The sequence below is a fragment of the Rhinoderma darwinii genome, unplaced genomic scaffold (genome assembly GCF_050947455.1).
Source record: "Rhinoderma darwinii isolate aRhiDar2 unplaced genomic scaffold, aRhiDar2.hap1 Scaffold_70, whole genome shotgun sequence".
NCBI lineage: Eukaryota > Metazoa > Chordata > Amphibia > Anura > Rhinodermatidae > Rhinoderma > Rhinoderma darwinii.
This window is the reverse complement of record NW_027464260.1, coordinates 1,588,542-1,876,899: the sequence shown is the minus strand read 5'-3', so window position 1 is coordinate 1,876,899 and position 288,358 is coordinate 1,588,542. Positions and strand designations below refer to the sequence as shown.

Sequence of the window (288,358 nt, the reverse complement as noted above, 5' to 3'; positions counted from 1 at the left end):
TGTGTTTAAATCTGAGAGTGCAAAGGCTGCCATACCCAGATAAAACGAAATTATTAACTGTATAAATTAAATATAATTTCACTGTATAGTTAGATAGAAATCTAATTGTGCTCCCACAATATAAAGAAATTTAATTATAAGGTTCACTGAAATGACAACTGAGTAAAAAGATATCTTTAATAGTAACTAGTTTAAAAACAGGGGTAACACACCACTGTGACATAAGCCCCACCGTGAAAATTAAAAAATGTATTAAACAAAAAAACACTGAGTTATTATGATACCTATATCTCTGTGTTTAAACGATATTTGTAGGAATCAGCATATACCCAGGGCACAACAGTAGTACAAGCCCTAATTGAAGCATAGGTGTCCGACAAAATCGGATCTCCTAACGCTGGGTGTAACACAATATAATTGTCCCCAATGCACACATTCCATAGACATTAAACGACCCTACGCGTTTCAGATACTCATCCTCAGGGGTCCGTATCTTGGTAACTCTGGCCTCATCACCAGCGATATTAGTATTCAACAGCGGATATTCCGCTGTGCGTCACGGGAAGATGCACGTATCGATGTCAACGGCATACTTCATTGCAGGCGCTAGGTTACTATAAACGCTAAACTCCACCCATCGTATTCGGCGGCAACACATGAATTGACCAATCACAACACCCTCTCGATTCGTGACACCTGCCCATGTGACCCCCCGCCGTCAGCTGACAGCCAGGGGTCATCATCGGCCGCATCATGCCGAACGCGCAGGCGCAGTGGAAGCCAAGGACGTATCGCCCGGACTGCCAAACACGAGGAGGTAAGCGCTAAAAGATGATGTGTTATAAGTATATCTTGCGGGACAGTATAACACCGCAAGTGGGCAACCTCACAAAGCAACTCAAGAGTAAATAAACACATATGAGGTGGACGAAGTTGCTGAAGTCCCTATTCCTTAGAAAAACTGACAAAACGATCTCTTTATGTGTTGGCTGATCAGTGTAGCCATCTCAAATAAGTAATGCAAAATGCAGATAAACACTCACCCACCCCAAGGTAAACCACCTATAGGGGGATGGTATCACACATTTAGATAAAACATGTATAATTGGTCTGCTCATTTAAACCTGCTGGTTGTATACATTCCAGTCTATGGATCCATTGCGCTTCCTTCCGTAAAATCAGGTTGTCCCAGTCCCCTCCTCTTTTGGGGGGGTCTGACGAGTTCAATTGCTTGAAACTTTAACACTGCTGCCTGGCCTTGGTGTTTAGCATGCACGTGCTTGGATATTGGGGTGTCCCTACCATGGATAATATCTCCAACATGCTCCCTAATACGACGACGAAATTGTCGTGCTGTTTTACCCACATAATTTAGGGGGCATGGGCATGTAATTAGGTAAACTACTCCTGCTTTCTTGCAATTGACATAATCCCGAATATTGTATTTTTTCTGTGTGACAACACTGGTAAAACTATTCCCTTTAAGAATGAAATCACAGGCTTTACAGCTACCACATCTGAAAGTGCCTGGTATTTGTCTATCCAGCCATGTACCCCTAGGTGAAATGGGGTCGAAACAGCTGTGCATGACTCTGTCCCTTATATTTTTCCCTCTCCGATACGTGACAGATGGCCTCTGTGTGATCTGGTCTACTAAATCTATATCAGAACTGAGAATACGCCAATACCTATTGAGTATCTGCATAATGTCATTTTGTTTTGAGTCATAGGTGCCTATGAGTCTGGTAACTTGTTCTTCTTTCCGTTTTTTAGGGACCAGGAGACATTGCCTATCTGCATCCCTTGCTCCCTCATAGGCCTTCCTAATGACACTCTCGGGGAAGCCTCTATCCTTCAATCTTGTTTTGAGTTCCTGGGCCTGGCACTCAAAATCACCCATAGAGCTACAATTCCTGCGTACTCTCATGAATTGGCCTTTCGGAATGCCACGTTTGAGGGAATAAGGATGACAGCTATTCCATTGCAAAAAACTATTAGTTGCTGTTTCTTTCCGATGTACCTTTGTGCGGATTGTACCTCCTTCCGTTTTTGTGATTTTCAAGTCTAAAAAAGACAGTTCGTTCTCACTGATCTCACATGTAAACCTAAGTCCTACATCATTTTTGTTGAGGGCTGCTACGAACCTATGGAACTCATCTGCTGTAGAGTTCCAGAGAATCAGCACGTCATCAATATATCTAATCCATAGTCCAACGGATGAAGTCCAATTGACAAATTTGTCCCCAAAAACAATTGTCTCCTCCCACCAGCCAAGAAATAAATTTGCATAGGTGGGAGCAGCAGGACTCCCCATTGCAGTACCACATTGCTGATGAAAGATCTTGTCTTCAAAAATAAATATATTTTTTTCAAGAACAAACTGTAATAACTGCAAAACAAATTGGTTATGGGCAGCAAACTGTGTACCTCTTGATCCCAAATAATACTCGATCGCTTTATAACCACATTTGTGAGGTATGGATGAATACAACGCCTCAACATCCAGACTAGCCAGGATTGTATCTTTCTCCAGAGAAATACCATCAATCTGTTTCAAGACATCCATGGTGTCACGTACATATGATGTAAGACTTAAGACAAAAGGGCGCAACACCTGATCAACATAAGTACTCACATTTTGAGTTAAATTATTAATGCCTGAAACAATGGGTCTGCCACGTAAGGGAGGATACCCTTTGTGGATTTTGGGCAGGCTATAAAAACACGCCATAACAGGAAATTGTGGGTACAGGAACCCAAACTCTCCTGCACTAATCAAGGATCTGCTCTTTGCATCACTCAGAATGCTCAGCAACTCCTTCTTGAATAGTGCTGTGGGGTTATCCTTTAAAATGGTGTAACAGTTATGGTTAAACAATATGTCCTCACACATTTTTTTATAATCATCCCTACTCATGACCACAATGTTCCCACCTTTATCGGATGCTTTTAGAACGATGTTCTGTTTTTTCTCTAGAGTGGTCAGAGCTAGTCGTTCGGACCAAGACAAGTTGTTATCCATGCCCCTACTGTCCTGACTAAGATTTTTGATCTCATCTCCCACCATATCCACAAATAAATCCACATTGGTAAAATCTCCTATAGGTGGCAGCTTTCTACTCTTCATTTTTAGGTTGGTAAAGGGACCTAGACCTGGAGCTCTTCCAGATTCCTCTAATAGCCCCTCCAAGGCTGCAAGGCCTTCCATATCAGACTCTTCCAACCCTAGTTCCATACATTTTTTTCTATTGTGATGTTTGAAAAATTTGATCCATTTGAGTTTACGAGCAAATAAATTAAGATCTTTTATCCACGAGAAAGAGTCAAATTTAACTGTGGGGACAAAGGAAAGTCCTTTTTCTAATAATGTGTTCTCTGATGCACTCAAATTGTATTCAGATAGGTTAATAATTTGTAGCCTATCCATATTTTTTCCTTTCACTAATCCTTTTGTCCCCTCAGCATATAGCGGGAAATGGGAGGATTGTTGGCTAAAAAATTGTTGCCACTATTAGAAGAGGCTCTACCACGGCCTCTATTTCTACCTCTAGCTCCTCCCCTAAATTTTTGTTTCCCACCGCTACCACCGAAAGATGGGCCCACTCTTTCAGAGTCTGTGGTTTCACTCTCTGATGTGGAAGGGTCAGATTCCCTCGGCCCCCTATTGGTCTGTTGATATTGTTGTTGTTGTGTATGGACAAAATCATACGCTTTTTTCTCCCTAAATTCCTGTAGATCTCTCTGGAATTGGAAGTGTTTACGTTCCTTAAGATGATTGGTGAACCTCTCTAAAGTTTGTTGGAGGATTTTATCCCGTTTATCAAAACCAGGGGTATCTACCAAGGACTTAGCTGCCTCAATCTCTTTTTTAAGCTCAGCACTAATAGAGTCGAACTGAATTTTTTCTTCCTCTACCAAAATCTGCATCAGCCTAAGTGAACTCCCTGTAATAGCAATAGCAGATAGGGGTTGCAAAATCTGGTGACAGAGCCTCTTTAAATGATGTATTTTTTAGCGTCTATTCATGTTTTAATTTTTTGATGTGAGTATTTCAGAGGTTTATATCCGACAGCCTAATAAACAGAAATTAGCATTAATATTCTATCCACTACTCTAGGATAGATTTGGATCATTATTATCCCTCATTTTATTATTTATAAATATTCATCAATCAACGCTATAAGCACATAACTTACTAATGGAGCAGTGATGTTATATCACCGGCTCTCTGTTTCAGCACCACTTCTGCTGGACAGCTCCACCGTGCTGGATAGCTTTTATTCATAGAATACTGATGCTTTATAGGCGTCTCCCTAGTTCAGCACTACTATGCTGGACAGCACCACTTTTCTGTGACATCACTAATTTTCACCTGTTGGCAACCGGATATAAACCTCGTTCTGACATTTAGTTGTTAGCATTAAAGCCATGAGGAAGGACGTGGTATACGTCTGAAACGCGTAGGCACCTTACCTACATTTTCACCCTTGCATTCGGGAATGATCTTGTTTTAACCATCCAAATAAAATTGGAACTACGTTCTGTTTTAAACCTGACTGCGCTGGACCATCGACTTTTGTCTACTTAGGTCTACTTAGATACAACGGCTTAGCAGACAGTATCACACATTCTAGGCCCAATTAGAAGGTTAATTGTGAAAAAATTCTTATGGTGTTTTTCGATAAAGATCACTTGAACTGGTATTATTTAAAAAGTTAACCGATGAATGGCGCTGTTTATGTGGAATTTACCCTGCGGCCTCATTTACCATATAATGTATTAAAAAAAAATGTAAAAAAAAACCTACATTTTGTGGGGCGAATTGAAAAAAAACCCTGTAATTCCACCATTTCTGTTTTGATTATACAGGGTTCATCGGGCGGCATGAATTGCATGATAACTTGATTCTGTGGGTCGTTACGATTATGGCGATACCAAATTTATATAGTTTTATTTTTTACAAAATAATTAGTTTTTGTGATGCTGCATTCGAAGATGAACTGCATAGTTTTCAATGCAACAGCACTTCATAGGGCAGAAAGGTGCTAAAACCCACTCTCTGAAGCCCCCCTTCAAGATACATTTCAACTAATCTGGTCCCCATGGCAGAAATATGTCTTTCCATCTGGCACCTCCAGCAGACTCCTTTCAGTCTAGTTTGATTTATTTTACCTCAGAGTTCCTCTTTTTACCTTTTTTTTATAAATTTCTTTTCTCCCCCCTTTTTTTATAACTATTTCTAACAGGGGCTGTGCAGGATTAGAAAAAAAAGACTGCTTTCTTCCAAAAACAGCACCACACCTATCCACAGGTTGTATCTGGTATTGCAGGTTAGCTCCATTGAAGTGAATGTTAATGAGCTGTAATACCACACACAACCTATAGACAGGTGTGGTGCTGGTTTTTGGAGAAAGCAGACAAGTTATTTTATCCTGGACAACCCTTTGTCATGGATTGTCCTTGTGCGGAGATGCTCCCTTCATTATCCCTTTTCCTTTATGGCCGCTGATATGTTCTATTCAGCTTTAAGTCCTCTGTGGTAAGTACACTGCCAGTCATTAAAGGGTTAACACTTCAGACCACTGTGGGTGACGTCACAATGAATGAGGCGGCAGTGGTAAGAAACTCCTGCAGTAATGATGATGAATGCGCTGATGTCATAACTACAAATGTTTATGACATAAAGAAGATTCCATATTAGAAGGTTTTACTGCCACATTCAGCGCCATATTGGATGGGACTGAGGACCTTGAGCTTGACTTCCCCACCAATGCCGACCTGATGTAATTTGTAGGTTCTAGCAGGGAAACGCTTCACCCAAGACCACTTCTTCATCACAGTGATGCCATCCTCTTCATACGGGTTGTCTGTAATAGAGGGGAGTTTCCAGCAGGAGATCCCCCTCTATTAGCCGGAGCGGAGACCGATGCTACAAGGAGGCATCTGGAGGACCCCTCTGGAGGACCCGTCTCAACCGAGCATCGCCCATTCATTTTAATGGGTGCCCAGGAAGAGAGACATCCGCCTAGCCAACCAGATCAGCCGATTTATGTGTTTTATGTCGTTCGTTCATTGTAATGTCTTTCCTTGAAAATCTGAGAAAACGTACAAATTCTGTTACAAATTCTATTTTGGCACCTTCTAAGCCCAGAGGAAGGGCAATCCTCCAGCCATGGTTTCCCTAGAGGTTTCCCCCACAGGGGGTTTTTCCTTTCCTGCGTGCTGGAGGGTGACTCTTCGTGAGTCGGAGGTTTGCCATTTTGGGTTTGGTCATATAATATAATAAAAGTTTTGACCATTTAAAACCCAATTATAATGTTTTGTGTCTTTATTTTGCATTCTTTGGTTTGGTGATTGGGATTCTGGGTCTATCACATATCACAAAATCATAAGGCCGGACATCTACTTCCCACACTGACATAGAATGGAGACAACAAGCGTTGCTGAATAATTAAGTGTACACATCCTTACATTAACCCCTTCCCGACATTTGCCATATGGGTACGCCATGGAAAGCTATGACTTCCCGCAAATTGCTGTATCCATACGCCAAATGTTTGGCACCGGCTCAGAAGCTGAGTCGGTGCCATCATCGCCGGATCTCAGCTGTATCTTACAGCTGACATCCGGCTGTAATGGCCGGGACCGAAATTAGCTTTGATCCCAGCCATTAACCCCTCAAGTGCAACGCGCAAACGTGATCGCTACATTTAAGCTGTTTGCAGCTCATCGGAACCACAGCAATGAAATTGCCGGGGTTCCGGTGGCTGAAATAGCAACCGGAGGCCTAATACTGGCCTCCCAGTCTGCCTAGCACGGAAACCGGTCAAGATCCGCCCGGCGGCGGAGCCTGATCGGCTTCCGTAGCCGCCGGCAAGGTGGCGCCGACTCAGGAGCTGATCTGGCGTCATCAGCGGTGGAGGTCAGCTGTATATTACAGCTGACATCCACAGTGTAATGGCAGGAACCGGAGCTAGCTCCGATCCCTGCCATTAACCCCTTCGGTGCAGCAATCGCAAGCGATTTGCTGCATCGTAGTGGTTACTAGCAGATCACCAGCCCTGACAGGCAATCAGGACTGGTAACTGCTGCTATGGCAACAGGAGACACAATGGCCTCCTGCTCTGCCATTACGGAAGCCGATTAGGCCCCGCCGGGAGGCGAAGCCTAATTGGCTCGCTGTCAGTGAATAACTGACAGATCTAATATATTGCACTACACAGGTAGTGCAATGTATTAGAAAAAAAACATCAGACAGTTGGAACTTCAAGTCCCTTAGTGGGACTTGAAATAAAGTGTAAAAGAAAGTATAAAAAAGTATAAAAAAAGTGAAAAAAATAAAAGTTTGAAAACAATAAAAGTTTCAAGTAATAAAATAAAACACAATCACCCTTTTTCTCTTATCAAGTCCTTTATTATTGAAAAATAATAATAAACCATACGTATTTGGTATCGCCACGACGGTAACGACCTGAGGTATCAAAATATTATATTATTTATTGCACGTGGTGAACAGCGTAATAAAAACCTGTAAAAAACTATACCAGAGTTTCTGTTTTTGGGTCACTTTGCCCTACAAATGTTGGAATAAAAAGTGATCAAAAAGTTGCATGTATACAAAAATGGTACCTATAAAAACTATAGCTTGTCTCGCAAAAAACAAGCCCTCATACAGCTCCGTCGACAAAAAAATTTCAAAGTTATGGTTCTCACAACTATAAATTAGGTATTGCCGGAATCGTACGGACCCACAGAATAAAGTTAACAGGTAATGTATAACGCATGGTGAACACTGTATAAAAAAAACTAAAAAAGCTGTGCCAGAATTTCGTTTTTTTGTTTACCTGGCCTCCCAAAAAATAGGATAAAAGGTGATCAAAAAGTTGCATGTACCCCAAAATGGTACCAATAACCGCTATAGCGCGTCCCGCAAAAAAACAGCCCTCATACCACTACATCTATGAAAAAATAAAATGAGTTATGGCTCCAATAAGTCAGGAAATAAAAAATATGCAGTTGTGCCCGAGGGGAATATTTCTTCTGTTTCTAGAGGCGATTTATCAAGGATCTAAAATTACAGAACCTGGAAAGGGGAGGGCCCAAACATATCTGCTAGAAGCGAGGGTGCCCGTATTATACCAGGACAACACTTCACAGCGAAATTCCCCAAACTACAAAGGTGCGGAGTGTGGACCAAAAGGGGCATAAGAAAGGACGCCATATATCAGTGCGACACTGGCCTGTGCAGAAAGGATTTTTACACAGCCTAACACACATCTATCGATTATTTTATTGTTTTTTTACCCCATGATTATACCCCCTGACTATGCCCCTGATGTACTCTGCCCAGCTCACATATGCCCTACATTATAAACGAAAACACCAGTAAGACTCCAAACCAAACTATTACCAAGCAAATTCCACGCTCCAAAAGCCAAATGGCGCTCCCACCCATCTGAACCCTACAGTGTGCCCAAACAGCAGTTTCCTTCCACATACATGGCATCGTCATACCCGGGAGAACCCTTTTAACAATTTTTGGGGTGTGTGTCTCCAGTGGCATAAGCTGGGCATGACATATTTGGCACTGAAATGGCTTATCTAGGGAAAAATATCAATTTTTACTCTGTGGGGATGTATGTGCCGTATTCCATCTCTGTATGTGTCGTTAATGGACAGATACAGAGATGAAAAAAAAAAATGGCAGCCCCCATAGAGAAGTAAAAGAAAGAAAAAAGTACAACACAAAAACACAAATAAATAAAATTTATTTTAATGACATACTAAAAGCAATATTGTATAAAAAAAAAATATTTCCGTGACTCCTTCCCTTTAAAGGGGTTGTCCACGTTCTGACAACTGATGACCTATCCACTGGATAGGTCATCAGTATATGATCGGTGCGTGTCCAACACCTGGATCCCGCACCGATCTGCCACTCCAGCTGCCTCCGGGCACCGGACAACGCTGCCGGAAGCAGATGGCTCCGGTCAAAGAATAGAGGCCGAGCTGCAGTTCTGCCGAACGGCCGCTATGCAGTGATCGGAACCATCTGCTTCCGGCAGTGTTGTCCAGTGCCCAGAGGCAGCTGGACTGGCTGATCGGTGTGGGGTCTGATGTAGTAATGATTGTTTGCCCCCATACATTACCGATGATTGCTCCTTGTGACACGCTGTATCGTCGATTGGCGCTGGTTTTCATGGTCGGTATCGGGATGTCTAAAAGGACTTTTATTTCCTCAGACACCACCATAACTAGGCATTGGAACCAACCCTTCCACCTTAGCGGGTAAGGATTAACCTTCTAAAAAGTTCACTATGTACACATAAGGGCTAAAGGTGAAAACACAGAGGTGCTCAAAATATATCCAGCGTATAACTGTGTCCTCCAAATCTTACAGAGCAGGAGTTGTTCTAGATTCCTGATTATATCCCCGACACGTTCATACTATTTTAGACAATGAATCGACATATCGCAAACTTTAGGAGTATTAGCTAAGAAACAGGCAGAATACTTACTGATAGAATTCCCTATTGTTCCCATATTCCATGGGATGCCAAAAATCCATAACGTTGCATGGTCTTGAAATTTGGGTTATCTGTGACGTAGTTGGCAAGTACCCCTGCAAACAAGCCTGCCATCAGGGTAGTACCACTGGTACTACTGTCAGGGGCCTGGCCACAAAAGTAAAATAATTGGTTTGTAGAAAGGAATGGGACCGATGCAGGGGCCAGAAGCAGAGGCCAGCTCTGCAACTTGGTGAGTGACTGTTTTAAAGCAGTAGATTGAGTTAAATTAAATTTTTTTATGTTGCCCCTCTGCTCCCACCTTCCCACCTGTCTCTCTCCCCTTCCCCTCCCAGACCCTAGTTAAGCGTCATATTCACTCTGGCCCAACTCCCGCCTTGGCCACGTTCCGTTCTCTTAGCCTACTCCTCCGCCTACATCCTGGTATAATAGCTAAAGATAATTACCTTATGAAGTTTAGAGTTAGTTAGTTAGTTATATGTCGAAATTTTGATCTAAGGTTTGCACACCATGACGGTCGGTAGTAATGTAGACTGGACGCTTCCATGATTTGAATACGCTGTGACGTGGCACATTGGGTCATGGGAACGTGGTGTAAAGTATCTGCCAGATACAGCTTCTGTATCGACGCCCGTGGTTAATCAGTCTGCACCTGCTACTAGGTCTGATAGAGTGACTCGATCTGCTACCACTCAGGCTGGTAGGCTCAGGAGTGGGAGAACCTATCACAGCCTGGCCAGACGGTTCTAGCTCCCGCCATCAGTCTATTTATTCCTTCATTTCCTGCTTGTCTTTGCCTGTGATTCTTTCCTGTTTCCTGGCTCTGCTGCTCCTGCTATTATTATTGACCTTGCTTCATTTTGACCCTGGCTTTACTGACTACGCTGCTGCTCTGCGTTTGGTACCTCGTACACTCCTGGTTTGACTCGGTTCGTTCACTATGCCTGTCGCTCACGGTGTTGCAATGGCAACTGCCCCATTTCCCTTAGCTTCTGTGTACCCTTGTCTGTTTGTCTGTCGTGCACATATTGAGCGTAGGGACCGTTGCCCAGTTGTATGCCATCGAATAGGACGGGCCGTGCAAGTAGGCAGGGACTGAGTGGCGGGTAGATTAGGGCTCACCTGTCTGTCTCCCTACCCCATCATTACATAATCACAGGCCTATATACCTTTTCTACCCTGGTCCCTGACACAACTATGGACCCCCTTGTGATCCTAGCTCAGCAAATGCAGGGCCTCTCCCTACAGGTCCAAGCCCTGGCTCAGAGGGGCAACCAGCGTGATGCTACCCTGGTAGTGCCCCCCACCTCACCTCTTGAACCCCACCTCAAGTTGCCTGACCAGTTCTCAGGGGACCGGAAGACTTTTTTCTCCTTTCGGGAGAGTTGTAGGCTCTATTTCCGTCTAAGGCCCCACTCCTCAGGTTCTGAGAGCCAGCGAGTGGGTATAATTATGTCCTGGCTCCAGGACAGGCCCCAAGAATGGGCCTTCTCCTTGGTTCCTGACGCCCCTGAACTTTGCTCTGTTGATCTTTTTTTTCTGCTCTCGGGCTCATATATGACGAGACAGACAAGACTGCCTTTGCCGAGAGTCAGCTGGTGACCTTACGTTGAGTAGTACTGCTCTGACTTTAGGAAGTGGTGTGTAGCTTCTCCGTGGAATGACCCTGCCTTGAGGTGCTAGTTTAGATTGGGTCTGTCGAACGCCCTGAAAGACCTGTTAGTTAGCTATCCCTCTTCAGACTCTCTAGATGAGGTTATGGCTTTAGCGGTACGTCTTGACCGACTTCTCAGGGATCGACGACTTGAATGTTTTTCTGCTTTCTCTTCTGGCTCCCCCATGATGGCTCCCGAGGTTCCATTGCTTCGTTCTTCCATGGAAAACTCGGATGAACCAATGCAACTCGGGGACTCCATGTCTCCCCAACAAAGTAGAGAGCTCCGCAGGAAGAATGGTCTCTGAATCTACTGTGGGGATGGCAGGCATCAAGGGAACAACTGTCCTAGGCGTAAGAATAAGCAGCCGGAAGAACTTCCGCGCCTAAGTGACCATCGGGGAGGTCACTTGGGCGCACAGGTATTTCCCGTAAATATGAAACCTAATAAGATCTTGCTTCCCTTTCAGGTCTGTTTTGAGGGTAGGTCTGCTACCGGCAGTGCCTTCATGGATTCAGGGTCATCTGCTAATATTATGTCTGTGGAATTTGCTATGTCTCTAGCTATACCATTGATTGATTTGCCTAAACCTATCCCGGTAGTGGGTATCAACTCCACTCCACTTGCTAATGGTTATTTTACGCAGCATACCCCTGTTTTTGAACTCATTGTTGGCTCCATGCATTTGGAGCAGTGCTCTGTACTGGTGATGCAGGGATTATCGTCCGATTTGGTTTTAGGCCTTCCCTGGTTGCAGATGCATAATCCCACGTTTAACTGGAATACTGGGGATCTTACCAAATGGGGTAATGAATGCATGACATCATGTTTTTCTGTTAATTTTATTTCTCTCCGTGGGGAGTTGAACACTCTACCTGAGTTTATTCAGGACTTCGCTGATGTTTTTTCTAAAAAGGCCTCCGAAGTGTTACCTCCTCATAGAGAATACGATTGCGCAATTGATTTGGTACCAGGAGCTAAGATCCCTAAGGGTAGGATATTTAATCTCTCTTGTCCCGGACATGAAGCCATGAGAGAGTATATCCAGGAATGCCTGGCCAAGGGTTACATTCGCCCCTCTACTTCTCCGGTAGGTGCTGGCTTCTTCTTCGTAGGGAAGAAGGATGGTGGTCTTAGGCCGTGCATCGACTACTGAAACTTGAATAAGGTCACTGTAAGGAACCAGTATCCCCTTCCTTTGATTCCTGATCTCTTCAATCAGGTTCAGGGAGCCCAATGATTCTCGAAGTTTGATCTTCGGGGGGCTTATAACCTTATCCGCATCAGAGAGGGGGATGAGTGGAAGACTACGTTTAACACGCCTGAAGGTCATTCCGAATACCTCGTCATGCCCTTTGGGTTGTGTAATGCTCCCGCGGTCTTCCAGAATTTCATAAATGAGATTTTAAGAGACTACCTGGGGATATTTCTTGTAGTGTACCTTGATGACATACTTGTGTTTTTCAAGGAGTTGTCCTCCCACATTGAGCATGTCAGGAAGGTGCTCAATGCCCTTCGGGAAAACAATCTCTTTGCTTAAACCGAAAAATTTGTGTTTGGGGTGCAGGAGATACCATTTTTGGGTCAAATCCTCACTACTCATGAATTCCGCATGGACCCTGCCAAGGTTCAGGCTGTAGCTGAATGGGTCCAACCTTCCTCCCTGAAGGCGAAAGCGTTATAGTGCTTCATGGGGTTTGCTAATTATTACAGGAGATTTATTGCTAACTTCTTGGTCATCGCTAAGCCTCTTACGGATCTTACTCGCAAAGGTGCTGATCTCCTCCACTGGCCTCCGGAGGCGGTCCAGGCTTTTGAGGTCCTTAAGAAGTGCTTTATCTCGGCCCCAGTGCCGATTCAGCCTAAACAAATGGAGCCATTCATCATGGAGGTTGACGCCTCCGAGGTGGGAGTGGGTGCTGTCTTGTCCCAGGGTACCAGGTCCCTCACCCATCTCCGTCCCTGTGCCTACTTCTCCAGGAAGTTCTCGCCCACTGAGAGTAACTATGACATTGGCAACCGCAAACTCTTAGCCATTAAATGGGCATTTGAAGAGTGGCACCACTTCCTGGAAGGGGCTAGGCACCAGGTAACGGTCCTTACCGACCACAAGAATCTGGTTTTCCTAGAATCTGCCCGGAGGCTAAACCCGAGACAAGCTCGATGGGCATTGTTTTTTACTAGATTCAACTTTTTGGTCACCTATAGGGCTGGGTCTAAAAATATTAAAGCTGATGCACTGTTGCGTAGGTTCATGGCCAGCCCTCCTTCGGAGGAAGATCCTGCTTGTGTTTTGCCCCCAGGTATAATCATTTCCTCTGTTGATTCTGAATTAGTCTCCGAAATTGCGGCTGATCAAGGTTCAGCTCCCGGGAACCTTCCCGAGAACAAGCTGTTTGTTCCCCTGCAATTCCGGCTAAGGGTACTCATGGAAAATCATGACTCTGCACTATCTGGGCATCCAGGCATCCTGGGTACCAAGCACCTCATTGCCAGAAACTATTAGTGGCCTGGGTTTCCTAAAGACGTTAAGGCCTACGTCGCCGCTTGTGAAATTTGTGCTAGGTCCAAGACTCCCAGGTCCCGACCAGTGGGCTTACTATGTTCTTTGCCCATTCCCCAGAGACCTTGGACCCATATCTCCATGGATTTTATCACCGATCTGCCTCCATCTCAAGGCAAGTCGGTGGTGTGGGTTGTAGTAGACCGCTTCAGTAAGATGTGCCACTTTGTGCCCCTCAAGAAACTACCCAATGCTAAGACGTTAGCTACCTTGTTTGTCAAACACATCCTGCATCTCCATGGGGTTCCTGTCAATATTGTTTCTGATAGAGGGGTACGATTTGTTTCATTGTTTTGGAGCGCTTTCTGTAAAAAGTTGGAGATTGATCTATCCTTCTCCTCGGCTTTCCAACCTGAAACGAATGGCCAAACCGAGAGGACTAATCAGTCTCTAGAACAATATTTAAGGTGTTTTATCTTTGACTGTCCATATGATTGGGTCTCCTTCGTTTACCTCGCCGAATTTTCCCTTAATAACTGGGTCAGTAACTCGTCAGGGGTCTCCCCCTTTTTCTGTAATTTTGGATTTAATCCACGGTTCTCCTCCGTTTCACCTGGTGGTTCCAACAATCCCGAGGTAGATGTCGTTTATCGGGAACTGTGCACAGTCTGGCCCGAGGTTCAGAAGAACCTAGAGGCGTCCCAGAGCATACAAAAGACACAGGCAGATAGAAGACATTCTGCTAACCCCTTGTTTGTGGTCGGGATCTGGTGTGGCTGTCTTCAAAAAATTTGCGCCTTAAAGTTCCATCCAAAAAATTTGCTCCCCGGTATATAGGGCCGTACAAGGTAATTGAGGTCCTTAACCCTGTCTCCTCCCGACTGGAGTTACTCCCGTCTTTTCGAATACACAACGTGTTTTTTATACCTTCCTCCTGAAACGCTGCTCCCCGTCCCTGGCTACCTCTACCCTGTTCTCACCCCTGAAGGGGTAGAATTCGAGGTGGCCAAGATTGTGGACAGCAGGATGGTCCAAGGCTCCCTCCAGTACCTGGTCCATTGGAGAGGATACGGGACTGAGGAGAGGACTTGGGTACCAGCCTGGGATGTTCACGCTGGGGTATTGCTCAGGAGGTTCCATCTTCGGTTCCCCAATAAGCCAGGTCCACCTAGAAAAGGGTCCAGTGGCCCCTCATAAAAGGGGGCGGTACTGTTTAGGATCTGCCAGACACAGCTTCTGTTTCGACGCCCGTGGTTAATCAGTCTGCACCTGCTTCTAGGTGTGATAGAGTGACTCGATTTGCTACCACTCAGGCTGGTAGGCTCAGAAGTGGGAGAACCTATCACAGCCTAGCCAGATGGTTCTAGCTCCCGCCCTCGGTCTATTTATACCTTCATTTCCTGCTTGTCTTTGCCTGTGAATCTTTCCAGTTTCCTGGCTCTGCTGCTCCTGCTATTATTATTGACCTTGCTTCATTTTGACCCTGGCTTTACTGACTACGCTCCTGCTCTGCGTTTGGTACCTCGTACACTCCTGGTTTGACTCGGCTTGTTCACTACGCCTGTTGCTCACGGTGTTGCCGTGGTCAACTGCCCCATTTCACTTAGCTTCTGTGTACCCTTGTCTGTTTGTCTGTCGTGCACATATTGAGCGTAGGGACCGTCGCCCAGTTGTACGCCGTCACCTAGGATGGGCCGTGCAAGTAGGCAGGGACTGAGTGGCGGGTAGATTAAGGCTCACCTGTCTGTCTCCCTACCCCGTCATTACACGTGGTATACAGGTTACATCAACACTTTCATGATGTATCTTGTGGTTCGCGCTTGGGCATTGGAGATGAAGAAGAAGACTGGAAGAAGTCATCATGCCGTTCTGGGCCGGATGAAGAAGAAAAGAGAACGTGAACGACTCCAATCTGAGATGTCATCTGTGAGTCACTGAATTTCACTGCACTGTATTCACTTATATGGTTTGCAGAATGCCTGTGTAGGACTGATATCTGTCACAATATGGTGGGAATATTGGTCTTTGTTTTACTACACACGTTTTTAGTACACAATTAAGAGTGTCCAAATTATTTCTATATAGTTGAAGGGTAGACCCCCCAAGAATTATTTCCTTTGGTGGCTCCAAGGTACCTCAGTCAGACACTGAGTGTACAGATCCTTGCATTAAGATATTGCATTATTGTCTGTAGCCTTAGAGGAGAATTTATTAACCTTGGTGAGCCTCTTATATGGCATAGAAAAGGTCCCAAAAGTGCGGGAAAGTTTTTGGGCAGTTTTTGAAAAGTGTGTGGCGCTTTGCGGAATGGGCCGACAATTTTACTATCATTTACGCCAGTATCGGGCGTAATGTAAAGCAGAAATCAACGCCAGCTCCGAGCTAGTGTACAATTTTACATTGAGTGTGTAACAAAAGGCCTACGCCAGAGCCCGTATCTCCCCCACTAATCAGACTGTCTTGTGCCACAAGACATGTGTTTTACCCACCCCCCTAAAAAAAAAAAAGATATATATATGTGAGACAGCGTATCTATAAGGGTATATTCACACGCTGTGTTTTCAGGCGTATTTCAGGGCGTAAATGCCTTCAAATACACCTGAAAAATCGGTAGCCCAATGCCTACAAACATCTGCCTATTGTATTTTAAAATGGAACGTAAAAAAAAAGGAGCATGTCATTTCTTGAGCCGTTTTTGGAGATGTTTTTCATTGTGTCAATGGAAAAACAGCTCCAAAAACATCTAGAAAAAACACCTCAAAAAACGTTTCCAGCTTAAAAAACGGCTGTAAATCAAAGGCTGTGTTCTCTGAAAACAGCTCTGTAATTTTCAGCCATTTTTGACTTTGCGTGTGATCCCTAAGACTATGACACCTGATAGCTCTGCTACTTGATAGGAGACAGCGACTGAGATACAACGGCTTAGCAGACAGTATCACACATGCTAGGCCCAATTAAAAGGTTAATTGGGAAAAAATGTCTTATAGTGTTTTTCGATAAAGGTCACTTGAACTGGTATCATTTAAAGGCTGGGTTCACACGACCTATTTTCAGGCGTAAACGAGGCGTATTATGCCTCGTTTTACGTCTGAAAATAAGGCTACAATACGTCGGCAAACATCTGCCCATTCATTTGAATGGGTTTGCCGACGTACTGTGCAGACAACCTGTAATTTACGCGTCGTCGTTTGACAGCTGTCAAACGACGACGCGTAAATGGACTGCCTCGGCAAAGAAGTGCAGGGCACTTCTTTGCCACGTAATTTGAGCTGTTCTTCATTGAACTCAATGAAGCACAGCTCAAGATTTACGAGCGTCTCAGACGCCTCGCAAAATGCGAGGAGGAGCATTTACGTGTGAAACGAGGCAGCTGTTTTCTCTTGAAAAAAGTCTGTCTTTTCACACGTAAATGACAGCTAGCGTGTGCACATACCCAAACAGTTAACCGATGAATGGCGCTGTTTATGTGGAATTTACCCTGCGGCCTAATGTACCATAGAATGTATTAAAAAAAAATGTAAAAAAACCTACATTTTGTGGGGTGAAGTGAAAAAAAACCTGTAATTCCGCCATTTCTGTTTTGATTTTACAGTGTTCATCGGGCGGCATGAATTGCATGATAACTTGATTCTTCGGGTCGTTACGATTATGGCGATACCAAATTTATATAGTTTTATATTTTACAAAATAATGTTTTTGTGACGCTGCATTCAAAGATGAACAGCATAGTTTTTCAATGCAACAGCACTTCATAGGGAAGGAAAGTGCTAAAACCCACTCTCTGAAGCCCCCCTTCAAGATACATTTCAGCTAATCTGGTCCCCATGGCAGAAATATGTCTTTCCATCTGGCACCTCCAGCAGACTCCTTTCAGTCTAGTTTGATATCTTTTACCTCAGAGTTTATCTTTTTCCCTTTTTTTTTGAATTTATTCTTTCCCTCTCCCCTTCTTCTCCTTCTCTCCACCCTTTTTTTGAACTATTTCTAACAGGAGCTGTGCAGGATTAGAAAAATATGGCTGCTTTCTTCCAAAAACAGCACCACACCTATTCACAGGTTGTATTTGGTATTACAGGTTTGCTCCATTGAAGTGAATGGTAATGAGATGTAATACCACACACAACCTATGGACAGGTGTGGTGCTGGTTTTTGGAGAAAGCAGGCAAGTTATCTTATCCTGGACAACCCTTTGTCATGGATTGCTCTTGTGCGGAGATGCTCCCTGCAATATCCCTTTTCCTTTATGGCCGCTGATATGTTCTATTAAGCTTTATGGCCTCTGTGGTAAGTACACTGCCAGTCAGTAAAGGGTTAACACTTCAGACCACTGTGGGTGACGTCACAATGAATGAGGCGGCAGTGTTAATAAACTCCTGCAGTAATGATGATGAATGCGCTGATGTCATAAATACAAATGTTTATGACATAAAGAAGATTCCATATTAGAAAGTTTTACTGCCACATTCAGAGCCATATTGGATGGGACTGAGGACCTTGAGCTTGACTTCCCCACCAATACCGACCTGATGTAATTTGTAGGTTCTAGCAGGGAAACCCTTCACCCCAGACCACTTCTTTTTCACAGTGATGCCATCCTCTTCATACGGGTTGTCTGTAATAGAGGGGGGTTTTCCAGCAGGAGATCCCCCTCTATTACCCGGAGCAGAGACAGATGCTACAAAGAGGCATCTGGAGGACCCGTCTCATCGGTGGATCGCCCATTCATTTTAATGGGTGCCCAGGAAGAGAGACATCTGCCTAGCCAACCAGATCAGCCAAATTATGTGTTTTATGTTGTTCGTTCATTGTATTGTCTTTCATTGTAAATCTTATAAAATGTACAAATTCTGTTACAAATTCTATTTTGGCACCTTCTAAGCCCAGAGGAAGGGCAATCCTCCAGCCATGGTTTCCCTAGAGGTTTCCCCCACAGGGGGTTTTTCCTTTCCTGCGTGTTGGAGGGTGACTCTTCGTGAGTCGGAGGTTTGCCATTTTGGGTTTGGTCATATAATATAATAAAATCTTTGACCATTTAACACCCACTAATGATTTGTGTCTTTATTTTGCATTCTTTGGTTTGGTGATTGGGATTGTGTGTCTGTCTGTAGCAGTGCTGAGTGTGTGTGTGTGTGTGTGTGTGTGTGTGTGTGTGTGTAGCAAAGCTGAGTATGTGTCTGTATGTAGCAGTGCTGAGTGTGAGTGTGAGTGTGTGCATAGTGCTGAGTATGTGTCTGTATGTAGCAGAGCTGAGTGTGTGTGTGTGTGTGTGTGTGTGTGTGTGCAGCAGAGCTGAGGGTGTGTCTGTATGTAGTAGAGCTGAGTGTGTGTGTAGCAAAGCTGAGTGTCTGTATGTAGCAGAGCCGAGTGTGTGTCTGTGTGTGTAACAGTGCTGTATGTGCATGTGTGTGTGAAGAAGAGCTGAGTGTGTGTCTATGTGTAGCAGTATGGAGCTGAGTGTGTGTGTGCATAGAGCTGAGTGTGTGTCTGTATGTAGCAGAGCCAAGTTTGTGTGTGTGTGTATGCAGTAGAGCTGAGTGTGTGTCTGTATGTAGAAGTGCTGAGTATGTGTCTATATGTAGAAGTGCTGAGTATGTGTGTGTGTGTGTGTGTGTGTGTGTGCAGCAAAGCTGAGTATGTGTCTGTCTGTATGTAGCAGTGCTGAGTGTGAGTGTGAGTGTGTGCATAGAGCTGAGTATGTGTCTGTATGTAGCAGAGCTGTGTGTGTGTGTGTGTGTGTGTGCAGCAGAGCTGAGGGTGTGTCTGTATGTAGCAGAGCCAAGTTTGTGTGTGTGTGTATGCAGTAGAGCTGAGTGTGTGTCTGTATGTAGAAGTGCTGAGTATGTGTCTATATGTAGAAGTGCTGAGTGTGTGTTTGTGTACGTACAGCAGAGCTGAGTGTGTGTGTATGTATGTAGCAGAGCTGAGTGTGTGTGTGTGTGTGTGTGTGTGTGTGTGTGTAGCAGAGCTGAGTGTGTGAGAGCTGAGTTTGTGTCTGTATGTAGCAATGCTGAGTTTGGGTGTAGTCAAGCTGAGTGTGTCTGTATGTAGCAGAGCTGAGTGTATGTCGGTGTGTAGCAGTGTGCATGTGTGTGTGCAGCAAGGTACAGTGTGTGTCTACATGTAGCTGAGTTAAGTGTGTCTGTGTAGCATAGCTGAGTGTGTGTGAAGTAGAGCTGAGTGTGTGTCTGTATGTAGCAGAGCTGAGTGTATGTTGCAGAGCTGAGTGTGTGTCTGTGTTGAGCAGAGCTGAGTGTGGGTCTGTCTGTGGCACTGCTGTGTGTGTGTGTGTGTGTGTGTGTGTGTGTGTGCGCGCAGCAGAGCTCAGTGTGTGTCTGTATGTAGTAGAGCTGAGTGTGTGTGCAGCAAAGCTGAGTGTGTCTATGTAGCAGAGCCAAGTGTGTGTCAGTATGTAGCAGAGCTGAGAGAGTGTCTGTAGGTAGCAGTGCTAAATGTGTGTGTGTAGCAGAGATGAGTGTGTGTCTGTATGTAGCAGAGCTAAGTATGTGTCTGTATGTAGCAGAGCTGTGTGTGTGTGTGTGAGTGTGTGCATATATGTAGCAGAGCCTAGTGTGTGTGTGTGTGTGTGTGTTTCTTTGTAGCAGGGCTGAGTGTGTGTGTGTGTGTGTGTGTGTGTGTGTGTGTGCAGCAAAGCTGAGTGTGTGTCTGTATGTTGCTGAGCTGAGTCTGTGTCTGTATGTAGCAGAGCTAAGTATGTGTCTGTATGTAGCAGTGCTGAGTGTGTGTGTGTGTGTGTGTGTGTGTGTGTGTGTGTGTGTGCAGCAGAGCTGGGTGTGTTTCTGTATGTAGCAGAGCCGTGTGTGTGTGTGTGTGCAGCAGAGCTGAGTGTGTGCTTGTATGTAGCAGAGATGAGTGTAAATCTTTATGTAGCAGAGCTGAATGTGTTTGTGCGTGCAGCAGAGCTGAGTATGTGTCTGTATGTAGCTGAGCTGAGCTGTATGTAGCTCCCGGACCGAACTCAGTGCAGGGAGCCGGGCTCCTAGCATCATAGTTATGTACGACGCTAGGAGTCCCTGCCTCTCCGTGTAACTACTGTCCCGTACTGAAAACATGATTACAGTACGGGACAGTTGTCCTGCAGAGAGGCAGGGACTCCTAGCATCGTACATAACTATGATGCTAGGAGCCCGGCTCCCTGCACTGAGTTTGGTCCGGTACTTGCGGCCGAAATACGTCCGTCCATTACGGACATTAATGTGCTCGTGTGAACCCAGCCTAACAGTGCACATTACCCCACCCCAACCTTTTTAAGTTGTGCAAGTGACTCATTTATCTTTTACAATGCCCATGTATCCTTCAGTAATTTGGAAGAACCACACAGCAATTACACTCCAGGATCAATAAACATCGATCAAACGTCATTGATGGCTTTCCTAAACACAGCGTATCACGATATTTCTCACTTATACACAATTTCAAGGATATCCTAATTACACCTATTGAACAAATCCCGTCAAGTTCTTTGAACAGATTCAACCTCCTCAAACAGCATGAGAATTACTGGATCCATAAACTTGCCTGTCTCAATCCCACAGGCCTTAATGACATCACTGAAACATCCCTGGACTAAACCGCGACACGCAATTTAAGTTCAAATAAACTAATACCTCTTACAAAAAGGTCATCAAGACCTCGTGAATCTCTAACATTAGTAACATCCCCTTATTCTAATATTTGACCAATTACTGCCCTATGAAACCCCTATCACTCAATGTCCTTTATGTATATATTTATTATATACATTTATATATTTTTTCTTTATTTTAAGTTGACACCTCCTGGTCTCTTTTATTTTGCAAAATTAACACCTTTTAAGTCTAAGTTCCCCCTTCCCCTTCAATTAACCCTCTCCTTGCCCTCCTCATCCTATCAGTAGCTACCATAGTCCTACATACCTTAATATGTCGCTATTCTCCTGTTCGTACACCTCTTGATCCATTTTGCGTTTCACCCTTTTGTCCCTCTGCGGCCACAGTAGTTCTCATTGTTTCTTTGACTACGGGACGCTCTTTTAGCGCTGCCGGCTTTTAACTCCGGATCCACATGATACATATCTACTCACTGAGTACGGCCCGACCTCTCCCACCCATTGATTTCCCAGCCCCTCTCGTTCATCCACTGCACCATTAACCCCAACCTTACCTGCTCATTGCAAACATGTCTGTTCGCTTGCCATACACCCGATAATCCCCTTCATTGTGTTTATTATTTAATATGGTTTCCCACCATGCTCAGCAATTATCTCCTGCTGCTTCCCATTCATCTCCCTTTGCTTACAACACACACGCGCACACGCGCGCACACACACACACACACACACACACACCCAACATCTGTAATCCCCTCATTTTACTCATTTTAACCAATTATGCAAACTCATGTGATGCTTTGCAGCACTATGCCCAGGTGTTACGTCAGATATAACCTTTGACCTGCCTTTTTTTTTACATTTTTTTCCTGTTTGTTCTGGTCTTCCCTCACTATTTAAAGTGCCTCCTCACAATGTATTGTACTTGGCCTGATAAAGACGCTCGTCCAGCATCGAAACGCGTAGCCTAATTGCCGATTTATTATTTTTAAACCCATTAAATCCGATTTCTCACCTTTGTCTGAACTTGAATTTGAGGTCAGCAGCGCTGTACTTGGGTCCACAATTTTACTCCTTACATGTCTCTTTGAGCGGTTGCCTGTGGACCACCGGTTCGGACCTAGCTGCAGCTACATCACCCATTAACATTATTACCTGCCTACAGTAGAGTTGTGCCTACTACTTGCACAACCCCCAAAGGCGAGCAATAGTTTCACCATTGTTAGTTTCCTCATTTTCGCTTGTGATCTGCACCATGTGGCGCCGTGGTATTTTCTCGTTTTTCCTCTAGGTCCCTGGTGCCAGGGTTCAGCATGTGATGGAAAGGGTGGATAAATTACTGGGAGGGGCTGGTGATAAGCCAGCTGTGGTTCATGTGGGAACCAGTGACAGAATACATGGGAGGTGGAGGAGCCTTCAGAATAATTGTAAAGACCAAATGAAAAAGCAGAAATGAAGGACCTCCGAGGTTGTGTTCTCAGGAATACTGCCGGCGCCATGTGCATCACAGGAAGGACAGCGGGAGCTCAGGGAGGTAAATATTTGGCTGAAGTCTTTGTGTAGAGGAGAAGGCTTTGGGTTCCTAGAGAACAGGGCTAACATTCCATTGGGGAACAAACTGTATTCTGCAGATGATTGTATCTGAATGAAAGGAGGTCCGCAGTGCTGGGGAGAGAATTTTAGAAGGCGAAGCAGAGTATTTAAACTAGAGCGAAGGAGGGAGGACCAGGCAAAAGGATAAGGAGATCCATGTGTCACACAACATGGAAGATAAATAAATGACAAAAAAAAATGACAAATTTAAGGGTAACAGTGTATGTTCTAAGTGAGAAAGCCATTAGACATTGTATAGTCTCTCTCATGAGATCGGCATGGTGAGGTCATACAGGACAGGCTTAAAAAAAAAAACAGTCCAATGCTAGTATAGTCCTCAGACCTACACTCCAACCCCCACCTGAGAAGACCTGATCATCCCCCACCTGAGGAGAAGCTGGATACCGCCAAAGCCTCCACCACCACTAAACATTGAAGCCACAAGACCAGCAGTCCAGTACCATTCCGAACCCTTCCCTACCTGGCCATAACTAGGCAAAGGGCTGCATCCCTCCCCAGCAATAACTTAACCCCTGCAGCTCCTTCTCACTGTGTTTACCCTATCCCATCATAACCCTGACCCTAACCCTCAGCTCACATCCATCTCACAAACCTTATCCTATTACAACGCCCTTTCCCTCTTCCCCCTACAGCCACTTATTTTATTAACCCCTTAATTACAGGGACAGTTAGTACCAGGTGGGGGAGGGTCACAGAAGTAGGCGTGAGTGTTTTATATGTGTATTTAGGTACTAAGATAGGATTGTAATATATTATATTTCAAGACATAGTGTTCGTATACTCATTATGTATTAATAGCTATCATGTATAATGACGTATACTGATACTATATCCTGAATATACACGGTGTATACGTTTTATAGCTAGTAATATACCTTGCTTTATTATGCACTCGTGTTGTGAATCAACACACACACACATAGGAGTAATAAAGGAAAAGGTAGGGGAGCTAGGTATAACCCTAGTGACCCTAATAGGAGGTAGTAATAGTGGGGGCCACTAGTCCAGTGAACCCCATCTAATAGCTATTTGAGGGGGCACACTGCCATGCATGGTGTAAAGCCCAGATTGTGGATCTAAAGGAGCAACTGTCAACACTGCGGGCAATTGACATGAAGTGAGGTTTCCTGCTCACTGAGGAGGCACAGGAAAAGGCATCTAGTCCTGTACCAGTAAAAAGGAGGTGTAGAAATGGGAGATCACAGTCCTGATCTGGGACATCCCAATAAATGTGTATGAGGAGGACGTTCAGTCAGGGGGCAGCACTGCAGTGGCAAGACACTGCGCTATCTGTACCCGTAAATCTGTCACAGACCGGACATACCCAACAACGTGTTGTCTTCCGGATTCCGTAGAAGGAAAGTTGTTGAAGTATGTGGTGTTATAGGTAATATCAAAAGTAGGTTATTAAGTGGTCAGTTCATAACCCCTTCTGACACAGAATATTCATTTGTTTTACCTAAGAAATGCATATCTTTGGCCACCAAAGGAGGTCCACTGTCAGGCAAATGTGTAATCTGCCCTTTCCTCACCAAGGTGCGAGAGGTGTCGATTAAGAATTTGTCACTAGGGCCTGTATCTAGCATCAGATAACATTCTCACCCAGGGTTGGAGGTAATTACCCGCACATCCTGTTCAAACATCAAAAGTTATGCAAATGGGTACCAGTTGTGTGTCTTCCATGTGGACCTGGTGAAACATTTGACCATGGCCTACGACTAAAGAAAATATGATGCATCAAGGCAAACCCCATCATAATTGATATTTGGAGTGACCCACATAGCTAGTTATATGTGAGGGCCATTTCCCCTACTCATATGTCAAATTCACATCTATACACGCAGAGGAACTCCCTTGAATTGGCTAAAAACATGGGCCTATTACAGTGGTGTTTGATTTGCCCTGGTGGGTAAATGTATGCACAGGTGAATATGTGTATTATTTTTTTAGGGGATTGCTGCAATACCACATGACCATATTTTGTGTTTCTCAATAGAAATACAACTGTGTAATGGGAGGAGTACACTTCATTATCATATGAACAGCCGCCTCTCCTTGACATCACCAGCCCCTCCGTGACATCACCAGCCCCTCCGTGACATCACCAGCCCCTCCTGTATGTGGGGCCTGAGAGCAATACAACTTTCTTCTAGTGCTACACATTATCACCCCACATGATTCCTGGGAAGTCTGACATGGCATTCTGTGTTGCGACACTGGCGATGACCCACTTCCTCTACTGCTAGATCTACAGCATCTGCAAACAGAACCAACGAGACTTCATCACCAGATGTCTGGGTATGAGAGTTGGGATAAACTCTGGTACATTTTAAAAACAACTAATTATACTGTCTGAGCTTGGTGGTTTAAGTGGCTTGTGATATAAGTGGAGTTCTAAAACCAGATTGTGTTGCTGTATTTCTGTATTGTTTGCTGTATTTCTGTGTTTGTGAATCTGTGTGAGAACTTAATTGATTGCTTGCAAATAGAAGATAGCAAAAACTGACAATTTTAAAACTTTCTTTTTCCTTGCAGATTCCTTCCAACTGAGCAGCTGACTAGGGGGAGGGGTTAATTGCTCTCAGGTGATATAAATTAGACTGCTGAACTCCGTTTGACTTGGCTCTGTCTGAGCTTGGTGGACTTAGTGGCTTGTGATATAAGTGGCGTTTGAAAACCAGAGTTAAAAAGAGTTAAAGCCCCAGTAAGACTGCACAGCGTGATCTCACGAGATCACACTTAGGGGGGATTCACACGAGCGTGTATTCGGTCCGTGCGGGCCGCGTGGTTTTCACGCGGCACGCATGGACCAATACAAGTCTATGGGGCAGTACAGACAGTCCGTGCTTTTTGCGCAGCGTTTGTCTGCTGCGAAAAAAGCGCGACAGGTTCAATAACTCTGCGTATTTCGCGCATCACGCACCCATTGCAGTCAATGGGTGCGTGAAAACCACGCAGGTTGCACGGAAGCACTTCCATGCGAACCGACTGAAACAGCGCACCAGCTGTCAAAAGGATGAATGTAAACAGAAAAGCACCACATGCTTTTCTGTTTCCGAACATCCAAACGGAGTGTCTTTGCGATGAGCGAAGCCGGACAAGCGAACCGAACTTCACCGGGTTCGGCCGAACCCGGCAAAAAAACTATCGGTACGCGACGTCAGGAGATAGTCACTGTCCATGGTGCTGAAAGAGTTAAACTGTTTCAGCACCATGGACAGTGACTTTCCGATCCCAATATACATGAACCTGTAGAAAAAAAATGAAGTTCTGACTTACCGATAACTCCCGGCTTCTTCCTCCAGTCTGACCTCCCGGGATGACAATTCAGTCCAAGTGACAGCTCCAGCCAATCACAGGCCAAGCACAGGCTGCAGCGGTCACATGGACTGGCGCGTCATCCAGGGAGGTGGGGCCCGATGTCGAGAGGCGCGTCACCAAGGACGCGTCACTAAGGCAACGGCCGGGAAGTTCTCGGTAAGTACGAACTTTTTCTTTTTTTTTCAACAGGTTTTTCGATATTGTGTTCGGCATTCACTGTCGAGGGTGCTGAAAGAGTTAGCTCTTTCAGCACCTTGGACAGTGACGGGCGTCGACTAGCCTCATCTCTATGATGGCGGCTGCGCGAAAATCACGCAGCCGCGCATCATGCACGGATGACACACGCAGCTGTCAAATGTTTTTTGCGCGCGCAAAACGCTGCGTTGTTTGCGCGCGCAAAAACGCAACGTCCGTCTGTATCTGCCCTTACAGGACTTCCTCCCACAGGTCCTTCATTAGAGCGATGGAAGACTGAACAGACGTCACCTCCAGCCACTGCAGATTCGGATAAACATCCTGGCATGGCTTGAGGGGGATGTTTGTTGACTCTCCTGTCGCTCCGGTGAAGGACCTGCGGGAGGAAGTCCCATCACAGCGTGATCTCACGAGATCATGCTGTGCAGTGAAACAAGCCGGGCAAGTGTATCACGATTAGTCAGAGTCCTACGCTTTTCTTTACAACGCCCACTTGGTGAAAAGTAAAAAAAACAAAAAACGCCCAGTTGGGCATTTAGAACAAATTCGCATAAAACGAAAAAGGATCATAACTTGGGCAAAAATAAATGTTTTTTCAACAAACAAATCTACATTAACCCCTTAATGACCAGGCCTGAAAAAACCTTAAAGAGGCTCTGTCACCACATTATAAGTGCCCTATCTCCTACATAAGGAGATGGGCGCTGTAATGTAGGTGACAGTAATGCTTTTTATTTAAATAAACAATCTGTTTTCACCACTTTATTAGTGATTTTAGATTTATGCTAATGAGTTGCTTAATGCCCAAGTGGGCATATTTTTACTTTAGACCAAGTGGGCGTTGTACAGAGGAGTGTATGACGCTGACCAATCAGCATCATGCACTCCTCTCCATTCATTTACTCAGCGCATAGGGATCCTGCTAGATCCTTATGTGCTGTCTTATACTAGCACATTAACAATACTGAAGTGTTTAGACAGTGAATAGACATTCCACGGGCTGTTTATTCACAATCCCTGCACTTCGTTAATGTGTCTATGGTAGTTACAGCAGAGCACAGCGTAATCTTGTTGTAACCTGTCATTTAGGGCCGATTCACACGAACGTGAATTGCGTCCGTGCAGGCCGCGTGGTTTTCACGCGGCTCGCATGGACCAATAGAAGTATATGGGGCAATACAGACAGTCCGTGCTTTTTGCGCAGCATTTGTCCGCTGCGTAAAAATCGCGACATGTTCAATATCTCGGCATTTACGCGCATCACGCACCCATTGAAGTCAATGGGTGCGTGAAAACCACGCATGCCGCATGGAAGCACTTACGTGCGAACTGGCTGTTTCGCGCAACAGCTGTCAAAAGGATGAATGTAAACAGAAAAGCACCACGTGCTTTTCTGTTTACAAACATCCAAATGGCGTGTCATAATGATGGCGGCTGCGTGAAAACCACGCAGCCGCGCATCATATGCTGCTGTCACACGGAGCTGTCAAGTGGCTTTTGTGCAGGCAAAAACGCCACGTTCGTCTGAATCAGCCCTTAGGCTTGGTTCACACGACCTATTTTCAGACGTAAACGAGGCGTATTATGCCTCGTTTTACGTCTGAAAATAGGGCTGCAATACGTTGGCAAACATCTGCCCATTCATTTGAATGGGTTTGCCGACGTACTGTGCAGACGACCTGTAATTTACGCGTCGTCATTTGACAGCTGTCAAACGACGACGCATAAATTGACTGCCTCGGCAAAGAAGTGCAGTGCACTTCTTTGCAGCGTAATTTGAGCTGTTCTTCATAGAACTCAATGAAGAGCAGCTCAAGATATACAAGCGTCTCAGACACCTCGTATATTACGAGTAGGAGCATTTACGGCTGAAACGAGGCAGCTGTTTTCTTCTGAAAACAGTCTGTCATTTCAGCCGTAAATGACAGCTAGCGTGTGAACATACCCTTACTGCGTAATCTCTGCGTAATCTCTGCTGTAACTACCACAGACAGAGTAACAAAGTGCCGGGATTGTGAATAGACATCCCGTGGAATGCTGGACTGCTGTCACCTACATTATAGCGCCGATCTCCTTATGTAGGAGCTAGGGCACTTATAATGTGGTGACAGAGCCTCTTTAATGACCAGCTAAATTTTTGTCTTTGCCCGTCTTTCAGCAGCCATAACTTTTATTATTTCATTGACGTGGCTGTATGAGGCCTTGTTTTATGCGAGAGAAATAGTATCTTTTTTCACCCACAGTTTGGAGGGGGGGGGGGTAAATTATTTTTTTACGGCGTGAATATACTGTAGGAAAAAGCGATTCTCGACACGGTTTTTCTTGTTTATTTTTTATCCCGTTCACGTTAAATAACCCATTCTATTAATTCTTCAGGTTATTATGGTCGTACCTGATAAGTGTAGGTTTTTGTTTTTATGTAGTGTAGGGGCAATAAAATGTATTTCATGCCAAATAATGACTTTTTTGTTACTTTTTTTTTTAAGCCCATTAAGGACTTTATTTATAATTTTTTATTTTTTTTTACTTTTAATGTATTAGCATACTCCTGTATGCTAATACATTACACTGTCACTAAGATACAGGCTGCTGATCAGGCAGCACATAGTGTGCCCGAACAGCAGGCAAACGGAAGAGACAGCCCTGGGGTCCTTTGTAAGTCCCCAGGGCTGACTGCAGAGGAATTCCCGTGTATTTGATCGCATCACTGGAATCCCAGTGATGCGATCAAAGAGGCGAATTCCCTTTGATCATACCGCAGTCACAGACCGCGGCAATCAAAGGGTTAAACAGCTGGGGTCCAAATGTTTTTCGACTCCAGCTGTATTCAGGAGGCTTCTCTCGGATCAGGAGCGGTTAGTTACAGCTCCTGCTTAGAGGATGAGCGCTCACATGAGCGCTGAGTGTCATCTACAGCGACGCCAAAAGACGTCGTTGTAGGCCGGGAACCTGCACCGCCTGCCGTCAAAACACGGTGGGCGGTCGGGAAGGAGATAAAGCGCCTATTAGATTAGGTAGAAGATAGGGCAGTTATAAACAAAAAACAAACAAAACAAAAAAACTAATCAGATTAAATAAAGTTTTGGGAAGATTAAAGCTCGAATCGGTTTGGATTTTATGGGGGAATACTATGTTTCTTATTACAGTACCAACACCTGAGGCTAAACATCCTTTAAAAGAGGTTAGACCATCAATATTAGATTGGTCGGAATCAGACTAACATCAGCAAGACCACCGTCGCTGTTTGAAGGGGCAGCGGCACTCAAACGATCGCCAGAGCCTCTATCATTTGCATGGTTGTTTGTATTTGCACATGCCATGGCCCCTTCAAAGAGCCGATTGGCAGTAGAGCTGACAGTCGGACCCCCGACTGATCTAATATTGATCGCTTATCCTAAGGATAGCCCAACAATTTTAATAACCAATTTAAAAGGAATTGTACAGGATGTGAAAAACATGGCTGCTTTCTTCCTAAAATAGGGCCACACCTGTTCATAGGTTGTATGTGGTATTGCAGCTCGGCCCAATTCACTTCAATGGAGAACAGCTGAAATATCAGACAACCCATGGATAGGTGCGGCCCCGTTTCTGGAAGAAAGCAGCCATGTTTTTCTAATCCTGTACAACCCCTTTAAAGGGAATGTGTCGCTAGAATTTTTTTTAGTTAAAAAATATACATGATTACACATTGTTCTAATTTTTTTAATTTTTTCACAAGTCAGGAAATATAAATTAGATTCTAATTTATAACATTTCCATGCGCTGGTCACTAGAGGGAGCAATTCCCAAAATTGCAGCATTGGCATGTGGTAAAGCAACCTCATTGCTTTATGCTGCAAAATTGGAGAAGACACACTCGCTCTAGTGTGCTCAAACAATGCCCCCTCCTTTATCCTGGCTAGTGGCAGGAGAAAAGAGGGGGTTGAATGTTCAAACCTCCTACACAGTGTGCCGCCATTTTTTGAGCGAATGCACAGTGTAGTAGGCTTACATACAGTGGTAATCACACAGTAAAACACGAACATACACAAACATAACTTACCTGCTCCTGCCACCGCCGCTCCCTCCGCTCCTAATCCTTGCTTCTGAACATATGTCCGGAAGCCGCGACCGGAAGTAGTCATCTTACTGTCCGGCCGCGGCTTCCGGTCCACATGAAAATGGCGCCGGATGTCGCTCGACTGAAGACCTTTCTTTTGATCTGTGTGGGAGTGGCGCATGCGCCGTTCCCACACAGACGACGTACGCTATAGTGAATGGAACGGCTCCCGTTCACATTCTCTATTGGGATGTATGTGCCATATTCCATCTCTGTATGTGTCGTTAATCGACACATACAGAGATGAAGAAAAAAATGGCAGCCCCCATAGTGAAGTAAAAGTAAGGAAAAAGAAAAAAGTAAAACACAGAAACACAAGTTAATAAAATGTATTTTAATAACACACTAAAGGCAAATTTATGTAAAAATATTTTTTTTTTCGCGACACCTGTCCTTTAAACGCTCAACTTGACCAGTCAGAAAAGGTCACGATGCCCTATGAGTAGTGAAACTGCAGGCTTTGGGCTGGTAATATCAAGCACCGACACAGTCAACATAACACAGCTATTTGTGGCTCAGATCCCATTAGAAGGGATTAGCAACTAGAGGGCTCTGAACTACTGTACTGTACATCACCATGAAAAAAAGATTTATATCAAAAATAAAAAAAAGGGAGATCAATATGACTCAGCAGAGACACCGCAGGGATTTGAACCCCGTCCGGTATACCAGGAGTGCCCACCACCGGTATCTTTTGCTTTTTTTTTTTATATATATACATTTTATAGGGACAGGAAAAGAGCAAAACCTGGAAAAACAAGCTTGTTCTCCCAGTAAAAGAAAACCCTGTGAGACTATCGGAAGAGCAGTATGTCTTTTCTACATCTTCTATTCTAATCTTCTTTCCTGGTTACTACTGAGTTGAAGCCCTCGTCACCTGAAAGAGTTTCAAAGCAAACCACTTGTCGTAGTCCGACCCCCCCCCCCCCACCCCCATATGTAGCAACACATCCCACAAAATCTTGTTCAGGATAATGTATCACTCCTTCCAAAAGACAATCATACAAAAGAATACCGAAGCACACGCAATTGAGCATTACCTACACAAAAGCTGGCCCATGTTACCCTCAGAAGAATGGTTTTCAACTGTTCAGGAGGTAATGTAGAAAGTCACCATACCTTATGTATAGCACAAACTGATTTCCATGGTTCCTAGAAGATGTAACACAATGCAAGTTTAATTTAAATACCCCCCCCCCCTCCCTCCCTGATCCCAGTACATTTTCCCTAAGTTTGTAGGGGGACGAGTTCTAGAATACTATGTGTACAATTGTCTGTATTTAACAGAAGTTGGTACATGTATAAATGATGCATAGATTGGCTGCCATGATCTATTAGTTAAGTGCACAAGAAATGTAAACCTCATTACAAACACAGTAAGGATAGCTCAAGGTTGCAAAAAGGTATTGGAATTAGCAACCAGGTATTAAACATGAATGAGCTAAATGGTCGAGAGTAAAAATACCTTACTGTACATCTCCTATGCATCCCAGCTTTAGAATTAGTGCTAACCTGATTTCATGCTTTAATAGAATACATACCGGAGTTTGTTCTTACAGAATCGAGTGATCTGCAACTTGGAAAATATGGGAATAGAGGTTGTAATTCCTTTTGTATAACAAAAGTCAAAAACCAAGAACCCGCCGTGAAGTTATTTAATAGAAGCGCTATTCTTAATGCCTTCAACTGGAGCCTGATATCAACCTGAAAAAGAATCTGGATAGTTAGCACCCCCTCCCCCCAAACTAAGAACTATGAATACAAATGTTAGAAATGCTACAACAAAAAAGATGGGTTGTAATTAACGGCAAGCAAGAACCACTGCAAAATAAAAATTGCATTGGGACCAGGAGTGGTGTTACGTTCATTTTTTTAAAAAACATTGTGTGTTTCTATAAAGGAATTTGAGATATGAAGAGATAATACCCCTACTAAAATGAAGACAAAAGAGACCAACCTCACTGTAGGAAGTAGATCTTTCAAAAAATGAACATGGTGAAGGACTGAATACTTAAAACTGATCGCTTGTCCTCCTACATTCCTCCATCAGTTGCTCCCAAAATAGCTCTGGCTCCACGTGTACATCTGTGGGATATAAGACTAGAGAAATCCTTTCTTCCTTTCCACAATGCTTCAAACTAGTTTCAGGTGAAACGCCAAGTGTGATTTTATTGTTTGACGAAAAGATTGTGGGGCCGGATGTATGCATAGTCAACACATCTGTTTACCAAGAAATGTACTAAACAGGTTCATTTGCCACTATCCGCTGTGCAATTCACTTCAAGTAAGGCCTCATGAACACGACCGTAGTGTTTTTCTGGTCCGCAAATTCCAGGATCGTGTTCCGTGAAATGTCCTCCGCAGTTCATCCGTATGTAATCCGCAAAATGCGGATAAAAAAAAAGCCTAGGTAAAACAGGATGACCACAGAACTCATTCCCGGTCGTCGCCTAGCAACACTTCCGCAAATCCGCAAACTGCGGTTGACACACGGAGGTGTACCCGCATTTTCCACGGGCCCATTGACTTCTATGGGCATGTCCGCATCGAATTTGCGCGCCGTAATAAAACATGTCCTGAGTTTGTGCGGCACAGATTTGCGGACATGCGGAGACCCGTGAAAACACGGATAGTGTGTATGGGCCCATAGAAATGAATGGGTCCGCAATTCTCCCGTGGATTTTCGGGGGAATTGCGGACGCAAAAACACGTTCGTGTGCATGGGGCCTAATAGTCAAGATTTTTTTCCAAGGTTTCTGGAAGAAATCAGAAAATAAAATCCCACCCAACCCGAGAGTAGTTTGACAATCTATACTTCACACTCAGGCTAGGAAAACATGAAGCAGCTTCTCATACTATCCAGTGCCCGGCCACACAGAAGGGAAATGTGAAGACATTCCATACACTATAGACAAAATCTACAGGGATGAGGAGAGTCATGCACACATTGCACGTTACCTGCTACAGACTCCAAGCACTTTGTTCTATGTTGACTGCTAAAAACAAGATGTGGGATTCCCCATGCCCCAACAAGAGTTACTCAACTTCACTTTACAGAATGCTACATGCCAAACTGCATGGAAAACCAGAAGAGAGACAAGCTTTGCAAGCCTTTTCCCCCTCTGGTGCCAAGTTCCCAGGAATGCAAGTTCTGCTTTGACTTTACACCATGATGTTTCTGAAAAGAAAATCTGAAACAGAGTTGCCCATTCCCCAATATAAAAAAGCATGAAATAGTTATAAGCCTTAAAATTGGATATATGTAAAATGAAGCAAGATGATTATACAGGGTGGGCCATTTATATGGATACACCTAAATAAAATGGGAATGGTTGGTGATATTAACTTCCTGTTTGTGGCACATTAGGGGGGAAACTTTTCAAGCTGGGTGTTGACCATGGCGGCCATTTTGAAGTCGGCCATTTTGTATCCAACTTTAGTTTTTTCAATGGGAAGAAGGTCATGTGACACATCAAACTTATCGAGAATTTCACAAGAAAAACAATGGAGTGCTTGGTTTTAACGTTACTTTATTCTTTCATGAGTTATTTACAAGTTTCTGACCACTTATAAAATGTGTTCAAAGTGCTGCCCATTGTGTTGGATTGTCAATGCAACCCTCTTCTCCCACTCTTCACACACTGATAGCAATACCGCAGAAGAAATGCTAGCACAGGTTTCCAGTATCTGTCGTTTCAGTTGCTGCACATCTCGGTATGACAGGATCAGTGTGTGTAACAAGGTTATCTCCTACCTCCGGTACCAGATGTTGCTTCTGCTTCACAGGGCTCCGAGAGTCAGGAGATGGAGGAGAGTGGGGCTGTGAGCCACGTGGCGTTTCCCCAAGGTGGCGGCCGCAGGGTCCCGGAGAAGGCAGGCATGATGCCAGAGGTGAGTTGCCAGCATGTGCGGTCCCCAGCGGTGGAGTAGCCGACACTGAGCGGTCTGGCGACTGACTTCTTTCTCCTGGGCATCCTAGGAGGTTATCGCTACCTGATGAGGTGAGTTCTGGGTAGGTACAGAGGTACAATGTGGTGGAAGTCGCTTGTGCAGTGCGGAGCTACACTCTCACACAGCCATCCAGTCTGGCTGCCAAGCCACGCCCTTCACGTCCTATCTCAACAATGTTTGGCCTGAGCTACAATTCACACTCAGCAAAGATATGGCAGAAATAAGCTTCCTAGACACACTGGTTAAAAAGGACGAAGATGGTAAACTAAGCACAGACCTATACACAAAGGAGACTGACAAAAATGGCCTGCTCCATTACTCGAGTTGCCATCCACGAGCCACAAAAAATGCACTACCAAGATCCCAATACACACATGTCTCTCGCATTGTCGACGATCCTTCTCTACGCAATCATAGAATTGAGAACATGATTTCCAAATTTTGTGAAAGAGGCTACCCGGAAAAGATATTGTGGTCAGCACAATTACCCAACACCCCACGACCATTGAGAAACCAAAACGCATTCCCTTCATACACGTATACCACCCGTGCGCATACAAAATTCACCACATAATTGGGAAACACTGGCCCCTTCTCAGAGAAGCATACCCTCAAATTGAAGAATTCAAATCCCCTTTTCTCCCTTGTTCCAAAAAACCCGAATACCTTAGGGACAAAATTGTTAGAGCAGACGTCAGCTCATCCACAAGACCCTCTAGACCAGGGGTCGGGAACCTATGGCTCGCGAGCCAGATATGGCTCTTTTGATGGCCGTATCTGGCTCGCAGACAGGGCTCCTACCCAGTGGCGTAACTACCGCGGTAGCAGCAGTAGCGGCTGCTACGGGGCCCGGGGCTTGAGGGGGCCCGTGCCGCCAGCCGACACGCCCTCCCAAATGCCCGGTGGCGCCGCTAGCAGCCGTTATGGCTGCTACAGGGGTAGCACCGCTACTATGGGGCCCGCGCCGCCGAGCCTTACACAGGCACTCTCATGCCTGTAGGTGTCGCTAGCACCGGAGGGGGCCCCGGTGCTAGCGGCAGCCAAATACATGTATTAGCGCTGAATGGCCGGGCATGTTCCGTGCCTGACCATCCAGTGCCTTACAATGACACTGATTGGCTAGCGGCGCGATGACATCATCGCGCCGCTTCCATGCTTGGAAGGTGCTGATTGGCGGGGCAAGTCATTCTGCCCCGCCAATCAGCGTCATTGAAGGACGCTCATTCAGCTCCTGCAGACATGCTCAGAAGAGAGCATGTCTGCATCGCCAGTGAACAGCGTGGGAACCGGAGAATGTGAGTATGTCAACTTTATATATTTTTTTCCTCAGAAAAATGTGAATGGCATTATCTATAGTGGGGGGGGGTCTATCTACAGGGGGGGGGTCGTCTTTATGTGGGCTATTATATATAGGGGGGTCTATATGTGGGGCAGTAGCTACAGGGGGGTCTATATGTGGGGCAGTAGCTACAGGGGGGTCTATATGTGGGGGTGTGGGCCACTATCTACAGGGGGGTCTATATGTGGGGCAGTATATGTGAGACACTATACAGGGGTGGGCTATATGTAGAGCACTATCTATAGGGGAGCTATTTTTTAGGGTACTTTCTATAGGGGTGGGCTATGTGTGGGACACTATATACAGGGGTGGGTTACCTGTGGGGCACTAGCAACAGGGTGGCTATATGTAGTGCACAGTCTACAGGGGTGGGCTATATGTGGGACAATATCTACAGAGGTGGGCTATACGTGGAGCACTAACTATAGGGGAAGCTATATGTAGGGCAGCACGGTGGCTCAGTGGTTAGCACTATTGCCTTGCAGCTCTGGAGTCCATATGTGGGCACTATCTACAGGGGCTTCTATGTAGGTCACTATCTACAGGGGGCACTATCTACAGGGGGCACTATCTACAGGGGGCACGGTGTGTGTGTGTGTGTGTGTGTGTGTGTGTGAGACAGTTATATTTAGATGTGTTGAGAATTGTAACTTTGTTTACAGGTGCAGAAATGTTTTAAAAGTGAGAAGCTGAAGACATCTAAACGGAAAACTGCAGAAGTGGGTCATGGCCGGGAGAAATCCATCATAGATGTCTGAACCGGAGGGAGAAGAAAAGAACTAGAATCTGAGACGTCACCGGTGAGTCACTTAATGTAAATGTTTATTCTGCCTCTAATCAGTAATGTAGTCACTGTATGATCTGCAGCGAGATGATGGTGGTATGTTTTTTTTTGTGAAACCGCATCTCCCAGCATATCCTTATCATTGTTTCGGCCATGCTGGGAGCTGTAGTTTTACGCCGTACAAACCTATGCGCAGTGGCGTAAATACCGCTATAGCAGCCGTAGCGACATCTACGGGGCCTGCAGCATGAGGGGGCCTGTGCCACCCGCCGGCACGGCCCCTCCCATGGCCGCAGGCTCCGCTAGCAGCCGCTATGGCTGCTACAGCGCGACGCCACTGAACGGGTTGTTCCTACAAAAGACATGCATCCCCTATCCACAGGACAGGGGATACATGTGGGATCGCTGGGACGCCCAGCGATGAGGAGCACGGGGGACCGAAAGTCCCCCCTAAGTTCTCCATGACAAACCTCGGACTTCCGGTGTCTGTGTCGGCAGCTCCATGGAAATGACTTGCGCACCGGTCGTGCTTGTGCGCATGCGTGACCAGCGCTCCTTTCATTTTTATTGAACTGCGCAGACGCCGGAAGTCAGAGGTTAGTCATGGAGAACTTCGGGGGACTTTCGGTCCCCCGTTCTCCTTATCGCTGCCAGCGATCACACATGTATCCCCTATCCTGTGGATAGGGGATGCATGTCTTTTGTAGGACAAACTATAGGCCGTTTTTTTTGGGGGGGGGTCTGTATGGCGTAATCTACAGAGGGGGCTGTATGGCGTTATCTACAGGGGGGTCTGTATGGTGTTATCTACAGGAGGGTTCTGTATGGCGTTATCTACAGGTGGGGCTGTATGGCGTTATCTACAGGGGGGCTGTATGGCGTTATCTACAGAGGGGGCTGTATGGCGTTATCTACAGAGGGGGCTGTATGGCGTTATCTACAGGGGGCTGTGTATTGTGCTATCTATAGGGGGCGCTGTGTGGTGGAATCTATAGGGAGGCACTATCTACAAGGGGGGGGGGTTGTGTGATACCCAGCAGAGGGGGGGGGCCCCAGTCAAAAGTTTGCTATGGGGCCCAGTCTTTCCTAGTTACGCCCCTGCTCCTACCTGTCTATGGGAAGGATGCATGCACCGCGCTCCATCAGCCCGTGCACCGCGCTCCATCAGGCCGCGGTGCACGCTGATATTGGTAGTTCTTTGATGGCCTGATAAGCATTGGCGGCAGTGGTGAGCGGCAGGGAGCATGGACTACATTTCCCATAACTCCCTGCATAGCCGCGCCGTCTGCAAGCACGCACCTGCGTCCCCTAGTGAAGCGGCATCTGCCTCCTCCCTTGTGTCTCCCTTGGACGTTCCAGAAACCCCTGGCTGTGCTGCTGCTTTGAATGTGAACATTATAACATGGAAATTGTTACACAGCCTCATGGTCAGCAGCAGTGAGCTGCATCAATAAAGGGGCTGTGTAATACAGTGTGTCCCACCAACCCCCCCTTCCCACTTCACCCCTGAAAATAATCCCACATAATCCATTATATAGCCCCCCCCCAAAAAAAAAAAAAAAATATGGCCTTAAAAAACATCTGCCACCCATATTACACTCTTGGGGGCTTTAAATTAATCTCTTGTGGGCATAAGAAACTGATTTAAAGGACCACTATCAGGGCAAAGATCTGTCAATGGCCCTTTAAACATATTGTACGGCTCTCGCGGAATTATATTTCAAAATATGTGGCGTTTACGGCTCTCTTAGCCAAAAAGGTTCCTGACCCCTGCTCTAGACAGACGTTCCTTAACACACCCAAGATGGGAACTTTTCCATGCAGGTCTTGCCTCCAGTGTTCACACATTATTAGGGGAGACAAAATTCACCACCCTCTTTCTGGCCAGAGCATCCCTGTCCATGACTACTTCACCTGCAATACTAACTTCGTAATATACATGATCAAATGTCCCTGCGGCCTGGCGTATGTAGGGGAAACCACACAACGCATTAAAGATAGGATTGGCTAACACAAATCGAATATACGCTGTGGTAAAACGTTACTACCCATCCTTGCACACTTTTCCAAATACCAACACAACATCTCACAACTGATGTTCCAAGTGATAGAACAAGTTCCAGCTCCGAGAAGAGGAGGCGACAGAATTATCAGGTCCGTATTTCACACCGAATAACCACCTCTGTAAATTGAAAGCTGAAGGTATGCCTGGAGAGAAGTACACCACACAGAGATGTTTGGAACAGCTTCCCTCTCAAAGCCAGGAGGAAGACTGAAAACTTTTTATTCAGAACAAAGAAACACAGAAAGAGACACATGCCTCCTCCCCAGAGATGTGGGAGTGCCCAAGCCCCCACCAGTTTCTCAGACTCACTCTTCTTGCATTCCAGGGGGCGGTGTCTTCCATAGGTGTGTCCGACATGAACAAATAACTTGTTATATATATCAGCATATTACACAAAGAACTGAAATGTATATACATATGTGTAAGGATAATATTTTTCAAACAATATACATGGTAATGATCCCTGACAGAATCAAACATCTAAAATGTAGGGAGGCGTTCTGGATACACAAACTCCAGACCCTGGAACTCAAAGGCCTTAATAGGAAATATGAAATTAGCAGTTTCCTGTAAAATTCATCTACCAGGTTATGTATACATTTATGTATCATTTCAATTCTGCCGCACCAATAGCCAATTGTAATCAAATGACGTTCCGTTTGTTGTTGAAGATATTTTTATTATGTACTTATACACATTTTATTCCCATCCTAGACTCGCTGAGCCTTACTGTACCGCAACGGGGACTGCTTTTCCGTCTATTTGAAACAGACGACACCTCCAAGTATCCTTTATTAGTAGGGCATAATAGAGTAAGTTCATCTCAAACACCCTCCATGATTCAGTATCCTGCTTCTAAATTGCTTCCCTATAGATTCACTTTCCATATTGTTCCACACTCCACCCCATGATAATACGCTGTACACCATCTGGACCTAAAATCACTGTCCAGCCATACACCCCATCCTATACTATAGATTCCCCTCTGATTCATGCTTATCACCATCTATTTTTACATACCATCATGTCCACACCCACACCGCGATACAGGAGTCTGATTGTTAGTCTCCTAGGAAACGTCGCCTCTGACGACACTCAGGTGCGTCTGTTTGCGCTCCACGCCTCCTTCCCAATACTCTGTGGAACGCATGGCCAACTTGCCATGCACTCCACTGCGCATGTGCCGACACGCAATATGACGTCGGCACAAACATCGGAGCGCCAGCTCATGCTCTCCCCCTGGACATAAATACAGCCACCACAGACAGGGCAATCTAGCGCCAATGAAAGCGGTAAACCGCCATTATTTACAGAGTGCCTGTAATGATGGGGGTAGGGAAACTGACAAATGAGCCCTAATCTACCCGCCACTCTGTCCCTGCCTACATGCAACGACCCGCCCTAGGCGACGGGGTACAACTGGGTGGAGGTCCCTACGCTCAGTAAGTGCACGAGACAAACAGACAAGGGTACACAAAGCTAAGGGAAATGGGGCAGTTGCCCACGGCAACACCGTGAGCAACAAGATTGTTGAACGAGCCGAGTCAAACCAGGAGTGCACGAGGTACCAAACACAGAGCAGGAGAGTAGTCAGTAAGCCAGGGTCAGTATGGAGCAGGATCAAATAGATAGAAGCTGTAGCTGGGCCAGGAAACCACACGAAAAGAATCACAAGCAAAGGAGGAACAGGAAAGGCAGGTATAAATAGACAGAGGGCGGGAGCTAGCTCCGTCTAGCCAGGCTGCGATAGGCTCTCCCACTCCTAAGCCTGCCATCCTGAGTGGTGGAAGATGGAGTCAGTCTCAGAGACATAGACTCAGGTGCAGACTGATTACCTATGGGCGTATACACAGAAGTTGTGCCTGGCAGATCCTTTACAGTACCCCCCCTTTTATGAGGGGCCACCGGACCCTTTCTAAGTGGACCTGGTTTATTGGGGAAACGAAGGTGGAACTTCCTGACCAATACCCCAGCGTGAATATCCCGGGTGGTACAGTACCCAAGTCCTCTCCTCAGGCCCGTATCCTCTCCAATGGACCAGGTACTGGAGGGAGCCTTGGACAATCTTGCTGTCCACAATCTTGGCCACCTCGAATTCCACCCCCTATGGGGATAGAACGGGAACAGGAGGTTTCCTCGAGGGAGCCAAGGACGGGGAGCAGCGTTTAAGGAGGGAGGCATGAAACACGTCGTGTATTCGAAAAGATGGGGGCAACTCCAGTCGGAAGGAGACAGGATTGAGGACTTCAATGACCTTATACGGCCCAATAAACCGGGGAGCAAACTTCTTGGACGGGACCTTAAGGCGCAAGTTCCTAGACGATAACCACACCAGATCCCCGACCATAAACAAGGGGTTAGCAGAACGTCTTCTATCAGCCTGAGTTTTTTGTACGCTCTGGGACGCGTGTAGGTTCTTCTGAACCTGGGCCCAGACTGTGCACAGTTCCCGATGAATGACCTCTACCTCGGGATTGTTGGAACTACCAGGTGAAACGGAGGAGAACTGTGGATTAAACCCAAAATTACAGAAAAAGGGGGAGACCCCTGACGAGTTACTGACCCGGTTATTAAGGGAAAATTCGGCGAGGGGAATGAATGAGACCCAATCATATTGACAGTCAGAGATAAAACACCTTAAATATTGTTCTAGAGATTGATTAGTCCTCTCAGTTTGGCCATTAGTTTCAGGATGGAAGGCAGAGGAGAAGGACAGATCAGTCTCCAACTTTTTACAGAAGGCTCTCCAAAACAATGAAACAAATTGTACCCCTCTGTCCAAAACAATATTGACAGGGACCCCATGGAGATGCAGGATGTGTTTGACAAACAAGGTAGCTAACGTCTTGGCATTGGGTAGTTTCTTGAGGGGCACAAAGTGGCACATCTTACTGAAGCGGTCTACTACAACCCACACCACCGACTTGCCTTGAGATGGAGGCAAATCGGTGATAAAATCCATGGAGATATGGGTCCAAGGTCTCTGGGGAATGGGCAAAGAATGTAGTAAGCCCGCTGGTCGGGACCTGGGAGTCTTGGACCTAGCACAAACCTCACAAGCGGCGACGTAGGCCTTAACGTCTTTAGGCAACCCAGGCCACCAATAGTTTCTGGCAATGAGGTGTTTGGTACCCAGGACGCCTGGATGACAAGATAGTGCGGAGTCATGATTTTCCCTAAGTACCCATAGCTGGAATTGCAGGGGAACAAACAGCTTGTCCTCAGGAAGGTTCCCGGGAGCTGAACCTTGATCAGCCGCAATTTCAGAGACTAAATCAGAATCAATAGAAGAAATGATTATACCAGGAGGCAAAATACAAGCAGGATCTTCCTCCGAAGGAGGGCTGGCCATGAAGCTACGCGACAGTGCATCGGCCTTAATATTTTTAGACCCAGCCCTATAGGTAACCAAAAAGTTGAATCTGGTAAAAAATAGCGCCCATCGAGCTTGTCTCGGGTTTAGCCTCCGGGCAGATTCTAGGAAAACCAGATTCTTGTGGTCGGTAAGGACCGTTTCCTGGTGCCTAGCCCCCTCCAGGAAGTGGCACCACTCTTCAAATGCCCATTTAATGGCTAAGAGTTCGCGGTTGCCAATATCATAGTTACTCTCAGTGGGCGAGAACTTCCTGGAGAAGTAGGCACAGGGACGGAGATGGATGAGGGACCTGGTACCCTGGGACAAGACAGCCCCCACTCCCACCTCGGATGCGTCAACTTCCACGATAAATGGCTCCATTTGGTTGGGCTGAACCAGCACCGGGGCCGAGATAAAGCACTTCTTAAGGACCTCAAAGGCCTGGACAGCCTCAGGAGGCCAGTGGAGGAGATCAACACCTTTGCGAGTGAGGTCCGTAAGAGGCTTAGCGATGACCGAGAAGTTAGCAATAAATCTCCTGTAATAATTAGCGAACCCCAAGAAACACTGTAACGCCTTCAGGGAGGCAGGTTGGACCCATTCCGCCACAGCCTGGACCTTGGCGGGGTCCATGCGGAATTCATGAGGAGTGAGGATTTGACCCAAAAATGGTATCTCCTGTACCCCAAACACACATTTTTCGGTTTTCGCAAACAGTTTGTTTTCCCGAAGGACCTGGAGCACCTTCCTGACATGCTCAATGTGGGAGGAGAAGTCCTTGGAAAACACCAGTATGTCATCAAGGTATACTACAAGAAATACCCTCATGTAATCTATTAAAATCTCATTTATGAAATTCTGGAAGACCGCAGGAGCATTACACAACCCAAAGGGCATGACCAGGGCCGCCATCAGGGGGGTATTAGGGGTAGTGGTGTGAGGGGCCCGGCCAAACCTAATTGAAAGGGGGGCCCGGCAACTGCAGCGACATTCTTTTGGTAGGAAAAAACGGGCCCCTGCAATGGGGCCCGTTTTTTTCACTAAAAGAATGTCGTGAGCTGCTGCTGCTGCTGCGGGCCCCCTCCCCTCGTCATGGGGGGCTGTCAAACCGTCCGCCCGCGCGCGCGCACCCGATCGCGCGCCCAAGGAAACTCCCGAGCGCGCACCCACGAACGCCCGCACTGGAGACCACCCGCGAACGAAGCGCGCGCAGCCGCGGACACACATGGACAAAACTTACCTGGAGCCTGGCTGGAGGTGAAGGACTGGACGTCTGGACCGAAGACCTCGCCTGGAAGACATCGCCGGAAGAGGACTGGAGTGGGAGCAGCTCTTCTGACACAGTGAGTAAATTATCTCAAAGTGCTGATCATTTATGGCCCTGTTCACACAGTATTTTGCAGGCAAAAAAAAATCTGCCTCAAAATTCCTTAAAGAATTTTGAGGCAGATTTTGACCTGCCCACACTATCTTGCCGCGTTTTTTTGCTGCGTTTTTTGCCCGCTGCGATTGAGGACAGCTGACAAAAAACGCAGCGAAAAATGCATTTTCTGCCTCCCATTGATTTAGATGGGAGGTCAGAGGCAGAACCGCGGCAAGAAAGGACGTGCTGCTTTTTCTTTTTTCCGCGACTGGCTCCCATTGATTTCAGATTAAATCAATGGGAGGCGGTTTTGGAAGTTGTTTGGTGCTGATTCTGACGCAGTGTCCGAGTCAATATCAAGGCCCAAAAACTCTGTGAACTGGGCCTTATTGTTAGGGCTTATTCAGACGAACGTGTAATACATCCGTACAACGTGCGTGATTTTCACGCGCCTCGCACGGACCTATGTTACTCTATGGGGCCGTGCAGACTGTCAGTGATTTTCACGCAGCGTGTGTCCGTGTGTCCGCTGCGTAAAACTCACGACATGTCCGATATTTGTGCATTGTTCGTGCATCACGCACCCATTGAAGTCAATGGGTGCGTGAAAATCACGCCCAGCACTTCCGCAGCCGTATAAACTACCGTGTTTCCCCGAAAGTAAGACAGTGTCTTACTTTCTTTTTATCCCCAAAAGCCCCACTATGTCTTACTTTCGGGGTATGTCTTACATTGGCAAAAAATTTTTATTTATTTTTTATTTTTTTTTTCACAAACTTTATTTAACTGTTTTACATTTTTTTTTTTAGTCCCACCAGGGGACTTCACTATGCAATGTGCCGATCGCATATATAATGCTTTGGTATACTTAGTATACCGAAGCATTATTGCCTGTCAGTGTAAAACTGACAGGCAACCTATTAGGTCATGCCTCCGGCATCGCCTAACAGGCAGATGCTGAAGGCAGACCTGGGGGTCTTTGTTAGACCCCCGGCTGTCATGGAAACCCGACGGCGACCCGCGATTTGTTTGCGGGGGCGCCGATCGGGTGACAGAGGGAGCTCCCCCCTCTGTCAAACACATTAAATGCCGCTGTCACTATTGACAGCGGCATTTAATGGGTTAAACTGCCGGAATCGGCGCGCGCTTCGATTCCGGCAGTTGCAGCAGGAGCCAGGCTGTGTATAACAGCCGTGCTCCTGCCGCTGATCGCGTGGGTACAGTCTCAGTACCCGCGCTATCACAGGACGGATATATCCGTCCTCCGGCGCGAACTAGCAGCTGCTGAGGACGGATATATCCGTCCTTCGGCGTTAAGTGGGAGTGGAAGTGGGCAGGAGGCGGCAATACCCCCGTGTTTCCCCGAAAGTAAGACATATGTCTTACTTTCGGGGTACGGCTTATATTAGCCGACCCCCCTGAAACCCCCGATACGTCTTACAATCGGGGGTGTCTTACTATCGGGGAAACACGGTATGAATGAAAACAGAAAAGCACCACGTGCTACAAACATACAAACAGAGTGTCATAATGATGGCGGCTGCGCGAAAATCACGCAGCCGCGCATCATACGCTGCTGACACACGGAGCTGTTATGGACCTTTTGCAAGCGCAAAACGCCACGTTTTTTGCGCGTGCAAAAAGCACACGCTCGTGTAAATCCGGCCTTAGGGTAGGAACACACTAGGCATGAACGCTGCGGATTTTATGCAACACATTTTATTGTGGAAAATCCGCAGCGTATCACAGTCGCAGCAGAGCGGATGAGGTTTAAACAAATCTCATCCACACGCTGCAAAAATAATGGACCTGCAGTGTGACTTTTGGCTTTTTAAGCCGCAGCGTGTCAATGTATTCTGTGGAATCGCCGCTCCTCTGTTGCGGAAATGCTGCGGTTCTGCCGCAAAAATCACAAATGAGAAAAAAAAAAGGTACTTTTTTAAATTGATAAAGTTTAGACTCCCCCGGCCGTAGTCCTGGTGACGCGATCCTCTATTCTTAGCGCAGCCCCGCCTCCTGTCATGACGTTTCATCCCATGTGACTGCTGCAGCGGTCACATGGTCTACAGCGTCATCCCAGGAGGCGGGGCTACGTTCAGAAGAGAGAGATGCGTCACCTAAACTACGGCCGGGGCAAGTCTAAACTTTTTTTTCCCTGCAGGATTCCCGCAGCGGACAAGCCTCACCAAACCTGCGCCACTATTTGGTGCGGTTTTGCTGGCAGAATTCCCTGCGGCTACCGGGGCAGATAAGTTGTGTAGTTTTACTCAGCATATCCGCCTAGTGTGTCCCTTATGATGTCGCTCCTGGAGCTGCTGCCGCTCTCTAAATAGGCAATTGGTCCAGTGGAATTTGGAATTATTTTCTTTTGTGAACCAGCTTAAAAAAATACAAAACTTTTGTGTTAGGGCCTGTTCACATCACCGTTCACTTCCGTTCCGGGGTTCCGTCTGAGGTTTCCGTCGGGTGAACCCCGCAACGGAAAGTGAAAGTGATAGCACAGCTTCCGTTTCAGTCACCATTGATCTCAATGGTGACGGAAATATCGCTAATGGTTTCCGTTCGTCACCATTCCGGCTGGTTTTCGGACGGAATCAATAGCGCAGTCGACTGCGCTAATGGTGATGGAAACGGAAGCTGTGCTGTCACTTTCACTTTCCGTTGCGGGGTTCACCCGACAGAAACCTCAGACGGAACCCCGGAACGGAAGCGAACGGTTATGTGAACAGGCCCTAACACAAAAGTTTTGTATTTTTTTAAGCTGGTTCACAAAAAAAAATAATTCCAAATTCTACTGAACCAACTGCCTATTTAGAGAGCGGCAGCAGCTCCAGGAGCGACATCATAAGGGACACACTAGGCGGATATGCTGAGTAAGACTACACAACTTATCCGCCCCCGGTAGCCGCAGGGAATTCTGCCAGCAAAACCACACCAAATAGTGGCACAGGTTTCGGGAGGCGTGTCCGCTGCGGGAATCCTGCAGGGAAAAAAAAGTTTAGACTTGCCCTGGCCGTAGTTTAGGCGACGCGTCTCTCTCTTCTGAACGTAGCCCGCCTCCTGGGATGACGCTGTAGACCATGTGACTGCTGCAGCAGTCACATGGGATGAAACGTCATGACAGGAGGCGGGGCTGCGCTAATAATAGAGGATCGCGTCACCAGGACTACGGCCGGGGCAAGTCTAAACTTTTTTATAAATTTAAAAAAGTGCCTTTTTTTTTTTTTCTCATGTGTGATTTTTGCGGCAGAACCGCAGCATTTCCGCAACAGAGGAGCGGTGATTCCACAGAATACATTGACACGCTGCGGCTTAAAAAGCCAAAAAGCCGCAGCATGTAAATTTTTTTTTGCAGCGTGTGAATGAGATTTGTTTAAACCTCATCCGCTCTGCTGCGACTGTGATACGCTGCGGATTATCCACAATAAAATGTGTTGCATAAAATCCGCAGTGTTCATGCCTAGTGTGTTCCTACCCTAAGGCCGGATTCACACGAGCATGTGCTTTTTGCGCGCGCAAAAACGTGGCATTTTGCGCTTGCAAAAGATCCATAACAGCTCCATGTGTCAGCAGCGTATGATGCGCGGCTGCGTGATTTTCGCGCAGCCGCCATCATTATGACACTCTGTTTGTATGTTTGTAGCACGTGGTGCTTTTCTGTTTTCATTCATAGTTTATACTGCTGCGGAAGTGCTGGGCGGGATTTTCACCCACCCATTGACTTCAATGGGTGCGTGATGCACGAACAATGCACAAATATCGGACATGTTGTGAGTTTTACGCAGCGGACACACGGACACACGCTGCGTGAAAATCACTGACAGTCTGAACGGCCCCATAGAGTAACACAGGTCCGTGCGAGGCGCGTGAAAATCACGCACGTTGTACGGATGTATTACACGTTCGTCTGAATAAGCCCTAACAATAAGGCCCAGTTAACAGAGTTTTTGGGCCTTGATATTGACTCGGACACGGCGTCAGAATCAGCACCAAACAACTTCCAAAACCGCCTCCCATTGATTTAATCTGAAATCAATGGGAGCCAGACGCGGAAAAAAGAAAAAGCAGCACGTCCTTTCTTGCCGCGGTTCCGCCTCTGACCTGCCATCGAAATCAATGGGAGGCAGAAAATGCATTTTTCGCTGCGTTTTCTGTCTGCTGTCCTCAATCGCCGCGGGCAAAAAACGCAGCAAAAAAACGCGGCAAGATAGTGTGGGCAGGTCAAAATCTGCCTCAAAATTCGGTGCGCGGTTCCAGGCGGTCGCCGGAGCGCATGCGCGGGAGTTTGCGGGTGCACGCGATCGGTCGCACGGGCGGCGGTGTTTGACGGCCCCCATGCTACCCAGGGCCGCCATCAGGGGGGGTATTATGGGTACTGATGTGAGAGGCCTGGCCAAACCTAATTGAAAGGGGGGCCCGCAGCTCATGACATTCTTTTGGTGAAAAAAACGGGCCCCATTGCAGGGGGCCTGTTTTTTTTCTACCAAAGGCAAGTCGCGGCAGTTTGCCGGGCCCCCCTTTCAATTAGGTTTGGCCGGGCCTCTCACATCAGTACCCCTAATACCCCCCCTGATGGCGGCCCTGGGTACCATGATATAGTGCTGGACGGAGTACCGTTAACAGGCGGTGCCACGGTAGGGGGGCCCAGAAAATTTAGCTGTAGGGGGCCCTGAAATTCCTGATGGCGGCCCTGGGCATGACGAGGTATTCAAAATGACCTTCGGGCGTGTTAAACGCAGTCTTCCACTCATCCCCCTCTTTGATGCGGATAAGGTTATACGCCCCCCGTAGATCAAACTTAGAGAACCATTGGGCCCCCTGAACCTGATTAAAGAGATCAGGAATCAAAGGAAGGCTATACTGGTTCCTTACAGTAACCTTATTCAGGTTACGGTAGTCAATGCATGGCCTAAGACCACCATCCTTCTTCCCTACGAAGAAGAAGCCAGCACCTACCGGAGAAGTAGAGGGGCGAATGTAACCCTTGGCCAGGCATTCCTGGATATACTCTCTCATGGCTTCACGTTCGGGACAAGAAAGATTAAATATCCTACCCTTAGGGAGCTTAGCTCCTGGTACCAATTCGATAGCGCAATCGTATTCTCTATGAGGTGGTAACACTTCGGAGGCCTCCTTAGAGAAAACATCAGCGAAGTCCTGAACAAACTCAGGTAGCGTGTTCACCTCCTCAGGGGGAGAAATAGAATTAACAGAAAAACATGACGTCAAGCATTCATTACCCCATTTGGTAAGCTCCCCAGTATTCCAGTCAAACGTGGGATTATGCAACTGCAACCAGGGAAGGCCTAAAACCAAATCGGACGATAATCCCTGCATCAACAGTACAGAGCACTGCTCCAAATGCATGGATCCAACAAGGAGTTCAAAAACAGGGGTATGCTGTGTAAAATAACCATTAGCAAGAGGAGTGGAGTCGATACCCACTACCGGGACAGGTTTAGGCAAATGAATCAAAGGCATAGCTAGAGACATAGCAAATTCCACAGACATGATATTAGCAGAAGACCCTGAATCCACGAAGGCACTACCGGTAGCAGACCTACCACCAAAAGAGACCTGAAAGGGAAGCAAGATTTTATTACGTTTCAGATTTACGGGAAATACCTGTGCGTCCAAGTGACCTCCCCGATGATCACTTAGGCACGGAAGTTTTCCGGCTGCTTATTCTTACACCTAGGACAGGTGTTCACTTGATGCTTGTGATCCCCACAATAGAAGCAGAGACCATTCTTCCTGCGGAACTCTCTACGTTGTCGGGGGGACACGGAGGCCCCGAGTTGCATAGGTACCTCCGAGCAAAGCAACGGGACCTCGGGAGGCATCATGGGGGAGTCAGAGGGGAAAACACAAAAACGTTCAAGTTGTCGTTCCCTGAGACGTCGGTCAAGTCGTACCGCTAAAGCCATAACCTGGTCTAGGGAGTCAGAAGGATAGCTAACTAGCAGGTCTTTCAGGGCGTTCAACAGACCCAACCTAAACTGGCACCTTAAGGCAGGGTCATTCCACCGAGAAGGTCTCTTACCCTGACGTAAGGTCACCAGCTGACTCTCGGCAAAGGCAGTCCTGTCAGTCTCGTCATAAATGAGTCCGAGAGCGGAAAAGAAAAGATCAACGGAGGAAAGTTCAGGGGCGTCAGGAGCCAAGGAGAAGGCCCATTCTTGGGGCCCTTCCTGGAGCCGGGACATAATTATACCCACCCGCTGGCTCTCAGAACCTGAGGAGTGGGGCTTTAAGCAAAAATAGAGCTTACAACTCTCCCGAAAGGAGAGAAAAGTCCTCCGGTCCCCTGAGAACCGGTCAGGCAACTTGAGGTGGGGTTCAAGAGGTGAGGTGAGGGGCACTACCATGGTAGCATCAGGCTGGTTGACCCTCTGAGCCAGGGCCTGGACCTGTAGGGAGAGACCCTGCATTTGCTGGGCCAGGGTCTCAAGGGGGTCCATAGTAGTGTCAAGGACCAGGGTAGACTAGGTATATGGGCTTGTGATTATGTAATGATGGGGGTAGGGAAACGGACAAGTGAGCCCTAATCTACCCGCCACTCTGTCCCTGCCTACTTGCAACGACCCGCCCTAGGCGACGGGGTACAACTGGGCGGCGGTCCCTACGCTCAGTAAGTGCACAAGACAAACAGACAAGGGTACACAAAGCTAAGGGAAATGGGGCAGTTGCCCACGGCAACACCGTGAGCAACAAGAGTGGTGAACGAGCCGAGTTAAACCAGGAGTGCACGAGGTACCAAACGCAGAGCAGGAGAGTAGTCAGTAAGCCAGGGTCAGTATGGAGCAGGATCAAATAGATAGAAGCTGTAGCTGGGCCAGGAAACCACACGAAAAGAATCACAAGCAAAGGAGGAACAGGAAAGGCAGGTATAAATAGACAGAGGGCGGGAGCTAGCTCCATCTGGCCAGGCTGCGATAGGCTCTCCCACTCCTAAGCCTGCCATCCTGAGTGGTGGAAGATGGAGTCAGTCTCAGAGACATAGACTCAGGTGCAGACTGATTACCTATGGGCGTATACACAGAAGTTGTGCCTGGCAGATCCTTTACAGTGCCAGCTTCGCGAAAACAGTCCCCAGTATGGCTCAGGTATGTGATATTATGCTGCTATATATTGTATCATGCTGTGGTCTCATGGATCGTGTTGTCATTATTGAGCTTACCTTAGACTAACCTAACCTTATGACCCACTGCTCACACTGTATATTTCACCAACACACTATGACGGATTGATACGATATTATGTCTTATTATACTCGTAATATATTCTATATACTGCCTGGCTTCCTTAAACTACAACTTCGATACGTAAAACAGAACTTGTTGATGCCCCACACTGCCACAAGATGCTAGATACCGTTCCTTCTTTTTTATCCTCCTATGTTGTACATCTGTTTTGTACGAACTTTTTGTATTATATCTCAAAATGTTCAATACCATACATCCTGTATCTTTTCATGGTATGTTTATATTATACTAAATTGTATGTATATGTCTTTCTTTAGTGCCCGTTGAAGGTCTAACGAAACGTTGCACATATAGCCACTGCCATCACGATAAAAACAAAACCAAAATAAAAATTCACGTTACCTTTCTAGAAGTATGCCAAATAAAAAAATTTCCATTCCTTCAACTGGGTTGGGACCCTATTCTGAGCACCAGAGAAAACTAGTGCTATCTGAACATCTATACACAGTAATTGGACTAAGTCCGTGCTTTTGCCTCTGGATGGCAGGAATCGAGGTCCTTGATAGATCCCAGAGTTTTGAATATCTGGGAATAAAAATTGGAGACAATGTAGAAAATTATACGACACTGAACTTCATTCCGACCATAGCAAAGATTAGATCTAAAATAAAAGTGTATGGGAAAATGTCCCCTTATTTAAGAGGGATAAAATAGCACTGATGAAAATGATCCTATTATCGCAGGTTCTGTATATGCCATCAGCGAGTCCGGTATGGAGAGCGGAGAAGTTATTTAAGAGAATTGAAAACTTGACTAATGAATTAATCTGGGGGAGAGAGCGTGCGTATAAAGCAAACATTTTTATATAAATCAGATAAGATGGGGGGGGGGGGGCTCTGCGCCTTCTCTGGTTATTTCCTGGCTGCCCAACTACATTTTATATTTGGTTGGGGGGAACCAGGGATGTTTAAGAGCTCGAGGCCGAACTTATAATAACTTTGATCTATTAGAAACTGATCAACTACGACAGGGGTCCTTCATAGCACGGCCGAATAGTAAACTCTGGATTACAACCTGGGAACATTGGAAGGGCTTTCTGGGGGGTAAAGGGAGCACTTCACTCCTATATGGGAAAATGGTCGTCTGAGGGAAGAGAATAAACGGTCAGATCTAGAAACTTGTGTCAAGAATGAAATAACTGAGGGACATCATTTATTCCAGGAAGGACAATTATTACGTTTTGCTCAAATTCAGAATAAATTTGGTGTTGGTGATTATTATTTTAGATCTGTACAATTAGCACATGCAGTAAGAAATGAAGTAAATAAACACTTATTTAAAGTTACTGAACACCGGGAGTTCCATTTACTGAGAAAGTAAAGTAAATCCAGAAAAGCACTGACACCAACTATAAGCCTATAAATTAAGTCACAAAGAATTTAACACATACGAACGCACGGAAACGGGAAAGAGACATTGGATGTTTAGATACGAAAAGATGGAAACATATTTATCAGAATATTAAAGTGGTGGCACAATAGTCAAATGTACACAAGTTAAATTCAGTATATAGATTATATTATGCCCCAGATATTTACAGAGGACGGGCCTTAGAGGTAACGCACGGTGTAGTAGATGTTACAAGATAAGGCAGGTTTATTGCATCCTGTATGGAGTAGTCAAAATTATCCCATATTGGACAAATATACATCAGACTATAGAAAGTAGATTAAGGATTGTAGTTCCATATCTGATGTGTATCCCACTGTATATAGGCATACAAAGGGAAGGATCTAAGGAGCTTAAGATAATGATTGCAAGATTATTATTTATGGCCAGATTGACCATGGTTAGGAAACTATATCCCCCGACCCTCCTGATTGTAATGTTCGTGGTTGCGGGCTGTCAGCTCCGATCTCCTCCTGACAGCCGCACCCAAGAGTCGACAAGCGCTGGCCCCAGCCTCCTCCTCAGGTAACTCACCTCAGCCGGATCCCGTAGGGTGCTCGGGCACGCTCGTGCCCGCTCTTAAACGGGCAGCGCGCACACCGGACCTTTTGATGATCTTTGACCCGTGAGTACCCTGGACTATAAGAGGGGTCCAGTGCCCTGTTTCTGAGCGTTGTTGATGTTCCCTAGTTTGTCTATGTGATGGCCTCCTAGTGTGTTTCCTGTTCCAGTTCCTGTTCCTAGCATGCCATACCATCTTGGTGGACCACTGTGCTATGCCAAAGTAGTGTCGTGCTGTATCCATGTCTGACCTGCTTCACCTCGTCTGACGTCTACCTGCTTCCTAGTCCCAGCCGAGCCTGCCCTGCTGCTGTCCGAGCTGCCACAGGTACCTATACAAACTATAGACATTTACCTGCGCCATTTGCCAGCTGCCTTACCGCCAAGGCGGTACAGCCCAGTGGGTCCATAGACCCTACGTGACACTGATATTAAGGAATGGATGAATGTATGCAATAAATGTAAAGAGTATGAATACATCCGAGCTAGGGATAAGGGGGAACTGGATAAATGGGTCAATAAATGGGGAAAATGGTAAGACTCTTCTTGATAAACAATATAAGATAGAGTGAAAAAAGGGAAAGAAAAAAAAGGCACATCGCACGTCCAAGATGTCATAATTACAATAATGAGGAAGGGGTTTATGGGTTGTTTTTTTCTCTCCTCCTTTCTTGGCTGGGGGGGGGGGGGTAGGAGCTTGAAATGTGTTTTGTGATTTCTAGTGCTGCACTTTTCTTGTACTGGATATCTTGTTTTAAATTGAGATTGTTTTTATCTTTTTTTTTGTTTTCCTAAAAGAAAAATGCAAGAGGCATTAAGGTCTTCAGAAGAGAGAATTAATAGAAAGTAGATATCCTATCCGGCACATGAGAGGTGCACCACTAGATCGACTTATATTTTTAACTGTAGTGCAGAGGACTGCACTTTTTAAAGGGAGAATAAGGTGTAGTTAATAAATTATATAAAAAAAAAAAAAGAATGCTGATGTTACAGAAGATCAACAATATTCGACTGGAATCTGATATGATATTGGTAACGGGATGTGGAATCTCTACACGTCCATCAGATACTGACAGTCTGGAATCCACAAGGACATTTCTTTACATGTCAGATTTGGAAGGTGAAATGCATGAGTTTATCATTACTCTATTACAATTTGTCCTCACTCACAACCTCTTTCTGTTCAGAGATTCGGTCTGCCTACAGCTTGTAACGTCTATGGCCGCGGACCTTCGTCCTGACACCCTCTGACAGCTGCGGCCATAGACAGGTGAGTTCCCGGCAGCATCTCCCTCCTGGGAGACTTCGGCACTCACTTCCTGGTCTGGACCCGGTCTCACAGGGTGTGCGCGCCTGCACTGCCTTAAAGGGCCAGTACATGCATATTTGAAGAATAGCTGCAATTAGCCCAGAATGCCTCTGGGCTATAAAAGGGGCTCTGCACTCTCTATCATTGCCTGCGCGTTGTTGTGTTACCTTACGTTTGTCCTTGCAAATGGTCTCCTAGTGTTTTCCAGTTCCCAGTGTTTCCCGTTCGTGCTGCCTGTACCCTGTAACCCATGCTACCGTGCCTTCAGGAGTTGGAGTCGTGTTGCATCTATTGTGTCGCACCCCGCCGGGTGTCTGTCTACTGGTGGAGCCTCATCCAAGCCTGAAACCACTTCTACTATCTACATTGCCTCAGGTACCCTTTGGGAGCTATAGACCTTGCATTATACCTGTTTGGCCAGATGCTATCCCGCTACACGATACGGCCCAGTGGGTCCACACCCAGTGCCGTGACACAGCTCCAGGGTACAGCTATGGGGCAGCCTGTGCCCCCTCATATGCACATTTGTTCCAAGGGGTGGGGTAGACACATTTTCCTCACCGAGCGACTGCTTTTGATCGATAGTTCAATTCTGTATCAGATACATTGATGACATCATCATGATCCGTCCAGGCTCGGCTGAGGAACTAACCAGGTTTATGGAATCTCTGAACATAAATGAGAAGAATCAAACTCACTTATAAATGGAGTTCCACTAATGTGGATTTGTTGGACATTAAATTTCAGGTAGATTGGTCTGGGATCCTCAATATCAATTCAAACCTTTATGGGAAGGAAACAGCAGTCAACTAACTATTACATGTGCGATCCTAACACCCCAGAAAACAGAGCATTGACACAAGGGTGTTACAGACCGATAGCGATACTCAAACAAAAAAGTGGGGTTAACTAGAGACCTGGCACGGCAGCAGTGAAGAGGGCCCTTCCCCCCTGTGTCTACTTATTCTGCCACAGGACCTGCCCGTTCAGGAGATTGGCATGGTTATGTCATACAGGACTACATCCACTAGGCTTAAATAGTCCAGTGCTGGTGCACTCCGACCAGCCGCCACCGGAGAAGACCCTCCAGTAGTTCATACCATTAACTCCAACAGAAGCTCAACCGACCATTACAGGCCACAGCATTAATCCCTGGACACGACTAGCCGTCCAAGTATAATTAACCTCAACCAACCTTCTCCCCTACAACAAGCAGTCCCTACCTCCACATTAACCCTTTCCTAACCCTGCACTACAACAATAGCTCTATTAACCCTGGCTGCAAACCTCCCAAACATTTAACTTCTCCTCTGCCATACAGCTGCAACCCCCTTTGCCCTTTTCAGCCATCACTCCCTTTCCCTACAGCCCCTAATTATTTGTCCCTGTAATGAAGGGGTTGTCAGTCAGGTGGGGGAGGGTCATATAAGCGTGAGTGATTGCATAGTACAGGCTGGACCCGGCAGAATGCCATAGGGTGAGGCCACCATGATCAGGCATGTTAGGAAGGGAAGGAGTTAAGGAGTTAGGGGGGGGGGGTGGTTAGGAGGGGGTGTATGTGAGGGGGGCGAGGTCAGGTTACTTAAGGGTAGGAGAGAGGAAGGCGTCGCCATCTTTAGTAACAGCACAGGGAAGCTTGTGATCTTTAGTAACAGCACAGGGAAGCTTGTAGCAGCACGGGAAGCTCGTCCAGGACTTTACAATGGAGGCACTACTTACCCAGCTCCGGGCGGCAGTAGCAGAAAGAGGCATGGCCTGGCTAGCGAAGGGGCTGGGGCTTTCCGGCCCACTGTCTGGGGCTCCGAGCTCGGCGGTGAGCGGACGAGGAGAGGAAGATGGGGAGCCCCATGGTTCGGGGGTGAGTACGGAGGACGCGGCTGTGTTTGGATCTGGGGCGCGGGCGGTGCCGTCCTCTCCTCCCCGGCGGCAGTCACGTCACACGAGGCCTCCGGAGAGGTTGAGCCCGGAAGTGATGCCACGAGCCAGGTGCAGGGTAAGGAGCCCCACATGGGACCCTCCAGGCCGGGCCCCTCGCTCGGCTGCCGTGAGCAGGTCGGCCCGGTCTGAGAGGAATCCTGGAAGCCGGCCTGGCTCAGCGGAGGTGGTAGGGCAGGCGCCCGTGCAGCTGGGACCTCCCTCTGCCTCCAGATGACGGGACCCAGGACTTGCGGTGGGCCGTGCTGGCGATGCTCCAGTAGGGCGGCCCACCTGTACCCAGGATGATGCAACCAATTCCAGGCATGAGCCACGGTCGGTGGTGACACGGCGGGCAGGAGGGAGGCTACCTGCGGGCCGCGGGGTGGACGAGGCCCCCAACAGACGGGCGGAGAGGCCCAGTTCATCGGCGCAGGTCCGGGGCGCTCCATCAGAAGGGCGGGGATGTCATGCGTGCGGCGCTTGTCCTGGGCCGTCTGGGCAGGATGAAGTGGACGACTGGGAGTTCGGTGACCAAGAGGGACGTCTGGATGGATCCTTCGCCCCGGCTGGTGGGGACACAGCACCTGCGCAGCCCGGTGAGTCGATGTCTCCTACTTTTTCATTGCCTGCTGTATTTCGGTCCCCGGGGGTAGGGGGTGGGGGTTCACTTTCGCCTACGGGGTTGCCGGGGTGTAGCGGGGGATTACAGGAAGTATGGGTGGTGGGGGTGAGATTCAGGAATTGTTGTGTTGTGTGCGTGACCTTCTGGCACGATGCGGATGGGGGGCGATGGGTTACCCGTCCCCGGTTGCAGCTTGGTGGGGCCGTCGGGGCCTGCAGTGGTGGATAGCGCACAATATGTGGAGCTGGGGTGGTGTCTAGGGAATCGGGCGTGGCAGTGTCGGTGCAGACAGAAAAGGATGGGGCAGTGGATGAGGTGCGGTTGGATGATAAGGCGAAGAGCGAGGTCTATGTTTGTTTTGAGGGCCCATTGGGGGCGCATCTGAAACCGTAAGTAAGAGAAAAAATATGGAGGGATGAATATGTGGAAATTTTTTCATTGTTGCCGTTGGAGAAGTTCAATTTAGATAAAGGGAAGTGGTTGGAAAGCAAGAAGGAGAAGGAGGAAAATCTTTGGTTGATTCCCCAAACTTTTGTTAATTGGTTGCAGGCGTTTGCGATTTTGGCAAGCGTAATTGGACAGAAGACGCCGGAACATTGTTCTGGCCTCTTCTGTTATATGGATGCTATCGGAGAGGCTCATCGAGTTTACGGCGGGCAGACGTGGCTGCGCTATGATGAGCAGTTCCGACAGCGGAAGGCAGTGAGGCCTGACATTAGGTGGGATAACAAAGACATAGGGTTATGGTTGCGGGTCATGGCTCCAGTGCGTTTTGGCCAGTCCTTTCAAGGGGGTGGGGCCGGGGTGGCCGGCCCCTCATTGCCTTCTGGGGGGGGAGCAGGGGTGGCAGGAGGAAAATCCGAGTTCTGCTGGCAGTTTAATGAGGGCCAGTGTAAGTTCGGACCGGGTTGTAAGTTCAAACATAGCTGCTCCTCCTGCGGGGGGATCTCTCACAGAGCGGTTAAATGTTTTCGGAAGGGAAAAGGACAAGGGGCCAGGGGCGCTAGTCAAGGGCCGGACACCGGTGAGGTGGGAAGACATGGAGCCCTTTCTAAATAGGTATCCTGATAGGTCCAGGGCAAGTTTGTTGTTGGATGGTTTTCTGGTTGGTTTCCGTATCCCTGCCCTTGCTCACAAGGTGCCGTTTACCTTGCGTAGTTTGCGTTCAGCGTTGCAGTATCCAGGGGTAGTAGGGGATAAGTTGCGGAAGGGGGTGGAGTTGGGGCGCATGGCAGGTCCGTTTGAGAGTTGCCCTTTTTTTACCGGATCTGGTGGTGTCACCGCTGGGGGTGGTGCCTAAGAAGGAGCCGAATAAGTTTAGGCTCATACATCATTTATCTTATCCGAGGGGGCGATCGGTTAATGATGGGATTTCTCCGGAACTTTGCTCGGTGGCTTACACGTCGTTTGATGCGGCAGTTGCGTCGGTGCGCCGCTACGGTGTGGGTGAATTAATGGAAAAAACGGATATTGAGTCGGCCTTTCGCCTCCTCCCTGTGCATCCTGAGAGTCGATGGCTGTTAGGATGTTATTGGGACGGGGTTTATTTTGTGGATCGCTGCCTCCCTATGGGGTGTTCTATTTCCTGTGCCTATTTTGAGGCTTTTAGTTCTTTCCTGGAGTGGGTGGCTTGCGATGTTGCGGGGGTCTCGTCGGGCATACATTACTTGGATGATTTCCTGTGTGTTGGTCCGGGCGGGTCTTCAGTTTGTGCTACATTGTTGAGCACGATGGAGTGGATGGCAAAGAGGTTCGGTGTGCCTTTGGCCCAGGACAAAACGGAGGGACCTAGCTCCTGTCTGGTCTTTTTAGGAATCACCATTGATTCTTTGAGGATGGAGTGTTGGCTCCCGGAAGATAAATTGGTAGCGTTACGGGCGGAGGTGGACCGGGCTAGGCATTTGCGTAAGATCACTTTACGTGCATTACAGTCATTGTTGGGTAAGCTTAACTTTGCTTGCAGAATTATGCTCATAGGCCGGATTTTCAGCAGGCGGCTGTCGGGAGCAACGGCTGGGGTGACAGCCACTCATCATTTTATTAGTCTGACACAGGCGCTGAGGGCGGATTTGGCAGTTTGGTTTGGGTTTTTACATCGTTATAATGGGAGGTCCTTGATCATGGCCCCGGTGGTTGACAGCGTGGATTTGGAGTTGTTTACAGATGCTGCGGGGGGCGTGGGATTTGGGGCTTACTGCAGGGGTCAGTGGTGTGTGGCGCGGTGGCCTGAGGAATGGGCGGAGTTGGGTTTGGTGAAGAACCTGGCATTCCTAGAGCTGTTTCCCATAGTAGTGGCGGTGGAAATTTGGAGTGAGAGGTTTCGGGACAGCAAGGTACGGTTCCATTGTGACAACTTGGGCATGGTGGGGGCTATTAACAACGTATCAGCGTCATCCCCCCCGGTCATCCGGCTGTTGAGGCACTTGGTTTTACGTTGCTTGCCTTTGAACGCTTGGGTTGTGGCGGTTCATGTGCCAGGGATCAAAAATGACATCGCAGATTCTCTTTCTCGCTTGCAGTGGGAGCGTTTCAGGATGGTGGCTCCGGACGCGGAGGAGGACGGGATCGCTTGCCCGGAATGGTTGTGGTGGCTGGGTTACGAGCCGCAGGAGGTTTGATTCAGGCTTCGCTTGCTCAGGGTACTTGGGCTGCATATGATTCGGCGTGGCGGGAGTGGGAGAGTTGGTTGGCAGTTCTGGAGGGTGTAGTGACGGATGATGATCGGGTGGTGGCGTTGTTAGTTTTTCTGGGGCAAGTCTCTATCGCGGGCTGGTCAGTGTCCAAGGTAAATCGTTTTGTGGCAGCCCTGGCTTTTGGTTTTAAGGTCCGGGGGTACACGGATTTTACAAAAAGTTTTTGGGTTGGCCAGGCCCTGAGGGGGTACAGGAGAGGGAGGACGTTGCCGGATCGGCGGCGCCCAGTGTCTTTTATGTTGTTGGAACAGTTGTGGGGGGTGTTGTGTGACATTTGTTTTTCCAGCTACGAGATGACCCTGTATAGGTTGGCGTTCTCGTGGGCATTTTTTGGGGCCCTGAGGGTCGGGGAGCTGGTGGCGCACAGCACAAGGAGACCTGGGGGGTTGAGAATGGAAGATGTGTTGGTAACGAATAGGAGTGTGGAATTCTTGATCCGGCGGTCTAAGACGGATCAAGGGGGTCGGGGTAAGAGAGTGGTGTTGGGGGTGGCCAAGGGGGTCAGGATGTGCCCGGTCGCCTGCTTTGCGGGGTTCAGAGAGGTTGTTGTGTCATGAGGATGGGTCCTTTATGTCAATTAACGTGGGTTTTTCGTAGTTGTCTGCATCAGTTGGGATTGGAGGAGGCTTTGTTTTCCCCCCATTCTTTTCGGATTGGGGCAGCGACGGAGGCGGTGGCATGGGGGTTGGGTGAGGAAGTGGTAAAGCGGATAGGTCGATGGGATTCCCGCCGTTTCCAGCTGTACGTTCGCCCTCAGTTTATATGATAGTCCAGTCGTAATCCCTCCTTCTCTACACTCCCTCCTGCCCCCCTCGTTGTTTTTTCTCTCCTCCTCCATGTTTCGCTTGCATCCTTACTCGTTTTGTTAATCAGTGGTTTTATTTTTCAGGACCCGCGGGCCGATTGGTGTGGATCGTCGTGTATTCCTACGTTCATTGGGGAGCGGAGCGGGCGGATGTTCGCCCGGACGGGCGGCAGTTGGGTTTTCGGCGGGAGGATGTAGTCGTGCGGTGGCTGGGGAGAAGGGGGATGCTGTGGAGTCGGGTGTTGCCGGACGTGCATCGGTTTGCGCTGATGGACAGGGTCCCGGATGTCCCCCCCACGTCGGGGGTAACGATTTGGGCAGTCGTCCTTTTCGGGCATTGATCAGGGATATAAAATACGATCTACTCAGGTTATGGTCCGTTTTCCCGGGTATTAAGGTGGTGTGCTCGGAGATTGTCCCGCGTAAGGTTTGGCGGCATGCAAGATCGGTGCCGCAGTTAAATAAAGCCAGGGTTAAGGTTAATCGGGCAGTTTCGGGTTTCGTGGTGAGAAACGGGGGGGTCTTCGTGCGTCATTATGACTTCGAGAATGTCCAGGGTAATTATTGGCTAGGTGATGGTGTGCACCTGACGGCCGTGGGGATCGACCTGTGGACGCAGAGCCTGCAGAAAGGTATCGAAAGGGCCCTCTTGTTGTGTGGGGGCTCGCATACTTAAAGGTGTCTGAGTATGTTCGTGTGGCGGATTGGGGGTCCTTGGAGTTGGTGGTAAATTACTGTGGGGGGGGGGATTCATAGTGGGTATGGTCCCTCCCCAATTTATTATGGTTGGTAGTCTGGTCAATTTGGGCTCCTGCTGGGTGGTGTCCCGGGGAGTGGTCAATTTGGGCTCCTGCTGGGTGGTGTCCCGGGGAGTGGTTGTGGTTGAGGTCAGCCAACTGCAGGTATAACGGTGCCACTGAGCCAGTAGGGTGACGGCTGGGAGTAAAATACTATGCAGGTGGGCTGTTTCGTGACAGACTTTTGTAACTCCAAGGACTCCCCTTCCATTGATATTATTTGTAAATTGTTGTTCTTGATGTTTGTTTGTAAATAAAATGGCTGCTGTGGCCAAATTTATCCAACCCAAGTGTCTGAGTCTTATTAAAGAGACGGGGGGGGGGGGGGTTTGGAAAAGGTATGGCCGTTAATGGGGAAGGGGATTAGGGAAGCCACATGCCCCCGGTACGAGTGTACGCACTCTACAGTCCCCTGATCAAGTACAGGCTGGACCCAGCAGAATGCCATAGGGGGAGGCCACCATGATCAGGGATGTTAGGAAGGGAAGGAGTTAAGGAGTTAGGGGGGGTGGTTAGGAGGGGGCGTATGTGAGGGGGGCGAGGTCAGGTTACTTAAGGGTAGGAGAGAGGAAGGCGTTGCCATCTTTAGTAATAGCACAGGGAAGCTTGTCCCACCCTCCCTCCCAAAATGTTGTGTTCATCTGTGTGACTATTTTGGTATTTCGCTTTGTTGCTCGTTGTTTTTGTTTTTCTGCAGGTACCGGAGGATGCTGTGGAACAGTTTTGCAATGTCGCAGCAGTTGTATGGCGGATTGGGGGTCCTTGGAGTTGGTGGTAAATTACTGTGGGGGGGGGGGGATTCATAGTGGGTATGGTCCCTCCCCAATTTATTATGGTTGGTAGTCTGGTCAATTTGGGCTCCTGCTGGGTGGTGTCCCGGGGAGTGGTCAATTTGGGCTCCTGCTGGGTGGTGTCCCGGGGAGTGGTTGCGGTTGAGGTCAGCCAACTGCATGTATAACGGTGCCCCTGAGCCAGTAGGGTGACGGCTGGGAGTAAAATACTATGCAGGTGGGCTGTTTCGTGACAGACTTTTGTAACTCCAAGGACTCCCCTTCCATTGTTATTATTTGTAAATTGTTGTACTTGATATTTGTTTGTAAATAAAATGGCTGCTGTGGCCAAATTTATCCAACCCAAGTGTCTGAGTCTTATTAGAGAGACGGGGAGGTTTGGAAAAGGTATGGCCATTAATGGGGAAGGGGAGTAGGGAAGCCACATGCCCCCGGTACGAGTGTACGCACTCTACAGTCCCCTGATCATGTATGTGATACGTGTATGTAGGTAGTAGTGTTGGTAATATCTTGTCATATTGCACCACATAGTATTAGTATACATTATACATATTGACAGATATATATATATAATTAAATACACTGATACTATGCCGCAATTTTATCTATTCTGTACACTGTATTATATCTAGTAGGATTCCAGTTACTAAACCTGGTTTTAATTTATTATACAATGGTGTTGTGAACCACTGCACACACACACACACACACACACACACACACACACACACACTTCGTAATAAAGACAATAGAAAAAGTGTAAATACAAGGGAGAGTAGGGGAGCTTGGTATAACACTAGTGACCCTAATAAAAGGAGGTAGCTAGGCCCCATGCACACGACTGTAGTTTCCACCCGTAACGACTGGGTCCACAATTTCATCCGTAATTGTGAATTCATTCATTTCTATAGGCCACGGACACCATTCCATATATTTACGGATGTATGTCCGGGCCATAGAAACTATCTGAAAATATAGAAAGTGTCTTATAATTGTCCGTAATTGCGGCATGGACTCCACATAGATGTATATGGACGTTTCCGCAATTGCGGACGGCTAAGGCTGTGCATCCGTATTTTCGGAAAGTAAAAGAAATTACGGTCGTGTGCATGAGGCCTATTAGTGGTGGGCACTAGCCCAGTGAACCACATCATATAACCATCCTTTTACAGAAGGCAGCCTAGGGGTGGCTTAAGGGAGAGACATAGCGTCTGAGATAGTTACCAAGATGCAGCAAATCTATCGCTTACATCTAGACTAGAGAAAGATGTGCTAAACCTAAGACAGTGATCGTACATCCTCCCCAATGTGCACAATTTTAAGGAACCCGCGTACAAGAAGGAATAGCTGGAGTGGATACATGAGGCCAACAAAGTGCCAAGAAATATTCAAAATGAGGTAAATTTAGTTGGAGGGGGGGGGGGGCAGTTTAGGGCGATCTAATCACATACAAATATCAGTGGACAGTACAGAAATCTAATCATCAATGTATACCGAGACCTGTAACCAGAACACAGGCATCCACTTGGTCTATAGGAAGGATTTCACCAGCATAGAGAGGGATTCTTTACGGTAAGAGCAGAGACTATGAAACATATAACGGTTAATTCATTGAAGGGTTCAAGAAGAGCCTCACTGCCCCTCCAATTTGTAAATATCTCATCAGGTTTAACATTGTAGAATGAACTTGATGGAATCCCCCCGGCCATGAACCCCTACTCCAGATTATTACAGGAAGATAAACCAAATGCCAGTAATGTACCACTGATCCTTCCATTACCAGGGTCTGTGTATAACATGTCCTCTATATATCTACCATAGTTCCTATGAGTATTATAAGGTCAGAAATGTAGAATCAGACATAGAACAAGTCTCAGAGGAAGGGGGAAAAAAATATATAAAATATATAGTGGGCAGTCTACATCGGACATCCTCAGCCAGTGTTTGAGGAGATAAATATATCATAATACATACAGGATGGGCCATTCATGGCCAGCCTTAGCTATGTGCGACACGTGCGATCGCACAGGGCACCGGCCGCCATGCTGTAAGGGGGGCGCCAGTGGGTACGAGCAGAAGAGAGGAGAAATGTTCCTTCCTTTGCACTGCTGCGTGAAGTGAGCGCTGATTGGCGGAGCAGCAGGTGCTTCTGTCTGCTCCACCAATCGGCACAGCCTGTACTGCAGTGTCACACACACTCCTAACGCAGCTCTTTCCTGCTGTGCTGCTGCCCCAGAGAAGACTCCTCCACGGAGCTCCAGAGTCAGGTAAGAAGAGCAGCAGCTTTAGCTTAATCTATGTTTATTTATGTGCAGTGTGAGGGAGGGGGAGAGAGGTACTTTGAGTGTGTATTATTTACAGATCGATTTTGAGGGTGAGGGGACATTGCCCTAAATGCTATAGGAGTGTGGGGGGATTCTTTATAAATGTATTTTGTGGGGAGGGGGACTTCTGTGTAGTTTATTTTGTGGTGTAGGAGCTTATTATGAATCATGGGGGAGGGGAACTTAACGTTCTGTATGGGGAGAAAGGATTCTTTAGGGTACAGCCACACTGAGCGGCCCTCACACTGTCGCAATGCGGCCAACAACCGCGCTGGCACTATGTAGGAGCGGCTGTAAAATACCTCATTAAGGGGTATTCCGGTTACATTCGCATGCGCACCGCCGCTCCATTCATTCTCTATGGGAGCGCCGGAGATAGCCGAGTGTAGTGTTCTGCTTTTTCCGGCGCTCCCATAGAGAATGAATAGGGGGTAAGTTGTTGTCATTTGCAAAATCGTGCGGCCATAAAGGGTGTATTAATTCATGGCCGCACGTTAACGCTGGTAAACCGTCCCTTTATCTGCAAAATCGTGCGGCCATGAATTAATACACCCTTTATGGGCGCACGATTTTGCAAATTACAACAGCTTACCCCCTATCCATTCTCTAGGGGAGCGCCGGAAAAAGCCGAACACTGCACTCGGCTATCTCCGGCGCTCCCATAGAGAATGAATGGAGCGGCAGAGCACATGAGCGTGTAACCGGAATACGTGCGGCCATTAACAGGCTGTTTGACTGCCGCACTGAACATGGTGACGGCGTGGTTGTTAGCCGCGTTGCAACCGTGTCAGGGCCACTCTGTGTGGCCTTACCCATAGGCTGGATTCACACGAGCGTGTGCCTTTTGCGCACGCAAAAAACGCGGCGTTTTGCCTGCGCAAAATGCATTTGACAGCTGCGTGTGTCAGCCCCGTATGATGCGCGGCAGCGTGCTTTTTGCGCAGCCGCCATCATTATGACGCTCCATTTGGATGTTTGTAAACAGAAAAGCACATGGTGCTTTTCTGTTTTCATTCATCCTTTTCACGCTGTTCGCATGGAGGTGCTTCCGTGCGGCATGCGTGGTTTTCACGCACCCATTGACTTCAATGGGTGCGTGATGCGCAAAAAACGCTCAAAGAACGGACATGTCGTGACTTTTATGCAGCGGACTGACACAGCGTAAAAATCACACACATGTCTGCACGGCCCCATAGACTAATATAGGTCCGTGCAACGCGCATGAAAATCAAGCGCGTTGCACGGACGTAATTCCCGTTCGTCTGAATAAGCCCTTAGAGATAATATTTGTGGGGAGAGCAACTTGATTATAAGGGTAGGAACACACAGGGCGGATACGTAAAACTACACAGTGTATACGTCCTGAGAACCGCAGGGAATTTCACCTGAAAAACAGCACCAAATTTTGGTGTCGTTTTTTTGCCGGAAAGACTGCAGAAATAAATTTTAAAAAAGCTAATACTCCCGGCCGTAGTCCCTCTCTCTCTCTCTGAGCGTAGCCTGGCCTCCTGCGATGACGCTGTAGTCCATGTGACCGCTGCAGCCTTTGATTGGCTGCAGCTGTCACATGGGATGCATCGTCATCCCTGGAGGCCGGGCTACGCTCAGAACAGAATACGCATCGCTATGACTACGGCCGGGTGTATTCCCCTTTTGTTTTTCATTAGAGATTAACGATAAGCAAAGTTTTTATCATTGATCTTCCCCTTTGTTAACACTGACCAAATATCATTATAATTGGTCAGAAACTGGCGAATCATGATGACAATTGGCTAAACTAAATAGGCCTGTAATGGGGGTATAGTCAGGCTTAGTGCCTAGGGCAGCGTGAGTTGTAAATACGGCCCTGCTAAAGACACAGATGCTATTCAACACTATAGCAGAGCAGGGAGGTATCTCCCTGCTCTGCGATCTACTAGGCTGGTGGTTCCCAGTATGAGGTTCCCATGAGAACCCTCCAGGGGTGCCGCGACACTCCTCTGGACAACTGCCACGGACGTGCTTTCTCTCCTCCTCCTCATAGCGCAAAGTGGATGTGAGGAGGAGGAGGAGATGTTTTTTGCAGAACCCCTGTAGATGGCACCCCCCGACTAAATGGACAGAGACGTCAGGGGCTTCTCCTGGAGTGGAATCCCCGGTCACAGCGTCGGCAATACTGAGGACAGGGATTCCGCTTCAGGAGTTAGTTGCCCGATGTCACTGTTCAAATATGTACAGAGACATCAAGCACTCCGTCAAGGAGCGGAATCCCCAGCCACAGGGAGCTACAGTGGCGCTATCTACAGGAAGGGAGTGCTACCTACATGGGGGCTGTGTGGCACTACCTACAAGGGTGTGTGTGGCACTACAAGGGATCTATGTGGCACTACCTACAAGGGGGCTGTGCGGCAAGGGGGGGATTTGTGGCACTACTTACAAGGGATGCACAATGCATCGAAACTTCGATACTGTGCATCCCCAAATGGTTCGAGCCACACAGCTAAGTATAGTAATACTTGATGAGTGAGAGCTGGGCTGCGGCTGTGTAATACTCCTGAGTCCTGACAAGTGCGCGCCGCGAGGATGATGCGATGCGGCCAGCGCTGCACTAATGAGCGGCGGCACTGAAAACAGAACATGTCGGCCGCACTGCAAAACACCCCCATGTTCTGTCTTCGGTGTCTGCGCCGCCGCTCATTAGTGTAGCGCCGGCCGCATTACCTCATGCTGACCGCACACGCACTTCTGTCAGGAGCGGGGCAATGACTGTATTACACAGCCGCTTCCCCGCTCTATAACGGCGGAGATCAGAGAAACCGCTCATCTCCGCCGCTATTCTCCTGAATGCTGCGATCACAGCTGACTACAGCATTCAGGGGAAAGTGAGGAGGGGGGATTAGCCTTGGATCGCGTCACAGGGAACTCCTGTGACGCGATTGAGGGCCATACCATATATGGGCAGACAGCCCAGTGTCTATTGAAGGACCCCAGGGCTGTCTTACCATATTTCCTGTTGTTAGGGCATACTTAGGTATGTCCTAACAACTGCCTGTGTGCTATCAGTACACAGGATAATGTACTTACATATATCTGATATATGTAAGTACATTAAAGTTTAAAAATAAAGTAAAAACAAAGTAATGTTAAATTTAAAAAAATACACATTTTTTACAATTAACATTAAAATAAGTCTCAATACATAAAATATACACATTCGTATTGGCGCGGCCGTAATAACCTGCACAACTATTTTTTTGCGTCATTTATGATGTGTACGCTGTAAAAAAATAAATTAAAAAAAACTTCTTTCACTTATTAATGTGAGGCCCGAGGTGTGATGAATTTAACCTCCATGTGCCTCAAATTAATAGTAATTACTATTAATTTGAGGCACATGGAGGTTAAATTCAGCATCACACCTCGCACCTCACATCAGAAAATGGAAGAACTTTTTTTTATTACTGTTGGCAAAGTATCGTTTTAGTATCGAAATTGCAATACTACACGAAGTATCGGTATCGAAGTCCAAATTCAGATATCGTGACATCCCTACTACCTACAAAGGGGCTGTGTTGCACGACCTACAGGGGGCTGGGTGGCACGAACTAAAAGAGGGCTGTGTGGCACGACCTACAAGGGGGCTGTGCAGCAAGGGGGCTGTGTGGCATGACCTACAAGGGGGCTGTGTGGCTCTACCTACAATGGGCTGTGTGGTACTATCTACAGGGGGCATCTGTGAGTGGCGGGCTGATGGTAATTTTACTGTGAGTGGGGGCTGATGGTAGTTTTACTGTGAGTGGGGGGCTGATGGTCATTTTACTGTGAGTGGGGGCTGATGGTAATTTTACTGTGAGTGGGGGGCTGATGTTCATTTTACTGTGAGTGGGGGCTGATGGTAGTTTTACTGTGAGTGGGGGCTGATGGTAGTTTTACTGTGACTGGGGGCTGATGGTAGTTTTACTGTGAGTGGGGGGCTGATGGTCATTTTACTGTGAGTGGGGGGCTGATGGTCATTTTACTGTGAGTGGGGGGCTCATGGTAGTTTTACTGTGAGTGGGGGGCTGATGGTCATTTTACTGTGAGTGGGGGCTGATGGTAGTTTTACTGTGAGTGGGGGGCTGATGGTAGTTTTACTGTGAGTGGGGGGCTGATGGTCATTTTACCGTGAGTGGGGGCTGATAGTAGTTTTACTGTGAGTGGGGGCTGATGGTAGTTTTACTGTGAGTGGGGTCTGATGGTAGTTTTACTGTGAGTGGGGGTCTGATGGTAGTTTTACTGTGAGTGGGGGGCTGATGGTAGTTTTACTGTGAGTGGGGGGCTGATGGTCGTTTTACTGTGAGTGGGGGGCTAATGGTCGTTTTACTGTGAGTGGACGGGCTGATGGTCATTTTAGGGTATGTTCACACGGCAGCGTCCATTACGGCTGAAATTACGTAGCTGTTTTCAGGAGAAAACGGCTCCGGAATTTCAGACGTAATGGCATGTGCAGGCGCTTTTTGCTGCGTCCATTACGGACGTAATTGGAGCTGTTTTTCCATGGAGTCAAGGGAAAACGGCTCCAATTACGTCCCAAGATGTGACAGGCTTTTCTTTGACGCAGGCGTCTCTTTTACGCGCCGTCTTTTGACAGCGGCGCGTAAAAAAAATTGCCGTCCGCACAGAATATCGTATGACCCATTCAAATGAATGGGCAGATGTTTGCCGACGCTTTTGAGCCGCATTTTCGGACGTAATTCGGGGCTAAAACGCCCGAATTACATCCGTAAATAGTGTGTGTGAACCCAGCCTTACTGTGAGTGGGGGGGCTGATGGTCATTATACTGTGAGTGGGGGGGCTGATGGTCATTATACTGTGAGTGGGGGCGCTGATGGTCATTATACTGTGAGTGGAGGGGCTGATGGTCATTTTACTATGAGTGGGGGGCTGATGGTCATTTTACTGTGAGTCCCCCACAGGTGGTTTCCACCTCTGACCTCCAATTGAAATTAATAGTAGGAAGAAAATAGCTGCAGCGCTCGTTTGGAGCTTTTTTTGCTGCGTCTTTTGCATTCGCTTCAACGGCTTAAAAGAAAACGCAAAAAAACCCCCATCAAATAACGCTGTAAATTCAAAAGCAGATTTTTTTCTGCCTTACAAAAAACGCTGTGTGAACATACCCTAAGAATGTAGTGCTTATTTTTTAGCTATTTTCTGTCTTTCTCTAAACAATTTTTGGTAGGGGGGCCCTGAGGAATTATTTTTTTACAGGGTTGGCTCAATTCCGAAAAGGTTGGGAAACTCTGTACAGGCTACAGCGGCTCCTGCAGCCTATGAGGCACAGGGACAGGATCCCTGCGCAGTCGGCGTGATGACATCTCTGGATCAAGCCGGCCTACGCAAGGATCCTGTCAGGTGGAGGTGGGGGGCAGTATGGCACTGTCTACAAGGGGGAGGTGGGGGCTGTATGTCACTTTCTACAAGGGGGCAGTGGGGGGCACTGTGTACAAGGGGCAGATGGGGGGCTGTATGGCACTACAAGGGGCAGATGGGGGCTGTATGACACTACAAGGGGCAGATGGGGGCTGTATGGCACTGTCTACAAGGAGGAGGTGGGGGATTATGGCACTGTCTACAGGGAGGCTGTACGGCACAATCTACAGGGGGCACTTTCTACTAGGGGGGCTGTGGGGGCATTATACTCTGTGGAGGACATCATACTGTGTAAGGGCACTACTGGGGGCAATATATTGTGTGTGGCACTTAGGGGGATAACACTGTGTGGGCACAATTAGAGGACAAAATACTGTGTCCTTGAAGGCGTTATAATATATTACATTATTAAATATTATTATTATACTGTGTGTGGGGCACTAAAGGGGCATTACACTGTGTGGGGGCACTATATAGGGCATTATACTGTGGGGAGGAATTATGCTTTTTTATGGGGCATTTTTTATAATGGCGTCGGGCGCCGAAAGATAATTTCGCACGGGGCGCCATCTACCCTAAGGCCGGCCCTGGGGCCATTTATATGGATGCACCTAAATAAAATGGGAATGGTTCGTGATATTAACTTCCTGTTTGTGGCACATTAGTATATGGGAGGGGGGAAACTTTTCAAGCTGGGTGTTGACCATGGCGGCCATTTTGAAGTCGGCCATTTTGTATCCAACTTTAGTTTTTTCAATGGGAAGAGGGTCATGTGACACATCAAACTTATCGAGAATTTCACAAGAAAAACAATGGTGTGCTTGGTTTTAACGTTACTTTATTCTTTCATGAGTTATTTACAAGTTTCTGACCACTTATAAAATGTGTTCAAAGTGCTGCCCATTGTGTTGGATTGTCAATGCAACCCTCTTCTCCCACTCTTCACACACTGATAGCAACACCGCAGAAGAAATGCTAGCACAGGCTTCTAGTATCAGTAGTTTCAGTTGCTGCACATCTCGTATCTTCACAGCATAGACAATTGCCTTCAGATGACCCCAAAGATAAAAGTCTAAGGGGGTCAGATCTGGAGACCTAGGGGGCCATTCAACTGGCCAACGACGACCAATCCACTTTCCAGGAAACTGTTCATCTAGGAATGCACGGACCTGACACCCATATTGACATAAATAACTCATGAAAGAATAAAGTAACGTTAAAACCAAGCACACCATTGTTTTTCTTGTGAAATTCTCGATAAGTTTGATGTGTCACATGACCCTCTTCCCATTGAAAAATCTAAAGTTGGATACAAAATGGCCGACTTCAAAATGGCCGCCATGGTCAACACCCAGCTTGAAAAGTTTCCCCCCTCCCAAATACTAATGTGCCACAAACAGGAAGTTAATATCACCAACCATTCCCATTTTATTTAGGTGTATCCATATAAATTGCCCACCCTGTAGATGTTTTTGGCGCTGATTTTCCATTGACACAATGAAAAACATCTCCAAAAACGGCTCAAGAAGTGACATGCTCCTTCTTTTTACGTGCCTTTTTAAAATTCAATAGGCAGTGTTTGTAGGCGTTGGGCTACCGATTTTTCAGGTGTATTTGGAGGCGTTTACCCAGAGGCGGATTATCATTAGGGCGTTTCGGGCGGTCGCCGGGGGCCCAAGGCTGCCAGGGGGCCCAAGGCTCCCAGGGGGCCTATGACCGCCCGAACCCCCTCATGCCCAGTGGCGTCGCTAGCACCGGAGGGAGCCCCGGTGCCAGGACCGCACCTGTCAGGCGAGGGGAGCTTTGCTTCTACTTAGCAGCCGTGGTCTGTGCTGCTTTAGAAGCTCCCCCTCCAGCCCCCCTTCCCTGCTCTAAACATCTCTCCTCTGCTGCTAGCTGTCGGGACATGGGGGAGGGGAGACTGTCGGCGGGCTCTGTGCTGTGAGCAGGAGAAGAGCTGCAGTGAAGACATAAAAGGTAAGTGCATGTGTGTTTAATGTCCATATTCATGTATGTTTAATGTCCATATTCATGTATGTTTAATGTCCATATTCATGTGTTTACAAGGTGTACTTTGTGTATAATGTGCATACTCGTGTATAATGTGCCTACTTTTGTATAATGTGCATACTCGTGTGTACTTTGTGTACTATGCATACTTTGTGTATAATGTGCCTACTTTGTGTACTTTGTGCATAATGTGTGTACTTTGTGTACTGTGCGTACTTTGTGCATAATGTGCGTACTTTGTACTGTGCGTACTTTGTGCATAATGTGTGTACTGTGCGTACTTTGTGCATAATGTGCGTACTTTGTGCGTACTTTGTGCATAATGTGCGTACTTTGTGCATAATGTGCGTACTTTGTGCATAATGTGGTACTTTGTGTACTGTGCATACTTTGTGCATAATGTGCCTACTTTGTGCATAATGTGCGTACTTTGTGCATAATGTGCCTACTTTGTGCATAATGTGCCTACTTTGTGCATAATGTGCGTACTTTGTGTACTTTGTGCATAATGTGCCTACTTTGTGCATAATGTGCCTACTTTGTGCATAATGTGCGTACTTTGTGCATAATGTGCGCACTTTGTGCATAATGTGGTACTTTGTGTACTGTGCGTACTTTGTGCATAATGTGCATAATGTGCGTACTTTGTGCATAATGTGCGTACTTTGTGCATAATGTGCGTACTTTGTGTACTGTGTGTACTTTGTGCATAATGTGCGTACTTTGTGCATAATGTGCGTACTTTGTGCATAATGTGCCTACTTTGTGCATAATGTGCATACTTTGTGCATAATGTGTGTACTTTGTGTACTGTGTGTACTTTGTGCATAATGTGCCTACTTTGTGTACTAGTGTTTAGGTAGTGTTAGCAATAGTTACGGCGCGGCAGGGTGGTGGTGGAGAAGGGGGGCCCAAGTTTGGGTAACAGCCCAGGGCCCATGGTCTTCTTAATCCGCCACTGCGTTTACCCCCCGAAATACGCCTGCAAACACAGCGTGTGAATATACCCTTAAAGATACAATGTCTCAGATATATATATCTTTTTTTTTTTTTTAGGGGGGTGGGCAAAACATGTCTTGTGGCACAAGACAGTCTTATTGGACAGTCTGATTAGTGGGGGAGATACAGGGTCTGGCTTAGGCCTTTTGTTACACACTCAATGTAAAATTGTACACTAGCTCGGAGCTGACGTTGATTTCTGCTTTGCATTACGCCCGTTACTGGCGTAAATGATAGTAAAATTGTCGCCCCTTTCCGCAAAAAATCACACACTTTTCAAAAAAGTGCCAAAGGCAGCGTAAACTGACCGAAAACTTTCCCGCAAATTGCGACTTTTGGGACTTTTCAATGCCAGATAAGCGGCTTAGCAAGGTTAATAAATTCTCCTCTAAGGCTACAGACAGTAATACAATATTTTAATGCAAGGATCTGTACACTCAGTGTCTGACTGAGGTACCTTGGACCCACCAAAGGAAATAATTCTTGGCGGTCTACACTTCAACTATATAGAAATAATATGAACAATCTTAATTGTGTACTAAAAACGTGTGTAGTAAAACAAAGACCAATATTCCCACCATATAGTGACAGATATCAGTCCTACACAGGCATTCTGCAGACCATATACACTACTAGAGATGAGCGAACCGGGACAACCGAACCCGGTTTCGGTCCGAACTTCTGGAAAAGTTCGGTTCGCAGCGAATCCGAACTTCACCGGGTTCGGCCGAACCCGTTTTGACCGAACCCGGTCAAAAACATTATACAAATCGGCAGCCACTTGTCTCTATCAATCACTGATAGAGAAAAGAGGCTGCTGATTAAAAATAAAATAAAAAGCATTTCATACGTACCCGGTCGTTGTCTTGGTGACGAGTCCCTCTTCTTCCTCCAGTCCGACCTTTTCTGACGCGGCAGCCTGTGATTGGCTGCAGAGGCTTCTGCAGCCTGTGATTGGCTGCAGAGGCCGCGGCAGCCTGTGATTGGCTGCAGCGCTCACATGGGCTGCATCGTCATCAAGGGATGTCGAGAGGGACGCGTCACCAAGGCAACGGCCAGGAGACCGGACTGGAGGAAGCAGGGAGTTCCCGGTAAGTATGAACGTCTTTTTTTTTACAGGTACTGTGATCGGTAGTCACTGTCCAGGGTACTGAAACAGTAACTGCCGATCAGTTAACTCTTTCAGCACCCTGAACAGTGACTATTTAGGGTATGTGCACACACACTAATTACGTCCGTAATTGACGGACGTATTTCGGCCGCAAGTACCGGACCGAACACAGTGCAGGGAGCCGGGCTCCTAGCATCATAGTTATGTACGATGCTAGGAGTCCCTGCCTCTCTGCAGGACAACTGTCCCGTACTGTAATCATGTTTTCAGCACGGGACAGTAGTTCCACGGAGAGGCAGGGACTCCTAGCATCGTACATAAGTATGATGCTAGGAGCATGGCTCCCTGCAGTGTGTTCGGTCCGGTACTTGCGGCCGAAATACGTCCGTCAGTTACGGACGTAATTAGTGTGTGTGCACATACCCTTACTGACGTCGCCTAGCAACGCTGCCGTAATGACGGGTGCACACATGTAGCCACCCGTCATTACGGGGCCTCATGCACACGACCATAAAAACACCCGTTATCACGGGTCGTAATTACGACCCGAAATAGCGGGCCCATAGACTTCTGTTAGCCACGGGTACCTTCCCGTTTTCTCACGGGAAGGTGCCCGTGCCGTTAAAAAAATAGAACATGTTCTATTTTTTTATTTTACGGGCCGTGCTCGTAATTACGACTCGTAACTACGAGCACGGCCGGCCGGCCACGGGCAGCCGGCCGCTTTTGCGAACCGTGCTGTCATTATAATTATAGCAGCACGGCCCGTAAAATAGAAAAATAGAACATGTTCTATTTTTTTAACGGCACGGGCACCTTCCCGTGAGAAAACGGAAAGGTACCCGTGGGTAACAGAAGTCTATGAGCCCGTTATTGCGGGTTGTAATTCCGACCCGCAATAACGGGTGTTTTTACGGTCGTGTGCATAATGGGAGCACGGCTCGGAAAAACGAACGGCTGCCCGTGCTCATCTCCTGAAATACTCTGTGCTGCCTTAAACTCTGTGGACAGGTCAGGATCCTGTTTATTTTAAATGCTGCTAGGGAACCCGCTCGATCCACTATATAAGGCTACGCTACAGTGCAGCATTTAAAAGAAACAGGATCCTGACCTGTCCACAGAGTTTAAGGCAGCACAGAGTATTTCAGGAGATGAGCGTGCAGATTCAGTGCTGCTGTGAACTCTGCTCTTACCATTACGTTGCTCTCAGTCTGTTACCTCTCCTCCACTCCTGTCCTCAAGAACACCTTCACATGATTGGCAAGTCACCACGTAATGGTAAGAGCAGAGTTCACAGCAGCACAGAGTATTTCAGGAGATGAGCATGCGGATCTTGTGCGTGGTGGTGACTTGCCAATCATGTGAACGTGTTATAGAGGACAGGAGTGGAGGAGATGTAACAGACTGAGCTACGTAATGGTAAGAACAGAGTTCACAGCAGCACAGAGTATTTCAGGAGAGGAGCTTGCAGATTCAGTGCTGCTGTGAACTCTGCTCTTACCATTACGTAGCTCAGTCTGTTACCTCTCCTCCACTCCTGTCCTCAATAACACCTTCACATGATTGGCAAGTCACCACCCGGCACAAGATCTGCACGCTCATCTCCTGAAATACTCTGTGCTGCTGTGAACTCTGCTCTTACCATTACGTGGTGACTTGCCAATCATGTGAAGGTGTTCTGGAGGACAGGAGTGGAGGAGAGGTAACAGACTGAGAGCTACGTAATGGTAAGAGCAGAGTTCACAGCAGCACTGAATCTGCATGCTCATCTCCTGAAATACTCTGTGCTGCCTTAAACTCTATGGACAGGTCAGGATCCTGTTTCTTTTAAATGCTGCACTGTAGCGCAGCCTTATATAGTGGATCGAGTGGGTTCCCCAGCAGCATTTAAAAGAAACCGTGTTTGTGTATGTGTGTGTTTGTGTATATATGTGTGTTTGGGTATGTGACTTTGTCTGTTTTTGTTTTTTTATGTGTGTTTGTGTATATGTGTGTGTGTGTATATATGGGTGTGTTTGTGTATATGCGTTTGTGTATATGTTTGTGTATATATGGGTGTATTTGTGTATATGTTTGTGTGTAGATGTTTGTGTGTGTTTTTGTATATGTGTGTGTTTGTGTATATGTGTGTATATGGGTGTGTGTTTGTGTGTATATATGGGTGTGTTTGTGTATATGTGTTTGTGTATATGTGTGTTTGGGTATGTGTGTTTTTGTTTGTATATGTGTTTGTGTATATGTGTTCGTGTATGTGTGTGTATAACTGTGTGTGTGTGTGTGTTTGGATATGTGTGTTTTTGTTTGTATATGTGTGAGTTCGTGTATATGTGTGTGTTTGTCTGTTTATGTGTGTGTGTGTGTGTGTGTGTGTGTTTGTATATCTTGTTGTGTTTGTGTATATATGTGTGTTTGTGTATGGTTGTTTGTTTGTGTGTGCGTGTATATATGTGTGTAGGTGAGTAGAAGTATTGTTATTGTTCACATTGATAACTGGTTTTTTATGTTGTTGCAGATTTTGATGTACCGATTGGACTACGTCTTCGATTCGTTGGACTACTGCGTAGATCTACGTTTTTTCAAATTTTATTAAAATGGTTAACGAGGGTTTTGTTGGGGATTTCTTATTTCAATAAAAAAGAATTGTCTTTGTGTTTTTTTTTTAAACTTTATTAGTGCCTAGATAATGGCAGTTGGCTGATTGACAGCGTCCATTATTAAGGCGGTACTTAGTGTTAGCCGGTGCAGAGGCTAGCACTAACCACCCATTATTACCCCGGTACCCACCACCACCAGGGGTGCCGGGAAGAGCTTGGTACGATCCAGTACCCGACCATCTGTTGTGATGGTCGGGTACTGGGGCGGCCGTAGGCTGGTATTATGAGGCTGGGAAGGGCCAAAATCAGTGGACCTTCCCACCCTTGTAATGCTAGGCTGCTGCTGCTGTGTTGTATCGGGCTGGTTATAAAAATGGGGGGGACCCCCACGTCGTTTTTTTTTTTGAATTTAACAAATTTAGCAATAGACGGGTCCCCCACATTTTTAATAACCAGCCATATACAAGGCCGCAGCAGTCTGGCATTACATTGGTGGGAAGGGCCACTGGTTTTGTCCATTCCCAGGCTAATAACACTGTGTTGTATGTGGCTGGTTATGATAAATTGGGTGGAACCCCATGTCTTTAAAAAAAAATAAAATTAAATAAATAATTTAAAAAAATGACGTGGGGTCCCCCCCACTTTTATAACCAGCCAGATACAACACAGCAGCAGCAGCCTAGCATTACAAGGGTGGGAAGGTCCACTGTTTTTGGCCCTTCCCAGCCTCATAGTACCAGCCTGCGGCCGCCCCAGTGCCCGACCATCACAACAGATGGTCGGGTACTGGATCGTACCTGGCTCTTCCCGGCACCCCTGGTGGTGGTGGGTACCGGGGTAATAATGGTGGTTAGTGTTAGCCTCTGCACCGGCTAACACTAAGCCTCGCCTTAGTAATGGATGTTGTCACTCAGACAGCGGCCATTACTAAAGTGGTAGTAATAAAATTTGAAAAGAAAAAGACAAAGATATAGATAAAATATTTTATTGAAATAAAGCACCCCCAACACAACCCTCATTAACCATTTTATTGTAGAAAAAAAACACGTCATCTAAGTAGTCCTCGAAACCGACGTAGTCCAAACACCAAACCTGTGAAAAAAAATAATGAAATAAAACATGTCGTAGGCTTAGATTCAGTTTAATGTGTGATACTGACTGTTATACCATGTATAGAAGCCTGCCGTGAAGTTGACTTAGATACAGGGCGCCAGCAGACAGTATCATACATGGCCATACATACATATATACAAACATACATACAAGCATGCACATATATACATGCAAATATACATACATGCAAACATACACACATATATACATGCAAACTATCATACATACATGAATACACACACACACATGAAAACATTCATACAAACAAACATGCAAAGATACATACATACATATATACAAGCATGCACAAATATACATGCAAACATAATTACATACATGCACATATATAAACATACATGCAAACATACATGCAAAAATAAAAACATGCAAACATACATACATGCACATATATACATACATACATGACAACATACATACAAACATAACATACATGACAACATACATACATGCAAACATACATACATACATGCAAACACATACACACATGCAAATATACATACAAACATGCACATGTATACATACATACATGCCAACATACATGCAAACATACATGCACATATATACATACATACATGACAACATACATACATACACACATGCACATATATACATACATGCCAACATACATGCACATATATACATACATTACAACATACATACAAACATACATGACAACATACATACATGCAAACATACATACATACATGCAAACACATACACACATGCAAATATACATACAAACATGCACATGTATACATACATGCCAACATACATGCAAACATACATGCACATATATACATACATACATGACACATACATGCAAATATACATACATACATACATACACACACACATGCACATATATACATACATGCCAACATACATGCACATATATACATACATGACAACATACATACATACATACATACATGACAACATACATATATATATATATACACACACATGCAAATATACATACAAACATGCATACATACATACATGCAAACATACATTCATGCAAACCCACATACATGCAAACATACATACATTCATGCAAACATACATACATACATACAAATATACATACACACATGCACATATATACATACATACATGACAACATACATACATACATACATACATACATGACAACATACATGCAAAAATACATACATGCAAACATACATACATACATGCAAATATATACATGCAAATATACATACAAACATGCACATATATACATACATGCCAACATACATGCACAGATATACATACATGACAACATACATACATGCCAACATACATACATACATACATACATACATACATGCCAAAAAAAATAATAATACGTTCATACTTACTTTCCTCCTGTCCGGGCTCCAGCGATGACGTTTCATCCATGTCGCCGCTGCAGCCTGTGATTGGCTGCAGAGGCGGTCACGTGGGATGAAGCGTCATCCTGGCGTGCGTGACCGCCACTACAGCCTGTGATTGGCTGCAGCGGCGAAAGGGATGAAACGTCATCGCTGGAGGCCGGACAGGAGGAAAGTAAGTACGAACGTATAATTTTTATTTTTTTATTACATTTATTAAAATTGTATTTTCCGCACGCCGAGCATGTACTGTGAAGGTTGCTGAAAGAGTTAGTGCAGCCCATTAACTCTATCAGCACCCCGGACAGTAGCATGCTCGGCGCACGTAAGTGACAGGTTCGGTCAGAACTAGTTCGGTCCGAACCGAACTTTTCTGTGAAATTCGGCGAACTAGCCGAACCGAACTTTTGATAAGTTCGCTCATCTCTATACACTACCATTCAAAAGTTTAGGGTCACTTAGAAATTTCCTTATTTTTGAAAGAAAAGCACAGGTTTTTTTCCAATGAAGATAACATTAAATGAATCAGAAATACACTCTATACATTGTTAAAGTGGTAAATGACTATTCTAGCTGCAAACGACTTTTTTTTTAATGCAATATCTACATAGGTGTATAGAGGCCCATTTCCAGCAACCATCACTCCAGTAATCTAATGGTACATTGTGTTTGCTAACTGTGTTAGAAGGCTAATGGATGATTAGAAAACACTTGAAAACCCTTGTGCAATTATGTTAGCACCGCTGTAAACAGTGGAGCTATAAAACTGACCTTCCTTTGAGCTAGTTGAGAATCTGGAGCATTACATTTGTGGGTTCGATTAAATTCTCCAAATGGCTAGAAAAAGAGAGCTTTCATGTGAAACTCGACAGTCTATTCTTGTTCTTAGAAATGAAGACTATTCCATGCGAGAAATTGCCAAGAAACTGAAGATTTCCTACAACGGTGTGTACTACTCCCATCAGAGGAAAGCACAAACAGGCTCTAACCAGAGTAGAACGAGAAGTGGGAGGCCCCACTGCACAACTGAGCAACAAGACAAGTACATTAGAGTCTCTACTTTGAGAAATAGACGCTTCACAGTTCCTCAACTGGCAGCTTCAATAAATAGTACCCGCAAAACGCCAGTGTCAACGTCTACAGTGAAGAGGCGAATCCGGGATGCTGGCCTTCAGGGCAGAGTGGCAAAGAAAAAGCCATATCTGAGACTGGCTAATAAAAGGAAAAGATTAATATGGGCAAAAGCACACAGACATTGGAAAGAGGAAGATTGGAAAAAAAGTGTTATGTGCAGACGAATCGAAGTTTGAGGTGTTTGGATCACACAGAAGAACATTTGTGAGACGCAGAACAACTGAAAAGATGCTGGAAGTTGCTTTGGTGCTGGTAAAGTGGGAGATTTGTACAAGGTAAAAGGGATTTTGAATAAGGAAGGCTATCACTCCATTTTGCAACGCTTGATTGGAGCCAATTTCATCCTACAACAGGACAATGACCCAAAGCACACCTCCAAATTATGCAAGAACTATTTAGGGAAGAAGCAGGTAGCTGGTATTCTATCTGTAATGGAGTGGCCCGAGCAGTCACCAGATCTCAACCCCATAGAGCTCTTGTGGGAGCAGCTTGACCATATGGTACGCAAGAAGTGCCCATCAAGCCAATCCAACTTGTGGGAGGGGTTTCTGGAAGCATGGGGTGAAATTTCTCCCGATTACCTCAGCAAATTAACAGCTAGAATGCAAAAGGTCTGCAATGCTGTAATTGCTGCAAATGGAGCATTCTTTGACGAAAGCAAAGTTTGAAGGAGAAAATTATTATTATTATTTCAAATAAAAATCATTATTTATAACCTTGTCAACGTCTTGACTATATTTTCTAGTCATTTTGCAACTCATTTGATAAATATAAGTATGAGTTTTCATGGAAAACACAAAATTGTCTGGGTGATCCCAAACTTTTGAACGGTAGTGTAAGGGAATACAGTGCAGTGAAATTCAGTGACTCACAGGTGACATGTTCTTAGATTGGAGTCGTTCACGTTCTCTTTTCTTCTTCATCCGGCCCAGAACACCATGTTGACTTCCAGTCTTCTCCATCTCTAATGCCCGAACGCGAACCACAAGATACGTCATGAAAGTGTTGATGTATCCTGTATATCACGTTCACATGACCCAATGTGCCACGTCACAGCGTATTCAAATCATGGAAGCGTTCAGTCTACATGACTACCGCCCCTCACGGTGCGCATACCTTAGATCAAAATTTCGACATATAACTAACTCTAAACCTCATTAGCTAATTTTCTTAAGCTATTATACTAGGATGTACAATTCTATATTAAACAGTCGAGGATTCCGGGCGGTGTTACGCTGTCCCAAGCGGCCGGTGGTATGTCTTGGTGTCAACTGTATCTGCATCCTCAGGATGCAGATACAGTTGAATCCAATGCTAATGTAAGGGATCGTCAGCTCCCTGCTTCTGTATTAGTACTACTCGCCGAGGAATTCCAGGGCACAGCGCTACTTTAAGTGCGGAGCCCCTTGTCTCACTATCCATATATGAACATTGACGTCGGGGACTACTCCTGGAGCCAAAATCCACTGCCTTTGCATTGCCGATGGTCTGGCCGGGAATTCCGCTCCTAGGCGGAACCCCTGATGTCACTGTCCATATATGTAAAATTACATGAAGGGCTCCTCCTGGAGTGCAATCCCTGGGGGGGTTGGCACCATCTACATGGGCACTGTGTGTGACACTATCTATATGGGCACTGGATCTTTATATGTGCGCATCGGTACTAGGGGTAGCTAAGGAAGCATTAAACTGTATGGGGGCAGCTATTTGTCATTATACTGTGTGGGGGGTCCTATGGGAACATAATACTGAGTGGGCTGAACCGGGTATGTGTCGGCGGAGATTAATTAGATTAGATACTTGAAAGTTGGTAGGTATGTTTACTGGTGTGTGCTGGGGCAGAGCGAGTGTGTCTACTCCAAATTTGCAGCATCAGGCAATGAGGTTGCTTTACCACATGCCAATGCTGCAATTTTGGGAATTGCTCCCTCTAGTGACCAGCACATGGAAATGTTATAAATTAGAATGTAATTTATAATATTTCCAGACTTGTGAAAAAATAAAAAAATGAAAACAAAATTAATCATTTATATACTAACTGTTTAACTGAAAAATATAAAATAAAATTCTAGCGACACATTCCCTTTAATACTGGCGTTTCATACACCAGTCCTATTAAACAGTTTGCTGGAGTAAAATGCAACACATTTATTAACAGGCGAATGACTCTTAATAAATGTGTCGCATCTTTTAGCTGCAACGCGGCCTGTCATCAGTACTTTCTACGTGCTGCAGCCTGCTGTACATTTAAATTAAATTTTTAAAATGTATTTTATTGTCTGATTGGGGGGGCAAACAGTCTGATTGGGGGGGAGGAATGGGTCTGGCACGGACCTTTGCCTTGTTACGCCCCCCAGAGATAAATCTGGGCCGCATTATACATATAGATTTCTGCTATAATTTACATCAGTTACTGGCGTAAATGATAGTAAAATTGATGGACATTTCTGCTAAGCCCCGCCCATTTTTTGTAAAAAGTTTAATATATTTCCCCCAAAGGCTACAGACCGTAATACAATATCTTAATGTAAGGATGTGTACATTTAATTGTGCTGCAACGGTTGTTGTCTCCATTCTATGTCAGTGTGGGAAGTAGATGTCCGGCCTTATGATTTTGTGATATGTAATAGACCCAGAATCCCAATCACCAAACCAAAGAATGCAAAATAAAGACACAAACATTATAATTGGGTGTTAAATGGTCAAAACTTTTATTATATTATATGACCAAACCCAAAATGGCAAACCTCCGACTCACGAAGAGTCACCCTCCAGCATGCAGGAAAGGAAAAACCCCCTGTGGGGGAAAGCTCTAGGGAAACCATGGCTGGAGGATTGCCCTTCCTCTTGGCTTAGAAGGTGCCAAAATAGAATTTGTAACAGAATTTGGACGTTTTCTCAGATTTTCAAGGAAAAACATTACAATGAATGAACAACATAAAACACATAAATCGGCTCATCTGGTTGGCTAGGCGGATGTCTCTCTTCCTGGGCACCCATTAAAATGAATGGGTGATCCACGGATGAGACGGGTCCTGCAGATGCCTCCTTGTAGCATCGGTCTCCGCTCCGGCTAATAGAGGGGGATCTCCTGCTGGAAACCCCCCTCTATTACAGACAACCCGTATGAAGAGGATGGCATCACTGTGATGAAGAAGTGGTCTTGGTTGAAGGGTTTCCCTGCTAGAACCTCCAAATTACATCAGGTCGGCATTTGTGGGGAAGTCAAGCTCAAGGTCCTCAGTCCCATCCAATATGGCGCTGAACGTGGCAGTAACACCTTCTAATATGGAATCTTCTTAATGTCATAAACATTTGTATTTATGACATCAGCGCATTCATCATCATTACTGCAGGAGTTTATTAACACTGTCGCCTCATTCATTGTGACGTCACCCACAGTGGTCTGAAGTGTTAACCCTTTAGTGACGGGCAGTGTACTTACCACAGAGGCCATAAAGCTGAATAGAACATATCAGCGGCCATAAAGGAAAACGGATAATGCAGGGAGCATCTCCGCACAAGAACAATCCATAACAAAGGGTTGTCCAGGATAAGATAACTTGTCTGCTTTCTCCAAAAACCAGCACCACACCTGTCCATAGGTTGCGTGTGGTATTACAGCTCATTACTGTCAAGGAGCGGGTTAGTGGACCCACTAGGCCGTACCGCCGTAGCGGGAAGGCAGCTGGCCAAACCACAGGAAACCCCAGAAATACAATGTCCCGCACAAGGGTACCTGGATAGTCCAGACGGTGACCGAAGCTCTGGCACAGATGGAGATGGTTGCAGCAGACAGCGCCAAACGTGGTGGATGACACAGGAGCCGCAAGTTGCGCCAGACGTGGCGGATTCCTCTAGACGTGGCAGATGACACAGGATGTGGCAGATTCCTCTGGACGTGGCAGATGACACAGGACGTGGCAGATTCCTCTGGATGTGGCAGATGACAAAGGACGTGGCAGATTCCTCTGGACGTGGCAGATGACACAGGACATGGCAGATTCCTCTGGACGTGGCAGATGACACAGGACGTGGCACGACTTGATACTAAGGCAAAGCACGGGAAACAGGAACGGGGAACAAGGCACAGGTAAAAACAGGAACGGGAAACACTAAGAGACCATTTGCAAGACAGACTGGGAAAACTAACAACGCTCAGGCAAGGATTAGAAGGCGGCCTTCTTATAGACCGGGAAATCGTGGCAGTTAATCATAATGACTTCCTCCTATTTGCGTGCGCTGGCCCTTTAAGGCCGGGCACGAGCGTGCGCGCGCACCCTACGGGACACAGCCGACGGAGCGGAAGTGCGCGCTGGCGTCTCCTAGGAAGGAGATGGGGACCAGCGCTCACAGATCCATGGCTGCAGGCGTCGGGAGGTGAGTAAACCCGACGGCCCGCGGCCATGGACGCTACAGTATCCCCCCTCTTAAGCCCCCTCTTTTTGGGGCCAGAGTGAGAGAGGAACTTTTTAATGAGAGCAGGAGCGCTGAGGTTCACTTCTGGCTCCCAGGACCTCTCCTCAGGACCAAACCCTCTCCAGTCCACCAAATAGAAAGTCCTTGCTCCTACCCTTTTGCAGTCCAGGATCTCCTTTACCTCGAATACATCAGAAGGACCGCTGGGAGCAACTGTGGAACTAGAAGTCTTGCTATAGCGGTTCAGTACCACTGGTTTCAGGAGGGACACATGGAAGGAGTTAGGGATTCTGAGGGTAGGAGGCAGCCGCAGCTTATAGGAGACAGGGTTCTTTTGTTGCAGAATCTCGAAAGGACCAAGGAACCTTGGAGCAAACTTGTATGAAGGCACCCTCAAGCGAATGTTCCGAGAGGACAGCCAGACTTTAGTCCCAGGAAGATACTGAGGCGGCTCTCTTCTCTTAGTATCTGCCTTTCGCTTCATGCGATCTACCGCCAGCAAAATAGAGGACCAGGTCTGTTGCCAGATTTGCAGGAAGTCCCCATATGCAGAGTCAGCAGCAGGTACCTGAGATGAAGTTGATACAGGAAGAGGAACTCTGGGATGTTGACTGTACACGATGTGAAACGGAGTGGAAGTGGTGGACTCACTTGTATGGTTGTTGTAAGAAAACTTGGCCAATGGAAGAAGCTGCACCCAGTTATCGTGCTGTGAAGAGATGAAGTGGCGGAGATAATTTTCAATGATCTGGTTGATCCTCTCAACTTGCCCATTGGACTAGGGGTGATAAGCTGAGGAAAAGTCCAAACTCACATCCAGGAGTTTACAGAGGGCTCTCCAGAACTTAGAGGTAAACTGAACACCCCGATCTGACATGATGTGTAGAGGAAAGCCATGCAAGCGAAAGATGTGCTGAATGAAGAGACTCGCCAGACGAGGAGCAGAAGGTAGGCCGGTCAGCAGGATAAAATGTGCCATCTTAGAGAACCGGTCCACCACCACCCAGACAGTGTTACATCCTGCTGAGGGGGGAAGGTCTGTGACGAAGTCCAACGCAATGTGCTGCCAGGGGGCATTGGGTACAGGCAGAGGTTGAAGCAGGCCGGCAGGCTTGGAGTGAGTCACTTTGTTAGAGGCAAACATCGTGCAAGAAGAGACAAAGTCTAGAACATCTTTAGGTAGCGTGGGCCACCAAAAGTGACGAGCAATCAGGTCTCGGGTTTTACGGACACCAGCGTGCCCAGCAAGTTTAGAACTGTGTCCCCAGCAGAGAATTCTTCTTCTGTTTGCCAACCGAACAAAAGTCCTCCCCGGAGGGATGTCTTTAAGCTGCAGAGGATTGGCAGTGACAACGCAGGACGGGTCTATGATAGTCTGAAGGGACTCCATCGTGTCTTCCGTCTCAAACGATCTGGACAGGGCATCGGCCCTCACATTCTTGTCCGCGGGACGGTAGTGGAGCACAAACAGAAAACGGGTGAAGAACAGCGACCACCTGGCTTGACGAGGATTCAGTCTTTGAGCGGACTGAAGGTAAGTAAGATTCTTGTGGTCAGTGAAGATCAGGATGGGGTGAGCAGCGCCCTCCAGAAGATGTCTCCACTCCTCCAGAGCCAATTTGATGGCCAGTAGCTCCCAATCTCAAATGGAGTAATTGCGCTCAGCAGAAGAAAACCGTCTTCAGTAGCAGCCACATACCACTGCCTTTCCTTTGGAGATCCTCTGGAACAGAAGTGCACCTGCACCAACAGAGGAAGCGTCCACTTCCAGAGAGAACTGCCGAGATACGTCAGGATGATGGAGGATCGAGGCTGAAGTGAAGGCTTTCTTGAGGCTAATAAATGCGGACTCTGCCTCTGGAGTCCACACTTTGGCGTTCACACCCTTCTTGGTAAGGGTCGAGATGGGAGACGTCAAAGAAGAGAAGTTAGGAATAAACTGCCGGTAGAAATTGGCGAATCCCAGGAACCGCTGTATGGACCTTAAGCCTTGGGGACGTGGCCACTCCAGGACAGCCTTCACCTTCTCAGGATCCATCCTGAGGTCTCGATCTGAGATGATGTAGCCCAGGAAGGGCAGAGAACTCTTCTCAAAGACGCACTTCTCCAACTTGGCGTATAAATGATTCTCCCTCAATCGTAATAGAACCTGACGGACATGCCTCCGATGAGTCGTCGGATCTGGGGAGAAAATCAAAATATCATCGAGATAAACAACAACACAGACATAGAGTAGATCCCGGAAGATATCGTTAACAAACTCCTGAAACACTGCGGGAGGGTTACACAGTCCGAAGGGCATTACTAGGTATTCGTAGTGCCTGTCCCGGGTGTTAAATGGCGTCTTCCATTCATCACCCCTGTGAATCCGGACTAGATTGTAAGCCCCACGCAGGTCTAGCTTAGAAAAAATTTTGGCCCCTCGTATGCGATCAAACAGCTCAGAGATGAGTGGCAACGGGTATTTGTTCTTGACTGTGATCAGGTTGAGGCCCCGGTAGTCAATGCAGGGACGAAGGGATCCATCCTTCTTTTTAACGAAGAAGAATCCAGCCCCGGCCGGGGAGGAAGATTTTCATATAAAACCCCTCTCCAGATTCTCCTTGATATAAGCCGACATGGATAGAGACTCAGGCAAGGAGAGAGGATATACCCGTCCATGGGGGAGAGAGGCATTAGGAACCAGTTCAATGGGGCAGTCATAGGTCCGATGTGGAGGCAGCGTCTCAGCCTCCTTTTTGCTGAAAATATCTGCATACTGAGCAAAATGGGGAGGCAGTCCCGCCAACGACTGAGGTAGAGGAGGCTTGACAGGATGGATCTGCAACAGACAACGACCATGGCATTTGGAGCCCCATTGGAGAACCTCTCCAGAATTCCAGTCCAGGACTGGGGCATGTAGTCGAAGCCAAGGCAGGCCCAGCAGAACAGGGTTGATGACCTTGGGCAAAACAAGGAAAGAAATAAATTCAGAATGAAGTACTCCAACCTGGAGCTTCAACGGCTTGGTTTTAGAGATGATGGGATCAGGCAGAGGCAGTCCATTAACTGAGGCAACAGCCAAAGATGTGTCCAGGGGAACTGTGGGCAACTGAAGATGATCTATAAGCTCTTTCTGGATGAAGTTTGCAGCAGAGCCAGAGTCAAGATAGGCAGAAATTTGAGGCGTCCACTCACCGGATACCAGGGTCACAGGAATAGTCAATTTGGAACCGAATGCTCTGTTAGATTCCATTCCACCTAGGGTTGTCTCTCCAACCAATCCTAGGCAATGGGGTCTCTCCGGCCTCTGGGGACACAGACGCACAATATGGCCTCCACGGCCGCAATACAGACGAAGTCCAGAAGTGCGTCTGCGTTGTTTCTCCTGGGTAGACAATTTGACATAATTACCCTGCATCGGATCCTCTGGTGGGACGACTGAGGAGGATTGCTGGACAACAGAATCCAGCCTGGGAAGTTCTCTCTCCCGGAGAACCTCTTGGGAACGTTCCCGGATCCTCATGTCGACACGGGAGGCGAGTAGGATAAGATCGTCCAGGGTAGATGGCAGATCGCGAGCAGCCAGCTCGTCCTTGATCTTTGAAGACAGTCCCTGCCAGAATGTAGCCACCAATGCCTCGTTGTTCCAGGTCAATTCAGCAGCCAGGATACGGAACTGAATGGCATACTCGCCCACGGTGAGATCTCCCTGGTGTAGGGTTAGCAAGGATGCAGCAGCCGAAGAAACTCTCCCAGGTTCCACAAAGATCGAGCGGAAGGTCCGTAAGAACCACTGCAAGTCCCGGGTCTCTGGTCCCTGATGTTCCCACAGAGGATTAGCCCATGCCAGGGCTTTGCCAGTAAGGAGAGAGATGATGAAGGCGATCCTGACGTCATCCGAACAAAAGGACCTGGCATGTAGTCTGAAATGGATCAGGCACTGATTCAAAAATACAGGGGGTTGGTACCGGTACAGACAGGAAGTGTAGCAGGGACAGGTGCGGTGACGACTGTGGTTGGAGCGCGAACCGATGGGCTATGGCGTTCACCGACAGGAGGAGCTGGTCTTGTCGTGACTGGAGATCCTCCATCTCGGCCAGCATGACTTGTGTCGTCAAAGTCTCAGGTTGACCAGCGGGGTCCATGGCCTGAGCGTACTGTCACGGAGCGGGTTAGTGGACCCACTAGGCCGTACCGCCGTAGCGGGAAGGCAGCTGGCCAAACCACCGGAAACCCCAGAAATACAATGTCCCGCACAAGGGGACCTGGATAGTCCAGACGGTGACCGAAGCTCTGGCACAGATGGAGATGGTTGCAGCAGACAGCGCCAAACGTGGCGGATGACACAGGAGCCGCAAGTTGTGCCAGCCGTGGCGGATTCCTGCGGACGTGGCAGATGACACAGGATGTGGCGGATTCCTCAGGACGTGGCAGATGACACAGGACGTGGCAGATTCCTCTGGATGTGGCAGATGAAACCGGACGTGGCAGATTCCTCTGGACGTGGCAGATGACACAGGACCTGGCAGATTCCTCTGGACGTGGCAGATGACACAGGACGTGGCACGACTTGATACTAAGGAGGCAAAGCACGGGAAACAGGAACGGGGAACAAGGCACAGGTAACAACAGGAACAGGAAACACTAAGGGACCATTTGCAAGACAGACTGGGAAAACTAACAACACTCAGGCAAGGATTAGTAGGCCAGGGGCCTTCTTATAGACCAGGAAATCGTGGCAGTTGATGATGATGACTTCCTCCTATTTGCGCGCGCTGGCCCTTTAAGGCCGGGCACGAGCGTGCGCGCGCACCCTACGGGACACAGCCGAACGGAGCGGAAGTGAGCGCTGGCGTCTACTAGGAAGGACATGGGGACCAGCGGTCACAGATCCATGGCTGCGGGCGTCGGGAGGTGAGTAAACCCGACGGCCCGCGGCCATGGACGCTACAATTACCATTCACTTCAATGGAGCTAAACTGCAATACCAGATACAACCTGTGGATAGGTGTGGTGCTGTTTTTGGAAGAAAGCAGCCATATTTTTCTAATCCTGCACAGCCCCTGTTAGAAATAATTCAAAAAAAGGGGGGAGAAAAGAAATTAAAAAAAGGTAAAAAGAGGAACTCTGAGGTAGAAGAAATCAAACTAGACTGAAAGGAGTCTGCTGGAGGTGCCAGATGGAAAAACATATTTTTGCCATGGGGACCAGATTAGTTGAAATGTATCTTGAAGGGGGGCTTCGGAGAGTTGGTTTTAACCCCTTCCCGCCTTATGAAGTGCTGTTGCATTGAAAAACTATGCAGTTCATCTTCGAATGCAGCGTCACAAAAACAAATTATTTTGTAAAAAATAAAACTATATAAATTTGGAATCGCCATAATCGTAATGACCCGCAGAATCAAGTTATCATGCAATTAATGCCGCTCGATGAACACTGTAAAATCAAAACAGAAATGGCGGAATTACAGGTTTTTTTTCAATTCACCCCACAAAATGTAGTTTTTTTTTAAAAAAATGTAAAAAACATTATATGGTACATTACGCCGCAGGGTAAATTCCACATAAACAGCGCCATTCATCGGTTAATTCAAAGTGACCTTTATCGAAAAACACCATAAGAAATTTTTTCACAATTAACCTTCTAATTGGGCCTAGCATGTGTGATACTGTCTGCTAAGCCGTTGTATCTAAGCATATTATATGTGATACTGTCTGCTGAGCCGCTGTCTCCTATCAAGTAGCAGAGCTATGTGGTGTCATAGTGTAATGAAACGGGGTAGGGAGACGGACAGGTGAGCCATAATCTACCCGAAACTCAGTCCCTGCCTACTTGCACGGCCCGTCCTAAGTGACGGCGTACAACTGGGCGACGGTCCCTACTCTCAATAAGTGCAAGACAGACAACAGAAGACAAGGGCACACAGAAGAAAAAGGGGGAGGTAGGGGCAGTTGCCCACGGAAACACCGTGAGCAACAGGCAGTGGTGAACGAACCAAGACAAACCAGGAGAGTACGAAGTAGCAAATCAGAGCAAGAGAATAGTCAGTCAAGCCGGGGTCAATAATTAACAGCGGTCAATAAGGTAAATAGCAAGAATCGCAGAGCCAGGAAACCAGACAATCACAGGCAAGGAACATGCTGCAAGTGAGGGTAAAAATAGCACAAGGGCGGACGCTAGAACCGTCAGGCCAGGCTGTGATAGGTTCTCCCTCTCCTCAGCCTGCTAGCCTGAGTGGTAACAGATCACGTCACTCTAGCAGACCTCTGAGCTGATGAAGGCTGATTAACCCCGGGCGTCAACATAGAACCTGTGTCTGGCAAACCCTTTACAGTACCCCCCCCCCCCCTTTCATGAGGGGCCACTGGACCCTTCCTAGGTGGGCCTGGCTTGTTGGGGAACCGAAGATGGAACTTCCTGAGCAATATACCGGCGTGAACATCCCCGGCGGGTACCCAAGTCCTCTCCTCAGGCCCGTATCCTCTCCAATGGACCAGGTACTGGAGGGAGCCTTGGACCATCCTGCCGTCCACAATCTTGGCTACCTCGAACTCTACCCAGGGACCGGAGGTTTCCTCGATGTAGCCAAGGACAGGGAGCAGCTTTTCAAGAGGGAGGCATGGAACACGTTGTGTATCTGAAAAGACGGGGATAACTCCAGCCGGAAGGAGACAGAGTTCAGGACCTCAATGATTTTATACGGCCCTATATACCGGGGAGCAAACTTCTTGGACGGAACTTTAAGGCGCAAACTTTTAGAAGACAGCCAGACCAGATCCCCGACCACAAACAGAGGGTTAGTTGAACGTCTTTTATCTGCCTGAGTGTTTTGGATGCTCTGGCAGATCGGTGATAAAATCCATGGAGATATGGGTCCAAGGTCCCTGGGGAATGGGCGAAGAACATAGTAAGCCCGCAGGTCGGGACCTGGAAGTCTTTGACCTAGCACAAATTTCACAAGCGGCGACGTAGGCCTTAACGTCCTTAGGCAACCCAGGCCACCAATAGGTACTAGAAATTAGGTGCTTGGTACCCAGGATGCCTGGATGCCCAGATAGTGCGGAGTCATGATTCTCCCTGAGCAACCTTAGCCGGAATTGCAGGGGAACAAATAGCTTGTTCTCAGGAAGGTTCTCGGGAGCAGAAGCTTGATCAGCCGCAATTTCGGAGACTAAGTCTGTATCCACAGAGGATATGATTATACCTGGGGGCAAAATACAAGCGGGATCCTCCTCAGGAGGAGGGGTGGCCATAAAGCTACGCGACAGAGCATCAGCTTTAATATTTTTTGACCCAGTCCTATAGGTAACCACAAAGTTGAATCTCGTAAAAAACAATGCCCATCGAGCTTGTCTCGGGTTTAGCCTCCGGGCAGATTCTATGAAAAAACAGATTCTTGTGGTCTGTAAGGACCGTTACCTGGTGCCTAGCCCCCTCCAGGAAGTGGAGTCACTCTTCAAATGCCCATTTAATGGCTAAGTGTAAAAGATTTGCCAGACACAGCATCTGTGTCAACGCCCGTGGTTAATCAGCCTGCATCTGTGCCTTGGTCTGCTAGAGTGACTCGTTCTGCTACCATTTAGGCTGGTAGGCTGAGGAGTGGGAGAACCTATCACAGCCTGGCCAGACGGTCCTAGCTCATGCCCTTTGTCTACTTATACCTGCATTTGCTGCTTGCCCTTTGCCTGTGATTCGCTTGCTTCCTGGCTCTGCTGTTCCTGCTTTTCCTATTGACCTCTGCTTCATATTGAACCTGGCTTTACTGACTACTCTCCTGCTCTGCGTTTGGCACCACGTACACTCCTGGTTTGACTCGATTCGTTCACTACGGTGTTACCGTGGGCAACTGCCCCATTTCCCTTAGCTTCTGTGTACCCTTGTCTGTTTGTCTGTCGTGCACATATTGAGAGTAGAGACCGTCGCCCAGTTGTACGCCGTCACCTAGGATGGGCTGCGCAAGTAGGCAGGGACTGAATTGCGGGTAGATTAGGGCTCACCTGTCTGTCTCCCTACCCAGACATTACACTAAGAGTTTGCGGTTGCCAACGTCATAGTTTCTCTCAGTGGAGGAGAACTTCCTGGAGAAGTAGGCACAGGGACGGAGATGGGTGAGAGACCTAGTACCCTGGGACAAGACAGCACCCACTCCCACCTCGGAGGCGTCAACCTCCACGATAAATGGCTCCATTTGGTTAGGCTGAATCAGAACTGGGACAGAGACAAAGAACCTCTTAAGGACCTCAAAAGCCTGGACCACCTCCGGAGGCGAGTGGAGGAGATCAGCATCTTTATGAGTGAGATCCGTAAGAGGCTTAGCGATGACCGAGAAGATAGCAATAAATCTCCTGTAATAATTAGCAAACCCCAGAAAACACTGTAAGGCCATTCTGCCACGGCCTGAACCTTGGCAGGGTCCATGCGGAATTCGTTAGGATTGAGGATTTGACCCAAAAATGGTATCTCCTGCACCCCAAACACACATTTTTCGGTTTTTGCAAAGAGTTTGTTTTTCCGAAGGGCCTGGAGCACCTTCCTGACATGCTCAATGTGGGAGGACCAGTCCTTGGAAAACACAAGTATATCATCAAGGTACACTACAAGAAATACCCCCAGATAGTCTCCTAAAATCTCATTTATGAAATTCTGTAAGACCGCGGGAGCATTACACAACCCAAAGGTCATGACGAGATATTCGAAATGACATTCCGGTGTATTAAACACAGTCTTCCACTCATCCCCCTCTCTGATCCGGATAAGGTTATATGCCCCCCGAAGATCGTACTTAGAGAACCATTGGGCCCCCTGAACCTGATTGAAGAGATCAGGAATCAAAGGAAGGGGATATTGGTTCCTTACAGTGATCTTATTTCAATTTCGGTAATCGATGCACGGCCTAAGACCACCATCCTTCTTCCCTACTAAGAAGAAGCCAGCACCTACCGGAGAAGTAGAGGGGCGAATGTAACCCTTGGCCAGGCTTTCCTGGATATATTCTCTCATGGCTTTACGTTCAGGACAAGAGAGATTAAATATTCTACATTTAGGGAGTTTAGCTCCTGGTACCAAATCGATTGCGCAATCGTACTCTCTATGAGGAGGTAACACTTCGGAGGCCCTTTTAGAAAAAACATCAGCGAAGTCCTGAATAAACTCAGGTAGAGTGTTCAACTCCTCAACGAGAGAAACCAAATTAATAGAAAAACATGACGTCATGCATTCATTACCCCATTTAGTAAGATCACCAGTATTCCAGTTAAAAGTGGGATTATGCGTCTGCAACCAAGGAGGGCCTAAAATCAAATCGGACGATAACCCCTGCATCACTAACACAGAACACTGCTCCAAATGAATGGAGCCAACAATGAGTTCAAAAACAGGGGTATGCTGCATAAAATAACCATTAGCAAGCAGCGTGGAATCAATACTCACTACCGGGACAGGTTTAGGCAAACCAATTAATGGCATAGCTAGAGACATAGCAAATTCCACAGACATAATATTAGTAGCAGACCCTGAATCCACAAAGGCACTGCCGGTGGCAGACCTACCATCAAAAGAGACCTGAAAGGGAAGCAAGATTCTATTAGGCTTCATGTTTGCGGGAAATACCTGTGCTCCCAAGCGACCTCCCCGATGGTCACTTAGGCGCGGAAGTTTTCCGGCTGCTTATTCCTGCGCCTGGGACAGGAGTTCAATAGATGCTTGTCATCCCCACAGTAGAAGTGGAGACCATTCTTCCTGCGGAAATCTCTACGTTGTTGGGGAGACACGGAGGCCCCGGGTTGCATCTGTTCATCCGAGTTCTCCGTGGAGTAGCGAAGCAACGGAACCTCTGGAGCCATCATAGGGGAGCCAGAGGTGAAGGCACCAGAACGTTCAAGTCGTCGTTCCCTGATTCGTCGGTCAAGACGTACCGCTAAAGCCATACCCTGATCTAGAGAGTCTGAAGTGGGATAGCTAACTAACAGATCTTTCAGGGCGTTTGACAGACCCAATCTAAACTAGCACCTCAAGGCAGGGTCATTCCACCGAGGAGCTGCACACCACTTCCTAAAGTCAGAACAGTACTCCTCACCGGGTCTCTTACCCTGACGTAAGGTCACCATCTGACTCTCGGCAAAGGCAGTCTTGTCAGTATCGTCATAGATGAGCCCGAGAGCAGATAAAAATAGGTCAACAGAAGAAAGTTCAGGGGCGTCAGGAGCCAAAGAGAAGACCCATTCCTGGGGGCTGTCCTGGCTCTCAGAGGAGTGGGGTCTTAATTGGAAATAGAGTCTACAACTCTCCCGAAAAGAGAAAAAAATCTTCCGGTCCCCTGAGAACCGGTCAGGCAACTTGAGGTGGGGTTCAAGAGGTGAGGTGAAGGGCACTACCGGGGTAGCATCACGCTGGTTGAACCTCTGAGCCAGGTCTTGGACCTGTAGGGAGAGACCCTGTGTTACGTCCATGGCCGGGGATCGCCGTTCTAACTCACCCCCTGACGATCCCGGCCATGGAGGACACCTATCTGCTCGGCGTCCTCCTCCCTCCGGCAGTCGCCGGCACTGTCTTCCGGGTCCTTGCGCCGTTCCCCGCAGGGCGTGCGCGCCCGCGCGTGCACAGCCTTAAAGGGCCAGTATGCGTCCAGCTGCCAGTAATCAGTTATTAGCCCAAATGGCTGCTGGACTATAAAAAGGAGCTCTGCCCACTGGTTCCTTGCCTGAGCATTGTTGTATACCCTAGTCTGTCTTGCTAAAGGTCTCCCAGTGTTTTCCAGTTCCCAGTGTTGCCAGTTCCTGCTGCCTGTACCCTGTATCCCATACTATCGTCACGGGATACAGGGTACCCGCTGAATCCGTGGCGTCACCTGCTGTGAAAGCCAAGTCGTGCCTTTCCGCGGCGTCACCTGCTGTGAAAGCCAAGTTGTGATCCTGCCACTGTCTACTATTGCCTCAGGTACCCGTTTTGAACTATAGACATTGTTTTGTAACTAGTTGGCCAGCTGCTACCCCGCTACGCGGTACGGCCCAGTGGGTCCACACCCCGCGCCGTGACAGTACGCTCAGGCCATGGACCCCGCTGGCCAAGTCAAGAGTCTGTCATCCTCCCAAGCCATGCAGGCAGACCTGCAGGATCTGCAAGCACGACAGGATCAACTCATTGTGGCAGTAGACTCCATGGCGCAGCATCTTGGTGCACTAGTTTCTTCCGTCATCGCTCCTAGTGAAACTCCTCCGATCAACCCTCCAGCTACACCTCCTGGCAGCTCCAGTTCGGACTCTCGGTTCTCGCTGCCATTGCCACCACGGTTTCATGGAGATGCAAGTTCGTGCAGGGGGTTCCTGAACCAATGCCAAATCCATTTCACTCTGCACGCCCAAGCATTTCCTTCGGACGGAGCCAGGATCGCCTTTATTGTATCCCTACTCACCAGCAAGGCCCTGGCGTGGGCGAATCCAATCTGGGAACGACAGGGACCCGTGACCAGAGACTTCCTGGGGTTTGTGCGGTTGTTCCGTTCCGTATTTGAGGAGCCTGGACGAGCCTCATCGGCTGCTACTGCTATTTTTAACCTGCGTCAGGAGGACGCCTCCGTGGGCGAATACTCCATCCAGTTCCGGACCCTGGCAGGAGAATTGTCTTGGAATAATGAGGCCTTGGTAGCATCCTTCTGGCATGGCCTATCGCCTGAGATCAAAGACGAACTGGCTGCTCGAGATCTCCCAGCTGCCCTGGATAATCTGATTCAGCTGGCTAGCTGCGTGGACACAAGGCTCAGAGAGAGATCCCAAGAGATTCTTCAGGAGAGACGGCTTCCTAGACTGGCGCCCAACTTCCAGCAACCCCTCTTGCCCTGTTCTTCTGCTGCGCCCGAGGTCCCGATGCAGGTGGATCGGCTTAAACTGTCTGATCAGGAGAAACAGCGCAGGCGCACCTCTGGACTCTGTCTGTATTGCGGCCTCGCTGGCCATGTCGTGCGTCTGTGTCCCCAGAGGCCTAAGAAACCCCAATGTCTGGGATTGGTTGGAGAGACAACCCTGGGCGCTACTGCACTTGATAGAGAATTCTCGTCCAAGCTGTTCATTCCTGAGACCATTGTCGCTGGCGGGAGACCTCATCCAGTCTCTGCCTACCTGGACTCTGGCTCCGCAGCCAATTTCATCTGTCAAGACTTTGTGGATCTCCTTCAGTTGCCCACTGTTTTGCTGGAGAGACCATTGATCGTTGCCTCGGTAGATGGACTGCCTTTGCCTGACCCAGTATTGTCTGTGACCAAGCCGTTGAGACTCCAGGTGGGAGCTCTTCATTCCGATCTGATCTCTCAGTATGTCCTGTCCAAGGCCGTCAACCCCGTGCTGCTGGGCTTGCCTTGGCTCCGTCTTCACGCCCCAGTCCTGAATTGGAACTCTGGAGAGGTTCTTCAGTGGGGTCCCAAGTGTCTAGACCGCTGTCTGGGTCATGTCCTTCCATCCCAGCCTTCTTCGCCTCAGTCATTGTCTGGGCTACCTCCTTGTTACTCTCAGTTCGCTGATGTCTTCGACAAAAAGGAGGCAGAGATATTGCCACCACATCGAGAATACGACTGTCCTATCGACTTGGTTCCTGACTCTTCTCCTCCTCGCGGTAGAGTATACCCTCTTTCCTTGCCAGAGACCCAGTCTATGTCGGCCTACATTAAAGAGAATCTAGAGAGGGGCTTCATACGAAAGTCTTCATCCCCGGCCGGAGCCGGGTTTTTCTTTGTCAAAAAGAAGGATGGATCCCTTCGACCCTGCATTGACTACCGGGGTCTCAATCAGATCACGGTGAAGAACAGGTACCCCTTGCCGTTGATTTCTGAGCTCTTTGATCGTATACGGGGGGGCTAAAAAATTTTCCAAGCTTGACCTGCGGGGGGCCTACAATCTAATCCGGATCCGTCAGGGAGACGAGTGGAAGACTGCCTTTAACGCACGTGATGGACACTACGAATATTTGGTCATGCCCTTCGGCCTGTGTAACGCTCCCGCAGTATTTCAAGAATTTGTGAATGACATATTTCGTGACCTCCTCTATGTCTGTGTTGTGGTGTACCTCGATGATATCTTGATTTTTTCCCCAGATCTTGTGACTCATCAGGGCTATGTCCGCCAGGTGTTGCTTAGATTAAGAGAGAATCATCTCTACGCCAAGTTGGAGAAGTGTGTGTTCCAAGAAAAGTCTCTTCCCTTCCTGGGCTACATTATCTCTGATCAGGGTCTCAAGATGGATCCTGAGAAGGTCAAGGCTGTCCTGGAGTGGCCACGTCCCCAAGGCTTAAGGGCCATACAACGCTTCCTGGGATTCGCCAACTTCTACAGACTATTCATCCCCAACTTCTCTTCTCTGACAGCTCCCATCTCCACCCTTACTAAAAAGGGTATGAATGCCAAAATATGGACTCCAGAGGCGGAGATCGCATTTGAAACCTTAAAGAAAGCCTTCACGTCTGCCTCCATTCTGCACCATCCTGATGTGTCTCTGCAGTTTTCGTTAGAGGTGGACGCCTCCTCTATTGGTGCCGGGGCTCTATTGTACCAGAGGGGTTCGAAAGGCAAGACGGTGGTATGTGGTTACTACTCCAAGCTGTTTTCTTCTGCAGAGCGCAACTACTCGATTGGGGACCGGGAGTTACTGGCCATCAAGATGGCTCTGCAGGAATGGAGACACCTACTGGAAGGCGCAGCTCATCCTATCCTGGTCTTCACGGACCACAAGAACTTGACCTATCTACAGATGGCTCAACGACTGAATCCTCGTCAAGCCAGATGGTCATTGTTTTTTGCACGGTTCCAGTTCGAACTCCACTACCGACCTGCCGACAAGAATGTGAGGGCCGATGCCTTGTCTAGGTCTTTTGAAACAGAGGACACTGTGGAGCCCCCACAGAATATTATCGATCCCTCCTGCATCTACCCTGTCAACCCTCTGCAGGTTAGAGGCATTCCCCCAGGAAAAACTTTCGTACGGCTCGCAGACAGAGGAAGAATCCTTCGCTGGGGTCACTGTTCCAAGCTGGCAGGACATGCGGGTGCCCGTAAGACCCGAGACCTGATTGCCCATCAGTTCTGGTGGCCCACGCTGCCCAAAGACGTCATAGACTTTGTCTCCTCCTGTACGGTGTGTGCAGCCAACAAGGGTTCCCACTTTAGACCAGCCGGTCTGCTCCAACCATTGCCGGTGCCCGAGGCCCCCTGGCGGCATATTGCTATGGATTTTGTTACCGATCTGCCTCCCTCTGCAGGATGCAGTGTGATCTGGGTGGTGGTGGATCGTTTTTCAAAGATGGCTCATTTTGTTCCCCTGACTGGCCTGCCTTCTGCCGCTCGACTGGCTGACCTCTTCATGCAACACATCTTCCGTCTGCATGGATTACCTCTGCATATTGTCTCGGATCGAGGGGTCCAGTTCACCTCTAAGTTCTGGAGAGCACTCTGTGGCCTACTCGGGGTAAAGTTGGACTTCTCCTCAGCTTACCACCCTCAGTCCAATGGGCAAGTTGAGAGGATTAATCAAATTATGGAGAACTACCTACGGCACTTTGTTTCCAGAAGACATGATGACTGGGTGCAGCTGCTTCCGTGGGCGGAGTTCTCTTATAATAACCATACCAGTGAGTCCACCACTTCCAGTCCGTTCTTTATAGTCTATGGCCAACATCCTCGAATACCCCTGCCCGGCTCTACTATGTCTCAGGTGCCTGCAGCCGATTCTACCTTCAGGAACTTTCTGCAAATATGGCAGCAGACACGGTCTTCTATTCTGCTGGCGGTGGACCGCATGAAGAGAAAGGCAGACACTAGTAGATGAGAACCTCCCCAGTTTCTTCCAGGTACAAAGGTCTGGCTGTCTTCCAGGAATATCCGGCTGAGGGTGCCATCTTGCAAGTTTGCCCCCAGGTTCCTTGGACCCTTCGAGATTCTGCTGCAGATCAATCCTGTGTTGTACAAGCTTCGACTGCCTCCTACCCTCAAGATCCCTAATTCCTTCCACGTCTCCTTGCTAAAACCCGTGGTTCTAAACCGCTACTCCAGGACTCCAAGTTCCGCAGTGGCTCCTGGCAGTGAGGGAGATCCTGGCCACCAAGAAAGTAGGAGGCAGGACATTTTACTTGGTGGATTGGAGGGGATTTGGTCCAGAGGAGAGGTCTTAGGAGCCAGAGGAGAATATCGATGCCCCGGTCCTCGTGAAGAAATTTCTTTCCCGCTCTGGTCCCAAGAGGAGGGGGCTTAAGAGGGGGGATACTGTTACGTCCATGGCCGGGGATCGCCGTTCTAACTCACCCCCTGACGATCCCGGCCATGGAGGACACCTATCTGCTCGGCGTCCTCCTCCCTCCGGCAGTCGCCGGCACTGTCTTCCGGGTCCTTGCGCCGTTCCCCGCAGGGCGCGCGCGCCCGCGCGTGCACGGCCTTAAAGGGCCAGTACGCGTCCAGCTGCCAGTAATCAGTTATTAGCCCAAATGGCTGCTGGACTATAAAAAGGAGCTCTGCCCACTGGTTCCTTGCCTGAGCGTTGTTGTATGCCCTAGTCTGTCTTGCTAAAGGTCTCCCAGTGTTTTCCAGTTCCCAGTGTTGCCCGTTCCTGCTGCCTGTACCCTGTATCCCGTACTATCGTCACCTGCTGTGAAAGCCAAGTCGTGCCTTCCCGCTGAATCCGCGGCATCACCTGCTGTGAAAGCCAAGTCGTGCCTTTCCGCGGCGTCACCTGCTGTGAAAGCCAAGTCGTGATCCTGCCACTGTCTACTATTGCCTCAGGTACCCATTTTGAACTATAGACATTGTTTTGTACCTAGTTGGCCAGCTGCTACCCCGCTACGCGGTACGGCCCAGTTGGTCCACACCCCGCGCCGTGACACCCTGCATTTGCTGAGCCAGGGCCTCAAGAGGGTCCATAGTAGAGTCAGGGACCAGGGTAAGAAAAGGTATAGGGCCTGTGATTATGTAACGAAACGGGGTAGGGAGACGGACAGGTGAACCCTAATCTACCCGCAACTCAGTCCCTGCCTACTTTCACGGCCCGTCCTAAGTGACGGCGTACAACTGGGCGACGGTCCCTACGCTCAATAAGTGCAAGACAGACAAAACAAGACAAGGGCACACAGAAGAAAAAGGGGAAGGTACGGGCAGTTGCCCACGGAAACACTGTGAGCAACAGGCAGTGGTGAACGAGACGAGACAAACCAGGAGAGTACAAAGTAGCAAATCAGAGCAGGAGAATAGTCAGTCAAGTCAGGGTTAATAAGTAACAGCGGTCAATAAGGGAAATAGCAAGAATCGCAGAGCCAGGAAACCAGACAAGCACAGGCAAGGAACATGCTGCAAGTGAGGGTAAAAATAGACCAAAGGCGGGAGCTAGAACTGTCCGGCCAGGCTGTGACAGGTTCTCCCTCTCCTCAGCCTGCCAGCCGACAGATTGCGTAACTCTAGCAGACCTTGGAGCTGATGAAGGCTGATTAACCCCGGGTGTAGACACAGCACCTGTGTCTGGCAAACCCATTACACATAGTCTTAGGGTTCACACGCAAAGTCAAAAATGGCTGAAAATTACAGAGCTGTTTTCAGAGAACACAGCCTTTGATTTACAGCCGTTTTTGAAGTTGAAGAAGTTTTTTGAGGTGTTTAGTTCTACAGGGTGGGCCATTTATATGGATACACCTAAATAAAATGGGAATGGTTGGTGATATTAACTTCCTGTTTATGGCACATTAGTATATGGGAGGGGGGAAACTTTTCAAGCTGGGTGTTGACCATGGCGGCCATTTTGAAGTCGGCCATTTTGAATCCAACTTTAGTTTTTTCAATGGGAAGAGGGTCATGTGACACATCAAACTTATCGAGAATTTCACAAGAAAAACTGGTGTGCACAGGTTTTTTTCAATGAAGATAACATTAAATTAATCAGAAATACACTCATTGTTAATGTGGTAGATGACTATTCTAGCTGCAAACGACTGGTTTTTAATGCAATATCTACATAGGTGTATAGAGGCCCATTTCCAGCAACCATCTCTCCAGTAATCTAATGGTACATTGTGTTTGCTAACTGTGTTAGAAGGCTAATGGATGATTAGAAAACACTTGAAAACCCTTGTGCAATTATGTTAGCACCGCTGTAAACAGTGGAGCTATAAAACTGACCTTCCTTTGAGCTAGTTGAGAATCTGGAGCATTACATTTGTGGGTTTGATTAAATTCTCCAAATGGCTAGAAAAAGAGAGCTTTCATGTGAAACTCAACAGTATTCTTGTTCTTAGAAATGAAGACTATTCCATGCGAGAAATTGCCAAGAAACTGAAGATTTCCTACACCAGTGTGTACTACTCCCTTCAGAGGAAAGCACAAACAGGCTCTAACCAGAGTAGAAAGAGAAGTGGGAGGCCCCGCTGCACAACTGAGCAACAAGACAAGTACATTAGAGTCTCTACTTTGAGAAATAGACGCCTCACAGTTCCTCAACTGGCAGCTTCAATAAATAGTACCCGCAAAACGCCAGTGTCAACGTCTACAGTGAAGAGGCGAATCCGGGATGCTGGCCTTCAGGGCAGAGTGGCAAAGAAAAAGCCATATCTGAGACTGGCTAATAAAAGGAAAAGATTAATATGGGCAAAAGCACACAGACATTGGACAGAAGAAGATTGGAAAAAAGTGTTATGGACAGACGAATCGAAGTTTGAGGTGTTTGGATCACACAGAAGAACATTTGTGAGACGCAGAACAACTGAAAAGATGCTGGAAGAGTGCCTGACGCCATCTGTCAAGCATGGTGGAGGTAATGTGATGGTCTGGGGTTGCTTTGGTGCTGGTAAAGTGGGAGATTTGTACAAGGTAAAAGGGATTTTGAATAAGGAAGGCTATCACTCCATTTTGCAACGCCATGCCATACCCTGTGGACAGCGCTTGATTGGAGCCAATTTCACCCTACAACAGGACAATGACCCAAAGCACACCTCCAAATTATGCAAGAACTATTTAGGGAAGAAGCAAGCAGCTGGTATTCTATCTGTAATGGAGTGGCCCGAGCAGTCACCAGATCTCAACCCCATAGAGCTCTTGTGGGAGCAACTTGACCATATGGTACGCAAGAAGTGCCCATCAAGCCAATCCAACTTGTGGGAGGGGTTTCTGGAAGCATGGGGGGAAATTTCTCACGATTACAGCAAATTAACAGCTAGAATGCCAAAGGTCTGCAATGCTGTAATTGCTGCAAATGGAGCATTCTTTGACGAAAGCAAAGTTTGAAGGAGAAAATTATTATTATTATTTCAAATAAAAATCATTATTTATAACCTTGTCAACGTCTTGACTATATTTTCTAGTCAGTTTGCAACTCATTTGATAAATATAAGTATGAGTTTTCATGGAAAACACAAAATTGTCTGCGTGATCCCAAACTTTTGAACGGTAGTGTAAGTGAATACAGTGCATTGAAATTCAGTGACTCACAGGTGACATGTTCTTAGATTGGAGTCGTTCACATTCTCTTTTCTTCTTCATCCGGCCCAGAACGCCATGTTGACTTCCAGTCTTCTTCATCTCCAATGCCCAAGCGCGAACCACAAGATACGTCATGAAAGTGTTGATGTATCCTGTATATCACGTTCACGTGACCCAATGTGCCACGTCACAGCGTATTCAAATCATGGAAGCGTTCAGTAGACATGACTACCGCCCGTCACGGTGCGCATACCTTAGATCAAAATTTCGACATATAACTAACTCTAAACCTCATTAGCTAATTTTCTTTAGCTATTATACTAGGATGTACAATTCTATATTAAACAGTCCAGGATTCCGGGCGGTGTTACGCTGTCCCAAGCGGCCGGAGGTATGTCTTGGTGTAAACTGTATTTGCGTCCTCAGGATGCAGATACAGTTGAATCCAATGCTAATGTAAGGGATCGTCAGCTCCCTGCTTCTGTATTAGTACTACTCGCCGAGGAATTCCAGGGCACAGCGCTACTTTAAGTGCGGAGCCCCTTGTCTCACTATCCATATATGAACATTGACGTCGGGGACTACTCCTGGAGCTGAAATCCACTGCCTTTGCATTGCCGATGGTCTGGCCGGGAATTCCGCTCCTAGGCGGAAACCCTGATGTCACTGTCCATATATGTAAAATTACATGAAGGGCTCCTCCTGGAGTGCAATCCCTGGGGGGGTTGGCACCATCTACATGGGCACTGTGTGTGGCACTATCTATATGGGCACTGGATCTTTATATGTGCGCACCGGTACTAGGGGTAGCCAAGGAAGCATTAAACTGTATGGGGGCAGCTATTTGTCATTATACTGTGTGGGGGGTCCTATGGGAACATAATACTGAGTGGGCTGAACCGGGTATGTGTGGGCGGAGATTACTTAGATTAGATACTTGAAAGTTGGTAGGTATGTTTACTGGTGTGTGCTGGGGCAGAGCGAGTGTGTCTACTCCAAATTTGCAGCATCAGGCAATGAGGTTGCTTTACCACATGCCAATGCTGCAATTTTGGGAATTGCTCCCTCTAGTGACCAGCACATGAAAATGTTATAAATTAGAATCTAATTTATAATATTTCCTGACTTGTGAAAAAATTAAAAAATTAAAACAAAATTAATCATTTATATATTAACTGTTTAACTGAAAAAAATAAAATAAAATTCTAGCGACACATTCCCTTTAATACTGGTGTTTCATACACCAGTCCTATTAAACAGTTTGCTGGAGTAAAATGCAACACATTTATTAACAGGCGAATGACTCTTAATGGCAAAAAAGAGAAAAGTGGATCCAGCGTGGATGCGTTTAAAATGGAAACTTGATTACCAGCCATGACTAAGGACGCTGCAAGCGTCAGAAACGCGTAGGCTTCTTCTACATCGGATATCTCTCCTTACACCTCAGGATTCTACACCTTCAACCAAGACCTGACTTTTTAGATTTTTTTGACCAATTAAACTTGGAACAAGTTTCCATTTTAAACGCATCCACGCTGGATCCACTTTTCTCTTTTTTGCCGTTGTACACCATCGTGAACCGACACGAGGATCCGTGCGGGGTAACTCAAACAAAATAGCAAACAAGGTGAGCTGGAGGCTTTTTTCTTCTTGTCAAGAATGACTCTTAATAAATGTGTCGCATCTTTTAGCTGCAACGCGGCCTGTCATCAGTACTTTCTACGTGCTGCGGCCTGCTGTACATTTAAATTACATTTTTAAAATGTATTTTATTATCTGATTGGGGGGGCAAACAGTCTGATTGGGGGGGGAGGAATGGGTCTGGCACGGACCTTTGCCTTGTTACGCCCCCCAGAGATAAATCTGGGCCGCATTATACATATAGATTTCTGCTATAATTTACATCAGTTACTGGCGTAAATTATAGTAAAATTGATGGACATTTCTGCTAAGCCCCGCTTATTTTTTGTAAAAAGGTTGATATATTTCCCCCAAAGGCTACAGACCGTAATACAATATCTTAATGTAAGGATGTGTACATTTAATTGTGCTGCAACGGTTGTTGTCCCCATTCTATGTCAGTGTGGGAAGTAGATGTCCGGCCTTATGATTTTGTGATATGTAATAGACCCAGAATCCCAATCACCAAACCAAAGAATGCAAAATAAAGACACAAAACATTATAATTGGGTGTTAAATGGTCAAAACTTTTATTATATTATATGACCAAACCCAAAATGGCAAACCTCCGACTCACGAAGAGTCACCCTCCAGCACGCAGGAAAGGAAAAACCCCCTGTGGGGGAAACCTCTAGGGAAACCATGGCTGGAGGATTGCCCTTCCTCTGGGCTTAGAAGGTGCCAAAATAGAATTTGTAACAGAATTTGTACGTTTTCTCCGATTTTCAAGGAAAGACAATACAATGAACGAACGACATAAAACACATAAATCGGCTGATCTGGTTGGCTAGGCGGATGTCTCTCTTCCTGGTCTCCCATTAAAATGAATGGGTGATCCACGGATGAGACGGGTCCTGCAGATGCCTCCTTGTAGCACCTGTCTCCGCTCTGGCTAATAGAGGGGGATCTCCTGCTGGAAACCCCCCTCTATTACAGACAACCCATATGAAGAGGATGACATCACTGTGATGAAGAAGTGGTCTAGGGTGAAGGGTTTCCCTGCTAGAACCTCCAAATTACATCAGGTCGGTATTGGTGGGGAAGTCAAGCTCAAGGTCCTCAGTCCCATCCAATATGGCGCTGAATGTGGCAGTAAAATCTTATAATATGGAATCTTCTTTATGTCATAAACGTTTGTATTTATGACATCAGCGCATTCATCATCATTACTACAGGAATTTATTACCACTGCACAACTCATACATTGTGACGTCACCCACAGTGGTCTGAAGTGTTAACCCTTTAATGACTGGCAGTGTACTTACCACAGAGGCTATAAAGCTGAATAGAACATATCAGCGGCCATAAAGGAAAAGGGATAATGCAGGGAGCATCTCCGCACAAGAACAATCCATGACAAAGAGTTCTCCAGGATGACATAACTTATCTGCTTTCTCCAAAAACCAGCACCACACCTGTCCATAGGTTGTGTGTGGTATTACAGCTCATTACCATTCACTTCAATGGAGCTAACCTGCAATACCAGATACAACCTGTGGATAGGTGTGGTGCTGTTTTTGGAAGAAAGCAGCCATATTTTTCTAATCCTGCACAGTTCCTGTTAGAAATAGTTCAAAAAAAGTGGGGGGAGAAGGAGAAGAAGGGGAGAAGGAAAGAAGAAATTAAAAAAAGGGGAAAAGAGGAACTCTGAGGTAAAATAAATCAAACTAGACTGAAAGGAGTCTGCTGGAGGTGCCAGATGGAAAGACATATTTCTGCCATGGGGACCAAATTAGTTGAAATGTATCTTGAAGGGGGGCTTCAGAGAGTGGGTTTTAACCCCTTCCCGCCCTATGAAGTGCTGTTGCATTGAAAAACTATGCAGTTCATCTTCGAATGCAGCGTCACAAAAACAAATTATTTTGTAAAAATTAAAACTATATAAATTTGGTATCGCCATAATCGTAACGACCCGCAGAATCAAGTTATCATGCAATTCATGCCGCCTGATGAACACTGTAAAATCAAAACAGAAATGGTGGAATTAAAGGTTTTTTTTCAATTCAGCCCACAAAATGTAGGTTTTTTAAAAAAAAAAATTAAATACATTATATGGTACATTAGGCCTCAGGGTAAATTCCATGTAAACAGCGCCAGTTCAAGTGACCTTTATCGAAAAACACTATAAGGGTATGTGCACACACACTAATTACGTCCGTAATTGACGGACGTATTTCGGCCGCAAGTCCCGAACCGAACACAGTGCAAGGAGCCGGGCTCCTAGCATCATACTTATGTACGATGCTAGAAGTCCCTGCCTCGCTGCAGGACAACTGTCCTGTACTGTAAACATGATTATACTACGGGACAGTTGTCCTGCAGCAAGGCAGGGACTCCTAGCGTCGTACATAAGTATGATGCTAGGAGCCCGGCTCCTTGCACTGTGTTCGGTCCGGGACTTGCGGCCGAAATATGTCCGTCAATTACGGACGTAATTAGTGTGTGTGCACATACCCTAAGACATTGTTTCCCAATTAACCTTTTAATTGGGCCTAGGATGTGTGATACTGTCTGCTAAGCCGTTGTATCTCAGCATATTATATGTGATACTGTCTGCTGAGCCGCTGTCTCCTATCAAGTAGCAGAGCTATCAGGTGTCATAGTCTTAGGGTTCACACGCAAAGTCAAAAATGGCTGAAAATTACAGAGCTGTTTTCAGAGAACACAGCCTTTGATTTACAGCCGTTTTTGAAGCTGGAAATGTTTTTTGAGGTGTTTTTTTCTAGATGTTTTTGAAGCTGTTTTTCCATTGACACAATGAAAAACATCTCCAACAACGGCTCAAGAAGTGACATGCTCCTTCTTTTTACGTACCGTTTTAAAATACAATAGGCAGATGTTTGTAGGCATTGGGCTACCGTTTACACCTGATACAGCGTGTGAATATACCCTTATAGAAACGCTGTCTCAGATATATATATCTTTTTTTTTTAGGGGGGTGGGCAAAACACATGTCTTGTGGCACAAGACAGTCTAATTAGTGGGGGAGATACGGGGTCTGGCTAAGGCCTTTTGTTACACACTCAATGTAAAATTGTACACTAGCTCGGAGCTGGCGTTGATTTCTGCTTTACATAACGCCCGTTACTGGCGTAAATGATAGTAAAATTGTCGGCCCTTTCCGCAAAGCGCCACACACTTTTCAAAAAGTGCCAAGCGCAGCATAAACTGCCCAAAACTATCCCGCACTTTTGGGACTTTTCTATGCCAGATAAGAGGCTTAGCAAGGTTAATAAATTCTCCTCTAAGGCTACAGACAGTAATACAATATCTTAATGTAAGGATGTGTACATTTAATTGTGCTGCAACGGTTGTTGTCCCCATTCTATGTCAGTGTGGGAAGTAGATGTCCGGCCTTATGATTTTGTGATATGTAATAGACCCAGAATCCCAATCACCAAACCAAAGAATGCAAAATAAAGACACAAAACATTATAATTGGGTGTTAAATGGTCAAAACTTTTATTATATTATATGACCAAACCCAAAATGGCAAACCTCCGACTCACGAAGAGTCACCCTCCAGCACGCAGGAAAGGAAAAACCCCCTGTGGGGGAAACCTCTAGGGAAACCATGGCTGGAGGATTGCCCTTCCTCTGGGCTTAGAAGGTGCCAAAATAGAATTTGTAACAGAATTTGTACGTTTTCTCCGATTTTCAAGGAAAGACAATACAATGAACGAACGACATAAAACACATAAATCGGCTGATCTGGTTGGCTAGGCGGATGTCTCTCTTCCTGGTCTCCCATTAAAATGAATGGGTGATCCACGGATGAGACGGGTCCTGCAGATGCCTCCTTGTAGCACCTGTCTCCGCTCTGGCTAATAGAGGGGGATCTCCTGCTGGAAACCCCCCTCTATTACAGACAACCCATATGAAGAGGATGACATCACTGTGATGAAGAAGTGGTCTAGGGTGAAGGGTTTCCCTGCTAGAACCTCCAAATTACATCAGGTCGGTATTGGTGGGGAAGTCAAGCTCAAGGTCCTCAGTCCCATCCAATATGGCGCTGAATGTGGCAGTAAAATCTTATAATATGGAATCTTCTTTATGTCATAAACGTTTGTATTTATGACATCAGCGCATTCATCATCATTACTACAGGAATTTATTACCACTGCACAACTCATACATTGTGACGTCACCCACAGTGGTCTGAAGTGTTAACCCTTTAATGACTGGCAGTGTACTTACCACAGAGGCCATAAAGCTGAATAGAACATATCAGCGGCCATAAAGGAAAAGGGATAATGCAGGGAGCATCTCCGCACAAGAACAATCCATGACAAAGAGTTCTCCAGGATGACATAACTTATCTGCTTTCTCCAAAAACCAGCACCACACCTGTCCATAGGTTGTGTGTGGTATTACAGCTCATTACCATTCACTTCAATGGAGCTAACCTGCAATACCAGATACAACCTGTGGATAGGTGTGGTGCTGTTTTTGGAAGAAAGCAGCCATATTTTTCTAATCCTGCACAGTTCCTGTTAGAAATAGTTCAAAAAAAGTGGGGGGAGAAGGAGAAGAAGGGGAGAAGGAAAGAAGAAATTAAAAAAAGGGGAAAAGAGGAACTCTGAGGTAAAATAAATCAAACTAGACTGAAAGGAGTCTGCTGGAGGTGCCAGATGGAAAGACATATTTCTGCCATGGGGACCAAATTAGTTGAAATGTATCTTGAAGGGGGGCTTCAGAGAGTGGGTTTTAACCCCTTCCCGCCCTATGAAGTGCTGTTGCATTGAAAAACTATGCAGTTCATCTTCGAATGCAGCGTCACAAAAACAAATTATTTTGTAAAAATTAAAACTATATAAATTTGGTATCGCCATAATCGTAACGACACGCAGAATCAAGTTATCATGCAATTCATGCCGCCTGATGAACACTGTAAAATCAAAACAGAAATGGTGGAATTAAAGGTTTTTTTTCAATTCAGCCCACAAAATGTAGGTTTTTAAAAAAAAAAAATTAAATACATTATATGGTACATTAGGCCTCAGGGTAAATTCCATGTAAACAGCGCCAGTTCAAGTGACCTTTATCGAAAAACACTATAAGGGTATGTGCACACACACTAATTACGTCCGTAATTGACGGACGTATTTCGGCCGCAAGTCCCGAACCGAACACAGTGCAAGGAGCCGGGCTCCTAGCATCATACTTATGTACGATGCTAGAAGTCCCTGCCTCGCTGCAGGACAACTGTCCTGTACTGTAAACATGATTATACTACGGGACAGTTGTCCTGCAGCAAGGCAGGGACTCCTAGCGTCGTACATAAGTATGATGCTAGGAGCCCGGCTCCTTGCACTGTGTTCGGTCCGGGACTTGCGGCCGAAATATGTCCGTCAATTACGGACGTAATTAGTGTGTGTGCACATACCCTAAGACATTGTTTCCCAATTAACCTTTTAATTGGGCCTAGGATGTGTGATACTGTCTGCTAAGCCGTTGTATCTCAGCATATTATATGTGATACTGTCTGCTGAGCCGCTGTCTCCTATCAAGTAGCAGAGCTATCAGGTGTCATAGTCTTAGGGTTCACACGCAAAGTCAAAAATGGCTGAAAATTACAGAGCTGTTTTCAGAGAACACAGCCTTTGATTTACAGCCGTTTTTGAAGCTGGAAATGTTTTTTGAGGTGTTTTTTTCTAGATGTTTTTGAAGCTGTTTTTCCATTGACACAATGAAAAACATCTCCAACAACGGCTCAAGAAGTGACATGCTCCTTCTTTTTACGTACCGTTTTAAAATACAATAGGCAGATGTTTGTAGGCATTGGGCTACCGTTTACACCTGATACAGCGTGTGAATATACCCTTATAGAAACGCTGTCTCAGATATATATATCTTTTTTTTTTAGGGGGGTGGGCAAAACACATGTCTTGTGGCACAAGACAGTCTAATTAGTGGGGGAGATACGGGGTCTGGCTAAGGCCTTTTGTTACACACTCAATGTAAAATTGTACACTAGCTCGGAGCTGGCGTTGATTTCTGCTTTACATAACGCCCGTTACTGGCGTAAATGATAGTAAAATTGTCGGCCCTTTCCGCAAAGCGCCACACACTTTTCAAAAAGTGCCAAGCGCAGCATAAACTGCCCAAAACTATCCCGCACTTTTGGGACTTTTCTATGCCAGATAAGAGGCTTAGCAAGGTTAATAAATTCTCCTCTAAGGCTACAGACAGTAATACAATATCTTACTGCAAGGATCTGTACACTCAGTGTCTGACTGAGGTACCTTGGACCCAACAAAGGAAATAATTCTTGGGGGTCCACCCTTCAACTATATAGAAATAATTTGAACACTCTTAATTGTGTACTAAAAACATGTGTAGTAAAACAAAGACCAATATTCCCACCATATTGTTACTGATATGTGTCCTACACAGGCATTCTGCAGACCATATAAGTGAATACAGTGCAGTGAAATTCAGTGACTAACAGGTGACATCTTCTCAGATTGAAGTCGTTCACGTTCTCTTTTCTTCTTCATCCGGCCCAGACCGCCATGATGACTTCTTCCAGTCTTCTTCATCTCCAATGCCCAAGCGCGAACCACAAGATACGTCATGAAAGTGTTGATGTAACCTAGATACCACTTGTAATGACGGGGTATGGAGACAGACAGGTGAGCCGTAATCTACCCACCACTCAGTCCCAGCCTACTTGCACGGCCCGTCCTAGGCAACGGCGAACAACTGGGCGATGGTCCCTACGCTCAATATGTGCACGACAGACAAACAGACAAGGGTACACAGAAGCTAAGGGAAATGGGGCAGTTGCCCACGGCACCACAGTGAGCAACACGCGTTTTAAACGAGCCGAGTCAAACCAGGAGTGTACGAGGTACCAAACACAGAGCAGGAGCGTAGTCAGTAAAGCCAGGGTCAAAATGAAGCAAGGTCAATAATAATAGAAGGAGCAGCAGAGCCAGGAAACAGGAAAGAATCACAGGCAATGACAAGCAGGAAATTAAGGTATAAATAGACCGAGGGCGGGAGCTAGAACCGTCTGGCCAGGCTGTGATAGGTTCTCCCACTCATGAGCCTACCAGCCTGAGTGGTAGCAGATCGAGTCACTCTATCAGACCTAGGGGCAGGTGCAGACTGATTAACCACGGGCATCGACACAGAAGCTGTGTCTGGCAGATCCTTTACACCACATTCCCATGACCCAATGTGCCACGTCACAGCGTATTCAAATCATGGAAGCGTCCGGTCTACATGACTACCAACCGTCATGGTGTGCAAACCTTAGATCAAAATTTCGACATATAACTAACTAACTAACTAACTAACTCTAAACCTCATAAGGTAATTTTCTTTAGCTATTATACCAGGATGTAGGCGGAGGAGTAGGCTAAGAGAACGGAAAGTGGCCGAGGCGGGAGTTGGACCAGAGTGAATATGACGCTTGACTGGGGTCTGGGGAGGGGAAGGGGAGAGAGACAGGTGGGAAGGTGGGAGCAGAGGGGCAACATTAAAAAAATAAACTGAATCTACTGCTTTAAAACAGTCACTCACCAAGTTGCAGAGCTGGCCGCTGCTTCTGGCCCCTGCATGGGTCCCATTCCTTTCTACAAACCAATTACAGCTGATCATAACCTTGATGAGCGTCAGCTGCCCACTTTATTTTACTTTTGTGGCCAGGCCCCTGACAGTAGTACCAACGGTACTACCCTGATGGCAGGCCTGTTTGCAGGGGTACTAACCAACTACGACACAGACAACCCAAGTTTCAAGACCATGCAAAGTTATGAATTTTTGGCATCCCATGGAATATGGGAACAATAGGGAATTCTATCAGTAAGTATTCTGCCTGTTTCTTTGCTAATACTCCTAATCCAATTCCTTCTTCTAGCAGATTTTTTAAAGATTCTTTACATGCGGTGCTTGTTTTCACCACAAGATTGCGATATGTTGATTCATTGTCTAAAATCGTATGAACGTGTCTGGGATATAAACAGGAATCTAGAACAACTCCTGCTCCGTAAGATTTGGAGGACACAGTTATACGCTGGATATATGGTGAGCACCTCTGTGTTTTCACCTTTAGCCCTTATGTGTATGTATGAACCTTTTAGATGGTTAATCTTTACCCGCTAAGGTGGGAGGGTTGGTCCCAATGCCTAGTTATGGTGGTGTCTGTAGACTGGAGTGTGGTGTCTGAGGAAGTAAAGGTCCTTTTAAACGTCCCGATACTGACCATGAAAACCAGCACCAATCGACGATACAGCGTGTCACAAGGAGAAATCATCGGTAACGTATGGGGCAAACAATCGTTACTACACCAGACCCCGCACCGAACTGCCAGTCCAGCTGCCTCCGGGCACTGGACAACACTGCCGGAAGCAGATGGCTCCGATCACTGCATAGCGGCCGTTCGGCAGAACTGCAGCTCGGCCTCTATTCTTTGACCGGAGCCATCTATTTCCGGCAGTGTTGTCCGGTGCCCGGAGGCAGCTGGAGTGGCGGATCGGTGTGGGGTCCAGGTGTCGGACACGCACCGATCATATACTGATGACCTATCCAGTGGATAGGTCATCAGTTGTCAGAATGTGGAAAACCCCTTTAAAGGGAAGGTGTCACGTAAAAAAATAAATTATATATAATATTGCTTTTAGTATGTAATTAAAATAAATTGTATTTATTTGTGTTTTTTTGTTATACTTTTTACTTTTTTCTTTCTTTTACTTCTCTATGGGGACTGCCATTTTTTTTTTTCATCTCTGTATCTGTCCATTAACGACACAGAGATGAACTATGGCACATACATTCCCATAGATAATGCGAACGGGAGCCGTTCCATTCACTATAGCATACGCCGTCTGTGTGGGAACAGCGCATGCGCCACTCCCACACAGACCAAAAGGAAGGTCTTTGGTAGAGCGACATCCGGCGCCATTTTCATCTGGACCGGAAGCCACGGCCAGACAGTAAGATGACGACTTGCGGTCGCGGCTTCCGGCCATATGTTGAAGGCAGCGCAGACGCAAGGACTAGGAGCGGCAGGGCGGAGGCGGCAGCAGCGTCAGGAGCAGGTAAGTTATGTTTGTGTATGTGATGTGTGTGTATGTTAGTGTTGTCTGCTGAGCACTGTATCTAATCCTCCTACACTGTGCATTCGCTCAGAAAATGGTGGCACACAGTGTAGGAGGTTTGAACATTCAACCCCCTCCTTTCTCCTGGCACTAGCCAGGATAAAGGAGGGGGAATTCTGTGAGGACACTAGAGCGAGTGTGTCTATTACAAATTTACAGCATAAGGCAATGAGGTTGCTTTACCACATGCCAATGCTGCAATTTTGGGAATTGCTCCCTCTAGTGAACAGCACATGGAAATGTTATAAATTAGAATCTAATTTATAATATTTCCTTACATGTGAAAAATTTTTAAAAAATTAAAACAATGTGTAATCACTTATATACTAACTGTTTAACTGAAAAAAAATAAAATAAAATTTCTAGCGACACATTCCCTTTAATACTGGCGTTTCATACACCAGTCCTATTAAACAGTTTGCTGGAGTGAGATGCAACACATTTATTAACAGGCGAACGACTCTTAATAAATTTGTTGCATCTTTTAGCTGCAACGCGGCCTGTCATCAGTACTTTCTACGTGCTGCGGCCTGCTGTAAGAGCCTGAGGAAGTCCGGGAGGGAGAATCGGAGTGGTGAGGTAAGTACATTTTTTAAATGTATTTTATTGTCTGGTTGGGGGCAAACAGTCTGATTGGGGGGAGGTATGGGTCTGGCACGGACCTTTGCCTTGTTACGCTCCCCAGAGATAAATCTGGGCCGCACTATACATATAGAGTTCTGCTATAATTTACATCAGTTACTGGCGTAAATTATAGTAAAATTGTTGACCATTTCTGCTAAGCCCCGCCCATTTTTTGTCCCAAAAAATTTCAACATTTGTGCATTTTGTGAATTTTCTACGCTAGTAAACTGTTGTAGAAAGGTTAATATATTCCCCCCAAAGGCTACAGACCGTAATACAATATCTTAACCCCTTCCCTCTTTAGCCACTTTTGACCGTCCCGACAGAGCCTCAATTTTCAAATCTGACATGTGTCACTTTATGTGGTAATAACGTCGGAATGCTTTTAGATATCCAAGCGATTCTAAAATTGTTTTCTCGTGACACATTGGACTTGATGTTACTGGCAAAATTTGCTCGATATGTTCAGTATTTAATTGTGAAAAACACAAAAATTTTGCCAAAAATTGCAAACTTTTGCATTTTTCTCAACTTAAATGTATCTGCTTGTAAGACAGGCAGTTATAACACACAAAATTGTTGCTAACTAACAACCCCATATGTCTACTATAGATTTGCATCGTTTTTTGAACATCCTTTTATTTTTTTAGGACGTTACAAGGCTTTGAACTTTAGCAGCAATTTCTCAAATTTTCAAGAAAATTTTTACAGGCTATTTTTACAGGGGCCAGTTCACTTGTGAAGTGGCTTTGAGGGCCTTATATATTGGAACCCCAAAAAAAGTCACCCTATTTTGAAAACTTCACCCTTCAAAGTATTCAAAACAGCATTTAGAAAATGTCTTAACCCTTTAAACTTTTCACAGGAATTAAAGCAATGTAGGGGTGAAATTTACAAATGTAATATTTTTTTGCAGAAATTAATTTTTAATCCAATTTTCTTTATAACACAGAAAGTTTTACCATATAAATGCAACTCAATATTTATTGCCCAGATTCTGCCGTTTTAGGAAATATCCCACATGTGGCCGTAGCGTGCTTCTGGACTGAAGCACCGGCCTCAGAAGCAAAGGAGCACCTTGTGGATTTTGGGGCCTTATTTTTATTCGAATATATTTTAGGCACCATGTCAGGTTTGAAGGGCTCTTGCGGTGCCAAAACAGTGGAAATCCTCCAACTACACACCTCAAGAAAATTATCTAGGGGTATACTGAGCATTTTGACCCCCCAGGTTTTTTGCAGAAATTATTGGAAGTAGGCCCTGAAAATAAAAATCTACATTTTTTCAAAGAAAATGTAGGTTTAGCTAATTTTTTCTAATTTCCACAAGGACTGAAGGAGAAAAAGCACCACAACATTTGTAAAGCAATTTCTCTCGAGTAAAACAGTACCCCACATGCGGTAATAAACGGCTGTTTGGACACACGGCAGGGCTTAGTAGGGATGGAGCACCATTTGGCTTTTGGAGTTAACATTTAGCAGGAATGGTGTGCGCAGACCATGTCACATTTACAAAGTGACCTTATTTTGGAAACTACACCCATTGAGGAAATTATCTAGGGGCATACTGAGCATTTTGACCACACAGGTTTTTTGCAGAAATTATTGGAAATAGGCCCTGAAAATAAAAATCTAAATTTTTTAAAAGAAAATGTAGTTTTAGCTAATTTTTTCTCATTTCCACAAAGACTGAAGGAGAAAAAACAGTGCCCCACATGTGGTAATAAACGGCTGTTTGGACACACAGCAGGGCTTAGAATGGAAAGAGCGCTATTTGGCTTTTAGAGATCACATTTAGCAGGAATGGTTTGAGGAGGCAATGTCGCATTTGCAAAGCCCATGAGGGGACAAAACAATGAAAATGCCCAAAAAGTTACTCCATTTAGGAAACTACACCCCTTGAATCATCCATCTAGGAGTATTGTGAGCATTTTGACCCCATAGATGTTTCATAGAATTTATTAGAATTGGGCAGTGAAAATAAAAACAATCCTTTTTCTTAAATAAGACATAGCTTTACCGCAAAATTTTTTGTTTTCTCAATAAATAAAGGAAAAAAAGAACCCAACATTTGTAAAGCAATTTCTCCTGAGTACGGCAATACCCCATATGTGGTCATAAACTGCTGTTTGGGCACACGGCAAGGCTCAGAAAGGAAGGAGCGCCATTTGGAGTGCAGATTTTGCTGGATTGGTTTCTGGGCGCCTGTGGGACCAAAACTGTGGAATCCCCACAGAAGTTACCACATTTTGGAAACTGCACCCCTCGATGCATTTACCTAGGGGTGTAGTAAGCATGTTAACCCTGCAGGTGTTTTGTAGAAATGAGTGTGCACTCGATGTTGCAGAGTGAAAATGGGATTTTTTTTCCATAGATATGCCAATATGTGGTGTCCAGCTTGTGCCACCATAACAAGACAGCTCTCTAATTATTCTGCTGGGTTTCCTGGTTTTAGAAACACCCTTCATGTGGCCCTAATCTTTTGCCTGGACATTCGACCAGGCTCAGGAGTGAAAGCAAACCATGTGAAATCGAGGCCTAATTTGGCGATTTATAAAGTATTGGATCACAATTGCAGAAGCTCAGATGTGAAATAATAAAAATAAACCCCTGAGAAGTGACCCCATTTGTAAACCGCACCCCTCAAGGCATTTATTAAGGGGTGTAGTGAGCATTTTCAGCCCACAGGTCTTTTCCATAAATGATTGCGCTGCGGATGGTGCAAAGTAAAAATTAATATTTTTCCCTAGATATGCCATTTCAGTGGCAAATATGTAAAAAAAATTGTTAAAAGGGTTCTCCCGGTTATGACGATGCCATAAATGTGGAAGGAAACTGCTGTTTGGGCCCACTGTAGGGTTCAGATGGGTGGGAGCGCCATTTGGCTTTTGGAGCGTGGAATTTGTTTGGTAATAGTTTTGTTTGGAGTCTTACTGGTGTTTCCGTTTATAATGTGGGGCATATGTGAGCTTAGCAGAGTACATCAGGGGCATAGTCAAGGGGTACAATAATGGGGATAAATAAAACAATAAAATAATCCATACATGTGTGTTACGCTGTGAAGCAATCCTTTCTGCACAGGCCAGTGTCGCACTGATATATGGCGTCCTTTCTTATGCCCCTTTTGGCCCACACTCCGCACCTTTGCAGTTTGGGGAATTTTGCTGTGAAGTGTTGTCCTGGTATAAAACGGGCACCCTCGCTTCCAGCAGATATGTTTGGGCCCTCCCCTTCCTGGTTCCCTAATTTTAGATTCTTGATAAATCGCCTCTTGAAACAGAAGATATGTTCCCCTCGGGCACAACTGCATATTTTTTATTTCCTGACTTATTGGAGCCATAACTAATTTTATTTTTTCATATACGTAGTGGTATGAGGGCTATTTTTTTGCGGGATGAGTTCCTGCCATTTTAGGTGGATGTCAGCTGTAACATACAGCTGACTTCCACCGCTGATGAAGCCGGATCAACTCCTGAGCCGGCGCCATCTTGTCGGCGGCTACGGAAGCCGATCAGGCTCCGCCGCCGGGCAGATCTTGACCGGCTTCCGTGCTAGGCAGACCGGGAGGCCAGTATTAGGCCTCCGGTTGCCATTGCAGCCACCGGAACCCCGGCAATGTCATTGCTGGGGTTCCGATGAGCTGCAAACACCTTAAGTGCAGCACTCGCATTTGAGTGGGTTAATGGCGAGGATCGAAGCTAATTTCGGTCCCCGCCATTACAGCCGGATGTCAGCTGTAAGATACAGCAGAGATCCGGCGATGATGGCACCCAGGGGCGTAGCTAGGGGGGGGCAGGCGGGGCATGTGCCACCTCCTCCTGCACTATAATTGTACCTGTGTCTATTAGAAGTAATGAATGACCAGGCACGTTCCGTGCCCGGCCATTCAGCGCCTTTCCACGAGTGAAGCAACTGGTACCTTTTGTACTAGTGGAGCTTCCGTTGATGAAAGGTGCTGAGTGACAGGGAAAGTCATCCTGCCCAGCCAATCAGTGCCTTTCATAGACGCTGCGTTCAACCCTCAGGAGACCTGCGCAGAAGAGAGCAAGTCTCCATGGCTGGCGGATGGCGTGGGAGCGGGATTAAGGTGAGTTTAAATAGTTTTTTTGTTTTTTTTAATTGTAATAAAAGTGTGTGGGTGCATCTACGGGGGGGGGGACTTTGTCTACACGGGGGGGAGGACTTTGTCTACATGGGGGGACGCCTTTATCTACAAGGGGGACTTTATCTACACGGGGGGGCTTTATCTACGGGGGGACTTTATCTACAGGGGGGGGCTTTATCTACGGGGTGTCTATCTACAGGGGGGCTATATACTGGGGTGGGCAATCTATGGAGCACCATATACAGGGGTGGGCTATAGCTACAGGTGGGGCTATATAGTATATAGCCATCTGTAGATATAGCCCCCCTGTAGATATATCCCACCCCTGTATATAGTCCCCCTGTAGATATAGCCCACTCCTGTAGATATAGCCCACCCCTGTAGATATAGCCCACCCCTGTAGATATAGCCCACCCCTGTAGATATAGTCCCCCTGTATATAACCCAACCCTGGATATAGCCCTCCCCTGGATATAGCCCACCCCTGGATATAGCTCACCCCTGAATATATCCCACCGCTGTAGATATAGATATAGCCCCCCTGTAGATATAGCCCCCCTGTAGATATAGCCCACCTGTAGATATAGCCCCCCTGTAGATAGAGCCCACCTGTAGATATAGTTCCCCTGGATATAGCCCACCCCTGAATATAGCCCACCCCTGGATATAGCCCACCCCTAAAGATATAGCCCACCCCTGAAGATATAGCCCCCGTGTAGATATAGCCCCCCTGTAGATATAGCCCCCCTGTAGATATAGCCCCCCTGTAGATATAGTCCCCCAGTAGATATAGCCCAACCCTGTATATAGCCCAACCCTGTATATATAGCCCACCCCTGTATATATAGCCCACCCCTGGATATAGCCCACCCCTGGATATAGCCCACCCCCTGGATATAGCCCACCCCTGGATATAGCCCCCCTGTAGATCTAGCCCCCCCTGTAGATCTAGCCCCCCCTGTAGATCTAGCCCCCCCTGTAGATAGCCCACCCCTGAAGATAAAGCCCTCCCCTGTAGATATAGCCCCCCAGTAGATATAGCCCACCCCTGTAGATAGCCCACCCCTGTAGATATAGTCCCCCTGTAGATATAGTCCCCCTGTAGATATAGCCCACCCCTGTATATAGTTCCCCTGTAGATATAGCCCACCCCTGTATACAGTATCCCACAAATAGCTCCCCCTATAGTGCTCCACAGAAAGCCCACCCCTGTATATAGTCCCCCTGTACATATAGTCCACCCCTGTATATAGTGCTCCACAGATAGCCCACCCCTGTATATAGGGGAAGGAGATGTCGGGAAAGAGGTTGGGGGGGGGGGGCGCCAAACTGAATCTTTGCCCCGGGTGCTGGAGAACCTAGCTACGCCTCTGATGGCACCGACTCAGCTTCTGAGCCGGTGCCAAACATTTGGCGCATGGATACGGCAATTTGCGGGAAGTCATAGCTTTCCATGGCGTACCCATACGGCAAATGTCGGGAAGGGGTTAATGTAAGGATGTGTACACTTAATTGTGCAGCAACGCTTGTTGTCTCCATTCTATGTCAGTGTGGGAAGTAGATGTCCGGCCTTATGATTTTGTGATATGTGATAGACCCAGAATCCCAGTCACCAAACCAAAGAATGCAAAATAAAGACACAAAACATTATAATTGGGTGTTAAATGGTCAAAACTTTTATTATATTATATGACCAAACCCAAAATCGCAAACCTCCGACTCACGAAGAGTCACCCTCCAGCATGCAGGAAAGGAAAAACCCACTGTGGGGGGAAACCTCTAGGGAATCCATGGCTGGAGGATTGCCCTTCCTCTGGGTTTAGAATGTGCCAAAATATAATTTGTAACAGAATTTGTACGTTTTCTCAGATTTTCAAGGAAGGACAACACAATGAACGAACAACATAAAACACATAAATCGGCTGATCTGGTTGGCTAGACGGATGTCTCTCTTCCTGGGCACCCATTAAATTGAATAAGCGACCCACGGATGAGACGAGTCCTGCAGATGCCTCCTTGTAGCATCTGTCTCCGCTCCGGCTAATAGAGGGGGATCTCCTGCTGGAAACCCCCCTCTATTACAGACAACCCGTATGAAGAGGATGGCATCACTGTAATGAAGAAGTGGTCTTTGGTGAAGGGTTTCCCTGCTAGAACTGAAGTGTTAACCCTTTAATGACTGGCAGTGTACTTACCACAGAGGCCATAAAGCTGAATAGAACATATCAGCGGCCATAAAGGAAAAGGGATAATGCAGGGAGCATCTCCGCACAAGAACAATCCACGACAAAGGGTTGTCCAGTATAAGATAACTTGTCTGCTTTCTCCAAAAACCAGCACCACACCTGTCCATAGGTTGTGTGTGGTATTACAGCTCATTACCATTCACTTCAATGGAGCAAACCTGCAATACCAGTTACAACCTGTGGATAGGTGTGGTGCTGTTTTTGGAAGAAAGCAGTCATATTTTTCTAATCCTGCACAGCCCCTGTTAGAAATAGTTAAAAAAAATGGGGGTGAAAAGAAATTAAAAAAAGGTAAAAAGAGGAACTCTGAGGTAAAATAAATCAAACTAGACTGAAAGGAGTCTGCTGGAGGTGCCAGATGGAAAGACATATTTCTGCCATGGGGACCAGATTAGTTGAAATGTATCTTGAAGGGGGGCTTCAGAAAGTGGGTTTTAACCCCTTCCAGCCCTATGAAGTGCTGTTGCATTGAAAAACTATGCAGTTCATCTTCGAATGCAGCGTCACAAAAACAAATTATTTTGTAAAAAATAAAACTATATAAATTTGGTATCGCCATAATCGTAACGACCCGCAGAATCAAGTTATCATGCAATTCATGCCGCCCAGAGGCGGATTAAGGGTACCATGGACCCCGGGCACTTTTTCAAGTTTGGGCCTCCCTCCCCCCGAACTCTGAACGCTGTACCGTATATATTTGCAGATTTTTGTTTAGGCGGCCACAGATCTGGCACGGTTTTGCATTTGCTGCAAAAGCAGAATGAGCCATACAGAAGAGAAAAGGCTGAATACTTTGAGACACTAGAGAGGTCAGGAGCTTTATAACTTTTTTATTTTTACGTCAATGGAGTGGTGTGTGAAGGATTATTTTTTTGTGGGAGGAGTTGTAGTTTTTATTGGCACCATTTAAAGTACCATACAATGGGTGAATTGGAAATAAATGAGATTCCGCCATGGATTTTTGGGTTTAGTTTTTACTGTATATGTTTTCCTTCTCTTAAGGTAAAAGTAGATTAACATCTACTTTTACCTCAAGATAAGGTAAATATATACAGCCCCAGAACCAAGCTCAGTACAAATATACAGACCCAGAACCAAGCTCAGTAAATAAATACAGACACAGAACCAAGCTCAGTACATAAATACAGCACCAGAACAAAGCTCAGTACATATATACAACACCAGAACAAAGCTCAGTACATTTATACAGCCCCAGAACAAAGCTGAGTACATATAACTCCAGAACCAAGCTCAGTACATAAATACAGCCCAAGAACCAAGCTTATTAAATATATACAGCAGCAGAACCAAGCTCAGTACATAAATACAGCACCATAACGAAGCTCAGTACATAAATACAGTACCAGAACCAAGCTCAGTACATATATACAGCACCAGAACAAAGCTCAGTACATAAATACAGTGCCAGAACAAAGCTCAGTACACAAATACAGTGCCAGAACAAAGCTCAGTACATATATATACTACGGTACTGATCAGTCACAGGGAGAATAAACATTTACATTGAGTGAATCACAGGTGATATTTCAGATTACTTTACGTTATTTTTCTCTTTTCTTCTCCATCCGGTCCAGACCTCTATGACGACTTCTCCTGGGCATGGCCCATTTCTGCAGTTTTCAGCTAAGATGTCTTCGGCTCCTCACTTTTCCAACATTTCCGCACCTATAAACGTAATATAATAGTATCATACACTGTGCCCCTGAATATAATTGTACTATACACTGTGCCCCTGAATATAATAGTACTATACACTGTGCCCCTGAATATAATAGTATTATACACTGTGTCCCTGAATACAATAGTAACATACACTGTGCCCCTGAATATAATAGTACCATACACTGCACCCCTGAATATAATAGTATTATACACTGTGCCCATGAAGTAAAACCCCACACACTAACAATGCCAGATAGGTAGATAGCACCAGTCACAATGCCCCCTGTAGATAGCGCCAGTCACAATGCCCCCTGTAGATAGTGTCACTTACGATGCCCTTTGTAGATAATGCCCCCTGTAGATAGTGCCAGTTACAATGCCCTCTGTAGATAACGCCGCTTGTAGATAGCGCCAGTCACAATACCCCCTGTAGATGGTGCCAATTACAATGCCCTCCGTAGATAATGTCCCCTGTAGATAGCGCCAGTTCCAATGCCCTCTCTAGATAATACCCCCTGTAGATAATGCCCCCAACACTGCCCAGAAAAAAAAATCTCACCTGTCCCCGTTCCCGCGCCATCCTCCAGGAATGCAGGACTGGTCAGAGACCAGACGGCGTCATCTAGCGTAATGGTGCAGTCGGCGTGATGACGTCATTAGTAAATTACGTCATTAGTAACTGTGTCATTAGTAAAGCGCCGAATGAAAGGAAGGGAATGGATAGTTCCCTGTCTCGCCTCCGCTAAAGTAAGCAATTGTATCCGCATCCTAAGGACGAGGATATAATTTGGTGAAAGGTCCCGCTTCACCCCGATTCTCTGAACTGGCTGTAATTTTAACAGCCAGTACGGGAGAACCGGGGCGAACTGGGCTCCTTTCCAGCCTCGGGCCCTGGGCACTTGCCCAGATTGTCCTCATTATAATCCGCCCCTGATGCCGCCCGATGAACACTCTTAAATCAAAACAGAAATGGCGGAATTACAGGGTTTTTTTCAATTCACCCCACAAAATGTACGTTTTTTTACATTTTTTTTTAATACATTATATGGTACATTAGGCTGCAGGGTAAATTCCACAAAAACAGCGCCATTCATTGGTTAACTGTTTAAATGATACCAGTTCAAGTGACCTTTATCAAAAAACACCATAAGAAATTTTTTCACAATTAACCTTCTAATTGGGCCTAGCATGTGTGGTACTGTCTAATCTACACGAAACTCAGTCCCTGCCTACTTGCACGGCCCGCCCTAAGTGACGGCGTACAACTGGGCGACGGTCCCTACGCTCAATAAGTGCAAGACAGACAAACACAAGACAAGGGCACACAGAAGAAAAAGGGGGAGGTAGGGGCAGTTGCCCACGGAATCACCGTGAGCAACAGGCAGTGGTGAAGGACAGTAGTGAGGTCAGTATACAGTGAATATAGGACATACAGTGAGGACAGTATACAAGGCATATAGGACATACAGTGAGGACGTATACTGGGAATATAGTACATATAGTGAGGACAATATACAGGGAATAAAGGACATACAGTGAGGACAGTATTATGTTTTATTTTGTTTCAGCTAAATGTCAGGGGAAAAAACAGTAATTAGAAACTCCTTTATCGGAGATGAAGACGGCCTGCAGGGGACTAGATCACGAGAAATCACAGTTTACTTTGTTTCCAACGAATATCAGTGTAGAAAAGTCTATAAGGCTCCATCACATCACGTTTTTAGCCTCCACTTGATGTATATGCCAGGAACAACTAAACCGTGGCATCTGTCAAGCATAGACTACAATGGCGTACGTTAAATGTATATGTCATTAACTCTCATGACCCATTTCAAGACATATATACGTTAAATGGATGCCATAATAGCCTATAGGTGAGGGATGCCACTGTTAGGGGGAGTTCACACAGTTTTTTGGCAAGTGTTTTTACGCGGAAACCGCGCCGCAAAAAGCGTCAAAAAACGGCCCAAAATGCCTCCCATTGATTTTAATGGGAGGCGGAGGCGTTTTTTTTCTAGCAAGCGGAAAAACCGTCTCACGGGAAAAAGGAGGGACATGCCCTATCTTTGGGCATTTAAATCGGCATGCATGCAGAGGAAAATCTGCCTTAAAATTCCAAACGGCATTTTGAGGCAGATTTTTCTCCTGCAAAAAACTAAGTGCGAACCCAGCCTTGGGCATCTGTCACAGGCATCCGTCACCCATCGACAGATCAATGTAACATATACATGTCATGAAAAGCTATTGTAAATCCTATGGCGTATACATGAAACGGAGGCCTGTGACATATGCTATATAGTGGTATACGTCACCCATAGTCTCCCATGCTTAAAAACATACACCACACATTGTACATTTCTTGAGGGATCCCATTGTTTGGAATAGCGTATACCAGCCTGACTTTGGCCAAAAAGACACCACATTTTTTTTTTACATCTGTCGGGCTAGTGGAGACCTAGGGACACTTTACTATGTAGGTTGGGAAAGCTCAACTAAACGTAGGGCTAATATTGATCATATCATGTCAAAATCTATCAATTACAATATATATATAAAAGGGGTCTTTGGAAAAAAAACAACAAAATGAATATATTTTGGATTATGTTATAGAGCCCCTGTCACTAAAATAATCCTTTTCTATGTCTTTGGAGAAATCACTGTAGAATCATATGATAAATATCTCCTGTACTATGTGACTGTGATTTCTTTCCAGTAACTTACACCACAGCTGTCCTGAATTTTATCTATGTATCTTAACAAAATGGCTCATAATGAACATTTATAAGGGGGTTCCACCCATGTTCAGACCTCTTTTTAAGCAGCTGATTAGTTGATCATGTCATCTGATATACCATGCTGAATCTGATTGGTCAAAACCCTCACTGAAGCTCTAGCCTTTAGACTCATTCCGACACAAGCCAATACTTCAGACTCATTCGCCTCTAAATGAAAGTTACTGAACAAGAGACTAAAAGAAGTAAAAGATATAATTTACTTGAATGTCCAGAAAAGGATATATCATAAGCTAATACTGATTACACCCAAAAAATTGATGGCAGCTACACTTTAAAATGAGGCACGATAGAAGTGTTGTGCACAGCTGATAGCGTACGGGATATTCATCTGAAATGTCGGTTCCCGTTTGGGTAAAGGAACAAAGAGCTGTAATTAATATTGAGTTTGTGCTTGGCGCCCTTGGGTAGGTGTGGGCGGCTGAGGGTAATGGTGGTTGAGACCAGTTGAACTGAAGAAGTACGTTTAACAGAGGTGAATGAAAAGGTTTACAACTTTTTTTTTTTTTTCCTTTGACTACATTTGAATAATAAAGAATATGCTTGATATCTACTTGGCAACTTTTGGAAATGACTTTTAGTGAGATTTTGCACTTTGTTGGGCAATGTTACAATAGTTCAGCTGCCAGAAAGACATTTGTGATATCACAGCATCTTACCCAACTAAAACATTTTTGGTGATGTCACAGCAGCTTAGATGACAGAAACACATGTGTTACGTTATAGATGCTTACCTGGCAGGAAGATATTTGTGACGTCACAGTAGCTTACCTAACTAAAACCCACTTGTGATGTCACAGCAGCTTATCTAATTCAAAGTTGTATCTGATGTCACTACAACTTGCCTGACAGGAAGATATTTGTGAAGTGACAGGAGCTTACCTGACTGAAACTCACTTGTGAAGTTATAGCAGCTACCTAACAAAAAAACATTGCTGAAGTCACAATAGTTTATGTGACTGAAACCCTCTTGTGATGTCACAGCAGCTTCCCTGATGGAAACACTGACAAATGACACCGTCATAGCAGCTATTTGCACAAGCCACTAAGGGACGATCACTACATAAAGATGTACAATTACACCCCTTGAGTTAAACACTAGCTATATAAATACATATGTAGTGAGCTCCCCCTAGTGGCTGCTGTATACACCCAGAGATATACTGTATATCACAAGTCAGAAAACAGAGCTCCCCAGATATATTATGAAATTTATTGGCACAGAATGTTGGATCCAAAAACATAATAAAGGATGTTACCTTTAATAAAGGTGGAGTACACTTGCTGGAGCTCTCAGTTGGACGTGGGACCCATTCTGAATTTTGCTTTAGGGCCTTAGGATTTTTGCACATGATCCTGGTCACAAGTGTATAACAACCAAGGTAGAAGGCTAGGGGCAGACATATTATTGGTATTGGGCCCATATACTGTTCAGCTGTCTGTGTCTGCCGCTGTAGCAGACATAGCAGCTTTTATAGAATCCAGCATCTAAGGGGTCATCTCCATATTATTAAAGGGGAGGAATAGTTGGGATTCACTGTGCCTGATGGAGGGGTGCCAGAATATTTTTTTTGTGCACCTACAGGGACTGAAAACCATACAAATCATAACTCTCAATTTCCTGGACACACTTGCTGCTGGTGATGATCATCTTTGCAGTGAGGCCCGTTCTGTTTTTCTCCTGCGCCCCATGGCTCCTTGTTACACCCCTGCTTAGGGAGCCACATTTTATACAGTTAGGTCCAGAATTATTTGGACAGTGACACAGTCTTCATGATTTGGTCTCTATTTGATATGAAACAACTGAGATGCAATTGAAGTGTAGACTTTCAAGTTTAATTCAAGGGGTTGAACAAAAATAACCTGTGAAACGTTTAGGAATTGTAACCATTTTTCTACACAACCTCCTCATTTCAAGGGCTCAAAAGTAATTGGACAAATTAACATTACCATAAATAAAATGTTTTTTATTTTTAATACTTTGTAGCGAATCCTTTGCAGGCAATGACTGCCTGAAGTCTGGAACCCATGGACATCACCACACGCTGGGTTTCCTCCTTTGTGATGCTTTGCCCGGCCTTTACTGCAGCGTCTTCAGTTGTTGCTTGTTTGTGGGTCTTTCTGCCTTAAGTTTTGTCTTAAGCAAGTGAAATGCAGCTCGATCGGGTTGAGATCTGGTGATTTACTTGGCCAATGCAGAATATTCCACTTCTTTGCCTTAAAGAACTCCTGGGTTTCTTTCGCAATATGTTTTGGGTCATTGTCCATCTGTACTGTGAAGCGACGTCCTTGCTGCATTTGGTTGAATCTGAGCAGAAAGTAAATCCCTGAACACTTCAGAATTCATCCGGCTGCTTTTGTCTTCAGTCACATCATCAATAAACACTAGTGACCCAGTGCCTTTGGCAGCCATGCATGCCCATGCCATCACACTGTCTCCACCATGTTTTACAGAGGATGTTTTGTGCTTTGGATCATAAGCCGTTCCAAGCCTTCTCCATACTTTCTTCCTCCCATCATTCTGGTACAGGTTGATCTTAGTTTCATGCTGTTCCAGAACTGGGCGGATTCTTTACATGTTGTTTGGCAAAGTCTAATCTGGCCTTTCTATTTTTGAGGCTGATTAATGGTTTGCACCTTGTGGTGAACCCTCTGTATTTGGTTTCATGAAGTCTTCTCTTTATGGTAGACTTAGATACTGTTACTCCTACTTCCAGGAGAGTGTTCTTCACTTGGGTAGATATTGTGAAAGGGTTTTTCTTCACCATGGAAAGGATTCTGTCATCATCCACCACTGTTTTCATTTGTGGACGTCCAGGCCTTTTGGAGTGCACTCTTTCTTTTCAAGAAAGTACCAAACAGTTTATTTGGCCACTCCTAACATTTGTGCTATCTGTCTGATGGATTTCTTCATTTTTTTCAGCCTAATGATGGTCTGTTTCACTTGCATTGAGAGCTCCTTTGACCTCATGTTGTGGGTTCATAGCAACAGCTTCCAAATGCAAATGCCACATCTGGAATCAACACCAGACCTTTTACCTCCTTAATTGATGATGGATTAACGAGGGAATAGCCTATGCAGCCCATTAAATAGCCATTGAGATAATTGTTCAATTACCTTTGGTCTCTTGAAAAAGAGGCAGCTACATATTAAAGAGCTATAATTCCTAAGACATTCCTCAAATTAGGATGTGAATACCCTCAAATTAAAGATGAGAGTCTGCACTTTAAACCCATATTGATTTAAAAAACCGCTAAAATGCCAAAACTTGTGTCACTGTCCAAATAATTACGGACCTAACTGTAACGTAAGACTTGTTAATGAATTGGAGCTCACGTAAAGCTTGGTTCTTTATCCGAGTGCAGTATTATTCTGTAAATCCAACATTAGTGGGATCTGACAGATCCCAGATTATCAGACATTCTGTACGAATGAAAGAATGCACTTGAATGTCGTATCAGGCATAAGTATTATTATATAGCTGCGCTGATAAAAAATTAGGTAACTCAATTTAGCGTGGTTAGCAACCTGGTTGCGTCCTGATTATAATTGGAGTATGCAGCATATTTTTAATTAGAGTATGCAGCATATTTTTTAAAAAATATTTTAAAAAAACTGGAATGTAAATTAATATGAGTGAGTTCGTAGTGGACGAAGCCGGGACGCGGCCTCGTTACCAGGACAACCAAGCGGAGAACAAAGACAAGGAACGGATTGGTAGAACTATGCTTGCCGTGGGTAAGATATTAAAATAATTAAAAACCGCTTGAAAACCGCTTTTAAAAAAAACATTCTTTTATATAGGCGTTATATCGACGACTTGTTCTTCGTGTGGACAGGATCAGAAAACGAAGCTTCCAGTTTTATAAAACTTTTAAACACTAACAGTTATGATATCTCTTTTACGCACACTTTTTCTGACATCTCAATCGATTTCTTGGACCTAACCATCAGCTATGACACCTTGACCAAACATTTTATCACAAAAACCCATTTCAAATCCGTCGATGTAAACAGCTATATCGACTTCAAAAGTGCCCACTATCGCCCGTGGTTAACCAATGTACCCTTCGGTCAATTTAGAAGAGTACGTAAAAATTGTAGTACCAACGAAAATTTTAGAACATAGTGCAATATTTTAGAGGGGAGATTTAGAGAGAAGCATTTCCCTCCACAACTTATTAAAGATGCAAGACAAAAAGCTTCACTATTATCCCAGGACTCCTGCCTGATCCCTGCACAGAGAAAACCAGTAGTAAATAAATATAACGCCAATTTCATCACAACGTTTAACCAAGGGAACAAAACAATCAGGTCAATATTGCACAAGCATTGGCACATCATAAAAAGTGACCCTTACCTCAAAGATGCGATACCCGTCCATCCAAGCATCACTTTTCGACGATCACTAACTCTGAAAAACATTCTGGCACCCAGCAGAATTCGCAAACCCAAAACAATAGCAGCAACGTTTCTTTCCAGACCCAATGGCTCCTACAAATGTGGCCACCCACGATGCCTATGCTGTAATAGTATCAATAACAAAAAATACTCATACACATCAATGGTTACTAAAGAGTCCTTTCCAATCAAATCATCCCTAAGCTGTAGTAGTACATATGTGATTTATCTATTGGAATGTACATGCCCACTCCAATATGTAGGGAGAACGACACAACAACTCAGATCCAGAATAAATAAACATAGATCTAATGTGAACACAGGTTTTTTGAAACATAATGTGTCTCGTCATTTCACTCACATACATAAATGCCAATTCAATCAAATTACAGTTACACCCATTGAAGAGATACATCACGACGTTCCCAACAGATTTAATAAACTCAAACAGAGGGAAAATTTTGGGATTTTTAAATTACAGACTTTACATCCAAGAGGCTTGAATGACATCTCCGAATCATCATTGGACTAACCTACACCCCAAACGTTTAAGAAAATATTTGAGGCCAAATGATCTCCAAATTATCACATATCATTTTTAATTTGTCTTCTGAATTTACCTTTTCTTATATATCGCCCTTAAATATTTTCCTTTTCAAAATAGCGAAATTCCTGCATATTTTTAACCTCACTCGAGTCCTTTTTTATTATTTTTTTATGTTTTTACCTGCAATATATGTTGCCTATCTTGCCTTCGGATCCCACTGTTTTTTTGGTTCCGCACTTTTGACTGATTTATATAACTACAATTATATTCTTTCCATGTACAGTAGTGTAAAGTATGAGATCCTCATACTAATTTACATTCCAGTTTTAAATATGCTGCATACTCTAATTATAATCTGGACCGAACAAGGTTGCTAACCACGCTAAGCTCAGTTACTTAAATGTTTTATCAGCGCAACCATAGATGAATGCCTATGCCTGATACGGCATTCATATGCATTCTCTTATCTAAACAATATATGTCTTTCAAGCGGTTTTTAATAATTTTAATATCTTACCCACGGCAAGCATAGTTCTACCAATCCGTTCCTTGTCTATGTTCTCCGCTTGGTTGTCCTGGTAACGAGGCCGCGTCCCGGCTTCGTCCACTACGAACTCACTCATATTCATTTACATTCCAGTTTTTAAAAAATATTGTAAAAAATATGCTGCATACTCTAATTAAAAATATGCTGCATACTCCAATTATAATCAGGACGGAACCAGGTTGCTAACCACGCTAAATTGAGTTACCTAATTTTTTATCAGCGCAGCTATATAATAATACTTATGCCTGATACGGCATTCAAGTGCATTCTTTCATTTAAATAATACATGCCTCTAAGCAGCTTTCAATGGGTTCAATATCTTACACACGGCAAGCAGTGTTCTATCAATTCGCTCATTTGCTATGATCTCTGCTTGGTTGTCCTGGCAAGGAGGCCGCGTCCCGGCTTCGTTCACTCCAAACTCAGCTATATTTTTCATCTTTGTTTTTTATTCATTCTTCACTTATCTCTTTCATTCTTTTAACTGTATCCCATTTTATGAATAAACATCTAACTTGTATGTTGAAACACATTATGCAATTATAGCCCGGCGATGTGAACATTGTGGAAGTGTAAAAAAACCGGGAGTGACGTCAAGATCGCACCTTGACCCCGTCAGATTTGGCGGTTTTTTTCAATTATGTTAATTTGTACCTACAGGTTATATAAGTTGTGTCCTTTCTGATATGTACATGGCCTGAGGAAGACGATTGTTCATCGTCGAAACGCGTAGCCACTTTCAATAAACTGAACTTATCAATAATTCGGGACTCCGTTCCACATCATTCTCACCACACAGCAGCGCCATCAAAAAGATCCATTTTTTTACCTGCATTTGTTTCTACCTAAGCGGTCCCATCTTGGACACCGACTCAGATCTGGCAGCAGCACTGTGGATATTATACGCTTTGAAACCTCCGTTTTCTGGTGAGCACATTTCTTGTCACTGTTTCCTCACCTCGACCTACTGATCTACACAAGGTGGCGCCGTCTTTTTGTTCTTATTTCGTAGTGGTATGAGGGCTGTTTTTTTGCGCGACGCGCTGTAGCGATTATTGGTACCATTTTGGGGTGCATGCAACTTTTTGATCACCTTTTATCCTATTTTTTGGGAGGCCAGGTAAACAAAAAAACGCAATTCTGGCACAGCTTTTTTAGATTTTTTTTATACAGTGTTCACCATGCGTTATAAATTACATGTTACCTTTATTCTGAGGGTCAGTACGATTCCGGCGATACCTAATTTACAGAACTTTTTTATGTTTTACAACTTTTTGCACAATAAAATTGCTTTTGTAAAACGAATGTATTTTTTCTGTCGCCAAGTTGTGAGAACCATAACTTTTTCATTTTTTTGTCGACGGAGCTGTATGAGGGCTTGTTTTTTGCGAGACAAGCTATAGTTTTTATAGGTACCATTTTTGGATACGTGCGACTTTTTGATCACTTTTTATTCCAATATTTGTAGGGCAAAGTGACCAAAAAACAGAAACTCAGGTATAGTTTTTTACGGGGTTTTTTTACGCTGTTCCCCACGTGCAATAAATAATATAATATTTTGATACCTCAGTTCGTTACGGTCGCGCCGATACCAAATACGTATGGTTTATTATTTTTTTTCAATAATAAAGGACTTGATAAGTGAAAAAGGGCGATTGTGTTTTATTTTATTACTTGAAACTTTTATTGTTTTCAAACTTTTCACTTTTTTTTACACTTTTTAATACTTTCTTTTACACTTTTTTACCTACGTAGTGCAATGTATTTGATCGGAAAGTTATTTACTGACAGCTTCGCCTTCCGGTGCGGCATAATCGGCTTCCGTAATGGCAGAGCAGTAGGCCATTGTGTGTCCTGTTGCCATAGCAGCAGTCGCCAGTCATGATTGCCTGTCAGGGCTGGTGATCTGCTAGTAAACACTACGATGCAGCAATTGCTTTCGATTGCTGCATCGAAGGGGTTAATGGCAGGGATCGGAGCTAGCTCTGGTTCCTGCCATTACAGGTGGATGTCAGCTGTAACATCCAGCTGACTTCCACCTCTGATGACACCGGATCAGCTCCTGAGCCGGCGCCATCTTGCCGGCGGCTACGGAAGCCGATCAGGCTCCGCCGCCGGCCGGATCTTGACATGTTTCCGTGCTAGGCAGACAGGGAGGCCAGTATTAGGCCTCCGGTTGCCATTGCAGCCACCAGAACCCTGTCAATTTCATTGCTGGGGTTCCGATGAGCTGCAAACACCTTAAGTGCAGCACTCGCGTTTGAGCGCTGCACTTAAGGGGTTAATGGCGGGGACCGAAGCTAATTTGTAAGATACAGCTGAGATCCGGCGATGATGACTTCGACTCAGCTTCAGAGCCGGTGCCAAACATTTGGCGTATGGATACGGCAATTTGTGGGAAGTCATAGCTTTCCATGGCGTACCCATATGGCAAATGTCGGGAAGGGGTTAATGTAAGGATGTGTACACTTAAGGGTATGTGCACACACACTAATTACGTCCGTAATTGACGGACGTATTTCGGCCGCAAGTACCGGACCGAACACAGTGCAGGGAGCCGGGCTCCTAGCATCATACTTATGTACGACGCTAGGAGTCCCTGCCTCGCTGCCGGACAACTGTCCCGTACTGAAAACATGATTACAGTACGGGACAGTTGTCCTGCAACGAGGCAGGGACTCCTAGCATCGTACATAAGTATGATGCTAGGAGCCCGGCTCCCTGCACTGTGTTCGGTCCGGTACTTGCGGCCGAAATACGTCCGTCAATTACGGACGTAATTAGTGTGTGTGCACATACCCTAATTGTGCAGCAACACTTGTTGTCTCCATTCTATGTCAGTGTGGAAAGTAGATGTCCGGCCTTATGATTTTGTGATATGTGATAGACCCAGAATCCCAATCACCAAACCAGAGAATGCAAAATAAAGACACAAAGCATTATAATTGGGTGTTAAATGGTCAAAACTTTTATTATATTATATGACCAAACCCAAAATGGCAAACCTCCGACTCACGAAGAGTCACCCTCCAGCACGCAGGAAAGGAAAAACCCCCTGTGGGGGAAACCTCTAGGGAAACCATGGCTGGAGGATTGCCCTTCCTCTGGGATTAGCAGGTGCCAAAATATAATTTTTAACATAATTTGTACGTTTTCTCAGATTTTCAATGAAAGACATTACAATGAATGAACAACATAAAACACATAAATCGGCTGATCTGGTTGGCTAGGCGGATGTCTCTCTTCCTGGGCACCCATTAAAATGAATGGGTGATCCACGGATGAGACGGGTCCTCCAGATGCCTCCTTGTAGCACCTGTCTCCGCTCCGGCTAATAGAGAGGGATCTCCTGCTGGAAACCCCCCTCTACTACAGACAACCCGTATGAAGATTATGGCATCACTGTGATGAAGAAGTGGTCTTGGGTGAAGGGTTTCCCTGCTAGAACCTACAAATTACATCAGGTCGGCATTGGTGGGGAAGTCAAGCTCAAGGTCCTCAGTCCCATCCAATATGGCGCTGAATGTGGCAGTAAAACCTTCTAATGTGGAATCTTCTTTATGTCATAAACATTTGTATTTATGACATCAGCGCATTCATCATCATTACTGCAGGAGTTTATTAACACTGCCGCCTGATTCACTGTGACGTCACCCATAGTGGTCTGAAGTGTTAACCCTTTACTGACTGGCAGTGTACTTACCACAGAGGCCATAAAGCTGAATAGAACATATCAGCGGCCATAAAGGAAAAGGGATAATGCAGGGAGCATCTCCGCACAAGAACAATCCATGACAAAGGGTTTTCCAGGATAAGATAACTTGTCTGCTTTCTCCAAAAACCAGCACCACACCTGTCCATAGGTTGTGTGTGGTATTACAGCTCATTACCATTCACTTCAATGGAGCAAACCTGCAATACCAGATACAACCTGTGGATAGGTGTGGTGCTGTTTTTGGAAGAAAGCAGCCATACTTTTCTAATCCTGCACAGCCCCTGTAAAAAAGGTAAAAAGAGGAACTCTGAGGTAAAAGAAATCAAACTAGACTGAAAGGAGTCTGCTGGAGGTGCCAGATGGAAAGACATATTTCTGCCATGGGGACCAGATTAGTTGAAATGTATCTTGAAGGGGGGCTTCAGAGAGTGGGTTTTAACCCCTTCCCGCCCTATGAAGTGCTGTTGCATTGAAAAACTATGCAGTTCATCTTCGAATGCAGCGTCACAAAAACAAATTATTTTGTAAAAAATAAAACTATATAAATTTGGTATCGCCATAATCGTAATGACCCGCAGAGTCAAGTTATCATGCAATTCATGCCGCCTGATGAACACTGTAAAATCAAAACAGAAATGGCGGAATTACAGGTTTTTTTTCAATTCACCCCACAAAATGTAGGTTTTTTTACTTTTTTTTTAATACATTATATGGTACATTAGGCCGCAGGGTAAATTCCACATAAACAGCGCCATTCATCAGTTAACTATTTAAATGATACCAGTTCAAGTTACTTTTATCGAAAAACACCATAAGAATTTTTTTCACAATTAACCTTCTAATTGGGCCTAGCATGTGTGATACTGTCTGCTAAGCCGTTGTATCTAAGCATATTATATGTGATACTGTCTGCTGAGCCGCTGTCTCCTATCAAGTAGCAGAGCTATCAGGTGTCATAGTGTAATGAAACGGGGTAGGGAGACGGACAGGTGAGCCCTAATCTACCCAAAACTCAGTCCCTGCCTACTTGCACGGCCCGTCCTAAGTGACGGCGTACAACTGGGTGACGGTCTTTACGCTCAATAAGTGCAAGACAGACAACACAAGACAAGGGCACACAGAAGAAAAATGGGGAGATAGGGGCAGTTGCCCATGGAAACACAGTGAGCAACAGGCAGTGGTGAACGAGACAAGACAAACCAGGAGATTACGAAGTAGCAAATCAGAGCAGGAGAATAGTCAGTCAAGCCAGGGTTAATAAGTAACAGCGGTCAATAAGGTAAATAGCAAGAATCGCAGAGCCAGGTAACAAGACAATCACAGGCAAGGAACATGCTGCAAGTGAGGGTAAAAATAGACCAAGGGCGGGAGCTAGAACCGTCAGGCCAGGCTGTGATAGGTTCTCCCTCTCCTCAGCCTGCCAATCTGAGTGGTAACAGATCGCGTCACTCTAGCAGACCTTGGAGCTGATGAAGGCTGATTAACCCCGGGCGTCGACATAGAACCTGTGTCTGGCAAACCCTTTACAGTACACCCCCTTTTTTGAGGGGCAACTGGACCCTTCCTAGGTGGGCCTGGCTTGTTGGGGAAACGAAGATGGAACTTCCTGAGCAATATACCGACGTGAACATCCCGGGCGGGTACCCAAGTCCTCTCCTCAGGCCCGTATCCTCTCCAATAGACCAGGTACTGGAGGGAGCCTTGGACCATCCTGCTGTCGACAATCTTGGCTACCTCAAATTCTACCCCATCCGGAGTGTGAACAGGGACCGGAGGTTTCCTCGATGTAGCCAATGATGGGGAGCAGCTTTTCAAAAGGGAGGCATGGAACACGTGTATCTGAAAAGACGGGGGTAACTCCAGCCGGAAGGAGACAGGGTTGAGGACCTCAATGATTTTGTACGGCCCTATATACCGGGGAGCAGACTTCTTGGACGGAACTTTAAGGCGCAAATTTTTAGAAGATAGACACGCCAGATCCCCGACCACAAACAGAGGGTTAGTTGAACGTCTTTTATCTGCCTGAGTCTTTTGGATGCTCTGGGACGCCTCAAGGTTCTTCTGAACATGGGCCCTGACTGTGCACAGTTCCCGATGAACGACATCTACCTTGGGATTGTTGGAACCACCAGGTGAAATGGAGGACAACCGTAGATTAAACCCAAAATTACAAAAGAAGGGGGAAACCCCCGAAGAGTTACTGACCGGGTTATTAAGGGAAAACTCGTTGAGGGGAATGAAGGAGACCCAATCATCTTGACAGTCTGAGATAAAAACACCTTAAGTATTGTTCTAGAGACTGATTAGTCCTCTCAGTTTGGCCATTAGTTTCAGGATGGAAGGTCGAGGAAAAGGACAGATCAATCTCCAGCTTCTTACAGAAAGCTCTCCAAAACAATGAAACAAATTGTACCCCTCTGTCAGAAACAATATTGACCGGAACCCCATGGAGACGCAGGATGTGTTTGACAAACAAGGTAGCTAACGTCTTGGCATTGGGTAGTTTCTTGAGGGGTACAAAGTGGCACATCTTACTGAAGCGTTCTACTACAACCCACACCACCGACTTGCCTTGGGACGGAGGCAGATCGATGATAAAATCCATGGAGGTATGGCCAGGGCCGCCATCAGGGCGGTATTAGGGGTACTACTGTAGGGGGCCCGGCCAAACGTAATTGAAGGGGGGCCCGGCAACTGCCGCGACTTGCCTTTGGTAGAAAAAAACAGGCCCCTGCAATGTGGCCTGTTCTTTTCACCAAAACAATGTCGTGAGCTGCGGGCCCCCCTCTCGTCAAAGACCGCCGTGAAACACCGCCCGCTTGCGCTCGCGCGCTCGACAACACAAGCTCGCGCGCACGAAGGACCGCAGGCACGCGCCCCCGTGCGAACGACCGGGTGTGCCGGCGCGCAACCCGCTCGTGCCCGCCGTCATGAGGAAAGCGGTGCGCCCGCACCACAAGAACATCGCCGAACTACTGGCAAGGACAGCCACACAGGGAGAACGGCGCACAGACTAGTTACCTGCTGGCCCGCCTCCTCCTCCGCCTCTTCCGCCTCCGCCGCCGCCTGCTCCACCGCCTCCTCCTCTACCTCCTCCTCCAGAGCGTAGCTGCGTAAGGAGAGGGGGAGAAGTCCAGTTGTAGCGCGGCGGCAGGAGTTCTACGATCCCCGCCATTTTCTGGAGCCTGGAGGTGAAGGACTGGACATCTGGACCGAAGACATCGCCTGACGAGGACTGGAGTGGGAGCCAGCAGCTCTTCTGGCAGTGAGTAAAGTGTCTCAAAGTGCTGATCATGTATGGCCCTGTTCACACAGAGTATTTTGCAGGCCGAAAAAATCTGCCTCAAAATTCCTTAAAGAATTTTGAGGCAGATTTTGACCTGCCCACACTATCTTGCCGCGTTTTTTGCTGCAGACAAAAAACGCAGGAACGGCATGAACACTGCAGATTTTATGCAACACATTTTATTGTGGAAAATCTGCATCGTATTACAGTCGCAGCCGAGTGGATGAGATATAGGTGACACGATCCTCTCTTCTTAGCGCAGCCTGGCCTCCTGTCATGACGTTTCATCCCATGTGACTGCTGCAGCGGTCACATGGTCTACAGCGTCATCCCAGGAGGCGGGGCTACGTTCAGAAGAGAGAGATGCGTCACCTAAACTATGGCCGGGGTAAGTCTAAACTTTTTTATAAATTTAAAAAAGTGCCTTTTTTTTTTCTCATTTGTGATTTTTGAGGCAGAATCGCAGCATTGCCGCAACAGAGGAGCAGCGATTCCACAGAATAAATGGACATGCTGCAGCTTAAAAAGCCACACTGCAGGTCAATTTTTTTTGCAGCGTGTGGATGAGATTTGTTCAAATCTCATCCACTCGGCTGCGACTGTAATACGCTGCGGATTTTCCACAATAAAATGTGTTGCATAAAATCTGCAGTGTTCATGCCTAGTGTGTTCCTACCCTAAGGCCGGATTTACACGAGCGTGTGCTTTTTGCACGCGCAAAAAAGTGGCGTTTTGCGCATGCAAAAGGTCCATAACAGCTCCGTGTGGCAGCAGCGTATGATGCGCGGCTGCGTGATTTTCGCGCAGCCGCCATCATTATGACACTCTGTTTGTATGTTTGTAAACAGAAAAGCACGTGGTGCTTTTCTGTTTTCATTCATAGTTTATACTGCTGCGGAAATGCTGGGCGTGATTCTCACGGACCCATTGACTTCAATGGGTGCGTGATGCGCGAACAATGCACAAATATAGGACATGTTGTGAGTTTTACGCAGAGGACACACGCTGCGTGAAAATCACTGACAGTCTGAACCAGTGGCGGATTAAGTAGACCATGGGCCCTGGGCTGTTACCCAAACTTGGGCCCCCCTTCCTCACCGTAACTATTTTTAACACTACCTTTTTGGGCAAGCATTAACAGTGTTACGATTCCCCTTGTCACAGCGCGGTGTCCCTACATACTGACAGGATCACACTGTGCAGGGACACAACCTCCTGACAAGGGGAATTGTCTATCAGTCCTGGACCGCAGAAAGACTTTTTGTGAAATACAAGGATTTCCTATAATAAACATGTCAGGAGAGGTGACAGATTCTCTATAAATCTAGTGACTCACAGGTGACGACGTCTCAGATTCTAGTAGTTTTTTTCCTCTTTTCTTCTCCATCCGGTCCAGCGCTCATGACGACTTCTCCCGGCCATGACTGATTTCTGCAGAATTTGCCACTTAGACGTCTCCTCACTTTTCCAACATTTCCACACCTATAAACGAAAATAAAGTTATCATGGTGCCACATAGTGTACCCCTAAATATAATAGCACCAAACACTGCGCGCCTGAATATAATACCACACACTGTAAAACACCACATACACACAGCCCCCTGTACATAGTGCCACACACAGCCCCTGTAGATATTACACACCCCCATAGATATCGCCATACACAGCCCCCTCTATATATCACACATCCCCCTCGTAGAGAGCGTTACACACAGCCCCCTATAGATAGTGCCATACAGCCCCCCTGTAGAGAGCGCCACACAGCCCTCCCCCTCTTGTAAATAGCACCAAAAAGCCCCCCCTATAAAGAGCGCCACACACATACCACGGTGGATAGCACTACACAGCCCCCCCTTGCCTCACAGCGCTCCCCCTTGTATATAGTGCCTCACAGCGCTCCCCCTTGTATATAGTGCCTCACAGCGCTCCCCCTTGTATATAGTGCCTCACAGCGCTCCCCCTTGTATATAGTGCCTCACAGCGCTCCCCCTTGTATATAGTGCCTCACAGCGCTCACCCTTGTATATAGTGCCTCACAGCGCTCCCCCTTGTATATAGTGCCTCACAGCGCTCCCCCTTGTATATAGTGCCACACAGCGCTCCCCCTTGTATATAGTGCCACAAGGTTATGTACACATTTAAAAACTTTATATTATAATTATATATATATATATATAGTATGTCTGTGTATCAGTGTGATTGATTGATTTTATTAAAAAATATTTTTACTTTTTGAGATACGGCTGCTTTGTATCCTGTATCCGTCAGGTCAGCAGGACTGACGGGATCAGTGACACGCAGTGACAAGATTATAATTTAGCGCAGGGCCCGTTTCACTGATCCCGTCAGTCCTGCTGACCTGACGGATACAGGATACAAAGCAGCTATATCTCAAAAAGTGAAAATATTTTTTAATAAAACGTAATTACAAAGTTGCACCAAACACACATTTTTATTAAAAAAAAATAAAACCGACGTTATTTTTGCGACGTTTTTTCCGTAGACAATGCAGGTTTCGTTTTTTATCGTTTTTATGCACACATTTTTTGCCATTTTAGAATTTTTATTCATAAAGTTTGAAAATAATAGTAAAAAAATAAGCTTTTTTACGTTTCAGCTATTTTTTTTTGGTAATAACATTGTTTTACCCTAAAATAGACCTTTTATCTGTGATCGTCATTGTCTACCGTAAATTTTAATATATTACATGTCTATATTAGGGTAATTGGGTCAGCGCTAGCGTTACAACAATGATTGGCGGGGGGGGGGAACGTTTTTTTTGGGGTGGGTATTTTATGTGTATTTATTATTATTTATTTTTTTTGCACTTTACTATTTTTTATTACTATGTTCTGATCCTCAAAGGTCAAAAAAGACCTTTGGGGAATTTATATCTACTTTCTCTTTGTTTTACACCATGTTTTTCCACTGTAACTGGAGCTGCACAGCAGCCCCAGTTACAGGGGAAATCAGCCCTCTCACAGTGACGATTGTCACTAATAGGGCTGTGCTGGGTCTAGTAAGACCCAGCAACAGTCTGCCACTAACGGCACCCGGCGATCATGTGACCTGTCACATGATCACCGGGAGGAATAGAGACAGTGCCGCTGCTGCTGTCTCTATTCCTGTACACAGCGTTCATTGAACGCTGTGTAAGAAGACATCGGAGAAGACAGAAGCAGCGAAAGCTGCTTCTGTCTTCTCCTCAGGGTCCCGGGCAGTCACTGACAGCCGGAGACCCGACATTCAGCTGCCCGATCGCGCGGGCAGCAAGTTAAAACCCGAGCCGTAGAAAGTCTATGGCTCGGGTTTTAAGGACCCGTCCCTGACCGCTGGCCGTAAAAATACAGCCAGCGGTCGGGAACCAGTTGGGCAGGAGGATAATCCTGTACTGACCTCAGCGCCGGTGACCGCCCGCCGGCTCTTCTCTTGCTGCTTTGGAGTAACAGAACAGCCGTCCGTCGCTGTTCTGTTACTCAATGGCGGCGGCCCGCACTGTCAGGGAGGCGTGTCCTACCCCTGGATCCCGGCGAATTCCCTGCTCCTCCCCATCTTCGGCCGTTAGCAGCGCTAGCGCGCTGAATAGATTTAGGAGATAATGTGCGTTTCGGGCTGCCATGGGCCCCCTGGGAGCCTCGGGCCCCGGGCGGCCGCCCGAAACGCCCATATGATAATCCGCCACTGGTCTGAACGGCCCCATAGAGTAACATAGGTCCGTGCTGGACGCGTGAAAATCAATCAATAACAATAAGGCCCAGTTCACAGAGTTTTTGGGACTTGATATTGACTCAGACACTGCGTCAGAATCAGCACCAAACAACTTCAAAAACCGCCTCCCATTGATTTAATCTGAATTCAATGGAAAAAAGAAAAAGCAGCACGTCCTTTCTTGCCGCTGTTCCGCCCCTGACCTCCCATCAAAATCAATGGGAGGCAGAAAATTCATTTTTCGGTGCATTTTTTTTGTCTGCTGTCCTCAATTGGCGCAGGCAAAAAACGTGGCAAGATAGTGTGGGCAGGTCAAAATCTGCCTCAAAATTCGGTGCGCGGTTCCAGGCGGTCGCGGGTGCGTGCGGTTGCGGGTGCGTGCGGTCGCGGGTGCGCGCTCGCAGACGCTCGCGAGTGCGCACGCGCGGGAGTTTGCGGGTGCGCGCGATCGGTCGCGCGGGCAGGCGGTGTTTGACGGCCCCCATGACGAGTGGGGGGGCCCGCAGCTCACGACATTCTTTTGGTGAAAAAACGGGCCCCATTGCAGGGGCCTGTGTTTTTTCTACCAAAGGCAAGTCGCGGCAGTTGCCGGGCCCCCCTTTCAATTAGGTTTGGCTGGGCCCCTCACATCAGTACCCTTAATACCCCCCCTGATGGCAGCCCTTGGTAGCATGATATAGTGCTGGACGGAGAACCGTTAACAGGCGGTGCCACGGTAGGGGGGCCCAGAAAATTTAGCTGTATGGATATGGGTCCAAGGTCTCTGGGGAATGGGAAAAGAACATAGTAAGCCCACAGGTCAGGACCTGGGAGTCTTGGACCTAGCACAAATTTCACAAACGGTGACGTAGGCCTTAATGTCTTTAAGCAACCCAGGCCACCAATAGGTTCTAGAAATTAGGTGCTTGGTACCCAGGATGCCTGGATGGCCAGATAGTGCGGAGTCATGATTCTCCCTGAGCAACCTTAGCCGGAATTGCAGGTGAACAAATAGCTTGTTCTCAGGAAGGTTCTCGGGAGCAGAAGCTTGATCAGCCGCAAATTTCGGAGAATAAGTCTGAATCCACAGAGGATATGATTATACCTGAGGGCAAAATACAAACGGGATCCTCCTCAGGAGGAGGGCTAGCCATGAAGCTACGCGACAGAGCATCAGCTTTAATATTTTTTGACCCAGCCCTATAGGTAACCACAAAGTTTAATCTTGTAAAAAACAATGCCCATCGAGCTTGTCTCGGGTTTAGCCTCTGGGCAGATTCTAGGAAAACCAGATTCTTGTGGTCAGTAAGGACTGTTACCTGGTGCCTAGCCCCCTCCAGGAAGTGACGTCACTCTTCAAATGCCCATTTAATGGCTAAGAGTTCGCGGTTGCCAACGTCATAGTTTTTCTCAGTGGAGGAGAACTTCCTGGAGAAGTAGGCACAGGGACGGAGATGGGTGAGAGACCTAGTACCCTGGGACAAGACAGCACCCACTGCCACCTCGGAGGCGTCAACCTCCATGATAAATGGCTCCATTTGGTTAGGCTGAATCAGCACTGGGACAGAGACAAAGCACCTCTTAAGGACCTCAGATGGCTGGACCGCCTCCGGAGGCCAGTGGAGGAGATCAGCACCTTTACGAGTGAGGTCCGTAAGAGGCCTAGCGATGACCGAGAAGTTAGCAATAAATCTCCTGTAATAATTAGCAAACCCCAGGAAACACTTTAAGGCCTTCAAGAAGGCAGGGCGGATCCATTCTGCCACGGCCTGAACCTTGACAGGGTCCATGCGGAATTCGTTAGGAGTGAGGATTTGACCCAAAAATGGTATCTCCTGCACCCCAAACACACATTTTTCGGTTTTTGCAAAGAGTTTGCTTTTCCGAAGGGCCTGGAGCACCTTCCTGACATGCTCAATGTGGGAGGACCAGTCCTTGGAAAACACAAGTATGCCATCAGGGTACACTACAAGAAATACCCCCAGATAGTCTCTTAAAATCTTATTAATGAAATTCTGGAAGACCGCGGGAGCATTACACAACCCAAAGGGCATAACGAGATATTTGAAATGACCTTTGGGTGTATTAAATGCAGTCTTCCACTCATCCCCCTCTCTTATCCGGATAAGGTTATAAGCCCCCCGAAGATCGAACTTAGAGAACCAATGGGCCCCCTGAACCTGATTGAAGAGATCAGGAATCAAAGGAAGGGGATATTGGTTCCTTACAGGGATCTTATTTAAATTTCGGTAATTGATGCACGGCCTAAGACCACCATCCTTCTTCCCCACGAAGAAGAAGCCAGCACCTACCGGAGAAGTAGAGGGGCGAATGTTAGCCTTGGCCAGGCTTTCCTGGATATATTCTCTCATGGCTTCACGTTCAGGCCAAGAGAGATTAAATATCCTACCTTTAGGGAGCTTAGCTCCTGGTACCAAATCGATTGCACAATCGTACTCTCTATGAGGAGGTAACTCTTCGTAGGCCCTTTTAGAAAAGACATCAGCGAAGTCCTGAATAAACTCAGGTAGAGTGTTCACCTCCTCAACGAGAGAATCCAAATGAATAGAAATGATATGTGATAGACCCAGAATCCCAATCACCAAACCAAAGAATGCAAAATAAAGACACAAAACATTATAATTGGGTGTTAAATGGTCAAAACTTTTATTATATTATATGACCAAACCCAACATGGCAAACCTCCGACTCACGAAGAGTCACCCTCCAGCACGCAGGAAAGGAAAAACCCCCTGTGGGGGAAACCTCTAGGGAAACCATGGCTGGAGGATTGCCCTTCCTCTGGGCTTAGCAGGTGCCAAAATATAATTTTTAACAGAATTTGTACGTTTTTTCAGATTTTCAAGGAAAGACATTACAATGAACGAACAACATAAAAGACATAAATCGGCTGATCTGGTTGGGGTAGGTGGATGTCTGTCTTCCTGGGCACCCATTAAAATGAATGGGTGATCCACGGATGAGACGGGTCCTCCAGATGCCTCCTTGTAGCACCTGTCTCCGCTCTGGCTAATAGAGAGAGATCTCCTGCTGGAAACCCCCCTCTACTACAGACAACCCGTATGAAGAGGATGGCATCACTGTAATGAAGAAGTGGCCTTGGGTGAAGGGTTTCCCTGCTAGAACCTACAAATTACATCAGGTCGGTATTGGTGGGGAAGTCAAGCTCAAGGTCCTCAGTCACATCCAATATGGCCCTGAATGTGGCAGTAAAACGTTCTAATATGGAATCTTCTTTATGTCATAAACATTTGTATTTATGACATCAGCACCTTCATCATCATTACTACAGGAATTTATTACCACTGCACAACTCATACATTGTGACGTCACCCACAGTGGTCTGAAGTGTTAACCCTTTAATGACTGTCAATGTACTTAGTACAGATGCCATATAGCTGAATAGAACATATCAGCGGCCATAAAGGAAAAGGGGTAATGCATCTCCGCACAAGGACAATCCATGACAAAGGGTTGTCCAGGATGAGATAGCTTGTCTGCTTTCTCCAAAAACCAGCACCACACCTGTCCATAGGTTGTGTGTGGTATTAAAGCTCATTAACATTCACTTCAATGGAGCTAACCTGCAATACCAGATACAATCTGTGGATAGGTGTGGTGCTGTTTTTGGAAGAAAGCAGCCATATTTTTCTAATCCTGCACAGTTACTGTTAGAAATAGTTCAAAAAATGTGGGGGGAGAAGGAGAAGAAGGGGAGAGGGAAAGAAGAAATTAAAAAAAGGGAAAATGAGGAACTCTGAGGTAAAATAAATCAAACTAGACTGAAAGGAGTCTGCTGGAGGTGCTAGATGGAAAGACATATTTCTGCCATGGGGACCAGATTAGTTGAAATGTATCTTGAAGGGGGGCTTCAGAGAGTGGGTTTTAGCACTTTCCTGCCCTATGAAGTGCTGTTGCATTGAAAAACTGTGCAGTTCATCTTCGAATGCAGCGTTACAAAAACAAATTATTTTGTAAAAAATAAAATTATATAAATTTGGTATCGCCATAATCGTAACGACCCACAGAATCCAGTTGTCATGCAATTCATGGCGCCCGATGAACACTGTAAAATCAAAACAGAAATGGCGGAATTACAGGTTTTTTTTCAATTCACCCTACAAACTGTAGGTTTTAAAAAAAATAAATAATTAATACATTATATGGTACATTAGGCCGCAGAGTAAATTCCACATAAACAGCGCCATTCATCGGTTAACTGTTTACATGATACCAGTTCAAGTGACCTTTATCGAAAAACACCATAAGACATTTTTTCCCAATTAACCTTCTAATTGGGCCTAGCATGTGTGATACTGTCTGCTAAGTCGTTGCATCTAAGCATATTATATGTGATACTGTCTGCTGAGCTGCTGTCTCCTATCAAGTATCAGAGCTATCAGGTGTCATAGACTTAGGGTTCACACGCAAAGTCAAATATGGCTGAAAATTACAGAGCTGTTTTCAGAGAACACAGACTTTGATTTACAGCCGTTTTTGAAGCTGGAAACGTTTTTTGAGGTGTTTTTTTCTAGATGTTTTTGGAGCTGTTTTTCCATTGACACAATGAAAAACATCTCCAAAAATGGCTCAAGAAATGACATGCTCCTTCTTTTTACGTGCCGTTTTAAAATACAATAGGCAGATGTTTGTAGGCATTGGGCTACCGATTTTTCAGGCGTATTTGAAGGCGTTTACGCCCCGAAATACGCCTGAAAACACAGCGTGTGAATATACCCTTATAGATACGCTGTCTCAGATATATATATCTTTTTTTTTTTTTTAGGGGGGTGGGCAAAACACATGTCTTGTGGAACAAGACAGTCTGATTAGTGGGGGAGATACGGAGTCTGGCTTTGGCCTTTTGTTACACACTCAATGTAAAATTGTACACTAACTCGGAGCTGACGTTGATTTCTGCTTTACATTACGCCCGTTACTGGCGTAAATGATAGTAAAATTGTCGGCCCTTTCTGCAAAGCGCCACACACTTTTCAAAAAGTGCCAAGCGCAGCATAAACTGCCCAAAAACTTTCCCGCACTTTTGGGACTTTTCTATGCCAGATAAGAGGCTTAGCAAGGGTAATAAATTCTCCTCTAGGGCTACAGACAGTAATACAATATCTTAATGCAAGGATCTGTACACTCAGTGTCTGACTGATGTGCCTTGGACCCACCAAAGGAAATAATTCTTGGGGGTCTACCGTTCAACTATATAGAAATAATTTGAACACTCTAGATTGTGTACTAAAAACGTGTGTAGTAAAACAAAGACCAATATTCCCACCATATTGTGACAGATATCAGTCCTACACAGGCATTCTGCAGACCATATAAGTGAATACAGTGCAATGAAATTCAGTAACTCACAGGTGACATCTTCTCAGATTGGAGTCGTTCACGTTCTCTTCTCTTCTTCATCCGGCCCAGAACGCCATGATGACTTCTTCCAGTCTTCTTCATCTCCAATGCCCAAGCGCGAACCACAAGATACGTCATGAAAGTGTTGATGTAACCTAGATACCACGTGTAATGACGGGGTAGGTAGACAGACAGGTGAGCCCTAATCTACCCGCCACTCAGTCCCTGCCTACTTGCATGGTGCGTCCTAGGCGACAGCGTACAACTGGGCGACGGTCCCTACGCTCAATATGTGCACGACAGACAAACAGACAAGGCCCACGGCAACACAGTGAGCAACAGGCATAGTGAACGAGCCGAGTCAAACCAGGAGTGTACAAGGTACCAAACGCAGAGCAGGAGTGTAGTCAGTAAAGCCAAGGTCAAAATGAAGCAAGGTCAATAATAATAGCAGGAGCAGCAGAGCCAGGAAACAGGATAGAATCACAGGCAAAGACAAGCAGGAAATGAAGGTATAAATAGACTGAGGGCGGGAGCTAGAACCATCTGGCCAGGCTGTGATAGGTTCTCCCACTCCTGAGCCTACCACCCCTAGTGGTAGCAGATCGAGTCACTCTATCAGACCTAGGAGCAGGTGCAGACTGATTAACCACGGGCGTCGACACAGAAGCTGTGTCTGGCAGATCCTTTACAGTACCCCCCTTTTATGAGGGGCCACTGGACCCTTTCTAGGTGGACCTGGCTTATTGGAGAACCGAAGATGGAACCTCCTGAGCAATACCCCAGCGTGAACATCCCGGGCGGGTACCCAAGTGCTCTCCTCAGGCCCATATTCTATCCAGTGGACCAGGTACTGGAGGGAGCCTTGGACCATCCTGCTGTCCAAAATCTTGGCCACCTCGAATTCTACCCCTTCAGGGGTGAGAACAGGGACCGGAGGTTTCCTCGAGGTAGCCAAGGATGGGGAGCAGCGTTTCAGGAGGGAGGCATGAAACACGTTGTGTATTCGAAAAGACGGGGGTAACTCCAGTCGGAAGGAGACAGGGTTAACGACCTCAATGACCTTCTACGGCCCTATATACCCGGGAGCAAATTTTTTGGACGGAACTTTAAGGCGCAAATTTTTTGAAGACAGCCACACCAGATCCCCGACCACAAACAAGGGGTTAGCAGAACGTCTTCTATCTGCCTGAGTCTTTTGTATGCTCTGGAAAGCCTCTAGGTTCTTCTGAACCTGGGCCCAGACTGTGCACAGTTCCCGATGAACGACATCTACCTCGGGATTGTTGGAACCACCAGGTGAAACGGAGGAGAACCGTGGATTAAACGCAAAATTACAGAAAAAGGGGGAGACCCCTCACGAGTTACAGACTCGGTTATTAAGGGAAAATTCGGCGAGGGAAATGAAGGAGACCCAATCATATAGACAGTTAGAGACAAAACACCTTAAATATTGTTCTAGAGACTGATTAGTCCTCTCGGTTTGGCCATTAGTAGAGATGAGCGAAGCGGGACAACCGAACCCGGTATCGGTCCGAACATCCGGAAAAGTTTGGTTCGTAGCGAATGCGAACTTCACCGGGTTCGGCCGAACCCGTTTTGACCGAACCCGGTCAAAAATATTATACAAATCGGCAGCCACTTGTCTCTATAAATCACTGATAGAGAAAAGAGGCTGCTGATTAAAAATAAAATAAAAAGCATTTCATACGTACCCAGTCGTTGTCTTTGTGACGAGTCCCTCTTCTTCCTCCAGTCCGACCTTCTTTTCTGACGCGGCAGCCTGTGATTGGCTGCAGAGGCCTCTGCAGCCTGTGATTGGCTGCAGCGGTCACATGGGCTGTAACGTCACCCAGGAATGTCGGGCCGGATGTCGAGAGGGACGCGTCACCAAGGCAACGGCCAGGATACCGGACTGGGGGAAGCAGAAAGTTCTCGGTAAGTATGAACGTCTTTTTTACAGGTTACTCTATATTGTGTTCGGTAGTCACTGTCCAGGGTGCTGAAACAGTTACTGCCGATCAGTTAACTCTTTCAGCACCCTGGACAGTGACTATTTACTGACGTCGCCTAGCAACGCTGCCGTAATGACGGGTGCACACATGTAGCCACCCGTCATTACGGTGCCTCATGCACACGACCGTAAAAACACCCGTTATTACGACCCGAAATAGCGGGCCCATAGACTTCTGTTAGCCACGGGTACCTTCCCGTTTTCTCATGGGAAGGTGCCCGTGCCGTTAAAATGATAGAACATGTTCTATTTTTTTATTTTACGGGCCGTGCTCCTATACTTTATAATGGGAGCACGGCTCGGAAAAACGACCGGCTGCCCGTGGCCGGCCGTGCTCATCTCCTGAAATCCTCTGTGCTGACTTAAACTCTGTGGACAGGTCAGGATCCTGTTTCTTTTAAATGCTGCTAGGGAACCCGCTCGATCCACTATATAAGGCTGCGCTACAGTGCATCATTTAAAAGAAACAGGATCCTGACCTGTCCACAGAGTTTAAAGCAGCACAGAGTATTTCAGGAGATGAGCGTGCAGATTTAGTGCTGCTGTGAACTCTGCTCTTACCATTACGTAGCTCTCAGTCTGTTACCTCTCCTCCACTCCTATGCGGATCTTGTGCGGGGTGGTGACTTGCCAATCATGTGAAGGTGTTATTGAGGACAGGAGTGGAGGAGAGGTAACAGACTGAGAGCTACGTAATGGTAAGAGCAGAGTTCACAGCAGCACAGAATCTGCACGCTCCTCTCCTGAAATACTCTGTGCTGCTGTGAACTCTGCTCTTACCATTACGTAGCTCAGTCTGTTACCTCTCCTCCACTCCTATCCTCAATAACACTTTCACATGATTGGCAAGTCACCACCCCGCACAAGATCCGCACGCTCATCTCCTGAAATACTCTGTGCTGCTGTGTACTCTGCTCTTACCATTACGTGGTGACTTGCCAAGCATGTGAAGTTGTTATAGAGGACAGGAGTGGAGGAGAGGTAACAGACTGAGAGCTACGTAATGGTAAGAGCAGAGTTCACAGCAGCACTGAATCTGCACGCTCATCTCCTGAAATACTCTGTGCTGCCTTAAACTCTGTGGACAGGTCAGGATCCTGTTTCTTTTAAATGCTGCACTGTAGCGCAGCCTTATATAGTGGATCGAGCGGGTTCCCCAGCAGCATTTAAAAGAGTTTAAGGCAGCGCAGCACAGAGTATTTCAGGAGAGGAGCGTGTGATTGGCTGCAGAGGCCGGTGCAGCCTGTGATTGGCTGCAGAGGCCGGTGTAGCCTGTGATTGGCTGCAGAGGCCGCTGCAGCCTGTGATTGGCTGCAGAGGCGGTCACGTGGGATGAAGCGTCATCCCTGGAGGCCGGCCTTCTGACGTCATCCTGATGTGCGTGACCGCCACTACAGCCTGTTATTGGCTGCAGCAGCGACATGGATGAAACGTCATCGCTGGAGGCCGGACAGGAGGAATGTAAGTATGAACGTATTTTTATTTATTTTTTATTACATTAAAATTGTATTTTCCGCGCGCCGAGCATGTACTGTCAAGGTTGCTGAAAGAGTTAGTGCAGCCCATTAACTCTATCAGCACCCTGGACAGTACCATGCTCGGCGCACGGAAATTGCAGGTTCGGTCCGAATCAAACTTTTTTGTGAAATTCGGCGAACTAGCCGAACCAAACTTTTCATAAGTTCGCTCATCTCTAGCCATTAGTTTCAGGATGGAAGGCCGAGGAGAAGGACAGATCAATCTCCAACTTTTTACAGAAAGCTCTCCAATACAATGAAACAAATTTGACCCCTCTGTCAGAAAGAATATTGACAGGAACCCCATGGAGATGCAGGATGTGTTTGACAAAAAAGGTAGCTAACGTCTTAGAATTGGGTAGTTTCTTGAGGGGCACAAAGTGGCACATCTTACTGAAGCAGTCTACTACAACCCACACCACCGACTTGCCTTGAGATGGAGGCAGATCGGTGATAAAATCCATGGAGATATGGGTCCAAGATCTCTGGGGAATGGGCAAAGAGCATAGTAAGACTGCTGGTCGGGACCTGGGAGTCTTGGACCTAGCACAAATTTCACAAGCGGCGACGTATGCCTTAACGTCTTTAGGCAACCCAGGCCACCAATAGTTTCTGGCAATGAGGTGCTTGGTACCCAGGATGGCTGGATGCCCAGATAGTGCAGAGTCATGATTTTCCCTGAGTACCCTTAGCCGGAATTGCAGGGGAACAAACAGCTTGTTCTCAGGAAGGTTCCCGGGAGCTGAACCTTGATCAGCCGCAATTTCGGAGAAATTCAGAATCAACAGAGGAAATGATTATACCTGGGGGCAAAACACAAGCAGGATCTTCCTCCGAAGGAGGGCTGGCCATGAAGCTACGCGACAGAGCATCAGCTTTAATATTTTTAGACCCAGCCCTATAGGTGACCAAAAAGTTGAATCTATTAAAAAACAACGCCCATCGAGCTTGTGTTGGGTTTAGCCTCCGAGCAGTTTCTAGGAAAACCAGCTTCTTGTGGTCGGTAAGGACCGTTACCTGGTGCCTAGCCCCCTCCAGGAAGTGGCGCCACTCTTCAAATGCCCATTTAATGGCTAAGAGTTTGCGGTTGCCAATGTCATACTTACTCTCAGTGGGCGAGAACTTCCTGGAGAAGTAGGCACAGGGACGGAGATGGGTAAGGGACCTGGTACCCTGGGACAAGAAAGCACCCACTCCCACCTCGGAGGCGTCAACTTCCACGATGAATGGCTCCATTTGGTTAGGCTGAATCAGCACTGGGGCCGACATAAAGCTCTTCTTTAGGACCTCAAAAGCCTGGACGGCCTCCGGAGGCCAGTGGAGGAGATCAGCACCTTTGCGAGTAAGATCCGTAAGAGGCTTAGCGATGACCGAGAAGTTAGCAATAAATATCCTGTAATGATTAGCAAACCCCAGGAAGCACTGTAACGCCTTCAGGGAGGCAGGTTGGACCCATTCAGCCACAGCCTGAACCTTGGCAGGGTCCATGCGGAATTCATTAGGAGTGAGGATTTGACCCAAAAATGGTATCTCCTGCACCCCAAACACACATTTTTCGGTTTTAGCAAAGAGTTTGTTTTCCCGAAGGGCCTGGAGCACCTTCCTGACATGCTCAATGTGGGAGGAACAGTCCTTGGAAAACACAAGTATGTCATCAAGGTACACTACAAGAAATACCCCCAGGTAGTCTCTTAAAATCTCATTTATGATATTCTGGAAGACCGCGGGAGCATTACACACAGTGCTGCACCTACCATGAGGCAAGGTGAGCCGACAGCCTCAGGCGGCGCAGCCTAGCTGAAAGTGGGGGGCGGCATTTTGAGCCAGAGATGGACTGGACCAGGGGAAGGGGATTATTTAATTTAGCAGACGTGGCCGTCTGTGAGAACACTCCTGCTCCTGCACGTGCCACCAGAGAGGAGCAGGTCTGCAAGAGGAGCTGTCCTCTCCTCAAGCAAGTTACGAGATGCATGAGGTGAGCGGTGGACTGCTGTGAATACAAGCTACGTCCTCTCCCTCTCTCTCCCTTTCGTCTGAAGCAGTCGGGGCAGAGAAGAGGGGGAGGGGAGAGTTCACAGCCTCAGCGTCTGCAGAGAGGAAGCTCCGTGTCTAGTCCTCCCCTGTGTCCCCTTGCTTCCCTCTCCTGTGCCCTCCTCCTCTCCTGTGTCACTCTCCTGTGTCCCCTTGCTTCCCTCTCCTCTGCCCCCCTCCTCTCGTGTGCTGTGCCCCCCTATTCTTCTAACAGACCAGCTACTTCTGCAGCCTGTTATATCTGCTGTCCTGGGATGGGGCATGTTGTAAAGCCCCTGCTGCTTCAAGAGTGTGTGTATGAGTGTGTAAATGTTTGTGTGTGTGTGTGTGTGTGTGTGTGTGTAAATGTGTGTGTGTGATATATATATATATATATATATATATATATATATATATGATTCTCGTCTATATATGAGACTGTCTGCATTAGAGATCCTACATAGAAGGTTAGTGTGTGTATGAGTGTGTAAATGTGTCTGTGTGTGTGTGTATATATAAATATATTGTAGCGCCCATGGCCGCGGGCCGTCGGGTTCACTCACCTCCCGACGCCCGCAGCCATGGATCTGTGAGCGCTGGCCTCCGTCTCCCTCCTAGGAGATGCCAGCGCCCACTTCCGCTCCGTCCGGCCGGGTCCCGTAGGGTGATCTATGATCATTAACCCACGTGATTCCCTGCTCTATAAGAATGCCCCAGCCCTTCTGATCCTTGCCTGAGCGTTGTTAGTTTTTCCCTGTCTGTCTCGCAAATGGTCCCTTAGTGTCTCCCGTTCCAGCTGTTACCCGTGCCCTGTTACCGTTCCTGTATTCCGCTTTGTTCCTGTGCCTACCCGTGTTCAGGTGCCATCTGCCACATCAAGTGTCATCTGCCATGTCAAGTGCCATCTGCCACGTCAAGTGTCATCTGCCACGTCAAGTGCCATCTGCCACGTCAAGTACCAAATGTCCACTTGGCATAAATAGATGCTTAAATACATTGAGGCTTTAATCACCAGTTATAAGGCTAATATTGCCTAGGGACAGATATTTACCGACACCCGTGACATTGTCATTTTTCTACTTTTTTGTGTATGTTCTCTGTATGTTGTCAGACGTCTTCTGTGTTTTATGCTCAGTATGACTCATTTTTTAATGTTGTAATATTCAATAAAATTTATACATTTTTTTCAAGTCATTTGTGTTAATTGTGCCCTACATTCTATAGGTTTACGAAAATATACAGTAGTAGGTTTTACTCAATTTAAATGCCTAATGTCCCAAGAGACAAGAGATCGCCAGCACACAACGTACAAGTCTCAAGTCTCACGGAGAAATACTCTACCAATGTGATGATATATCATCAACACAGAGGTGTATAGTATTACTCCTATTAAGGGATCTCTGGAGAAAGAGCAGAATCCTACACCTTCAGATCAAAACTCCTCAGTTGCGGAGCTGTCATTCACGGCTCGAAAAATATATAAAGAGTCAATAATCAACCCAAATGATACTAAACAAACATAGATGGCAGATGTGGTGGAGCTGTGCATAATCAACAACATTATTACAGTTCACATAGATAAAAATAAAGAAATTTTTTTTTATTCAATAACACTCTCCTTTGACAGAAAAAAGAGGCCACATGTGTACAGAATTCCTTGTTCCAGTTGGCAAGTGTCTTCCAATATCAATATCGAGACTTCAATCTATAAAAAAGAAAGAAGAAAGAAGAAACGGGTACGTACATTAAAAATTATTGCAGTATAATTGCTCTCCTATTCCTATACATCCGACTATATCTAGAGTAGTGAAGGGATCATGAACAAACCCCACTAGGCAAAGGAATCCCCAAGGAATGCCAAGGCCAAATCCAAAAGGCTGTATATACAGAGAATGACCTCTCAAAAAAAATCTATGACCCATTTCCACAAAATGTCGTGCTACAGGGAGTTCAACCTTCTTCGTACATATGCTGGACTTGTGATTGTTTAATCTCAGTCTACATTCAGTTGTGGTCTCCCCCATGTAAATCAAATTACAAGAACATTGTAAAACATAAATAACATAGTCACTTCTGCATGTGTAGTAGGAGGTAATCTTATAAGCTTTACCGGTGGTGGGATGTAAAAAAGAACTGCCTTTGAGAATAATCACACAGCTATCACAGGACAGGCAGGGAAAACATCCATTCCGTGTCAAGTCCTGTTGCCTACTTCTAACATGAATATTCCTTGCACTGACATCCGTCACGACCAATCTGTCCCTTAAATTACGGTGTCTTCTGTACGAAAATAAAGGGGGGGGGGGGGATTGGAATTCTACCACTTTATCAAAATAGTTACTCAAAATTCCCCAATGTGTTCTGATAATACCTGCCACATTTGGACTGCATACACTAAATGTGTCAACCATAGGGAGTCTATCCATTTTCCGCTGAGTCTTCTTATTATTATCCTGACCTAGTTGGGCCCTATCGACTCGTTTCACTCTCTCCAGATGTGTCTTAAGAAGACGCTCTGGATATCCTCTGTCTATAAACTTCCTTACCATCATATTGAGTTTATGGTCTAAACTAACGGGATCATCAACAATCCGTTTAACCCTCAATAGCTGACTATACGGTAAGGATTTGATCATCCCCTTAGGGTGATGACTATCAAAACTGAGTAGATTGTTGCAGTCCGTGTCTTTAACAAATAGATCAGTTACAAGTTTATTGCTCTGTATGCAGACCAAGGTGTCAAGAAATTGGACATGACTATCAGAAACCACCATTGTAAATTGAATGTCGGAGTTTATCAAGTTTAAATATTCAAAAAAACTATTCAAACTAAGCAGGTCCCCTGTCCAAATGAGGAAGACGTCATCTATGTATCGCCACCACCCAAGTACAGAAGTAAAGTGGTGGGATACATAGATCGACGTCTCCTCCATATCAGCCATAACAATGTTGGCATACGTAGGGGCCACATTGGACCCCATAGCTGTTCCGCGCAGTTGCATAAAATATTCATCATTGAACAGAAAGTAATTACAGGTTAGCACTATATCCAACAGGCCCATCAAAAATTCTTTGCACTCACAGGAAAATTCAGTTCCATCAAGTACATTGCCCAAACTCATCATACCCCTCGTATGAGTAATGGAAGTATACAAGCTGGTCACATCAAATGAGACCAGCAAAGCCCCATTGGGAATCTCAATATCTCTAATTCTGCTCAGAAAATCCGCCGTATCCCTTATATACGATCTAGCAGATACGGCAAAATTTCTCAAAACTTTATCATGGAAAATGGCAGGGGGGCTGAGAAGCTACTCCCTACCTGAGACTATGGGTCTCCCTGGGGGATTGACAGTACTTTTATGTATTTTGGGCAGACAGCACAGTATAGGAGTTATCGGATATGCAGGTGTTAAAAAGGTATATAAATCCCTGTCTATCATATCATTAGCAAAGGCATTGTCAACCAGAACTCTGATTCGTTTCTGAATATCCTTCATAGGATCTATCGAAATCCTCCTATATACAGCTGTGTCATTTAGCTGTCTATAGACTTCCTATAAATATAGGGATCGGTCCATAACAACGACCGCTCCACCTTTGTCGGCGGGTTTGATAATAAGGTCGCTGTTATGGATCAACCCCTCTAGTGCCACTTTTTCTCTAACCGATAGATTGTGCGGAGTGTGCAAAGATAGCCCAGAACGACATTCACGTTTAAAATCTACAACATCCTTAAGGACGGATGAGATGAATGTTTCAACCACCTGTATACAAGTTGGCGGCTGTGAACTGCTCTTATTAAACAAACCCCAATGTTTCAAGCATAATTCATAATCAGGTTCTGTATTAACAGTACTCACAGGATCAGGCTGTTGGGAATACCATGTCTTGATTCTCACTGACCTGAAAAAATTATTCAGGTCAATGTCAAGCTGCAGCCAGTCCATCTTTTTAATGGGGCAAAATGATAGCCCTTTACATAAAACCGACAATTCATCTGTGGACAAAACATGGCTAGAAATATTTACCACTAGTTGGTGGTCAGAGGATACTTTTTCTTCAGTTGTGCTGTTGATCTTAGGTGTTTCACAGCTTATAAGATTACCTCCTACTACACATGCAGAAGTGACTATGTTATTTATGTTTTACAATGTCCTCGTAATTTGAGTTACGTGGGGGAGACCACAACTGAATGTAGACTGAGATTAAACAATCACAAGTCCAGCATACGTACGAAGAAGGTTGAACTCCCTGTAGCACGACATTTTGTGGAAATGGGTCATAGTGTACAACAACTTAGATTTTGCATTATTGATAGGGTTCCCCCCCTTAAACGGGGAGGGAATAGGGAATTGATCCTTAAACAACGGGAGGTTCAGTGGATCAATAGATTAAATTCCCTCCACCCTAACGGTCTCAATATTGATTACCCCTTGAATGTATTCAAATAATTATTTTATGTACATCTAGGACATTGTGGTCCAGATTTTTTTGAGAGGTCATTCTCTGTATATACAGCCTTTTGGATTTGGCCTTGGCATTCCTTGGGGATTCCTTTGCCTAGTGGGGTTTGTTCATGATCCCTTCACTACTCTAGATATAGTCGGATGTATAGGAATAGGAGAGCAATTATACTGCAATAATTTTTAATGTACTTACCCGTTTCTTCTTTCTTTTTTATAGATTGAAGTCTCGATATTGATATTGGAAGACACTTGCCAACTGGAACAAGGAATTCTGTACACATGTGGCCTCTTTTTTCTGTCAAAGGAGAGTGTTATTGAATAAAAAACATTTTCTATATTTTTATCTATGTGAACTGTAATAATGCTGTTGATTATGCACAGCTCCACCACATCTGCCATCTATGTTTGTTTAGTATCATTTTGGTTGATTATTGGCTCTTTATATATTTTTCGAGCCGTGAATGACAGCTCCGCAACTGAGGAGTTTTGATCTGAAGGTGTAGGATTCTGCTCTTTCTCCAGAGATCCCTTAATAGGAGTAATACTATACACCTCTGTGTTGATGATATATCATCACATTGGTAGAGTATTTCTCCGTGAGACTTGAGACTTGTACGTTGTGTGCGGGCGATCTCTTGTCTCTTGGGACATTAGGCATTTAAATTGAGTAAAACCTACTACTGTATATTTTCACATACTCCGTTTTGAATTGCGGAACGCATTATTCATGACTGCATTAGAAGTATTTTAGTGATATTCTTACCCTGTAGTTTGTAGTGTTGGCATATTTGCCCTTAACAAACATGGCGTATTATGATGCATTGACCCTAGCACGACTGTGCGATTCGATGGGCCTCTGCTAGTGATGTAATCATGTCAGCTGTTGCGTCGCTGTGCAGCGTCACGGCGAGTCAGATCACATGTGATAGCCTTACCCGATGGACAGATAGAGTTGGGGCATGCGCAGTTCGGTGCTTGGGACGCCGAAAATTTTATTCTACACATGTTTTGTTCAGGATGTCCTTGTTTCTCCAGATTGGTGAGTGCCAGCTATTGTGTATTATAATGTGATTATTAATTGATATGCAATTAATGCATTACAATATTTTATATGCACGTATTACACTTGTTAGAATTTGAAAGTTCTTTATACCATTTGTCAATGATTGACTCTTTTACACGTATATATGATATTTTGATACACTGTTACACGGGGTATTTTTTCAATATGAAGTGTATAATTGCTGCTATTTTAGAGGATTTTTTAATTGAGCTTTGTGCTCCCTATATATACCTGTGTGTGTTTTTCACAAATTGCTTGAAAATGCTTCCATGGAGGAAGTGAAACGTTGCTATGTTGGGTGAATAAACTTCATTTTTTGCTATTGAGTGCTGCTTCTTTGCTCTATTTTTTTATATATATATAATATAATTTTAATATAATATAATATAATATTTAATATAATATAAATTTATAATTTTATATATAGAATATAATTTTTTATATATATAATCTGTGTGTATTTGGATATATATGATTCTTGTGTCCATATGATACTGTAAGGACATTCACACATTGTAGTTTTGCAGCAATAATTTAGAAACTGTTTTTGCTGTGCTTTTGTGTAAATAGTGGGAAAACTGATGTGTAGAGTATATAGTGTATATACTGGTATTGTGTGTGTAGACTGTGTAGCAGTATTGTGCGTAGTGTATGTTGCAATATTATAGGCAGTGGCGTAGCTATAGGGGTCGAAATTGCGACCGGGCCCTGAAGCCAGGGGGGCCCGCAACCCCCCGCACCACATCAATAAAAAGTTACTATAGTAACTCGGGCCACGGGCCCCTGTTACTATAGTAACTGACAGTACTTACCCTCCTGGTTCCGGATCGCAGCGGAGGTCCTGACGTCACAGAGCTATGCGCCGCGCACAACATCGTGATCCTGGATAGAGTTAGGACAGAGCTTCCGCCGCGGCTGAAGAGGAGGGGTAAGATTAATATCCCTGTGTGCTGAAGCTGATTGGCGGGGTCCGACTCCCGGGATCCACCAATCAACTGTTTTGAAGGTGCCGCAGTGTTCGTACGAGAGCTGCTTCCCCTTCATTACGGTCACTTGATTGAGGTCACACAGTGAATCTGTGTCGGCGATTCACAGTGTGAGCGAGTAAGGGAAATGAAGGGGAAGCAGCTCTTGTACGAGTGCTGCGTCCCCTTCAAAACAGCTGATTGGTGGGTCCCGGGAGACAAACCCCCGACACATCAGCTATTGATGGCCTATCCTGAGGACAGGCCATCAATGTTTAGGGACTGGAGAAGTCCTTTAAGCCTACGATGTAGCAGGCTTAGAGGGCCCATGAGACAGGATCACAGATTATGTGATGCTGTCTGCTGGGCTCTGTATATAAGCCAATCACATGGTAGGCTTAGATACATTGCCCATGTGTGATCCTGTCTGATGGGCCCTGTATTACTGTATAAGATTACTGTCTGCTTGACCCTGTATCTAAGCCTACCTTGTGGTAGGCTTAGATACAGGGTCCCACAGACAGTATCACACATGGGCCCGGTATCTAAGCCTAACACATGTGTTACTAATCATTTTTTGTGTGTTTTCTTACACAAGATTTTCGATTCCAGGACTACTTCGATGATGGCTTTTTTTATTATCAATAAAATGGTTAATGATGGTTGTGTGGTTTATTTTTATTTCAATAAAATATTTTTTCTATGTCTTTGTGTTTTTTTTTAAACTTTATTACTACCACCTTCGTAATGGCCGCCGGCCATTGCTAAGGCGGGGCTTAGTGTTAGCCGGTGCAGAGGCTAACACTAACCCCCTTTATTACCCCGGTACCCACCGCCACCAGGGGTGCTGGGAAGATCCGGGTACGATCCAGTACTTGACCATCTGTAGTGATAGTCGGGCAATGGGGCGGCCACAGGCTGGGGAAGGCCTTATACAGTGGCCTTATTACCCTGGTAATGCTAGGCTGCTGCTTCATTGTATCTGGCTAGTTATGAAAAATGGGGGGGACCCCACGTCATTTAAAAAAAAAAAAATACAAAATAATTGGAAAGAACGATGTGGGGTCCCCCCTAATTTTCATAACCAGCCAAATGCAACACAGCAGCGGCAGGCAGCATTACCAGGGTGGTAGGGGCCACTGTTTTTGGCCTTCCCCAGCCTAATACTACCAGCCTGCGGCCGCCCCGGTGTCTGACCGTCACTGCAGATTGTCGGGTACTGGTTCATACCCGGCTCCTCCCAGCACCCCTGGTGGCTGTTCTTACCGGGCTAATAATGGGGGTTAGTGTTAGCCTCTGCTCCTGCTAACATTAAGCCCCGCTTTAGTAATGGAGGTTATCAATCATCCAGTGGCCATTACTAAGGCGGTAATAATAAAGTTTAAAAAAGTACAAGCACATAGAAAAAATATTTTATTGAAACAAAAAAACACAACCCCCATTAACCATTTTATTGAGAATAAAAAAACGCTGTCATTGAAGTTGTCCTCGAATCCGACGTAGTCCAACAACCGAACTTGTAAAAAAACACAAACACACAAAAATAATTAGTAACACATAAAAAAGCAAAACAATTATTATTCTTACCTTTTCTGGGTCCAGCGCTGGAGCCGCAATGTCAGCGTGTATGGCCATGTATCTAATCCAATCATGTGTGATATGTTCTGTTGAGCCACTGTATCTAATCCTATCATGTGTGATACTGTCTGCTGAGCCACAGTATCTAAGGCTGGGTTCACACGACCTATTTTCAGACGTAAACGAGGCGTATTATGCCTCGTTTTACGTCTGAAAATAGGGCTACAATACGTCGGCAAACATCTGCCCATTCATTTGAATGGGTTTGCCGACGTACTGTGCAGACAACCTGTCATTTACGCGTCGTCGTTTGACAGCTGTCAAACGACGACGCGTAAAAATACAGCCTCGTCAAAAGAAGTGCAGGACACTTCTTTCAGATGTAATTTGAGCCGTTCTTCATTGAAGTCAATGAAGCACAGCTCAAAATTTACGGCTGTCAGAGAAGCCTCGCAAAATGCGAAGAGGAGCAATTACGGCTGAAACGAGGCAGCTGTTTTCTCCTTGAAAACAGTCTGTCATTTCAGACATAAAAGCCTGCTACCGTGTGTACATACCCTTATCCTATCATGTGTGATACTGTCTGCTGAGCCGCTGTATCTAATTCTATCATGTGTGATACTGTCTGCTGAGCTGTGTATCTAATCCTATCATGTGTGATACTGTCTGCTCAGCTACTGTATCTAATCCCATCATGTGTGATACTGTCTGCTGAGCTGTGTATCTAATCCCAACATGTGTGAAACTCTGCTGGGCCTTATATCTAATCCTATCATGTGTGATACTGTCTGCTGAGCCACTGTATCTAAACCTATCATGTGTGATACTGTCAGCTGAGCCTTTGTATCTAATCCTATCATGTGTAATACTGTCTGCTGAGCCACTGTATCTAATCCCATCATGTGTGATACTGTCTGCTGAGCTGTGCATCTAATCCCATCATGTGTGAAACTCTGCTGGGCCTTATATCTAATCCCATCATGTGTGATACTGTCTGCTGGGCCCTATCTCTAATCCTATCATGTGTAATACTGTCTGCTGAGCCATTGTATCTAATCCTATCATGTGTGATACTGTCTGCTGGGCCACAGTATCTAATCCTATCATGTGTGATACTGTCTGCTGAGCCACTGTATCTAATCCTATCATGTGTGATACTGTCTGCTGAGCCACTGTATCTAATCCCATTATGTGTGATACTGTCTGCTGAGCTACTCTATCTAATCCTATCATGTGTGATACTGTCTGCTGAGCCACTGTATCTAATCCTATCATGTGTGATACTGTCTGCTGAGCCAATGTATCCTATCCATAGTTTATAGGGTCGTAGTTCTATAGATTTGCTGTCTCCTATACACACACACATTTTTTTGGGTGGACACATATATATATTGGGGCTATTTCCCCTGACATTTTAAGTCCTTAGTGATGCCCCCGTCTGCTAGTGCACATTGTTGGGTCACTTAGGAGACCCAGCGATGCAGCTGAAAGCTGCAGACTGTCGGCCATGAGAAGTTTGCGGGTGGGGGGGACCCAATAAGAACTTTTGCATCGGGGCCCATGAGCCTTTAGCTATGCCCCTGATTATAGGTGTATGCAGTATATAGCGGTATTATATGTGAGTGTAGTATATAGCAGTATAATAGGTGTGCAGTGAATATAATGGTACTATATGTCTACGGTTATAGCAGTATTTTTTATACAAACTATATGTAGTGGTATTATATGTGTACACACCTATAACACCGCTACATAATGTACAGAGTATAAAGTGATTTGATTAATTATACTTGCAGCATATGTTGGACTCTATATGTACAATATATGGCAGCATTATATATATATATATATATATATACACAGTACATGGGGGTATTATTCAGTCACTATGTGGTTATGGTGTGGTTGTATTATTCAGTAACAGTATGGGGGTATTATTCAGTCACTATGTGGTCCTGGTGTGGCGGTATTATTCAGTCACTATGTGGTCATGGTGTGGTGGTATTATTCAGTAACAGTATGGGGGTATTATTCAGTCACTATGTGGTTATGGTGTGGTGCTATTATTCAGTAACTGTATGGGGGTATTATTCAGTCACTATGTGGTTATGGTGTGGTGGTATTATACAGTAACAGTATGGGGGTATTATTCAGTCACTATGTGGTTATGTTGTGGCAGTATTATTCAGTAACAGTATAGTGGTATTATTCAGTCACTATGTGGTTATGGTGTGGTGGTATTATACAGTAACAGTATGGTGGTATTATTCAGTCACTATGTGGTTATGTTGTGGCAGTATTATTCAGTAACAGTATAGTGGTATTATTCAGTCACTATGTGGTTATGGTGTGGCGGTATTATTCAGTAACTGTATGGGGGTATTATTCAGTCACTATGTGGTTATGGTGTGTGGGTATTATACAGTAACAGTATGGTGGTATTATTCAGTCACTATGTGGTATTGTTGTGGCAGTATTATTCAGTAACAGTATAGTGGTATTATTCAGTCACTATGTGGTTATGGTGTGGCAGTATTATACAGTAACAGTATGGTGGTATTATTCAGTCACTATGTGGTTATGTTGTGGCAGTATTATTCAGTAACAGTATAGTGGTATTATTCAGTCACTATGTGGTTATGGTGTGGCGGTATTATTCAGTAACTGTATGGGGGTATTATTCAGTCACTATGTGGTTATGGTGTGGAGGTATTATTCAGTAACAGTATGGGGGTATTATTCAGTCACTATGTGGTTATGGTGTGGGGGTATTATTCAGTAACAGTATGGGGGTATTATTCAGTAACAGTATGGGGGTATTATTCAGTAACAGTATGGAGGTATTCAGTAAGAGTATGGAGGTATTATTCAGTATCAGTATGGGGTATTATTCAGTCACTATGTGGTTATGGTGTGGGGGTATTATTCAGTAACAGTATGGGGGTATAATTCAGTCACTATGTGGTTATGGTGTGGTGGTCTTATTCAGTAACAGTATGGGGGTATTATTCAGTCACTATGTGGTTATGGTGTGATGGTGGCCTAAGACCACCATCCTTCTTCCCTACGAAGAAGAAGCCAGCACCTACCGAAGAAGTAGAGGGGCGAATGTAACCATTGGCTAGGCATTCCTGGATATACTCTATCATTGCTTCACGTTCGGGACAAGAGAGATTAAATATCCTACCCTTAGGGAGCTTAGCTCCTGGTACCAAATCGATTGCACAATCGTATTCTCTATGAGGCCTTTTTAGAAAAAACATCAGCGAAGTCCTGAATAAACTCAGGTAGAGTGTTCACCTCCTCAGGGAGAGAAATAAAATTAACAGAAAAACATGACGTCATGCATTCATTAGCCCATTTGGTATGATCCCCAGTATTCCAGTTAAACGTGGGATTATGCATCTGCAACCAGGGAAGGCCTAAAACCAAATCGGACGATAATCCCTACATCACCAGTACAGAGCACTGCTCCAAATGCATGGAGCCAACAATGAGTTCAAAAACAGGGGTATGCTGCGTAAAATAACCATTAGCAAGTGGAGTGGAGTCGATACCCACTACCGGGACAGGTTTAGGCAAATCAATCAATGGCATAACTAGAGAAATAGCAAATTCCACAGACATAATATTAGCAGAAGACCCTGAATCCACGAAGGCACTGCCGGTAACAGACCTACTCTCAAAAGAGACCTGAAAGGGAAGCAAGATCTTATTAGGTTTCATATTTACGGGAAATACCTGTGCGCCCAAGTAACCTCCCCGATGGTCACTTAGGCGCGGAAGTTCTTCTGGCTGCTTATTCTTACGCCTAGGACAGTTGTTTGTCATACTCACAGTAGAAGCAGAGACCATTCTTCCTGCGGAGCTGTCTACGTTGTTGGGGAGACATGGAGGCCCCGAGTTGCATTGGTTCATCCAAGTTTTCTGTGGAAGAGCGAAGCAACGGAACCTCGGGTGCCATCATGGGGGAGCCAGAGGAGAAAGCACAAAAGCATTCAAGTCGTCGTTCCCTGAGAAGTCGGTCAAGACGTACCGCTAAAGCCATAACCTGATCTAGAGAGTCTGAAGAGGGATAGCTAACTAACAGGTCTTTCAGGGCGTTCGACAGACCCAATCTAAACTGGCACCTCAAGGCAGGGTCATTCCACCGAGAAGCTACACACCACTTCCTAAAGTCAGAACAGTACTCCTCAACGGGTCTCTTACCCTGACGTAAGGTCACCAGCTGACTCTCAGCAAAGGCAGTCTTGTCAGTCTCGTCATATATGAGCCCGAGAGCAGAAAATAAAAAGATCAACAGAGGAAAGTTCAGGGGCGTCAGGAGCCAAGGAAGGCCCATTCTTGGGGCCCATCCTGGAGCCAGGACATAATTATACCCACTCGCAGGCTCTCAGAACCTGAGGAGTAGGGCCTTAAACGGAAATAGAGCCTACAACTCTCCCGAAAGGAGAAAAAAAGTCTTCCGATCCCCTGAGAACCGGTCAAGCAACTTGAGGTGGGGTTCAATAGGTGACGTGGGGGGCACTACCAGGGTAGCATCACGCTGGTTGCCCCTCTGAGCCAGGGCTTGGACATGTAGGGAGAGGCCCTGCATTTTCTGAGCCAGGGTCTCAAGGGGGTCCATAGTTGTGTCAGGGACCAGGGTAGAAAAGGTATATGGGCCTGTGATTATGTAATGATGGGGTAGGGAAACAGACAGGTGAGCCCTAATCTACCCGCCACTCAGTATCTGCCTACTTGCACGGCCCGTCCTAGGCGATGGCGTACAACTGGGCGACGGTCCCTACGCTCAATATGTGCACGACAGACAAATAGACAAGGGTACACAGAAGCTAAGGGAAATGGGGCAGTTGCCCACGGCAACACCGTGAGCAACAGGCGTAGTGAACGAGCTGAGTCAAACCAGGAGTGTACGAGGTACCAAACACAGAGCAGGAGCGTACTCAGTAAAGCCAGGGTCAAAAATGAAGCAAGGTCAATAATAAAATAGCAGGAGCAGCAGAGCCAGGAAACAGGAAAGAATCACAGGCAAAGACAAGCAGGAAATGAAGGTATAAATAGATGGAGGGCGAGAGCTAGAACCGTCTGGCCAGGCTGTGATAGGTTCTCCCACTCCTGAGCCTACCAGCCAGAGTGGTAGCAGATCGCGTCACTCTATCAGACCTAGGAGCAGGTGCAGACTGATTAACCACGGGTGTCGACACAGAAGCTGTGTCTGTCAGATCCTTTACACCACGTTCCCGTGACCCAATGTGCCATGTCACAGCGTATTCAAATCATGGAAGCGTCCAGTCTACCGACCGTCATGGTGTGCAAACCTTAGATAAAAATTTCAACATATAACTAACTCTAAACCTCATAAGGTAATTTTCTTTAGCTATTATACAAGGATGTAGGCGGAGGAGTAGGCTAAGAGAACGGAAAGTGGCCGAGGCGGGAGTTGGGCCAGAGTGAATATGACGCTTGACTTGGGTCTGGGAAGGGGAAGGGGAGAGAGACAGGTGGGAAGATGGGAGCAGAGGGGCAACATAAAAAAAATTATTAAACTGAATCTACTGCTTTAAAACGGTCACTCACCAAGTTGCAGAGCTGGCCGCTGCTTCTGGCCCCTGCATGGGTCCCATTCCTTTCTACAAAAAAATTACCGCTGATCATAACCTTGATGAGCGGCGGCTGCCCACTTTATTTTACTATTTGGCCAGGCCCCTGACAGTAGTACCAGTGGTACTACCCTGATGGCAGGCCTGTTTGCAGGGGTACTAACCAACTACGACACAGATAACCCAAGTCTCAAGACCATGCAAAGTTATGGATTTTTGGCATCCCATGGGATATGGGAACAATAAGGAATTCTATCAGTAAGTATTCTGCCTGTTTCTTGGCTAATACTCCTAATGCAATTCCTTCTTCTAGCAGAATTTTTAAAGATTCTTTACATGCGGTGCTTGGTTTCGCCACAAGTTTGCGATATGTTGATTCATTGTCTAAAATGGTATGAACGTGTCTGGGATATAAACAGGAATCTAGAACAACTCCTGCTCCGTAAGATTTGGAGGACACAGTTATACGCTGGATATATGGTGAGCACCTCTGTGTTTTTACCTTTAGCCCATGTGTATATAGTGAACCTTTTAGATGGTTAATCTTTACCCGCCAAGGTGGAAGGGTTGGTTCCAATGCCTAGTTATGGTGGTGTCTGAGGAAATAAAGGTCCTTTTAGACGTCCCGGTACTGACCATGAAAACCAGCGCCAATCGACGATACAGCATGTCACAAGGAGCAATCATCGGTAATGTACGGGGGCAAACAATGGTTACTACACCAGACCCCGCACCAATCTGCCAGTCCAGTCCGGCCATATGTTGAAGGCAGCGCAGACGCAAGGACTATGAGCGGCAGGGTGGAGGCGGCAGCGGCGTCCGGAGCAGGTAAGTTATGTTTGTGTATGTTAGTGTTATACTGTCTGCTGAGCACTGTATCTAATCCTTCTACACTGTGCATTCGCTCAGAAAATGGCGGCACACAGTGTAGGAGGTTGGAACATTCAACCCCCTCCTTTCTCCCGGCACTAGCTAGGATAAAGGAGGGTGGATTCTGTGAGGACACTAGAGCGAGTGTGTCTACTACAAATTTGCCAGACCAAGCAATGCCCCAAATTGTGCCAATGGTCACAGTGACTGATATAATAAACCAGAAAGAGAAGAAAAGTCAGACCAAGTATTTGCAAAATTACAAACAATCTTTATTTCAGTCAAAAATACACAGAAAAAAAAAAAAAACACATTACAACTATACACAGTAAAAAGAAATAAGCCCTCATAAAGAGATGGAATCCGAACATGAAAGCAGCCTGGTCCCCCTGATGTTAAATTGGTCAAAAGATCCCACAAAGAGCATAAATAAATATTTTTAGGCAGGTGCTAAGCATAGTACATTTGCACAGATAGATACCTAATAAAATACATGCAAAGTGCAGTCATAGGCAAACTAATGAGCAGTATACCTACACCTACGTAGTGGAAAATGAGCAGGAGATCAGGACCGGGAGGGGAGGCCGCTGCCAGACCCGACGCGCGTTTCGCTGGTGCTTCATCAGGGGTGATGTCCAAATGCCCCACATAGCCCTAGATATCACTGGCGTAGCTATAGGGGTCGCAGCGGTCGCAATTGCGACCGGGCCCCGAAGCCAGGGGGGCCCACGGCCCCCCGCACCACATCAATAAAAAGTTACTATAGTAACTCGGGCCGCGGGCCCCTGTTACTATAGTAACATACTTTACTTACCTTCCTGGTTCCGGATCGCAGCGGAGGTCCCGACGTCAAGCGCTGTGCGCAGCGCATGACGTCACAGCGCTATGCCGCCGCGCACAGCATCGAGACTACAGAACTCCCGCCGCGGCCGAAGAGGAAGGTAAGGTTATCCCTGACTGGCGGGGTCTGACTCCCGGGACCCGCCAATCAACTGTTTTGAAGGGGCCGCAGCACTCGTACGAGAGCTGCTCCCCTTCATTCCTGTCACTTCATTCCGGTCACACTGTGAATCGGTGTCGGCGATTCACAGTGTGGGCGAGTAGTGAAATGAAGGGGAAGCAGCTCTCGTACGAGTGCTGCGGCCCCTTCAAAACAGCTGATTTGCGGGTCCCGGGCGACACATCAGCTATTGATGGCCTATCCTGTGGATAGGCCATCAATGTTTAGGGACTGCACAACCCCGAAGCCTACGATGTAGCAGGCTTAGGGGGCCCATGAGACAGGATCACAGATTGTGTGATCCTGTCTGCTGGGCCCTGTATCTAAGCCAATCACATGGTAGGCTTAGATACATGGCCCATGCGTGATCCTGTCTGCTGGGCCCTGTATCTAAGCCTACCACACTGTAGGTTTAGATACAGGGCCCCAGCACACAGTAATCTTATACTGTATAAGATTACTGTCTGCTGGACCCTGTATCTAAGCCTACCTTGTGGTAGGCTTAGATACAGGGTCCCACAGACAGTATCACACATGGGCCCTGTATCTAAGCCTTAGGGTATGTGCACACACACTAATTACGTCCGTAATTGACGGACGTATTTCGGCCGCAAGTACCGGACCGACACACTGCAGGGAGCCGGGCTCCTAGCATTATAGTTATGTACGATGCTAGGAGTCTCTGCCTCGCTGATGGACACCTGTCCCATACTGTAATCATGTTTTCAGTACGGGACAGTTGTCCGGCAGCGAGGCAGGGACTCCTAGCATCGTACATAAGTATGATGCTAGGAGCCCGGCTCCCTGCACTGTGTTCGGTCTGGTACTTGCGGCCGAAATACGTCCGTCAATTACGGACGTAATTAGTGTGTGTGCACATACCCTAACACATGTGTTACTAATCATTTTTTGTGTGTTTTCTTACAGGTTCGGTCGTTGGACTACGTCGGATTCCAGGACTACTTCGATGACGGCTTTTTTTTTTATTAATAAAATGGTTAATGAGGGTTGTGTCGGGTTTTTTTTTTATTTCAATAAAATATTTTTTCTATGTCTTTGTTGTTTTTTTAAACTATATTACTACCGCCTTAGTAATGGCCGCCGGCTGATTGACAGCATCCATTACTAAGGCGGGGCTTAGTGTTAGCGGATGCAGAGGCTAACACTAACCCCCTTTATTACCCCGGTACCCACCGCCACCAGGGGTGCTGGGAAGAGCCGGGTACGATCCATTACCTGACCATCTGTAGTGATGGTCGGCCACTGGGGTGGCCGCAGGCTGGTATTATCAGGAGGGGAAAGGCCAAAAACAGTGGCCCTTCCCATCCTGGTAATGCTGCCTGCTGCTGCTTTATTGTATCTGGCTGGTTATGAAAATGGGGGGGACCCCACGTCATTTAAAAAAAAAATAATAATAATTGGAAAGAACGATGTCGGGTCCCCCCCAATTTTCATAACCAGCCAGATACAACACAGCAGCAGCAGGCAGCATTACAAGGGTGGGAAGGGCCACTGTTTTTGGCCTTCCCCAGCCTAATACTACCAGCCTGCGGCCACCCTGGTGCCTGCCTGTCACTACAGATGGTCGGGTACTGTTTCGTACCCGGCTCTTCCCAGTACCCCTGGTGGCGGTGGGTACCGGGATAATAATGGGGTTAGTGTAGCCTCTGCATCGGCTAACATTAAGCCTCGCCTTAGTGATGGAGATTGTCAATCAGCCGGCGGCCATTACTAAGGCGGTGATAATAAAGTTTAAAGATACAAGCACATAGAAAAAATATTTTATTGAAATAAAAAAACACAACCCTCATTAACCATTTTATTGAGAATAAAAAAACGCCATCATTGAAGTCCTCGAATCCGAAGTCCAACAACCGAACCTGTAAAAAAACCACAAACACACAAAAATAATCAGTAACACATAAAGAAGCAAAATTATTATTCTTACCTATCCTGGGTCCAGCGCTGGAGACGCAATGTCAGCGAGCTGGGCCCTGTATCTAATCCTATCATGTGTGATACAGTCTGCTGAGCTGTGTATCTAATCCAATCATGTATGATACTGTCTGCTGGGCCCTATATCTAATCCGATCATGTGTGATACTGTCTGCTGAGCCACTGTATCTAATCCTATCATGTGTGATACTGTCTGCTGAGCCACTGTATCTTATCCTATCATGTGTGGTACTGTCTGCTGAGCCACTGTATCTAATCCTATCATGTGTGATACTGTCTGCTGAGCCACTGTATCTAATCCTATCATGTGTGGTACTGTCTGCTGAGCCACTGTATCTAATCCTATCATGTGTGGTACTGTCTGCTGAGCCACTGTGTCTAATCCTATCATGTGTGATACTGTCTGCTGGGCCACTGTATCTAATCCTATCATGTGTGATACTGTCTGCTGAGCTGTGTATCTAATCCTATCATGTGTGATACTGCCTTCTGAGCCACTGTATCTAATCCTATCATGTGTGATACTGTCTGCTCAGCCACTGTATCTAATCCTATCCATAGTTTATAGGGTCGTAGTGCTATAGATATGCTATGCTGTCTCATATACACACTTTTTTTTGGGGCGGACACATATGTATTGGGGCTATTTCCCGGACATTTTAAGCCCTGAGGGTATGTTCACACGGCAGCGTCCGTTACGGCTGAAATTACTGTGCTGTTTTCAGGAGAAAACAGCACCGTAATTTCAGCCGTAATGGCATGTGCAGGCGTCTTTTGCTGCGTCCATTACGGAAGTAATTGAAGCTGGTTTTCCACGGAGTCCATGGAAAACGGCTCCATTTACGCCTGAAGAAGTGACAGGCACTTTTTTACGCGCCGCCTTTTGACAGCGGCGCGTAAAAAAAAATGACCATCGGCACAGAACATCGTAAGACCCATTCAAATGAATGGGCAGATATTTTCCGACTCTTTTGAGCCGCTTTTTCGGACGTAATTCAATGCTAAAACGCCCGAATTACGTCCGTAAATAGTGTGTGTGAACCCATCCTTAGTGACGCCCCGGCTGCTAGTGCTGCATTGTTGGGTCACTTAGGAGACCAAGCGATGCAGCTGAAAGCGGACCGTCGGCCATGAGAAGTTTGCGGGGGGGCCCAGTAAGAATTTTTGCATCGGGGCCCATGAGCCTCTAGCTACGCCCCTGCTAGATATACTCTCCTCTCAAGTGGTTTCAAATGAAGCAGCAGCTGTTTCCCATCAGGCGATAAGGTGTTCGGCGGCAGTCACTAATGACAGCTGCCGATACACCCCACCCACCCACGATAGCGTCCTATCGTATAAACCCATAGTTACAATCACCTCCTCTCGTGTATGCCCCCAGCAGTGCAGCCCCGCCCGGCGGGCGGGGAGAAAGAAATCCCCGCCCGCCCAACACGGCACCCCAGCCCGAGGCAAAGGCATGGAGTAAAGCCGAAAATGAAATTATGCATCAATACATAAAATGGTAATTGGCCAGATCTGGTCAAAGATCGAAATGTCTCCCACACAGTGTAAAAAAGGGAACACCAAACTCAGCCCGACAAATGCCGTTTAAAAGCAGCAGCAGAACACAAGCGTCCTGTTGCTAGGTAACCCTCCAGCACACGCTATCCATAGTGCTGGAGAGCCCACTGCAGCAGTAAAAGCAGAAGTCGCTGTCCAACGTGCTGAAGTATTCAGCACAGCCGTCCCATAGAGATAACCCAGTATTCAGTGCTGTCGCTGTCCAGAGTGCTGAAGCTGGCTATAGGAGCCCTAAAGCCACTCAGAAACTGAAACAAAGTGCCGAAATAATGCAAAGGTGCTGTGAAAGTGAAAGTTAATCAAAGTAACCAAAAATAAAGAATGAATAAAAAGAAAGGTGATTAATATAATAATATACTAAGTGAAAGTGAGGAAAAACATGCAAAGTGGGGAACTAAAAAAAATAAAAAAATAAAAAAATAAATATAAATATTAAATAGTAATAAATATGAATAAATATAAATACAAATAATAATAATAATAAATATAAAAGTAAAAATAAAAAATAATAAACAATGAATAATAGTAAATAATAAAAAATAAATAAATAAATTAAGAAAATTAAATAAAAAAAATAAAAATTAATATAAAACAATATAAACAAAAAATTAATTTTGGGAATTGCTCCCTCTAGTGACCAGCACATGGAAATGTTATAAATTAGAATCTAATTTATAATATTTCCTGACTTGTGAAAAAATTTAAAGAATTAAAACACTGTGTAATCATTTATATACTAACTGTTTAACTGAAAGAAAAAATAATAATAATTCTAGCGACACATTCCCTTTAATACTGGCGTTTCATACACCAGTCCTATTAAACAGTTTGCTGAAGTAAGATGCAACACATTTATTAACAGGCGAACGACTCTTAATAAATGTGTCGCATCTTTTAGCTGCAACGCGGCCATTCATCAGTACTTTCTACATGCTGTGGCCTGCTGTAAGAGCCTGAGGGAATCCGGGAGGGAGAATCGGAGTGGTGAGGTAAGTACATTTTTAAAATGTATTTTATTGTCTGATTGGGGGGGCATACAGTCTGATTGGGGGGAGGTATGGGTCTGGCACGGACCTTTGCCTTGTTACGCCCCCAGAGATAAATCTGGGCCACACTATACATATAGAGTTCTGCTATAATTTACATCAGTTACTGTTGTAAACATGGCCGGCCTTAGCTATTTTCAACCAGTGCGGTCGCACAGGGCGCCAGCCACCAAACGGCAAGGGGGGCGCCAGTGGATGTGTGTATACCCGCGCCGTTGCAACTACCAGCGGGGATACACACTTTAACTGCAGTCGCACACGGGCACTTCTTCACTTAGTGACCATCGCTACCGCTGTAGCAGCCATAGCAGTTGCTAGCGGTAACTCCTGCACAGTTGTCCTTTGTAGGTAGTGCCACACAGCCCACAGCCCCCTGTAGATAGCAACCCCCCCTCCTTCCAGTAAAGATAGCACCACAGTAGCTCCCTGAAGGAGCGGAATCCCCGTGTGGCCGGGGATTCCGGTCCTGGAGCGCTGCTTGATGCCTCTGTCCATATATGGACAGTGACATCAGGGAAAACTCCTGAAGCGGAATCCCCGGTCACAGCATTGCAGACTCTATGATCGGGGATTCCACTCCAGGAGAAGCCAATGACGTCATGGACACAGATGTCAGGAGCATCTCCTGGAGTGGAATCGACGGTCATAGCGTCTGCAACGCTGTGACCGGGGATTCCGCTTCAGGAGTTTTCCCTGATGTCACTGTCCATATATGGACAGAGGCATCAAGCAGCGCTCCAGGACCGGAATCCCCGGCCACACGGGGATTCCGCTCCTTCAGGGAGCTACTGTGGCGCTATCTTTACTGGAAGGAGGGGGGGGTTGCTATCTACAGGGGGCTGTGGGCTGTGTGGCACTACCTACAAAGGACAACTGTGCAGGAGCACACAAAATACCCAGCTTTCCTGGGTATCAAAAAAAAAAGTGTGGAAATAAACTAAGATATAACTTTTATTTAATCTAGCTAAAAGGATTAATCCTTTACTCAGACTAAATAAAAGTTATAACTTAGTTTATTTCCAGACATTTATTTGATAGCTGGGAAAGCTGGGTATTCTGTGTGCTTCTGCACAGTTGTCCTTTTTTGAATGTCTATTGCCCGCCAGCTATCGGTCATTTAGTAGTCCTTGCACTACCTACAAGGGGGCTGTGGGCTGTGTGGCACTACCAACCAGGGCGCTGTGGGCTGTGTGGCACTACCAACCAGTGGGCTGTGTGGCACTACCTACTCGGGGGCTGTGTGGCACTACCTACCAGGGGACTGTGGGCTGTGTGGCACTACCAACAAGGGGGCTGTGGACTGTGTGGCACTACCAACCAGTGGGCTGTGTGGCACTACCTACTAGGGGGCTGTGTGGCACTACCTACCAGGGGGCTGTGGGCTGTGTGGCTCTACCAACCAGGTGGCTGTGGGGCACTACCAACCAGGGGGCTGTTGGCACTACCAACCAGTAGGCTGTGTGGCACTACCAACCAAGGAGCTGTGGGCTGTGTGGCACTACCAACCAGGGGGCTGTGGGCACTACCAACCAGGGGGCTGTGTGGCACTCCCTACCAGGGGGCTCTGGGTTGTGTGGCACTCCCTACCAGGTGTCTTTGCGACACTTCCTACCAGGGGGCTGTGCGGCACTCCCTACAGGGGGCTGTGCAGCACTCCCTACAGGGGGCTGTGTGGCCCTCTTTACAGGGGGCTGTGTGGCACACTCAACAGGGGGCTGTGTGACGCTATCTACAAGGGGGCTGTGTGGCGCTATCTACAAGGGGGCTGTGTGGCGCTATCTACAAGGGGGCTGTGTGGCGCTATCTACAAGGGGGCTATGTGGCACTATCTACAAGGGGGCTGTGTGGCGCTATCTACAAGGGGGCTTTTTGGAGCTACCTACAAGGGGGCTGTGTGGCGCTACCTACAAGGGGGCAGTGTGGCGCTACCTACAAGGGGGCTGGCTGGCGCTACCCACAAGGGGCTGTGTGGTTCTACCTACAAGGGGCTGTGTGGCGCTACCTACTAGGGGCTGTGTGGCGCTACCTACAGGGAAAACCTGTGAGTGGGGGTCTGATGGTCATTTTACTGAGTGGTGGGCTGATGGCCATTTTGCTGTGAGTGGGGGGCTGATGGTCATTTTACTGTGAGTGGGGGGTTGATGGTCATTTTTCTGTGAGTGAGGGACTGATGGTCTTCAAGTGGTTTCCACCTCTGACCTCCAATTGAAATTAATAGGAGGCAGAAGATACTTGCGGTGCTCGTTTGGAGCTTTTTTTCCTGCGTCTTTTGCATTCGCTTCAACAGCTTAAGAAAAAACACAAAAAAAAGGTCACACAACGCTATCAGTTGCTAAAGGAATTTTGAGGCAGATTTTTTTTGCCTAACAAAAAACGTGTGTGAACATGCCCTACGAGTGGAGTGCTTGTTCTTAGCCGTTTTCTGTCTTTCTCAAAACAATTTTTGGTAGTGGGGCCCTGAGGAAATTTTGTTTTTCCAGTGCTGCCTCGAGTCCAAAAAAGTTGGGAAACTCTGTACTAGGGTCCCGTCATGGAGCAGCTCAGTTCGTCATGGGAACGGGGCCTAGGTGAGTACAATTTATGTTTTTGTTTGGGGGCACTCTCTACAAGTGGGAGGTGCGGGGACAGTATGGCATGATCTACAAGGGGGAGGTGGGGGACTGAATGGCACTGTCTACAAGGGGGAGGTGTGTGGGCTGTATGGCACGATCTACAAAAAGGAGGTGGGGGATCATGGCACTGTCTACAGGGAGGCTATATGGCAAAATCTACAGGGGGGCATTATACTGTGTGGGGGCCACTAAGCGGATATTATACTGTGTAGGGGTACTACAGAGGGCATAATACTGTGGGCACAATTAGAGGACAAAATACTGTGTCCTTGAAGGGGTTGTAATATATTATATTATTAAATATTATTATTATACTGTATGGGGGCATTAAAGGGGCATTATAATTGTTTTATGGGGCATTTTTTTTTAATGATGGGGTGGGGCGCCGAAAGATCATTTCGCACAGGGCGCCATCTATCCTAGGGCCGGCCCTGGTTTTAAATGATAGTAAAATTGTTGCCCATTTCTGCTAAGCCCTGCCCATTTTTTGCCCCCCAAAAATGTTGACATTTGCGCATTTTGTGAATTTTCTATGCTAGTAAACTGTTGTAGAAAGGTTAATATATTCCCCCCAAAGGCTACAGACCGTAATACAATATCTTAATGTAAGGATGTGTGCAGCAACGCTTGTTGTCTCCATTCTATGTCTGTGTGGGAAGTAGATGTCCGGCCTTATGATTTTGTGATATGTGATAGACCCAAAATCCCAAGCACCAAACCAAAGAAAGCACAGGCCGGACGGACCCTGCCACAGTGGAGGGTAGGCCAGACATGACGGGGATAGGAGGGAGGATCATGTCACAGCCAAAGGGGAGGGTTATTGGAGGGGGTGGGCCTAGGAGAGGGAGGGGATCCGGTGAGGGTTAGCCGGAGGGCGCTGACTTCCCGGTCTTTTGGTCGGGAGCAGCGCACGGAGTAAGACATCCATCCATGCATCTCCCATCCGGCGGCCATCTTACCTCATGTCAGCGCAGCAGTTCATTGAGCAGATGCGGGTGGCAGCTGCTGCATTCGACCCCGCCTGGTTGGAGGAACAAGCTGCAGCGGTGGCCAACGGTACCTTCGGCTGTCTCTCCCCCGCGCCGGGCCCGGCGCTCGCATCCTCCAAAAAAGCCTAAGCCCCGACGTGGCTCCTCGTACTCGGCACCGCAGAGGGAGCCTTGTGAGGGACCCTCCGGCTCGGGCGTCTGGCAGCACTGATACTGCAGCCGGTGCCAGGGTCGGGAGGAATCCCGCTTCGCGGCGGAGTCCAGCGGAGGTGGGGTGCGGCCTCCACTTCCGGTCACCCCTCCACTCACCAGTTCTACGCCGGCTTACCATGGGTCGGACGGCTGCTCCTGGTTATGTGCCGGCTGGGGGTAGAGCCCCACGGCAATCCGGAAGAAACAAGGGACCTGCATTGGGCTGCAGGCCTAGGTCGTCCGTTTCGAGGGTGACTTCCGGGAGGCGAGCTGCCGGCCCTCCGGTGTCGGTCGACTGCCAGAGAGAGAGCTTGGTAGCCTGCCCCCCTCCCACTTCGGTTCCGGCCGTTGATCACGCCTGTGCGTGCTGCCATGGATCGGGGACCAGATCTGCCGAAGACCTTGAGGATGGGGAGCTTCGTGGACAGGGCGGTCCAGCTGATGGGTCCACAGTGCCAGTGCAGCTCGGTGAGTCGTTTTCACCGTCTTTACCTTTTTCTGCTACACTTATGTCTCCTGTTTCGGGGGAGGGTTCCGTGGTTGAGGAGCGGGTATGTTATGTGGGGTCTGGGTTTGTGAATGTTGGGGGTGGGGGGGATAGTCTGCGAGAGTTGGTCGGTTGCGTCAAGGAATTGTTAGGCGGTCTCCTGTGGCGGCGTGGGTGGGGGCTGGTGGGGTAGGGTTTAATGCCCCGGCGGCGGTCGCTGTGAGTGTAGGAGCAAATACGGAATCGGTGGCGGTGTCTGTTCAGACCGACTCGGCGGCTGCGGTTTATGGTGTTCGGTTGGACGATAAAGCCAGGGGGGAGGTTTATGTGTGTTTTGAAGGACCGTTGGGGGCACACTTGAGGCAGGAAGTTCGGGAAAAAATTTGGAAGGACGAGTACGTGGAAATTTTTTCATTGTTGCCCCTGGAAAAATTTAATCTGGAGAAGGGGAAGCGAGATGAGAGTAAGAAGGAGGAGGAGGAAAAGCATCATTACCGCCTTATCCCTAAGACATTTGTTAACTGGTTGCAAGCGTTCGCCATTTTGGCCAGTGTTATTGGTGAAAAGGCTCCGGAACATAGCTCCCCCCTGTTTTGCTATATGGATGCCATCGAGGAAGCCCATAGGGTATATGGGGGCGTAGCTTGGCTACGTTATGACGAGAAGTTTAGACAACGGAAGGCGGTTCGGCCCAATATTAGGTGGGACCACAAGGATATTGCCCTCTGGTTAAGGGTAACGGCTCCTGTTCGACCGGGCCAGTCCTTTCCCGGGAGCGGGGTGGGGGGGGGGCAGCAGGCCAATCTGGTCAATCAAGCCCAGGGGCCACGTAAAGCTCGGGCTGTGCTGGCAATACAATGAGGGGCAGTGTAAATTTGGTGCAGGTTGCAAGTTCAAGCACCTTTGTTCTCAATGCAATGATGCGTCCCACGGGGCATCTAAATGCTTGCGCAAGGGAAAACGAGGTGGGAGAGGGGGTTTTAACGCCAGTCATGGGGGTGACGCCAGTGAAGCTGGAAAGGATGGTCAGGTTTCTAAATAGTTATCCGGACAGGGCCAGCACACAGTTGTTGTTTGATGGTCTTAATGTGGGTTTTTGTATCCCATCCCCTCCTCACAGTGTCCCCTTTTCCATAAAAAATCGGAAGTCAGCTTACCAGCATCCTGACGTGGTTATGGAGAAATTGGCAAAAGAGGTGGATTTGGGGCGCATGGCGGGGCCCTTTAGTTCTCTCCCGATCCCGGGTTTGGTTGTCTCCCCGCTGGCGGTTGTTCCGAAGAAGGAGGCGAACAATTACTGTTCGATTCACCATTTGTCTTATACCAAGGGCTTGTCGGTTAATGACGGGATAGATCAGGATCTTTGCTCGGTCGTGTATACATCATTCGACGCGGCGGTGCAGTGGGTGCGTTTCCATAGTAGGGGGGCGTTAATGGCCAAGACGGATGTCAAGGCGGCTTTTCGGCTGTTGCCAGTGCATTCGGATAGTCAGCGTTTACTGGGGTGTTTTTGGGGGGGGCGGTTTTTATGTGGATCGGTGTCTCCCCATGGGTTGTTCCATTTCTTGTGCGTACTTTGAGGCGTTTAGCTCATTTTTGGAATGGGTGGTCAAATCTGTGGCGGGGGTGTTAGGGATCTGCCAGGTACTTCATCTAGGTATACTCCTGGGATTAATCAATCCACACCTGAGGCCAGACCTGTTCGACTGACACCATCTCCCACCAACCAGGGTGGCAGGCTCAGGAGTGGGAGAGCCTATCGCGGCCTGGTCTGTCGGAGTTAGCTCCGCCCCCTGTCCTTTATTACCTGCCCTGTTCTCTCCCTCAGTGCTTGTAATTCTTTTGGATTCCTGGCCCCACTGCTGCTTGCTCCAGCCTGCTTCTGCCGTGCTTCTGCCTTGCTGCAGTTCTGCTTGACCTGCTTTGCTTTGCCCCTGGCTTGCTTCTGTCTCCTTGCCCGCTTGGGTGTACTCACTTCGTCCTGGTCCTGACTGTCCGTTCGCCGCTCCGTTTCCTCGTGGCGTTCCGTGGCTACTGCCCCTTCCCTTGCATGTTCCCTGTTTGTTTTCCTGTGCACTTAGACAGCGTAGGGACCGCCGCCCAGTTGTACCTCGTCGCCTAGGGCGAGTCGTTGCAAGTAGGCAGGGACAGGGCGGTGGGTAGATTAGGGCTCACTTTCCCTTCACCTCCTTCCGGCCATTTCATAATTACAAGCCCTTACCTAGTCTACCATTTCTCCTACGCTGACGCTATCATGGACCCCCTTGAGACCCTGGCCCAGCAGATGCAGGGCCTCTCCCTACAGGTCCAGGCCCTGTCCCAAAGGGTCAATCAGGGTGACGCTGCTTTAGTAGTACCCCTCACCTCACCTCTAGAACCCGACCTCAAGTTACCTGACCGGTTCTCAGGGGACCGTAAGACGTTTATCTCCTTCCGGGAGAGTTGCAGACTGTATTTCCGCGTAAAGCCCCACTCCTCAGGTTCCGAGAACCAGCGGGTGGGTATCATCATATCCCGACTCCAGGAAGGGCCCCAAGAGTGGGCCTTCTCCTTGGCTCCTGACGCCCCTGAACTTTCCTCTGTTGATCGTTTTTTCTCTGCCCTCGGACTCATTTACGACGAGACTGACAGGACTGCCTTAGCCGAGAGTCAGCTGGTGACCTTACGTCAGGGTAGGAGACCGGTTGAGGAATACTGTTCTGATTTTAGGAAGTGGTGCGTAGCTTCTCAGTGGAACGATCCGGCCCTAAGGTGCCAGTTTAGGTTAGGATTATCTGACGCCCTGAAGGATCTGCTGGTTAGCTACCCCTCGTCTGACTCCCTTGACCAGGTTATGGCCCTAGCAGTACGACTTGACCGACGTCTCAGGGAACGTCAGCTAGAACGCTTCAGTGTGCTCCCCTCTGACTTTTCTGCGATCCCCCCCCCGAGGTCCCGTCTCCTCGCCCCTCCACGGAGGACTCGGAGGTACCTATGCAACTCGGGGCCTCCATGTCCCCTCAACAACGTAGGGAGTTTCGCAGAATGAATGGTCTCTGCTTCTACTGTGGGGACGACAAGCATCTACTGAACACCTGTCCCAGGCGCAAGAATAAGAAGCCGGAAAACTTCCGCGCCTAAGTGATCATCGGGGAGGTCACTTGGGCGCACAGGTATTTCCCGTTAATGTGAAACGCAATAAAATTTTGCTTCCCTTTCAGGTCTCGTTTGCTGGCCGGGCTGCCACGGGCAGTGCTTTCGTGGATTCAGGGTCATCTGCTAATATCATGTCTGCGGAATTTGCTATGTCTCTAAAGATGCCTTGTATTGATTTACCTTATCCTATCCCTGTAGTAGGAATCGACTCAACTCCCCTTGCTAATGGTTATTTTACTCAGCATACTCCTGTTTTTGAACTCCTTGTTGGCTCCATGCATTTGGAGCAGTGCTCTGTACTGGTGATGCAGGGATTATCGTCTGATCTGGTATTAGGTCTTCCCTGGTTGCAGTTGCATAATCCCACGTTTGATTGGAATACTGGGGATCTCACCAAATGGGGTAATGAATGTCTTATGTCATGTCTTTCTGTTAACTCTATTTCTCCCCGGGAGGAGGTAAACACGCTTCCTGAGTTTGTTCAGGACTTCGCCGATGTGTTTTCTAAGGAGGCCTCCGAGGTGTTGCCCCCCCATAGAGATTACGATTGCGCTATCGATTTGGTGCCTGGTGCCAAGCTTCCTAAGGGTAGGATATTTAATCTTTCATGTCCTGAACGTGAAGCCATGAGGGTGTATATCCAAGAATGCCTGGCCAAGGGTTTCATTCGCCCCTCGACTTCTCCTGTAGGTGCTGGCTTCTTCTTCGTGGGGAAGAAGGATGGTGGTCTTAGGCCGTGCATTGATTATCGTAACCTGAATAAGGTCACCGTAAGGAACCAGTACCCACTTCCTTTGATTCCGGATCTTTTTAATCAGGTTCAGGGAGCCCAATGGTTTTCTAAGTTCGATCTACGGGGGGCATATAACCTTATCCGCATCAAAGAGGGGGATGAGTGGAAAACTGCGTTCAACACACCCGAGGGTCATTTCGAATACCTGGTCATGCCCTTTGGGTTGTGTAATGCCCCTGCTGTCTTCCAGAATTTTATTAATGAAATCCTGAGAGAGTACCTGGGTAATTTTCTTGTTGTGTACCTTGATGACATACTGGTGTTTTCCAAGGACTGGTCCTCCCACGTGGAGCATGTCAGGAAGGTGCTCCAGGTCCTTCGGGAGAATAATCTGTTTGCTAAGACTGAAAAATGTGTCTTTGGGGTACAGGAGATACCATTTTTAGGGCAAATCCTCACTCCTCATGAATTCCGCATGGACCCTGCCAAGGTTCAGGCTGTGGCGGAATGGGTCCAACCTGCCTCCCTTAAGGCGTTACAGTGTTTTTTAGGGTTCGCCAACTATTACAGGAGATTTATTGCCAACTTCTCGGTCGTCGCTAAGCCTCTTACGGACCTTACCCGCAAGGGTGCTGATGTCCTCCATTGGCCCCCTGAGGCCGTCCAGGCCTTTGAGACCCTCAAGAAGTGCTTTATCTCGGCCCCCGTGCTATTCAGCCCAACCAAGAGGAGCCATTTATTGTGGAGGTTGACGCTTCCGAGGTGGGAGTGGGGGCCGTCTTGTCCCAGGGTACCAGCTCCCTCACCCATCTCCGCCCCTGTGCTTACTTCTCTAGGAAGTTTTCGCCCACGGAGAGTAACTATGATATTGGCAACCGCGAACTTCTAGCCATTAAATGGGCTTTTGAGGAGTGGCGGCACTTCCTGGAGGGGGCCAGACACCAGGTAACGGTCCTTACGGATCACAAGAATCTGGTTTTCCTAGAATCGGCCCGGAGGCTTAATCCTAGACAAGCTCGGTGGGCACTATTCTTTACCAGATTTAATTTCTTGGTTACCTATAGGGCTGGGTCCAAGAATATTAAGGCTGATGCTCTGTCACGTAGTTTCATGGCCAATCCTCCTTCTGAGAAGGATCCTGCTTGTATTTTACCCCCTGGTATAATCGTCTCTGCCACGGATTCTGATTTAGCTTCTGATATCGCGGCTGATCAGGGTGCAGCTCCCGGGAACGTCCCTGGGGACAAACTGTTTGTTCCCCTGCAATACCGGCTGAGGGTACTCAGGGAAAACCATGACTCCGCTCTATCTGGTCATCCTGGCATCTTGGGCACCAAACACCTCATTACCAGAAACTATTGGTGGCCTGGGTTGCCTAAAGACGTTAGGGCTTACGTCGCCGCTTGTGAGGTTTGCGCTAGGTCCAAAACCCCTAGGTCCCGACCTGCGGGCCTACTACGTTCCTTGCCCATTCCCCAGAGACCTTGGACCCATATCTCCATGGATTTTATCACCGATTTGCCTCCATCTCAGGGCAAGTCGGTGGTGTGGGTGGTAGTCGACCGCTTCAGCAAGATGTGCCACTTTGTGCCCCTTAAGAAGCTACCTAACGCCAAGACGTTAGCTTCTTTGTTTGTGAAACACATCCTGCGTCTCCATGGGGCCCCAGTCAATATCGTTTCTGACAGAGGGATACAATTTGTTTCCTTATTTTGGAGAGCTTTTTGTAATAAGTTGGAGATTGATCTGTCCTTCTCTTCCGCCTTCCATCCCGAAACTAATGGCCAAACGGAAAGGACCAACCTATCCCTGGAACAATATTTAAGGTGTTTCATCTCTGACTGTCAATTCGATTGGGTCTCATTCCTTCCCCTTGCTGAATTTTCCTTGAATAACCGGGTCAGTAACTCGTCAGGGGTCTCCCCGTTTTTCTGTAATTTCGGGTTTAACCCAAGATTCTCCTCCGTCTCCCCTGGTTGTTCCAATAATCCTGAGGTAGAGGATGTTCATCGGGAACTGTGCACTGTCTGGGCCCAGGTTCAGAAGAACCTAGAGGCGTCCCAGAGCGCACAAAAGATTCAGGCGGATAGTAGACGTTCTGCTAACCCCCGGTTTGTCGTCTGGGATTTGGTCTGGTTGTCGTCCAGGAACTTGCGCCTTAAGGTCCCGTCCAGGAAGTTTGCTCCCCGATTTATTGGACCTTATAAGATCATTGAAGTCCTCAACCCTGTATCCTTCCGTCTGGAGCTCGCCCCATCATTTCGCATACATGACGTCTTCCATGCCTCCCTCCTTAAACGCTGCTCCCCGTCCTGGTCCCCCTCGAGGATACCTCCTGTTCCCGTTCTCACCCCTGAGGGGGTGGAATTCGAGGTGGCCAAGATTATGGACAGTAGGATGGTCCAGGGCTCCCTCCAGTACCTGGTCCATTGGAGAGGATACGGGCCGGAGGAGAGGACTTGGGTACCTGCCCGTGATGTTCACGCTGGGGTATTGATCAGGAGGTTCCACCTTCTCTTCCCCACTAAACCGGGTCCCCTTAGTAAGGGTCCGGTGGCCCCTCATAAAAGGGGGAGTACTGTTAGGGATCTGCCAGGTACTTCATCTAGGTATACTCCTGGGATTAATCAATCCACACCTGAGGCCAGACCTGTTCGACTGACACCATCTCCCACCAACCAGGGTGGCAGGCTCAGGAGTGGGAGAGCCTATCGCGGCCTGGTCTGTCGGAGTTAGCTCCGCCCCCTGTCCTTTATTACCTGCCCTGTTCTCTCCCTCAGTGCTTGTAATTCTTTTGGATTCCTGGCCCCACTGCTGCTTGCTCCAGCCTGCTTCTGCCGTGCTTCTGCCTTGCTGCAGTTCTGCTTGACCTGGTTTGCTTTGCCCCTGGCTTGCTTCTGTCTCCTTGCCGGCTTGGGTGTACTCACTTCGTCCTGGTCCTGACTGTCCGTTCGCCGCTCCGTTTCCTCGTGGCGTTCCGTGGCTACTGCCCCTTCCCTTGCATGTTCCCTGTTTGTTTTCCTGTGCACTTAGACAGCGTAGGGACCGCCGCCCAGTTGTACCTCGTCGCCTAGGGCGAGTCGTTGCAAGTAGGCAGGGACAGGGCGGTGGGTAGATTAGGGCTCACTTTCCCTTCACCTCCTTCCGGCCATTACAGGGGGTGGATTCGATCATTCATTATTTAGCCAATTTCTTGTGCGCAACGATCTTGGGGCCCGCCCGTTCTGTTAGTTGGTTCGGGACATAAAACATGATCTGTTGCACCTGTGGTCGTTGTACCCGAACTTGATCACGGTGTGGTCGGATATTGTGCCTAGAAAATCCTGCCGTTTGGCACGGTCGGTGGAGCGGATCAACAAAGCCAGGATAAAAGTTAACAGGGCGGTGTCTGCAGTGGCGGATTATCATTAGGGCGGTTCGGGCGGCCGCCCGGGGCCCAAGGCTCCCAGGGGGCCCATAGCCAACCGAACCCCCTCATGCCCAGTGGCGTCGCTAGCCCTGGAGGGAGCCCCGGGTTACTGGACTGCACCTGTCATCAGACGAACGGAGCTTCACTTCTACTTAGCAGCCGTGGTCTGTGCTGCAATCTCTCCCTATGCTGCTTTAGAAGTTCCCCCTCCAGCCCCCCTTCCCTGCTCTAAACATCTCTCCTCCTGCTGCTAGCTGTCGGGACATGGGTGAGGGGAGACTGTCGGCGGGGTCTGTGTCGGGCTGTGAGCAGGAGAAGAGCTGCAGTGAAGACTCACAAATATCCTACATATAAGGTAAGTTCATGTGTGTTTACAATGTGTACTTTATATGTGTATAATGTGCATACTCGTGTGTGTTTACAATGTGTACTTTATATGTGTATAATGTGCATACTTGTGTGTGTTTACAATGTGTACTTTATATGTGTATAATGTGCATACTCGTGTGTTTACAGTGTGTACTTTATATGTGTATAATGTGCATACTCGTTTGTGTTTACAGTGTGTACTTTATATGTGTAGAATGTGCATACTCGTGTGTACTTTATATGTGTAGAATGTACATACTCGTGTGTACTTTATATGTGTATAATGTGCATACTCATGTGTACTTTATATGTGTATAATGTGCATACTCGTGTGTACGTGCGCGTGTGTATGTATATAAAAAGCACCATTTCCTGAATTTTTGCTGCAGAAAATGTTGCGTATTTTGTTGCATTTTTCTCAATGTTGGGAGATGGTGATGCAGCATTTCAGTCACTATCCGCAGCAGGAATTGACATGCTGCAGTACGCGAAATACGCACCGCAGGACAAAATGTCTGGTCGGAAATTTTACGCAGCTTCTGGATGAGATTTGGTAAATCTCACTCACTTTGCTGCTACCGTATTCTGCGTATTTTCCGGGCAGAAAATACGCAGCAATTCCGATAGGTGTGGACAAGCCCTAATACAGTAGCAGCAGAGTAGATTAGATGTGAACAATTCTCATCACACGCTGCGTAAATGATAAGTGGGGAAAAAAAAAGCTCAGAAATTGACCTGCGGTGCGTTTTTTTTATTCCGTAGCATGTCAATTGTATTTGCGTAAATGCTGCTCATTTGTTTCAGGTTTTCCCCATTTAGTTCAATGGGGAGGTAAAACCTGCAACAGATAACAGATGTTATGTAAAAACGCAATTTAGAAAAAATAAAAATCTTATACTTGCCCAGAATTCTGTTTCTTCGTCCGGGCCGGCCTCCTGGGATGACGTTTCACCCCTTGTGACCGCTACAGCCAATCACAGACTGCAGCAGTCATATTGGATAAAATGTCATCCCAGGGCTGCAGTGTAGTGACGCTGTGTAGCACTATATACAAGGGGGGGGGGAGCGCTGTGTGGCACTATATATAAGGGGGAGTGCTGTGTGATGCTATCTATAGGGGGCTGTGTGAAGCTATCTATAGGGGGCTGTGTGACGCTCTATACAGGGGGTTGTGTGTGTGTGGTTCTATCTACAGGGGGGGGTGTGTGTGTGTGTGGCTCTAGCTACAGGGGTGTGTGTGGCTCTATCTACAGGGGTGTGTGTGTGTGTGTGTGTGTGTGTGTGTGTGTGTGGCTCTATCTACAGGGGTGTGTGTGTGTGGCTCTAGCTACAGGGGGTGTGTGTGGGGTGCTGTCTACATGGGGGGTTGGGGCTGTGTCCCTGCACAGTGTGATACTGTCAGTATGTAGGGACACAGCCTGTGAAAGGGGAATCGTAACACCCATTTGTTAATGCTTGTGCAAAAAGGTAGTGTTAGCAATAGTTACGGCGCGGCAGGGTGGCGGTGGAGAAGGGGGGGCCCAAGTTTGGATAACAGCCCAGGGCCCATGTTCTTCTTAATCCGCCACTGGGTGTCTGCATTTGTTGCGTGGAATGGTGGCATATGTGTTCGGCACTGGGACTTGGAAGCTGGAGTTGGAGCGTATTGGAGTGCAGATGGTGTCACATGAATAATGTGGGAACGGATTTGTGGTGCTTGAGCTTGCAGGATGGCATTGAGGGGGCTATTTTGTTGTGGCGGGACTCTCAGGCTTGAGGGGGTCAAGGCCTGTTCGCTGTGGCTGGGGAGTCCTTGGAGTTAGACAAATAATTATGTGGGGGGATGCATCGTGGGTATGGATCCCCCCGGGTTTTAAAGATGAAAGGACACTGTCTGGCGGTTGGATATTGTGGTTTCCTTAGGGTGTTATCCCTTTGGAGAGGTGGCAGTTACCTTACGGCATCTGCCAGGAATATTGGTGCCTCTGAGCCGGGTTTTTACGGCTGGGGGTAAAATGGTGGTGCAGATAGCCGGTAAAATAAAAAGTTAATGATAGCTCCAAGGACTTCTCCTAGTCTATGTGTTAATGTTTGTTTGTCAGTGGTGTCTGACGTGTTTGGGTTATAATTTATGATTCGTGCATTATTGATTTATTATTGTTTTTGTTAATAAATATTATGAATATTATTTATTTATGGTTAATTGAGTTAACTAACTTTTATATTTATTTCTTAATAAAATGGCTGCTGTGGTCACTTTATCCAAACCCTCGGTGTCGAGTCTTCTTGAGAGAAAGGTGTGGGTTATGAATGGGGAACAGATATATAGGTAGGTGTAATTTGCATACACATACATCACTCGACTTACCCCAAGTCATGTAAAATAAAGACACAAAACATTATAATTGGTTGTTAAAGGGTCAAAACTTTTATTATATTATATAACCAAACCCAAAATGGCAAACCTCTGACTCACGAAGAGTCACCCTCCAGCACGCAGGAAAGGAAAAAAACCCCTGTGGGGGAAACCTCTAGGGAAACCATGGCTGGAGGATTGCCCTTCCTCTGGGCTTAGAAGGTGCCAAAATAGAATTTGTAACAGAATTTGTACATTTTCTCAGATTTTCAAGGAAAGACATTACAATGAACGAACGACATAAAAAACATAAATGGGCTGATCTGGTTGGCTAGGCGGATGTCTGTCTTCCTGGGCACCCATTGAAATAAATGGGCGATGCTCGGTTGAGACGGGTCCTCCAGAGGGGTCCTCCAGATGCCTCCTTGTAGCACCTGTTTCCGCTCTGGCTAATAGGGGGGGATCTCCTGCTGGAAACCCCCCTCTACTACAGACAACCCGTATGAAGAGGATGGCATCACTGTGATGAAGAAGTGGTCTTGGGTGAAGGGTCTACCCTGCTAGAACCTACAAATTACATCAGGTCGGCATTGGTGGGGAAGTCAAGCTCAAGGTCCTCAGTCCCATCCAATATGGCGCTGAATGTGGCAGTAAAACCTTCTAATATGGAATCTTCTTTATGTCATAAACATTTGAATTTATGACATCAGCGCATTCATCATCATTACTACAGGAGTTTCTCACCACTGCCGCCTCGTTCATTGTGACATCACCCACAGTGGTCTGAAGTGTTAACCCTTTAATGACTGGCAGTGTATTTACCACAGAGGCCATAAAGCTGAATAGAACATATCAGTGACCATAAAGGAAAAGGGATAATGCAGGAAACATCTCCGCACAAGAACAATCCATGACAAAGGGTTGTCCAGGATAAGATAACTTGTCTGCTTTCTCCAAAAACCAGCACCACACCTGTCCATAGGTTGTGTGTGGTATTACAGCTCATTACCATTCACTTCAATGAAGCTAACCTGCAATACCAAATACAATCTGTGGATAGGTGTGGTGCTGTTTTTGGAAGAAAGCAGCCATGTTTTTCTAATCCTGCACAGCTCCTTTTCGAAATAGTTCAAAAAAAGGGGGAGAGAAGAAATTAAAAAAAGGTAAAAAGAGGAACTCTGAGGTAAAAGTAATCAAACTAGACTGAAAGGAGTCTGCTGGAGGTGCCAGATGGAAAGACATATTTCTGCCATGGGGACCAGATTAGTTGAAAAACTATGCAGTTCATCTTCGAATGCAGCGTCACAAAAACAAATTATTTTGTAAAAACATTAAAAAGTGTTTTTATTGTGCAAAACGAGAAAAACTTTTACATACATGTTGGTTCAGGAGTCCTGGTGGTCCTCCATGGGCTTTACCCATGGAGTGTTTGGAGACATGTTGGATCTGTGGGGGAATGGTAGGTACGCTTACTGACATCTGATGGGATTGTAGGCACATCGCACCATTTTGGTTGGCAATAAATGCTCTCTTCGAACATGTCCTCTCCGCTCCATTCTCTCCAGATCTATTTCTTTCCAGAAGAAGGTTCTCCTCCATTTATTCAGACTAGGTTGTGCCTAGACATTGGAAGTCTACAATTCCCCGGTACAAATCTAAATGTTTGGCCACATTCACTGATATTCAGAATCCAGCAACTCTGCCGATTGTTGAAGTAATCTCAGGCATTTTCTGAGTAGTTGACCACTAACCCCCTCCACTCTGCTACCTCGCTGTAGTGCCCGACCATTCAATTTTTTTCTTCTCTCTCTGTAATTGTCGTCTGTCTATTGCTTGTTGTTTTAACCTTTCTTATTGATAAAAGTACAGATTTGGTAAAGACGACGCTTACATTGTTTCCTAATTGTCTTTTGGTGAGCTGCATTTTTTTTTTACATTTTGTACTGCTTTATGGTTTTAATAAAGATTGAGCAGAGTTACTGCAGTTAAGCGGTGAGAAATATTCTTCTAAGTTGTCACGGCGCGGGGCGTGGACCCACAGGGCCGTACCGCGTAGCGGGGTAGCAGCTGGCCAACAAGGTACAAAACCATGTCTATAGTTCTGAACGGGTACCTGAGGCAATGTAGACAGTGGCAGGGACACGACTTGACTTTCACAGCAGGTGACGTCGCGGATGCAGCGGGAAGACATGACTTGACTTTCACAGCAGGTAACGATAGCACGGGATACAGGGTTCAGGCAGCAGGGACGGGTAACACTGGGAACTGGAAAACACTGGGAGACGTTTAGCAAGTAAAACTAGGGTATACAACAACGCTCAGGCAAGGAACCAGTGGGCAGGGCCCCTTATTATAGTCCAGCAGCCATTTTGGCTTATAATTGATGTAAGGCAGCTGGACGCGTACTGGCCCTTTAAGGCCGTGCGCGCGCCCTGCGGTACACAGTCCGAGGACCCGGAAGAGAGTGCCAGCGTCTCACTGAAGGGAGTACACGCCGAGAAGAGAGGCGTCCATGGCCGGGATCGTCAAGGGGTAAGTCAGAACGACGACCCCCGGCCATGGACGTAACATACGTCCTGCTCCTGAGGTGACCTCAGGGAGGACAGAAACCTCCCATGGAACAGAAGAGACTGGGGTGGTGGACATTGTTAGGTAAAGGTTAAGTTATAGACTTACCATCAGGGGTGCTCAGGGATCTGCCCAGGGGTGAACCTAGCCTCTCTGCTGCCTGAGTCGAACTATAAAAAGACGCCCCCCAATCTATCAGAGTTTTTCTCATTACTAGCTTTACACAACAAACACGCAATATATACATTTTTTAAATATTAAAAAATGTGTTGTTTTTTGTTAAAGTGCTGTTTGAAGTATAGAAAATATTTAAAGAATTCTTCTTACTGTATTACTTTAGTATCATAGATCAACAACGCAGCATTATCACTGAAAATGGTTTAACACATCTTCTTGCCAGGTGAAACTTCAAGGCCTGTTTTGAAGCGGCAGCCTGGGCTGGTTTCTTTGCTCTACCTGCTGTATAGTAAGCCCAGCGTAATGTAGGCGCAGCCGTAATGAAGGAAGCGCATGACTAGGTGTTTGGGATTTTTAGGCTGCTGTGTTTTGGCTACTAGGTTTTAGACTATGTTATAGGGATTGGAGGGCTAAGGAAAAGGGGCATGGGGCAAAATGTATCTATATGTGGTGGGTGGAGAGTAAAGTATATAAGTCCATGCGGGGAAGAGGCAGCCCTCTTTCCCGCTGGACAACAGGAGAAAAATTTGTCCTGTTATTACATTTAAAAAAATATATATATATATATATCATATTTTTCACTTACCTGATGGACGCGGCGATGGAGACCACGATGGCCAGGATCCGGGATGCAGCGATGCAGCACGGCGTGGGATGGCTGGATGCGCTGTTTGCCGGGGCTCTTCCTCCAGTTCCAGCGGCTGGAGAGGAGAGTGAGGGACGCAGCAGCAGGCGTTCCAGGCCTCAGGAGAGGCCTTCATCAGCAGAAACACCTCGGTCTGGTCGGCGCCGAGGGAGCCCCTCCAGGGACCCTCCTCCTCCTGCTGGTCCGGAGCTGCACCCTGGCGACGGGCCGTGGAGGTCTGGGAGGAATCCCATCAGGCGGGCAAGACCGGAGGTGACAGGAGGGGGGGGGGGGCCGCGGCGGCCATCTTCCTCCCTCCTGTCTGCAACGACAAGACCGGAAGTGGAGGCGGGACCGGAAGTGCATGCTGAACCGGAAGTGCACGCTGGACCGGAAGTGCACGCTGGACCGGAAGTGACGGCTTTCTCCGGCGCCGATGTTCCTGGTGCCGGAGGAGCTCTTCAGAAGGACGTCCGGACATCAGACCCGATCCGGAGGAAGAGGCGAGCGGCCTCCAGATGGGGAGCGAGATCGCCTCCTGCTGGAGCAGGGGGGCGTGTGGCGGCGGCAGCGACCGGAAGGACCCGGGCAGCTTCGGTGAGCGACGCCGGGCCCCATCCGGACAGGGGGGGGCAGCGGTCTGCGAGACAAGTGACGAGCAGAAGATTTATTTTTGACAGCCCTGCAGAAGGACTGGATCGGCAGGGCTGTCAGTCTGAATATGTCGCGCCACCAGCGGGTGGCAGGATCGTGGACAAATATGTCGCGCCACCAGCGGGTGGCAGGACCGTGGACGGGCCGCGTTCCGCTGGGCCTAGAGCTTCACCGACCAGAAGTGCGCGGAGCTACGGGGAGCGTGGGGTGCAGGAGCACCACTCCCTAGGATCGTCACGACCGACGCCGGGCTCATCAGGAGTGGTGGACGCGTCCGCTGGGAGGTCACCTCAGGGACGGCCGGGTGAGTCTACCACGGATGTGGTGCCGGGGATGTGTGGGGGGGATGCGGGGGGGATGTTGTCAGTGTCTCAAATGCATTTGATGTTTAGAGGGATGCAGGAATATTTTATGAGAATTGTGCCAGGCGTAGAGCAGTCGCCAGCGAGGGTATGGGGCGCTGCTAGTGAGGCGTCTGCTAGTGCGGCGGGGAGTGCGGTTGCTAATGAGGCGATTTCTGGTGCAGCTGCGGCAGGGATTGCGGGTGTTAGTGAAGTGGCGCCGGTTGTGGGTGCCGTAGTGGCGGTGGAAAAAGCGGTTGACGCGGCGGCGAGTGCGGCTAAGAAAGTGGTGGAGGATGTGCGTTTGGCTGACGCGGCTAAAGGTGAGGTTTATGTGTGCTTTGAGGGCCCGCTGGGGGCACATTTGAAGGTGGAGATTAGGGAAAAGATCTGGAAAGATGAATATGTTGAGATTTTTTCTTTGCTGCCGTTAGAAAAGTTTAATTTGGACCGGTGGAAACCGGATGAAAGTAAGAAGGAGGAGGAGGAGTGGCGGCGGTATCGCTTGATTCCTCGGACTTTTGCGAATTGGCTGCAGGCCTTCGCTATCTTGGCTAGTGTGGTGGGTGAGAAGGCGCCGGAGAACTGTTCGGCGCTATTCTGTTATATGGATTCGGTAGGGGAGGCGTATCGTGTATACGGTGGTAATGCGTGGTTGCGGTATGACGAACAGTTTCGTCAGCGGAAGTCGGTGCGCCCGTCATTGCGATGGGACCACAAAGATATCAGTTTGTGGATGCGTTTGATGTCTGCGCCAAAACAGGGGCAGCAGCCCTTTCGGGATGCGGCCGGCGGTCAGGGGTCAGCAGCGGGTCGGTCAGGATCCTCAGGAAAGGGGTGTTGCTGGCAGTATAATGAGGGGCATTGCAAGTTCGGCCCAGACTGTAGATATAAGCACGAGTGCTCCGGTTGCGGAGGCGCCCATGGTTTGTCCAGATGCTTCAAGAAGCATAAAGGCAGGCAGGGAGATGCTGAGCAGAAGAGGGGCGACGCCGGTGAGGGTGGAAAGGATGCTCCCGTTTTTAGGGGGCTATCCAAATAGGAAAGTGGCGGAGTTGTTATGGTTAGGATTTTCAGAAGGTTTTCGGATTCCTTGTACGTCGGTTGGACGTGATGGGGTAGTCCGTAATTTGTCGTCTGCTTTGGCGCGGCCTGATCTGGTTACGGATAAGCTGCTGAAGGAGGTGGCTTTGGGCCGCATGGCGGGGCCGTTTTCCTCCCCGCCTGTTCAGAGTTTGCGAGTTTCCCCGTTAGGTTTGGTTCCAAAAAAGGAGGTGAATAAATTCCGCCTTATTCATCACTTGTCTTATCCGGAAGGCGAGTCGGTGAATGACGGCATTGATCCGGCATTGTGCGCGGTCAGTTACACTAACTTTGATTCGGCGGTTGTTTGGGTTCGGAAATACGGGAAGGGCTCTCTGTTAGCAAAAACTGACATTGAGGCCGCTTTTCGTTTATTGCCGGTGCATCCGGATAGTTTTTGTTTGCTGGGATGTTATTGGCAGGAGGAATATTTTGTGGATTGTTGCCTCCCGATGGGCTGCTCCATTTCATGCGCTTATTTTGAGATGTTTAGCACGTTTTTGGAGTGGGTGGTCCGTCGGGAGGCGCAGGTGCAATCTGCCCTGCATTATCTGGATGATTTCCTGTTTATAGGGCCGCCGGGTACCTATGTGTGTGCAGGATTGCTACACACTATGGAGAGAGTGGCAAAGGATTTTGGGGTACCTTTGGCGCCTGAAAAAACTGAGGGACCCACGACGGTCATTAAGTTTTTGGGAATCATGATTGATTCAGATAATATGGAGTGTCGCTTGCCTGATGATACGTTGCTGGAGATGAGAGGGTTGGTGGCGAGTGCGCTGCGCAGGAAGAAGATACAGTTGCGGGACTTGCAATCCTTGTTGGGGCATTTGAATTTCGCTTGTAGGATTATGCCCATGGGACGGGTGTTTTGCAGGCGATTGGCAAGTGCTACCGCAGGGGTGCATTCCCCTCATCATTTTATTAGGTTGTCGGCGGAGTTGAAAGCTGATTTGTTGGTGTGGGGGGAGTTTTTGCAGACCTATAATGGGCGGTCGGTGCTCATGTATCAGCCGGAGTCTAGTGTGGACTTGGAGCTGTATACTGATGCATCAGGTGCTTGCGGATTTGGGGCTTATTTCCAGGGGCAGTGGTGTGCAGGAGTTTGGCCAAAGGCATGGCATGAATGTGGTTTTGTCCGTAACTTAGCTCTGCTGGAATTGTTCCCGATTGTGGTGGCTGCGGAGTTGTGGGGAGATTGTCTGCGGGACCGGAGAGTGCGTTTCGTATGTGACAATCTGGGTGTCGTTCAGGCTGTTAATGCGCAGACAGCTAATTCTCCGCCAGTCGTGCGACTATTGCGACATTTAGTTTTGAGAGGTTTGATGTTGAATGCGCATTTTGTGGCAGTGCATATTCCTGGGGTGCTTAATTCTGTGGCTGATTCCCTTTCTCGTCAACAGTGGGACAGGTTTCGTCTGCTGGCGCCGGGGGCGGAGTCTCATGGCCTGCCTTGTCCAGAGCATCTGTGGAAGGTGGTGTAGCAATGGCGATGTCGCTCGTGGAAAGGTCTGTTAGTGCGGTTACGTGGCAGAGGTACAGTGCGGTATGGCAGGTATGGGAGGCTTTGTTAGAAAATGCGCAGGCAGGTATTGCAGATCGGCCGGCGTGTTTGCTGTATTTTATAGGAAAGGCGTACAGTGAAGGGGCGTCTGCAGCAACGGTTGCTCGGAGTTTGTCGGCCTTGGCTTTTTGGTTTAAGAAGAAAGGTGAGGAGGACGTGACTAAGTCCTTTCTGGTCCGGCAGGCAATGAAGGGTTTCAGGAGGGGTTCCGCAGTTAGGGACCACAGGAAGCCGGTGTCATTTGAGCTGTTGGTAGCGATTTGTGATTTGTTGAAGGATGTTTGTGTTTCGGGGTTTGAAGAGCGGCTATTTACACTGGCTTTTTCTTTGGCGTTCTTTGGGGCGTTCCGGATATCGGAGTTGGTGTCGGCCAGTAAGAGTGTGGCAGGGGGTTTATTGTACGCTGATGTGGATTTGGATGGCTCCTGCCTTTCTTGTTTGCTTCGTAGATCTAAGACAGATCAGGAGGGGAGAGGTTTTGTGGTGCGTTTGTATGAGTTACCAGGGTCGCGGGTGTGCCCGGTCCGCTGTTTTCGGGAGTTTGTTGCGGTGAGGCCTGAGGGGCCGGAGTCCTTGTTGGTTCATGCAGACGGGTTGTCTTTGTCAAAATTCCAGTTTTCACAGGTGTTCAAGAAATGTATCCTGTTGTCTGGCAGAGGTGGAGCAGGTTTTAGCTCTCACTCTTTTAGAATTGGCGCAGCTACGGAAGCAGCGCGGTGGGGGTTTATCCCCGGCGATGGTTAAGAAGATCGGTAGGTGGGAGTCAGATCGATATAGGTTGTATGTGCGGCCTCACTTGCTTTGAGGCGGTGGTGATAAGATGTGCTGGAGGTGGATATGTTTTTTGTTACATTGCTGTTTTTGTGTTGTTTTAAATGCAGGTCCCTGCTTGATCTGGATTGTTGGGCACTCCTACGTGCACTGGGGAGGTGTGCGTGCAGATGTTCGTCCGGCCGGACGGCAGTTGGGCCTGGATCACTCAGAGGTTCAGGTCAGATGGTTGGGTCTGCGGGGCATGCTGTGGTGTAGGTTGCTACCAGAGGTCCATTTTTATGCAGGTTTGGACAGGGCGCCGGATATTCTGGTAGTGCACCTTGGCGGTAATGATTTGGGCATTCGGTCGTCCAGGGATTTGGTGAGGGATGTTAAGATCGATCTGTTGCGGTTGTGGTCGTCTTTTCCAGGAGTGGTGATCGTATGGTCGGATATTGTGGCTCGCAAGGTGTGGCGGCAGGCACGTTCCGTCCATAGTTTGAATAAAGCACGAGCAAAGGTGAACAAGGTGGTTGGCAGGTTTGTGGCTCGCAATGGTGGTGTTGTGGTGCGGCATAAGGAGTTGGAGGGCAGAGAGGTAGGTTTCCTCAGGCCGGATGGTGTTCATTTAACCGAGGTGGGTCTTGATATGTGGACCCTGGACATCAAGGAGGGCATGGAAAAAGCCCTGCAGTTGTGGAGGGACAATCATGTGTAAGGGGTCACACATGATTGTCGTGGCGGTAGGAGGAGGGGTCTTTGGAGGCACGTAATGGTAAGAAGGAGAAGCAACAATGGAGATTGTTGCAAGAGAACTCGGGGCGTTTAACCCTGGATAGTATTGGAGGGCTGGGGAGTGGTTACCCAGCTGATATGGCATATATTCCTGATGGGCAGGGTCCCCAGGAAGGGAGAGAGAGGTCTTGGACATGGTTGGTGCCCTCGGGTCAGGTGCAGAACGGCTGTAGGGTAAGAGGTCCAGACCTAATAAGGAAACGATGGAGTTTAATGATTGAAGTGCCTTCAAGGATCCTTTATCTGGAGTTGGGAAATAGAGCAGGATGTTATCATGGAGTTATGATGTGTTTATGGTTATGCTCTTTTATCAGAAAAAGGTGTGTGTTTAATAAATGGCTGCTGTGGCCTTTACACCAAAATTCATGTGTGGTCTCTTATTGGAGTTTGGGGTGTAAGGTTGTAGACAGCGAAAGTCATCAAACATACCTTAAGTCATGTAGTGGTCTGCCTGTGCTGGCTCGATGCCAGTGGTAGATTAATATGATCTTAGGCCCTGGGCTGTGCATAAGTTATCTGTAAAGGATCTGCCAGGCACAACTTCTGTGGATACGCCCATAGGCAATCAGTCTGCACCTGAGTCTATGTCTCTGAGACTGACTCCAGCTTCCACCACTCAGGCTGGCAGGCTTAGGAGTGGGAGAGCCTATCGCAGCCTGGCCAGACGGAGCTAGCTTCCGCCCTCTGTCTATTTATACCTGCCTTTCCTGTTCCTCCTTGCTTGTGATTCTTCTCGTGTGGTTTACTGGCCCAGCTACAGCTTCTGACTATTTGATCCTGCTCTATACTGACCCTGGCTTACTGACTACTCTCCTGCTCTGCATTTGGTACCTCGTACACTCCTGGTTTGACTCGGCTCGTTCACCACTCTTGTTGCTTACGGTGTTGCCGTGGGCAACTGCCCCTTTTCCCTTAGCTTTGTTACCCTTGTCTGTTTGTCTCGTTCACTTACTGAGCGTAGGGACCGCCGCTCAGTTGTACCCCGTCGCCTAGGGCGGGTCGTTGCAAGTAGGCAGGGACAGAGTGGCGGGTAGATTAGGGCTCACTTGTCCGTTTCCCTACCCCCATCATTACATTATCTGCCCACACCCTACACTTAAGTCTCACCTACATGTCAAAGTGCATCACATGCCACTCTGCAGACTGTCTCTTAGCCTGATCATCTGCTGCCACACTCACACTTCCCCACAGCACCCACCACAGTAATGTACATAGATTTTAAGACCAACATTACAAATAATACCACCATACTGCTACTGAATAATACCTCCATACTCTTACTGAATAATACCCCCATACTGATACTGAATAATACCTCCATACTGTTACTGAATAATGCCTCCATACTGTTACTGAATAATACCTCCATACTGTTACTGAATAATACCCCCATACTGTTACTGAATAATACCTCCATACTGTTACTGAATAATACCTCCAAACTGTTACTGAATACCTTTATACTGTTACTGAATAATACCTCCATACTGTTACTGAATAATACCTCCAAACTGTTACTGAATACCTTTATATTGTTACTGAATAATACCTTTATACTGTTACTAAATAATACCCCCATACTGTTACTGAATAATGGTAGATTAATATGATCTTAGGCCCTGGGCTGTGCATAAGTTATCTGTAAAGGATCTGCCAGGCACAACTTCTGTGGATACGCCCATAGGCAATCAGTCTGCACCTGAGTCTATGTCTCTGAGACTGACTCCAGCTTCCACCACTCAGGCTGGCAGGCTTAGGAGTGGGAGAGCCTATCGCAGCCTGGCCAGACGGAGCTAGCTTCCGCCCTCTGTCTATTTATACCTGCCTTTCCTGTTCCTCCTTGCTTGTGATTCTTCTCGTGTGGTTTACTGGCCCAGCTACAGCTTCTGACTATTTGATCCTGCTCCATACTGACCCTGGCTTACTGACTACTCTCCTGCTCTGCGTTTGGTACCTCGTACACTCCTAATTTGACTCGGCTCGTTCACCACTCTTGTTGCTCACGGTGTTGCCGTGGGCAACTGCCCCTTTTCCCTTAGCTTTGTTACCCTTGTCTGTTTGTCTCGTTCACTTACTGAGCGTAGGGACCGCCGCTCAGTTGTACCCCGTCGCCTAGGGCGGGTCGTTGCAAGTAGGCAGGGACAGAGTGGCGGGTAGATTAGGGCTCACTTGTCCGTTTCCCTACCCCCATCATTACATTATCTGCCCACACCCTACACTTAAGTCTCACCTACATGTCAAAGTGCATCACATGCCACTCTGCAGACTGTCTCTTAGCCTGATCATCTGCTGCCACACTCACACTTCCCCACAGCACCCACCACAGTAATGTACATAGATTTTAAGACCAACATTACAAATAATACCACCATACTGCTACTGAATAATACCTCCATACTCTTACTGAATAATACCCCCATACTGATACTGAATAATACCTCCATACTGTTACTGAATAATGCCTCCATACTGTTACTGAATAATACCTCCATACTGTTACTGAATAATACCCCCATACTGTTACTGAATAATACCTCCATACTGTTACTGAATAATACCTCCAAACTGTTACTGAATACCTTTATACTGTTACTGAATAATACCTCCATACTGTTACTGAATAATACCTCCAAACTGTTACTGAATACCTTTATATTGTTACTGAATAATACCTTTATACTGTTACTAAATAATACCCCCATACTGTTACTGAATAATGACTTCATACTGTTACTGAATAATACCTCCATACTGTTACTGAATACCCCCATACTGTTACTGAATAATACCTCCATACTGTTACTGCATAATACCTCCAAACTGTTACTGAATACCTTTATACTGTTACTGAATAATACCTCCATACTGTTACTGAATAATACCTTTATACTGTTACTAAATAATTCCTCCATACTGTTACTGAATAATACCTTTATACTGTTACTGAATAATATCTCCATACTGTTACTGAATAATACCTCGATACTGTTACTGAATAATACCTCCATACTGTTAGTGAATAATACCTTTATACTGTTACTGAATAATACCTCCATACTGTTACTGAATAATACCTCCATACTTTTACTGAATAATACCTTTATACTATTAATGAATAATACCTCCATACTGTTACTGAATAATAACTCCGTACTGTTACTGAAAAAAACTACCAAACCATGATCACATATTACTACAACATAGTGTCAGAAAAAACCCACCATACTGTTAGTGAATAAAACACACTATACATAGACCAATATTACAACCATACAGTGACCTTATAGAGGTAGATGCCAGTTATACACAAGATATCTGCAGACCATATAAGTGATTACAGTATATTTATATCGAGTGACTCACAGGTGACGTCTTCTCAGATTGAAGTCGCTCACTTTCACCTTTTCTTCTTTATCCAGCCAAGACCGCAATGACAACTTCTCCCGGACACGATTTCCTAAGCCCTGCAGAATATGACAGATATCTTGGACTCCTTGCTTTTCTAGCGCACTCCTTAACTATTCCCTACCTCTACACAAACTCCCTATACATACTATACTAGGTGCCCCACACAGTAATAGTACACACCCTTTTGTTCCCCCAAAGGCCCCACACAGTAAGTGCTACTTTTGTTCCCCTACACAGTGTTAGTGTCCCCTTTATAACTTACTCAGTGATAGAGCCACTTTTAGGGCCCTCACCCAGTAATAGAATTCCCACTCAGTACTAATACCCCTTTATGTCCCCACAGAAATAATATCTCCACTCAGTAGTAATTCGGCCTTTTATGCCCCCATTCAGTACTAATGCCACTTTTTCTGCCACACTCAAATGCCTGCTTTATGCCCCCACAATAAGGATGCCCCCTTTTGTATGCCACTTTTTTATGCCCCATTTTTATTACCTAATAGACTTATGAATTTTAACTGAGTTCCGTGGCCCGGCGTGGATGGCATGTTGCAGTGATGTCATCGTGCCGGGCAGTTGACGTCATCAGCATGCTCCCGATCTCTTGTAGGCTTCAGGTCTAAACCAGGCTGTGGCCTACAAGAGCAAACGGCGGAGCAGGGAGCCAATGGCCAGGGGTTGGCTGGCAAATTTTAGTCTGCGGGGCAAGCACACAGCACTGGCCCAAGAGTAGCGGCCCATTCTGGGGGCACTGGGCAATTGTCGAGTTTGCCCCCCTAACACCGCTGCGGAAGAACTCTGCTACCTGTCAATGGAAAAATCATCCGCCAGGAGGAAAAATGTTTCATGATGGCGGAGTACTAGAAAGCCTGACCTGGGAATTAGACTTTCTTGTACTGCACCATGGGGAAACATTTTTCCCTCTGGCGGATGACTTTTCAGTTGACAGTAAGCAGTTACATGAAGGGGAATTATTTTTCCTTGACCTCTAGTTTCTATTGTGCCAAATTTAAGTTTTTTACATTTTTATACTACTTTTTTTTGGTAGGTTCCGCTGGAGCGTTTGATCTACTTTAAAAAAATAAAATAAATGGTGAAAGGGGGTTGCATGGGGGAGTTTAGATTTCAATAAAAAAGTTTTTCTTATGTCTGTTTTTTTTAATACTTTATTATGGCCTTAGTAATGGCTGCTGTCTGATTGAGAGCGTCCATTACTAAGAAGGGGCTTAGTGTTAGCCAGTAAAAAGGCTATGACTAACCCCTATTATTACCCCGGATCTCACTGCCGCGAAGGGAGTATGATCCAGTACCCGACCATCTGAAGCGACGGTAAGGCAGCAGGGTGGCCACAGGCTGGTTTTACCAGGCTGGGAAGGGATAGAAAACGTGGCCCTTCCCACGCTGGTGATGCTAGGCTGCAGCTGCTTTATTGTATCTGGCTGGTTATGAAAAATAGCGGGAACGTTGGGTCTTTTAAAAAAAAATAATAATAGAAAAAAAATTACGTGAGATCCCCTCCATTTTTCATAACCAGCCAGATACAATAAAGCAGCAGCAGCCTAGCATTACCAGGGTGGGAAGGGCCATGGGTTTTGGCCATTCCGAGCCTGATATTACCAGCCTGCGGCCACACTTCTCTTCAGACGGTCGGGTGCTGGATCGTACCAGCTCTTCCCGATACTCCTGGTGGCGGTGGGTACCGGGGTAATAATAGGGGTTAGTGATAGCCATATTACTGGCTAACACTAAGCCCCTTCTTAGTAATGGACGCTCTCAATCAGACAGCAGCCATTACTAAGGCGGTAATGAAGTATTAAAAAACAGAGACATAAAGAAATTTATTTTATTGAAATTACAACTCTTCCACACAATCCACTTTAACCATTTTATTAACCCCTTAAGGATGCAGGCTTGTTTTGGCCTTAAGGCTCAGAGCCCATTTTTCAAATCTGAGATATTTCACTTTATGTGGTAATAACGTCAGAATGCTTAAACCTAAACGCGCGATTCTGAGATTATTTTCTCGTGACACATTGGGCTTCATGTTCGTGGTAAAATTTGGTTGATATATTCAGTGTTTATTGGTGAAAAATTGCAAAATTTAGAGAAAACTTTAAAAAAATAGCATTTTTCAGAATTTAAATGTATCTGCTTGTAAAACACACGGTTATACCACCCAAAATAGTTACTAGTTCACATTTCCCATAAGTCTACTTTAGGTTGGCATCGTTTTTTGAGCATTCTTTTATTTTTCTTGGACGTTACAAGGCTTAGAACATAAACAGCAATTTCTCATATTTTTAAGAAAATTTCAAAAGCCTTTTTTTTAAGGTACCTGTTCAGTTCTGAAGTGGCTTTGAGGAGCCTATGTATTAGAAACCCTGATAAAACACCCCATTTTAAAAACTAGACCCCTCAAAGTATTCAAAACAGCATTTAGAACGTTTTTTAACCCTTCAGGCATTTCACAAGAATTAAAGCAAAGTGGAGGTGACATTTGCAAATTTCATTTTTCTTGCTGAATTTCAATTTTATTACATTTTTCTTCTGTAACACAGAAGGTTTTACCAGAGAAATACTACTAACTATGTATTTTCCAGATTCTGCAGTTTTTAGAAATGTCCCACATGTGGCTCTACTGCGCTCGTGGACTAAAACACAAGCCCCAGAAGCAAAGAAGGACCTAGTGCATTTTGAGCCCTCTTTTTTATTAGAATATATTTTAGGCATCATGCCAGGTTTGAAGAGGTAATGAGGTGCCAAAACAGTAGGAATCCCCCAATAGTGACCCCATTTTGGAAACTGCACCCCTCAAGGAATTCATTTATGGTTGTTGTTACCATTTTGACCGCACAGTTTTTTCACAGCACCTATTTAAATTGGACTGTGAAATTAAAAAAAATGACATTTTTTCCAATAAGATGTCATTTGTGATCAACATTTCTTAGTTTCACAGGGAACAAAATACCCCATTTTGTTGCCCAATTTGTCCTTAGTGCGGCAATACCCCATTTGTGGTGATAAACTGCTGTTTGGGCCCATGGGAGGGCTCAGAAGGAAAAGAGCGCCATGTGTTTGTTGGAGTCCAGATTTTGCTGGATTGGTTTTCGGGTGCCATGTCGCATTTGCAGAGCAATGGAAAACCACCAGAATTGACCCCATTTTGGAAACTACACCCCTCAAGGAATTCAAATATGGTTGTTGTTACAATTTTGACCGCACAGTTTTTTCACAGCACCTATTTGAATTGGGCTGTGAAATGAAAAAAATGAAATTTTTTCCAATAAGATGTAATTTTTTTATCAAAATTTCTTACTTTCACAGTGAACAAAATACCCCATTTTGTTGCCCAATTTCTCCTGAGTGCAGCAATACCCCATTTGTGGCAATAAATTGCCGTTTGGGCCCATGGGAGGCCTCAGAAGGGAAGGAGCGCTGTGTGTTCTTTGGAGTGCAGATTTTGCTTGTTTGGTTTTCGGGTGCCATGTCGCATTTGCAGAGCCCCAGAGGTATCAAAGCAATGGAAAACCACCAGAAGTGACCCCATTTTGGAAACTACACCCCTCAAGGAATTCATTTATGGGTGTTGTGACCATTTTAACCCCATAGTTTTTTCACAGAACTTATTTGAATTGGGCTGGGAATTAAAACAAAATACATTTTTCCCAATAATATGTAGTTTTGGCTGAAAATGTCTTATTTTCACAAGAAATAAAATACCCCATTCTGTTGCGCAATTTGTCCAGAGTGCAGGAATGCCCCATTTGTGGTGATAAACTGCCGTTTGGGCCCATGGGAGGGCTCAGAAGGAAAGGACCACAATTTGGCCTACTTGGGATTTTCTGGTGCGAAGTCATGTATGCAGAAGCCCCTGAGGTACCAGTACAGTTGAAACCCGCAAGAAGTGACCCCGTTTTAAAAACGACACCCTTTTTACCGGAGACTTACACCCCATAAACTGTAATGTGGGTTCTTACGGGTATGGCAATACCCTCAATGTGGCTGTTATCTGCTGCCTGGGCACACAGCAGGGCTCAGAAGGGAAAGATGAGGGGGATAAGCTGTGCGGAGTGCATCAGGGTAAGTAAAATTGGGGTAAATTATAAACCAAGGGATGTATGATAAATTTTAAAACGCTCTTTCATACAGAGCTCTGGTTTTTCGGGACACGTGTCACATTGATATATTGTGTCCTCCCTTATCTCCCTCTTATAGCAGACTTTGCACCTCTTTTGACTTTTTCCCTTCTTGCCAGTTTGGGGAACTTCTCCTGGAAAGTGTTGCCCTGGTACGATGTGTGTGGCCCCGCTTCCAGAAGTACTGGATGCCCCCCCCCTTCCTGGTCCCTAAAGATTAGGTTCTTGATAACCACCTCTTGAAATTCCAGGAAAGATCCCCTCTGGCCTGCACATCGACGTAGCACGTACACATTGTACAATGCCATCTGTATGATGTGCACGGCCAGCTTCTTATACCACACCGCATGGCGCTGTAGGGCTTCAGGGCTTGATCTGACAAGTCCACCCCTCCCATGTACCTATTGTAGTCCAGGAAGCAGTCTGGTTTGGGGGTCCCTGTACTGGTACCTCTTGCTGGTACATGGGTACTGGTGTGGCATCTTTCTTGTCTTGTACTTGACACACAATATGTTGCTGCTAGATTGTGCCCTGCTCTCACCCCTTCTTGTTTGCCCAAGCAGTGTCTTAGGGAGGCCTCTCAGATTTCTTCTAGCGGTGCCGCATGCCGCAGGACTTCTGGAAGCGAGGCAGTTGAAGAGTGGGACGCTGGTATAAAAATTATCCAGGTAGAGGTTGTAACCCTGGTCCAGCAGTGGGTGCACCAAATCCCACACAATTTTTGTATTAACTCCAAGTAAGGGGGGGGGGGCATTCTGGGGGCTGAATACTGGTGCCCTTCCCTTTATATATCCTAAATTTGTAGGTATACCCTGATGCACTCTCACACAGCTTATACCTTCCCTTCTTACACGGCAGGTACTCGCGGAATTGAACCCTCCCTTTAAAATCTACCAAGGACTCATCAATAGAAATACACTTCTCGGGGGTGTATACTTGGGAAAACCAGGCACTGAAATGGTCTAATAGGGGTCTCCGTTTATACAAACGGTTAAAACTGGGGTCATCTTGGAGTAGGCAATGCTCATTAGGATTTATTTTTTTTTTTAGGTCCCAGTTCAGTTCTGAAGTTGCTTTGAGGGGCCTATATATTAGAAACCCCTATGAAACACCCCATTTTAGAAACTAGACCCCTCAAAGTATTGACAACAGCATTTAGAAAGTTTATTAACCCTTTAGGTGTTTCACAGGAATTTAGAGCAAAGTAGAGGTGAAATTAACATTATTTTTTTGGTCAGAAAATCCTGTTTATACCATTTTTTTTATAACACAAAAGGTTTTATCAGAGAAACGAAACTCAATACTTATTGCCCAGATTCTGCAGTTTTGAGAAATATCCCACATGTGGCCCTAGTGCGGTAATGGACTGAAGCACCGGCCTCCGAAGCAAAGGAGCACCTAGTGGATTATGAGGCCTCCTTTTTATTAGGCACCATGTCCGGTTTGAAGAGGTCTTGTGGTGCCAAAACAGTAGAAAACCCCCAAAAGTGACCCCATTTTGGAAACTAGACCCCTTGAGGAATTCATTGTAGTTTTCATGGGGTGCATGCGGCTTTTTGATCAGTTTTCATTCTATTTTTAAGTGGCGTGGTGACTAAAAAACAGCAATTCTACTATTGTTTTTTTATTCTATTTTTTTTACAGCGTTCACCGTGCGCTATAAATGACATATTCACTTTATTCTGCGGGGCGATACGATTACGGCGATACCAGATGTTTATAGTTTTTTTTATGCCTTATGGCGTTTGCACAATAAAATACTTTTTTTTTTTTTAAATCATTCACTTTTTGTGTTACCTTATTCTAAGAGCCATAACTTTTTTATTTTTCCATCAATAAAGCCGTGTGAGGACTTATTTTTTGCGTAACGAACTGTAGTTTCGATCAGTACCATTTTTAGGTAAATGCGACTTTTTGATCTTTTTATTCCATTTTTTGGGAGGTGAAGTGACCAAACAATTGTGATTCTGGTACGGTTTATTATTATTTTCTTTTACAGCGTTCACTGCGCGGAATAAATAATGAAATAATTTTGTAGTTCAGGCCGTTACGGACTCGGCAATACCAATTATGTATAGTTTATTTGTTTGTTTATCTATTTTTATTAATAATAAATGACTGATAAGGGAAAAGGGGGGATTTTAACTTTTATTACTTTTAAAACTTTTATTTTCTTATTTTTACACCTCTTTTTTTAACTTTTTTTTAACTTTATTACTTTGTCCCACTAGGGGACTTGAGGGCAGGAGGCCCTGATCGCAATTCTAATACACTGCACTTCATGCGTAGGGCAGTGTATCAGAGCTGTCAGCTACTCACTGACAGCAAGCATAGTGGGTCCTGACTTCGTCAGGACCCACTAGGCTTCCGTCGATGGCATAGCCAGACGCCATTGTTTGGTGTCCGGTTGCCATAGCCACCATCGCCAGCCGCTATCGTGTAGCAGGCTGGCGATTGTAGCTTAACCCCTAAAAAGCCGTGATCGCTATTGAACATGGCTTTTAAGGGGTTAATCAGCGGGGACACAGCGATCAGTCCCCGTTGTAGGAGCTGCGGCAGCTGTCACAGCTCCTGTATGTGTCGGGAGGACGGCCAAAATAACCGTTCCTCCCGCGACGTAACGATACAGTTAGCACGACGGATTATTACGCCGCAGAGCGTTAAGGGGTTAAAAAAAGAAATAAATCTTAAATCAGCAAAGTAGTCCAACGAATCTACGACGTAGTCCAAATGGTCCAGCGGAACCTGCAAAACAAAAATTAGCAGTATGAAAAATAAAAATAAAAATAAAGTTGGCTGCCCCCACAGACATATGAATAAATAGCTACCTTCGGAAACATATTAAAATAATTAGAAAAATTAGGCCCATAAAATAAAACATATCAAATAAAAAAATAAAAATTATAACACCTTTCTTTTAAAGAGAACCTTTCACCTCCCCATACATGTGCAGCTGAGTTCAGCATGTAATGGGGAGGGCCGCACAAACTCTGGGGCACTTTAGATTTTTTTCTTAGCCTCCTTCGTTATTTAGATATCGGTGCTGTAATATTTGGCGCCCGATATTTAAATAACCCCATGAACTGTCAATGGGGAGGTAATTGGCAAGGGGGCGTGTAACATCGCTGTGACACTGTCCAATCAGCTACCGTCAGCGTTACAGCAAGAGCTGGAGAGAGAGGGCGTGCGCACAGCTCCGCCACCACTAAGGAACACAAGAGGAGAAGAAGAGTGAATTCTTCTTCTTCTGTTTCATGGCATCGGAGCTCTCACTCTTTAGCTCTCAGCAGACAAGGACGACAAGACTGATCTCTCACCTAAGATCACAGTCTTGTACTTGCCTGCCGAGAGCTGAAGAGTGAGAGCGTGCGCGTGCACATGATCTCCTCTCTCCAGCTCTTGCTGTTGACATTGTCCGTAGCGTATTGGGCAGTGTCACAGCGATGTTACACGTCCCCTTGCCAATTACCGCCCCATTGGCAGTTCATGGGGTTATTTAAATATCGGGCGCCAAATATTACAGCACCGATATCTAAGTAAGGAAAGAATAAAAAAATATAAAGTGCCCCAGAGTTTGTGCAGCCCTGACCATTACATGCTGAACTCAAATGCAAATCTGTGGGCAGGTGAAAGATTCTCTTTAAAGTGTAACAACTTTTTAAAAAACTTTTGACATGTCAGAAGTTTTGATCAGTGGGGTCCGAACACTGAGACCCCCCACTAGTCGCTAAAACTAAGCAGCAGAAGTGCTCGGGTGAGCGGTGTGCCGCTTCAATTCTGTTTGGCTTTCCTTGGAGCAGTGTACGGGCTCAATAGAAAGTCTAGGAGTCCGTACACCGCTCACTCGGCTGAAAGTCGATCATAAATGAAGCGGCACCCGAGCACTTCTGCTGATTCGTTTTAGCGATCGGTGGGGGCCTCGGTGCTCGGTCCCCCACCGATGAAAACTTCGGACATGTCACTATGATATATAAAGATATCTATTACTGCGATTGGTGCAAGTTTTAATTACTTTTTATTGAAAATGATTTGCACTTTTTGAGATACAGCTGCTTTGTATCCTGTATACAGAGCAGCTGTATATAGCGCTGAGACCTGAATCCATTAGGTTGCCTATTACCGATCACATCTAAGTTATGAACTTAGATGTGATCGGTAACAGCTCGATCCTGCAGGACCCGCTGACCTGACGGATACAGGATACAGCGCTATATACATTATATAATATATTTATTTTAATTAGTGGGGGCAGGTTTATGGGGAAGTGTTAGGGCCTGTTCACATCAGCGATGACTTTCCGTTCCGGGATTCCGTGGGAGGTTCCCGTCGGGTGAACCCCGCAACAGAAAATCAAACTGAAACCACAGCTTCCGTTTCAGTCACCATTGAAATCAATGGTGACAGAAACATTGCTAATGGTTTCCGTTTGTCACTATTCCGGCAGGTTTCCGTTCTTGTGACGGAATCAATAGCGCAGTCGACTGCGCTAATGGTGACGGAAAAGGAAATTGTGGTTTCAGTTTGACTTTCCGTTGCGAGGTTACTTCCAATGGAACCCCGGAATGGAAAGCCAACGCTGATGTGAACAGGCCCTAAGGCTTTTTCCCACTAGCGTTTCTATACGTTTACCTCTCTTCCGTCAGAGGAAGAGAGGATCGATATGTTAAACGGAAAGCAACGGTTCCATTAGAATTACCATTGCTTTCAATGGTAATTCTTTTGTATCAGTTGCTTTCCGTTTGTCTCCGTTCGCTAAGTTTCCGTTTTTAAAAAAAAAGGAAACTAGAGTGCAGTCTGCAGAACTTTTATTTCCGTTCAAAAGAACGGAAACCTAGCGAACGGAGACAAACGGAAAGCAACTAATACAAAAGAATTACCATTGAAAGTAATGGTAATTCTAATGGAGCCGTTGCTTTCCTCTGACGGAAGAGAGGGAAACGTATATTAATGCTAGTGTGAACAAAGCCCAATACAAGTAAGATATTAATAATATTAAAAAAAAAACAAAAAAAAAACCCAGCAGGGCTTTGAACCAGCAACCTTCCATAATTGAAGCAGTCATAGTCAATGCCTGTGAAACTGTAGTAGTTGAGGGTTTATTCAAAACTGACAGGCACTATCAGTCTATCCTGTCTGTCTGCTGCGTGTGGGTGGTGACTGGTCAGAGACTCAGTCAGACTAGCGCCCGCTGCTGCCGCATGCAGTGTGCACTGGCAGTGACTTTGAGACTCACCAGTCACAGCCCCGCTTGTAGCTTTCCCACGCTAAGTAAGCACAGGAAAGCTACAAAGCCCTTGTACTGCGCTCAGCTTCCTGCCCCAACTAATTTAAAAGCGGTCGGCCAACGCTGGGGGGCCACGAGTATACTTAAAGGGGGGTCTGGGCGTTTTACTGACAGCAGAGGGCTCTATAGGGGGGAATTAATCCCCCACCATAGAGCCCTGACTAGTTACTATACTGAAAGGTTAGGGGGGTCTGAGCATTTGACTGACTGCTCTAAAGGTGGGGCAGAATCCCCCCCTATAGAGCTCTCTGCAGTAAGTCAGACGCTCAGACCCTCCCCCACCCACACTAATCCTTCCATTATAGTGATGTGAGGGCTCTAAGGGGTGGATTATTCCAGCCCCATAGAGCCCTTTGCTGTCGGTAAAATGCCCAGACCCCCCCTTGCAGTATACTCACGGGTCCCGGTCCCAGCAAGGCAGGAACTTACCTTGTGCTTCTTGTCGCTCCTCCTGCAGACTTGCTCCTCTCTGGCGGCATGTGCTGCGTACAGCATCAGAGAGGAGGAGGAGTGTTTCAGACGTTCGGCACGTCTGCTATGTGCGTCTGCATGGCCCCTCCCCCCCGGTCCAGTCCATTCCCGTGCTGAAAATGCCGCCCCCCCGTTTGGGTAGGTGGTGCTGCCTGAGGCTGTCGGCTCACCTGGCCTCATGGCAGGTGCGGCACTGGATATGCCGCTAATCCCCAAGTCAAGACTAGCTAGGAGGTCAAGGCTTCCTGAGCCCTGCTTACACCATAGTCAGGAGCCCCCCAGCTTGACTGTGTCTGATTTGGGACAGGTAGTGGCCCAATTACTGGCTGGTGTTAGAGAGGCTTTGGTGCAGCGTGAAGTCCCACCACCTTTGGTCCCCCTTGCTCCTTCTCCTGTGGCGGCGTGTTACGGTTCGGTATCTGGGGCTGTTGCGCTAGGTTCTAAAGTCACTGGGTGCTGGTGGGTCTGGCGCTCCTGTTGCGGTTCAACTGCATGGGGTTCGGTTAGCCAAATGTTTGTTTTGAGAGCTCCCTTAAGACGGAGATTAGAGATCGTATTTGGCATGATGAATATGTTGAGATTTTCTCTCTTTTGCCGTTAGAGAAATTACATTTGAATAGAGGAAAGTCTGACGAGAGTAAGGCTGGATTCACACGAGCACATTACGTCCGTAATGGACGGAACGTATTTCGGCCGCAAGTCCCGGACCGAACACACTGCTGGGAGCCAAAATATGTGTCAGACAATATTAGCACCATACAATACAATACTGCTGTAGTACAGCGCACTAATAATACAGTGTACTTAACACTAAATGAAATTTACTACATATTTCAAGGAATTTTCCAGGAACATTTAAATGGATTTATATGGCCACAAAACATTAAAAAAAAACACTTTACAATATACTGATGTTCTCCCTTCCAGGCTGTATCACGTGCTTGTATTTCTCTCCCTTATGGAAACGTTTTCCCTTCATTCCACTAATGGGAACCATATAAAAAATACACAATGCTCACATTGCCTAATACGACAGAATACATACAGGAGAAAATAAGAAAACAGTGTCTAAGCTTCACAATATAGTACTAGGAGAGGGGGGGATTGTGTACAAAAAGGAAAAATAAGTTGTACGGCCACCAAGACGAGCTGGAGATCCTTCAGCTTCAATTAGAGTATGTTCACATGTGGATTTTCACCACATTTTATTAAATTGGCATTAGAATTTTAGTGATCTGAATAGTAATCTGAAAATTGGTAACTATTTCTCTGCCATTTATTTTTTTTTTTTTCATTTTTCAAAGGCTTAATTTATAATTTTGCAAAATAAAAAACGGACAAAAAAACGACTGCATGGGAGCATCTGTATGGGCATTAGAATGTATGGTGGCAGGTAGAGGGCATTATAATGTGTAGGGGCAGCTATTTGGTATTATACTGTGTGGGAGGCACTATGGGAGCATGATACTGTGTGAGCTGAATCGGGTGTGTATGGGCGGGGATTGGGTGGGATTAGAGGCGTGGCTTAAAAGAAAAATATTGTCCCTCCTTGTGATACTTGAAAGTTGGGAGGTATGATGTAACTAAGAGATCTCATCCTCTAGGTGACCCAAGGGCAGCCTTTACCCACAATTTCTCCAAACTTTTGGCTCTATGCCGTTGAAGAAACTGGTAATTGATCTCTCGTGCTTCAGTATTTATTATTAAACAAGATGGATTCTTGTGTCCTTTGTTTTGATGCGCTTCTTAACCTCTTAACGCCGAAGGGCAGATATATCCGTCCTCTGCAGCTGGTAGTTCGCGCAGGAGGACGGATATATCCGTCCTGTGATCGCACAGGTACTGACACTGTACCCACGCGATTAGCAGCAGGAGCACGACCGTTATACACAGCCTGGCTCCTGCTGAAACTGCCGGACGAAGGCAGGTGCCGAAACGCGCGTCGGGTGCAGACGTCCTATCTCCGTATCACAATGTCCACCAGTATGTTGAACAAACATTTGCTATTTTCAGCAGCTTGCACAAAACATTGCTTGTAATTCTCTGATTTCATTTCAAACCGGCTTTTGCACATCTGAACATTGTTTCATATTGTTGGAATTGATGGCGTTGCTTATACATGATTTTTTCATACTTACTTAAATCGCCACCACCCTACTAAATATATTCATATATGTGTTTTAGTCTGGTATGATCTCATTCACCTTTTTGCTGCTACAATATTATGCTTATTGCTTTCAACACGTTGACCAAATAACTATATCTGGTTCATGATTGATCTGACGTCTCTTTTTATCGTGTGACTTATCCTCCATTCCATCTTTTAACTTGTCCAATGTCTTTATTCAATAAAAATTGTATATTTTCTGTATTTTCACGTGCCTCAAGTCGATCATTCTTCCTTGGTAGTTTCTCATGTCAATCTTTGATCGACGCACCAAGTGTATGTTGGTCAATACTTAGGATATGATAGAGTGCCGCTCACATAACTAGCAACAGTGCTTTACAGTTTAAATGTTGATGTTTCGAGCACTACCGATATCATATTCTGTCTGTTGGTATTTTTTTGGTTTATATTGCTTTAAAACAGAGTCACTCATCAAGTTGCAGAACTGGCCGCCGCTTCTGGCCCCTGCATGGGTCACATTCCTTTCTACAAACCAATTACCGCTGATCATAACCTTGATGAGCGGCGGCTGCCCACTTTATTTTACTTTTGTGGCAAGGCCCCTGACAGTAGTACCAGCAGGCCGGTTTGCAGGGGTACTAGCCAACTACGTCACAGATAACCCGTTTATATTCCATGGGATGCCAAAAATCCATAACTTTGCATGGCATCCCATGGAATATGGGAACGATAGGGAATTTTATCAGTAAGTATTCTGCCTGTTTCTTGGCTAATACTCCTAATCCAATTCCTTCTTCTAGCAGATTTTTTAAAGATACTTTAAATGTGGTGCTTTGTTTTCACCACAAGTTTGAGATATGTCGATTCATTGTCTAAAATGGTATGAACGTATCTGGAATATAAACAGGAATGTAGAACAACTCCTGCTCCGTGCACTCCTAAGATTTGGAGGATACAGTTATACGCTGGATATATGGTGAGCACCTCTGTGTTTTCACCTTTAGCCCTTATGAGTATGTATGAACCTTTTAGATGGTTAATCTTTACCCGCTAAGGTGGGAGGGTTGGTTCCAATGCCTAGTTATGGTGGTGTCTGTAGACTGGAGTGTGGTGTCTGAGGAAGTAAAGGTCCTTTTAGACGGCCCGATACTGACCATAAAAACAAGCGCCGATTGACGATACATCGTGTTACAAAGAGCAATCATCGGTAATGTATGGGGGCAAACAATCGTTACTACACCCAGACACCGCACCGATACGCCAGTCCAGCTGCCTCCGGGCACTGGACTATATTGCCAGAAGCACATGGTTCCGACTACTGCATAGCGGCCGTTCGGCAGAACTGCAGCTCGGCTTCTATTCTTTGACCTGAGCCATCTGCTTCTGGCAGTGTTGTTCGGTGCCCGTAGGCAGCTGGAGTGTCGGGTGTCGGGCACGCACTGATCATTTACTGATGACCTATCCAGTGGATAGGTTTATTAGTTGTCAAAACGTGGAAAACCCCTTTAATACTGGCGTTTCATACACCAGTCCTATTAAACAGTTTGCTGGAGTAAGATGCAACACATTTATTAACAGGTGAACGACTCTTATTAAATGTGTCGCTTCTTTTAGCTGCAACGCGGCCTGTCATCAGTACTTTCTACGTGCTGCGGCCTGCTGTAAGAGCCTGAGGGGATCCGGGAGGGAGAATCGGAGTGGTGAGGTAAGTACATTTTTAAAATGTATTTTATTGTTTGATTGGGGGGGCAAACAGTCTGATTGAGAGGAGGTATGGGTCTGGCACGGACCTTTGCCTTGTTACGCCCCTCAGAGATAAATCTGGGCCGCACTATACATATAGATTTCTGCTATAATTTACATCAGTTACTGGCGTAAATTATAGTAAAATTGTTGCCCATTTCTGCTAAGCCCTGGCCATTTTTTGCCCCAAAAAATTTAGAATTTTGTGAATTTTCTACGGTAGTAAACTGTTGTAGAAAGGTTAATATATTCCCCCCAAAGGCTACAGACCGTAATACAATATCTTTTTTTTTTCGTTATCAAAATTTTTTATTAGAAATTAAATTCAAAGAAGGCACAGTACTAGACTTCAAATGACGTGGAATTACCATTCTAGCTGCAGTCAGAAAATGTCGAAAGACCCCGTTTTTGAGGTGTGGAAGTGATCCAGGAACCATGGAAAGCAATCCAACAGAAGGCGAGGTAGGAACGTCAGTGCCAAAAAGCTTATTGCAAAGATAAAAAAAAATCCCCAAAAGGGAAGGAGCTTGGGGCAATCCCACCAAATGTGCAACATGGTACCAGGAGCCTCCCCACACCTCCAACAATCAGCAGACACATTAGGAAATATCCTATGTAAAAAGGAAGGACAGCGGTACCATCTGGTAATTATTTTATAGTTTTTCTCCTGAGCAAAACAGGAAGTTGGTAACTTATGAACCAGAAAGAAAGAAGTTCCCCAGTCGTCCTCAGAATGTTGAACCCCCATTTCCTCCTCCCAATATGTGGTGAATGTCAACTGAGATTAAGAGTATCCCGGTTTGAGGATCCCATGTAAATAGGACAGTACATGAGAAGGAGCAGAAGTCAAAGACAGATAACGTTCCAGAGGAGTCTTATCCTGTAGCAACACAAGACAATCACCCATGGAAGAGAGATATGAACGCAACTGAAAGTAGGGCCACCACATTGATTGTCTCCCCGGGCAGGCCTCAGAGACAGCAGCAAGCTACAAAATTGCACCATCAGGTGTAAGGGTCTGAGCCAAATATCCGCCATCCTGTCTCCCCAACAGAGAAATGTGTCCACACCCACCGCCGGAGGGAAGGAAGGATTATCAAACAGAGGAGTCAAAGGACCCGGACGGTGAGCAAGGTCCAGTGTACCAAGGATCCGCTCCCATACCACAAGAAATTGACGTGTGAGGAAAGGCAGAGAAGACGTTGGTCGCTGGAAGCCAGACAACCAAGGCAAAGAGGATAATGCAAGAGAGGACATATTATTCTCAATACGCACCCATTGCTTACCCGCAGCTGCACGGTACCAATCCACCAACCTCATGAGGATTGCAGCTTGGTGGTATTGCTTAAAGTCCGTCAAATCCGCACCCCCCTCCACCTTGAGCCTACTCAGAACAGAAAATCTAATCCGCGGCTTAAAAGAGCCTCATACAAATTTGGTTATGGCCCTATGCAAGGTCTTAAAGAAGGACGCAGGAACCACAATGGGTACAGTTTGAAATATGTACAGAAATTTAGGTAAAATATCCATTTTAACAGCATTGATACGCCCGAACCACGACATGCGCCGACCCCCAAATGCCTCCAACTCTCACAAGGTACGCTGTAAGATAGGTGTGTTGTTCAAGGTAAACAGGTCAGGCAAATGTGTGGGGATATGTATCCCTAAATATTTTAAAGATACAGTTTGCCACTTAAACGGGAAAACCCGAGCAAGATGAGCAGCTAGAGGGGCGTCCAGAGATACATTCAGCGCCTCCAATTTAGAATAATTGACCTTGAAGTTACTCAAATGACCAAATTGATCAAACTCCCCAGTCAAAGATGGCAAAGAAATCATAGGAGTTCATCAGCGTACAGTGCTAACTTGTGATGCTGAGCACCAACACATATGCCCTTAATGCTAGGGTTAGTCCGCAGTGCCACAGCCAGGTTTTCCATGACTAACACATATAACAGAGGCGAAAGTGGGCACCCCTGTCTTGTTCCTTTTGTTATAGGCAAAGAATCAGACAAAAGACCATTAACTCGTACCCGAGCTGTAGGCCTATGATATAACGCCATAATCCTATCCACCATTGTAGAGCCAAGTCCGACCTGAGTCAAGACACTGCGGAGAAACAACCAGTCTACCCTATCAAAAGCCTTTTCGGCATCGACAGAACGTAGGCACATCGGTATCTTGCGTGTCTGGCAATAGGATATTAAAAGCAGGGTCTTGTTAGTATTATCACGGGCTTCTCTACCACGCACAAATCCCACCTGATCATCCGCAACCAAGCCCGGTAATAATGGAGAAAGTCTGAAGGCAATCAATTTCGCAAAGATTTTCACATCTACATTAATCAATGAAATGGGCCTAAAATTTGCACACGTCGTGGGGTCCTTACCCGGTTTTGGTAGAAGAGTAATAAGAGCCTCAAGAGACTGAGGCGCAAAGGGACAAGAGGAAGACACAGTGTTAAAGACTTTTGTCAAAAAGGGAGCAAGTTAATCCTTGAACGTCTTATAAAATATATTGTTGAACCCATAAGGTCTTGGACTTTTGCCCAAAGGAGAGTCCCCAATCGCCTGCAAGACTTCCGATTCCAAAAATTCTCCCCCAAGTCCCAAGGCGACCCCATCCTCCAAAGACGGCAGGGCCGTATCCTGTACATACTGATCGATTTTTCCCCGCAACGCATCAGCCTGCATATCCTGAAAATGACCTTTGAGGTTATACAAAGTAGAATAATATTGTCTAAAACATTCAGTGATACCGACTGGGTCATGAACCTCACCGCCAGTGGGACACGCAATTTTAGGGATATATGATGCTTGCGTACGGGGATGTAAAATCTGCGCTAAAGACCGACCACATTTATCCGCAAATTCGTAGGAGTGTTTGCGCATCCGATCCCGAAATCTAGCATGCGATTGATCTAGCACAGAACGCAGGGATTCTCGCGTCGTAGCAAGCTCAGAAAAAACCTGTGAGGAAGAAGGAGCACGCTTATGACTGAACTCCAACTCTTGTTTCCGCTCCAGGAGCCGTGCAATAGCCACCCCTTTTTGCCTTTTGAAACGAGCCCCGTGCTGAATTAGGACACCCCTAACCACGCACTTCAATGCCTCCCACTGTAAAGGTAACGGAGTAGAGTCATGAGCGTGCACAGCGAAAAAAGAGCTAAGTGTATCTTTGAGAGCTGACATACAGACCGTATCCCGCAAGATATTATCATTAAGCTTCCAAGACTGGAAACTGGTCACCGAATCAGGGAAGGTAAGGGATAAAAAAAACGGTGCATGGTCCGACCAAAACATGGCCCACCTCAGAAGTAGGGTGCCAAGTAAGCAAGTGATGGCTAATGTGAAAGGCATCTAAACGACTGTACATATTGTGCAACGGAGAGAAATAAGTATATTCTCGTACCTGAGGATGGAGAACCCTCCACACGTCAATCAATTGCATAGAGTGCATTGTAGTCTTCAAGGCCGCCAAGTGTGTCTTAGGAACAGCAGACCTGCCCGAGGAGGTATCAAGCCTGGAGTCAAATGTCAAATTAAAGTCACCTTCCACAAGTAAAACACCCTCCGAAAACTCCTCTAATTTCCTGAGAAATACCCGGCACACCCGAGCCTGATCCTGATTAGGAAGATAAAAGTTAGCTAATGTGAAAATCTTATTCCTAATGGACAGCTTAAGAAAGACAAACCGACCACCCGGGTCGATCAGGACATCAATGGTCTTATGAGATAGCAATTTGTGAAACCAAACCGGATAATACCGATTAGTAAACTGTGGTGTATGGCCCACCTGAAAATGAGTTTCCTGCAGGAACAGGATATGCACCCGTTCTTTGTGCATGTGATACAGTACCTGTGAGCGTTTATCAGGGACATTAAACTCTCTAACATTAAAGGTACAGACTTTCAACTGTGCCATCTCACTGTACTCAAGATGAGCAAGCCAATACTGTGAACTACTGTAACAGAGACAAAGCAGGAAGGGATAACACGACAACAAAGACAAACAGAATGGGTGAAATGATCACCCACTCCCTGATCTAATCAAGGAGAAACAATCCAAATACAGTAAACATCGGATACAACCAGTGAGTCCCTAAGAGGAGAAGTGTCAGGACAAGGTCTAGCCAGCGCTTTGCACCCCCCAGCCTAGCAATAATATGAAACATAGCTGAATTGATAAGAGATAACTGAAAAAATAAAAATAAAGGAAAAGGAAAGGAAACCAAGTGACATAATATTAGGGCCAAAGACCAATGACAGAAAGCATACCGTAGAAGGCACATGACATGGTCAGAAACAGGCAGAAAACCCCAATAAAGAACCACCCACCATACCATTTTACAGGCCCTCAGGCTTATTGGCTGTAGGGACTATGACTGTGGGCAATATAGGGGTTAATATGGGTACAGCGGGGCTAGGGGAAGTCGGTTTCTTCCCCTAATAAAAAATTTTATATCTTGAAAACTAGCTGTTGCATATAACTAATATTTGTTAGACGTGTAGCCCTTGACACACTGACCTAGCCTAAAAAAAAATCAGGGTTCTGTGACGCGCGCTTGGACCACAAAAGCCTTGTGAGCGACGGCTATTTTTACACACGTTTACAATGTAGTTCTAATAAAAAAAAGAATATCTTAAAAGCGAACCGCCTCAAAGCCATCAAACTTCTCACACCTGTAGCAGTTGACACTATGCCCTACCCTAAAAAATTTCAAGGGTCTGCGTCGCAGTTTTAGGCCCCAAAAGCCTCTTTTGCTGCTCCTGTTTAACGCACAGAGTGCATAATTTACGATTTAATTTTAATAAATGAACAATATTATAGATACTAGTTGTGCAAAAGGCCTAATTTTTCATACACATCTAGCCTTTGACGCTCTGACCTACCATATAAAAAGTCAGGCCAGTAGGACAGATGTAGCCCGCGCAGCGGGTCAAAAATTTAGGCCTTTTTCACTAAAATGGGTATAAATAATAATTTTCCACAATGCTGTCCCAGAGCATTTCACAACCAGCAACGAACCGCGGGTCTGATAGAATCAACCGAGGCGTCCATTCGTTCGCCTTGCAAAGCCGAACAATACGACACCTGACTCGGTCGTCTTTTCTGAAAGGGGACTCCTCTTTTGCCCCATAAACATGGCGGAATTTCCATAATAGGAGCTTAATATGGATAGGTTTTCCAATTTTTTTCCGTAACCGCTGAATGTAGAGTTATGAGCCCCGAAGCTATTATACGTCACCATCTCCTGAGTATGTACGCCAAGACTCGTGATGATACGTTGCGCGGTTAGCGAGGTCACTTCTCGTTAGCGACGCCTGTTTCTAAACACGGCTTAAATTTATTTTTATAAAAAAATTAATATCTTGAAAACTAGCTGTTGCATATAACTAATATTTGTTAGACATGTAGCCCTTGACACTCTGACCTAGCCTAAAAAAATTCAGGGTTCTGTGACGCGCGCTTGGACCACAAAAGCCTTGTGAGCGACGGCTATTTTTACACACGTTTACAATGTAGTTCTAATAAAAAAAAGAATATCTTAAAAGCGAACCGCCTCAAAGCCATCAAACTTCTCACACCTGTAGCAGTTGACACTATGACCTACCCTAAAAAAATGTCAAGGGTCTGCGTCGCAGTTTTAGGCCCCAAAAGCCTCTTTTGCTGCTCCTGTTTAACGCACAGAGTGCGTAATTTACGATTTAATTCTAATAGATGAACAATATTATAGATACTAGTAGTGCAAAAGGCCTAATTTTTCATACACATCTAGCCTTTGACACTCTGACCTACCATATAAAAACTTAGGCCAGCAGGACAGATGTAGCCCGCGCAGCGGGTCAAAAATTTAGGCCTTTTTCACTAAAATGGGTATAAATAATAATTTTCCATAATGCTGTCCCAGAGCATTTCACAACCAGCAACGAACCGCGGGTCTGATAGAATCAACCGAGGCGTCCATTCGTTCGCCTTGCAAAGCCGAACAATACGACACCTGACTCGGTCGTCTTTTCTGAAAGGGGACTCCTCTTTTGCCCCATAAACATGGCCGAATTTCCATAATAGGAGCTTAATATGGATAGGTTTTCCAATTTTTTTCCGTAACCGCTCAATGTAGAGTTATGAGCCCCGAAGCTATTATACGTCACCATCTCCTGAGTATGTACGCCAAGACTCGTGACGATACGTCACGCGGTTAGCAAGGTCAATTCTCGTTAGCAACGCCTGTTTCTAAACACGGCTTAAATTTATTTTTATAAAAAAATTTATTTCTTGAAAACTAGCTGTTGCATATAAGTAATATTTGTTAGACATGTAGCCCTTGACACTCTGACCTAGCCTAAAAAAATTCAGGGTTCTGTGACGCGCGCTTGGACCACAAAAGCCTTGTGAGCGACGGCTATTTTTACACACGTTTACAATGTAGTTCTAATAAAAAAAATAATATCTTAAAAGCGAACCACCTCAAAGCCATCAAACTTCTCACACCTGTAGCAGTTGACACTGTGACCTACCCTAAACAATTTCAAGGGTCTGCGTCGTATTTTTAGGCCCCAAAAGCCTCTTTAGCTGCTCCTGTTTAACGCACAGAGTTCGTAATTTACGATTTAATTTTTAATAACTAAATGATATTATAAATACTAGTAGTGCAAAAGGCCTAATTGTTCATACACATCTAGCCTTTGACACTCTGACCTACCATATAAAAACTTAGGCCAGCAGGACAGATGTAGCCCGTGCAGCGGGTCAACTATTTAGGCCTTTTTTACTAAAATGGGTATAAATAATAATTTTCCACAATGCTGTCCCAGAGCATTTCACAATCAGCAACGAACCGCGGGTCTGATAGAATCAACCGAGGCGTCTATTTGTTCGCCTTGCAAAGCCGAACAATACGACACCTGACTCGGTCGTCTTTTCTAAAAGGAAACTTTTCTTTTGCCCCATTAACATGGCGGAATTTCCATATTTTGAGCTTAATATGGATAGGTTTACCAATTTTTTTCCGTAACCGTTCAATGTGGAGTTACAAGCTCCGAAGCTGTTATACGTCACCATCTCCTGAGTATGTACGCCAAGACTCGTGATGGTACATCGCGCAGTTAGCGAGGAAAATCCTCGTTAGTGACGCCTGTTTCTGCACACGGCTTCAATTTATGTTTAGGAAAAAAATTAATATCTTAAAAACTAACTGTTGCATATAACTAATATTTGTTAGACATGTAGCCATGGACACTCTCACCTAGCCTAAAAATATTCAGGGTTCTGTGACGCGCGCTTGGACCACAAAAGCCTTGTGAGCGACGGCTATTTTTACACGCTTACAATTTAGTTCTAATGAAAAACTCAGCGAGTTACGCTGTTTACATAACTCACGAACATATAACGTTTTTCATGATCGCAAAACATCTCGCTCAGCCGCAACACAGTTTTTATGAAGATTAAAAAATATATACATTTATTGAATACATCCAAACATCCCAGAACCCAACAAATAAAAGTGCTATTGTTCTCTGTGCATTTTAAGTCCATTAAAAGTCCATGTTTTTAAGATTCTTATTTCTTCTTCCATTGGTCTAAAATGTATTTTGCTCTGGGACCTTTTTTCCCCAGAGCTGATGTCCTAAAGTCCTCTTTATTTTCTCTTCTTCCGGCCGGTGGTTTTGAAGCAATCCTATGATTGAAAGATCATAGATTATTAATAATTAGTATCTCATGCTTACTTTACTAACGGTCCTAATTGTATTCATTAATCCTCTACAATTTTATGAATATAACTCTAATCTTTATTTATTTTTTCTTAAACAGGCAAACCAGGACCCCAATGACCTCTGCTATAAGACAGTTGATGATTGTGAACCCACGATCACTGAGGAACCCAAAGAGGTTTTCCATGCATTTTCCAGCACATATCAGCTCAGAAACATCATGATAGTGAATTGCATGGCCTTTAGATGCTACATTTGCCAAGTTGTTCCTAGCAATAGCAAGGGTAGCCTTTATATCCTCATCGCTGCTGTGCTTCATGCATTTTTTGTGCAGGTTCCCAGCATCAACTCTGTCTTATAGCAGATGGGGCAGGTCATTGGGGTCCTGGTTTGCCTGTTTAAGAAAAAATGAATAAGGATTACAGTTACATTAATAACATTGAAGAAGATTAATGCATATCGTTAGGACCGTTAGTAAACTAAGAATGAGACATACTACGCTGCTTCTGTAACTGCCATTCACTACTATTGGAGTCACGGAAACAGCGTAGCTCATTAAATAAAAAAATATATATCAATTTATTGAATACATCCAAACATCCCAGAACCCAACAAATAAAAGTGCTTTTGTTCCCTGTGCATTTTAATGTCCATTAAAAGTCCATAATTTATAAGCTTCTTATTTCTTCTTCCATTGGTCCAAAATGTCTTTTACTCTTGGACGGTTTTTTCCCCAGAGCTGATGTCCTATAGCCCTCTTTATTTCGTCTTCTTCCGGCCGGTGGTCCTGAAGCAATCCTATGATTAAAAGGTCATATAGATGATTAATAATTAGTATTAATATTGTATTGTGATAGAGAGAACAAAAAAAGGAATGAACATCATTCTTACCTATTATGTAGTCCACTCGCATTCTGTTCTGCAGTTTCCTCCACCGATCGTACAGATGTTGTCCATGGATTGTGGACTCTGCATTGCATCTTTTAAGCGCTGGTGGATCCTTCTCCACAGTGAGGGGATACTTGCCTGTAAATCTTTCAAATTCTACCTCCTTAGAGCAGATTGCAGGAGGTATATTGTCTTGTGCTGTACCCATTATTAGAATATCTTCCATCGCAGCTCTGCAAAAGACACAATTATTTTAGTGAAAGAGATAATAGAAAAGAGCAAAACCAAGGGTCAAGAATATGAACATATTATTGCTCTGGTACTTACTTTGAGGTGGAAGCCTGCTCTTCCAATTCCCGTTGAATTCTGTCCGGCAACAATGATGCCTTTATCATGTTGTCTATGGTCTTCTCCCAGTAGACCCGCTCTGCAGTGATGTTTGAATGCGCCAATAATTTTGAGAATATTTGTGTCTCATTGGGATTTCTGCAATTTGAGGACACAAAGGTCTCTGACATTCTCCTGACCACCTGGCTGCTCACTGGCTTTAATCCAAATCTATACAATAGAAGAAATTATTATTAAAAGAATAGTTTATAACGTTGGCATGTAGAGTGGAAATCTAACTGTCACTAATAAGAACTTACCTTGTATGAAATCTTGCTACATCGTTTGAAACATTGTATAGCCTTTCTCCGGAGGTGGAGATAAAGAAGTTGGCAATAGTTTTGTTCGTCTTCAAAAGCGTAGGCCTCACTAAGTTGTGATATATTTCAAACCACTGGAAAAAAAATACATAGTCGTGAGATTGATGAACGAAAGAATGATAGATGAGAGGTGCCGTAGATTACATTATACTGTAAGATTCATACCTTTTCCTCTTCTTTATCTAGAATCAATGTTGCTGCTTGTTGTGTTGCAGTCTTGTGTTCCAGGAAAGATATTACCACGCTGCTCTCTTTTCCTGCTACTCTTTCTTTCCATTCATTGACCTACAAGATAAATAAATTGTGAAAACAAGCACTGCACAAATGTTCAAAGACAGCATTAAAAAAAACAAAAAAAAAACAAAGGTTACTTACTGTCATATTTTGGACCACACCAGGTCGTTGCATTTTTTTTAAGACAATGATGGACTCCAAATAATTAATGATTGTTAATTTTTCGCTATCAAGGAGTGTATCGCCATTTTCAGCCATCCTCAACACCATTTGGAAAGTGGGTCCAGCAACTTTCAACAACGTTCTCAAATCGTCAGGCTTTAAAACGGTCTGAAATATGCGCTTATGTCTATTGAAAGAAAATAAAAGCAGTTTAACAAATGAAAAGGCAGAAGAAATAATTAATACATATTAAATTGTGTTTTTGTCAATCTATTCTAAGACCTCATAAAACTTTTCTTAGACTTACTTCTTTGCAACAATCTCCTTGGAAATTCCTTTGTGTAGCCTCTTTTGACTAACAGAAAGAGCAGACAAGTAATTTTTGACTGCTTTGTAGGTCTTTCTGTCTTTGTGCTTTTGACATTTGACATTTTTCAGATAAGAGACGAAACGCTTCACATTCTTATGATAATTGAAGACGGTTTGATGAGTGTTTCCGATTGCCAGCAGCTTGTCAAAGTACTTGTGTGTCTCCTCAATGTCGTCGACAAATTTCAGAGATGGCTTCTTGCTGTCTATAAAATACAGGAAGCGAGCAACGTTCTCTGCCTATAATGATGAAATGGGATTAATTAAAAGGAACAGAATCTTACATAGATCTATGTTACTTACATGATGATTTGGTGCTTACCTCCTGTTTGTATCTGACGACGCCTAAGCCTGTTCTAAGGTGGTTGACAAAACCAGCGATCAACTCAGAGTTCAGAGAATGCCTCTTGTAGAATCCAGCTTCTGACATTTTCTTTCTCAATGGGTTGTTCCAGGATATCTTGGGCTCGTCAGCCAGTGTTTCCTGGTCCCTCGCATTGTTCTCTTCTTTTTCCGCATCCTCTGGCCGTTCATCCTTATCTTCCATAGTGCCTTCGTCATTTTCCTTGTCAGAGTCGCTTGTCGTGACTTCTTCTGATTCTTCTTCTTCTTCTTCATCTTCCTCCTCCTCCATTATGACATCATCTGACTGTTGACAGCTATTAAACAAAACAATATATATTATTATCACATGCAAGAAAAATATATTTCCACAACATGTATAAAGCTTGCAGGCAAAACATTTCTCACCTTTTGTGTGGACATTTTTTGTTTTTTTCTTTGACCACTGGCTCACATACTTTAGTTTCCAGGGCTTTTGCCATCTCAACTTCGGAATTATCATTTCTGACTGTATCAGACCTTAAAAGTGGAAAGACAAAATGAATGATATTAGAAAAATGCATACAAAAATATAATATAAATGCATTTTTTTTTATATGAGACCAATACTCTAGTTATTGTAATAGTACTTACCTTGGCACAGGAGGGGTGTTGAGGATTGTGAAACCACGGCCACTGAGGAACTCGAGGAGGTTGTCCATGCATTTTCCAGCACATACCAGCTGAGAAACCTCATGGTAGTGAATTGCAAGGCCTTTAGATGCTACATTTGTCAAGGTTTTCCTAGCAATAGCAAGGGTAGCCTTTATAGCCTCATCGCTGCTGTGCTTCATGCATTTTCTGTGCAGGTGGGTACCCAGCATCAACTCTGTCTTGTAACAGATGGGGCATGTCATTGGGGTCCTGTTTTGCCTGTTTAAGAAAAAATAAATAAAGATTAGAGTTATATTAATAACATTGTAGAGGATTGATGCATATCATTAGGACTGTTAGTAAACTAAGAATGAGACAGACAAAGATACTTACGCTTTGGATGGCATTTTTAGGCTTGAGATAGACCTGTAGAATATAAGATAAAACAATTAATAAAGCTTTTAAAAAAGCTCAAGAAGTAAAAGGCAAAAGGGTGCAAACAGAGGTAGTAAATGGAGTGAATCCTTTCAGATCAGTCCAGTAGCTAGACAGCAGAAGAATCCGTGTAGATCAGTCTAGTAGAGAGAGCTGAGCTTCAGTAAATTGTTCAAAGTGTTGTGAGAGACTGGACTCAGTACTGCTCCTTTTAAACAGAAAGTTGGGAAACATTTACATTTTTGTAAGGTGTGAAAACTAGGTTTAGGGGGCGTGGCTAACACCTAGAGGAAAATGTGTGCAAGTTAGCAAAAACCCCTTACAAACACAAGCTAATGTAAGCATCTAATGCTAAATGTATATATATTTCTTATGTCAATTTTAATGCATATGCCTCTAAGTACATGTATTTATATACAATAAATACATATACAAAACAATATATATTATTATCACATGCAAGAAAAATATATTTCCACAACATGTATAAAGCTTGCAGGCAAAACATTTCTCACCTTTTGTGTGGACATTTTTTTATTTATTTTTTTGACCGCTGGCTCACATACTTTAGTTTCCAGGGCTTTTGTCATCTCATACAATACATATGTATATGTCAATACATATGTATATGTATATATATATATATATCACTCTATACCAAATCCCACTATAGTAACCTGTGCACAGAAGTAATCCTGATCCATGGACATGTAGTATATTGAAATAAATTATGCTGCACACCAATATAAGCAAAGTAAAATGATTTATTAAATTAATGAAGAGATGTGGCAAGCTTGAGAACAGTCCTAAGGCTGGACACAAAAGTCACATCTCTGCATTGATTGAATAAATCACTTTATTTTAAAAATGTGTACCTATTTCATATACATCTATTAAATGTAATATTTACTATCGTTTCTAAACTGACCTTTACAACATGTTTCTAGATACTGTTTGCATAGAAACCAGATTAGAATGTGGAATAGTGTTAAAATATATTAGTCCATGCCAAGGTGTCGATACTGGCAGAGTGGAGGTGACACATTTATATTGTTAGACTAAGCTGGCTCCGGCCAGGGGACAGTCATAATTGCCACTGTATTGTTTCAGCCAAACACATGTTTCAGCCACGTGTGAAATATTTCAATACACATACCACACTTTTGTTTTAGTATTCTCTAAAGTTGAGTTAATTTTTTAATATAATAATTTATTTAGTTATTGATAATATATATATATATATATATATATATATATATATTTCTTATGGCAATTTCAATGCATATGTTTAAGTAGCCTCTAAGTATATGTATATGTATGTATTTATATATATGTATATATATATATATATATATATATATATATATGTCTAAAGGAAATTAACTATCGATGCGCCTGAGCAGAACAACAGGGACTCTTTTGATTGCAGATAGTGATGTATCCCTCGACGTCACTTCAGCCCTTTGATAAAAGAAGAAAATAAATACTGATGTTAAAACAAAATGTGAGACATACAGTTTAATAAGCATATTAGTTTACAAAGTAAGGTCAATAAATGTATTTTATTATTACCCAGAGGAGCTCCCTTCCCCTCTCTGCCTCTGTGCCCTGGACCGTGTTCGGATGAACAATGAGGATGGTACTTGTGCTCTGAAAAAATAACCAAACATTAGTATATCAATTGATAAGTCTAACACAACTAAACTGAGGACATTTATAATAAAACTGAGAGTTTATCTACTTTGAAGTCCAATCATCATCATCATCATCATCATCATCATCATCATCATGATCAGCCAAGCTTTCTTCTTCTCCTCGGTCAGTTGATTCACTCCAGTCCTCTTTGGCACTGTAATCTTGTTCCTGGGCTTCTTCGTGGGATGTGATGTCTTCTCTTTGGATTCCCTGGCCTCCTTCCTGAATGTTCTCTTGTCTATAGGGTAGACATAGAAAAAATAAAGCATTAAACTTCTAAAACAAATCATGTAATATTATACAGTATATATTATTTCCCTCCCACAATAAATTACCTTGAAGTGCTGGCTTGGGGCTGCTCACCACCGGCTTGCATTACCAGCATATAACCATGGCATATGTCCGTCAGTGTCTTCTCACGATAGTTTCTTTCCGCTGTCATGTTGGTGTGTGCCAAATATTTGGCAAACAGACACTTTTCAGAGTCAGAAAAATTAGGGAGAGTCCAAGTTTCGCAAATCCTCCTGACAAGCTGACTGGTGATGTTGGGTAGTTTATATCTAGAAAGGAAAATAGAAAAACATAATACATACACAGCACTTAGAATTGAATAAAGACAGGTGACTTTTAAGAAACTTACTTTGTGTGGTACCGCAGGATGTCATTGGAAACATTATAAATTTCCTTTCCAGATGTAGAGAGGAAAAATACTTCTGTTGGCATGTTGTTCTTTAGCAGCATTGGTCTTACTATCTCAAAGTAGACATTAAACCACGAGGGGAGGGATACAAATAAAGAGATTATTGAAAAGCATCTTTACAACTCCATAAAGTAAGTAGGAGCCTTATAGAAACTTACCATTTCTTCCTCCTTTGTTAGCACATAGGTTGCCACTTGGTGTGTAGAGGTCTTGTGTAACTTGACCCCAACAACTACCAGGTCTAAACCCAAATATCTGTGAGTGATCCTCTCATTCCACTCTGAAACCTATGAGTCAAAAGGAAAAAGTATGAGGGACAGGAAAGCAAATTATTTACTGAATATAATTTTCCTATCAATTCTAAGTTCACATCATACCATGTCAGTAGCTACTGGTTTTGGGAGAATAGATTGGATTATGGGAATATGTCAACAGAAGCTGCTCCCTGCCATGGAGCTAGGGATTAAGGGATTAACCAAGTAGAGTTGACAAATTTATATTGTTAGCTGCATCTGGCTCCAGCCAGGTGTGACATATTTTTAATGTGCATGACACTGTATTGTTACAGCCCAATACCTGAGCCAGCTATGTGTGAGATTTGTCAATGTACTTGCCACTGTATTGTGTTAGCCCAACACTACGCCAAGCCACTTGTGATTTTTTTTTCTATACATATGCCACTCTTTTGTTTCAGCATAATTTCTGCCTCTAGCCAGGTGTAAGGTTTTTACATAGATTATTCACTCTGTTCTTGCAGACAAATATCCGACTTTAATAAGCTAACATTAACCTTATGCAGGCTTCACACCATTATCGGCCTTCAGGGCTCCCCTACACTATTAAAAGTATTTAACTGCAGCCATAAGGCCTCCAGACACTTCTCTAAAAAGCACCCCAAAGCATAACCATAACAGGGTAGGAAAACAAAATGACGCAGAAAAACAGAGGAGGAGAAAGCTACTTACAGTCATATGTCTGACAACACCTGGCCGTTGCAGATGCCTCAAAATAAGCAGGGCCTCAAGATAATAAATAATTTCAAGTTGAGTGTCTCGCTTCATGTGTCTGTCTTTTGCAGCTTTGAGGCATTTCAGGAAGGTTGGCTTTGCCACAACTAAAAGCCTCTGACATTCCTGGGGTGTTTTCATAGAATTTGTCAATGACTTGTATCTAAACACAAAGTAAAGAGAAATGATTTTATTGTATATACACAAGTAATAAAGAGTAGTAGCAATATCTAAAATAAATATATACCTATTTGAGGTTTCATACTTTGTCTAAGGATACATTTGAGTTCATAACTCACCGTTTGCTGACAACTTCTCTTGAAATTCCCTTAGATAGCCTCTTTTGAATGTCCTCTGTAACATCCATAAAGAAGTTGCAGGACTTAAACAGCCTTGGTCTTTGTGCAGAGAGATTGGTCGCTCTCAGCTGATACGTCATGAACCTCCGGATATGTTTTAGGTAATTAAAGACAGTCTGGTTTGCAAGCTTCAGGTCACGCAGCTTTGTAAAAAAGGAGTTAACCTTCTCAATGTTGCTGACAAAGTCCAGATTGGGACGCTGCGGGTTCATGTAATAAAGGAACCTTGCCAAATTTTCAACCTCCTGCTTGTAGTTGGGCACATCCAATGTGTGCTGCAAATAGTCGGCAAAGCCCTTCAGTATTGGTTCGTCCAATGAATGTCGCTTGTATAGTCCAGCAGCCTTCATCTTCTGTCTTGTGACCACCGTCCATTTTGTCTGTAGGATTCTGTAATTTTGGAGAAAAGTGCAAGACATCAGATTTGACACATTTGACAGCCACAGAGAATACGTAAGGAGTATCTATGTACACTGACCTCTGTGTCCTGTCATCAAAGTTTCCTGTAGTTCCGCTTTCTTGATTGGATTCTTCCTCAGACTCTAGTTGAAGCTGAAAGTCTCTATCACTTTCCTCCTCTGCGCTGTCATCTTCATGTGCTCTTCTGCCTTCTTCATTGTGTTGGTCTTCCCTCGGGTCTTCAGGCTGTGCAAGGAATAGTGTGTCTGTAACTTCTTCCTCAGGATCTGCAGGGATCAGTGTGACCTCCATTTCCTCATCAGGGACTGGTATGGCTGCAATATCCTCTACAGCCGCTGTGTGATGTGGCACAGTAAGGACAGTTGATGCAGAGGTTGATGGTCTTCCATATTGTACATTGCTGTAAAATATAAAAAGCAACGTGAGTATAAGTGTAAACACTGGAGAGCTATGAGACATAAGCAGACAGGGGTGACACATACCTGGCCACAGTTGGTTTGTTAATGATCAAAAAGCCCCTGTCCTCGAGGAAGGGGACAACGTTTTCCAATGAGCCAAGAGAGATGATCTCTTGGTAACTGATTGCAGTGCCCTTAGATGCAATTTTCACCAGGGTTTTCCTGGCCAATGCCACAGTGGCTTTTATCTCCTCATCGCTGCTGAACCTCATACACTTTCTCCTCAGATATGTAGAGAATAATGTCTGTGTACGGTAACATACTGGGCATGTCATAGGAGTTCTGTTTTGCCTGTTGAAAGACATGAGGTTTTGGATTTAAAAATGTCCTAAGTAATATAGCTTAGTTTGAAATATACCCAAACTGCAATCTCAAAAATAGTCACAAGATGTCCCACTACATGCATACTGATTTGTTTCAGGCAGGCTACCTGAACAATGCCTGGGCTTGTACACTATGGCCTACTGAAAATAAAATGACACCTCTTCCCTAGCCCATGGCTCACCATGATTTCACTATACAATTTGCCTGAACTGAACATTAATGATGGATATAAATATACGTTAATAAACATATTTACTAACAATTTGGCTGCAGACTCCATTCCTGTAACTAGAACTTGTTGTCCTAAAGATGTATATTTGAGTAAAAAAACCAATAAATCTTTTAGAAGCCGTATCCAAAAGGCAGATGATGTAGGTATCCAGGTACAATGTCTCAAGTGTAGTATTGAATAAGGTGAATAGCAAAAAAATAATGCAATCCAAGAAGGAGATCAGTCAATAGCTTTCAAGGAAACTTCCAAACTGACTGAAAATGCCTCAGTGTTTTAAACTGTTTTATAGTGTGAGGTTGATGCTTTGTAAGAAGATCCTCTTACACAAACAACAAACAGAGCCTGTGATAGGAGAGTTTGAATGATGCACAAAAGCTTATCTGCCTTTTTAGTGGCTGAGGAGAATAACAGAGATAAAACTACAGACTCATGCTGAAAACCTGATAATACAATTGTTTGAATATAATAGGACATTTACATTTATTAAATGTGATATTTACTATCATTTCTATTTCATATACACTATACCTATTTCATATACACCTATTAAATGTAATATTTATTATCGTTTCTAAGCTGACCTTTACAACACGTTTTTTGCTACTGTTTTTATAGAAACTAGATAGGTATGTGGCATAGTGTTAAAATATATTAGAGTATGTACATTTTAATATGGTGCCCCCATAGCTGCACCATACAGTGTAATGCTCCCCATAGCTGTCCCATACAATTTAATACCCCCATAGCTACACCATACACTGTGATGCCCCCATAGCTGCACCATACCGTATAATGGCCGGATCATGACACGGATTTGAAACAGAACCGTGTGCCCGATGGACGCGAGCTAGGCGTCCATTCGTTCACCTTGCAGAGCCGAACAATATGACACCTGACTCTGTCGTCTTTTCTAAAAGGGTACCCCTCTTTTGCCCAATAAACATGGAGGAATTCCCTTATTAATTTATTTTTATTACAATAATTCTTGTAATAATAATGTTGTTATATTGTATAATATGTAAATATGGTTTATGCCTATGCTTAACTTTAAAGTGTAGCTAAATGTTTGGCAAACTTCTGACATGTCAAAGTGACATGTCAGAAGTTTGGATTGGTGGGGGTCTGAACACTGAGACCCCCACCAATCGCTAGAACAAAGCTGCTGAGCGTTCACACGAGTGCTTCAGCTGTTTTGTTTTAGCGATTGGTGGGGATCTCAGTGCTCGGACCCCCACCAATCCAAACTTCTGACATGTCACTGTGACATGTCAGAAGTTTGTCAAACATTTAGCTACACTTTAATTTTGTGTTCTGTATTAATAAAGTTGTTATGTTGTATTATATGTAAAGTTGGTTTCGGCCTATTCTTACAGTGTACCTAAACGTTTATCAAACTTCTGACATGGTTTTAGTGCAGCTATGGTGCCCCCATAGCTGCACCATTAATTTTAATATGGTGCCCCCATAGCTGTACCATACAGTGTAATGCTCCCACAGTTGCACCATACAGTATAATGCCCCCCATAGCTGTCCCATACCATTTAATACCATAGGTACAATGTCTCAAGTGTAGTATTGAACAAGGTGAATAGCAAAAAAATAATGCAATCCAAGAAGGAGATCAGTCAATAGCTTTCAAGAAAACTTCCAAACTGACTGAAAATGCCTCAGTGTTTTAAACTGTTTTATAGTGTGAGGTTGATGCTTTGTAAGAAGATCCTCTTACACAAACAACAAACAGAGCCTGTGATAGGAGAGTTTGAATGATGCACAAAAGCTTATCTGCCTTTTTAGTGGCTGAGGAGAATAACAGAGATAAAACTACAGACTCATGCTGAAAACCTGATAATACAATTGTTTGAATATAATAGGACATTTACATTTATTAAATGTGATATTTACTATCATTTCTATTTCATATACACTATACCTATTTCATTAAATGTAATATTTATTATGGTTTCTAAGCTGACCTTTACAACACGTTTTTTGCTACTGTTTTTATAGAAACTAGATAGGTATGTGGCAGTGTTAAAATATATTAGAGTATGTACATTTTAATATAGTGCCCCCATAGCTGCACCATACAGTGTAATGCTCCCACAGTTGCACCATACAGTATAATGCCCCCCATAGCTGTTCCATACAATTTAATACCCCTATAGCTGCACTATACACTGTGATGCCCCCCATAGCTGCACCATACTGTATAATGGTGTATAATGGCCGGATCATGACACGGATTTGAAACAGAACCGTGTGTCCGATGGACGCGAGCTAGGCGTCCATTCGTTCACCTTGCAGAGCCGAACAATATGACACCTGACTCTGTCGTCTTTTCTAAAAGGGTACCCCTCTTTTGCCCAATAAACATGGTGGAATTCCCTTATAAATTTATTTTTATTACAAAATTAATATCTCCAAAACTAACCGTTGAATATCCCTTATATTTATTACACATGTAGCCCTTAACACTGTGACCTATCCTAAAAAATTAGGGGTGATAGGCATGCATGCAGTAGCTGTTTGGATGTGGATTTTTGAAATGACCGAGTTTTTGGTAGAAGGCACTGATGAATATAAGATAAGTGTGTTTACCAATTAATCTGTGTTTTTACACAGATCCATATGAAATCAGATTTGACATGGTATTATCACACGAGAAAGATCTTTAAAGCCCCTGGACACATATTGCACCCAGAGTGCATTTCTTGACATGTTGTGGTAGTCACCCCAAAATGTAAGTCAGCCCCCCCCCCATAACTCCTGTGAGGGTTTGTAACACTTCTTTGAGTGTATCCCATAACAGGGCTTAGGAAGGGGTGATAGGCATGCATGCAGTAGCTGTTTGGATGTGGATTTTTGAAATGATCGAGTTTTTGGTAGAAGGCACTGATGAATATAAGATAAGTGTGTTTACCAATTAATCTGTGTTTTTTCAGAAATCCATCTAAAAATAGATATGACACAGATTTTCGTGGGTCCGATGGACGCGAGCTAGGCGTCCATTCGTTCACCTTGCAGAGCCGAACAATATGACACCTGACTCTGTCGTCTTTTCTAAAAGGGTACCCCTCTTTTGCCCAATAAACATGGTGGAATTCCCTTATAAATTTATTTTTATTACAAAATTAATATCTCCAAAACTAACCGTTGAATATCCCTTATATTTATTACACATGTAGCCCTTAACACTCTGACCTATCCTAAAAAAATTAGGGGTGATAGGCATGCATGCAGTAGCTGTTTGGATGTGGATTTTTGAAATGACCGAGTTTTTGGTAGAAGGCATTGATGAATATAAGATAAGTGCGTTTACCAATTAATCTGTGTTTTTACACAGATCCATATGAAATCAGATTTGACATGGTATTATCACACGAGAAAGATCTTTAAAGCCCCTGGACACATATTGCACCCAGAGTGCATTTCTTGACATGTTGTGGTATTCACCCCAAAATGTAAGTCAGCCCCCCCCCCCATAACTCCTCTGAGGGTTTGTAACACTTCTTTGAGTATATCCAATAACAGAGCTTAGGAAGGGGTGATAGGCATGCATGCAGTAGCTGTTTGGATGTGGATTTTTTGAAATTATCGATTTTTTGCTAAATGGCCACTGATAAACGTGAAATCCATCTAAAAACAGATATGACATGGTATTATCACACGAGAAAGATATCTAAATACCACATATAGCACCCAGAGTGCAAGTTTCTTACAAGGGCTCAGAACACTGCTGTGAGTACCACACTAGTAAGGACCTATGTGTGCTCTTTTACTGTGAGCTCTATGCACCCCAAGTTTCTATATGCACCCCAAGTTCCATGTGAAGGCTCAGAACACTGCTGGGAGTGTGCCACATCAGTAATGCATCAATGTATGCAGTTTTGAGTCACCTTTATGTGCTATGTTACTGTGAGCTCTATGTGAACCTTCTGTGCTCCAAAAGTCAACCTGGTAGTCAATAATAGCAGAACTGCTGTTTTCAGTGCTTCAGAACTTTCATCCTGTAACCATCCAAACATCAATGTACTTTCACTACCACCTCCCTGTAAAGCTATAGTGCTTAGATAGCACCCAGAGTGAAATTTTGACATTTTGGGGCGGTCACCCCAAAATATGAATATGCACCCCAAGTTCCATGTGAAGGCTCAGAACACTGCTGGGAGTGTGCCACATCAGTAATGCATCAATGTATGCAGTTTTGAATCACCTTTATGTGCTATGTTACTGTGAGCTCTATGTGAACCTTCTGTGCTCCAAAAGTCAACCGGTAGTCAATAATAGGAGAACTGCTGTTTTCAGTGCTTCAGAACTTTCATCCTGTAACCATCCAAACATCAATGTAATTTCACTACCACCTCCCTGTAAAGCTATAGTGCTTAGATAGCACCCAGAGTGAAATGTTGACATTTTGGGGCGGTCACCCCAAAATCTGAATATGCACCCCAAGTTCCATGTGAAGGCTCAGAACACTGCCGGGAGTGTGCCACATCAGTAATGCATCAGTGTTTTTAATTTTAACCGCACAGTGTGTGTTACAGTGCCATCGGATTCTTCGGTGATGCACAAACCTGAACCTAGCATCTTCGGTGGTCCCAAAAGAGGAACCTGGAATCGCTTTAGATGTAAAAAGAAGAACCTGGCATCGTTGAAGATGTAGAGTCAACTTCCCGGGAACCTTCCTGAGAACAAGCTGTTTGTTCCCCTGCAATTCCGGCTAAGGGTACTTAGGGAAAATCATGACTCCGCACTATCTGGCCATCCAGGCATCCTGGGTACCAAACACCTCATTTCCAGAAATTATTGGTGGCCTGGGTTGCCTAAAGACGTTAAGGCCTACGTCGCCGCTTGTGAGGTTTGTGCTAGGTCCAAGACTCCCAGGTCCCGACCAGCGGGCTTACTGCGTTCGTTGCCCATTCCCCAGAGACCTTGGACACATATCTCCATGGATTTTATCACCGATTTGCCTCCATCCCAAGGCAAGTCGGTGGTGTGGGTGGTGGTGGACCGCTTCAGTAAGATGTGCCACTTTGTGCCCCTCAAGAAACTACCCAACGCCAAAACGTTGGCTACCTTGTTTGTCAAACAAATCCTGCGTCTCCATGGGGTCCCTGTCAATATTGTTTCGGACAGAGGGGTACAATTTATTTCATTGTTTTGGAGAGCCTTCTGTATGAAGTTGGGGATTGATCTGTCCTTCTCCTCTGCCTTCCATCCTGAAACCAATGGCCAAACGGAGAGGACTAATCAATCTCTAGAACAATACTTAAGGTGTTTTGTCTCTGACTGTCAATTTGATTGGGTCTCTTTCATTCCCCTCGCCGAATTTTCCCTTAATAACCGGGTCAGTAACTCGTCAGGGGTCTCTCCTTTTTTTTGTAATTTTGGGTTTAATCCACGGTTCTCCTCCGTTTCACCTGGTAGTTCCAACAATCCCGAGGTAGAGGTCGTTCATCGGGAACTGTGCACAGTCTGGGCCCAGGTTCAGAAAAACCTAGAGGTGTCCCAGAGCGTACAAAAAACTCAGGCTGATAAAAAACTTTCTGATAACCCCCTGTTTATGGTCGGGGATCTGGTGTGGTTGTCGTCTAGGAACTTGCGTCTCAAGGTTCCGTCCAAGAAGTTTGCTCCCCGGTTTATTGGGCCGTATAAGGTCATTGAGGTCCTCAATCCTGTCTCCTTTCGGCTGGAGTTACCCCCGTCTTTTCGGATACACGACGTGTTTCATGCCTCCCTCCTCAAACGCTGCTCCCCGTCCTTGGCTCCCTCGAGGAGACCTCCTGTTCCCATCCTCACCCCTGAGGGGGTGGAATTCGAGGTGGCCAGGATTGTGGACAGCAAGATGGTCCAAGGCTCCCTCCAGTACCTGGTCCATTGGAGAGGATACGGGCTCGAGGAGAGGACTTGGGTACCCGCCCGGGATGTTCACGCTGGGGTATTGGTCAGGAGGTTCCACCTGCGTTTCCCCAGTAAGCCAGCTCCACTTAGAAAGGGTCCGGTGGCCCCTCATAAAAGGGGGGGTACTGTAAAGGATCTGCCAGGCACAGCTTCAGGGTTAACTCCCAGAACTAATCAGTCAGCACCTGAGAATACATCCCTGAGACTGACTCCTGCTTCCACCATTCAGGCTGGCAGGCTTAGGAGTGGGAGAGCCTATCGTAACCTGGCCAGACTCAGCTAGCTCCCGCCCTCGGTCTATTTAAGCCTGCACTTCCTGTCCCTCGGTGCTTGTGATTCTTTCCTTGTGGTTTCCTGGCCCAGCTACAGCTCCTGCTATTTTTGATCCTGCTCCATACAGACCCTGGCTTACCGACTACTCTTCTGCTTTTCGTTTTGTACCTCGCACACTCCTGGCTTGGCTCGGCTCGTTCACCACTCTGGTTGCTCACGGTGTTGCCGTGGGCAACGGCCCCTTTTCCTTGCTTGTGTTCCTTTGTATGTTTGTCGTGTTTGTCGTGCACTTACTGAGCGCAGGGACCGCCGCCCAGTTGTACCCCGTCGCCTAGGGCGGGTCGTTGCAAGTAGGCAGGGACAGAGTGGCGGGTAGATTAGGGCTCACTTGTCCGTCTCCCTACCCCCTGCCATTACATATCCACGTAAAAAGCCCCATTCCAAAAACAACCCAACAGCCGTTGGCTTTCTGGATGAACTGGCAACAACCTGAAAGCCGCCTCAATGTCGGTTTTCGCTAACAGCGCGCCGGGACCCGCAGCACGAATTAACCCCACCGCCTTATCGAATGAGGTATACACTACGGAACACAACTCGTGATCAATCCCGTCATTTACCGACAAACCCTTGGGAAACGATAAATGCTGAATCAAACGAAATTTTTGGGGCTCGCGCTTTGGCACAATACCCAATGGGGAAACCACTAAATCTTTTATTGGCGAATCAACAAAAGGCCCCGCCATGCGACCCAACGAAACCTCTTTAAACAATTTTTCCGATACGACCTCAGCATGCAAGTAGGCCGACTTAAGATTCCTCCGCGTAACCGGAACCTCATAAGGAGGCGGGGGAATAATAAAACCCACACAAAACCCTTCAAAAATTAACTTGGCCGCCACCCTATCCGGATACTCATTTAGATAAGGGGCCATCCTTTCCACCCTCACCGGTGACAACCCCTTGACTAGCCGAGGAGGGCTGGTTCCCTGACCTCTTCTTCCGCATACATTTTGCAGCCCCGTGGTATGCACCGTTACACTCTGAACACACGTGCTTGAACTTGCACGTGGCCCCGAACTTACACTGGCCATCGTTAAATTGCCAGCAGAATCCCAACTTTGCCCCGGCACCTTGCCCGGCCTGACTGGACTGGCCCCCCTGGCCGACGCTCCCGGGAAAGGACTGCCTAACCGGAGCCGTAACCCTTAACCAAAGAGCAATATCCTTCTGGTTCCACCGAATCGCCGGCCGAACCGCTTTTCGCTGACGGAATTGCTCGTCGTATCTTAGCCACGCCTGCCCCCCGTACGCCCTATGGGCCTCCCCAATGGCATCAAAATAGCAAAACAACGCCGAACAATTTTCCGGCGCCTTTTCCCCTATCACACTGGCTAATATGTCAAACGCCTGCGACCAATTGACGAACGTCTGCGGGATAAGCCTATACCGCCGACGTTCCTCCTCATCCTTCTTACTCTCGTCCCGCTTGCTCTTATCCAAATTGAATTTAGCAAGCGGCAGCAGAGAAAAAATCTCGACATATTCGTCCTTCCAGATCCGCTCACGCACCTCCTGCTTTAAATGCGCCCCCAACGGACCTTCGAAGCAAACATACACCTCCCCCCGAGCGCGATCATCAATACGCACCCTATCGCCATCTTTTTGGGCCTCGGTCTGTACTGACACCGCGACCGCCTGTAACGATCCAACTACCCGGGGACCTTACCAAACTACCACCGGGGACACCTCCGTAACTACTGGCGCCGCCGCCCTATCTAGACGCCCGACCAGCTCCCGCAAGCAACCCGCTAAATCCGCTAGACCCGCGCCGTCGCGCCCGACCACGCCGCTACCGGCAGCCGATGCTACGCTTGCTGCCCCCCCACCGACACCCGACATAAAAATCGCTGGATATGGCAAAGACGGAGTTATGCACTCACCGGGCTGCACAGGCGCTGTGTTCCTGTCAGCCGGACCATCCTGACCTCGCCGATAAACGTCCAGTTCGCCTTCTTCCAGATCCTCTCTCGCAGACGACTGGCCATCCCACCGACATCTCCTACACAGGGACGACGATGCGCTGACAGATGGGCCGGCAACCTGCCGCCCGACCGCTGGGACCCAGACTTCCGACCGGACCTGTTGCCTCGTCGTCGCTGCAGCTCTAGGCGTCCGTCTTGACGATCTCGATGAAGCCTGCCCCCTGGCCGGAACATCACCAGGCGGGGCGGTCGTAGATTGTCCTCCAACTCTTGCATCCGATGGGGGAGGGGTGACAGGGAGCCCGGCCTGCGACTCCCTGTGTACCGCCGGACCTCGTCGCGGCTGGGGATTCCTGCCAGGACGCAGGGCCTGGGAAGAGGCGGCCCTCCCAGCTGCCTGGCCTTCAGCGTCCTTTGTAGGGCTCCCCCTGCGACGCCGTGTCCGCGGGACCACCTCAGGACTGAGGCGTTCTGGAGGGCGGGACCGCCGGGGAGACCCGGCCTTAGCCACCGTCGCCCCTGGAGACGCTCTCTGCCTCCTTTGAGCAGGAGCGGGTGTTGCCGACTCCCCCCCCCCGCCGCCATATTACTACTAGGGAGGGGGCCGGGGGAGAGAAGCCTATCCCCTTGTGCAACAGACCTCGGGTGCCGGGCTTGACGTGGCGATGCTTCGGCCCCCGGGATCCTCGTAAGTGCCGCCACGGTCTCCTCCAACCAGCCGGGACCGTGGTGAACAGCTGCAGCGCGCAGCCGCTCAAGTATGTCGGCCTCCGACATAACAGGGCACAGAGCGGGACAACGGAGGGAGCTAATGCAATTTTAGTGTTACTCCTCCCGCTGCTTCCGGCTCAATGCCGAAAGCAGCGGGAAGACCAGTAACGGCCCCCTAACTCCTCCCTGCCTCCCATCCACCTCCCCCTACCTCTCCCTCTCAGTTAACCCTTTCCCTACTAGGTCCCGTCATGGAGGCTTCCCTCTGAAGCCCTGCAGGCTGCGTCCAGCCTCTTCTAACTTGTTAAACATCTGTGTGACGGCCGATTAAGCAACGGCAGTCACACGGACCTGTATAATTCAAAGTGGCCCTTCACACGGCTGTTTCAATGGACTGAAGGGTCCGTGAGAAAACAGGACATGTCCCATTTTCTCACACATCCCTCCATAGACTCTAGTCTATGGGGGGGGGGGGGTGTGAGATCGCGTCCTGCAGCGCACAGATGCAACTTATACGTGAACTGCAGTTCTTTCACGTCCGAGATGCTAAACACCTGTGTGAATCCAGCATCAGGCTGCATTCAGTAGAGCGCGTGCAACCTCGGATGTGAAGAACTGATGTTTTTCACATCCGAGGTGCACCCGTGCGAGTTTTGTTATCGCGGATCCCTCAGACTAGAGTCTATGGAGGGATGCGTGAAAAAACAAAACACAAGATAGGACATGTCCTATTTTTCCAAGTACCCCTCACATGCTCTGAGACAGCCGTGTGAACGGCCCCAATGAAATACATGAGTCAGTGACAGCCATTGTTTAAATAGCGTCACACGGATGAGTTACACGCTCGTCTCAATGAGCCCCAACAGGGTCAGCGCTGCAGGACGGCCGATGCCGAGCCAATATTTATTGTATCACATCTCATAAATTTGAAGGTATTAAGAGGTTCCTGCAAAATTATATAGAAATAAATAATCTAAGCAGCGCGGATTCCTGAAAACAAGGCCCTGTCTAACCAACACGTCTACAAAAAGGTGAGAAGTGCAAATCCAGATGTCGGTCATGAGGCCGAGGTTCTAAACTGAAGCTTTTACTACTGTAACAACCTAGTAGTGAAGCTACAGATGCAGGGACAGGGACAATGTATGTACAGGGGGAAATTATTTAAGGGACAGAAGTCACAGTAGCTCCATTGTGTATCTGGACACTGCAGCGCATGTATTTGTATCGGCCTCTGCATGGTGCGTCTCCTGGATGTCCGACCCCTGGACAACTTTATGTACTTTTTTATATTAACACAACTTGATTGTGACAAAGACCTCTACAAGCCGTCAGCCTGCATAGGGGTATATTAAATAACAGTGATAAATAGGAGTAACGCACTTATGTCACTGACCATATAGCTGCGTACAGTTGGTTAATATGGGATAGAACAGAATATACAGTAAGAATCGGATGTACTGGTTTTCCAGTAAACCGAGCAGCAACACAATGCCAAGCAGCAGCTGCAAAAGCAAATACAGTTTGAGGAAGCTTAGAGAGAAACCAGTGATCTAAATAGGTAATTTTCATCTATTCACTCATTAGGCCGTGTTCACACAGCGTATGAGCGTAAATATCTAAATACGCCTGCAAACACATTACCATTGACTTTAACGTGAAACATTGTAGCTCATACAAGGAATAATTTACGCTGCAGAATTAAGTGAAATATCCCTTCTGACTTTCTACAAATCCATCTTCCATTAAAATTGAAGACTCTTTGAAAAAAATTGACTATCAGCTCCAAAAACATCTTGATCTCAGTCTGATATTAGCTTCCAATTTTTTCAGCCGGTATCCTAGCTACAAGGTGGGGGCAGTTTTGGGCTCTAGGTAGAGCAATTGAAACAAATAGAATGGGAGGTTTAAAAAAAGCTGGAATATATAGAGAATAGTGACGTGCTAGAGGCCCACCAACATCGGAAGAGTCACGATCCTGAGGCTGAAGCCACCACAAATTATTGTCTACCGGCACAAAATGTAAAAGATTCAACATCCCCAGATAAAACCAGGATTTGGTTTTGAGATTATCTACTCTTAGGGCTCATTCAGATGTGTGTAACTTGTCCGTGTGATGGCCGTTAAAACTACCGTCACACGGACGCATGTATTTCAATGGGGCCTTTCACGAGGCCATTGTTTCAACGGAGCGTGTGAAGGGTCCATTCAAAGATAAGACATGTCCTATTTTCTTGCGTTTCCACGCATCCCTCCATTGACTAGTCTGAGGGTGCACCTCCGATGTGAAACAGGTCAGGTTTTTCACGTTCGAAGTTGCACACGGTCGTCTGTATGTAAATGACACAGCTACTAATGTAATGCAATGGAACTGGTAGACATCACTCAAGCCCAACTTTCTGAAGTTAAACCCTTACTGGTCTAGACAGCTCTAACTATCACAACACAAGAAGAAAAGAGCAGATCTCGTGCTTGGTTTCCTCTCACCAGTGCCAGGCAGCTGCTGCCAAGCCAAATAATGTAATAGGATGCATTTGACAGTGTTTCTACATACACATTACTACTCAGGTAACAGAATATGATTTAGCTACCTGTATAGAAGGTTGACCGAAATTGAGCGGGTGAGTCACAGTACCAAGAAATGTTAAATGGAGGTTAAGTTAGGAGGTAGTTTGGGGGCAACTACCATGTACAAATATCACACATTATAGAGATCTGTCTGAAGATTTGTACCCAGACTTGTTACCACGACAAGAAGGCATCCTCTACAGATAGTTGAGAAAGTATCTACATCAGCATAGAAGGGGATTCTTTACTGTAAGAGCAGTGACATTATTGAAATTGTGGTTGTTAGTTACTTTTGGAGGGGCCTGAATGCCTTAAACACAGCGTTTGTCATCCATCTCATAGGGTTTTAACCTTGCTTTGGATCAGTGCTGCTGGACGAAGGTCATGTAATCCCCCACCCACGCTATGGAGTTCCACCCCCACCCCTTTACAGGAAATAAGAAACTACATGCAAGGGAGATTCCTCAGTAATACACTATTCATCCAACCCATAGCATCAACCAAAGTCTCAGAGGAGGGGAGGGCGGGTACAACACTGGTGGAGCGTAACAATTGTACAGTAGATATCTCACCCCTACATGCGGAGCTTGAGCACCATAACGAGATGTTCTCTTTTCATTACAACCAAGATGGGTCTTGCTCAAAGGATTGCAATGGTTGATCCAAGAATGTAAGGGCTCATATTAAAGAGATCACGTTCCAGCTCCAACCTCCTTGAGGGTCAAGTAGACTTATGTATCTGGTACAAGTGTATAACTGGATAGGACCTCGAGATCATGATCAACACTGAGGACCCTTCCCCGCAGAAGTTCTTGCCATTATATCCAGAAAATACATTTGAGGTACAAGACTCCTTCCCAAGTCACAGTAGAAATACTCAACTTCGCTTTTCCTATTTTCTCAAATCCATCCCAACATGCATCTGGATGTAGCCAATTGTATTGCTCTGCATCATACACTTCACCTACAATTATGGTCACCACCTGGCAACAACTTATAGGAGCTGCAGAGTGGAGAGGAAAGTGACAACTGCTCAGAGACCAAGCGAGACTAAAAAGGTGGAGATGCCCATAAAACGTGATCAAAAAGCCTTGATATATCGAATACATTGTGAACCCCATTGATGGACATGGGCAACCATAGTGTTTAACCCATTCAATTCTGAACACATCAACCCAACTTTCTCTTACTCAGTATCTTAAAAGTAGTCCACAAGGGACCCAAAAGGACCATATTCGGAAGATCTACAGAGCACTTGTGGCAGTTACCGATAGAGATAGCGATTAAAGGAGTCACGGTCTTCTAAAAAACATTAGAGTAAGGATTTGTGGAGTTCCTTGAGGACCAGAATAGCAAGATTAGGTTCTCGTGATTTTCAATAGAGTCAACCACAACCCAAGTAGACAACGTGGCAGAACATCCCAAATAACCAATGTTGGGAACTTCATGGACACACAATTTGATGATTCCTCCATCTTAACCAGCATGTTCTGTCGGGGGTTCTTGAGAAGATTAGGATTAACCATATTAGTCTAAGCAGAGATTGTCTACAGAAGTTACTCATCTTAAAGGCCAGTTAAGTTATACAATGGCACACAGAAGACCAACCAATTACAAGACACCCTTGACAACATATAAACCCTTTTCTCCATGACTGGTGACCAGTTAATAAGCCAGTTCTTGCTGCCAAGATTCCAACCTGGACCACATGGTCTTATGACCTTTAGACTGCAGTCCCGAGTCTCTAAACATCACACAAAACCCAATTCTCAACTTCTACCTTGTTCCTTCATTTCTTGTCAAAAGCTACAAGACCAGTTGGTCCATCCAAGAGAGACATCAAGAAACTGGAGCGGAGCTTTGAGAATGGATATAATAGTGAGTAAGGTCACCGGATGCTTGATGGGGCACATTTTATGTCACACGCCAGATGGGACATGAACTCGTCTGTGGTGGGATGGATCCACATGGTGAAGAACAGTCGAAGAACCTGGAATTACAGACAAAACTGGTCAAACAATTGAGAAAAGATTTACCAGCTCAAACCAAACATCCTACACAAGGGGGTTGATCAATGAGTGCTTGTCAGAACTTGGAGGACCTACCACTATGAAACATGGCGATCAGTCCTACCCCCAAGTCTAGGTCCCCAAAAACCATCGACCGTTCATTATGTGGAACATTTCAATACACTGACCACCAATACATGAAGACCACAATGACCAAGTACCGTTTAAGAGTACATCAACTCCGACATGGTGGGAAGGATCTGTAGAAGTCTGTACGGTGCCACAGAGGCCACACAATTCAGTTTCTCAGCCGACTTCCTGTAGTAATACTTAGTGGTCCTCACAGAATATAGTCCAATAGGTGGCAGCAGAGAGGTCCGAATCGCCTCATATAAGAACAACTTTTCCAGATAATCAAACCTGGTTGTCCGATTCTAAAAGAAGAAAACCATTAAATAAATTGTGACATCCAGTTACCAGTGAAAATTATGAGGGTAATTGTCCAATCACTTGCAGACTCCACTAGGAGAGGACCATTTATGGCCGACTTAATGACCAACAATTATTCGGAACAAGCAATTAGCAGTTAATCCATTATTCCCTGTAGTGGGATTAGCTGACCACCCCATTCTCCTTCACAAGAAGGAAACAGTCAGCATGGCCAACATTGGAGGTGATGGGATGGTTATTGCCGTATTTTCTGACATATTTGTGCCATTTTTCATCATTGACACAAAAGGGGCAGCTGATAATCATGGGCTGGGTAGTTTCAAGATCTTATTTCTGTGTCCGCATGACAACACTTCCAGACATGTTCTCTTAAAGCTCAGTTATCATGGGAATACCAAGTGCCGAAAGTCAGAATTCCGCTTTTAATTACGTACATTTGACAAAAAGAGGTCACATAACAGGTCTAGTTTCCTTATGATAACACGATGCATTACACAGAAACAAGTAGTGTTGTCATGGGGACATAACAGATAAATTACAGGATAATTTTAAAAGCACAAAACCCTCCAAAAAATTCAGACAGAAATTGGCGCAAGATACAACACAAATCTACATCTGCTGAAGAAGAAGAAGGGGTCGGGGTATATTTACGTGTCGCTTTTTTTTTGCTGTTTTCGCAGAATTTTTTTTTTTTTGCGACCTTGTAATCGCATCGGAACTGGGATAATAACGCACGCGGTTTTCGGATCTTCTTTTAACTGCACCTCAACCGCAACGTCCGAATACAACCTATGGGATAATTGACATCAGAGCGCCATAAAAACCGCATCAAATACGTACAGGGTTTAACCACTAATTGCCGCGATAGTTAATGAAAGACCAAAAATAATCTCATATAATTGCGCCCCGCGGGTCCAGTCACACGTTGCGGCTGAGGTGCGATTAAAATCACATTGAAAAAAATGCATCCAAAAATAGCACGCATTTTTACTGCGATTTGGTGCGTTTTTTAATGCGATTACGGTAAAAAATGCAACTGTATCGAAAAACGCAGCAAATTGTGGTAGAAACTCATGTGGTTTTTGGACGCAGTTTGTTGATTTGTTGTAACTTCATCTGAATGGACCCAAATGCTGCGATAAGAAGAGATAAAAAACGCAGCAAAAATCACTCCGGAATTGCCGCGGTTTGTGACGCAGTTTTCGACTGTGCGGTTTTTTCAGGTAAATCACATTTATTTTACAAGTCTCAAATTTGAAAAACGAGCTGGAAAATACAACGACCAAAATGTGGGGGGGGGGGGGGTGGCATGTTTTTATCCGTTTTTTACCGTGCGGCCAAAACTATCACCCCTAAATGCTCGCGTACCCTGCGGGATTACTGCGCGACAAAGACGCAACTTCAATGTTTCCCTACGAAAAAATAGACGCGAGTAATCATCACAAAGCTCGCTGTCAATTCGTGGGATTACCGCAACTTTCTAATCGTTACACTCGCAGGCATCGCAATCTCGCCATGTTGTTCTCTTACATAAGATGGAACTCCACCGCAATTTATGAGTAGCAGACACCTCTCCTGAAATCCTCTGCGCTGCTGGAGAAAAATAATAAGAATTAAAGTAAATCGACCTTTTTACAATCTACCTCTGTCTGACCTCTCACTAGATCAACACATTCATATCCTGAAACACTCTGTGCTGCTGGTTCCCCTGCTCCTTTGACTATGTAACTGTCTCTCTGTGACCTCCCTCAAGATCAGCACATTCCTCTGCTGTTATACGAGAACAGTGACTGGCACTGCTATGGGGGATCTATGGATATCAGTGTTAGAAGACACTGTCAGGGTATAGCTGGGGGGAGCTGGTGGTAGGATATACCCCCCTGCCAGGTGCTGGGTGCCAGGGGGAGTGCCAACAAGCCACCTTTTCTTGATAAGCTACACTGACACTTGGGGTACAGGATAATGACACACTGACATTTGGGGTACAGGATAATGACACACTGACACTTGGGGTACAGTATAATGACACACTGACACTTGGGGTACAGGCAGGGCCAGACTGGCCATCTGACAGTTCTGGTAAATGCCAGATGGGCCGGTGAACAGTGGGCCTCCTGCCGGCCGCCCAAACAATCAGTGGTGAACACAAGCAGCAACATTACAATAACTGCAGCCTCCTGGTGTTTATAACCACATCTTTCGGAGATTTATTGCTGTGTACTCTGCAGTGATGGGAAGGAGCGCTGCAGAAATGACGTTTAGCGCTTGTTGGCCGAGCCGCAGCTAATCAGCTCTAGACTTGTTTTCTGCACTGACGCCTCGCTCATTCGCGCACATCTCTGGCGCCGCAGAGGAAAAGGAGAATCGGTACCTGCCCAGTCTGCATGTACAAATCAAACCTAAAGCTGGTTGGCTGAGCATCAGCCAATCAGTGATGGGCTTAGTCTTTCTACTGCCCCTGAGCACAGCTTCAGTCTGGCTGCCGAGGAGAAGGAGTCTCCTGCCCCTGCCGGGGATGTTGCTGACGGCCGTAGCGTCAGTAGGTTTATGCTTCAGCCTCATGTAACCTGCTTGTGGGAGGGGAGGGGGTCCAGATACTGTAGATAGGAGGAGCTATAGGGTTAAAATGGTGAGCATCAGGTTATTGTTAATTTGAGCCACAGATGGGAGGAGCTTTGGAAAAGGGGTGTGGCTTTGTGGGCACATGGGCGGGGCTTAGTGGTGGAGGGGGCATCTCCGGTATACACGCCTATGTACTGCCAGCATCCTGCATGCCAGTGCCCAAGAATCAGCAGTCTACTAAAGAAAGCCGGTAAATATAGCAATGTGAGTGAAGTGTTGGGTTGATTTTTGTAGTGTGACTGGTTGATGTAGTGGTAACAGTGTATGACAATTGTATGAGTGAAATATGCAATTTATGTGAGTTTTGTGTCTTCTTCTACTGTATTGGTGGCATTAGTGTGCGTGTTGTTTTTAATGTGAGTGGTATGTGTGGTATAGGTCTAGTGTGTAAGAGTTATGTAAGGTATGTGTTTAGCATTGTGTGGTGTGTGCGGTATGTGTCTAGTGTAAGTAGTGTGTGCGGTATGTGTCTAGTGTAAGTAGTGTGTGCGGTATGTGTCTAGTGTAAGTAGTGTGTGCGGTATGTGTCTAGTGTAAGTAGTGTGTGCGGTATGTGTCTAGTGTAAGTAGTGTGTGAGGTATGTGTCTAGTGTAAGCAGTGTGTGCGGTATGTGTTTAGCATTGTGTGGTGTGTGCGGTATGTGTCTAGTGTAAGTAGTGTGTGCGGTATGTGTCTAGTGTAAGTAGTGTGTGCGGTATGTGTCTTGTGTAAGTAGTGTGTGTGGTATGTGTCTAGTGTAAGTAGTGTGTGCAGTATGTGTCTAGTGTAAGTAGTGTGTGTGGTATGTGTCTAGTGTAAGTAGTGTGTGCGGTATGTGTCTAGTGCAAGTAGTGTGTGCGGTATGTGTCTAGTGTAAGTAGTGTGTGCGGTATGTGTCTAGTGTAAGGGGTGTGTGCGGTATGTGTCTAGTGTAAGTAGTGTGTGCGGTATGTGTCTAGTGTGTTGTACGTGTCTAGTGTGTGAGTGGTATGTGTAGTATGTGAGTGATGTGTGCGGCATCTATGCCAGGTGTGAGTAGTACGTGTTCAACATGTGTCCTTGTTGTGGGTAGACAACGTGCGGCATATGTCTTAGGTGTGAGTGGCGAGAGTGGAGAGTAAATCCTATGTGTGAGTAGTGCGCGTGCGCGTGTGTCCTAGGTGTGATTTAGGAATGTGTTCTAGGTGTAAGTGGTGTGAATGTGCATGTGTCCTTAGGTGTGCGTGGTGTGGTGTGCGTGCGCATTAGTCATAAGTATGAGTGGTGTGCGTGCGTATTTGCCATAAGTGTGAGTGGAGTGTGTGCGCACGTGTCCTAGGTGTGAGTGGTGTGCGTGCTCATGTGTCCTAGGTGTGAGTGGCATGAATGCAGCATGTGTCCACCTTGTGGGTTGCATCTGTGCGTCATGTGTCCAGCATGTGAGAGTGTTTATGGTTGAATATAAAATATAAATCATACTATTTAGTTCCAGTACGGTGATATTTTAGCATTGTATACCGGTATAATTTACAATCTATATACGTCAGTATTAGGCCATGATCACGCAATCAGGATTTGATTAGGACTAAGTCCCTGATTCCAGACCTAAATCCCTTTCATATCCACTAACATTCTGCATCCATTACAAGTGGGTGGGCTATTTTATACCCCATTCACATGCAGCAGAAATAAGATCCGCAAAAAAAACCCTCCTGTAGAATAATGAGCATGTCCGTTATTCTGGTGGGAAAGCAGTGGATTGGTTGGAGTTGGAGCGATCAGGACTATTAATAAATCTCCCCATGTCCTGTATAGCTGGAAGGTGGTCCCATGTACTCCAGCCCAGCATTGGCGGCTGCGTATGGCCAGGGGTGAACCTAGCATGTCTGCCGCCTGAGGCGAAATATAAAAAGGCACCCCCCCCCAAAATCTATCAGAGTTTTCTCATTCCTAGCTTTACACATCGAACACGCAATATATACATTTTTTAAATAGGAAAGCATTTGATGTTTATTTGTTAGGCCCTGTTCACATGGAGTATTTTGACTAGTTTTTTGGCGCGGAAACCACTCTACCCAAAACTCGTCAAATACAAGCCGAAAATGCCTCCCGAGAAAGAAGGGACATGCCCTATCTTCGCGCGTTTACGCCTCTGACCTCCCATTGACATCAATGGGAGGAAGAGAAAGGGTATTTCGCTGAGTTTTTTGCCCGTAGCACTCAATGGCCGCGAACGAAAAACACGGTGAAAATCGCGGCAAACGACGTGCAGGAAGGACAAAATTTGCCTCGAAATCCCAAACAGAATTTTGAGGCAGAATTTTCCTCCTGCAAAAAACTCAGTGTGAACACAACCTTAAAGTGCTGTTTGAAGTATGTAAAATATTTAAAGAATTATTCTTACTGCCAATCAGTGCAGTGCAAATAGTACAGTCTGCACTGCCTCATATCTCTCCTCGGCAGCCAGTCTCATTTGCGGCGTCACTCTCTGCAATTACATTCAGGCCAGTCCAGGACGGGTCGCACTTAGCGCTGTTTTGAAGCGGCACGTCCTGGGCTGGTTTCTTTGCTCTACCTGCTGTATTTTAGTGGTCGGCCTGTGCTGACTTGATGCCAGTGGTGGATTCATATGCTCTTTGGCCCTGGGCTCTACACAAGTTATGGGCCCACATACCACACGTAAGTATCACCTACATGTCAAAGTGCATCACATGCCACTCTGCAGACTGTCTCTTAGCCTGATCATCTGCTGCCGCACACACTTCCCCCACCACAGTAATTTACATAGATTGTAAGACCAACATTACAAATAATACCCCCATACTGTTACTGAATAATACCCCATACTGTTACTGAATAATACCCCCATACTGATACTGAATAATATCCCCATACTGTTACTGAATAATACCTCCATACTGTTACTGAATAATACCCCCATACTGTTACTGAATAATACCTCCATACTGCTACTGAATAATACCTCCATACTGTTACTGAATAATACCCCCATACTGTTACTGAATAATACCTCCATAATGTTACTGAATAATATCCCCATACAGTTACTGAATAATACCCCCATACTGTTACTGAATAATATCCCCATACTGTTACTGTATAATACCTCCATACTGTTACTGAATAATACCCCCATACTGTTACTGAATAATATCCCCATACTGTTACTGAATAATACCTCCATACTGTTACTGAATAATACCCCCATACTGTTATTGAATAATACCCCAATACTGTTACTGAATAATATCCCCATACTGTTACTGAATAATACCCCCATACTGTTACTGAATAATACCTCCATACTGTTACTGAATAATACCTCCATACTGTTACTGAATAATACCCCCATACTGTTACTGAATAATACCCCCATACTGTTACTGAATAATACCCCCATACTGTTAATGAATAATACCCCCGTACTGTTACTGAATAATACATTTATACTGTTACTGAATAATACCCCCATACTGTTACTGAATAATATCCCCATACTGTTATTGAATAATACCCCCATACTGTTAGGCTATGTTCACACGGGGCATTTTGCCGAGTTTTTTGACGCGGAAACCGCGTCGCAAAACTCGGCAAAAACGGCCCGAGAACGCCTCCCATTGATTTCAATGGGAGGCGTCGGCGTCTTTTTCCCGCGAGCAGTAAAACTGCCTCGCGGGAAAAAGAAGCGACATGCCCTATCTTCGGGCGCTTCCGCCTCCGACCTCCCATTGACTTCAATGGGAGGCAGGAGAAAGGGTATTTCTCGCTGTTTTATGCCCGCGGCGCTCAATGGCCGCGGGCAAAAAACGGCGCGATAATCGCCGCGAAAAACGGCATGCAGGGAGAGGAATATCTGCCTCAAAGTTCCAAACGGAATTTTGAGGCAGATATTCCTCCCCCAAAATACTCAGTGTGAACATAGCCTTACTGAGTAATATCCCCATACTGTTACTGTATAATACCTCCATACTGTTACTGAATAATACCCCCATACTGTTACTGAATAATATCCCCATACTGTTACTGAATAATACCTCCATACTGTTACTGAATAATACTTCCATACTGTTACTGAATAATACCCCCATACTGTTACTGAATAATATCCCCATACTGTTACTGAATAATACCTCCATACTGTTACTGAATAATACCCCATACTGTTACTGAATAATACCCCCATACTGTTACTGAATAATATCCCCATACTGTTACTGAATAATACCCCCCATACTGTTACTGAATAATACCTCCATACTGTTACTGAATAATATCCCCATACAGTTACTGAATAATACCTCCATACTGTTACTGAATAATACCCCCATACTGTTACTGAATAATACCCCCATACTGTTACTGAATAATATCCCCATACTGTTACTGAATAATACCTCCATACTGTTACTGAATAATACCTCCATACTGTTACTGAATAATACCCCCATAATGTTACTGAATAATACCCCCATACTGTTACTGAATAATATCCCCATACTGTTACTGAATAATACCCCCATACTGTTACTGAATAATACCTCCATACTGTTACTGAATAATACCTCCATACTGTTACTGAATAATACCCCCATACTGTTACTGAATAATACCTTCATACTGTTACTGAATAATACCTCCATACTGTTACTGAATAATACCCCCATACTGATACTGAATAATACCCCCATACTGTTACTGAATAATACCTCCATAATGTTACTGAATAATATCCCCATACAGTTACTGAATAATACCTCCATACTGTTACTGAATAATACCCCCATACTGTTACTGAATAATATCCCCATACTGTTACTGAATAATACCTCCATACTGTTACTGAATAATACCCCCATACTGTTACTGAATAATATCCCCATACTGTTACTGAATAATACCTCCATACTGTTACGGAATAATACCCCATACTGTTACTGAATAATACCCCATACTGTTACTGAATAATATCCCCATACTGTTACTGTATAATACCTCCATACTGTTACTGAATAATACCCCCATACTGTTACTGAATAATATCCCCATACTGTTACTGAATAATACCTCCATACTGTTACTGAATAATACCCCCATACTGTTATTGAATAATACCGCAATACTGTTACTGAATAATATCCCCATACTGTTACTGAATAATACCCCCATACTGTTACTGAATAATACCTCCATACTGTTACTGAATAATACCTCCATACTGTTACTGAATAATACCCCCATACTGTTACTGAATAATACCCCCATACTGTTACTGAATAATACCCCCATACTGTTAATGAATAATACCCCCATACTGTTACTGAATAATACATTTATACTGTTACTGAATAATACCCCCATACTGTTACTGAATAATATCCCCATACTGTTGCTGAATAATACCTCCATACTGTTACTGAATAATACCTCCATACTGTTACTGAATAATACCCCCATACTGTTACTGAATAATATCCCCATACTGTTACTGAATAATACCTCCATACTGTTACTGAATAATACCCCATACTGTTACTGAATAATACCCCCATACTGTTACTGAATAATATCCCCATACTGTTACTGAATAATACCCCCATACTGTTACTGAATAATACCTCCATACTGTTACTGAATAATATCCCCATACAGTTACTGAATAATACCTCCATACTGTTACTGAATAATACCCCCATACTGTTACTGAATAATACCCCCATACTGTTACTGAATAATATCCCCATACTGTTACTGAATAATACCTCCATACTGTTACTGAATAATACCTCCATACTGTTACTGAATAATACCCCCATACTGTTACTGAATAATACCCCCATACTGTTACTGAATAATATCCCCATACTGTTACTGAATAATACCCCCATATTGTTACTGAATAATACCTCCATACTGTTACTGAATAATACCTCCATACTGTTACTGAATAATACCCCCATACTGTTACTGAATAATACCCCCATACTGTTACTGAATAATACCCCCATACTGTGACTGAATAATACCCCCATACTGTTACTGAATAATACTTCCATACGGTTACTGAATAATACCTTTATACTGTTACTGAATAATACCTCCATACTGTTATTGAATAATACTTCCATACGGTTACTGAATAAAACTACGAAACCATGATCACATATTACTACAACATAGTGTCAGAAAAAACCCACCATACTGTTCGTGAATAAATCACACTATATATAGACCAATATTACCACCATATAGTGACCTTATAGAGGTAGATGCCAGTTATACACAAGATATCTGCAGACCATATAAGTGATTACAGTATAGTTATATCGAGTGACTATTGTGGCAAATTTAAGTTTTTCAAATTTTTATACTGCTTTTTTTGGTAGATTCCGCTGGAGCGTTTGGACTACGTCGTAGATTCATTGGACTACTCCGATGATCTACTTTTTAAAAAAAAATAAAATGGTGAAAGAGGGTTGCAAGAGGGAGTTTAGATTCCAATAAAAGTTTTTCTTATGTCTGTTTTTTTTAATACTTTATTATGGCCTTGGTAATGGCTGTTGTCTGATTGAGAGCGTCCATTACTAAGAAGGGGCTTCGTGTTAGCCAGTAAAAAGGCTATCACTAACCCCTATTATTACCCCGGTTCTCACTGCCGCGAGAGGAGTACGATCCAGTACCCGACCATCTGAAGCGACGGTAAGGCAGCAGGGCGGCCACAGGCTGGTTTTACCAGGCTGGGAAGGGATAAAAAACGTGGCCCTTCCCACCCTGGTGATGCTAGGCTGCAGCTGCTGTATTGTATCTGGCTGGTTGTGAAAAATAGCGGGAACCCTACGTCTTTTAAAAAAAAAAAAAATAGAAAAAAAATTACGTGAGATCCCCTCCATTTTTCATAAGCAGCCAGATACAATAAAGCAGCAGCAGCCTAGCATTACCAGGGTGGGAAGGGCCATGGTTTTTGGCCATTCCGAGCCTGATAGTACCAGCCTGCGGCCACCCCAGTACCCGCCCTTCTCTTCAGACGGTCGGGTCCTGGATCGTACCCAGCTCTTCCCAGTACTCCGGGTAATAATAGGGGTTAGTGCTAGCCTTATTACTGGCTAACACTAAGCCCCTTCTTAGTAATGGACGCTCTCAATCAGACAGCAGCCATTACTAAGGCGGTAATGAAGTATTAAAAAACAGAGACATAAAGAAATTTATTTTATTGAAATGACAACTCTTCCACAGAATCCACTTTAACCATTTTATTAGAAAAATAAAATAAAGCTGAAATCAGCGAAGTAGTCCAACTAATCTACGACGTAGTCCAAATGGTCCAGCGGAACCTGCAAAACAAAAAGGAGCAGTATGAAAAATAAAAATAAAGATGGCTGCCCCCACAGACGTACAAACATATGAATAAATCGCTATCTTCGGGAACATATTAAAATAATTAGAAAAATTAGGCCCATAAAATAAAACATATCAAATAAAAAAAAATAATGATAACACCTTTCTTTTAAAGAGAACCTTTCACCTCCCCATACATGTGCAGCTGAGTTCAGCATGTAATGGGGAGGGCCGCACAAACTCTGGGGCACTTTACATTTTTTTCTTAGCCTCCTTCGTTATTTAGATATCGGTGCTGTAATATTTGGCGCCCGATATTTAAATAACCCCATGAACTGTCAATGGGGAGGTAATTGGCAAGGGGGCGTGTAACATCGCTGTGACACTCAGGGCTGCCATCAGGAATTTCTGGGCCCCATACTGCCAATGAGTCTGGGCCCCCGCCCCCCTCGTTATTAGGAGGGGGGATGAAATGTAAAGGGGCGGGAGGTAGGGCACATTAAAAAGAAAACTCTTTGGAGGAGCAGGGCAGAGACAGGAGGTGGGTGTCGGAGGGCAAAGGGGAGAAACTAAGTGCCAGGGCTGGGAGAACTGAAGGTAGCAGTGGTAGCCAGGGGGGAGACGCAACCTCACAGGGGCTCTGTGGAGTGACAAGGAAGAGACAAGAGACAGCGGCTCTGTGGGGGGCAAAAAGGGAAAGTGAGTGTGTGTGTATGTGTGTGTGTGTGTGTGTGTGTGTGTATGTAGAATCTGTCAGGGTGTAGGAGGGCAATATAAACAAAAATCATTGCACTGAAGCCCTATACACAGCAGAGTCACTCACCAAAATGTAGTCCCTAAGATCTCCCACCGCCACGGGCATGTCTGGATGATGCTTTTGCATTCTCTTCACACGCTGCACACACGTTATCTGTGTGTAGCGCTATCTACAGGGGGCTGTGTGTGGCGCTATCTGCAGGGGTGGGTGAGGCGCTATCTACAGGGGGGGTGTGTGGCCCTATCTACAGGGTGGGTGTGGCGCTATCTACATGGGATTGTGTGGCGCTATCTACATGGGATTGTGTGGTGCTATCTACAGGGGGCAGTGTGTGACACTATCTACAGGGGAGTGTGTGTGTGGCGCTATCTACAGGGGGTATGTTCGGCGCTAACTACAGGGGAGTGTGTGGCACTCTCTACAGGGGATTCCAGTCCAGGAGGAGACCCTGACCTCACTGTCCATATATGGACAGTGACCTCAGGGGCTACCTCTAGGAGAGGAATCCCCGACCAGAGTGTCGGCAACTCTCTGGCCGGGGATTCCGCTCCTGGATGGGTGAATGGCAGAGCAGGAAGCTGATACTTTCCTGCTCTGCCATAGTATTCAATTGTATCTGCATCCTGTGGACGCAGATACAATTGAATATGGCAGTGGCTGAGACACGTCTGGGACAGTAATTTGCCGGGACTGCCTCTTTAGATTCAGGACAGTCCCTGCAAATTCAGGACTGTTGCTAACTATGCCTCCGGTATAAGCTTTCTCCCCCTACCCAGGTATACTCTCTCCTTCCTCTACCCCTCCCCATGTATAATTTCTCCCCTCCCTTCAGATATCATCACTTTTCACCCAATTATTACCCCCCCCCCATTGTATAATGCCTCCTCCAGTGGAGGGATGTCACAATACCAGAATTTGGACTTCGGTACCGATGCTTTGTGTAGTATTGCGATTTCGATAACAAAGCGATACTTTGCCAACAATAATAAAAAAAAAAAACAGTTCTTCCATTTCTTATGTGAGGCGCGAGGTGTGATGGTAAATTTAACCTCCATGTGCCTCACATTAATAGTAATTAACCCCATCATGTTCCTCAATTATAAAGGGTTAATGTGTAAGGTACATGATGGGGTTAATTACTATTAATGTGAGGCACATGGAGGTTCAAAATTCATAATACCTCGCGCCTCACATTAATAAGTGAAAGAAGTTTTTATTTTATTTTTTACAACGTACACATCATAAATGATGCAATAAAATTGTTTTGCAGGTTATTACGGGCGCGCCAATACTGAATGTGAATATTTTATGTATTGAGACTTATTTTAATGTGTTTTGTAAAAAAGTTGTATGTGTATTTTTTTTAAATTTAACATTACTTTATGTTTTTACTTTCTTTTTGAAACTTTAATGTACTGGTATATATCTATATACGGATAGTACACAGGCAGTTGTTAGGACAGACCTGAGTATGCCCTAACAGGAAATATGGTAAGACAGCCCTGGGGTCCTTCATTGGACCTTGGGCTGTCTGCCCATATATGGTATGTCCCTCAATCGCGTCACAGGGATTCCTGTGACGTGATCCAAGGGGCATCCCCCCTTCTTATTTTCCCCTGAATGCTGCAGTCAGCTTTGATCGCAGCATTCAGGGGAATAGCGACAGAGATGAGAGGTTTCTTTGATCTCTGCCTTTATAGAGTGGGTCTGCGGCTGTGTAATACAACCATTGCCCCGCCCCGCACGCGGTCAGCACGAGGTGATGCGGGCGGCGCTGCACTAATGAGCGGCGGTTCAGGCACTGAAGACAGAAGATGTGGGGGTGTTTTGTAGTGCGCCCGCCATGTTCTGTTTTCAGTGCCGCCGCTCATTAGTGCAGCGCTGGCCGCATCACATAATCCTGGCGGCGCGCACATGTCGGGACTACGGAGCAGGGCCGTGACTGTGTTACACAGCCGCAGCTCCGCTCTCATACATTCATGTATTACAATATTGAGCTGTGCGGCCGCACAGCTTAGTATCAAAATACATGAAATAACGGTATTGAACCGTTTGGGGGTGCACGGTATCGAAACCGTATCGAAGTTTTGATGCATCGTGCATCCCTACTCAAGTGCCATCCGCCCTCCATTATTATCTCCTTCCCACTCTAGCATCATTTCCCTCCCTACCCAATGCCATCTCACTGCCCCATTATCATCTCCCTGCCCCCATTATCATCTCCCTGCCCCCATTATCATCTCCCTGCCCCCATTATCATCTCACTGCCCCATTATCATCTCCCTGCCTCATTATCATCTCCCTGCCCCCATTATCATCTCCCTGCCCCCATTATCATCTCGCTGCCCCCATTATCATCTCCCTGCCCCATTATCATCTCCCTGCCCCCATTATCATCTCCCTGCCCCCATTATCATCTCCCTGCCCCCATTATCATCTCCCTGCCCCCATTATCATCTCCCTGCCCCATTATCATCTCCCTGCCCCCATTATCATCTCCCTACCCCATTATCATCTCCCTGCCCCCATTATCATCTCCCTGCCCCATTATCATCTCCCTGCCCCCATTATCATCTCGCTGCCCCCACTATCATCTCCCTGCTCCCATTATCATCTCCCTGCCCCATTATCATCTCCCTGCCCCCATTATCATCTCCCTGCCCCCATTATCATCTCCCTGCCCCATTATCATCTCCCTGCTCCCATTATCATCTCCCTGCCCCATTATCATCTCCCTGCCCCCATTATCATCTCCCTGCCCCATTATCATCTCCCTGCCCCATTATCATCTCCCTGCCCCATTATCATCTCCCTGCCCCCATTATCATCTCCCTGCCCCCATTATCATCTCCCTGCCCCATTATCATCTCCCTGCCCCCATTATCATCTCGCTGCCCCCACTATCATCTCCCTGCCCCCATTATCATCTCCCTGCCCCATTATCATCTCCCTGCCCCCATTATCATCTCCCTGCCCCCATTATCATCTAACTCTACCCCCTCCCCATAGAAAGCAAAACTCTTCCCCACGTCTGTATTAGTTTACACTGCAGCATAGGATTGTATCACTATCAGCTCCACGACGGCTCTTTTCTCCTGTCCTGTGTAAACAGAGGGAGAAGACAGGTTTATTGTCACATGTTACACAGGACGGGAGATAAGAGCTGTAGAGCTGATACAATCCTATGCTGCAGTGTTAACATAATACAGACGTGGGTAAGATATTTACTTTCTATGGGGGCAGGAGGAGATTTTTTCAGGAGGCTCCGGGCAGCAGCAGCCGGACACAGACATAAGTTAGTACTCACTGTGTCTGAAGAAGAAGACGACGACGACTGCTGCTGCTGCTGGACGTATCCTCCGAGGCTGAGCTCATAACTCCCGCTGCTGTGATGTCTCCTCCCCGCACGCTGTCACGCTGTTGTGGAGGAGGGGCGGGCACATGTCACTCTCCAGCGGGCCCTTACGATTTTATTCTGATGTAATGAACGGGCCCCTGCTTCGTGATGGGACTTGTTCCTTTCACCGAAATGAAATCGTAAGAGCCACACTGCCGTGAGGATATTAATTCCAGCGGCAGAGTGCGGGCCCCTTTTTTTTAAATTTATGCCCGGGCCCCTCACTGCAGTACCCCCAGTCCCCCCTGATGGCGGCCCTGGTGACACTGTCCAATCAGCTACGGTCAGCGTTACAGCAAGAGCTGGAGAGAGCGGGTGCGCGCAGCTCCGCCACCACTAAGGAACACAAGAGGAGAAGAAGAGTGTGAATTCTTCTTCTTCTGTTCCATGGCATCAGAGCTGTGCGTGCACGCACGCTCTCACTCTTTAGCTCTCGGCAGACAAGGACGATAAGACTGATCTCTCACCTGAGATCACAGTTTTGTACTTGCCTGCCGAGAGCTGAAGAGTGAGAGCGTGCGCGCGCACATGATCTCCTCTCTCCAGCTCTTGCTGTTGACATTGTCCGTAGCGGATTGGGCAGTGTCACAGCGATGTTACACGCCCCCTTGCCAATTACAGCCCCATTGGCAGTTCATGGGGTTATTTAAATATCGGGCGCCAAATATTACAGCACCGATACCTAAGTAAGGAAAGAGGGTAGGAAAAAAAATATAAAGTGCCCCAGAGATTGTGCAGCCCTGACCATTACATGCTGCACTCAAATGCAAATCTGTGGGCAGGTGAAAGATTCTCTTTAAAGTGTAACAACTTTTTAAAAAACTTTTGACATGTCAGAAGTTTTGATCAGTGGGGTCCGAACACTGAGACCCCCCCACTAGTCGCTAAAACGAAGCAGCAGAAGTGCTCGGGTAAGCGGTGTGCCGCTTCAATTCTGTTTGGCTTTCCTTGGAGCAGTACACCACTCACTCGACTGAAAGTCGATCATAAATGAAGCGGCACAGCGCTCACCCGAGCACTTCTGCTGCTTCGTTTTAGCGATCGGTGGGGGCCTCAGTGCTCGGTCCCCCACAGATGAAAACTTTGGACATGTCACTATGATATATAAAGATATCTATTAATGCGATTGGTACAAATTTTAATTACTTTTTATTGAAAATGATTTGTACTTTTTAAGATACAGCTGCTTTGTATCCTGTATACAGAGCAGCTGTATATAGCGCTGAGACCTGAATGCATTAGGTCGCCTATTACTGATCACATCTAAGTTATGAACTTAGATGTGATCGGTAACAGCTCGATCCTGCAGGACTCGCTGACACTGAATCAGTCAGTCCCGCTGACCTGACGGATACAGCGCGATATACATTATATAATATATTTATTTTAATTAGCGGGGGCAGGATTATGGGGAAGGATTAGGGCCTGTTCACATCAGCGTTGGCTTTCCTTTCCGGGGTTCCGTGGGAGGTTTCCGTCGGGTGAACCCCGCAACAGAAAGTCAAACTGAAACCACAGCTTCCGTTTCAGTCACCATTGAAATCAATTGTGACGGAAACATTGCTAATGGTTTCCGTTCGTCACCATTCCGGCAGGTTTCCATTTTTGTGACAGAATCAATAGCGCAGTCGACTTCGCTAATGGTGACAGAAACGGAACTGTGGTTTCAGTTTGACTTTCCGTTGCGGGGTTACCTCCGACGGAACCCCAGAACGGAAAGCCAACGCTGATGTGAACAGGCCCTAAGGCTTCTTTCACACTAGCATTAATATACGTTTACCTCTTTTCCGTCAGAGGAAGAGAGGATCGATACGTTAAACGGAAAGCAACGGCTCCATTAGAATTACCATTGCTTTCAATGGTAATTCTTTTGTATCAGTTGCTTTCCGTTTGTCTCCGTTCGCTAAGTTTCCGTTTTTTTTAAAAGAAACAAAAGTGCAGTCTGCAGAACTTTTATTTCCGTTCAAAAGAACGGAAACCTAACGAACGGAGACAAACGGAAAGCAACTAATACAAAAGAATTACCATTGAAAGCAATGGTAATTCTAATGGAGCCGTTGCTTTCCGTTTAACGTATCGATCCTCTCTTCCTCTGACGGAAGAGAGGTAAACGTATATTAATGCTAGTGTGAACAAAGCCAAAAACAATATATTAATATTAAAAAAATAAAATAAAATACCGCAGCTGGGATTTGAACCAACAACCTTCCATGTGTAAGGCAGACAAGCTAACCACTACACTATAGAAGCTGTCATAGCCAATGTGTCTGAAACTATAGTAATTGAGGGTTTATTTAATGACTCTGCTGCATGTGGGTGGTGACTGGTCAGAGACTCACAGTCAGACTGGCTGCCGCAGCTGCTGCATGCAGTGTGCACTGGGACTGACTGTGAGACTCACCAGTCACAGCCCTGCTTGTAGCTTTCCCATGCTAATTAAGCACAGGAAAGCTACAAAGCCAGGAGTATACTGCAAGGGGGGGGGGGTCTAGGCGTTTTACTGACAGCAGAGGGCTCTATAGGGGGGAATTATCCCCCCACCATAGAGCCCTGACTAGTTACTATACTGAAAGGTTAGGGGGGTCTGAGCATCTGACTGACTGCTCTAAAGGGGGGGGGGCAGAATCCCCCCCCTATAGAGCTCTCTGCAGTAAGTCAGACAGACGCTCAGACCCTCCCCCACCCACACTAATCCTTCCATTATAGTGATGTGAGGGCTCTATGGGGTGGATTATTCCAGCCCCATAGAGCCCTCTGCTGTCGGTAAAATGCCCAGACTCCCCCTTGCAGTATACTCACGTCACGGGTCCCGGTCCCAGCAAGGCAGGACTTACCTCGTGCTGCTCGTCGCTCCTCCTGGAGACTTGCTCCTCTCTGGCTGCATGTGCTGTGTACAGCGTCAGAGAGGAGGAGGAGTGTTACAGACGCTCGGCACGTCTGCTATGTGCGTCTGCATGGCCCCTCCCCCCCGGTCCAGTCCCCCCCGGGCTGAAAATGCCGCCCCCCCCCGTTTGGGTAGGTGGTGCCGCCTGAGGCCGTCGGCTCACCTGGCCTCATGGCAGATGCGGCACTGCGTATGGCCTGCGGTGGGCCTGTCTGCTTAATAATGCCAGGGCTGATTTGAAGTCCCAGTCCGGCCCTGGTCGGGGGCATTGCTGCCCTATAGTGCCCACCAAGGACATTACAGGGGCTTATTACATAGAACAACATGTAGTAAATGAATCCCCTCATTGAATAACGGGCTGTATGTTATTAATATGTAATAATCCCGTCATATATTATAGAATCTGTATGATCAGCGCATAGATACACTATACAGTGTGGACGACAAACCATAGCAACCAATAGCAGTCCAGCACTGGTGTTACCATAGCAACCAATAGGAGTCCAGCGCTGGTGTTACCATAGCAACCAATAGGAGTCCAGCGCTGGTGTTACCATAGCAACCAATAGGAGTCCAGCGCTGGTGTTACCATAGCAACCAATAGGCGTCCAGCGCTGGTGTTGGTTGCTATGGGCAACATACACTTTGTCAACACTCATTTATAGGGAGATTCCTCGGAGGCTCACAGGCGTATTAGCCGCTGGGACTGGGACTGTTGCTGGCTAAGGGTTAATAATAAGTGGCAGTAGTTTAGGAGGGGTCTTCCCTCCCTCCTTTCTGTTATCATAGTGAGTCAGCTATTCTAGGGGGGGGGGGTATGGTTAGGGACGGGGGTGGTTATGGCGGTGAGGTAGTATATAGCTTCCCTCCCCCTCTCACCTACCTCTTTTGTCTGTACCCCCCCCCCCACACCTGATAACGCGATGGTGCGGCGATGGTGTTTTATTCTGTCATTTTATGTATCTATCTGTGCGCTTGTTTGGTTAAGGGCTTATTCAGACGGACGTGATATACGTCCGTGTGACGCGCGTGATTCGCGCAACAGCAGTAAAAACTATGAATGAAAACAGAAAAGCACCACGTGCTACAAACATACAAATAGAGTGTCATAATGATGGCGGCTGCGTGAAAATCACACATCATACGCTGCTGAGACACGGAGCTGTTATGTACCTTTTGTGCGCGCAAAACGCCACGTTCTTTTCGCGGGAACAACACACACGCTCGTGTGAATCCAGCTCAATTTTGCTTTCGCTGTCTCTTTAAATAATATATATGGGAACCACACAAAGAACAAAAAACAACCTGCAGTGGACGCGGTTCATGGTTCGTGGTTTTTGGCGTGATATTCTGTGTGTATAAAAAAAGAAAAATATTATATTAAAATGCAGAGATTTTCTGTCTCACGCTTTTATTTTTGGCATGGCGGCGGCGGTGTCTTGATGGTATATTTTGCTGTATGATGGTCGGTCACGGCTGGCGGTATTAGGAGGGTATTTACCTCCATGTCCTTGGGATGGGCGGCATACGGGTTTTCATTGACCGCTGTTTGATGTCATTTAGAGTTTTGATATTTTGATCAGATTAACAAAATGTTAGTTAATTATTATAATTAATAAAGCTGTGCCCCCCCCGGTCGCCCCCACATTCACAGAAGCCGAGTGTCGGAGGGTAATTATTAGGGGGTTATTTCATTATCTGGGCACCAGTTGGTTATAAGTTTTCATATGCAGACAGCCCCAGAAGTAGAGCAATGAAAGAGAGGACATGTGACCTGCACAAACCAATCAGGATGCTGCTTTCAATGTCCAAGAGGCTGCGAGAAAATAAGAGATAATTAGTTGCCATGGCGCCCAACGCTTTTCTCCTGCACTTCCCACGACCGATATAGAGATGCTCCTGTTACACCAGTAAATATGTATATTTTATCATCATCATCATCATCAGCATCATTAATATGTCTGTTATTATTATAACATACTGGGCCTAGTACTAGCAATAAGGGGGTGGAGTTAAGCACAGCAACCAATCAGAGTACAGCTTTCATGTCCTACACTGCACTGAAAACGTGAAACATGAAATGTGATTGGTTGCTACAGGTAATTCAACCATTTTGTTTCCCACAATTCTCCTGGGCTCCAGTGTGACATCACAATGCATCTGGGACGATTTTTCATGCTTTGTGTTGTTTACAGGTCGGCTCCGATCATCATATTTGCCGAGGAATCAAGACAGAATATATTAAGCTCCACCTCCCTGAACGTCCATTATTCGCAGCCGCCGGCGCAGAAGGAGGAGCCGCACTTTATTGTATCAACATTAGGTAGAATAACACAAACACCTCACATAAAATATATGAACACTGCCAGACTATCCTCTTACTACAGACCCCAGACCAGACTATCCTCTTACTACAGAACCCAGACCAGACTATTCTCTTACTACAGACCTCAGACCAGACTATCCTCTTACTACAGACCCCAGACCAGACTATCCTCTTACTACAGAACCCAGACCAGACTATTCTCTTACTACAGACCCCAGACCAGACTATCCTCTTACTACAGACCCCAGACCAGACTATCCTCTTACTACAGACCTCAGACCAGACTATCCTCTTACTACAGAACCCAGACCAGACTATTCTCTTACTACAGACCTCAGACCAGACAATCCTCTTACTACAGACCTCAGGCCGGACTATCCTCTTACTACAGACCCCAGGCCGGACTATCCTCTTACTACAGACCCCAGACCAGACTATCCTCTTACTACAGACCCCAGACCAGACTATCCTCTTACTACAGACCCCAGGCCGGATTATCCCATTAATACAGATCCCAAACCAAACTACCCCTAACTACAGACCCCAGACCAGACTATTCTCTTACTACAGACCCCAGACCAGACTATCCCATTAATACAGACCCCAGACCAGACTATCCTCTTACTATAGACCGCAGAGAACACCCCTAAATAAAGACCCCAAACCAGACTCCCCCCTAACTACACACCCCAGACCAGACTATACTCTTACTATAGATCACAGAGAACACTCCCCTAAACAAAGACCCCAAACCAGACTCCCCCAAATAATGACCCCAGACAAGACTATCCTCCTAATACAAACTGCAGACAAGACCACCCATAAATACAGACCCCAGACCAGACTATCCCTAGACCCTAGACCAGACTACTTTATAATACAGACCTCAGACTAGACTACCCTTAGGCCTTATTCGCACGAAAGTGTTATACGTCCGTGATACGTGCCTGATTTTCACGCGCACCGCAGGGACCTATGTTAGTGAATGGGGCCGCTGAGACTGTCAGTGATTTTCACACAGCGTATGTGCGCTGAATAAAACTCACGACATGTCCTATACTTGCCCGTTTTTCGCGCAGCACGCACCCATTGAAGTCAATGGGTGCGTGCAAATCGCGCACGGCACACGGAAGCACTTCTTGGTGACGCGCGTGTCGGGGCTTCTTCAGGAGAGAAATCCCCGACCACGGGTTCCGACATCTTCAAGCTCCTAACATTAATATCCATATGTAGACAATGACGTCAGGGACACTTTCAATAGCGGAGTCCCTCGTCAGACTGTTGCCGCTTCTCTAGTCGGGAATTCCAGCATATTGAAGCTCCTGACGCCACTGTCCATTTATGAATAGTGACGTCATGGACTCATTCAGGAGCGAAATTTCCGACCAGAACACTGCCGATGCTCTGGCTGGAAATTTTGCCATCTTTAAGCTCCTGACATCACTGTCCATATATGGATAGTGTTGTTATGGATTCGTCCTGGAGCAAAATCCCCAGCCAGAGTGTTGCCTCTTCTATGGCTGGGGATTCTGGTATCTTAATGCTCCTGATGTCATTGTCCATATATGAATGATGACGTCATGGACTCTTTCTGGTGCGGAATGTCTGGTCAGAGCTTTTCTGACACTTTTACAGGGTATTCTGACATCTTAAAGCTCCTGGCATCACTGTCCATATATCGACAGTGATGTCATGGACTACTTCAGGAGCGGAATCTCCGACCAGAGCATTGCCGATACTCTGGCTTTGGATTCCGGCATCATAAAGCTCCTGATGTCACTGTCCATATGTGGACATTGATGTCAGGGGTTCTACCAATAGATGAATTCCCAGCTAGAGAGCTGACAACGCTGTGGCCGGGGATTCCAGCTTCTTAAAGCTTCTGACGATACTGTTGATATATGGACAGTGACGTCAGGGACTCTACAGTGTTGAAAATCCCGGCCAGAGCGTTGCCGCCTAAAGCGGAATCCCTAGTCAGAGTGTTGCCACCGCTCTGGCTGGTAATTCTGACATATTAAAGCTCCTGACATCACTGTCCATTAATGGACAGTGACATCAGGAGCAGAATTCCTTTCCAGAGCGTTGACGACGATATGGCCGAGGAATTTGGCAGTCTAAAGCTCCTGAGATTACTCTCCATATATGGACAGTGACGTCAGGGACTCCTTCAGGGGCAGAATCCCCAGACAGAGTATTGCTGCCGCTCTGGCCGGGATTACGGCTTTTTGAAGCTCCTGACATCACTGTCCATATATGGACAGTGACGTGAGGAAATCTTCCAGGAGCGGAATCCCCAGCCAGAGCGTTGCCACCGCTCTGGCCGGGATTCGGGCTTCTTGAAGCTCCTGACGTAAATTTTGATATTTGAAAAGTGACGTCATGGACTGCTTTAGGAGCAGAATCTCTGGACAGATGCGTTGGCTGGGGATTCCAGCATCTCAAATCTCCTGACGTCACTGTCCATTAATAAACAGTGACATCAGGGGCTCTATCAGGAGCGGAATTCCTTTCCAGAGTGTTTTTGACGATCTGGCCGAGGAATTTGGCATACTAAAGCTCCTGACATCACTCTATATATGGATAGTGACATAAGGAGCAACTCCTGGAGCAGAATCTCTGGCCAGAGCGTTGCCGTCTCTCTGGCCAGGTATTCCGGCTACTTAAAGCTTTTGACTTCACTGTCCATATATGGACAGTGACGTCAGGGGCACCTCCTGTAAGGAAATCTCTGGCCAGAGCGTTGCCATCTCTCTTGCCAGAAATTCTGGCTTCTTAAAGCTCCTGACTTCACTGTCCATATATATACAGTGACGTCAGTGACTTAATAGTAGCCGAATTCCCGACCAGAGCATTGCCGACACTCTGGCCGAGGATTTTGTCATCTTAAATCTCCTGACATCACTGTCCACATATGTCAGGGACTCTTCCAGGAGCAGAATCCCTAGCCAGAATGATGCTGCCACTCTGGCTAGGATTCCTGGCATCTTAAACCTGCTGACGTCAGAGTCCATTAATGGACAGTGAAATCAGGGGCTCTATCAGGAGCGGAATTCCTGGCCAGTGCATTGCCGATGATCTGGCCGAGGAATTTGGCATCCTAAAGCTCCTAATATCACTCCAGATATGGGCAGTGACGTCAGGGGCACCTCCTGGAGCTGAATCTCTGGCCAGAGCATTGCCGTTCCTCTGGCCAGGGATTCCGGTTTCTTAAAGCTCCTGACTTCACTGTCCATATATGCACAGTGACATCAGGGGCACCTCCTGTAAGGAAATCTCTGGCTAGAGTGTTGCTGTCTCTCTTGCCAGGGATTCTGGCTTCTTAAAGCTCCAGACTTCACTGTCCATATATGTACAGTGACATCAGGGACTTAATAGTAGCGGAATTCTCGGCCAGAGCATTGTCAACGCTCTGGCCAAGGATTTCGGCATCTTAAAGCTCCTGACATCACTGTCCAGGAGCGGAATCCCTAGCCAGAATGATGCCGTCGCTGTGGCTGGGATTTCAGCTTCTTGAAGCTCCTGACATCACTGTCCATACATGGACAGTGACGTTTTGGACTACTTTAGGAGTGGAATCACTGGCCAGAGCATTTCCGATGCTCTGGCTGCGGATTCCGGCATCTTAAAGCTCCTGACATCGCTGGACATTAATGGACAGTGACATCAGGGGCTCTATGAGGAGCGAAATTCCTGTCCAATGCTTTGCCGACGATCTGGCAGAGGAATTCAACATCCTAAAGCTCCTGACATCACTCTCCATGTATGGACAGTGATGTCAGGGACTCTTTCAGAAGCAGAGTCCCCAGCCAAAGCGCTGTCGTCGCTCTGGCAGGGATTCCAGCTTCTTGAAGCTCCTGACGTCACTGTTCATATTTGGAAAGTGATGTCATGGACTCCTTTAGGAGCGAAATCTCCGGCCAGAGGTTTGCCTATGATCTGGCTGGGGATTCCGGCGTCTTAAAGCTCCTGATGTCACTGTCCATTAATGAACAGTGACATCAGGGGCTCTATCAGGAGCAGAATTCCTTTCCAGAGCGTTGTCGACGATCTGGCCGAGGAATTCGGCATCCTATAGCTCCTGACATCACTTTCCTATATATGGACAGTGACTTCAGGAACTCCTCCAGGAGTGGATTTCATGGCAAAGCATGGCCGCCGCTCTGGATATGGATTCCGGTTTCTTAAAGCTTCTGATGTCTTTGTCCATTATGGACAGTGTAGTCAGGGGCTTTAACAGAAGCGGAATTACTGGCCAGAATGCTGCCGGCACTCTGGCTGTATTAAAGCTCCTGACGTCACTCTCGCATACATGGATAGTGATGTCAGGGACGCCTTCAGGAGCGAAATCTCCGGCAAGAGAGTTGCTCACGCTCTGGCCGTGGAATTTTGTTTTTTTTAAGCTCCTAACTTCATTGTTTTTATATGAACAGTGACGGAATGGGAGTTCCCAAGACAGGATTTTCCAGCCAGAGTGCTTGCGATGTTATTGCCATGGACTCCATAACTGAAAGTCCCGGACATCACTTTCCATGTATGAACAGTGACTTCAGGGACTTAAACTGGCTCATCGCTTAAAGTAGTGCTGTGCCCAGTGAGTTCGGGAGACATAGCCCACTGTATATCTATCTATACAGTGGGATACACTGCTGCCTTCTGTCGGAGGTATACTACGGGACTCCACCTGACGTATGCCTTCGAGGGAAGGAAAAAACATGATGTGAATAGGCCCTAATATAAATGTTAATACTGTACTATAATATAATGGTGAGACATTAGTATTTATATTCTATTACCTCACTATAATATAAATACTAAGGCCCAGATTTACTAATACTGACTTTTCATATGTCACTTTTCTGACAGAAGAGCCCTGGAGCAAGATGTGGCAAATTTACTAAAAAGGCGTCTCCCTACAGGTGTGATGGGCGCTACAATCTGAAATCTATGCCAGCTACGGGTTGCTGTCTATTTTTACTATAATTTACGACAATTTCTGGCATAAATTAATATAAATTTGTCAGCCAGGGTTGGCCCTGCCCCTTCTTGCTAAGCCACACCCAATTTTTTGAATGTGGCAAGAGCTATACCTCACTATATTATAATTTCTAGTACCGCACTATAATATATACACTAGTACCTCACTATATTATAATGTCTAGTACCGCACTATAATATATACACTAGTACCTCACTATATTATAATGTCTAGTACCGCACTATAATATATACACTAGAACCTCACTATATTATAATGTCTAGTACCTCACTATAATATATACACTAGTACCTCACTATATTATAATGTCTAGTACCGCACTATAATATATACACTAGTACCTCACTATATTATAATGTCTAGTACCGCACTATAATATATACACTAGAACCTCACTATATTATAATGTCTAGTACCTCACTATAATATATACACTAGTACCTCACTATAATATATACACTAATACCTCACCATTATATAACACAGTTACACAGGTCAGGACATCCACAACCACTCACAGTCCTTAGTAACCAGCAGTCAGGGTGATAGATCTAGGCCAGACGATCCTGTATTATCTAGTAATAGTATTAGCGGCTTTGATCCAGGGTTTATAACTGATCGCCATTTTCTGGGGTCAAGAAGGAATTTTCCCCGTGTGATACTAATTGGCCAAACGTGTCCAGGGTTTTTTGCCTTCTTCTGGATCAACAGCGTTAGGTGTAGGGATGTCCTTTACATTAATAATATACATATAAAAATACATATAATAAAATGACTCTTCTTCCATATAACAAGTCTCCTGTGTCCTTATTCTCAGCATGTGGTGGAGTTTAGTATCTAGCGGAGCTTTCAGGGCTTTGTGGTAAAGTGTTTTTCATATATAGATCACTATTAAAAAACAAATCTAATATTTTATTTTATCTGCTTCTCGCACATTGATCGTGGCTATTATCACACAGTTATTGGGCAGGGGGGTGATATTCAGCAAAATAAAGGAGCCTATGAAAGTCTTTATCGCTGTGGAAAGCTGAGGGCGGCTGCTCATTTCCCTGCAAATACCTATGTGGTTTTATACAATGTTCATTCACATTTAAGGGGTTGTGCAGGATTAGAAATACATAGCTGCTATCATAAAAAAAAAAACTGTGCCACACAAGTCCACAGGTTCATTGTGGTATTGCAGTAAATAGAGTATACACTTCAATAGAGCTGAGCTGCAGTACCAGACACAACCCATGGACAAGTGTGGCGCTGTTTCTGGAACAAAGTAGCCAAGTTTTGCTCTCCGCTCTGGCTCATAGATGGCCAGGTCTTAAAGGGAATGTGTTGCCAGCAAAACATGTTTTTTTTTTTTTAGTTAAACAATTAGTGTGTAGGTGATTAAACATTGTTCTAATTTTTTTTTTCACGAGTCAGGAAATATTATAAATTGGATTCTAATTTATAATATTTCCCATTGCTGGTCACTAGATGGAGCCATTCCCAAAATTGCAGCATTGCATGTGGTAAAGCAACCACATTGCTTTATGCTGCAAAATTGGGTAAAAATCCCTTGCTCTAGTGATCTCTCAGAATCCCCCCCTCCTTTATCCTGTCTAGTGCCGGGAGAAACGAGGGGTTTGAACGGTCTAACCTCCTACACTGTGTGTCGCCATTTTTTGAGCTAACACACAGTGTAGTAGGTTTACATACAGTAGTAAACACACACTAAAACACAAACATACATAGAAATCACTTACCTGCTCCAGTCGCCGCCGCTCCCTCCGGTCCATCCGCTCCGTCTGCTGCCGCTGCTCCATGTGCACAAGTCCGGAAGCCGCGACCGGAAGTAGTAATCTTACTGTCCGGCCGCGACTTCCGGTCCACAGGAAAATGGCGCCGGACGGCGCGCATTTCAAATTGAACTGTGTGGGAGCGGCGCATGCGCCGTTCCCACACAGCGGCGTACATGATAGTGGATGGAACGGGCCCCGTTCGCAGTCCCTATGGGACTGGAGCTGCCGTATTCCATGTCTGTATGTGTCGTTAATCGACACATATAGAAATGGAAAAAAAAATGGCAGCCCCCATAGGGAAGAAAAAGTGTAAAAATAAAAAAAAGTAACACACAAACACACAAATTAATCCAAATGTTTTTAATAAAGCACTAACATCTTTAACATATTAAAAAAAAAATTGTGGTGACACTGTTCCTTTAAAGGGGTTGTTCGGGCACAGACAGGTTTTTCATACTGATGACCTACCTCAGGATAGGTCATAAGTATATGATCGGTGGGGGTCCGACACCTGGACCACGCACTGATCAGTTGCTCTGGCTGCTTCCTGGCTAAACAAGAAAACCCATTTATGGGCTCAGAAAATAACAGACAAGGTAACTGTACACAGGGCCGCCATCAGGAATTTCAGGGCCCCCTACAGCTAAATTTTCTGGGCCCCCCTACCGTGGCACCGCCTGTTAACGGTACTCCGTCCAGCACTATATCATGGTACCCAGGGCCGCCATCAGGGGGGGTATTAGGGGTACTGATGTGAGAGGCCCGGCCAAACCTAATTGAAAGGGGGGCCCGGCAAACTGCCGCGACTTGCCTTTGGTAGAAAAAAAACAGGCCCCTGCAATGGGGCCCGTTTTTTTCACCAAAAGAATGTCATGAGCTGCGGGCCCCCCTTTCAATTAGGTTTGGCCAGGCCTCTCACATCAGTACCCCTAATACCCCCCCTGATGGCGGCCCTGGGTAGCATGGGGGCCGTCAAACACCGCCGCCCGTGCGACCGATCGCGCGCACCCGCAAACTCCCGCGCATGCGCTCCGGCGACCGCCTGGAACCGCGCACCGAATTTTGAGGCAGATTTTGACCTGCCCACACTATCTTGCCGCGTTTTTTGCCTGCGGCGATTGAGGACAGCAGACAGAAAACGCAGCGAAAAATGCATTTTCTGCCTCCCATTGATTTCGATGGCAGGTCAGAGGCGGAACCGCGGCAAGAAAGGACGTGCTGCTTTTTCTTTTTTCCGCGACTGGCTCCCATTGATTTCAGATTAAATCAATGGGAGGCGGTTTTGGAAGTTTTTTGGTGCTGATTCTGACGCAGTGTCCGAGTCAATATCAAGGCCCAAAAACTCTGTGAACTGGGCCTTATTGTTAGGGCTTATTCAGACGATCGTGTAATACGTCCGTGCAACGCGCGTGATTTTCACGCGCCTCGCACGGACCTGTTACTCTATGGGGCCGTGCAGACTGTCAGTGATTTTCATGCAGCGTGAGTCCGTGTGTCCGCTGCGTAAAACTCACGACATGTCCGATATTTGTGCATTGTTCGCGAATCACGCACCCATTGAAGTCAATGGGTGCGTGAAAATCCCGCCCAGCACTTCCGCAGCCGTATAAACTATGAATGAAAACAGAAAAGCACCACGAGCTACAAACATACAAACAGAGTGTCATAATGATGGCGGCTGCGCGAAAATCACGCAGCCGCGCATCATACGCTGCTGACACACGGAGATGTTATGGACCTTTTGCAAGCGCAAAACGCCACGTTTTTGCGCGCGCAAAAAGCACACGCTCGTGTAAATCCGGCCTTAGGGTAGGAACACACTAGGCATGAACACTGCGGATTTTATGCAACACATTTTATTGTGGAAAATCCGCAGCGTATCACAGTCGCAGCAGAGGGGATGAGATTTAAACAAATCTCATCCGCACGCTGAAAAAATAATGGACCTGCAGTGTGGCTTTTGGCTTTTTAAGCCGCAGCTTGTCAATGTATTCTGTGGAATCGCTGCTCCTCTGTTGCGGAAATGCTGCGGTTCTGCCGCAAAAATCACACATGAGAAAAAAAAAAAAAGGCACTTTTTTAAATTTATAAAAAAGTTTAGACTTACCCCGGCCGTAGTCCTGGTGACGCGATCCTCTATTCTTAGCGCAGCCCCGCCTCCTGTCATGACGTTTCATCCCATGTGACCGCTGCAGCAGTCACATGGTCTACAGCGTCATCCCAGGAGGCGGGGCTACGTTCAGAAGAGAGAGATGCGTCACCTAAACTACAGCCGGGGTAAGTCTAAACTTTTTTTCCCTGCAGGATTCCTGCAGCGGACATATCTCACGAAACCTGAGCCACTATTTGGTGCGGTTTTGCTGGCGGAATTCCCTGCGGCTACCGGGGCGGATAAGCTGTGTAGTTTTACTCAGCATATCCGCCTAGTGTGTCCCTTATGATGTCGCTCCTGGAGCTGCTGCCGGTCTCTAAATAGGCAGTTGGTCCAGTAGAATTTGGAATTATTTTCTTTTGTGAACCAGCTTAAAAAAATACAAAACTTTTGTGTTAGGGCCTGTTCACATCACCGTTCGCTTCCGTTCCGGGGTTCCGTCTGAGGTTTCTGTCGGGTGAACCCCGCAACGGAAAGTGAAAGTGATAGCATATGTAGTCACATTACCAGCACTTATTTTCTGCTTGTGTAATGTCCTGTTCACTGTACATGTGGTTACCTCCCCTCTCCCCATAACATGTCTTTTACCTCCAGTGATCCCTGCTCTCTAGTCTCCCTCCACATCTCTGGTGGGATCTTGTTTTCTGCAGGTAGCACTACTACATTATCTGTACTCCGAGAGTTATCACTATGTTATCTGTGGTGTTACATAGGACTGCAGGTGACAGCTACTACATTATCTGTACTCCGAGAGTTATCACTATGTTATCTGTGGTGCCCCCTGGGCCGGTCCCCCCATAGACATTTAGGGCCATGGCCGCCCATTGCTGTAAAATGTGTAAAAAAGTTGCGGCAGCGCAGGGGAGGGATGGGGACTGGAGTGGGAGCAGTTTAATGCAATTCACGGTGTTCTCAGGCAGAGTGTGTGTGCTCCGGGTGACTGCATTATACATCAGATGTGACATCATAGAATGCAGCCGTCCGGTGGTCACACTTGACGACGGCAAAAGCGACAAGGGGCCAAACAAGCACCCTCCTAACTAATAAATGCACATTGACACTGATAATAAAGCTGTGATGGGCACCTTTAATTAAAGACACCTGTAGAGAGTGCCCAACACAGCACTACCTGTATATAGCATTACAACCACCCAGAACTAGCCAGATTCAACACCACAGCAGAAGCCTAGCATTACCAGAAAGGGGAAGGGCCATGGTGTTTAAACCTTCCCAGCCGAATGATTCCACCCTAATAACGATGGCAAGTCAGGGTTCGCCTGTTCACCAGCTAACATTAAGCCTCACCTTGGTAATGGACACAGACAGAGGCCATTACTAAAGTAGTAATAATAAAGTTATGAAAAAAAACACAAGCTATTGTCTTATTTTGCACCTTAATTTTATTTTTCTTGTCTTGTTACGTGTCATCCCTTTCCTTTCTTTTTTATTACCCTATGTTGTGTTCAGTCTGTGAGTGCTTCAGACAATATACTCTCCGCCCCAATTCATTATTCATTTTTATTTATTTATCTTCACGTAGTATTTCCCTACATATGTACACACTTCATTTATATATTTTTTTCATAGCACGGCTTGTTTTATGCCTCCTTTTAATTGTTCTTTAGAACCACACTGTCACACTATTTTACAATTTGCTCTGTTTACAAATTATGGTATTTTGACAAATGTCCTCGTATACATACATAATGCATTACACGCAAACAGATATCATTCTACTTACCAGACTCATAAGTCCATTATTACGATGTGTGCGCATGCCCATACCCGGCCGTTGTCGCGACACTGTCCCCGCTCCGTCTCTGTTGATGCACTGCGCATGCCCGGAACTCCCGCTACGCGTCGGGAATCCGGATGTGCGCTCCAGCATATGGAGGCGGAAATGGGGCAGTCCTCGCTTCCGGCCGTGTCACTGGGCATGCGCCAATAATCATCGGCATTTCTCTGTAGAGGCACACAATATAAAAGGGTTGCAAGATATAGGACACAGACACACATCTCCCCCTGAGGAAGCAATCTAATAGCGAAACGCGCTTTGGGGCTTTTGTGCTGGAGCACTTATCGGACTGCAACCACAACAAACTATGGGTAAGCTTTTGTCCATGTATCTGTGTACTAACACCTGACTAAGATAGCTGGAATCCTTCTTTATCTGCTTGAGACTCAACATAGAGTTTATACAACTTTGTTACTCTCCATATGGGGAAAAAAAATATTTTGAACATCTGATAGGATTTGATTTGTGACAATATAGCCAACCCAGCTTGTACATCAGTAATGCTGATATTTGCTCCCTAAACCTTTTTACTAGGGTCTTGTCCTTATATTGTATTATATATACACATTGTGTTTTTACATCATTGTCTGTCCTTATATGTTAATAAAATTTCTACTTTTTATATATATTCCTGGCTATAAGCTCTTCTTTTTCTCTGTGTTCTGATATATTTAAACGGAGCTGCCTATTTGATCATATATGGGGGGTCGTTCTTTGAACCATACCTAGCCCGCAGTACTAATGCTTTTTGGAGTGCATATATTGAGAATTAAAATTAAGACTACAAACTAGGAATTACTCTAATAGAAGCATAAAAGAAGGCTATAACAGCATTACGAACAAACAGAACCGATCTCCGAACTCCAAAGAAAAAAGATCTTGCATTTCCACGCCAACCAAGATTTATCACTGACTATCATGAAGATTGGAACACAATGCTTGATATTTTAAACAAACACTGGCATGTCCTAAAAACTGATATAGATCTGGAAAAAATTCTGGGAGAAAGAATTCCCACAGGATATCGTAAGAGTAAAAGTATCTCAGATATATTGGTTTCAAGTCATTTCTCCCGAACGAATAATCAACCAAAAATCCTAGCACCAGGATTCCATCCTTGCAAGCTATGCAGGCAATGTAAAATTCTAAAAAGTACAAAGACCTTTCTGAATGGGTCAGGTAAGAGTTACACAATAAAGGAACACATTAGATGTTCATCAACAGGTGTCATTTACTGCCTCGAGTGCCCTTGTGGCATTAGATATGTAGGAAAGACAAAAAGAGAACTGAGGATTAGTATCAGAGAGCATATTGGTTCTATCCTAAATTATGAGAAAAACAAACTAGACAGCCAGGTACAAAATAAACCCTTTACCCCGACCCCAATCGCTAGACATTACAAGCAATATCATAATCTAGATTAGGTAAACCTCAAAGGATGGGCAATTTGCCAACTCAAAATGGGCATAAGAGGAGGCAATTTGGATGAGGCCCTTCTAAAAAGAGAAAGTCAGTGGATTTTTCAGATGAATCCTGTCAATCCAAATGGCCTAAATGAGAGTTTTAATTTTGGTTGCTTTCTGTGAATAAAAATCTTTTAAAAACCCTTTTGATACATAGACAATTAATTAACCTTTACTGGTAATTCATCATAAGTATGAAAAAGATATTTTGGTAATTTATTACGCTAAATATTTTGTACCCCTACCTATTTCTTTTCTTTTCCTATAAAATATAAAAATTGGTTGAGGACTGCCTATGGATGTCATTTCAGTATATGGAAGAATATCAACTAGATGAAAAATATGGAATGGGAGATAAATCTACACATAGAAAATGATGTACTTCAGATAATGCAATAAATATTGACAAATTGAGTCTAGTGATCCTCTACAAACTCCCAAGACGATATTAGAGATATCTTTCTCGTCATATTTGATTGAGCTATACACTTGTATATGGAAAATAGTTTGATATAAATGAATCTGAGGTATAGTTGATATCCATATGTAATTTGGAAACTCACAACTTGAATAGATAAGGAAACTAATAGCAACGGTTAATATCATAATAAAACACCATTCTAAATGGATTTTTCTGTTAAAAGAGAACATTGAGCCTCAGGACAGATATTTAGAATTGATCTACCTGTCATCCACACACTGCTATATTTAAAACAATCCTATTGGCCCACTTGGCTGTCACTCAATACTTACGAAACTTAAGGGCGTCAGAACCGGCGGGTTACACCACAAGAGGAAGCCGGAATGCCGGCGAAACGCGCGTCGGGTGTCCAGTCATACTAATGAAATCAATGTATAAGGTCCTAGCCTTATCAAATGCTACCAGCAACAACAAATAATAGTCGATAGAGACTTACATGTGGAAGCGCTGCTCCCTGTAGGAGAGCGGTGCGTGTACTATGACAGACGCTGCAGGGTGAAATCCCTGACAGCGCTTACTAAGCCAGCTGACCTGTAAAGCGGGCTAACCAGACCACTAATAGTGCTGCTATTCACTGCCTTTTCCGTGAAAACGGAGACATAGAAAATAAACAGCAAGCAGCTCACGAATATAGCACATTACTAAGTGCAACTCTAATTGAATTTATAGCGCTCACAAAGCACGCTCACATATACAAGCGGCTTTGTCAATATTACAATCTGCTGCTGTTCACTGCCCTTCACGGAAAGCGGCGATAACAGACAGCAAGTAGCCCATAAATATAGCAGATTACACAGTAAAAATGTTATCTGCAAACAGGCGAAACATATCACTGCTGATCCCAATAACGAGGACCGGTAGTGCATGCTATATGCAACACACAAGCTATCTGGCTGTAATACCGCATAGTGCCACTGTTCACAGCCCTTTATAAATGTCATGTGGGAACTAACTATGAGCACATTATAATCAGAGCACTCTCTATAGTGCTCATTCACACAGATTACCGCACCGCAGCTATTTCTGTCAGAGATGGCCAGCGGGGTATAACAATACAATGTGGACTGCTGTAGGAATCGAATAATTATAATTGACCAAAATATAAAAAACCAAACCAGCACAATATTATATTGCAATTCATCCCAATGAATATAGATTAACAGCAAGTGCAGATACTTTCATTGAACATTAGAGAACTTTAAATTACTGACAATATCTATAGAATAGCAAGCTTATACTGACATCATCCGTGCACAGCATAGAACAAGAATTTGATACAATGTCTATTTACAAATAGAAAACAATGTAACTGTCAGTGCACACATAAACTGATACAATGTTCAATGACTGACAGCTAATGCTGATTCACACAGTGTATACAATAAGCCAGTGTGATCAGATTTTTACTCACCTCAGCAAGTAATAAAGTCCAACCTTGTTGTTACATGATAGTAGCAATAGATAATAGAGTATATATAAGACAAATTTTGTTCTTCAAGTACAGGACAAGGGGTCTTCTGCACTGCTATAAAAATTTGACCTACATTGAGAAATATATAGAAATATTTTTTAGAATTATTTTAACCAAAATATATTAATAAAGTTTATTGTTTTCAATTCCTAATAGGAACCACAATTCTTTTCCCCTTTTCCTATTTCCAAAATACAAATAATGCTGCTGCTTAGCGTATCACAATCGGTCTTCAAACAAACTTTCTAAAATATATAATATTATATATATATATAGTGTGCATTTCCCTACATTGGCCACATGATGGTGCTGCTGCTTAGCGTATCACAATCGGGCTTCAAAGAAACTTTCTAAAATATATAATATATAGATATAGTGTGCATTTCCCAGCATTGACCACACGATGGCACTGCTGCTCAGCGTATCACTAGGCTGCCTGCATTACATTCAATTTAGTGAGATTTCTCACCACACGATGGCGCTGCTGCTTAGCGTATCACAATCGGGCTTCAAACAAACTTTCTAAAATATATAATATATAGATATAGTGTGCATTTCCCAGCATTGACCACACGATGGCGGTGCTGCTCACCGTATCACTAGGCTGCTTGCATTACATCCAATTTAGTGAGATTTCTCAGCATTGACCACACGTTGGCGCTGCTGCTTAGCGTATCACAATCGGGCTTCAAACAAACTTTCTAAAATATATAATATATAGATATAGTGTGCATTTCCTGCATTGACCACACGATGGCACTGCTGCCCAGCGTATCACTAGGCTGCCTGCCTTACATTCAATTTAGTGTGATTTCTCAACATTGACCACACGATGGCGCTGCTGCTTAGCATATCCCAATCGGGCTTCAAACAAACTTTATCAAATAAATAATATATAGATATAGTGTGCATTTCCCAGCATTGACCACACGATGGCACTGCTGCTCAGCGTATCACCAGGCTGCCTGCATTACATTCAATTTAGTGAGATTTCTCAGCATTGACCACACGATGGCGCTGCTACTTAGCGTATCACAATCGGTTGTCAAACAATCTTTCTAAAATATATAATATATAGATATAGTATGCATTTCTCAGCATTGACCACACTATGACGCTGCTGCTTAGCGTATCACAATCGGGCTTCAAACAAACTTTATCAAATAAATAATATATAGATATAGTGTGCATTTCCCAGCATTGACCACACGATGGCACTGCTGCTCAGCGTATCACCAGGCTGCCTGCATTACATTCAATTTAGTGAGATTTCTCAGCATTGACCACACGATGGCGCTGCTACTTAGCGTATCACAATCGGTTGTCAAACAATCTTTCTAAAATATATAATATATAGATATAGTATGCATTTCTCAGCATTGACCACACTATGACGCTGCTGCTTAGCGTATCACAATCGGGCTTCAAAGAAACTTTCTTAAATATATAATATATAGATATAGTGTGCATTTCCCAGCATTGACCACACGATGGCACTGCTGCTCAGCATATCACTAGGCTGCCTGCATTACATTCAATTTAGTGAGATTTCTCAGCATTGACCACACGATGGCACTGCTGCTTAGCGTATCACAATCGGGCTTCAAACAAACTTTCTAAAATATATAATATATAGATATAGTGCGCATTTCCCTGCATTGACCACATGATGGCGCTGCTGCTCAGCGTATCACTAGGCTGCCTGCATTACATTCAATTTAGTGAGATTTCTCAACATTGACCACACGATGGCGCTGCTGCTTAGCATATCCCAATCGGGCTTCAAACAAACTTTCTAAAATATATAATATATAGATATAGTGTGCATTTCCCAGCATTGACCACACGATGGCGGTGCTGCTCACCGTATCACTAGGCTGCTTGCATTACATCCAATTTAGTGAGATTTCTCAGCATTGACCACACGATGACGCTGCTGCTTAGCATATCACAATCGGGCTTCAAACAAACTTTCTAAAATATATAATATATAGATATAGTGTGCATTTCCTGCATTGACCACACGATGGCACTGCTGCCCAGCGTATCACTAGGCTGCCTGCCTTACATTCAATTTAGTGTGATTTCTCAACATTGACCACACGATGGAGCTGCTGCTTAGCATATCCCAATCGGGCTTCAAACAAACTTTATCAAATAAATAATATATAGATATAGTGTGCATTTCCCAGCATTGACCACACGATGGCACTGCTGCTCAGCGTATCACCAGGCTGCCTGCATTACATTCAATTTAGTGAGATTTCTCAGCATTGACCACACGATGGCGCTGCTACTTAGCGTATCACAATCGGTTGTCAAACAATCTTTCTAAAATATATAATATATAGATATAGTGTGCATTTCCCTACATTGACCACATGATGGTGCTGCTGCTTAGCGTATCACAATCGGGCTTCAAACAAACTTTCTAAAATATATAATATATAGATATAGTGTACATTTCCCAGCATTGACCACACGATGGCGCTGCTGCTCAGCGTATCACTAGGCTGCCTGCATTACATTCAATTTAGTGAGATTTCTCAGCATTGACCACACTATCACGCTGCTGCTTAGCATATCCCAATCGGGCTTCAAACAAACTTCCTAAAATATATAATATAGATGTAGTGTGCATTTCCCAACATTGACCACATGATGGCGCTGCTGCTGTTCAGCGTATCACTAGGCTGCCTGCATTACATTCAATTTAGTGAGATTTCTCAGCATTGACCACACTATCACGCTGCTGCTTAGCATATCCCAATCGGGCTTCAAACAAACTTTCTAAAATATATAATATATAGATATAGTGTGCATTTCCCTACATTGACCACATGATGGCGCTGCTGCTCAGCGTATCACTAGGCTGCCTGCATTACATTCAATTTAGTGAGATTTCTCAGCATTGACCACACGATGGTGCTGCTGCTTAGCGTATCACAATCAGGCTTCAAACAAACTTTCTAAAATATATAATATATAGATATAGTGTGCATTTCCCAGCATTGACCACACGATGGCACTGCTGCTCAGCGTATCACTAGGCTGCCTGCATTACATTCAATTTAGTGAGATTTCTCAGCATTGACCACACGATGGCGCTGCTGCATAGCGTATCACAATCGGGCTTCGAACAGACTTTCTAAAATATATAATATATAGATATAGTGTGCATTTCCCTACATTGACCACATGATGGTGCTGCTGCTTAGCGTATCACAATCGGGCTTCAAACAAACTTTCTCAAATATATAATATATAGATATATTGTGCATTTCCCTGTATTGACCACACGATGGCGTTGCTGCTCAGCGTATCACTAGGCTGCCCGCATTACATCCAATTTAGTGAGATTTCTCAGCATTGACCACACGATGGCGCTGCTGCTTAGCGTATCACAATCGGGCTTCAAACAAACGTTCTAAAATATATAATATATAGATATAGTGTGCATTTCCCTGCATTGACCACACGATGGCGCTACTGCTCAGCGTATCACTAGGCTGCCTGCATTACATTAAATTTAGTGAGATTTCTCAGCATTGACCACACGATGGCGCTGCTGCTTCGAATATCACAATCGGGCTTCAAACACACTTTCTAAAATATATAATATATAGATATAGTGTGCATTTCCCTGCATTGACCACACGATGGCGCTGCTGCTCAGCGTATTACTAGGCTGCCTGCCTTACATTAAATTTAGTGAGATTTCTCAACATTGACCACACGATGGCGCTGCTGCTTCGCGTATCACAATCGGGCTTCAAACAAACTTTCTAAAATATATAATATATAGATATAGTGTGCATTTCCCAGCATTGACCACACGATGGCACTGCTGCTCAGCGTATCACTAGGCTGCCTGCATTACATTCAATTTAGTGAGATTTCTCAGCATTGACCACACGATGGCGCTGCTGCATAGCGTATCACAATGGGGCTTCGAACAGACTTTCTAAAATATATAATATATAGATATAGTGTGCATTTCCCTGCATTGACCACACGATGGCGCTGCTGCTCAGCGTATCACTAAGCTGCCCGCATTACATTCAATTTAGTGAGATTTCTCAGCATTCACCACACGATGGCGCTGCTGCTTAGCGTATCACAATCGGGCTTCACACAAACTTTCTAAAATATATAATATATAGATATAGTGTGCATTTCCTGCATTGACCACACGATAGCACTGCTGCCCAGCGTATCACTAGGCTGCCTGCCTTACATTCAATGTAGTGAGATTTCTCAACATTGACCACACGATGGCGCTGCTGCTTAGCATATCCCAATCGGGCTTCAAACAAACTTTCTCAAATATATAATATATAGATATAGTGTGCATTTCCCAGCATTGACCACATGATGGCGCTGCTGCTCAGCGTATCACTAGGCTGCCTGCATTACATCCAATTTAGTGAGATTTCTCAGCATTGACCACACGATGGTGCTGCTGCTTCGCGTATCACAATCGGGCTTCAAACTAACTTCCTAAAATATATAATATATAGATATAGTGCGCATTTCCCTGCATTGACCACACGATGGCGCTGCTGCTCAGCGTATCACTAGGCTGCCTGCATTACATTCAATTTAGTGAGATTTCTTAGCATTGACCACACGATGGCGCTGCTGCCTAGCGAATCACAATCGGGCTTCAAACCAACTTTCTAAAATATATAATATATAGATATAGTGTGCATTTCCCAGCATTGACCACACGATGGCACTGCTGCTCAGCGTATCACTAGGCTGCCTGCATTACATCCAATTTAGTGAGATTTCTCAGCATTGACCACACGATTGTGCTGCTGCTTCGCGTATCACAATCGGGCTTCAAACAAACTTCCTAAAATATATAATATAGATATAGTGTGCATTTCCCAGCATTGACCACATGATGGCGCTGCTGCTCAGCGTATCACTAGGCTGCCTGCCTTACATTCAATTTAGTGAGATTTCTCAGCATTGACCACACGATGGCGCTGCTGCTTAGCGTATCACAATCGGGCTTCAAACAAACTTCCTAAAATATATAATATATAGATATAGTGCGCATTTCCCTGCATTGACCACACGATGGTGCTGCTGCTCAGCGTATCACTAGGCTGCCTGCATTACATCCAATTTAGTGAGATTTCTCAGCATTGACCACACGATGGCGCTGCTGCTTCGCGTATCACAATCGGGCTTCAAACAAACTTCCTAAAATATATAATATAGATATAGTGTGCATTTCCCAGCATTGACCACATGATGGCGCTTGCTGCTCAGCGTATCACTAGGCTGCCTGCCTTACATTCAATTTAGTGAGATTTCTTAGCATTGACCACACGATGGCGCTGCTGCCTAGCGAATCACAATCGGGCTTCAAACCAACTTTCTAAAATATATAATATATAGATATAGTGTGCATTTCCCAGCATTGACCACATGATGGCGCTGCTGCTCAGCGTATCACTAGGCTGCCTGCATTACATCCAATTTAGTGAGATTTCTCAGCATTGACCACACGATGGTGCTGCTGCTTCGCGTATCACAATCGGGCTTCAAACAAACTTCCTAAAATATATAATATATAGATATAGTGCGCATTTCCCTGCATTGACCACACGATGGCGCTGCTGCTCAGCGTATCACTAGGCTGCCTGCATTACATTCAATTTAGTGAGATTTCTTAGCATTGACCACACGATGGCGCTGCTGCCTAGCGAATCACAATCGGGCTTCAAACCAACTTTCTAAAATATATAATATATAGATATAGTGTGCATTTCCCAGCATTGACCACACGATGGCACTGCTGCTCAGCGTATCACTAGGCTGCCTGCATTACATCCAATTTAGTGAGATTTCTCAGCATTGACCACACGATTGTGCTGCTGCTTCGCGTATCACAATCGGGCTTCAAACAAACTTCCTAAAATATATAATATAGATATAGTGTGCATTTCCCAGCATTGACCACATGATGGCGCTGCTGCTCAGCGTATCACTAGGCTGCCTGCCTTACATTCAATTTAGTGAGATTTCTCAGCATTGACCACACGATGGCGCTGCTGCTTAGCGTATCACAATCGGGCTTCAAACAAACTTCCTAAAATATATAATATATAGATATAGTGCGCATTTCCCTGCATTGACCACACGATGGCGCTGCTGCTCAGCGTATCACTAGGCTGCCTGCATTACATCCAATTTAGTGAGATTTCTCAGCATTGACCACACGATGGCGCTGCTGCTTCGCGTATCACAATCGGGCTTCAAACAAACTTCCTAAAATATATAATATAGATATAGTGTGCATTTCCCAGCATTGACCACATGATGGCGCTTGCTGCTCAGCGTATCACTAGGCTGCCTGCCTTACATTCAATTTAGTGAGATTTCTTAGCATTGACCACACGATGGCGCTGCTGCCTAGCGAATCACAATCGGGCTTCAAACCAACTTTCTAAAATATATAATATATAGATATAGTGTGCATTTCCCAGCATTGACCACATGATGGCGCTGCTGCTCAGCGTATCACTATGCTGCCTGCATTACATCCAATTTAGTGAGATTTCTCAGCATTGACCACACGATGGTGCTGCTGCTTCGCGTATCACAATCGGGCTTCAAACAAACTTTCTAAAATATATAATATATAGATATAGTGTGCATTTCCCAGCATTGACCACACGATGGCACTGCTGCTCAGCGTATCACTAGGCTGCCTGCATTACATTCAATTTAGTGAGATTTCTCAGCATTGACCACACGATGGCGCTGCTGCATAGCGTATCACAATGGGGCTTCGAACAGACTTTCTAAAATATATAATATATAGATATAGTGTGCATTTCCCTGCATTGACCACACGATGGCGCTGCTGCTCAGCGTATCACTAAGCTGCCCGCATTACATTCAATTTAGTGAGATTTCTCAGCATTCACCACACGATGGCGCTGCTGCTTAGCGTATCACAATCGGGCTTCACACAAACTTTCTAAAATATATAATATATAGATATAGTGTGCATTTCCTGCATTGACCACACGATAGCACTGCTGCCCAGCGTATCACTAGGCTGCCTGCCTTACATTCAATGTAGTGGGATTTCTCAACATTGACCACACGATGGCGCTGCTGCTTAGCATATCCCAATCGGGCTTCAAACAAACTTTCTCAAATATATAATATATAGATATAGTGTGCATTTCCCAGCATTGACCACATGATGGCGCTGCTGCTCAGCGTATCACTAGGCTGCCTGCATTACATCCAATTTAGTGAGATTTCTCAGCATTGACCACACGATGGTGCTGCTGCTTCGCGTATCACAATCGGGCTTCAAACAAACTTCCTAAAATATATAATATATAGATATAGTGCGCATTTCCCTGCATTGACCACACGATGGCGCTGCTGCTCAGCGTATCACTAGGCTGCCTGCATTAGATTCAATTTAGTGAGATTTCTTAGCATTGACCACACGATGGCGCTGCTGCCTAGCGAATCACAATCGGGCTTCAAACCAACTTTCTAAAATATATAATATATAGATATAGTGTGCATTTCCCAGCATTGACCACACGATGGCACTGCTGCTCAGCGTATCACTAGGCTGCCTGCATTACATCCAATTTAGTGAGATTTCTCAGCATTGACCACACGATTGTACTGCTGCTTCGCGTATCACAATCGGGCTTCAAACAAACTTCCTAAAATATATAATATAGATATAGTGTGCATTTCCCAGCATTGACCACATGATGGCGCTGCTGCTCAGCGTATCACTAGGCTGCCTGCCTTACATTCAATTTAGTGAGATTTCTCAGCATTGACCACACGATGGCGCTGCTGCTTAGCGTATCACAATCGGGCTTCAAACAAACTTCCTAAAATATATAATATATAGATATAGTGCGCATTTCCCTGCATTGACCACACGATGGCGCTGCTGCTCAGCGTATCACTAGGCTGACTGCATTACATCCAATTTAGTGAGATTTCTCAGCATTGACCACACGATGGCGCTGCTGCTTCGCGTATCACAATCGGGCTTCAAACAAACTTCCTAAAATATATAATATAGATATAGTGTGCATTTCCCAGCATTGACCACATGATGGCGCTTGCTGCTCAGCGTATCACTAGGCTGCCTGCCTTACATTCAATTTAGTGAGATTTCTTAGCATTGACCACACGATGGCGCTGCTGCCTAGCGAATCACAATCGGGCTTCAAACCAACTTTCTAAAATATATAATATATAGATATAGTGTGCATTTCCCAGCATTGACCACATGATGGCGCTGCTGCTCAGCGTATCACTAGGCTGCCTGCATTACATCCAATTTAGTGAGATTTCTCAGCATTGACCACACGATGGTGCTGCTGCTTCGCGTATCACAATCGGGCTTCAAACAAACTTCCTAAAATATATAATATATAGATATAGTGCGCATTTCCCTGCATTGACCACACGATGGCGCTGCTGCTCAGCGTATCACTAGGCTGCCTGCATTACATTCAATTTAGTGAGATTTCTTAGCATTGACCACACGATGGCGCTGCTGCCTAGCGAATCACAATCGGGCTTCAAACCAACTTTCTAAAATATATAATATATAGATATAGTGTGCATTTCCCAGCATTGACCACACGATGGCACTGCTGCTCAGCGTATCACTAGGCTGCCTGCATTACATCCAATTTAGTGAGATTTCTCAGCATTGACCACACGATTGTGCTGCTGCTTCGCGTATCACAATCGGGCTTCAAACAAACTTCCTAAAATATATAATATAGATATAGTGTGCATTTCCCAGCATTGACCACATGATGGCGCTGCTGCTCAGCGTATCACTAGGCTGCCTGCCTTACATTCAATTTAGTGAGATTTCTCAGCATTGACCACACGATGGCGCTGCTGCTTAGCGTATCACAATCGGGCTTCAAACAAACTTCCTAAAATATATAATATATAGATATAGTGCGCATTTCCCTGCATTGACCACACGATGGCGCTGCTGCTCAGCGTATCACTAGGCTGCCTGCATTACATCCAATTTAGTGAGATTTCTCAGCATTGACCACACGATGGCGCTGCTGCTTCGCGTATCACAATCAGGCTTCAAACAAACTTCCTAAAATATATAATATAGATATAGTGTGCATTTCCCAGCATTGACCACATGATGGCGCTTGCTGCTCAGCGTATCACTAGGCTGCCTGCCTTACATTCAATTTAGTGAGATTTCTTAGCATTGACCACACGATGGCGCTGCTGCCTAGCGAATCACAATCGGGCTTCAAACCAACTTTCTAAAATATATAATATATAGATATAGTGTGCATTTCCCAGCATTGACCACATGATGGCGCTGCTGCTCAGCGTATCACTATGCTGCCTGCATTACATCCAATTTAGTGAGATTTCTCAGCATTGACCACACGATGGTGCTGCTGCTTCGCGTATCACAATCGGGCTTCAAACAAACTTCCTAAAATATATAATATATAGATATAGTGCGCATTTCCCTGCATTGACCGCACGATGGCGCTGCTGCTCAGCGTATCACTAGGCTGCCTGCATTACATTCAATTTAGTGAGATTTCTTAGCATTGACCACACGATGGCGCTGCTGCCTAGCGAATCACAATCGGGCTTCAAACCAACTTTCTAAAATATATAATATATAGATATAGTGTGCATTTCCCAGCATTGACCACACGATGGCACTGCTGCTCAGCGTATCACTAGGCTGCCTGCATTACATCCAATTTAGTGAGATTTCTCAGCATTGACCACACGATTGTGCTGCTGCTTCGCGTATCACAATCGGGCTTCAAACAAACTTCCTAAAATATATAATATAGATATAGTGTGCATTTCCCAGCATTGACCACATGATGGCGCTGCTGCTCAGCGTATCACTAGGCTGCCTGCCTTACATTCAATTTAGTGAGATTTCTCAGCATTGACCACACGATGGCGCTGCTGCTTAGCGTATCACAATCGGGCTTCAAACAAACTTCCTAAAATATATAATATATAGATATAGTGCGCATTTCCCTGCATTGACCACACGATGGCGCTGCTGCTCAGCGTATCACTAGGCTGCCTGCATTACATCCAATTTAGTGAGATTTCTCAGCATTGACCACACGATGGCGCTGCTGCTTCGCGTATCACAATCGGGCTTCAAACAAACTTCCTAAAATATATAATATAGATATAGTGTGCATTTCCCAGCATTGACCACATGATGGCGCTTGCTGCTCAGCGTATCACTAGGCTGCCTGCCTTACATTCAATTTAGTGAGATTTCTTAGCATTGACCACACGATGGCGCTGCTGCCTAGCGAATCACAATCGGGCTTCAAACCAACTTTCTAAAATATATAATAGATGTACACATCACATACACTATATATACACACATGTACATATCACATACACTATATATACACACATGTACACATCTCATACACTATATATACAAGTGTACACATCACATACACTATATGAAAAAATAGAGCAAGGAAGCAGCACTCAATAGCAAAAAATTAAGTTTATTCACCCAACACAGCAACGTTTCACTTCCTCCATGGAAGCATTTTCAAGCGTGAAAATGCTTCCATGGAGGAAGTGAAACGTTGCTGTGTTGGGTGAATAAACTTAATTTTTTGCTATTGAGTGCTGCTTCCTTGCTCTATTGTTCCATATACTACATTGGGAGAGCGTCACTCCCTGTTATCTGAAGCTTAGCACCAGCCGCATTTGGTTTTTTTGCACAGTGCTGCTCCTATTGTATGTTTGATCCTCACATACACTATATATACACACATGTATACATCACATACACTATATATACACACATGTACACATCACATACACTATATATACACACATGTACACATCAAATACACTATATATACACATGTACACATCATATACACTATATATACACACATGTACACATCACATACACTATGTATACACACATGTACACATCACATACACTATATATACACATGTACACATCAAATACACTATATATACACATGTACACATCACATACACTATATATACACATGTACACATCACATACACTATATACACATGAACACATCACACACTATATATACACATCTACACATCACATACACTATATACACACACATGTACACATCACAAATATGCACATTACATGCACACATTATAGACATATAAAGTACACATTGTAACCTCACATGCACTTACGTTTTATGTAGGATAATTGTGAAGGGAGTTCTGCAGCTTGATGGCCCAACCCAGTGCCGCAGACAGACTCCCCTCCCCCTCCCTCATGTCCCGAATGATAACAGCAGCAGCAGCAGCCCGAGGAGAGGTGTAAAGAGTAGGGAGGGGGGCTGGAGGAGGAGATGGTTGAAACGGCAGCGCTTTTAGTCTTTTTATTTCTGTCAGCGAGTTAATTGTAAAGATAAAGACTCGCCCAATATCCACGTTTTAATGTTCTGTTAGTGTCTTCATCATACTGGACGGGTGAGATAATGTGATTGATAGAAGATAAGCGGCGGTTTCCCTATTTATGGCGGTATCACAACAGTAACCACATTGGCCTCTCACATTATTAATGAATTGCTGTGAGGCCTCCCCTCCTGAATAGTGGATGTATGTAACGTATAGGGTAAGGGCACACAGGGGGGATACGCTGCGTAAAAGTACACAGCGTATCCGGCATGGGAGCCGCAGGAAATTTCGCCAGAAAAAATGCACAAAATTGTGGTGCAGTTTTTCGATTGGAATCTCCACTGCGGAAATACAGCTAGAAAAAAACTAAACTTTTTTCGGATTCGCGATTTTTGCAGGCGGAATCGCAGCTTTTTCATTGCAAAAATCACAACATTTGGCTGTCAAACGACGACGAGTAAATTACAGGTCGTCTGCACAGTACGTCGGCAAGCCCATTCAAATGAATGGGCAGATGTTTGCCGACGTATTGTAGCCCTATTTTCAGACATAAAACGAGGCATAATACGCCTCGTATACGTCTGAAAATAGGTCGTGTGAACCCAGCCTAAGCATCAAATGTTTTTTGGAGCTGTTTTTGGAGTTGTTGTTTTTTATTGACACAACTTTGAACGCCATAAAAATAAATACATTTAAACCGCCAGAATCAAAGTTTTTTCGTCACATCATCTCTTCCAAAAATTTTTATAAAAAGTGACTACAGCTCGTTCCACAAAAAACAAGCCCTCACACAGCTCAAAAGATAGAACAATAAAAAAAAATGATGGCTCTCAAAATTTTGTTTTTATTGCACAGTCAGGCTGGGTTCACACACACTATTTACGGACGTAATTTGGGCGTTTCAGCCCAGAATTACGTTCGAAAATGCGGCTCAAAAGCGTCGGCAAACATCTGCCCATTCATTTGAATGGGTCTTACGATGTTCTGTGCCGACGGTCATTTTTTC

At 45.7% G+C, this 288,358-nt stretch overlaps 1 protein-coding gene and 1 long non-coding RNA gene across 9 annotated transcripts; one reads left to right on the top strand and one right to left on the bottom strand.

The window, feature by feature from the left end:
• Positions 1 to 63,750: 63,750 nt before the first annotated feature.
• On the top strand, positions 63,751 to 267,537 carry LOC142728942 (uncharacterized). Of its 3 annotated transcripts, none has more exons than XR_012877877.1 (3): positions 63,751 to 63,793; positions 261,614 to 261,741; positions 266,611 to 267,537. It is a non-coding gene; the product is annotated as an uncharacterized LOC142728942 (long non-coding RNA). The 3 variants fall into 3 exon arrangements; XR_012877878.1 differs by lacking the exon at positions 63,751 to 63,793 and adding an exon at positions 261,168 to 261,517; XR_012877876.1 differs by lacking the exon at positions 63,751 to 63,793 and having other exon boundaries at positions 261,546 to 261,741.
• Positions 219,312 to 261,406, bottom strand: LOC142728941 (uncharacterized). Of its 6 annotated transcripts, XM_075849191.1 has the most exons (24): positions 256,445 to 256,524; positions 243,977 to 244,039; positions 242,218 to 242,430; positions 241,768 to 241,977; positions 228,024 to 228,290; positions 227,600 to 227,941; positions 227,062 to 227,511; positions 226,721 to 226,925; positions 225,914 to 226,042; positions 225,696 to 225,808; positions 225,391 to 225,615; positions 225,102 to 225,293; positions 224,933 to 225,010; positions 223,319 to 223,351; positions 222,926 to 223,204; positions 222,701 to 222,811; positions 222,273 to 222,609; positions 221,889 to 222,190; positions 221,561 to 221,768; positions 221,351 to 221,470; positions 221,126 to 221,259; positions 220,806 to 221,036; positions 220,482 to 220,711; positions 219,312 to 220,388 (listed from the first exon to the last, which is right to left on the bottom strand). In XM_075849191.1, the coding sequence occupies exons 5-24, from the start codon at positions 228,272 to 228,274 to the stop codon at positions 220,270 to 220,272; spliced, it is 4,089 nt and encodes a 1,362-aa protein (XP_075705306.1). In that variant the 5' UTR covers positions 228,275 to 228,290; positions 241,768 to 241,977; positions 242,218 to 242,430; positions 243,977 to 244,039; positions 256,445 to 256,524; the 3' UTR covers positions 219,312 to 220,269. The 6 variants fall into 6 exon arrangements, with proteins under 6 accessions (XP_075705306.1, XP_075705308.1, XP_075705307.1 ...); XM_075849193.1 differs by lacking the exons at positions 243,977 to 244,039; positions 256,445 to 256,524 and adding an exon at positions 261,193 to 261,406; XM_075849192.1 differs by lacking the exon at positions 243,977 to 244,039 and having other exon boundaries at positions 256,445 to 256,525.
• Positions 267,538 to 288,358: the final 20,821 nt, after the last annotated feature.

Coding starts and splice junctions, on each gene's coding strand:
- LOC142728941 (XM_075849189.1), bottom strand. CDS start 256,512: ATGAGCTCAGCCTCGGAGGATACGTCCAGCAGCAGCAGCAGTCGTCGT. Junction 228,291..256,444: donor CGTCTTCTTCTTCAGACACA/GTGAGTACTAAC, acceptor GTCTTTCAACAG/GCAAAACAGAACTCCTATGA. Junction 223,352..224,932: donor GGGGAAGGGAGCTCCTCTGG/GTAATAATAAAA, acceptor TATATTCTACAG/GTCTATCTCAAGCCTAAAAA.